At 43.5% G+C, this 288,358-nt stretch overlaps 5 protein-coding genes and 1 long non-coding RNA gene across 23 annotated transcripts; 1 reads left to right on the top strand and 5 right to left on the bottom strand.

Moving 5' to 3' along the window:
- Window positions 1-9,742: 9,742 nt before the first annotated feature.
- LOC140908130 (zinc finger and SCAN domain-containing protein 32-like) lies at window positions 9,743-11,028 on the bottom strand. The gene is made up of 2 exons (XM_073335100.2): window positions 10,446-11,028; window positions 9,743-9,869 (listed from the first exon to the last, which is right to left on the bottom strand). The coding sequence occupies exons 1-2, from the start codon at window positions 11,026-11,028 to the stop codon at window positions 9,766-9,768; spliced, it is 687 nt and encodes a 228-aa protein (XP_073191201.1). The 3' UTR covers window positions 9,743-9,765.
- A 95,056-nt stretch (window positions 11,029-106,084) lies between these two features.
- Window positions 106,085-110,113, bottom strand: TTC32 (tetratricopeptide repeat domain 32). Of its 2 annotated transcripts, none has more exons than XM_073335948.2 (3): window positions 109,759-110,113; window positions 108,197-108,363; window positions 106,085-107,108 (listed from the first exon to the last, which is right to left on the bottom strand). In XM_073335948.2, the coding sequence occupies exons 1-3, from the start codon at window positions 110,091-110,093 to the stop codon at window positions 106,981-106,983; spliced, it is 630 nt and encodes a 209-aa protein (XP_073192049.1). In that variant the 5' UTR covers window positions 110,094-110,113; the 3' UTR covers window positions 106,085-106,980. The 2 variants fall into 2 exon arrangements, with proteins under 2 accessions (XP_073192049.1, XP_073192050.1); XM_073335949.2 differs by having other exon boundaries at window positions 109,795-110,113.
- LOC140908562 (uncharacterized) lies at window positions 109,666-120,746 on the top strand. 6 transcript variants are annotated; one of them, XR_012157913.2, is made up of 6 exons: window positions 110,936-111,967; window positions 112,465-112,918; window positions 115,498-115,601; window positions 116,674-116,776; window positions 118,156-118,915; window positions 120,083-120,746. It is a non-coding gene; the product is annotated as an uncharacterized LOC140908562 (long non-coding RNA). The 6 variants fall into 6 exon arrangements; XR_012157912.2 differs by lacking the exons at window positions 110,936-111,967; window positions 120,083-120,746 and adding an exon at window positions 109,666-109,874 and having other exon boundaries at window positions 118,156-119,082; XR_012157914.2 differs by lacking the exon at window positions 120,083-120,746 and having other exon boundaries at window positions 110,934-111,967; window positions 118,014-119,082.
- A 2,292-nt stretch (window positions 120,747-123,038) lies between these two features.
- WDR35 (WD repeat domain 35) lies at window positions 123,039-202,631 on the bottom strand. Of its 6 annotated transcripts, none has more exons than XM_073335942.2 (28): window positions 202,482-202,631; window positions 201,397-201,514; window positions 188,985-189,056; window positions 186,416-186,508; window positions 184,466-184,594; window positions 182,956-183,089; window positions 180,778-180,943; window positions 179,707-179,852; window positions 176,975-177,100; window positions 167,437-167,622; window positions 165,931-165,963; window positions 163,784-163,844; window positions 155,545-155,689; window positions 153,893-153,962; window positions 150,913-150,966; window positions 146,131-146,240; window positions 144,651-144,861; window positions 141,746-141,826; window positions 141,483-141,619; window positions 134,449-134,652; window positions 130,985-131,131; window positions 128,806-128,938; window positions 128,028-128,138; window positions 126,834-126,998; window positions 125,225-125,365; window positions 124,599-124,755; window positions 123,684-123,924; window positions 123,039-123,359 (listed from the first exon to the last, which is right to left on the bottom strand). In XM_073335942.2, the coding sequence occupies exons 1-28, from the start codon at window positions 202,503-202,505 to the stop codon at window positions 123,209-123,211; spliced, it is 3,546 nt and encodes a 1,181-aa protein (XP_073192043.1). In that variant the 5' UTR covers window positions 202,506-202,631; the 3' UTR covers window positions 123,039-123,208. The 6 variants fall into 6 exon arrangements, with proteins under 6 accessions (XP_073192043.1, XP_073192047.1, XP_073192048.1 ...); XM_073335946.2 differs by lacking the exon at window positions 202,482-202,631 and adding an exon at window positions 201,923-202,373; XM_073335947.2 differs by lacking the exon at window positions 124,599-124,755.
- A 9,375-nt stretch (window positions 202,632-212,006) lies between these two features.
- Window positions 212,007-230,978, bottom strand: LAPTM4A (lysosomal protein transmembrane 4 alpha). 4 transcript variants are annotated; one of them, XM_073335940.2, is made up of 8 exons: window positions 230,741-230,978; window positions 221,261-221,381; window positions 219,166-219,242; window positions 218,954-219,076; window positions 218,058-218,153; window positions 214,683-214,781; window positions 212,722-212,812; window positions 212,007-212,175 (listed from the first exon to the last, which is right to left on the bottom strand). In XM_073335940.2, exons 1-7 carry the CDS (start codon window positions 230,843-230,845, stop codon window positions 212,738-212,740), a joined length of 696 nt encoding a protein of 231 aa, XP_073192041.1. In that variant the 5' UTR covers window positions 230,846-230,978; the 3' UTR covers window positions 212,007-212,175; window positions 212,722-212,737. The 4 variants fall into 4 exon arrangements, with proteins under 4 accessions (XP_073192041.1, XP_073192042.1, XP_078708185.1 ...); XM_073335941.2 differs by having other exon boundaries at window positions 212,007-212,812; window positions 221,291-221,381; XM_078852059.1 differs by having other exon boundaries at window positions 212,007-212,812; window positions 230,741-230,977.
- Window positions 230,979-233,757: 2,779 nt separating this feature from the next.
- On the bottom strand, window positions 233,758-275,000 carry LOC140908557 (uncharacterized). Of its 4 annotated transcripts, none has more exons than XM_073335935.2 (10): window positions 274,275-274,999; window positions 261,365-261,424; window positions 258,198-258,291; window positions 256,117-256,185; window positions 253,891-254,130; window positions 251,826-251,900; window positions 249,760-249,858; window positions 239,774-239,880; window positions 236,776-236,905; window positions 233,758-236,259 (listed from the first exon to the last, which is right to left on the bottom strand). In XM_073335935.2, exons 1-10 carry the CDS (start codon window positions 274,602-274,604, stop codon window positions 236,204-236,206), a joined length of 1,260 nt encoding a protein of 419 aa, XP_073192036.1. In that variant the 5' UTR covers window positions 274,605-274,999; the 3' UTR covers window positions 233,758-236,203. The 4 variants fall into 4 exon arrangements, with proteins under 4 accessions (XP_073192036.1, XP_073192039.1, XP_073192038.1 ...); XM_073335938.2 differs by lacking the exon at window positions 274,275-274,999 and adding an exon at window positions 258,995-259,219; XM_073335937.2 differs by lacking the exon at window positions 249,760-249,858 and having other exon boundaries at window positions 274,275-275,000.
- Between the last annotated feature and the right edge of the window lie 13,358 nt (window positions 275,001-288,358).

Genomic DNA, 288,358 nt, shown 5'->3' with positions numbered 1-288,358 from the left:
CTTACACATTTGAAGTTCAGATAAGTAGTTCTAGGCATGATCTGATGATTTATGATCATACCTGGCTTAAGCCTTACACAGCATTCCTGCTGCCCTCTATTCCCCTCTTTCCCAGAGAGCAACAGACAAAGGGAAAGTTTCTTTCCCCATTTTAAAAAGTTCTAGCCTTCCCATTGGCTTTTTTGGTCAGGTGCCCACTTTTTTTCCTTTACCTGGGGGACTTTTTAACCCTTTACAGGTAAAGCAAGTAGAGAACAGCTACCAAGAGGGGCTTTATAGCTAGCTAACTGGCTGGCTGGGTGTCCATAACAGGAAGCTACCCCACACTACATTTATCACAGGAAGAAATGTATCTCTGAGTGACCAGACAGAATTTGGACGAAGCTAAAAGTAAGGGTTCTACTGTTGCAGTAACAGTCACTTGGATAATGGCTGCTAGTCGAAGAGAGAGATTTAAACCAGTTCCTCGTCAATTTTACACCAAAGTCCCATTGAACATAATGGAAGTCCCCCTGGGAATATTGTGCTGACTAGTGTGCACATGTACTGTTGTCCTCTGCTGGACAGAATGTCAGATTGCCACAAATGTGTTATGTATCCCCTTAATGGCTGGCCCACAAGGGATAAGCCTTATTATGAATTAAAACTAATGGAGACATTGCACAGTACATCAATCAAAAGTAAATTCACTGAATTAAGTGTGCATCTCCCACTGAAATCCATGGGAATTGCACACAAACATTTGAGGAAAGAATTTGGGCCATTCTGTTTAGTTAATTTTGGATCCGGAATATACATACTACTGTAATGTAACATAATTATGACTCTGCCAATGCTCCAAATATCTGCTAGCAAAATTTAGCATCTTGTTATCAGCAAGTGCCATTTGTTTACTTGGCAACATTGTGGTAAAACCTGACTACCACGTGGCTAGAAGCTTCATGTTCTATAAGGACTACCCTTTGTGCAATGGGTTTATGATGTGTGTATGTAAGCAATTGGTGCAAGCGACAAGCAGGCAGCCGGCGGGAGCAGCAAGCAGGTGGCTGGCGGGAAGCAGGTGGCTTCCCTCCCCTCCACCCCCATGGTGGGAGAAGAATTCACACAGATGCACCTCTGAACTCTGGGTCTTCACTGATCAAGGACAACTGTGAGTGGGGTGTGAAGAGGCGGGGGCACATTACAGGAACTTTGGTGCTGGATTCAAGAACCTGAGGCAAAAGACACTGCCCAGCGTACTCTGGGGTGGATGTCTTGCTCATCCTTTTCTGTTTATGAATCCTGCTTGCACTGTTTTTCTAAATTAAGCCTAGGTTACTTCTATTAAAAAAAATCTCTTTCTACATTCAGACTCTGTGCTTGAGGGAAGGAAAATATTGCCTCTTAGAGGTGCCCAGGGGGTGGCATGTAATTTTCCCAAATTACTGGGTGGGAGCTCAAGATGGTTCTCTGTTATATTGTTGAAAAGGAACCCCTAGATATTGAAACTGGCCCTTCTTGCTGCCCACTCCAACTGGTATATGGGTTACATGTAAATGGGGACTACGATACTTTCAACATTAACCAGATCAGAGTTTATTTCTCCAGAAGTGTAATGCTTATGCATGAATGCAAGAAGTCACACAGTTTGTCATACTCCTGCTTCTACTTCTACATTCTCAATCTTCTTTCTTATTCTTAACTCCCCCGTCTCTTTGCCAGTGACCCCTGTCATTCATCAGTTTGCCCAGGCACTCAGTCTAGACTAGTTGAAGGCAGGTGAAATTTCTCCCACTGCATGCGGTGCTTTCAGAGTTCTTGCCCATGCAAAAGTTACTCATAGGTCATGCAGCTCCCTTATGCTAATTCCCTATGCACATGAATCTCTCAGTTCTGCTAACACAGGGCCTGACCCAACATCTGTTGAAGTCACCTGAATTCTTTTTGTAGAATTTAATGGGAATTGGTTTGGGCCCTTAGTGCTAAACTTTCATAAGGCAAGACTTCACACTTGCTTGACTTCAGATAATACTCAGGTGTCTATTTATTTTGTTAATTAAATCTTTCATTAATTTCATTAATTTAAATCTTTCAAATTAATCTTTGAAGAAGTCTATTAATACTGCAATGAGAACATTAATCTCAGTTTCACCCAGATTTTCCCCTTCATCAGAGGAAATGGGCCAGATCCTCAGTGGGTGTAAATCAGTCAATGTAGCTCCATTGATTTACATCAACTAAGGATCTGGCTCTATAATTTTTATCCAGCCACTGACAGGACAGTTCCTTTTCAACCTTTTGATTTGCCATTTGCTTGTAGACAACTTAATCTTTCAATATTGGTGCAAAACACTTTAGCATCATAAAACACAAAATCCAAAACCCTGGCCCAATTCTGAACACTGAAAACCAAATAAATGTAACAAACCTTCCCTAAAGAAAACAAAACAAAAAACTGTTTTCTTCCCGTCTTTCTTCTGAGACTGTCCATGCTGGGTTTGGGGTTTTCTGGGGGGAGAGGGGTTGAGAAACACCAATAATCCCATAATCATCATTAAATTATTGCGTTTGGAGTAATAATAGAGAATTCAGAAGTCTCTTAGAACAGTAATGTTTTTTCAGAAGCTTATCTCAGCAGCAGGAAAGCTAGAATCACCATTTTGGATCCACACTCATGGACCACCATGTTCTAAGGCCTGAGCAAAAGCCCAACAACATCACTACAAAGACTTCAGTGGGTTTTGGATCAAGACCAAGAGCTCCTACAGCAAAGTATTAAGAGGTGACACACGCAACCAGTTAGACCAGACAGAAGCATTAAAAGTCTCTCTCACTGACTGAAGACAAGGACACTGGTGCCTAGCAATTTCCTTTCACACCCACCAGCAAGCTAGCAGTGACGACGGAAAGCGGTGGAATAGAAAACATTCTTATCCGCAACAAACCAGGATTACCTAATCCCGAAAAACCCTACATTTTTGGTTACATTTGCCAGATCAGATATTTTCTTGTGTATCTAGTTGGCCACATCTCAGAATTAAGTTCTGATTGTTATTCTTTGCCACAGCACAGCCCTATGTTACATGCAATTTCATGGTTCTTTTCCAGTAATTAACACAATACCAAGGGCAGCAAGAGTTGAGATGAAAATTAATGCTATAGCAAAGGCCCATTAATCACTGCTTTCTACAAGCCAAACTAACTACAGAAGGTAGGGCTGATAACATGACCGATATTAAATAGACAAAGCTGCTTAAAGTATGTAAATACAGTCTGCGCCTTTGGAACTTTTGCCTTAAAAAGAACAAAATAGTGTCCGTTATAGAAAACAACTTGTCAGCTTTTGTTGCATGCAGCGTTAGAAACAGAAGATCAAGACAACAAATAATTAATGTAATTAAGAACTGACTGGATTTTGTTTTCTATTTATCAATTTCTAATCAGGATATCTGAAGAAAAATGCTTTAATTTCTTATGTAATCCTGATGACTGTGGATGTGAATTTATTAAACCATTGTTTCCTGTTAGTTATACAAGATTTTGGGGACAGGAGAACAATCATTCTCAGTATAATTAATTGCATGAATTTTTATCTAAAAATCATACCACATGCAACACTGGATGATAGCTAACATCTTCCAAATAATAGAGATATTCGTTCAGAGGAGGGTACATTAAAAATAGCCAAATCATTCTTTGACCCAACAAACCCTTAATGCCAACTTGCAAGGAATATCTTCATTCTAGCGTGTACATTTTGGTTCAAAGAACATTATGTGAGGTCGTAAATGAAAGCTGGGGTCACACTGGTCTTCAATATAACTGTGGAATGTATTTACAGATACTATGCAGTATTTTAACACACACACAGAGAAAATATGTGTTTAAAGTCTGTATAAATGCATTAGTCACCAGCAGAGGTGAAAAACAGGTTTTCTTCTAGACAGGAGGTAAGAAATGTTTCTCTCTTCGTCGAGATCTAAATTAAGCATCGTAAACTAACGCAATGGATGCCCATTTATATACAAAGTCAAATGATAACTAAGAGATATGAAGTCAGCAGGGAAAAACAAGTCATGGGAGCTTATCCTGTCTCAGAGTACCGACAATGAACTTTGGGGGTATATGTAGAAGGCAAAGAAGACACCCCCTCATCCTGCATCTAGGAACTAAATGGACAGAGTATTTGCATTCATGAAAACAGGATGACAACCAGCCTTGGTTGAAAACGTGGCAGAAGTCTTTGGGTGAGATAAAGCTTCATTGGACAGGAAGCTAACTTTCTAGTTAAGTTTAGTCTCTAGAAAAGTATGCTATGATTTTGTTTCCAAAATCCTTTACTCATTATCACTTCAATCTTGAATCTTTGATAATATACTTATTCTTGTTTTTACTATAAATATATCTAAGTGCTGTGATGCTAAGAAAAATGCTGGTCCTAAACTGAATCTTGCAATTTGGAGTATACACTGTTCCTCTGGGCACAGTAGACCTTGCATTTCTGAGAGTGTTGAGTGGATAAGGAGCTGGCCCATACCAGAAAATGCTTCAAAAGGGACTTGGGTACTGGGGTGCACCTATTTTTAACCTGCAGGGCAAAGTAAGGGCTAGCACAGCCGAAAGGAGAGTGCTTGAGTGGCTAACAGACTTGTGGTGTTAGGGAGCTGACACCCAGCTAACGACAAGATAACAAGATGACTCACAGTCCTGGTTACCCTGAGAATAGTCACACATTCTGAGCCTGATCCAAAGCCCATTGAAGCCAATGAAAGGACTTCTGTAGACCTAAGCAGACGTTGGATCAGGTCCTTTAATAGCATTCATAGGCCAAATACAAAAGACTTTATTTCAAGCCTAAGGAACATTTACTTTCTAGGCGTATGCACTATAATGCACCTTTCAACACCGAACAGCGTGGAAGAGGTTATGGCTTAGCATTCATCTGGTCATGCAAACATTTAGCATCACCATAAAAATGTGCTATGCATACATTACCTTCAAGATCAAAACATTTCACAACCAGCCTACATATAACAGGCCCTGAAATACAGCCATTTCTGGAGTGGGACCACAGTAGCCAAATCATTGTGGAGTACACTACTCTAGAGGGAAAGGGGAAGGTTTAGTGTGCTTACGAAAGGTGCCAATGGAATCTTTACTGTCCATGGTTTGTAATGTGATGTTGAAAAGACCTTCCACATATTAAACAGAATGGAACAAAATTACTTCATAAGATGAAGGTCTGCATTGATCATGCCAGAATTGCAACCAGAGGTTCCAGAGATTTGAGGTGTTTCAAATCTCACTATGCCAGCATTCTAAAACTATATTACAAGACATCAGATTGCAAGAATAAGGTTCTAGGCTGTTCATCAATGTGTGAAATGGGCAAGCAAAATATGGATTAGCTCAATAAAGAGGACAATCATGATACCCACAACATCCATGGAGCATTACAGGTAGAGCTGATTAGAAATGGTGGGGAGGTTTCCAGAGAAAGATTTGATGAAAATGGGGGGAAGGAGAAAATTTAAATTTTTCTGTGGAAAATTTTGACTTTGACTGAAAAGATCTCAACAAAAATACACCACTTTGCATGGAAAGCAAACGCTTTTCTTAACAACAACAACAAAAAGTTTAAATAGAAACCCAATATTCCATCAAAAACAGTTTCAATGGAAAAATTTCAAGCAGGCTTAAGTATGGGGCATATATTGGCTTTGTTAAAACAACTCTGTCCATTCCTAGTCCTGAGTCCTATTCCTATTTGTTCATGACCTCAGAGCTTATCTACATGGTGCCTTAGTCCGAAATAGAGGGATGTAAACCATAGTGCGCACGACCTGGTCCATGTGACCCACAAGCCCATGCCAGCTGACTTGGGCTCACAGGGCTCAGGTTAAAGGACTGTTTAACTGCAGTGTAGACATTTAGGCTTGGGCTGAAGCCTGGCCTCTAGGACACTGTGAGGTGAGCTCAGGCTGCAATCTCAGCCCAAATATCTACACCACAGTTAAACATGCCAGCCCAAGTCAGCTGACACAGGTCAGCCATGGGTCTCTAATTACAGAGCAGATATACCCTAAAAGTTCCTTAGTGCGCATTAATGTAATACTATTTGAAAGGGGACTACATTAACACACAATAGGGAGCCAGTTAGTGCACAACACGTTAACAACCCTCTAATGTGGACTAATGCACCATGTGGACAAGCCCTCAGAGAAGTCACTTTATTTCTGAATGCCTCCATTCCCCATCTAAAATATGATGGCTACGCACCCCATAGGGGTGTTGTGAGACTTAAATTCTCCATACTTGTAACGCACTTTGAGATGCTTGGATGGAAGGTGCATAATCATAAATGACATCACCCTGCACCAGTGGGTTCTAATGCCCATATGCATGCAGAGTAGCACCTTCCTCTATGAACAGCCCCATGAAACATGGCAGAATCTGACCCTTTTAAAATACTAATTAATCTGAAAGGGAATGACAAATGGTGAGTGCCCCATCTGGTCTCCCCTGTGCCAAGAAAAGGTAACAACATCTACGAACAAGGAGGAATGCATCAGAACCCCGGAAGGCAAACCAATGGCCTGATTTATAGGTGCCGAGCACCCACATCTTGCACTGAAGACAGCATGAGGGGGCTGAGCAGAGCCATGGTGAGGCAGGGAGAGGTTGAGAAAGGATGTGTGAGGGTGCTGGGGAAGGGAAAATTGTGGCTGTGTGGGGAGCCTGGGGCAGGATGGAGCCCAGCGTTGCCTCTGTGCTGAAGCGTCAGTGTTTAAAGGATTCTCCCGGAACTGCTGTCTTGGCTCCCTGGTGCACCCTGGCAACAGCAGCATGAGGAGAACTGTATGCGTCAGTACCTCAGGGCAGACACAGTGGGTTGTAGAACACCATGCTCGACTCCTCCTCTTGCCCCCCTGCACTTTTCTAAACCACACTGAAATGCACAACCTTAACTGATCGCATACTGTTTCTCATGTGTAAATAAAGCATGTTACATACTTTGACAGTGCACATCTATCTACAGAAAGCACATCTTAGGCTATGTCTACACTACGAAATTAGGTCGAATTTATAGAAGTCGTTTTTTTTGAAATCGGTTTTATATATTCGAGTGTGTGTGTCCCCACAGAAAATGCTCTAAGTGCATTAAGTGCATTAACTCGGCGGAGCGCTTCCACAGTACCGAGGCAAGCGTCGACTTCTGGAGCGTTGCACTGTGGGTAGCTATCCCACAGTTCCTGCAGTCTCCGCTGCCCATTGGAATTCTGGGTTGATATCCCAATGCCTGATGGGGCTAAAACATTGTCGCGGGTGGTTCTGGGTACATATCGTCAGGACCCCGTTCCCACCCTCCCTCCCCCCGTGAAAGCAAGGGCAGACAATCATTTCGCGCCTTTTTTGTCTGCTGCCAGCCAAAGATGTAAAGGATCGATGGAGTGGGTCAGAACAAGACATAGACCAGATTTGTTTTGGACTCATTTTCCTCCTCCCCTGTCTAGATCACACTGCAGTCAGTCACAGAGAAGGCGCAGCGAGGTTAATCTAGCCATGTATCAATCAGAGGCCAGGCTAACCTCCTTGTTCCAATAAGAACGATAACTTTGGTGCACCATTTCTTATTGGAACCCTCCATGCAGTCCTGCCTGAAATACTCCTTGATGTACAGGCACACCCTTTGTTGATTTTAGCTCCCTGAAGCCAACCCTGTAAGCCGTGTCGTCAGTCGCCCCTCCCTCCGTCAGAGCAACGGCAGACAATCGTTCCGCGCCTTCTTTCTGTGCGGACGCCATACCAAGGCAAGCATGGAGGCCGCTGAGCTCATTTTGGCAATTAGGAGCACATCAACCACCACACGCATTATCCAGCAGTATATGCAGCACCAGAACATGGCAACGCGATACCGGGCGAGGAGGCGACGTCAGCGCGGTCCCGTGAGTGATCAGGACATGGACACAGATTTCTCTGAAAGCATGGGCCCTGCCAATGCATGCATCATGGTGCTAATGGGGCAGGTTCATGCTGTGGAACGCCGATTCTGGGCTCGGGAAACAAGCACAGACTGGTGGGACCGCATAGTGTTGCAGGTCTGGGACGATTCCCAGTGGCTGCGAAACTTTCGCATGCGTAAGGGCACTTTCATGGAACTTTGTGACTTGCTTTCCCCTGCCCTGAAGCGCATGAATACCAGGATGAGAGCAGCCCTCACAGTTGAGAAGCGAGTGGCGATAGCCTGTGGAAGCTTGCAACGCCAGACAGCTACCGGTCAGTTGGGAATCAATTTGGAGTGGGCAAATCTACTGTGGGGGCTGCTGTGATGCAAGTAGCTCATGCAATCAAAGATCTGCTGATATCAAGGGTAGTGACCCTGGGAAATGTGCAGGTCATAGTGGATGGCTTTGCTGCAATGGGATTCCCTAACTGTGGTGGGGCTATAGGCGGAACCCATATCCCTATCTTGGCACCAGAGCACCAAGCCGGCGAGTACATAAACCGCAAGGGGTACTTTTCGATAGTGCTGCAAGCTCTGGTGGATCACAAGGGAAGTTTCACCAACATCAACGTGGGATGGCCGGGAAAGGTGCATGACGCTCGCATCTTCAGGAACTCTGGTCTGTTTCAAAAGCTGCAGGAAGGGACTTTCTTCCCAGACCAGAAAATAACTGTTGGGGATGTTGAAATGCCTATATGTATCCTTGGGGACCCAGCCTACCCCTTAATGCCCTGGCTCATGAAGCCGTACACAGGCAGCCTGGACAGTAGTCAGGAGCTGTTCAACTACAGGCTGAGCAAGTGCAGAATGGTGGTAGAATGTGCATTTGGACGTTTAAAGGTGCGCTGGCGCAGTTACTGACTCGCTTAGACCTCAGCGAAACCAATATTCCCACTGTTATTACTGCTTGCTGTGTGCTCCACAATATCTGTGAGAGTAAGGGGGAGACGTTTATGGCGGGGTGGGAGATTGAGGCAAATCGCCTGGCTGCTGGTTACGCGCAGCCAGACACCAGGGCGGTTAGAAGAGCTCAGGAGGGCGCGGCACGCATCAGAGAAGCTTTGAAAACCAGTTTCATGACTGGCCAGACTACAGTGTGAAAGTTCTGTTTGTTTCTCCCTGATGAAACCCCCCGCCCCTTGGTTCACTCTACTTCCCTGTAAGCTAACCACCCTCCCCTCCTCCCTTTAATCACCGCTTGCAGAGGCAATAAAGTCATTGCTGCTTCACAGTCATGCATTCGTTATTCATTCATCACACAAATAGGGGGATGACTACCAAGGTATCCCAGGAGGGGTGGTGGAGGAGGGAAGGAAAATGCCACACAGCACATTAAGCACAGCACTTTAAAAGTTTACAACTTTAAAATTTATTGAATGACAGCCTTCTTTTTTTTGGGCAATCCTCTGTTGTGGAGTCGCTGGTTGGCCGGAGGCCCCCCCACCGCGTTCTTGGGCGTCTGGGTGTGGAGGCTATGGAACTTGGGGAGGAGGGCGGTTGGTTACAGAGGGGCAGCAGTGGCAGTCTGTGCTCCAGCTGCCTTTGCTGCAGCTCAACCATACACTGGAGCATTCTGGTTTGGTCCTGCAGCAGCCTCAGCATTGAATCCTGCCTTCTCTCATCACGCTGCCGCCACATTTGAGCTTCAGCCCTGTCTTCTGCCCGCCACTTACTCTCTTCAGCCCTCCACCTCTCCTCCCGATCATTTTGTGCTTTCCTGCACTCTGACATTATTTGCCTCCACACATTCGCCTGTGCTCTGTCAGTGTGGGAGGACAGCATTAGCTCGGAGAACATTTCATCTCGAGTGCGTTTTTTTTTTTCTTTCTAAGCTTCACTAGCCTCTGGGAAGGAGAAGATCCTGTGATCATTGAAACACATCCAGCTGGTGGAGAAAAAAAAAGGGACAGCGGTATTTAAAAAGACACATTTTATAAAACAGTCGCTACACTCTTTCAGGGTAAACCTTGCTGTTAACATTACATACATAGCACATGTGCTTTCGTTACAAGGTCGCATTTTGCCTCCTCCCACCGCATGACTACCCCCTCAACCCTCCCCCCTCCCCGTGGCTAACAGCGGGGAACATTTCTGTTCAGCCACAGGCAAACAGCACAGCAGGAATGTGTCCCTGAAGAAAAGCACCCTATTTCAACCAGGTGACCATGAATTATATCTCACTCTCCTGAGGATAACACAGAGAGAGAAAGAACGGATTTTGGTTGAATGCCAGCAAACATACACTGCAATGCTTTGTTCTACAGTGATTCCCGAGTATGTGTTACTGGCCTGGAGTGATAAAAGTGTCCTACCATGAAGGACGAAATAAGGCTGCCCTCCCCAGAAACCTTTTGCAAAGGCTTTAGGACTACATCTAGGAGAACCGCAAATGCCAGGGCAAAGTAATCCTTTCACATGCTTGCTTTTAAACCATGTATAGCATTTTAAAAGGTACACTCACCAGAGGTCCCTTCTCCGCCTGCTGGGTCCAGGAGGCAGCCTTGGGTGGGTTCGGGGGGTACTGGCTCCAGGTCTAGGGTGAGAAACAGTTCCTGGCTGTCGGGAAAACCGGTTTCTCCGCTTGCTTGCTGTGAGCCATCTACAACCTCCTCCTCATCATCATCTTCTTCGTCCCCAAAACCTGCTTCCGTATTGCCTCCATCTCCATTGAAGGAGTCAAACAACACGGCTGGGGTAGTGGTGGCTGAACCCCCTAAAATGGCATGCAGCTCATCATAGAAGCGGCATGTTTGGGGCTCTGACCCAGAGCGGCTGTTCGCCTCTCTGGTTTTCTGGTAGGCTTGCCTCAGCTCCTTCAGTTTCACGCGGCACTGCTTCGGGTCCCTGTTATGGCCTCTGTCCTTCATGCCCTGGGAGATTTTCACAAAGGTTTTGGCATTTCGAAAACTGGAACGGAGTTCTGATAGCACGGATTCCTCTCCCCAAACAGCGATCAGATCCCGTACCTCCCGTTCGGTCCATGCTGGAGCTCTTTTGCGATTCTGGGACTCCATCATGGTCACCTGTGCTGATGAGCTCTGCATGGTCACCTGCAGCTTGCCACGCTGGCCAAACAGGAAATGAGATTCAAAAGTTCGCGGTTCTTTTCCTGTCTACCTGGCCAGTGCATCTGAGTTGAGAGTGCTGTCCAGAGCGGTCAGAATGGAGCACTCTGGGATAGCTCCCGGAGGCCAATAACATCGAATTGTGTCCACAGTACCCCAAATTCGAGCTGGGAACGTCGATTTAAGCGCTAATCCACTTGTCAGGGGTGGAGTAAGGAAATCGATTTTAAGAGCCCTTTAAGTCGAATTAAAGGGCTTCACTGTGTGGACGGGTGCAGGTTTAAATCGATTTAACGCTGCTAAATTCGACCTAAAGTCCTAGTGTAGACCAGGGCCTAGTCTAGCTCTGACCAAAGAGAGGATTGTGCTTTTCAGCATGATTTGGAGAAACTGGGTGTGTGTGTATTGCAATCAGTTGCATGCTGGAAATGCAAGGCAGTCTGTTGTAGAGGTGGCAAGTCTGAGTGTGTTTTGGTGTTAAGACATGCGAACGAAGCTTGTCTTCCTTCACTGGTGAGTTCTTTGATTTTTACTGATTGCATCAGTGAGGTGTACACTTCAGCGCCTTTAATTAACCTAATCACTGGAGATTGTCAGTGATGTCAGAACATTTTTGATGAAATGTATTTTTGTTGAAGTTGAAACATTTAGCTGAGATGTATCAATTTCTACCAAGTTTTCAACAGGAAGGTTTCTGAGATCCAGGGCAGGCTCTCTGGTCACTTCTAATGAGACAGAGAGAGAAACTAATTGAAAACCTGACTCTTTCCATTCGAAACCAGACGTTTTGAAACAATTCAATTTCATGAAAACATTCCAAGATTTTTATTTTGTTCCAACGTGGAACCAAAACAAAATTTCAAAACCTCAATATCAGCCACAAAGTGAAATTGTCATCTTGTGGTCAGTTCTACTTATTATACTTCTTGTTTGGGGGTATGAGAAGGCATTGGGTTTGGGGGGGGGGGGGGTTGCAAATTCTGCTCTTGTTAACACTGGGGTAGATTCAGAGTAACTGCTGCCTTCGGTGAAGTCACTCTGAATTTACACTGGTGCAACTGGGAGCAGAATTTGGCTCAACATGTTTTAGAAAAACAATTTAAAACTGCAACGGTGGAGGTTAAAAGTATAAAGGGAATATCTAGGCACCTTTTCTACATTACTAATGTTTTGAAACTTTAATCAGAATCAATCTCAGCATTTTTTTAAAAAATATAGGTCAGAATCAGAACCAGGTTTCAGTTATAACCTGCCCAACCCTCTTTTGTGCTTTTCTGCCGCAAAGAGCAAGTATAAGTTTATTAAAATCAAGGTCCATAGGACTGGAATATATAAATCAAAATTTACATTTCCAGATCATTGTTCAGTGTTGATTTGTTCTTGTAATGATTCAAAATTAACCACACAATGCAAAACAGTATTATAATAGGAACATGAATAAGAGAGGTTGCCAACAGATCTGAATACTTTGTGAAAAGAAATGTATAGAAACTTTGCTAATTCAGAGCAGACTTATTTTTCAAAGAAGGAAAAGCATGAATGCAATATCCCTGTAAATGCTGGTGTGGACCGAATATCCTTATGTTGCAGTAAACTGAACAGCCTCACTCTGGGCCCAATCCAAAGCCCACTGAAGTCACTGGGAGCCTTTCTATTGACTACAGTAGGATTTGGATCAGGCTTATTTTCCTTTTGAGGCAAGGCAACACAATCTAAGGTGAAATCCTAGCCCCACTGAAATCCATGGGAATTTTTCAATTGACTTCAGTTGGATCATGCTACCACTCCTACTCTTTTATCAGGGCAGAAAGTCTGTTATGGGGAGGAGGGGGTCTGTTCTACCAGTCTCAGTGGGGAAAGGGGAAAAAAAGACTGACAACACCTTAAACAGAGCATATATCATGGAATGTCTTCATGTCAAATGAGATTTCCTCAATAAATTGACAATAGACCATGAAGCAATGTGAATGTACTACAAACTGTCTCTCAAATTGTCATTAAGTATAGTATATAGTGTAAATTGTGCACACAATAGATTTATGGCATCTGAATACCAAGAATTAACATTTCCAAAAGAATTGGCTTGACTAGGTCATCTTGCTTACATTATTGTAGTATGTCACATAGCTAGATATGCAGACAGACAGGACACACATGCACATCACAAAAACTATAGTTAAGGAGGAGGTCCACCATTCATTACAACCCTTTTCAGTTACTCATAGCCTTCGGAAACAAACTGCTTTGACTATAATTCTCCACGCTTGATCCTAGTCCAGAAAGTTCAAGTAAAAATCCCCCTAATTGAATACTTTCTCCATAAGCTGCAGTCAAATATTCTGTAGACACCTAACTAGAAAAACTGAATTCATTTTCTTTAAACTGTCTCTTGTTTGTTAGCTGTCACTGAGATCTAAGGAACAAGCCAAGCTTGAAGAAACTATTTTAAAGGTATAAACATATTTAAATTGCTCATTATAGTATACAAATGTAAAACTGAAATTTGCTACTTTGGAATAGACAAAAATAATATACTATATTGTTACTGTGCAGTCTGGCAATTGTACGGGTGAAACAGGCTTTGCAGCAATAGTGAGTATACCCGGGGCCTCATCCTGAGCTCTTGAATATAAGCACACAGAATGATGTATTCAGAAATACTAATATAAACATGGCACAAAATGCTGCAACTGTCCTCATTTTATATAAGTAATGTCCATTCTGTCAGATGGGGCAACACAAGTAAGAGAGTTAACAAAAGTCATGAGAAGAGCCAGGAGAAGAGCCAAAATGAAATATAAAACATGCAGGAATGGGAGGATATGAAGTCAGAGATGTGGATTGGAATAATTCCATGGAGTGCTCTGAAACATTTTGAATTGGTTTCAGAGGTGAAAAGCCAGCCACTTAAGGATACTGGAGGATGCCAATGGTGTAGTCCTATTTTCCAGAGTGAGAGTGATTTTGCTGTAGAATTCTGGACCTCGGGAGGGTTAGAGAGAATGTAAACCAAATCAGAAACATGCAAAGGGGAACACATTCTACTTTCTCAAACTGGGATTGTAACAGTTGATGGATATGCCAGTGGTGGGCAACCTGCAGCCCGTCAGGGTAATCTGCTGGTGGGCCACGAGACCGTTTGTTTTCACTGACCATCTGCAGGCACGGTTGCCCGCAGCTCCCAGTGGCCGCGGCTTGCCGTTCCTGGCCAATGGGAACTGGGGGAACAGGAGATGGATATATATTGTTTTTAGGGGATAACTATTGCATCTATATGGAAAAGCAGCTAGCTTCTAATAGATTATCCCTCTGAAGGGATAGACCTTCAGAGACTGACCTCCAGTTTTGTGAGTGCAAATAATTATGGACACAGATTTGCAACCACTTTTATTTGTACCTGGAATTTAAGTTATTTGAGATGCCTATGTGCAGGTGCAATCAGAGACTTAGGCATCTAAGTGACCTAAATTGTTGCACAAAAATATGGGGACATCTGTGCATACACTACTGTATCTGTAATTTTGGATTGACAAATATGGAGGCCAGGTTGCAAATCTGATTCTATTTCTCATCTAGATAGGCCTTTACCCATTAGCTCACTGGTAATCAGAGCTCTTTGCCATGGTCTGTTACCATTAAGCCAATGTTATTCCATGCTATAATTGCTCTCCACATGTGAAGTTGTTCCTAATAACTGTATATTGTGATTACTTTTTCCTCAGCATATCAGGCAATCATTAAAGACCCAGGCACAAGTGAAACAATGGAATGTTACCATTTCTTTCTGATACATTCACATGGATGCAGTCCAGTTGGCTATTCCCATTATTTTCAAGACAGTGTATATTTACATGCTCAGTTCTGCTCCAATGTAAGCACCTCTACTCATTGGTAGAGTAGCGAGAAGCTTTATTTACTTTTGCTGGATGAAGTGAATTCTGCCATGAAGTGACCTTCATTAACTGCAGTGATTTGTACAGCCAGAAGATTGACACAGCAACAATAGGCTGGAGATCACAGGAAACTGCTATATCAATCACTTCCCAGGACTGGTACAGAGGCAAAAAAGCAGGAGTAGCCATTTAAAAATAACTCCATGTTATAAACAGTGATGATACGAGTTAATTACAATGTTATAATGCACCCATAATTTCATATTAAAGAGTTTTCCAAGAAAGATCCATGATCTTATGGAAAGGAAACTCAGTTTGGGAAAGTACTCCCCTTCGTTTATTTTGTTCCTAATATTTAACAATCATCTCTCTGTATGGAATGTCTTTCTTTGTTTTTTTCAGGTGATCCTGATCATAATCTTGGGACTGTTCTGATACCCTTCAAATATTTCCAAGTTCTACCAATAATTACTGTTCATTGTAAGCAATGTTCATAGTTCTCCATTGGGTTTATTTTTTTAGTTATTTCATGAGGTGAAGGAGTTCGCTCACCGCAAGTGCTCTTGGGGCTGGATGGGGACATAGCAGGCTATCTTCTTTCCTGGTAACAGCCACTCTAGCCCTGAGATGGTCCGCACCCTCTCATGACTCAGCCCTCCAGTCAGATCACATATTCATTTTCACCCCTTTCAAGGACATATAAAGAGTCTGGCAAAGAATAGCACTATAGTCAGGCAGGAGGCTCCAGCCCTGTGCAAGGACGAGGTCTCAGGATCTTGAGCCTCACAGCTTCAGGGCCATCTCTTGTCTACATTCCCCCATTTCTGGGATAGGCTTTCCACCTTCTGCCCCGCATAGGGGTTGGTAGGGGAACCCAGGCCCACCCTCTCCAATGGGTTCCAGTCCAGAACCCCATGGTAAGCAGCGAAAGTCCACACCTCAAAAGATGCTGTACTGCTGCTTCCCTGTATTGCTTCCTACCAGTCCCCTCCTATCAGAGAGCAAAGTGACAACATTAAACAAAATACATCAAAGCTAAGTCTCAGACCTTCTAATTGTCCACAGTCCTTTTCTCTTCAGCGGGTCTGGTAGAGTCCCAATAGCAGAGACCCCAGGCAGCTGGACTTGCTCCGTCTGAGGGAGTATAGGTCTACTCACCTCCACTGGCTGCCTGGTACTGGACTGTTCTGTTCTCTTTTTAAGCTCCTTCTCCAGCCCATACATGCTTGCAGGTGTGGTGGGGTGGGGCTGTCTGAGTCTGTCAAGGTTCCTCCCCCACTCTGAACTCTAGGGTACAGATGTGGAGACCTGCATGAAAAACCTCCTAAGCTTATCTTTACCAGCTTAGGTCAAAACTTCCCCAAGGTACAAAATATTCCACCCGTTGTCCTTGGATCGGCCGCTACCACCACCATACTAATACTGGTTACTGGGGAAGAGCTGTTTGGACGCGTCTTTCCCCCCAAAATACTTCCCAAAACCTTGCACCCCACTTCCTAGACAAGGTTTGATAAAAAGCCTCACCAATTTGCCTAGGTGACTACAGACCCAGACCCTTGGATCTTAAGAACAATGAACAATCCTCCCAACACTTGCACCCCCCCTTTCCTGGGAAATGTTGGATAAAAAGCCTCACCAATTTGCATAGGTGACCACAGACCCAAACCCTTGGACCTGAGAACAATGAAAAAGCATTCAGTTTTCTTACAAGACGACTTTTAATAAAAATAGAAGTAAATAGAAATAAAGAAATCCCCCCTGTAAAATCAGGATGGTAGATACCTTACAGGGTAATTAGATCCAAAAACATAGAGAACCCCTCTAGGCAAAACCTTAAGTTACAAAAAAGATACACAGACAGAAATAGTTATTCTATTCAGCACAGTTCTTTTCTCAGCCATTTAAAGAAATCATAATCTAACACGTACCTAGCTAGATTACTTACTAAAAGTTCTAAGACTCCATTCCTGGTCTATCCCCGGCCAAGACAGAATATAGACAGACACACAGACCCTTTGTTTCTCTCCCTCCTCCCAGCTTTTGAAAGTATCTTGTCTCCTCATTGGTCATTTTGGTCAGGTGCCAGCGAGGTTACCTTTAGCTTCTTAACCCTTTACAGGTGAGAGGAGCTTTCCCCTGGCCAGGAGGGATTTCAAAGGGGTTTACCCTTCCCTTTATATTTATGACAGAGTCCAAAGTAGCTCTTTAACACTCTACCTTTCTGGCGCAGGGTTTGTGCGCCCTGCCATATATGACCATTGGCTTTCCTTCACATTTGTCCAATATGACTAATATGCGGAAAGGAAATAACAGTTCAACAATGTACTAACTGAACCAGGGTCATTTAGGTCACTTATTTCTGAAAGGCTGTTTAAATGTGATATCTCTTTATAGGACTTCTGTAAGACCACTACTGCAGTAACATGTCCATCACTAATGTCCAAATTTTAAAATGGATGTTGAAAAATTGGAAAGGGACTGAAAAAAAACCCCATACCTTGCGATGAGAAACTTAAGAAGTTCAGTGTATTTAGTCAGAGGCAATAATCATAGTGTGTAAAGTATCTACAAAATGGCTAATACTAGTGGACTATCTTGGCTGAAAGTTGAAGGTAGAAAAACTTAGGCTGGAAATAAAAATACCAGTTCCTAACAGAGAGAGAGCGAAATTAATATTGAACAAATTACCAAGGAAAGTGGTAAATTCATCATCACGTGACGTTTTTAAACAGAGATTGGATATCTTTCTAAGAGAGACATGCTTTAGTAATTCAACTACAAGTCATTGGGCTTGGGAGTGTCTACGTATAGGATAGAAAAGAAGAATTCCCTCAACTACAGAATAATAGGTGGAATTGTATTATGCAGGAGGTCAGCGAAACTATTACAGTACCCCTTTTTGGCCCTAAAATCTATTAATCTATTTTCCATAATCCTCTGAGCATTCAGGTGGTTTCTTATTTAAGCATTAGCTTGGCTATGTTACATATCCTGTATTTTGACTATAAACTAATAGCGCTAACATTTCACAGAGAAAACAAAAACAGAAAATACTATGTATGTACAAGCAGCAGAATTACTGTGGCAGCAGCAACCTTAGCTTTGGGAATTTTCTAACTTCCAAGGCAATGAAATTTCAACCTTGGTATTGCACTAATTAATGATAGGATTTCTTGCATTTAAATTGTGGCAGTTCTTAATCAAAATAGAATTATAAAGTTATTTTTCTTGGGGCACTTATAAGTTCCAGCGTTCTAGCTGGTAGACGTTATAATTTTCCTGTACGTGCTTCTTTGAAAAAGGCCCATTAGCCCTAACAGAGCTATTTGTAATTTAGCTATCCCTAGCTGACTTTGCACATTTTTTGATATGGAGATATTCAGCCTGTGGAGCTTGCAGTCTCCGTTGGCCTTACCAGAAAAAATGTCTATGTTCTTTGAAATGGAGGGGATACTTGTTGACCTTATTAGTTCAGATGAAATTGGACATCCTTAACTAAGTCATCCCAATACATCTGTATTCCCCCGCCTCACATAGGAATATTCTAATGTGCATGTCTGAAGCTGCTACATTTAAACCTTCATAACTTCAAAACCACATTACTAATTTCTCTAAAATTTGCCAGTGTGTACTGTAAGCCCTTTGGAACAGGAATTATTTCTTGCCTGCCTACAAAATACTTCGCACAAGAACTAATGAGAATTTTCTTTTCCCCCCATGGAAAATGTAAACTGTTTGCCAAAAAACCTGACAAATGAAAATTTTCAGTTTTCAGCTAAAAAGTTTTGTTTTTCAATGAAAATTTGCAATTTTTAATGGAAAACAAACACTTTTCACAATTCTTTGTCAAAAACCCAATTGTTCTTCAAAAAAGTTGATAGAAAAATTTCAACCAGCCCTACCTACCACATTAGGGGTACTATAAAAGTAATATATAAATAAGTAGACAGAAGAAAAAAAAACAGCCCTACTGATCAGTCAAATGCCAGATAAAAATGAGTAAACCTTTCATCTTTCTCCGAAGCACGGCACACTCAGGTTGTGGCTGGTCTGCCAAGAGAAGGGGCGTCTTTGGTATATGTACTGTAGTTTTGAAAAACTGATGTCTTTTTTTCTTCCCTCTGTGTACTGCATCTTTAAAACTTCTAAGAACTCTGCTGGGATGTAGGTACATCAGCTCTTGTGTTCAGAGTTGCTGCTGTCCATACACAAAAGCCACACACACATTTGCTCTTCACCTTAATCTAAAATCAGAGAGACAAGGTGGGTTGAAGAACTCTCTTTTGTTAGACCAACTTCTGTTAGTGAGAAACACAAGCTTTTGAGCTTACACAGAAGAGCTTGAAAGCTTGTCTCTCTCACCAAAAGAAGTTGGTCCAACAGAAGATAGTACTTCACTCACCTTGTCTCTCTAATATCCAGGGATCAGCACAGCTACAACACCACTGCATATCTAAAATTAAAATCAGAAGTGTGCCATTGCTCCTTGTTTCAGAGTAGCAGCCGTGTTAATCTGTATTCGCAAAAAGAAAAGGAGTACTTGTGGCTCTTTAGAGACCTTAGAGACAAATAAATTTGTTAGTCTCTAAGGTGCCACAAGTACTCCTTTTCTTATTGCTCCTTGTGTGTGGAAAAACACAAGAATTCCAAATGGGTAGGTAGTTTCAGTTGTGAAAGTTTTGCCACAGTTGTTCCAGGAGCTGTAACATCTACCTGGTCCAATTTTTATTAAATGTGCTGCAGGACCAAAATACAACCTACAACCTAAGAGTAACCCACAGTATGGACACAGTTAAAGTAAGTCCTTCCATGCCAATTTCCAACCTCTATTTCTAATTATCTTGCTTTGGTTAATTTGTGTCAGAATTAGTGTTGTTTATTTTGTGGTCGGTTTTCCATTTCAATCAACATTGCATGAATACCTTCTTTATTCAGCAAATTATCTGGTGATGGTGCATTATATTTTCAGACCAAAGTATTTATAATCATAATTTTACTCCTATTAAACCCGATACAGGTTGCTACATGATCTTTTCCTCCATATAACAAAAGCCCTAGTAACTGAACAGGGTTAGGAAGTTTCTATGACAGCAGTTCATTGTGATACTTCACACATTTTACCTACCTATGTAAGTAATACCATACACACACAGATTAAGTGTACCCTAAGTAAAAGCATGTAAATGTCACCTGCTAGAAATGTCTCTACATTCACATTTGTGGGCCCGCGTGGTTACTACTTCTGAAACAAGGCAAAAGTAGGTGCCAATATCGACTGACAAATTATTCCAGTCTCCAGCTGTCCTATCTGAAAAAGAATGAGAAACATATGTAGTGATCCCTGAAACTACATACAGTAAAGGGAAGCACTGTTAGATCACATTTGATAAGACAAGCTGTGTTGCAGTTGGCTAAAAGAAAGGGGGGGAAATTAGGCTGTGCCACTCATTTAATTAAAAGTAAATAACAATGCCAATGAAAACCCAGCTCTCTTTCTAAGGTTAATCACAGAGCACAATTTATCCTGCAGTGATGTGTGAAATCTGGCATCTACTGTGCCAAGAGAGAGCAAGCCTTGCCCCATGTTTTTCATGTGACATAAAACATGCAGAGCTCACCATCCCTACCTGAACCTAAGGCCCACCTGTAGCTGTCAGTCAGTCCTGCAGAGTTGAAGCTGTTGCTGCTGGGATGGGTAGGAATATGCAGGGCTCTTAGTAGAGATGATTCCTCTGCCTCAGTGGCATATAGGACCTAAATCTTGGCCTCTTTCATGACTCTGTCTTCAGGCTCCTGTCCTACTTCTATGATCACTCGCTAACTGTCTCCTTCAGATTTCGTTCCCACTTTCCATGAGTGTCCACTACAGGACTTGCTCCTTACCCCACACTTTGATCCCTCTACACAGCCCTATTGGCCTCTTTCAGCCAACATCTCTCTCTCTCTGCCAATTGTCTCACAAATCTCTTTCCACTACTGATTGTCCTTCAGACAATAAAGTCCCAGTCCCTACTAACAAATTAATAACTGCAACAGACTTGATTTTCAAAAGGTTGTCTGTCTCCTCCATACCTTTCAGGATGGCAAAGCCATCAGCACCACCCTGATCTTTCTTTGTTGCTGAGCCAGCAGGATTCTTACTTTGCTGCCTCCCCTGCCTCAGGAAGGGCACTGAGAGGTAGAACATTCTGTTAAGTAAATCAGCTGATCAGCAATGGAAAATTCCAGCCACCCCGTGTGATTGATGTGGAGAAGATGTCCGATTGGATGGAGCTCTTTAGTCTAGCAGACAAAGGCATAGCAAGATCCAATGCTGGAAATTCAAGCTAGCCAAATTTAGACAGAAAATGCAAGCACCAATTTGTAATGGTGAGCATAATTAATTATTGGGACAACTTAGCTAGGGAGATGGTGGATGCCTCATCACTGGAAGTCTTTACCTGAGTTAGATGGCTTTTTAAAAAATATGCTTGAGCTCAAGCAGATGCCATGGGCTTGACAGGAAACACTTGATGTTTTCGGACCTGTGTTATGCAGTAGGTCAGACTGAAAGATCAGAATGGTTCCTTCTGGCCTTCGAATCTGGGAATTGAAGAGTGGGAGCCTGTTATGCAATGTGAAAATGAGAGATAGGGGACAGGGCCTGAGGGGAGGATGGAAAGAGACAGAGGGGACCAGAGGATGAGGAAAAACTAAGAAAAGGAGGGGAAATGGTGGGCTGGAATAGAGCAATAGAAGCCCCAAGGACAGATGAGATTTAATCATGAAGGGAAAAGAGGGATTCCCTCCCTCTCCTGTGGCCCCAGTATGCCAATACCTTGTTGTGCAGGAGACATAAAAGCCACTTATAACTGGCTGGGAGAGGATTCCCGCAGCATAAGCGCTGCATAGGATAGCTGTAGACTGCCCTAACCCATCCCTTCACAAGCCTTAGGCTAGCAGGAGTGCTGGGAGGGAGGGGAAAGCAGGACAGGGCAGGGCCTGCAGGCAGGCCACACAGGGCTGCAGTAACTTCAGGCAGCCCAAGGAGCTGCTCTAAGTTACACCAGAGGAGCTATTTCAGCCCCACACCAGAATCCTCTGAGCAAAGGTGGTTTAAAGGCGCCATCTGCCTGAGCTGCACCTGTGCATGCCACACTTCCTGGCGGCATAATGCACAACCTCACCTGTCGGCATGGGGAGGTCCAAAATGGAAGGAAGAGAGGCACACAGAACCACAAAAGGAGAAGATACAATTTGGGACAGTTTTTCCCTCAACCTTTTTTGAATCACGCCCCATTTTTAGATTCCTGGTTTCTTTGTGTTTTGTTTTAGGTTTATTTATTTGGTTTACTTGGAGCCCTCCCAAGTCCTGATGGAGAGCAAAGATGCCATTTCTGATTCGAATTGGGTGAGGTAACTTTCAGTGGAGGCTCAGGGGCTGCTTAGGCCTGGAAGCTCTTGGATTTTTTGAAGTTTAAAATGTAAAAAAATAAGTCTATTTAGGGAGCATTTGTTGTGATCATTTCCTATACCACCCAGCAGTGTCCCCCAAGTCCATTCACCTGGAAGTACCTTCCACCCAGCAATGCCCCAACCACCATGCTCACCCCCATATCACTTGTCAGTGCCCTCCCCCATGCTTGTCCAAGCCACTTGACAGCACCCCCCACACACATTGTATTGCCCACAAATCAAATAATAGTGTCCTAGGTTTCAATGAACACACAGTGCCTCCTCCAATCAATCATACATCCATGGCCCCTGCCTGTAGGGAGAGTGGAAGGTTCAGAGAGAGCAGAGAGCGGGGTGCTGAGGGGAGGGATGGGATGGTCATGTGTATGGAATTCCCCTGGGGGGAGTTCCCCATTCCGTGCCCCTTTCCTTCCAGCGGGCCCTCTCTCTGCTCACCTAGGTTGGCGCTCTCTGCCACAACCACACAGGATTCAGCAGGGGGAGCCCCCTGCTCCCTAGAGCAGCAGTGACTGACAGCACCACAGGCCAGTCACAGCTCTCCGGGGGGGTGCTCTGTGAAACAACCGGGGGTGCACCAGGTGCAACCCATCCTTCATGCTAAGGTCAGCTGTCTAATTTGGCCTGGCTTGCCATACTCCCCTAGAAAGTTTGATGTTCCCACCCCATCGAGAACCCATGATCTGGTCCTTTAAGTGAGAATAAGGCCAATTCACCTATGCCTGGTCAGCAGACCTCAGTTAGGCTTAAAAGAGAGGCCTGGGGAAAACAGGGAGCCAGTGAGAGTCAGTCAGGAAAAATCAGGAGACTGGAGGAGGGCTCTGGGAACAGCTGCAGAGAGCTCTCTGCCGGCACTCTTGGGAAAGAAGGAGGTATTATCAGGAAGCCAGTGGAGGTGTGTCCTGGGGCAAGGAGAGCAGCAAGAGGAGGTTGCTGGCTGACTTCCCCAAGCCAGAGAGCTAGGGATGGACAGGACTGAAGGCAGGAGCAGCAACATAGGGAGGTACCTGCTGTCAGAGAGCTGAAGCCAATGGCTGGGGAGGGCTGAAGGCAGGATAGCAGTGGAGGAGCTTACCCGCGGATGTCTCCATACCAGACAGCTGCCCCCAGGGGAACAGCAAGAGGGCCAGGTGAAGTGAGAGATGCTCACTTGGTCAAGATGCTCCCAGCAGAGAGGCTGTGGGGGATTCCTGTTGGGAAGAGTGGGGTTACCCTCCAGCTGGAAAGGCTGGGGTGGCTGGCCTGGAAGAGGGACAGAAGAGGACCAACAAGGAACCCAGATGTGGCAGAAGACACCTAAGTGTGATAGGGAAGGACTCCCACCAGCCTCTCTGCTGGGAGTCCCCGCTGGGAAGAGTAGGGTTCTAAGGACTATAGACCCCACGTGTGGGAAATGTTTGGGACTTTTGCTGGGGACTATTTGAACGATGTTTTGGCAATAAACCATGCTGATGTACGAGAGGATAACTTGCATGGAGTTACTGGGGTTACCTGAGAGGGGAACCTGGGTCATGTGCCATGCTGTGGCTGTCTGAGGAGGCCATTGTCAGGAAGGGCCGCCTTCTTGCACACCCTCTGTCTTTTTCTATGTAAGCTATTCTAAAGGCAAGACAGCGCGAGTATGAACATCAGTATCCAAGACTTCAAATGAAAGAGCAAGCCAGCAACAAGTTATGAAGGAGAAAGAACATTCTGTAGTAGTAAATAACTGAAGTGTTTATAACACAGAATGATAAGGCAAAAGGCACAGCTCATCGCAATGCACCCAGGCAGTATAGCTCTTTCGCTATTACTTGGCCAACACTATTTGATTCCAGGCCAGCATCCTCCCCCGAAATTCAAACTGTCAGTGTAAATTAAATAAGAAAGAAATCTCAGTCGCCAGCTACAGAGTTCAAGAGTTAGAATATAAGCCCTAGCCTTACCACAGCTGTCAATGCAAAGGTGTTTTCAAGCTAATCCACATCTGTCCTTCATAGAGAAGTTTCACTTCGAAGGCCCAACTCCATGCTCCTCACTCAAGCAAAACTCCCATTTGCTTCTTTTGGGATTTGTCTGCCTAGAGAAGTCAGGACAAAGCCCACGAACCTTTCTCTGTACTCAGTGAATCAACTGCCTCAATTTGCTCAACAAAGAGAAGGTTAAGGTGTGACATGATCACAGTCTATAAGTACCTACATGGGAAACAAATATTTAATAATAGGCTCTTTAATCTAGCAGAGAAAAGTATAACATGAGCCAATGGCTGGAAGTTAAAGCTAGACAAATTCATATTGGAAATAAGGTGTAAATTTTTAAAACGATAAGAAGAATTAAGCATTGGAACAACTTACCCACAGTCATGGCAGATTCTGCATCACAGACAATGTTTAAATCAAGATTGAATGTCTTTCTAAAAAGATATATGTTTTAGGATTATTCTGGGGAAGTTCTGCGGCCCGTGTTATATAAGAGGTCAGACTAGGGGATCACAATCTATGAATGTTCAGTACAAATTGCAGCCCTTAAAATTCTGGATGGATCCAAAAGATACAAAGTCAAAATAAGAAAAAAAAATAATGTTCCAAAGATTTTTCTGGAGAATAGCCAGTCACCAATGGAACTGGAGGAAACCCTATCATATGAATCATTTAATAAACAGGACCAGTCTGGACAAAGCACTGGAAAATATACCATAAGGAACAATTTTGTATTGGCAGGGGAACAAACAAGTCTTATTTTGTTCGTCTTTTTCATCTCCATTTTCTATGGGCCTGATCTGCAAGGGATCTCACAGATCAGGCCTATGGCCTGTAAGATTGCTTTAAAGCAAAATTAATAAAAGTTTTATCTAGAGCTGCAGTAGGTTAGATACACTATTTGATTTCATTCAATAAGCCTCAGAACGTCTCAAAGTTAATAAGATCTTGTCTGAAAGGCCTAAGAGAATGCATTATATGCACTTAATACAGGGCAAATGAGCAACCATCTCTGCTTTGGACTCCATATGGGCTCAAGCCTCAATATCCATATCTAATATTCAACAAAGATTAAAGCTGTTTGGATCCAGGGGTTGGGTTCAAGTTATCAGAGACAAGGTCCAGCTGCAAAACTCTGATCTGGATTCAGACTACCACAGACTCTGTTTGCCACCAGGAATTTGGTTTGTAAGATTATCTAGTCAGAAAATACTGGCAATGTGTGTGTTCAATAGTAAAGTCATTCCATAACTATGGGACACTCTCAGCAACCCAGTACAGAAGCAAAACAAATACATCAAAGGATGCTTGCTACAAACAGCGATAAGAGCATTTGGCAAAGGAGAAAGTTGAGAGCAAGAGATACTGAGTTTTCTTCCTAATCACCATCTTATAAAGAGAACTAAGCACAGTTCTAAACTCTTCCCTCTCTTCATGACTCATACTCAACTCTGTAACATGTAACCTTGACTGGAAAGGCAAGTTTGGGCCTTTTAACATAAGCATACTTAAGTTAGCCTTATGCCAAATGGCTAGAAAAGGGGGACAAGGAGACAGGAGATCTGGGATCTATTCCTTGTTCTCATCATCACTCACTGTGTATATTTCAGCAGAGCTCCTTAACCTCAGTGTGCCAGGTTCCTCTTGCATAGAATGAGTGTAACAGCATTCACCTTTGCAAAGCTCTTTTAGATTCTCAGCTAGAATCACAAAGTACTATTACAAACAAAAGGAAAGGAAAGGAGTTGCTGAGATGGTGCAAGTGGGTATAAACTAGAAGCAATGGGATGAAAGTAACCAAAGGGACATTTTAGGCTAAATAGCAGGAAACATGAAACAATGAAGCCCATTAGACTGTGGAATAGACTCCCAGAGGGAAGTGCTGGCAGCCCCCTCACTTGCGTAATTTCAAATAAGACTAGACAAAGCACAAGAAAATATACTGTAGGGAATAGTCGCGGGCTATGCTTTGGGGAGCCAGGGGGGAATGGGCTGGATGACTTAACAGGTCTTTTCCATCCCCAAATTCTGTTAATTTATTATTGGCTGTTGCAGATTATGATGTAACGGCAGCCTGCAGTGATTGGCAAACCAAAGGGAGGTCAGAAGTAATTTTTTGGATGCCTTCAGCCTGGTGCACGTCCCAAGCGCTGACCGCACTCATTCGGCATGTTTAGCCACCTGGCAGCCCCACTGTAGCCAACCTAAATATTTCATATAAAGTTGAAATGAAATAGCAAACAACCATCACTCTCAGAAATGTTAATTTTTTCTAGGATTTCTTTTTGCAGACAAATCTAAAAACAAGAGATTGAGCCGAGGCACTTACTAAGCGAGCTCCAGACCCAGCAGATTCCATTGGAACTGGTGGAACTGCTGTTGGAAACAGTTAAGCATTAACAAGAGGGGGGGGAAATACACCTGTTGTAGTCGGCTACCAGCTCAGGCTTCACCTAGGGTGACAGATTGCACCTGATCCAATGGAGCGAGATACATTATAAACATACGCTAGAAATAAAGTCAGGCAATTTCCCTCTTTATGGCCATATGTCGGCCCAAGCTGCCCAGGTCTCTCTCACACTCCCACCTCTGTTCTTTTCTTTTTTCATGGAACCCTCTGAAATAAAAACCAACAGACAAGAGCAGATGAATCTCACACACACACACCCCTCCTTGGAAACCTCAGGCTAGAATTTACACCCGCATCAGCTCCCACATAGGTTTCAATGGCTAATTACAGTACTAGGGCCCTTTTTCACCCACTGTGGGCCAACCAATAGGCGGCAATGTAATTTACTCACATACTTTTTACTGGCTTTATATATTTCACCCCTATGCCGGGAACACTTTTCTAGACTTCCTGCGGGGAAGAGGTAAGATGAGCTATTGCTGAAGAGGAGTCTAACAGGAAAAATAGACTCCGAAGGTACTGGAGGAAGGGAGAGTGAACGGCTGAGGAGAGAGGTTGAATCAACTGATTGGGGAAAAGTGGCAAAATTGATCAACCAAGGGAAGCGATAGGACGAATGGATGGACTGGGATGGAGGGTGAAGAGGTGTATTAACAGAAAATTGATGAAGCAAGGAGGAAACTGCAGAGATAAAATTGATGTCACATAGTCAGAAACGTGTGGGATACAATTGATGAAGTCTGCTGGATTACATAGGAAGGCATCTACTTTGGAGTCTTAAGCAAATGCTATGCAAGTTTTATTACAAATTTTAGTCCATGTGGCCAAAATTGAGCCCATGTGGCCAAAAGCTGATGAACTGGAAAACATTCTGTCCCCAACTGTCTGAACTACACTTTGCACCTCCCCATATTCTGGGGCAGCCCAGGGGCCTGCTAGGCCCCTGACATATTTTAGAGCAGCCATGAAGCTGCTCTAACTTACAGCTAGCTGCAATAGCCCCCAGAGGCCTTTGCATCAGCTGAGAATAATCAGGAGTGCAACAGTTCTCCAGCTATGCTGCCTCCCTCAGCCATGCCCACACCAGAGGGCATAGAGCTAGCAAAGCTGGCTCTACATCATCTAAAAAAGTTGAGATCCATTGTGTTTATGTCCCCTTTACACTCTGCAAGCAACAAGGAGCTGTAGGGCAATGGAGAACCACCCATTCTATGAACCTTGCCTAGCCCCTACTAAATTCCAGATTTCTATCTTTCTTCTTCAAGTCAAGAAAGATGGAGGCAGTGAAGAGGATAGCTGTTTCCCCCCTTTCCAATGTTAGCTCCGTACCTGGCAAAGTGTCCGTATCTTTATTTTCTTTACCTGTGGTTTTATTTGTCAGCCCAAGCATGCAACATCAAACATAGGCTTTGGAAAAGCCTGTTTTCAAGGAGCAAACGATACTTTAGCTCAATATTTTTATCGCTGAAGAAATTAAACAATGGATGTGATTTCAGTGCCACATGCAGCAAGTGATGTGGGTTGAGGGATCAAATGGTGACTGGTACAGACAAAATTAATTATGTGCTCTGAGACCACTGAATCAGTAGGAAGAGCAGCTACAGGCTGGAAAGAGCTGATCTGCACTTAAACATACATGAAGCAGGAAACACAGTGCAACACTGGCAATGAATAAAAAGAAAAGTTTCATTTTTTAGATGTGGGATCTTCAAATAAACACATGGCAGAACCACATGTATCAGGATTAGCCTGCACGTGCTGATTAAAAAAAAAAATTACTACTTGCTTATTAGAGAAGTGCCCCTTCTCTAGAAGTAAAATTCACATGAAGTTATGACCCTGACTAAAGTACAGAGAGAGGTTGGATCCAGGCTTTTAGTTCTGTTCATTATACAGAAAGGCCCACTCCAATGTTGGATCCAGATCCAAACACCCCAAAATCCTGGATCCAGATGCTCCAAGATTATGATTTGGGCCCATCTCTAATATGTCTTGCCAGTGTGGAATCAGGTAACTATGAGCAGGATACATTACAAAAGACAGAAAAACTGAGCTTGAATGTGAGCTGTACAAGCCCTCCCAGAACTCTGGGTAATTACTTGCAGGGCTAGCCCGTGCTGAAAGCAACTTCATTGAGCCAGTACCTGAGCTAGCTAGGATTTGCCGGGTCATGCAGCAGCCACACCCAGTGATTACAGTCTAGACATAGCCATTGCCATTAACCACCATGGAACATCTTGCAAGATATTTGCTCGATCCTGCTCCCACTGAAGTTCCATGGAAGTCTCTGATTTTTGTTCTATTGGAAGTCCCCTCCCTTTAACAGAAAGCTTCTGTATAGCCAACAATGGTTTTCATTGCATTACAAAAGCAAACCTGAAGCATTCAACATTCTATAATAGATCACTGCTCTGTAAGATGGCATGCCAGTTAGAATCCTCTGTTCTATACATTACATAGTCTTAATGTGTGAGATCTAGTGGCTAGAGCACTGGACTAAGACTGGAGACACTGATCTATTCCCTGCTCTGCCACTGGTTTGCTGGGTAACCTTGGGCATGTTGCTTTGCCTCTCTGTGCCTCAGTTTCTCCATCTGTAAATGGGGAGAAGGACAATTGCCTCTTTTGTAAAGCACTTTGAGATCTACTGGTAAAAAGAGTAAGGTATTATTGGATGTCTCCTGCTAATGGCTATCCCCCAGCAACTGTAATAGTCTGCTACTTACAGTTAGCAGAATTCTTCCTTAGCTCAGGCTGTAGCAGTCTAGGTTTTTAGAGCTGAAGATCCTGCGTTCCTATCCCCACAGACAGGCATGCTGTTTGGATGCACATACATGCAGTTTGTTATGCTTAAACAGAGCTTCCAAAGAGGAATGAGAAGCTTTTTATTGCAGGACAGTCCTGGGATAGGAGACTGAATGTGAATCCCTGTCTGTTCAAGAGTTCACAGCTAATTCGGTTTTAAATTTTATTGACCATATAAGGGACAGAGGAAGAAGTGCTAAGAAGTTTGTATTCTCATTCTTTCCATATCTGAGCACACGTCCCATAGACATTCGGACTCCCATTCCTCTTTTTCAATGTAATTCTCTCATTCATCAGCGCACTGTGCTGAAGTCTGTTTTACATTTGATAATTACTTACATACCATCTTTGGATATAAATCTCTCTGGTTCTTGTTTTCGGTGCATCAGGGGAGATAGACTCTCCCCCCGCTGTTATGCCCCATACGAACAGCATACCCACTGTGAGCCAGTTACTAGTGTCATGTGATCAGAGCCTGCCACCTAGTGCACCCAGATGTGTACTGGATCTAGAGTGTTAACCAAACCGATCAGGATTTACTAACCATGGAAAATCTGATTTTTCTACCAAGTGTTTTCTTGGTGTGGCTGGGAAAGGAACACTCGGCCACCACCAGTATTTAGCCTAGAAGAAAACACTGTATGAGCAAAAGAATGGAAGGAAATGGGAGAAGTAATAAAACATCAGATACATTAATTAACCTCATAGACCCTATTTTGCTTTACAGAAGAGTTAAACTGCATGCATACCATTCTCTGGCCATGATAAATCAGTCAGGGAGATTCTGCAACTGAGTCAGGAAACTGAGCCTACTGTGTTTCTTGGGTCATCTGCCATAGCCCCAACAGTCAGGTGCAGTATCTGGCAATCAATAACAGAATGTCTAAGGGCTCTTGTAAACTTCTGAGCTTCCCTTTCCATTATTCAGTAGGGGCTTGATTTTGGTCTGGGTCAGGAAGGAAACACTATTTCACACAGCGTGCAGGGAACCCTGGTGTATTAATTTACTTGGAGTAAGTGGGCCAAAAGGTGTTAACAGAACCCAATTATTGTCCAGCATTAAACAGTGTTAAACAAGGTTTGGTATACAGAGAGCTCAGCCTGTTTGGCACCATGGCAATCACACCATTAAAATGATTCTATTTATTAAAAATACAGAAAAGGGAAAAAAACAATTAAAACATTTGAAATGTAAAGTATTAAGTAAGGCTTTCATTTTAACAACGTTACTTCCTCCCTTTCCCTTTAGCTGGAGAGAGTTTTTAGAAGGAAAACCCCACCCCCTTGTTTGACAGTCTCTTAAATGGTATCAAAGATGGTAATAACTGTCCTTTTGGGGCAAAGAAAAGAAGCTAGTTGAGATAGGCTGGAGTTGTGGTTGTTGCTGCTACTGTTAAAGTCAGATCTCATTTTATCTCACACGGTGTTTGGGATTCAGCTGGAGCTAGTCAAGGTGGCGATGTTATCCGAGTCCCTCCCTTTGGCCCATCTGGTCAGGACATCCCTCCAGATTAGGACAAAGAAGGTCATGGGTTTCCAGGAGGCATGAGGGTGGCAGCCTTGATGGGGAAGCTCACTTCAGTAGCCTCTGTCTGTTCTTCCATCTTTTCCTCCCAAAGGGAGTGATGGATGGAATAGTCCTTCCCTTTATTATTTGTCCACCAATTAGGCTTAATAATGAACACCAATTTGGGTTCATTAATTTCTAGTTCCACCTCTGTTTTTATCAAGCATGATTTCAACACAGTCTATGAGTAGGGCCCTACCAAATTCATGGCCACAGAAAACACATCATGGACTGTGAAATCTGGTCTCCCCGGTGAAATCTGATCTTTTGTTTGCTTTTACCCTATACAATACAGATTTCACGGGGAAGACCAGCGTTTCTCAAATTGGGGGTCCTGACCCAAAAGGGAGTTGCAGGGAGGTTACAAGATTATTTTATGAGGGTCGTGGTATTGCCACCCTTCCTTCTGCGCTGCCTTCAGAGCTGGCTGACTGGAGAGCGGCGGCTGATGGCCAGGTGTCCAGCTCTGAAGGCAGCGCCCCGCCGGCAGCAGCAGAGAACTAAGGGTGGCAATACCCTGCCATTCTTACTTCTGCACTGCTGCTGGCAACGGCTCTGCCTTCAAAGCTGGGCTCCCGGCCACCAGTCACTGCTCTCCAGCTGCCCGGCTCTGAAGGCAGCGCCACCGCCAGCAACACTGAAAAAAGGATAGTAGTACTGCAACCCCCCTACAATAACCTAGCGACCCCACCCCCCAACCACAACTCCTTTTTGGGTCAAGCCTCCTAAAATTACAACACTGTGAAATTTCAGATTTAAAATCGCTGAAATCAAGACATTTAGAATGTTTTTAATCCTAGGACTGTGAAATTGACCAAAATGGACTGTGAATTTGGTAGGGCCCCCTATCCATGAGTTATATCAGCAGGCCTTTTTGTTTACAGTAATCCAGTTTGTCTCCCTTTCAAACCTTTTGCCCCCCACCAGCATTTGTTATTATAGGTTATTGTGTCATTTTATGACCTTTCACATACTTTTTACAATTGAGCTCACAATTAGAGTAAATTTGTAGGTCCATTTATCACAACAGTCCATTGAGTTTTCTGCTCAAAGGCAGTCAATAAGTCAAATATAGTTGCTTGATTGTAAAAAGGGCACGATAATTACATGACCTATATCTGTTCTTGAAGTACTGGCAGCTCCCATAAATAAAATGACACTTCATGCTCCAGGGTATGAACCAGCAGTCCAGGGTAGACTCTGGTTAAATGAGTTTACTCACTTCTAAACTAAACTCCATATTTCCCAAATTTGGTCAGTTTGCCCACTTTTTTTTTTTAAACCATTTCACCACTGGTTAGCACTGGTTCCTGATATACAGCACTGTGCAGTTGGCTAGGTGCAATATATCAGGGATGCTCTTTGCCTTCCTCTGAAGCCTGAGGTAAATGGATCATTACAGGTGCAGCATCTGCTATTTCACTTCTCTGCATTCCTCAAACACCAGAATGCTTTGTAGCCTCAGTCCCTGCCCCTCAGCACCGGGCTGTAGAGACTTCTTTCACTCCATATCAATGATTGCAACCTCTTAGCACCGGTCCCTAATTAGCTCCCTGATTCTTTTCAAGTCCCATCTCAGCACCCATCTCTTCTTCCCTGCCATATAGCTCCTAAACCCTTCATCTAGAGAAGAACATATTTTATACCCTTTGCTTCCCAGTTTTTGTATGGTCAACCATTTTTTCCCAGAACTTGTGCCTTGTACCCCACCCTTACACTATGCTCTTACACATCTGAAACATAGAATCACAGAAGATTAGAATCATAGAATCATAGAATATCAGGGTTGGAAGGGACCGCAGAAGGTCATCTAGTCCAACCCCTGCTCGAAGCAGGACCAATTCCCAGTTAAATCATCCCAGCCAGGGCTTTGTCAAGCCTGACCTTAAAAACCTCTAAGGAAGGAGATTCTACCACCTCCTAGGTAACGCATTCCAGTGTTTCACCACCCTCTTAGTGAAAAAGTTTTTCCTAATATCCAATCTAAACCTCCCCCACTGCAACTTGAGACCATTACTCCTCGTTCTGTCATCTGCTACCATTGAGAACAGTCTAGAGCCATCCTCTTTGGAACCCCCTTTCAGGTAGTTGAAAGCAGCTATCAAATCCCCCCTCATTCTTCTCTTCTGCAGGCTAAACAATCCCAGCTCCCTCAGCCTCTCCTCATAGGTCATGTGTTCTAGACCCCTAATCATTTTTGTTGCCCTTCGCTGGACTCTCTCCAATTTATCCACATCCTTCTTGTAGTGTGGGGCCCAAAACTGGACACAGTACTCCAGATGAGGCCTCACCAATGTCGAATAGAGGGGAACGATCACGTCCCTCGATCTGCTCGCTATGCCCCTACTTATACATCCCAAAATGCCATTGGCTTTCTTGGCAACAAGGGCACACTGCTGACTCATATCCAGCTTCTCGTCCACTGTCACCCCTAGGTCCTTTTCCGCAGAACTGCTGCCTAGCCATTCGGTCCCTAGTCTGTAGCGGTGCATTGGATTCTTCCATCTTAAGTGCAGGACCCTGCACTTATCCTTATTGAACCTCATCAGATTTCTTTTGGCCCAATCCTCCAATTTGTCTAGGTCCTTCTGTATCCTATCCCTCCCCTCCAGCGTATCTACCACTCCTCCCAGTTTAGTATCATCCGTAAATTTGCTGAGAGTGCAATCCACACCATCCTCCAGATCATTCATGAAGATATTGAACAAAACCGGCCCCAGGACCGACCCTTGGGGCACTCCACTTGATACCGGCTGCCAACTAGACATGGAGCCATTGATCACTACCCGTTGAGCCCGACAATCTAGCCAGCTTTCTACCCACCTTATAGTGCATTCATCCAGCCCATACTTCCTTAACTTGCTGACAAGAATACTGTGGGAGACCGTGTAAAAACCTTTGCTAAAGTCAAGAAACAATACATCCACTGCTTTCCCTTCATCCACAGAACCAGTAATCTCATCATAAAAGGCGATTAGATTAGTCAGGCATGATCTTCCCTTGGTGAATCTATGCTGGCTGTTCCTGATCACTTTCCTCTCATGCAAGTGCTTCAGGATTGATTCTTTGAGGACCTGCTCCATGATTTTTCCAGGGACTGAGGTGAGGCTGACTGGCCTGTAGTTCCCAGGATCCTCCTTCTTCCCTTTTTTAAAGATTGGCACTACATTAGCCTTTTTCCAGTCATCCGGGACTTCCCCGGTTCGCCACGAGTTTTCAAAGATAATGGCCAATGGCTCTGCAATCACAACCGCCAATTCCTTCAGCACTCTCGGATGCAACTCGTCCGGCCCCATGGACTTGTGCACGTCCATCTTTTCTAAATAGTCCCTAACCACCTCTATCTCCACAGAGGGCTGGCCATCTATTCCCCATGTTGTGATGCCCAGCGCAGCAGTCTGGGAGCTGACCTTGTTAGTGAAAACAGAGGCAAAAAAAGCATTGAGTACATTAGCTTTTTCCACATCCTCTGTCACTAGGTTGCCTCCCTCATTCATCAAGGGGCCCATACTTTCCTTGGCTTTCTTCTTGTTGCCAACATACCTGAAGAAACCCTTCTTGTTACTCTTGACATCTCTTGCTAGCTGCAGCTCCAGGTGCGATTTGGCCCTCCTGATATCATTCCTACATGCCTGAGCAATATTTTTATACTCTTCCCTGGTCATATGTCCAACCTTCCACTTCTTGTAAGCTTCTTTTTTATGTTTAAGATCCGCTAGGATTTCACCATTAAGCCAAGCTGGTCGCCTGCCATATTTACTATTCTTTCAACTCATCGGGATGGTTTGTCCCTGTAACCTCAACAGGGATTCCTTGAAATACAGCCAGCTCTCCTGGACTCCTTTCCCCTTCAAGTTAGTCCCCCAGGGGATCCTGGCCATCCGTTCTCTGAGGGAGTCGAAGTCTGCTTTCCTGAAGTCCAGGGTCCGTATCCTGCTGCTTACCTTTCTTCCCTGCGTCAGGATCCTGAACTCAACCAACTCATGGTCACTGCCTCCCAGATTCCCGTCCACTTTTGCTTCCCCCACTAATTCTACCCGGTTTGTGAGCAGCAGGTCAAGAAAAGCGCCCCCCCCCCCCCAGTTGGCTCCTCTAGCACTTGCGCCAGGAAATTGTCCCCTACGCTTTCCAAAAACTTCCTGGATTGTCTATGCACCGCTGTATTGCTCTCCCAGCAGATATCAGGAAAATTAAAGACACCCATGAGAATCAGGGCATGTGATATAGTAGCTTCCGTGAGCTGCCGGAAGAAAGCCTCATCTACCTCATCCCCCTGGTCCGGTGGTCTATAGCAGACTCCCACCACTACATCACTCTTGTTGCACACACTTCTAAACTTAATCCAGAGACACTCAGGTTTTTCTACATTAGAGCTGGAAGAGACCTCAGGACGTCATCTAGTCCATCTGAAGGTCCATCGAGGTCATCTGAAGTTAGATACATTCCAATTAGAAATCAGGGGCACATTTTTTTTAAACATTGAGTTAATTAACCATTGGATCAATTTACTTTACCAAGAGATGTGGTGGATTCACCAACACTTGAAGTATTTACATCAAGACTGAAGGTCTAAAAATGTACTCTAACTGAACCAGAAGGGTGGATGCAGGAAATCCCTGGGTGAAAATTTATGTCCTGTGTTATGCAGGAGGTCAGACTAAATCTCCTGCATGATTAAAATAAGGCCTGGCCTTATAATCTGTGATTCTACAGATGCTAATAGTACAGTATATTGCAAGCTATTCGTGTATGTATCAATCTGTCCTTTCCCAGGGGACTGCACATTGACTTGGTGAGAAGGTTTGTGTGTTTCGATGACCCTGAGAGATATGCCAGCAGGATTTTAACTCCTGGTAGGACAACCCATGGTGGACATATCAAAGTGCAGGGACCAATCAAAGAGCAGCCCGCTGGTCTTCCAGGTTGGGGGTTGGCCAATAGGCCAACAACACCCTATCATCGTCAAAAAGTTATAGAAACACAACAAGGTAGATATTCCAGCAAACAGCACAATGGACTGTGGATGGAGGAGCCTTGTTAGTGCCCTAAGTGATGTCCAACTGCAATGGAAGGATTCAGACATATGTCTTGATTAGTCATCTGTGATACTCTTAAGACACCAGCACTAGACCAAAATAATTGGGTTTGTACCAGACAAGTTTCATACCCATGAACTCTCTTCCCAGTATGAACTAGCAAAAGGCCAGTGCACAAGGAAAAATCCCTGTGAAAGCTTATTTTTGTAAGAATTACGCAGTGACATTTTCAGCAATATACACTGTGTTGTCAAGTTACGGTTAGACAAGCCAAATATTTGTGTAATTTCTGAAATAAAAATATGAAAGCAGCAAAATTTAGACAGACTGGCTTTTGTTAAAGCTGCACTCCAAGAATAATAGAAGTTTATGTGAATTACCAACAAAATTGTTTTGGGGAAGAAAGTTGCTTGATATTCTAGGCAAATTCATTAAGCCAAAGTTTACATGAAAAATATTCCTGTAGAGGCGGCCCTATAGATTTATGCATCTGGTATGTACCATATGATGCTGATCACTGGACCTGTCTCAAGCACTCTGACAGAGTAGCCTACAATTTCTGGGGCACTTGTGCATTTTCCAACAGTTGTTATGATGATTTATGACTTACATTTATTCTATACACTGTGGCACACTTACAACTAATTTGAGGTATATACTTGCAAGAGTCATTTCACCCACCCAGATCATGGCTGAAATGCAACTACTTCTAGGGCAAAATATGGCAACTGTTTTCGTGTGCTGTTCAAACAGAATACAGGTGTTTAGAACAAGAAATAAATACCATCATCTCTCCAGGTATTCCTACGGCCCCAGCAGGGTAGAATCCAGGCACCTCACAACACCCCTGCGAGGTACAGCTCTGCAGCAAGCCTGGAAGTCCAGGTACAAGCTCTCAGGGTCAGGTTCTGAAGCAGCCTTGCCATGTGGAATGCCCTGGGCAGGGGACTCCAGGGTTTCCACACTCCTGAGCCAGCTGGCTCCCCACATTGGTGAGCCGGCTGCCCCTAGAGTCGGACAGCTTGACGAACCAGCTGGCCAGGGAGCCCTGGGGACCATTGCCCCAGAGCTGCAGACTCTGGAAGACCTGGCAGCTGTTGAGTGAACCTGACATGATTCTTGTCATTTTCACTGCTGCCCACCACTGAAGAGCAGTAGTGAAATGTTTCACAGCTTCTCTTAAGTGGTGGGCAGCAGTGAAACTGATAAGAATCATGTGTAACCCCCAGATTTTGTCCCTGGGTTACTTGGGAGCAGGCAACACTCACCTGTGTGCCTGGGCGCCTGATGTTGTTGATATTAAAGGAAATCCTGAGTATCCCAGTGGTGAGGTTGGGTAGGTGGGAATCCTCTATCCACCCCTCTGCTGCAATCCCTTTACTCCTAAAGGAATTTAAAATTGACAGTGCCTCCCCCTGGCTGGCCCCTGTATACACTCAGTGGTATGCCTTGGGAACCTCGAGGAATAAACCTATTCTAATAATAACCAATCATCTGTGGCATGGATCTAATTCAAAAATACCAATTATAAATAATATACATCCAATATACTTAATTAGAATTCACATATTTTACTTAAAAAAACTTAAAGAAACAGGATATAACAGACTACGATTAAATGTCACTACTAATTTAAATCCACAGGGGTCAGCTGAATGAAAATCAATTAACAAATACAGTATACAGTGATAAATGAAACTTATCTCACTGGCATTTACACTGCCACCATTTACCCCACCCCGGAGCGTACACTCCCCTGGATTTTAGAGTCCCAGACACTTGATTGCGTGGGTGCGCTTGAAGATCTGAAGCTGGAGACAGCGCTCTGTTGGTTCTGTGTATCAGTCCAGCCAAGGCAACAAGCTGCACAACCCCTCTGACGATTGGACCTGACAGCAGCTCTGGGTCCTGGTTCAGTGGGAAGACCACTCTGCCTCTCTTCAGACTCAGACTTTCTGCTGTGCCCCTTCCCTTGCAAGTACTTTCCCCAACCAGAGTGGGGGGTTACTCACGGTTCCTTCACTGCAGCCCACCTCAGTCAGTCTAGGCACAGCAATAGTTTCTCCTCAGCTCCAGTGAAGTCATCAACCTCCTCCCTAGGTTACCAATTCCAGCACTTCACCACCCTACTAGTGAAATAGTGTTTCCTAATATCCAACCTAGACCTCCCCCACTGCAACTTGAGACCATTGCTCCTTCTTCTGTCATCTGCCACCACTGAGAACAGCCGAGCTCCATCCTCTTTAAACCCCCCCTTCAGGTAGTTGAAGGCTGCTATCAAATCCCCCCTCACTCTTCTCTTCTGCAGCCTCTCCTCATAAAATCATGTGCCTGAGCCCCCTAATCATTTTTGTTGCCCTCCGCTGGACTCTCTCCAATTTGTCCACATCCTTTCTGTAGTGGGGGGCCCAAAACTGGACACAGTACTCCAGATGTGGCCTCACCAGTGCCGAATAGAGGGGAATAATCACTTCCCTCAATCTGCTGGCAATGCTCCTACTAATGCAGCCCGTACGCCATTAGACACACTGTTGAGTGTCTCATCACCTGGGGATTACAGCTTCTCATCCACTGTAATCCCCAGGTCCTTTTCTGCAGAACTGCCGCTTAGCCAGACGGTCTCCAGCCTGTAGCGGTGCATGGGATTCTTCCATCCTAAATGCAGTACTTTGCACTTGTCCTTGTTGAACCTCATCAAATTGCTTTTGGCCCAATCCTCCAATTAATCTAGGTCACTCTGGACTCTATCCCTACCGTCCAGCATATCTACCTCTCCCCCCAGCTTAGTGTCATCCATAAACTTGCTGAGGGTGCAATCCATCCCAACATCCAGAACATTAATGCAGCATTCAGTCAGGTCCATAGGCATTAAAATTGGTGATGATCTCTCATTCTCAGACTTTGACTATGCACATGAGATTCTTCTAGTATAGAGCGCTGACAGGTTTCGCGAGGCACTGCAGCAAATAGGAGAAGGAGTTTGTGATGTTACACTCCATATTCTTTATGGAAATATGCTTAGGATATGGATAGGACATAACTAAGGTATGTTTTATGCAAGATGGGTCATGTGAGATATCGTTGAAAAGGTTATGATTTACTGAATGAGATTATCCAATTTGTACGCCTGCGTCATTTCTGTATCTAAAGTTAGGAATATGGAGTATATAACTATTACAACTGAGTGTGCATTTGGAAGACACCCACCAGACAACAGGCCATCGGATTTGATGGGCCATTAGGAAGAAACAACAAGACTATGAAGATGCTAATCTCTCTCCTTCCTGGGCGGTAGCAAACACTACTAGGTCAGGTGGTCTTGTCACCTGATACTAAACATTATCTTGGACTTCTGTAACTTTCCACTAAAAGGAGGGGAGGGGGGTCAAGTTTGAGAAACAAAAGATTCCCACCTTATGTAAATCTTATTTAAGGGTGGGGAGGAGGGAAAATGGGACTCTCCTCCATTCTTCTTAGGTAGGCAAAGACTGCTGAAAGTACCTGAAGGGACAAAGAAACCAACCTGAAGGGAAAGGTAGAGGTCCAGTCTGTAAGAAAATAACGAACTCTGAGCTACAGAAACCCTGCATCCTGCCTAAATTCAACATTTAGGGGGAGAAATTACATTTTGTAACCTGTTTCTTTAGTGAATCAAGCTTAGTTGGCGTGTTTCGTTTTATTTGCTTAGTAATCTGCTTTGTTCTGTTTGCTCTCTAACTACTTAAAATCTGCCTTTTATAGTTAATAAAATTTTGTTTTGTTTATTATTAAACCCAGTTTATGTAATTTCTAACTGGGGGGGGCAAGAAGTTGTGCATATCTTTCTTCACATTGAGGAAAAGGGCAAAATATTATAAGCTTGCACTGTGCAGATTTTTCTATACAGCACAAGACAACATACCTTTGGGTCTGCACTTCAAGGGAGGTGAACACTGGAGTGCTGGGGCAAGACCCTTAAGCTGAGTCTTCCCAGAGCTGATCTCAGTGTCTGTATCTTTTTGAAGAGTGGTGTGGTCCTGTCTGTGTGTGTGCTAGAGGAGGCTTAAGAGCCTGGCTCAGCAAGACAGGGTAAAAGGGGGCCCAGGCTGGCAGAACAGGCAGGCTCAGCGCTATCCCAGTACATCAGATGGCACAATAAAGGGGCCAACCCGTCACAGAGTTGTGTTTTGTGATCAAAGACAAAGCTGCAAAACCTAGGAGCACGTCCATCTGCAACTCCAATCTCTGAATAATGCAACCGTCGAAGCGGTCTCCTTTTGCTATTTGGGTTCTGTACACACCAGTTCCTCCAGTTTTCATACAGAGGTTCTTCACCGGATTGGCATTGCAGCATCTGACATGGATCATTTACAACTAATATGAAATCAACAGCATCTTGCCACAACAACCAAATTCAGGATCTAGTTGACCAGTATCTTCTCCCTACGGCTGTACAATTGAGAAATACTGACACTATGCCGCTCAGACTGGGCAATGCTGGAGGCTTTCCACACAAAATGCCAACATCACATATTGGGCATAAAGTGGAACGAATTTGTAACACAGACGTTTACAGTTGCTCCAGTCTACAAACTAATGGTGGGAGGGATAGCTCAGTGGTTTGAGCATTGGCCTGCTAAACCCAGGGTTCTGAGTTCAATCCTTGAGAGGGCCATTTAGGGATCTGGGGCAAAAATTGGGGATTGGTCCTGCTTTGAGCAGGGGGTTGGACTAGATGATTTCCTGAGGTCCCTTCCAACCATGATATTCTATCAATCTATGATTGTCCACAGCTGGTGTGTTACGCTTTTCAGACATGTAGCCAGAATGCCACAAGACATTCCAGTGAACGCCATTCTCTGGGTGGCCTGTAAAATCCAAGATAAAATTGCATCAACTGAGAGGTGGAGGCAGCCCAGAGCCAACCCCCAATTACATGGGTGCATCAAGTCTGTTCCAATGTTGGACTTTCAGCCCATCAAGCCCTTGTGGCCACACAGGAACGGACCAAATGATCACTGATCGCTACAGCCAACCATTCAGCTAGCATGGAAGAAGACCTTACCACCAGTCCATATACAATTTATATTTAGGGACTCCACAGATAAGTGTGAATAACTACAGTAATCCAGTATCCTAACAATGATACATTTAAGGAGTATCATCATATCAAAATGAATATTTCATCTCTGCTGTAGTTTATGGTGGGGGAGGGAATCAAGCTTGGAGTAACAGATATGCTTAAACAAACAAAACAAAACAAAACCCCTCAAGGTTTACTATAACCCCCAGGTTCTTGGCGGAATCAGCTGCCAAAAATCTGTCCTATCTGCAGAGAAAGCCAAGGAAGCTTACTCCTACCTGTCACTGTCTTTGCCTTAATCCAGCCAAAATATAACTACTCTTGATTGGTAAAGCTGCATACAAACCACTGGAGACAGACTATCAAACAAACCTTTAGACAGCATGGAGACTGCCATGGCAGGATCGGATACAAAAGACAGATCCATATATTGTATTTGTAACAATTCGTGCAACCTAATTTTATTTAGCATGTGCCTAGCCGTCTAGCCAAGCGATGGCATCTTCAGTGCGTGATGCAGTTCTTCTAGGCCACCGCTGACCCTCGTCAGCAGGCATTCCTCGACAACGTGCGTCATTGTCTGTGTTGCGCCACAGCTACACAAAGGGCTGTCACGAAGGCCCCAGTGATACTAGTTGGCTGCACAGAGACCTTGCCCGGTCTGGAACCTGTTCAAAAGGGACCATTGGCAATGGGGCAGGTCAAAACCAGGTGGGCAAATTGTGGGGTCAGCGACAAGGGACTGGTTGGGGATTATAACAGATATCCATTCCTCTCACCAGAGCGTTTCCGCTCTAACATCCTGGCGTGGCAGATGAAACCATAATGGGCGACATGACAGCAAACGTGCAGCCGGTGGTTTAAAAAGGTCACTGTGCAGCAGCAGGCTTGGGTTGGCGTGTACTTTCTCCAGTAACTTGCCAGTGGCAACCTCTCGTCTGATATGAGGAGGAGCAATACTACTCAGAACTGGAAGCCACGGGAGTGGAGTCGGAAGCAGGGTGCCAGAAATGATGCACATGGCAGCATGTAACTACGTATCCACCAGTTTGGTGCGCGATGATAGATTCCAAACTGGTGCGCAGTACTCCACCACTGAATACGCCACTTAGTAATAGTTTGAATCAGCAGCAAATCATAATGATAATTTTTTCCCTTCTGGGAACAGGTGTCCGGATATATCCAAACCGACCTCTCCTCCGGAGCTTTCATCCACTGAGTGATCAACTGGTTTCTCATATTGCACTGGTTATTGCCAGTGCTTCCTAACCCACCTGTTTCTCCTTATCTATGATAACATTGTGGTGGGTTGGACCCCCCTTCTGGGATGCCACCTGATGTACTGGGATTTCACTGAGCCTCTCCTGCTCCATTGGCCTGGGTTCCCACTCCCTGTTTTGCTGAATTAGGCTCTCAGGTCTCTTGCAGCACACACACACACACACACACACACACACACACAGACAGGGCCACACCCAGCTGCAGCCACAGACTGAAGTCAGCTCTGTGGGAGAGGACTCCCACAGCATTCACATGCACACCCCTTTTGGGAGATAAACCCAAAATAATACAGTCTTCCACTGTATAGAAAAATCTGCACAGCACAAGCTCATAAAAATCTGCCCCCTTCCTCAATGTGAAGAGAGATGTGCATGACTTCTTGCCCCCCTCCCCAGTTAGAAATTACATAAACTGGGTTTAATAATAAAAAAATAAGTTTATTAACTACAAAAGGCAGATTTTAAGTGATTAAAGGCATAGCAAACAGAACAAAGCAGATTACCTTAGTAAATAAACAAAAGCCACACACTGAGCTTAACACACTAGATAGGTAGGATACAAATCACCAAATTCTCACCCTGAGTGATAAACAGGCTGGCAGATTCTTAAGGCGCAAGTTGCCTTGGCTTTCCCAGGTTTTCTTACACAGGCTGAAAATCCTTCCAGTTCCCACAGTTCAGTCTTTGTTCCTTAGGTGTTTTCAGGTGTGTTGCTGTAGGGAGAGTGAAGACCCTTCATGTTGTCATTGTCCCTCTTTTATATCTTCCCCCCACTTGCTGGAAAGCTTTTTTGGTGTGGCCTGGGTCAAACAGTTCCCATTGTGTAGAGCTATCTCTGAAAGGTTTCTATTGTACAGAGTTCCTGAGGTAATCAATATATGCTTGTATGCATTTCTTCAATAAGCCACTAATATTATTTGGCCTCATCCAACGTAGAACATTTGAAATACGGAGACATGGTCAATATTCCCAGCTTCAGATACGATACATGCATACAAACTGGATAAACACATTCAGTAAATCATGACTCATGTAAGGTATCATTGGAAAGATTATCTTGCATAAAGTACATCTCAGTGAAGTCATATCCATATCATAAGCATATTTCCATAAAGAATACTGAGAGTAATATCACAGATATCTACTCTCCCAATGTCTCATTGTGATATTTCCACATTTATAACTGCTGTTTGTTGCAGGGAGAATTGGGTGGCTCAGGGGATTAGTAGTGGGATATGGAGCTCTTCACCTTCATGTTGCCGTGTCAAACCTGGCCAAGGTCATTGCTGTTTGACGAAGTGCCAATGACCTCTGTCCAACTGCTAGGGGAAAGGCCTAGACATCACAAGCCAGAGCCACAATTCGCACCCTTGCTGTCATCCCCAAGAGAGATATCATGGATTGAATGGGTCCAGAGACGAAACTACAACGGTCATCATTAAAAGCCATAATTTACCAACAGTCACCACAACATGGTATCTGAGAAAAAGAAACAGACTGTGGCCACTATTGGTAAATTATGACATTTTAATGGTGACCATTGTACCAGGTCAGCCACACTGGTACGGCAGCATGAGGAAGTATGCACTACCACTACGCTTGCTGCACTTGTTCTGTGGATAACAAAGGAATTCAACCCCCAGGGCTTTCAATCGGTCGTATTTCATTAGCACTAAATGCACTAAAAAATAACCATATGAATTACTGTCATAGTTCAAAGTTAAGTTATACTGTTCGTAGAGTCAGTATATCTTATAGTGAATGGATCAGTGCTCATGCTCTGGAATTTGTTGAAGGGCTATAACCTGTCATTTGTCTCTAGAATAATCTAGGAAACTTCTGCTACAAGGAAACGAAGGAATAATCTTGGGTTGCAGAAATCCCTCTCTATTGAATCCCTCCATTTACCTACTCTCTCTGCCTCTGCTTCCATGTGAGAGAGTTGAGTTCTGGCACCTTCATTCCATCTTCAGATCACATCATGGGAATGCCAACCCCTTGGTTCTGGCATCAGCAATTATAACATTTCCAGACAGTCATAAATACACAAATTAGCCTTTTCTGCATTTTAACGCATAAAAACAACAGCAGCTTCGAAGCCCACTGGCATTAGCACTAAGATTAACTACTGCAACCTGCCATTGCTGGCAGAGCCAGACTGGCCTCTCTGTTTTCCCCCGCCTTCTTGTAATTCTCTGTCTTCCTGGAGCAGAGCTAACTGCTGCATCCATTCGTGTCACCACAGAGCAGTCTTGGCAGATGCATGCCCTTAGTCTGGGATGATTTTTACAAGCATCATTTTCATATTTTCATTGTTTGCCTGGCTGGATATTTATCTGTTCTAGCAGTTAAACATACTGAACACTCTGTCAAATAGTTACATATTCCATGCTGAATTGCAGGCCATCAATATACTTCCAAACACCTCCCTGGTCTAACTCTGCCAACTTCTAACTTCAGCGCAAGACCAGGAACGAAGCCGGTGCATAACCTTCTAAACACCAGTTTTTGAAACAAGCATAACAGCAAAATCACAGGTAATCTCTCTTGCACTTCATACACCTATGCTCTTTTACACAAATAGGGTATGCTGTTGTGACCACCACTCAGTGGTTTGCATCTCAAAGCTACAGAGTCACCGGTGCTCACATGACAGGCCCATCTTTGTATGTGGTTCATATTTTAAAGGCTGAGAGTATTTAGATTTAGCTGGAACAGCTCTCAGGCTCTTGATGGCATGGGAACCAGTGCTGTTTACAGTGCTTTCAATCCCTTTCCCTCATTTCAGCCACAGATCTAGGCTAAGGTTAAAGTTCAGTTGAACAAAGATAGGGGTCCTAGAACCAGAGTTCATTTATTTTCTTCTCGACTCGGAAGCAGCCCTTCCTTGGTGCTCACCCTCCTCCTTGCCTGACTCAGCGAGTCCCCCTTCCTGTTTAGAACTGGTTGAAAAACAAATAAACAGTCATTTGACTTTTGTGGGAAATTTTGAAAAAAAAAAAAAATAAATTTTCCTCAAATTTTCCCTGAAGATCTAGGAGAAACACAAATTTACTCAGAAATATTCATTAAAAAAGGCCATTTCCTTTAGAAAAACATGGCAAAATTTTGCCCAGTTCTACTCCAGTTTCAGCCATCTATAACCACTGGAGCTAGGCATGCCACTGACAGTCTTAAGAAGCCAGTTTTTGCAGGGTCATGGCTGAAGTTAAGGAGGGAATAGATGCAACTAGATTTCAGGAAAGGATTCCCTTTTCAAATGAATACGAAAATTCAGAATAATAGGTTAAAGGAAGTAATAGAAGGAGGCACCACTGATGTTTTTAAGGAAACACTAAAAACATGTTTTGCACTTATTTAGCTTGGGTTTCAAAGTACTTAACAAACATTAACGTAAGCCTCACAACCTTCCTACCAATGAACACAAATTCATAAAACAGGCCAAACCAGTGGAAGATGGTAGCAGAACTTGTGGAATGAAAAGTTTTCAGCAGAAAAAAAAAAAGGGGTTAAATCTACACAAAAGAGAAATCTTCTGCTCTGTCTAATCCTTCAGTCATCCCTACCTCTCCTGACCCTGATAATAGTTTGCTGAGACTCACTTGTGAAAAGTATTGAACCAGGTCCTAATGGTGGTGGATGCCTAGCTGGGTTAAAGTGCAGTTGTCATTAGAAAGTTGACAAAGATTGACAAGGCCTTTGTTGTTTCTCATCAGTGATTCCATTTCAAATCGCTTCAGTTAACAAAACAAAAATATGATTTTTCTAACTTCTAGCTTTTCAAACTCCACCAGGGAGTTGATCATCAAACTGTCTTCTTTCTGCCACTTACCTCATTCTCAGTAACAAGATATTATATTCAGAACCAAGCTGGCAATGTTGTTGGTGATGCATTTGGAGGAATAAGGTCCAGGTCACACTTCTGGAAACATACTAGTACTGATATTCCTGCACGAGGGAAAAAATAGAGCTGGTTGGCAAATATTCCTCACCCCCTTGGAAAATGTCAACTTTTTGATGAAAAACTGGAAACCAAAATATTGTGGCTGAAAACTGAAACCTTTTGAATCTGACATGCCACTATAATCCTTCATAGCAGTTGTTGTTCATTATAGACTGGGCTTCCTGGTTGAACTACATCTCCCATGATGCACCATGGTCTCCCTTCTTGGTGAGAGGGAAGCAGTGCATCATGGGAGGTGAAGTTCAGCTAGAAGAGAACGGGGACATGCAGCAAGTGAACTAAAACGGACATAAAAGCACTGCAGCAGCAACCTTTCTTAATCAAAATATTTGGGTTTTAGTCAAAACATTTCAGTTTTCGGGCATGCAGGTTTTTTGGATGGCACCATCTGAAGTGGGAATTGCCTAGCCAGAACTGCCCCATCTCCACTCCCAGAACCTAGACACCAGTAGGTAGGAAAACCTTTCCACACAGAAGCACAAGGCACCCAACATCTGCATGTGGACTGAGGGAAAAGGGAACTACTTCCTAGAGTGGGGACATCATCTGGTAGCCAGACACCGCACCATTAGCCCCGGCCATTAGAAATCATCTCTTTATCTGTATTTTGTTTGGAAGGCCATGAAGATACGACGAACATAAGCTCCATGAGTTCAGTTCCACCACTGCTTTTCAGGATAAATCTTCATTTTCAAGCCACACTATGACTAGTTTTAATGTAAGCAGCTCTTACTTTTCTGCTGGTTCTCTTTTCACAAAAGCATAAACAGCAGCAAGTTGCTCATTTCATCATGTGACAGCTGGTTATACCTAGACAGGTCCTGCCCTCTGTACAGAGTACCTGTCACTGCTTGGATGGAAAGGCTGAAGTTACAGAAACCCTCCCCTTGTCCATCTCCTCTTCTGTATCCCCATCCACACTGGGTTAAGTTTTGCACAGTCCAGCTCCTAGAGGCACTGTTCCCATGCACCTCCCCATCCCCCACACAGGCCACCCCTGCCTGCCTTTCGGGCAGAGCTCCTTGAGAGTTAAAGGGTTTGTAAAATTAGTTCTCTCTGTCTGCCCCACTTCTGATTCATGGTCCACTTAGGTAATGTCTCTTTCAGTTACATGGAACAACTGGGCCCCCATTGACCCCAGAGACATTACATCTTCATAAATAAGGGGAGTTATATTCAGAAATAAATCAAGACAACATTTAAAACATGTTACAGGGAAACAGTAAAATGCAAGGAGACAAAAAAGCATAATCAAAATTCAAGGATTCAGGCCAAATTCTTCATAAAAATAGCTCTTCCAAAGACAGAGTCTCAAACACACACTGGATTTCTCTACAGCATCTTGGCTGACTCATTTTACGCAGACTGGGGAGTAACAGTTTCCTTTCCTAGCCACTGACTGACAAACATGGCTAAGACTAAGCAGATATAGCTCAACCCACTTTGATCGATTGGGCTACTCTTCAGGGAAACAATGCATTTCCGAAAACGCTACTGTACATCAAAGTTTCATGGTCAAGAAAACAGTCAGGTTTTTGTTTTTTTTAAAGCACTTTGTTCCATAGTCAGTTCAGCACCTGCTGGTGTAACATATACACTCAAGCAATTACAAAACAGACATCTGCTCAGGATGTTGCTCATTGGATTGATATCTTCCCTTTGAGATGTATCTGCAAGTCTTTTTAAAGCTTCCACATGCTAGTCCTGTTCCGTCTGCAAATCTGGGACTAGCCAATGGTTTGTCTGTACAGATCCCTCATGCTGACATGGATTTGGGGGGATTAGACTAGATTCCACACTTGGGGCAGGTGGGCTCATCAGCCTTGGCAGCCAGCTCAGCAAGGAGAAGGAAAAGTCCAATTTCAAACCAAAGGTGTTGGGTTTGTACAGCTGACCTGTAAAGCTTGTTCTACAGCTAAGTTCATGTGAACTGAGGTCCATGTCAAGTGTACCCCAGAAGGCTAGGATGTTCCCTACAAGTGACATACAACAGCGCTTCCTGACTGTTATAACTGGGCAAGGGTAGCTAAAGTTAAAGAGTGTAATGCAGGTTTCTCCAACTGAAGACAAAAAGTTGAGGGAGGCTAGGCTACATTGATGGTGGATATATATGGAAGACGACCAGGATGGAGACCAAGGACTCGGTACATGGACCTGATATCAGTGGATCTCCGAGAGACCAATCTGCAGAACAGCCTGGAGTATAATCATGAGTTTTGGAAGAAGGCTATAAATGTCGCCAACTCTGAATAAGGAAGTGGCAAGCAAGATAACGACGACTGTAGATTCTGCACTGAATCAACTGTTCTAGCGGGAAAATTCATCTCCTAGGCAGAAGGCTCAAAATAGATTTGATGTTTTAAGATTAAGGCTAAGTGGGACATAAGTCCTGCAATGGTCCTTTGCACAGGAGTGAGTTTTACCCATAGAGATTGGAAATCCAAAAATTGGTCAACAAACAATAGATGAGCTGTATAGACCATGGCCAGAGTTTCAGGGATAGCAAACTAATGTTTCTGCATAAGCCAAGCCCTCGTAAGGAACAGGGTCTCATCTAAATTACACCAGTCAGAGAAACATGCCACAGAACTGATGCCAAACCACAGCATTTAGTATTCATTATGAATCTCAAATATAGGCTGACCTAACTCCCATTAAAGTCAATGGTAGCTTCTAGAGATTGGCCCAAGATGCAATGAAAAAAATTGAAACATACAACAGTTGCCAACAACTGGTAGAGATCCAAGTCAAACCCCACCTCTATTGTCCCTGTTATGTTCACGGCATGCACACAGAGAAATATTTTATGCTTTTAATCTTTCCAGAATGTTGGAATATAATGCTACTTCTCAGAAGTCCGAACCTGAACCATCCAAGAACCCAAAATGAGAGAGACACAAAACAGCTGCTCCCTAAAACAGAGAGGCACCACTCACCCTAGGCTGGCTTTCTGCAGACTGACTACTGAGGACAGTTCACATGCTTCCCTACAGAGCCTCCTGCCCTGCAAGCAGGACCAGGAAACCTCTTAGAATTTCAAAGTTACAGCTTGTAACTGTCCAACACAACACGATCCTCACCCACTTATATGTGTCCATTCCCCCTGTGAAGAAAAAGCCATTTTGAACAAGTGTGAGCTGTACATTACCCTTTAAAAAACAAAAAGCCAACAAGCTTGACCTGTGGTGACCATGAAGAGATGGACATCATAGAGCCAACGACTCTCTGCACCGAGTACCCTTCCACTCAGCCCAGTAGCTCGGCCTCGTGCATGTATTTTATTTTAAAACTGAGGCAGCTGCACACAAAAGGAGTATGGCCTTCAAGCTCTTGGCAAGTTGCTGGTATGGCCCCTGCTGTAGAAAGACATGAGCACCCCGGCTGCTTTTCCATGTTGGTTGCCCAGGCTATATGTTTAGCCTGTGTGGATGTGCAATGACCCGTGAGACAGCCTGGTCTCTAAGCCATTGCCATTAAGCTGTGGTGGCTGTGGGTTGCGGCTTCGCTGCACTGACGCTAACAGGATGGCTGACACTCTTGCTCGATGGATGTAGGCTTCTTCCAAACCTCAGACTTTGAAACAAGACATTGGCAAGCCCGTTTAGAAAAATGATTTCATGCGTGTACACATTAAGCCAAAGAACACAATACTTGTCCCTTTGGTGTTTATTTTAAAATAAATTATTCCATGTTCTCTTTTCTATCAGAACATTAAACACGACGCTGTGCAGGATTGTGCTCAGAAGGCTACAGACAGCTGTACTGACGAAAAGTCAGAGGCATAATACTGACACATTATGCACCATGGCACATACTCAAGAATGGATTCCCCTGTCTCTTCAATACTAAATACTATGAAGCTCAGTGCTGCTCCCTGGGAAACAAAGATCCTCAATTGCTAGCTGATTTACAGCATTGCTGAGTTTCTCTTAATGTACACAGTTTTCCTACAATTCTGTTGTATTTCTGCTCTATTCACTGTATGGTTATTTACAATAACATGCCAGCTCTGGGTAGAAAGGGGTATGTCACTCAAGGAGCTTCTTCTAGGAAGCATGACGTGATTTGAAAAATGTGCTTATTCAACACGGATGATGTGCACAGTATTTATTAATGTTCACAAGAAACTGTGAAACTTCAGCTCCGTTGCGGTCACACTGTGATTGGTTCTGCATGCTGAACCAATGTTTTCACCCTCAGATTAAAATTTAGATATTAGCAACACTCCTGCTGAGGTACAGGTAGTTCTCAGAATATCCTTTCCAGTTATAAGAAGAACATACATGGGCATTGGAAAAAGAATTTCTTTTATCTGAGTTGAACTTGGACACAGACTGTGGAAGGAATTTTAAACAAGGCTTTATTTTTTGGTCAGATATTTCATATGGACCACGTCTCAGTCAAAAGGGGATCAAAAAAAGACAAACTGTCCAGAAAAACAAAGCAGCCCAGCCAGTTTCACAGACATTTGACCACAAGACAGTCCCACTTTTGGAAAAACTTATTCCGGAGCTTGTCAGCCACGCCCCAAAGCTGCAAAGTATGCCCATATGGGACCAGGGCTGTTGGTTCTACCAAGAGAGAAAATGAATGGAAAAAAAGATAAAGAATACCAGGAAATGGAGCAGCAAGGAGTATCATTAGGCCAATGCTGAAGTTATTGCAAGTGCCAAATTTCTGATTAAATGACTGTGATCTTTATAAAGTCCAAGCTGTGCAAGGAATGCTTAGTATACATGCCTGGGTGGAAATTTACCAGGCCAATGGGTAACATGCAAGGTCAATTTTAATAAAACATTGCTGTTTAAATATGAACACCAAAGTTGCCAGACAGCCACAGACATACAGCATTGGAAACAGAATGTGTGACCTTCAGCTTCAAATAAAAGAATCTCTACTTGGCAAGTTACCATGAAGGAGCAATTCTAAGAGTTCAGACAATAGAGGGATTTGCTAAGCACCTGAACAAGTCTGATATACATTCCATCTCTAATAGAGGTCAGCGACACACATAGGCAGGCAAGCAAGCAAATCACGTGATCTCCCTAGTTAAAGCAGAGTTGCACTTGGTTCAAGGACAAAGTATCAGGAGTTCACAGAAATTCAGTCCAACAGTTAGTCCATGACCAATGGCTGTAGATGTGACTAGGGCCAGATTAATTTACCGCGGGCCGGATGCGCCTGCTGCTTCTTTTCATCTGGCCCACAGCAAGTCTCCATGCTGCAGGCCAGACACTGGTCCCTGAGCCTCGGTGCCCCCCCCTCAGGGCTGGAGCCATGAGCTCCAGCTCGCCGATGTGCCCCTGCAACCCCTAGGCGAGGGGCGTTCAGGAATCTCTGCGCACTGCCCCCACCCCTGGCTCCACAGCTCCCATTGGCTAGGTACTGTGGCCAACGGGAGCTGCAGAGGTGGCACCTGCAGGCACGGGCAGCGTGTACTGCACAGAGTGGCCTGGCCCCTCTGCCAAGGGGCTGGACATGCCAGCCACCTTGTTGAGCAGAGCAGCATGGAGCCAGGGCAGGCAGGGATCCTGCCTTAGCCTGGTGCGCCACCAACCAGGAGCTGCCCAAGATAAGTGCCTCTCAGCCAGAGCCTGCACCCCGAACCTCCTGCTGCACCCCAACCCCCTATCCTATCCCTGGCCCCACCCCAGAGCCCAGCCCACCCTCAGCGGGAGCTGCACCCCCTTCTGCACCCCAATCCTATGCCCCAGCCTTGAGCCCACTCCAATCCCCCAGGGCCCCACAAAATCTAATAGCCCTGAGCCCACAGGAGAGTTAATCCGGCCCTGGATGGGACAACCCCATAACAGCATACGTACAGGCACGACAGTTGTCAGCAGGAATCAAAGATGAGAGCTTCAGCACCAAAAGCATAATCCCCTACTACTTGAACAAAAGGAGTGTCTCCACTTTCCAGCATGCCCAACCAAAAGAGTTCAAAAGCTATGAGTCAGACCCCCAAATCATGAGATTTACAAAAAATAATCTCATTATTTTTATGTCAGTTGGGTTCCTTTCTATTTATCTTCTGGATTTTTACCCTCCAGGGGACATTTCCAAAGGCTTTCTACATGGAAAAAAAGAGAGCGAGAAGTTTATTATTTTTTAATTAAAAGCTGAGATGTTCATATATTCACCTGACTCCAGGAGCTGGGGGTTTAAGAAACATACCAAAAATCAAGAGACTCACAATAAAATCACAAGCATTTCCAACACTGTGTCCATTGGCTATGAGTAGTTACCAGGTTGTTAGAGTCGCTGGGGCTAAACATTAGAGACACGTGATCACACATACACGCACGCACACACTAAGCCAGAGAATCATGCACATAGATACCATGAACATACAGCACCAAGAACAGAATGCCCAGTATTCCAAGGCCACTGAAGGAGTACCCCCACTAGCCTAACAAAGGAACCATCAACGTAAGGAAGTCAGCACTAGGTTTGGCCATTTTACAAACAGAGTATTTTTGTTAGACTGTAAAAATACATAACAGGCAAAAGAAAACCACACAATCTATGAGTTACACTGACAAAAAGGAGATAAAGTACAATGTGCTGGAAAATAAGTGTGTGTGCGCACACCCACACCCACACCCGATTATTTGAAAATTCTTAGGCAATCTCTCAACATCACTCAGAGCCTGCATTTTATTTGGCGTTCAACTCACTATGAACCATTTTTTACATCAGTTTTTAAAGCAGAATACCGCATTAAAAACATCAATGATACAATACGGCCCTATCTATTTTTCATCTGGTAAAAATATTGAAAAAAAATGAATCTGGGGACAGGAACTTAATTACTTCTTCCAGCAAAGGAAATATGTTTACATATACACATATCTCAGTTTGGGCCTAAGCCAACTCCACTGAATTCAATGGGAGTCTTTCCATTGACTTCAGTGCGCTTTAGATCAGGATCTCATTTCTCTTGTAAATATAACAAAGGTGCTAGACACCAAACACGATGGGCACAAAATACCAGAAAAGACCGGAGAGCGATCTGGTCTCTTTGTGCATTTTCACCATTAATATCAAAGGCAGTTTAGGTGCATGTATCAAGTGAAAAAGTGACATCAGAACTACTTATGCAGCAGAATGGGAAGTACAGTAAAGTGTCTAATGCAGGGGTGGCCAACCTGAGCCTGAGAAGGAGCCAGAATTTACCAATGTACACTGCCAAAGAGCCACAGTAATACACCAGCATCCCTCTATCAGCTCCCAGCACGTCCCAGCCACAGGCAGCCCTGCCAGTCAGCACCTCCCACTTCCTTCTCTGCACCTCCTGATCAGCTGTTTTGTGGAGTGCAGGAGGCTGGGGGAGGAACGAGGGCATGGCAGGCTCAGGGGAGGGGACGGGAAGGGGTGGAGTGGGGGCAGGGCCTATGGCAGAGCCAGGGGTTGAGCAGTGAGCACCCCCCGGCACATTAGAAAGTTGGCGCTGGGGCTGGAGTTACAGGAGTCGGTGCCTAGACAAGGAGCCGCATATTAACTTCTGAAGAGCCGCGCATGGCTCTGGAGCCACAGGTTGGCCACCCCTGTTCTAATGGTTAGGACTTCTGGGTACTTATTGTACATTTGCCAGTCTCCTGCTGTATGGCTTTGGACAAATCATGTCACTCAGTTTTTCCCCTCTATATAATGGCCATAGTGTCGTAATGGAACAGCTCACTGGGATTTTGTAAGGATTAGTTTACATTTGTCACAAGCTTGGTCATCCCCAAACAAAAGCCACAATATAAACAATGGTGTTACACTGGTCTTTAGCAATGGGGCGATACATTTATTCTCACACAACGGCATGATCGCCTTTACTCCAAGACCTGGCCTTCCAGAGAGAAACAAATGTACAGCACTTTGTTTCTCTACTGCACTATCCATGTCACCTTTAATTACAAAAACATATATTGCAAATAAACTGATGTGACCAAGTAAATCTGTATCTGATTTATGGGCAATTTTAAGGGAAATAGACCCTATAAAAATGTATACAAAATGTGTAGTCTTGCACACAGGGTCAGATAGACAGTTTAACAAGGAAATAATTAACGTGAAGTGTGTCTCACGAACTGCCAGGTAGATATTTTGATTGCCCAGATTTTCACTAAATTCAAAGCTGAAAAAGGTTATAGTTTTCCAAACATTCTTTAACTCTATCAAGTGGGTCAGTGCACTGCTGCCGATGACAATATATTTCATCAGGGTTGCCAAAAAACTGTTTAATTTTAAATGATCCCTGTATTGCATTACTTTACGTGAGTGGAGCCAACTTGCGGGCATGATCAATTTTGTCGGGAAGGGAGTCTATTGCCAATGCTTTTAACCCATCCAAGGAACAAATTTCACACTGTGTTTCTTTAAAATAAATTTTAAGAACCCACAAATAATAAAACAACCTCTATTCTAACCCTCTGGTTGGAGGCCCTTAAATCAGTGTTGCTTTTCCCAGCCTCACCATTCAGCTCAAGCAGATTGAAGCCTTACAGGGAATGTCTGTGTTGCCAAGAGCTATTTCCAGTGGACTTTGATCAAGTGATGCTGTAATCCCTGATGGGAAGCATACTTCATTTATAAGGTATTCTTTGGTGTCATTCCCAAGGAGTATGCAGGCATACGTGTTTTGTGAGCAGAAGAGATCTCTCTCTCTCTACTAAGCAACAGGACAGCACTACCATGCTCAACCAAAGTGCACAAGGTTGGCTAGATGTGTGCACTTTCAACATTACTCATTTATATGGTCTGAACATGCTTGTATGGTCTAATCAGATAGACAGAAGGCCAAGTCTCAGTCCTAGGATTTCTTCAGACATTCCCCTCAATCCAAGAGTGATGATTAACACATCATAAAAGTCTTATTCTCTGCCTTTTCCAGGGATGAGCGCAACAATAAGTCATTCTGGAAAACATTGGGATTCACATTAGAGTGCGATTTCACTGATCATTGAGATGCTGGTTATCACAGGAAAAAATTATTTCTGAGTTTTATGACATGATTAAGGTCAATTACCTCCTTTTCAACGGAGAAGCATTTGAAGAGTGTAAGGGGCTGTAGAATGATTTAATGCTATTGGGAGAGGATGTAAGTCAAAGTTCACATTTCCAAAGAGAGATTTAAAAAAAAAAAACCAACAATTACGTTCAAGTTCAGTTTGCATCCCGATACTTCTTCCTCTTAAAAACTCGTTCACTTTTCCCTACAATGCTGCTGTGCAACTTACAGTGATATAGCTAAAAGGAGTACTTGTGGCACCTTAGAGACTAACCAATTTATTTGAACATAAGCTTTTGTGAGCTACAGCTCACTTCATCGGATCTCACAAAAGCTTATGCTCAAATAAATTGGTTAGTCTCTAAGGTGCCACAAGTACTCCTTTTCTTTTTGCGAATACAGACTAACACAGCTGCTACTCTGAAACCGGTGATATAGCTGGCTCTTTTGAAACCTCATCAACTTCACCCTAATTTACTGGTCACTGAGGTCTAACATACTTTCCTGATCAGCTTAATAAATTCCACTAAGATCAGGCTAAGCCTTCACAGTAATGGGAGTGCATATGAAGAACCAGGTGCGCAGATGGGAAACAATGACAGAATGCTCTTTTTGAAAGCAAGATGCCCTGGCCTCACACCCTGAACCTCTCCTGTTCTGCATTTGTACAATTTTCTAAGTGTAATCAGTATCTAAAAATACTGTTTATAGCACTTAATCTTTATCACTCCCCTCTTTTTTAAAGAATGAATCTATATGTATCGATATACAGGCACACACATGCAGCACATTCTCAGTTTAGGTAACAACATGCATTATAACATCAATGCAGAAAAACTTAATAGGATCCTATGTACATCTGTTTTCTAGAAAGTAGGGTTTTTTTTTTTGTTTTTAAAGGAAAGTTTGTTTCAATTTCCTATTTCCTTAGTAAACGATTCTTACTGATTTGAAGGAAAATATTAAATGCACTGCTTCAAGGGTATTTTCAATTAATAGATATTTTCAGTTAATTTCCTTGATTGAGCTGCCTGTCAAAATTATATGGATTGTTCCTTCAATCTACATTTACAAACTGATTCAAGAAGGTTTAAAAGACACCAGATGAAAGTTAAAGGATTCTGATGTAAATCAACAATAAGATTAGTGTTCCGATCCCCTTTTGACAGGCAGGCTATGCCACAGCTGAACGGATTAATGTTTCAATTTCTCTTCTGTTTTGCTTTAATATCCCCATCGCAGTATGAGTGGCAGGTCTTGTGGTTCTGTAGAAGGGCACTCTTAAGGAGATAATGAGATATTTCCAGATCTTAAGGTACCATAACTCCGCAACTTGCATTTAGAAAACGAGAAGCTAAGTTTTATACATTGGGAAAGCGTTAAATGTATTTAAATATCTGAAACAGAGGATAAAGCTTGAGGGAGTTTCTCAAAAGTTGTTTATATATGATAGAATAGAAATCTAAACAGAAATCAGCTTGGAGTACAGAAATGTTATTGATTTTGTTATGAATCCTCGTTTGAGACCCAGCAAATTATTCTTTTTAGAGTTGTTCTATCATCCTGTTTAAAATGTTCCTGGCTTCCTTTTAGTAGTTGTGCTGAGTTTTTTCTAATTTTTGTATCAGAGTGTTATAGAGGGCTCTGTTGGATTTTGTTTTCAGCAGACACGTTTCAGTTTTTTAATATCTCCCTATACTTTAAAATCAATTCTCAAGGAAAAAAAAGACAACAGTAATAGTTCTGAAATAAATTATGTTAATCTGTAGTATTCTTGTTCGGAGGGGGAATATTAATCTTAAAACATGTTGATCTACTGCACTATGTTTCTTTCATAGCTTTGTTTTAGATATCAGTATATTCTTTAAAGCTGATTGGAATATTCAATAAAATGCAGTTTTTGTTGTTTTTCTGTCAGATTTCCTATCTTTTCCAATTTATTATAAATCATATTTCTATATGTTACAAAAATCTGCATTAATGAGATAGCATTTCTTCCAAGTTAGTCAATAGCTATTTTAAGAAAAATGTAACAAATTATGTTGCAACGAGTTTTTCATGTACTGTACCTGGAAAAACAATTTATTCCACCTAAAAACATTTTATCCTTTTTTTAAAATTGTGCTAGATATTTCAGAAAGTATGCTGAAACTCCTGAAGTTTATATTTTGTAAATGTCTTACGTTAATTTGTATTGAACCGCGCAGCTCAAGATATTGTACGTGGAGATATGCAGTATCTGATTTTTCAGTAGGTAGAAATGATAAGTTAAAAATAATTTTGTGGCCCCTCAGCAAATAACATATCTAATGATTACATGACTCTTTACTGGGGGGAAAAAAAATCTCATATTGAAGGCACATTCTTCTACATGGAGAATTTGAATATTAAGGCTCTGACTCTACAGCTGACAGCAGACTGGCTGACTGCTATGGGCACACAGAGCCTGACTCAAGCCTAAGATCCTGATCCTTCACTGAGCTCAGTGCAGGATGGGACTTAGGGGCCTGAACCTGTCCTGCTGGTACCCTGCGGAGCTTTGGGTGCAAAGGAATGTAGGAACAAGCGCTTTGGGAATTTGTATTATTTAATTAACAAACCTCTACAAGTTACTCCCCCAGCTGCTTTTTTTTTTTTAAACAATTGTTGAGACTTTGTTTGTGAAAAGATATCACAGAAGACATTCTATTTTCTTTTAACCTCCTAGAAGATTTTAGGACCCTATTTTCCATCATTGCTTATGTATAACAGCCGCCACAAACTGTGTTATCCAGTTCAGCATGGCACTTAAGCATGTGCATAGGCTTATTGAAATCCATTCAACTACTCAGGTGCTTCAAATTAGGCACATGCTTAAGTGCTATGCCAGATCAGGGCCTGAGAACACAATTAAGTGTAACGCTGACAGACCCCGGTAGTCGGCATCAAACGTAGGAACTCTGGAGTTTAGTGTGTGAGCCTCTACTGCATGAGCTAAAGGCCAACTGGCTCTTAGCTAAGGCTGTAGAGCAGACTCATTAATCTCCAAGTGGTCTCAGTGCTACTAGAGGGGACAGAACACCACATTCAGGAGGTGTGGGGGTTACAGAAGTAAAAACCAAAATCAAGCAAGTTACAATAACCATTTGTGCAAGAGCAAAGGGTAGCCATTTCAAGAAACTTAGGGCCAAATTTGGAGGTGCATGTAGGGAAACCTAAGACTAGAGAGAGTTTAGAAGAGAACCAAAGCCTTGCCTACAGGGGGAATAGCCTCAGTGCAGCTGCACCAAATGCTGCATCGAGCCTGATGCTAAAGTGTAGAGACGGGCATGATGGTCGGCGCCGACTGAGCTGATCTTAATTCTTGCTTCAAGTGAGGGCAAACCCTGTTTCATTCATTTAGTGTAAACCCCATCTTCCCTCAACTACCAGGCCTTGCTAGCTCAAGGCTACTTCTGAGCACCAAGGCTTCAACTGAGGAAGGTTACGCCTTCTTCTATGGTTGGTCGGTTCAAGCATCTTGGACTCACCCCCCTTGGATCTACACAAACCCACTTACAAAGAAGCCTGATTGGTCTTGTCCACACTAGCATTTTTCTTCAAGTCTCTCCCTGTTGAACTACCAGCAGTGCAGCTCAATGAGTCAGAGGAATAGAGGGAGCGCTGATGCAAATAGATGGCTAGTGGCCATTTGTTTTAGCTCCAGTGCTATCACTGTCTCTAAACCATGTTAGTGGTTAAAATGCCAGTAGCCAACAGCAGTGAAATTATTCGTATGACAGCATCATTAGAGGCACCAAGCGAGAACGGATTGCCATTGTACTGTGCGTACACATCATAAGAGACAGTCCCTGCTGCAAGGAGCTTACAGTGTAAACAGGCAAGAAAACAGGTCGGAAAGAAAATTTACCCACAGTCACTGGCAGAGCTAGGAATGGAACCCAGGATTCCTGACGCCTAGGAAAATGCCCAAACCACTGGACCACATTGCCTTTCACTGGTGGAACACAGAACGGGAAGATTTCACTAGGAGGGTGGTGAAACACTGGAATGGGTTACCTAGGGAGGAGGTGGAATCTCCTTCCTTAGAGGTTTTTAAGGCTGGGCTTGAAAAAGCCCTGGCTGGGATGATTTAATTGGGGATTGGTCCTGCTTTGAGCAGGGGATTGGACTAGATGACCTCCTGAGGTCTCTTCCAACCCTAATACTCTATGATTCTATTCTAGGATTCTAAGCGCTATTGTAAACACAGGCACTGGATATAAGGAAGTCAAAGCTACTGTTGGTGTCTAACACCCCCTTGTAAAACACCTCTGAATGTGACAGGCAGGCTTTTTAACAAGACACAGCATGGAATGTTAAACGGATACCAGAGAAATTGTGTCTGTGTTTGTACAGCACCAAGGACAATGGGGTCCTGGTCTACGACTAAGGTCCGGTCCCTGTGCCAATCCAGTATCCCTGGGGCCAGTCCCCCTACTGCAATCACGCTTTGATTATTTATTCACAGTGGAACAACTTCAACAGGAGAGACTGAGGGAGCCCACATCCAAATCTCTTATAGCTCAGCTGTTAGAGCGCTCTCCTGAGAGGTGGAAGACCCCTATTCAAATCCCTTCTCCCCCTCAGGCAGAGAGGGGAACTGAACATGGGGCTCCCACATCCCACTGGGCTAAAAGTTATAAAGTGGGTGCCTCCTCCTCTGGCTGGATTTTGAATGGGACCCAATCCGGTAGGTGTACTCAGAGGCCACCTACTGGGTTGGGCCCTGCACATGACTTAGCAGGCCCAATGCCTATCTTCTCCTGGTTAGTGAATTGCTCTGGGATTAAGGTAGGAGAGAGGCATCTAGACACCTAAAGTGGAGCAGCCATGTGCATGCCCCAGGGCCTAAAACATAGGCCTGTAGGGAATTTTTACAGCAGAAAATTAGGTGCCGAGTGAGTTTAGGCAGCAGTTAAGGGGAGTTTTGTGGATCACAGTGGTACCGTATACAGGGATTTAGGTGTCTAACTCTGGAGTTTTAGGCACCTACGTTTCTTCATGGTTCACACCCATAGTCCAATCATAGCTGTGCCGTTCAGTGGTCTGGTGAAAATTAGTACCAAGATGTGAAGATTGTAAAAGGGTTTTTTTAACGTGCACGTGCACTGGGTTTTGTAACACAATCCGCTAATGGTCTGCAAATATTCTCCTGATTCCGCATAAGGGCATATAGCTTAGGAAAGTTTGTAGGCTCTGCTGTGTCTTTCCTAAAGTTAGTGAAAGCGCTCGGGAAGAAGGCAGGACCTGCAACAAAAGAGAGAGGAGTGTTCTGCAGCCTAGACGAATCCACTACACAACCCCTTCTCCATCCAGCATCAGCAGAGTATGCTTGTTCAAGACAGTACTCCAGTGTGTGCATAAGTGCTCTGAAAAGGGATAGATTTAGGGAGGTGCTTAGGTGCTTTCTTGATTTGGGCCTGGAAGAAAAACAGCCCATGCATTATAATTCATAGCCATGCGGAAGCAGAGTTAAGGTTGCACAGATCCTTACTTTGTCAAGACCTGACTTTTGATTTCTTCATTTTGCAACCTTAACATTCTTGTAACACAGAAGCTTTTTAAATGTGGAATATAGAATTAAACTGGATGAAACACTAGAGTTTACTGTAGGAGACCATGCTACTTTGTCGAGATAATGTAACAGTCTTCTTTCTCTCTAATTCCTATGGGTCAGATTCTCCACTTACACAGTTTTCACACCAGGGTAAAGCCAGTGACAACAATGACTTTACATGCATCTGAGAGTAGAATTAGGTCCAATGATTTCAAAAGAAATCTGATGAGATTCAACAAGGACAAGTGCAGAATCCTGCACTTAGGAGAGAAGAATCCCATGCTCTGCTACAGACTAGGGACCGAATGGCTAGGCAGCAGTTCTGCAGGAAAGGACCTACAAATTACAGTGGACGAGAAGCTCGATATGAGTGAACAGTGTGCCCTTGTTGCCAAGAAGGCTAACGGCATTTTGGGTTGTATAAGTCGGGGCATTGCCAGCAGATCGAGAGACGTGATCGGTCCCCTCTTTTCAACATTGGTGAGGCCTCATCTGGAGTAACTGTGTTCAGTTTTGAGCCCCACACTACAAGAAGGATGTGGAAAAATTGGAAAGTGTCCAGCGGAGGGCAACAAAAATGATTAGGGGACTGGAACACATGACTTGTGAGGAGAGGCTGAGGGAACTGGGATTGTTTAGTCTGCGGAAGAGAAGAATGAGGTGGGGTTTGATAGCTGCTTTCAACTACCTGAAAGGGGGTTCCAAAGAGGATGGACCTAGACTGTTCTCAGTGGTAGCAGATGACAGAACGAGGAGTAATGGTCTCAAGTTGCAGTGGGGGTAGTTTAGGTTGGATATTAGGAAAAACTTGTTCACTAGGAGGGTGGTGAAGCACTGGAATGTGTTACCTAGGGAGGTGGTAGAATCTCCTTCCTTACAAGTTTTTAAGGTCAGGCTTGACAAAGCCCTGGCTGGGATGATTTAATTGGGGATTGGTCCTGCTTTGAGCAGGGGGTTGGACTAGATGACCTCCTGAGGTCCCTTCCAACCCTGATATTCTATAATTCTAGAACATAAAACTGAAGGGCTCCACATTCTATTATCAGTGCTTAAATACCAGCCACCTAGCACAGAGAGATAGCGCACACCCTAAGCTAGCTTGTCTCTATAGGGTACGTTATACACAATACAGATCGCTCCGTTCTTTGACTTTGCTGATGCCAGGAACAGAATACATTTGTCAGTCATTTGCAACGTACTGATATTTACAAATTTTCAGTGGGATGTTAGAGAGAAATATCTGAAGAGACACATTTAATTCCAGGGATACCACCACCTTTTCAACCATTAAGCTTCTCCAACACCACCCGTCATGCTAAAAGGAAAAAGACCACCTTGGCAAGTGTGATCCCTGAGCAATCACAGGGATGCTTTTTAAGCAACAAAATATACATCTTTGTTTGGGGGCTTGCGTAGAAAAATAATTTTCCCCTTTACAAGCCAGTCCAAGACCCTTACATTAGGTCTGTATTTTATGTGTCATCATGGCAGAGGATGGAGGGTACAGTAGTTTAAATGAGTCAGGGCTTGCAACATAGTCCAAGACTCTACATCTTGAGACTCTACTGTCATGCTGAAACACAGACGAATCACAGGAGATTGTGCTAACAGAATGCCGCAGACTGTTTGCCCTCACACTTAACCACTTTGTGCTTCCTTTCATGCAGCAACCAGCAAGCTTATAACAATGGAGTTTTTGCCTCTGCTCTTACGTATTATTTTACTTCAGTTTTTCCTTGCAGGGTTTGGGGTTTTTTTCCACCCTTTTGTAATGAACGTGGTAGTTATGAAAGGTGAGCACTTGAAAACAATACAGACTGGAGCCTTCAGTTCAGCCTCCCAATGGCTACTTCAGGGAAACGCAGTGATCTACACCTATGCTATGTGAGGCTCACTCTATTACGGCCTTCCAGCTCGAGAGGAAACACAGGCTGCTTGTGCAAGCACAGGAGTGAGAGTTAGGAGATCTGGGTTCTGTTTCCCAGCTGTGCCACGAACTTGCTGTGTGGCCTTGGTTCAGTGACTAGAGATTGCTAAATCAGGCACCTATCCCACAGAGCCTCACCTGAAGGTTCCAGGGCAGTGGTGTCCATGGCAAGTCTCTGCTAGCTTGACTCCCCTGGAACCGTGGTACCACCAAGACACAGGAGGTGCCACCCAGGACCTGAGCCAGCGCCCAGACAAAAGACAGTAATGTAGCTGGCCCTGGCGTCCTGCAGAAGCACCCAAGTCTGAAAACGCTGGCCTTTGTTCTCTCTGGGCCTCCTGCCATGTAAAATGGTGACCGCGTGCTGTGTAATCCTTCTGCCAGGGTCTCAGCAGCAATAAGGGACGGGTTCAATATCTAGGGGCTCCTCTTAACAGTACAAGACAGAACCACCCCCACCTAGAAACCTGGGAAAACTAATCATCTCTGGGTTCCTATAAGCGTATGTCTACGCTGCAAAAAGAACCCACAGCAGTAAACGTTCTCGTTCAGCTGGACCAAAGGCTCTGAAACCCAGCAAGGAGGGGATAGGTCTCAGAGCCTGCACTCCACCCCAGGTGGGAACATCTACACTGCTATTTTTAGCTCCTTAGTGCAAGCCCTGCAAGTCTGAATCAGTTGACCCAGGCTCCGAGGGTATGTCTACACTGCAACATAAACCTGTGCTTGAGCCCAGACTCAAGCCTAACCCCTCCCCTTGTGTCTACACTGCAATTGTGCTAACCAGAGTTCAGAACCAGGATCTCAGGGCCCTGCAGGTTTGGAGGGTCTGCATTTCAGTTATGCCCTATTGCTTTGCAGTATAAATGCAGCCCCACTTGACTGAGGTCCCGTGAGTCAGATGGAAGTATCCCACAATTCCATGGGACAACTTTCTTAGTCCTCTTTATCCCAACAATCTGCAATCCACTCTACTGAAAACAGAATCCCCCACCCCATCCCTTTATGAATGGCAGCAGCTCAGATCAGTGTTAACCCCTTCTTTTCTGATCACCAATCTGCAAACACACTATCAGAGAACCTCCTAGGGTGTGCTATAGACCACCGGGATCTAATTTGGATATGGATAGAGCCCTTTTTAATGTTTTTAATAAAGTAAATACTAATGGAAACTGTGTGATCATGGGAGACTTTAACTTCCCAGATATAGACTGGAGGATGAGTGCTAGTAATAATAATAGGGCTCAGATTTTCCTAGATGCGATAGCTGATGGATTCCTTCAACAAGTAGTTGCTGAACCGACTAGAGGGGATGCCATTTTAGATTTGGTCTTGGCGAGTAATGAGGATCTCATAGAGGAAATGGTTGTAGGGGATAATCTTGGCTCAAGTGATCATGAGCTAATTCAGTTCAAACTGAATGGAAGGATTAACAAAAATAAATCTGCAACTAGGGTTTTTGATTTCAAAAGGGCTGACTTTCAAAAATTAAGGAAATTAGTTAGGGAAGTGGATTGGACTGAAGAATTTATGGGTTTAAAGGTAGAGGAGGCCTGGGATTATTTTAAATTAAAGCTGCAGAAGCTATCGGAAGCCTGCATCCCAAGAAAGGGGAAAAAATTCATAGACAGGAGTTGTAGACCAAGCTGGATGAGCAAGCATCTTAGAGAGGTAATTAAGAAAAAGCAGAAAGCATATAGGGAGTGGAAGAAGGGAGGGATCAGTAAGGAAAGCTACCTTATTGAGGTCAGAATATGTAGGGATAAAGTGAGACAGGCTAAAAGTCAAGTAGAGTTGGACCTTGCAAAGGGAATTAAAACCAATAGTAAAAGGTTCTATAGTCATATAAATAGGAAGAAAACAAAGAAAGAAGAAGTGGGACCGCTAAAAACTGAGGATGGAGTGGAGGTCAAGGATAATCTAGGCATGGCCCAATATCTAAACAAATACTTTGCCTCAGTCTTTAATAAGACTAAAGAGGATCTTAGGGATAATGGTAGCATGATAAATGGGAATGAGGATATGGAGGTAGACATCACCATATCTGAGGTAGAAGCGAAACTCAAACAGCTTAATGGGGCTAAATCGGGGGGCCCAGATAATCTTCATCCAAGAATATTAAAAGAATTGGCACAAGAAATTGCAAGCCCATTAGCAAGAATTTTTAATGAATCTGTAAATTCAGGGGTTGTACCATATGATTGGAGAATTGCTAACATAGTTCCTATTTTTAAGAAAGGGAAAAAAAGTGATCCAAGTAATTATAGGCCTGTTAGTTTGACATCTGTAGTATGCAAGGTCTTGGAAAAAATTTTGAAGGAGAAGGTAGTTAAGGACATTGAAGTCAATGGTAAATGGGACAAAATACAACATGGTTTTACAAAAGGTAGATCGTGCCAAACCAACCTGATTTCCTTCTTTGAGAGAGTAACAGATTTTTTAGATAAAGGAAACGCAGTGGATCTAATTTATTTAGATTTTAGTAAGGCGTTTGATACTGTGCCACATGGGGAATTATTAGTTAAATTGGATAAGATGGGCATCAATAGGAAAATTGAAAGGTGGATAGGGAATTGGTTAAAGGGGAGACTACAACGGGTCCTACTGAAAGGTGAACTGTCAAGTTGGAGGGAGGTTACCAGTGGAGTTCCTCAAGGATCAGTTTTGGGACCAATCTTATTTAATCTTTTTATTACTGACCTGGGCACAAAAAGTGGGAGTGTGCTAATAAAGTTTGCAGATGATACAAAGCTGGGAGGTATTGCTAATTTAGAGAAGGACAGGGATACCCTACAGGAGGATCTGGATGACCTTGTAAACTGGAGTAATAGGAATAGGATGAAATTTAATAGTGAGAAGTGTAAGGTCATGCATTTAGGGATTAATAACAAGAATTTTAGTTATAAGCTAGGGACGCATCAACTAGAAGTAACGGAGGAGGAAAAGGACCTTGGAGTATTGGTTGATCATAGGTTGACTATGAGCTGCCAATGTGATATGGCTGTGAAAAAAGCTAATGTCGTCTTGGGATGCATCAGGAGAGGTATTTCCAGTAGGGATAAGGAGGTTTTAGTACCGTTATATAAGGCACTGGTGAGACCTCACCTGGAATACTGTGTGCAGTTCTGGTCTCCCATGTTTAAGAAGGATGAATTCAAACTGGAACAGGTACAGAGAAGGGCTACTAGGATGATCCGAGGAATGGAAAACTTGTCTTATGAAAGGAGACTCAGGGAGCTTGGCTTGTTTAGCCTAACTAAAAGAAGGTTGAGGGGAGATATGATTGCTCTCTATAAATATATCAGAGGGATAAATACCAGAGAGGGAGAGGAATTATTTAAACTCAATACCAATGTGGACACAAGAACAAATGGATATAAACTGGCCACTAGGAAATTTAGATTAGAAATTAGACGAAGGTTTCTAACCATCAGAGGAGTGAAGTTTTGGAATAGCCTTCCGAGGGAAGTAGTGGGGGCAAAAGATCTATCTTGCTTTAAGATTAAACTCGATAAGTTTATGGAGGAGATGGTATGATGGGATAACATGGTTTTGGTAATTAAATATTCATGGTAAATAGGCCCAATGGCCTGTGATGGGTTTTTAGATGGGGTAAGATCCAAGTTACCCGGGAAAGAATTTTCTGTAGTATCTGGCTGATGAATCTTGCCCATATGCTCAGGGTTTAGCTGATCGCCATATTTGGGGTCGGGAAGGAATTTTCCTCCAGGGCAGATTGGAAGGCCCTGGAGGTTTTTCGCCTTCCTCTGTAGCATGGGGCACGGGTCACTTGCTGGAGGATTCTCTGCTCCTTGAGGTCTTCAAACTACAATTTGAGGACTTCAATAGCACAGATATAGGTGTGAGGTCTTTTTTAGGAGTGGTGGGTGAAATTCTGTGGCCTGCATTGTGCAGGAGGTCAGACTAGATGATCATAATGGTCCCTTCTGACCTAAATATCTATGAATCTATGAATCTATGAGGTTTGCAATGGAGAGCGAACCAATCGAGCCTTTTGCAACGTGAGCTGCTTCCTAGTAATGTGCTGGCTAGGCAGTAAAGTTTTCCCACAGTACCCTATGGTCTTAGGGCTAGAACGGCCACATTTCAAAAAGAGTGGGTGCTGGGGACTCTGGGATATGGCTACTTTGACTCAGGTCTGCACACTGCAATTTGGAAACCACAGCTCTAGGTTCAAGCATGGGTTAGAAAAATCTTAATGTAGGGTTAAGATACAATGTAGACACTCAAGCCTTCCATGACTTTTCAAAGATAATTGCTAATGGCTCATATCTCCTCAGTCTGCTCCTGGGGTATTCTAGGATGCATTTCATCCAGCCCTGGGGACTTGAAGACATCTAAGTAATTTTAACTTGTTCTTTCCCTCTTTTAGCCTCTGATCCTACCTCATTTTCACTGGCATTCACTATGTTAGACGTCCAATCACCATCAACCAAAGGAGGTGCTGTTGTCATCATGAATATATCGGAATATGAACAAGAGGCTGCTCGGCAGCTCTCCAACACCACTTTCTACAAGCCATTACCCTATGATCCCACTGAGAGTTACCAAAAGCAACTACAGCATTTGCTCAAGAAACTTCCTGAAAAAGCACAAGATCAAATCCGCACAGACACACCCCTGGAACCCCGACCTGGGATATTCTATCTACTACCCAAGATCCATAAACCTGGAAATCCTGGGCGCCCCATCATCTCAGGCATTGGCACCCTGACAGCAAGATTGTCTGGCTATGTAGACTCCCTCCTCAGGCCCTACGCTACCAGCACTCCCAGCTACCTTCGAGACACCACTGACTTCCTGAGGAAACTTCAATCCATCGGCGATCTTCCTGATAACACCATCCTGGCCACTATGGATGTAGAAGCCCTCTACACCAACATTCCACACAAAGATGGACTACAAGCCGTCAAGAACACTATCCCCGATAATGTCACGGCTAACCTGGTGGCTGAACTTTGTGACTTTGTCCTTACCCATAACTATTTTACATTTGGGGACAATGTATACCTTCAGATCAGCGGCACTGCTATGGGTACCCGCATGGCTCCACAGTATGCCAACATTTTTATGGCTGATTTAGAACGCTTCCTCACCTCTCGTCCCCTAAAGCCCCTACTCTACTTGCGCTATATTGATGACATCTTCATCATCTGGACCCATGGAAAAGAAGCCCTTGAGGAATTCCACCATGATTTCAACAATTTCCATCCCACCATCAACCTCAGCCTGGTCCAGTCCACACAAGAGATCCACTTCCTGGACACTACAGTGCTAATAAACAATGGTCACATAAACGCCACCCTATACCGGAAACCTACTGACCGCTATTCCTACATACATGCCTCCAGCTTTCACCCTGACCACACCACACAATCCATCGTCTACAGCCAAGCTCTGCGATACAACCGCATTTGCTCCAACCCCTCAGACAGAGACAAACACCTACAAGATCTCTATCAAGCTTTCTTACAACTACAATACCCACCTGCGGAAGTGAAGAAACAGATTGATAGAGCCAGAAGAGTTCCCAGAAGTCACCTACTACAGGACAGGCCTAACAAAGAAAATAACAGAACGCCACTAGCCGTCACCTTCAGCCCCCAACTAAAACCCCTCCAACGCATTATTAAGGATCTACAACCTATCCTGAAGGATGACCCAACACTCTCACAAATCTTGGGAGACAGGCCAGTCCTTGCCTACAGACAGCCCCACAACCTGAAGCAAATACTCACCAACAACCACATACCACACAACAGAACACATACCACTAGCCCAGGAACCTATCCTTGCAACAAAGCCCGTTGCCAACTGTGCCCACATATCTATTCAGGGGACACCATCACAGGGCCTAATAACATCAGCCACACTATCAGAGGCTCGTTCACCTGCACATCCACCAATGTGATATATGCCATCATGTGCCAGCAATGCCCCTCTGCCATTTACATTGGTCAAACTGGACAATCTCTACGTAAAAGAATAAATGGACACAAATCAGATGTCAAGAATTATAACATTCATAAACCAGTTGGAGAACACTTCAATCTCTCTGGTCATGCAATTACAGACATGAAGGTCGCTATCTTAAAACAAAAAAACTTCAAATCCAGACTCCAGCGAGAAACTGCTGAATTGGAATTCATTTGCAAATTGTATACTATTAATTTAGGCTTAAATAGAGACTGGGAGTGGCTAAGTCATTATGCAAGCCTATTTCCCCTTGCTTTTTCCTACCCCCCCCCCCGACGTTCTGGTTAAACTTGGATTTAAACTTGGAGAGTGGTCAGTTTGGATGAGCTATTGCCAGCAGGAGAGTGAGTTTATGTGTGTGTGTGTGTGTGTGTGTGTTCCCGGGGGGCGGGGGGGGTGAGAAAGCCTGGATCTGTGCTGGAAATGACCCACCTTGATTACCATGCACATTGTAGGGAGAGTGGTCACTTTGGATAAGCTATTACCAGCAGGAGATTGAGTTTGTGTGTATGGTTTTTGGAGGGGGGTGAGGGGGTGAGAGAACCTGGATTTGTGCAGGAAATGGCCCACCTTGATTATCATACACATTGTGAAGAGAGTGGTTACTTTGGATGGGCTATTACCAGCAGGAGAGTGAGTTTGTGTGTGTATGGGGGTGGGGGGGTGAGAAAACCTGGATTTGTGCCGGAAATGGCCCACCTTGATTATCAGGCACATTGTAGGGAGAGTGGTCACTTTTGATAAGCTATTATCAGCAGGAGAGTGAGTTTGTGTGTGTGGTTTTTTGGAGGGGGGTGAGGGAGTGAGGGAACCTGGATTTGTGCTGGAAATGACCCACCTTGATTATCATACACATTGTGAAGAGAGTGGTCACTTTGGATGGGCTATTACTAGCAGGAGAGTGAGTTTGTGTGGGGGGGGAGCGGAGGGTGAGAAAACCTGGATTTGTACTGGGAATGGCCCAACTTGATGATCACTTTAGATAAGCTATTACCAGCAGGACAGTGGGGTGGGAGGGGGTATTGTTTCATGGTCTCTGTGTGTATATAATGTCTACTGCAGTTTCCACGGTATGCATCCGATGAAGTGAGCTGTAGCTCACGAAAGCTCATGCTCAAATAAATTGGTTAGTCTCTAAGGTGCCACAAGTACTCCTTTTCTTTTTGCAAAACAAAGAAGTTATTAAGCACCTCTGCTATTTGCGCATTTTCTGTTATTGTTTTCCCCCTAAGATGTACCCTACATGGATGCCAAGAGGCAATACTTTCCCACTCGCAAGCACTGAGTCTGTGCATAACAAAGGAAAACTTGTTAAAAGGGAGAGGGAATGCAGCATTAATTTGGGAAAACACCCCAACAATGATTCAAAAGCATGCAAATAGAAAGTAAACACCCTCTCCACAGCACCCGAGGCAACAGAGCTTCCACGGTGAAAGTCTGACAGACTAATGTCCCTTTAACCCACCACTGCCTTTTTCCATCTGCTGCATCCCATTCACCACCAGTTATCCGAGGTCAGCCAAGTCCCAGAAACCAGGGGTGCATTCAGGTGGGTTCACATCCTGCTCCTGGGAGGTGGGGAGTGTCGAGAGATGTCCCTGCTTCTGCTGGTGTCACCTCTGCTTGCTGCCTCTGCCACTGCCTCCTAGTATCACGGCCATCTCTGCACCTACTTACCCCTGCCTTTAGCTGCAACACCATGTACAGAGACTCCACCGCTTAGCCCACTTTTTAGTGATTGCAGTAAGCAGCGGGGGACCTCACTGCAGCTACATTCTCTAGATTGCTTTTCACCAGAACATGGTCCAGGTCTAAGTCTTAGCCCCCTAGACTAGTTTATCAGTGGTTTCAGCTATATTTTACACACTGGAAAGGAACAAGGACTCTCAATTGAGAGTGATCAGCTCTCCTTTTAACACTGGAGGAGAAGGATCAAAAAGGACCCTTTAAACAGAGTCCACACATTCCCTTCACTCATCCTGCACCACACCCTATCACTACCCCCTGCTTAACAAATGAGGTGAGTTTGGGTGACCCCCCCCTCCATTAAGTACAGTTCTGCTGCCTTTTAGTCATACAAAAAGGATAACAATGTTGCATTACTCCTGCATCCGAGGCTTAAGTGAATTTCAACCCAAAACTGATCGCTTTGGCAAAGCAGGTATGTCTGCAAATCACCTAGGGCAAAGTAGGTGTTATTATGCAAATAGAGTCTGCTCCTGAGGACTTTTCCCCCAGTTTATCTCTAGGTGGCAGAGGAGAGCTCATTCCAACCCTGTCTTATGTAGTGTAAGCACTAAGAGTAAAATAACGCTGTTTGTTACAGATGGTATAGTGTCATTTCAATTCCCATGCAGCCTACCTTGCAAACCATGGTAGGGATTCCACCACTGTAAATGACTCACAATGACATGCACAGTCCAAGTTGAAATATGCTACTATTAGCCTTCAGAAACTGCCATTTTATGTGCCAAATTTGCCAGTTCTAGTAAGATCCTGAATGCAACACAATCAATCAGTATGGTTCTACTGCCGGGTGCAGAGCAGGTGTGGAGACACCATGAAAGATGGTTCCAATCAGTTACAGTGGAGAGGGTTTCTGAAGGTGCAGAAATCAGCAATGGAGTGGAGAGGCAAGGGCTACCAGGGAAAGGAGAGGAGAGGTCTCTGCGGTTGGCATGAGTAGCAGTGGATCATATGGTGTCTATGCAGCCCCATCACCACTTAGGGCCTGGAGAATCAGGGTTGGTCATTCTCCCTTCATATTAGAGTTTGGAAGCATGATTTCATGTTCCGATTGTCTGGTGGACCCAGCAGCTTCCACGCTTGGCCTGTCACACGGACTGCCCTCATATGGTTTGCTGCTTCACAAGTTGGAATTTAACATGCCACCCTACAATACATTGTGGGGTGCCTCACAGCATACCTTAAAAATACACAACACGGTGCTGACTTTTGAATGTGCTACAAAGGGCGGCAGAGGGCAGCCAGGGCAAGGTACCACCTCCATACAAACACCCATCTCTTAATCCTCCCGTTTGGCCTTCCTCAGTTTCATGGAGGCCTGGGATCCCTTCCAGGCAGGGCTCAGATGAACCAACTAGTGGAATCTGTGTTTAATCTTTCACTACCTGGATGGATCTTGTGACGCCTCCAAAATAACCCCAGTGGCCTCTCAGAAGATCTCCCTGGCAAGGGTTGTCAATCACCATCATACCCTTCTGTGGGTGACAGAGCTTCCTCAGGTAGGCCTGATTTAAATTTTCTGAGGCTATAGAGAACCCAAGAGGAACACTTTGAAAGAGGCATCACTGGGAGCAGGATAGGCATTAGTACTCCATATGGGGATGGGGAATGCTGCAGCAAAGCCTTTAAAATGCATGGAGTGGATCTCTGTAAAATTAAAAGGCCACCGGCCCTCAAAGCTGAGGCTTCAAGGGCAAAGTTTCCATGCAGTTTACTGATTTCAGCATGAACGTCTCCTGAATGAAAACCAGTTTCACTCTCCCATTTACTAACCAGCACCTGAGAGGATTCAGAAATTCAGCCCCAGCATGAAAGAGGGGGTCGAGCCACAAAGTTCTCATCTGAATCCCTAAAGTGCAGGGTGGTTTGGGCCAGAGTAGCAATTGGAGTAAGCTGCATATTTCAAGGGATCATTGGACGATGGCTTTTCTCAAAAGAGAAGAGAGACACCCGATGGAAAAAAACAAAAGTGCACCCAGAGAATAAGTGAACCACAGGAACAGAAAACAAAGTTCATGGACAAAGAAGCCATGCACCCAACCTCACCTCCAGTGGCCCAGAGAAATGAAAGCCGCTTGAGAAGAGGTAACTCTGCGTGACCTTCTCTGCTGCTGGAAGCCTTGCAGCCGTGTGAGACTTCTGCAGCCTGCCTTGAGCTGCACCAGAGCCTGGCTGGACACAGTCAATCCCACAAGGAGCCACTGCAGTTGGGACAGTACAAGTTTGCTGAATTATCAAGGCAGACCTACATTGTGGCTGCCTTCCCAGGAAGGAGACAGGGGCAAGAGGCCCCAGAACAGGTATAGAAATCCAGGGCCTCCATGTGGATTTCACTGACCTTCACATTCTTGCATGGCCCTGTGAACATTTCTCAACCTCTCTCCCCACATTCCCTTCACTGATCAGAGCACTGTGCACAGGGCTGGCCTGGGGAGGATGGAAGGGTCAGCAGAGGATTCTTTGGGTTCACTCAAACATAACTAACTCATTTTCTACAAAAGAGGGCATTATAAAGAAGCAGGGCCCAACTCTATTGTGCTGGGGCCCATGCTGTCAACAATTTAAAAAAAATCCACAGGCCAGCTTTCCACATAAACTGGCCCATGGGGTCTGTGAGGTTGCTAAGCCTCCAGTCACTGGAAAATCATGCTTATGTGCTAGTGAATCTTAGCACTTTTATAGTAGCATTTTGCAAACTTCAGCTAATAATTCACCACAACCCTCCTCAGAGGCAAGTACTACTGTCCCCATTTTACAGATGGAGGAACAACCAACATCTCTCCACTCTGCTTCTTGAGACATTCCAGAAGGCTAGGATAGCGCTCAGGCATTGACAGAGCTAGCACGTGCCCACCCAGGTGTACGGGGACTGTTGCCCCCTTACTAACACTCACTGGGGCTGTTTTAGTGGCTATCTCCCAGTACTAAAAGGGGGAAGGGTCGATGGGCAATCCGGACCCTGAGACTGACAGTCCCCAGGAACAATGGGGAGAGGCCAATGCTCCAGGTCAGCCTGAATGACAGGGCGGGTAGGCTAATCAGGGAGTCAGGAGGCTCCCGTGCTCTGTGTGAGCTGGAATTGCCTGGGTCAGACAGAGTGGGGCCGGGCTAAGGAGAAAACAGGGGCCCAAGCTGAGCTGGGGAGCAGAGCCGTGCCAGGGCCAGAGGGACCAGAAAAGCAGCCCAGAGAGAGCAGACCCTGTCCTGGGAGCAGAGCTTCAGCAACCAGAGCCAGAGGGACCAGAGAAGCAGCCCACGAAGCAGGTCAGTGCTGGGAGCAGAGTCACAGAAGCAGCCTGCAGAGCAGACCCTGTCCTGAGAGCAGAGCTGCAGCAACCAGAGCCCGAGGGACCAGAGAAGCAGCCCAGGGAGCTGGAGGGAGAGCAGCAGCCGTGCTGAGGCAGAGTGGAGCTGGGGCTGGAGCAGTCCAGGGCTGGGTGTCATGAGCAGCTGGGGAGAGCGAGGGGGGACCCTGGGCAGCAGGCCCAGCACAGGGAGACGCCTCAGCCAAGAGGCTCTACAGGACAGACTCGGAGGGAGATTGGTAACCCTGACAGGGCGGGGCAATGCTGGGAAGAAGGGCCCTGCCACCTAGAGCCTGAGAGCGTGTGGCCACCACCAGAGCGAGTGTCCAGCCCACAGCATCCCTGCAGCACAGCCAGGGCTGGAGAAGGAGGCCTGGGACTTACAAGGAACAGACTGTGAACTGCCCTGACATTCCAGAGACACTGTTTGTGATGTTCCCTACCACAGAGCGGGGTGATGTGTTTCCTTTAACCTTTCCCACTTTTCCTTATTCTTTTTAAAATTAATTGTTGATTAAATAACTTGCATTTGCTTTAAATGGTATGTTATGATCCGTGGGGCACAGAAGTGCCTAGTGCAGAGAGAGTACCCCAGAGTGGGGACACCCTAGCCCCTGTCCTAGGTGACCACAGCAGGGTTGGGGCTGGAGCCCCCCAGGAATCCTGGGCCCAGCCTTGTTGGGGTTACGAGGACTCTGCCGGACAGGAGAGTGGAAGGGGAGTCCTCGAGGGCAGGGAGGCCTCTGGGTAAAGGAAGTGGGAGCGAGGTCTCAGATCCTTTCTGAGCCCACTTCACTGGGGTATTGCAGAAGCCAGGAAAGTTCCCCACAATAGCGGGACTGTTCCCCCGCTTATACAGGCACTTACTCTGTAGAATAGAAGAGCAGCAAACACAGGCTCCAAGTGGCTGATTCACCTCAGCAGCCAAACAAGCCTCTGCAGAAGGAACTATTTTGAGAACAAGCAGCAGCCACGTGATCAGAAAGTCATTGAGGGTCAGAGTTCAGAACCAGTGACAAATGCCACATAAAAACCAGAATAATCCTCATTGGTCTCTGGGGGTCCAGGTTGTCTACCTTGACCTCCATCTTAGCGCTCTCTCTCTCTCTATACTTTGTTAACTGAAAATATTAGTTTGTCCGGAGTTTAAACATTCTGTAATCCAGACTCATGTCAGGGACCTGGGGACAGGAAATATAGAGTAGTCTTCTACCAGCACTTCTGAATGCTCTTCAGAGTAAAGACTACATATTTCTCTATGTCCATACAGGGCCCAAAATGTTTTGGGCACCACTATAATACAAATAAATAATAGAGAGAATTGTGCTCTCACTCAGGCACTGGACTGGGAATTGGATCAGGGTTAGATTTTACACAAGACGTTTCATGGCCCAGTTCAGGAAAGCTCTTACTCACATGCTTAAATCCCGTTGAAATCAATAGGATTTAATTACATGCTTAATTTTTGCACTGAATAGGGATGCTTTCTTGACTAGGGGCCCATATCACTTTGTGCCTGTAATAAGGGGTTAATAGTATCTCCCTACCTCACAGGGGTAATGTTCATTAATGTTTGTGAGGTGCTCGGATACTAGGGGTCATATAAATACCGAGATACGTTCCGATTATTATTGACCTTTGGGACCAGATGCTGCCACTCTTGCTCCCAAGTAGTAAGTTACTCCAAAATAGCCTAAACAAAAAAATTGGGGTCTATTTGCAAGTCAGGTAGTACTCAGTATGAGGAAGGAGGACAGAACCTGATCCATAGATTGCAACCTCCTTTTCACAAGGACTTCACAGACAAGCATGAAGACAAACTATCTAGCATCCTGTTGGCACTATGAGACACCTCCCCACCACCACCTGCCTGAAAAAACTCCACCCAACTAAATACCAGAGCAGAAGGGTTGGGGGGCGGAAAGACTACAGATTAAATAGATGCATCATATTCCAACATACCCTGCAGGTCATGAATTCAGGCTCCGATGGACAGAGGGAGGAACAGAGCTGCTGTTCCTGCAGTAAGAATGCCAGGATACTAGCATCTTGGAGAGTAATAGCAAAACACTTGAGCCAATCACAAATCCTCTGATGGGGCATAGAGGGCATATATAAGGGCTATTAGTCATCCAGAAGAATTTTGTTTTTCTAACCTCTGTTTCTGCCTGTCACTGTTAGGAATAAATTTGTGCTCCTGCCAGTTATTTGACATTACACTTGCTTTGGATGATTGCCTTTCCCAAATATTAATAGTAACTCATTATGGACACAGCATTGGTATTTAGTTAGATCAGACCAGCTTATTTTTAAAAAACAACTATTTCATATAAGAGAACAGATGTTTTTAATTTACACCAAGAACAAAAACAAAGTCCTATTGTTCAGTTACAAGGAATACAAACATTGATGGCTCTTTAGAAATTAACACCAACAGAAACTTTTTTTTTTAAGCCCCTTGTTACATAGGTCCCTTTGTGCCTAATCCCCTATATTAATGGCACATAATTGTTATGTTTTGTAATACAGATCAACATGAGTGCATCATTTACAAAGACAATAGAAAATTGCATAAGCATAATGATTTAAGTACATGGTAGACAGACAAGGATTTTTTTACAAATAATTAAGTAGGGATATAAACACTAGCAATTAGGAGCATAAACCACTCACTGGCTCATGGGGATCCATAACAGGATGTCTTATACCTTTCTCTGAAGCATCTGAAAGTGACCCTTGTCCATTGACCATTGTCACAGAGAGCAGACTGGAGTAGATGGACCACTGCTCTGATGCAGAATAGCCATTAGAATCATAGAATATTAGGGTTGGAGGAGACCTTATGAGGTCATCTTGCCCAATCCCCTGCTCAAAGCAGGACCGACACCAATTAAATCATCCCAGCCAGGGCTTTGTCAAGCCGGGCATTAAAAACCTCCAAGAATGGAGATTCTACCACCTCTGTAGGTGACCTATTCCAATGCTACACCACCCTCCTAGTGAAATAGTGTTTCCTAATATCCAACCTAGACCGCCCCACTTCAACTTGAGACCATTAGTGCTTGTTCTGTCATCTGCCACTACTGGGAACAGCCGAGCTCCATCCTCTTTGGAACCCCCCTTCAGGTAGTTGAAGGCTGCTATCAAATCTCCCCTCATTCTTCTCTTCTGTAGACTAAATAACCCCAGTTCCATCAGCCTCCCCTCTTACTGTTCTACTATCGTTCCAGTTCCACTGTATTTTCTTGTGTCTACACCCACTCTTGAAATGGCACACAGCTATGGCAATTACCTGCCCACGACTGGATTTCATGCCACCTGCCCTCCTTTGTTGTCTGTACAGCGCAAGTGTCATGTAATGGTGGGTGCATTTAGGCCTCTGAGAAAGGAAACCCTTTTGTGCATGTACGAGAGAGAATTTTATCCAGCACAATGGAGTTACCTTGTAGTAGCATAGGAAGTTAAATAATTATTATACTTTTATAGCACCTTTCCTCTGGGGATCTAAAAACTCTTTGAAAAAACTCCCCTGAGAGGTAGGTGTTATCATTCTCCCCACTTCACAGATGGGGAAACTGAAAATTGAAGTGATTTGCCCAATATCACACAACCAGAGCTGGGAACAGAACCCAGGTCTCCCAATTTCCTGCTTTGTGAGTTAGCCACTACACCCTACCCCCCACCCCAACTCCCATCACTTATTATGCCACCACTTTATAGTAAGACACTATTCTATACAAGAACAAGTACATTTAATATAGCCAAAATCTTTACCTTGTAAACAGAAAAAGAAACTAAGGTTAGTCACTCTGTTATATCAGCATACGGAATCTTCCTGATGGTGACGAGGATACTTCTAAATTCACTCCATATTGAGAATGCGCAAGGAATATAGAAGCACGTTTTATACCTCAGGGTGGATTACACTATCTCCCAGTAGCACCACAATTGCCAGATATCGTGCTCTCTGCTGCCACCTTAGGGCTACATTTATTTTAACATGGCCTAACAAAAGCTGAGAGAGAGAAAGCATACAAACAAACATGCAGTATTAGTAATAAAGGGCCCAAAAGCTTACCCCTTTGTTACTCCTCTTCTTGCTTCTTCACTGGCTGCAGATTAATGCTATGAATGTGTGGTGTATGTTTTGGCCAGCTCGCAAATGCGTGCTGCACAGACACCCAATGGGAAGGGCTATGTGCTAGAACTCATGGGTCATGCCTCGTAACTCAGCAGTATCACTATACTCATGCCCCACAATTCCCTTCCTGCCCCTGGCTTTTCCAGCATACATAGCAAAGAGTGTGAATTTGGCTTATTAAATCAAATTTCAGAGACCCCTATCTTGTTACTGCCAACTAGCCCATCCCAGGATGAGCACTGTTCTACTCCATACTTGTCTCTCCCAGCCTCTATGGTGTTGTAGTATACCAGAGCACCAGGCTGACTTAAAATGATGCTGAGGGACGTAGTGAAAACTACTCAGTGCCTTCATTTTAACCTCTCCTATAGCAGGAGCACAAGGAGGGACAATTCTCTAGGGCCAAAAAATATTTACTTAGGCAATCTGTGCGATTCATTGTTACAGAAGGAAAGAAAGTTAAACACTGGTTGAAAGGATTGGACTTTTTTTTAATATTTTTAAATCACTAAGAGCAAGTCTGGTTGAGAGAGTTACCGAGTATTTCCAGCTCCCATTAAAGTCAGCGGTCAGTGTTAATTTTCCAGCTGTATTATACAATGTGAAACTCAGTTCCAGCCCCACATGGAAACAGAGTTCTAGTTACACCGTCCCTTTCAACTCAAAGGACTCCAAAGCACTGTACACATGAATCAGCTCATTGACCACTGAAATGCAGCCTTTTCCGTCATTGTTCCCCCATGGATCAATGGTAAGTTCGCTTTCTCCACCCTGGTTTCCTCAGACTTAGATTTACAACATGACAGGAAGCCTCTCCGAAGCTGCTTATTGCAACGTGAACAATTTGCTCTCCCATCACACCGACATTTTCACTCAAAGTTAAAAAGCTGCAGGCTCTTATGTCATACTCACTGCTGTGAGTATCTGAGCACATTCATCTCCAGCACAATTCCACGTACAATTGCTTCGGTGAAGAGGCACTGAGGTGAATCACAGTGCAGGCAGAATTAGAATAGACCCTGCTTAGGCCCAGAGCCTGCAGTGAGCTCGATGTGGGCAGACCCCTCTGCTTGGGTGGAGCTCATTAAATTATTAAGGCCTCAGGCACTATGGAAGGGAAAAGGGTCCTGTGGCCAAAGCACAATACCGGGAGACAGGTAGGTCCCCACTGTGCCCAAGGATTCTTGTATCTCTTTATAGAAATCATTGAATGACAGTGTGTGTCAGTTTCTCACCTACATAAAGGGAGTACACCTACCTCACAGGACAGTTGTGTGAATTAATCCATTATTTTGGAAGTGCTTGGAGACGGAAGGGGAGGCAGACATGCAAAATGCCATGTCCTGGATGCAAATGGCCTTCCTTTTCTCCAGCATAAAAAGAAACAATTATAAAACTGACCTCCTTGTTTAAAAAAAAAAAATCTAGTCAAATGAGTGAATTTAATGCTCAAGGATGAGGCCCCAGCTGCATTAAGGGGGGTTCTATCCCCCAAAATGAGGGGGAGACCACCACTATTATTCAGATTTTACACTCTAGTTCAAAAGAAAAAGAACATTAACCTTATTGTATTACCTCAACCCCCCTTACCTGCCTATATATATTTTGTCCCCCACACACATACACCTGGGGAAACCACAGGTGAAACTCATTCAGGCCACTGCAAAAGTCCTGGTTTTGACTTATCAGATTGACCCCACATACACACTTCCTGAATTCCCCTCCCCAGGTAGCAATCCCATTTCCACAGGGGGATGCTGTTGTACCCAATAATCCAACTTCTAATAAACCATCCTCTATCTTCTCTATAACATATTTAGTTTGGCTGATCACTGACCAGATCCACACCTGTCTGACTGCCTTGATTACAGCAGAGCATTTCAGAAGGGAGTGAAAAGTTTTCATCAAAACACTCGGCTGTGATCAAACAAATCAAAGGGCAAGCATGACTGGACTCAAAAGCCAAGGGCAGCCGTCACAGAGCTGCTGTTATCTCTGGCATTGCTGGGTCACCAGGGTATTTAGCAGTAACATGAAAAACCCCTGGGGAAATGCTACATAACTACTCCAGACCGAATGGCAAAACAATAGGATTTGCAAGAATTGCTTCTAATGGCCTGCTCCGGATATCAGTGCCTCCTAGCACACTAACCTTGCAAACACCTAGTTGTGGGGAGTTTCTCTTCTGCTGCCCCAGATAAGGTTAAAGGCTCATCAACAACTCATACAAGAGGATTCAACACCCCTCCAGCCCCCAGTACAAATGCCTGTTCCTGGAGTCACAGTGTGGGTCCAGGAGAGAGAGCGCCCCACACTCTAGAACAGGGCCCAGCAGCAGTTCCCCCCTTGCCATTCCTAGGGTGGCTCTGCCTCCAGGTGGAGCATGCCAGAGAGAGGAGGAGCTTTTGCAATCCAGCCCCACTGCCACATTTATCAGGGCCGTGGGAAAGCATGGAGGCTGCAGGCAGATTGCTCTGCAGGTAAAGGGACTCTGATCCCATACCCCTACCTGCCTGCTCTTTCTGGTCTGTTTGCTCTATTCACCCCTGCACCGGTCTGTATTGCAGAGTCTCGCTGCTCCTTCTGTGGCTCCAGCCCGGGCTAGGGAGGACTCGAGTGGTGCAGGCTGCTCCCCCAGGTTGGTGAAATGAGACAACAAGAGATTGTCAGAAACATTTCCCTTTTCTCTGCGGGGGAGGCCTGGGCCTTGGTGTGCCTGCTCTGCAATCTAGCCCCCGTTGCTTCTCTGTTCCTCTGCCCGCACCCCAGGTTTTATAGAGAGCAGCTGCCCTTCCAGGATCTTTTGGGTGAAACTGGACAAACGCTTCCTGCAGGGAAAGTTCTTCAGTCTGGAGCTCGTGGGTGAGTAGCAAAGTGACAGATCTCAAACCAGGGGTGGACTGGGGAAGTTCTCAAATTGCCTCTAGATTCAGAACCTGTGTGTTAGCTGCTGAGGGACTTTCCCTTTAAATGTTCGCTGGTGACTTATTTTAAAAAACTGGCAGGATGGTGGGACGAGAGTGATGTGACTTACCAAGGGTCTAATAGCTGTGGCCTTGGCCAATATCTGTACAGATGGGTGTAACTAACAGCTCCAGGAACCTTCTCCTTTGTGCCTTACATCTAATGTAACTAAGAAACAGGTGGAAGGATGGTCCAGTGGTATAGGTACTTGTGCAAGGCTTTGGAGACCTGGGTTCAATCCCCTACTCTGGTGCAGAACTTGGGTAAGTCACTTAGTTTCTCATCTACAGCTAGGGACAATACTACTTCCCTACATGACAGGGGTGTGTGAGTTTGACGTGCTCAAACTCTCCAGTAGTGGGGGCTGTAGAAGAACCAGGCATGGCAGCTAGTTAAACAGTGTCTGCTAGAACCAGCATTTCTCAAATGTGGTGCATGTGGCCACCAGGGGCTTTTCTTGCAGCCACACCATCCTGGGCTGTGATGGGGGGGAGTAATGGCCACTCCCCCTCCCAGGTGCTCCTGGATACACCACCTTGGTGTTGGTTTCTAGGGCCACCAGCAGGGGTTGGGCCCAGCCCCCATTTGGAGACACCTGGGGCACAACGCTAGAGGAGTACTGGTGAGTTCCCTACCTTCCCAGGGGCAGTGGGACTCAGATTTGGCCTTCAGTCCCGGGGTGGTGGGGCGGCAGACTCCAGCTCTATCCTCCAGCCACGGAACTTTGGGCTCCACCCCCACTCCCACCCTGCTGCCTCCCTGACCCCCCATCCAGGGCTTAATTTGTCCCCAAACTTGCCAGAGATTAGTAAGTCTGCTGTGAAAAGTGATACTTGTATGTTTGTTAATCACTTTTCACAGCAGACTTACTAGCTCCCAATAAACAAATTACAATGCTTTGGATGTGTATATGTGCATATTTATTTTTTTCCTAACGTTGATTAAGTATTTTAGGAAATATTGTCAGAGCGGCCACCAGCAAAAACTGTCCTGAATGGCTCCTCAAGGCATCTGAGCTACAGGCTGCTATGTACAGAGAACTAGGTTCTAAGATAATGTAATAGGTGAGTCTTGTGAAAGTACAGGGCTGTCACATTCACCCTAATGGTGTGGTCTTACTGGCTTCTTTAAGGAACATGCTGGCTTGACCAATTTAGACCTACCTTCTGAATGGGGGTGAGGATTGTAACTCCATCTAAATATCACGTGGAAAGTGTGACCTTGATGTACCTGAGTCAGATGAGTTACTTAAGCTTTTTCCACCTATATTATGTTTCTTGTCAATAACTAGATGTGTCCTTTCCTTGTCATTAGACCCCTCTGGTGGCACAGTCCTGCTTGATGAGAAATTGGCTGCTCGCTGTGGCTATGTTCTGTCAGTAGATGTGTGGGGCAATCCTATCTTCCGGGCTTCTGTGCTTGGCTGTCATGTGGCAAACAAGGTGAGGCCCAAAGCCTACCTGGGAGGCTTGGTCTCCAAACAGTCGCTGTAGGAAATGCGGACTGATCACATAAGACTGTGATGCTATATGACTTCTCAATGGGGTATGATGGGAACATGAGAAGTCGTGCTGACTGCATGGAGGAGGGAAGATTGATGCCTCTGCACACCACCGGGAGGACGGGTCAGTTTGCCTGGCATGGGACTTCCTCTGCTCCAATAAAATGACACTCCAGATTGTTGTTGCTAACTGGCTGCCCGTTCAAACTTGTCTTTGCTGCTGCTGGGGAGTCTTGAAAGTCTCACTGGAAAGCAGTAGACTTGTAGGCATCTGCTGAAAAGGCCACCAGGTGTAGGTCAGTCACAGGCTTGTGTGATTTAGAACCATAGTAATAATGAGGGGATGAGGTACTTGCCATACTTGGGCTACAGTACATCACCTGCTTAAGTGCTTGGCCTAGAGCTGGGAAGTCACAGAAGCCCTGGGCTCAAGTAAAGTAAAATGTTCTGGTTCAATCCCACTCTGCTATAAAACAGGGTGAAATGGTGTGAAGAATAATGGGCCAGCTTTGCATTCTACTAAGGTCTTTGCTTAATTGTACTGTAAGTACTGATTTCTGACAAAAAGACCTTTCCCTAGATGGGAAAGGATTTCTTCCATTGGGATAGCTCTCTCTGTGTACTATCCAAGCGGAGATGAGGCACCAGTAGTAGTCATCTTGGTGAAGCCAGTTGAGGTAAATGCCAGGTGGGGGTTACAGGGTTTACCATGACTGGCTACATCCAGATAAATACTACTAGTGACTCATCTCCACTTGGACAGTGCAGTGGGATAGTGATCCTGATGTAAACACCCCACTCTTGTAAGTGAAGACAGCCTATGACTGACCCCAATTTTTTAACTGTAACTTGCTGTAATACTCTGAGTCTTGTGGCAAGAATACTAGTTACTGCTGAAGTCGTTTCTTAAATTACTAGAAGTCGTTTCTTAAATTTCTAGAAAACTTACCTTGTACACTCTGTTTCTTCTAGGCAGATGAATTGTTTTCTCTTACTATAAACGTAAAGGTGTCCTCCTCTCCAGACATGAGGCAAGCTGCAACCTACACCTATCCTATGTATTGTACATACTCTCCATGGGCTCCAAGAGAAATTGTATGTGAAGAAAATTATATGGAGGTAACTTATCCATCAAAAGCTAAAACATCGAGGCTCTCTGCAAATCAATGCAGTCTCTAAGTTAAGACACGTGTGAGCAGTTTACTCTACCCTAACAATATCCTGGGATAAGGGAAAGCTCTCAACTTGAGCAATAGGGACATCTGCCAATTTCACATATGTACTAAAGTCGAAGAGCGTCCGCCAGAATGCTTACTAATAGATTAAAATATGTAAGGTTCTGTATCTTGGGTATTCCTGATCTGTGACCGGTAACACTCAATTCCTGCTGGGAATGCCATATTTTGTGCCACTGCAGTGGGAATCGAAAGCCTCATAAGCATCTCTGTTAAATCTCCAGTTATACAGGGCAGGGAGCCTTAATGCAAAAGTGCTGCAACATCTAGTAAAAACCTGTTACCCTTCTTGGTTCAGGAAGGGTAACGTTTGGGGGTAGACCCCTTTATTTTACAAGACTGAAATTCTGGTGCATGTCAGGGATTTTATCAGCAATGAGGCCAGCCTCCTGCTGGATATGTCAGATGCTATGTTACAAGCATCCAACTGCCACAGTAGAACCTTGCACCAGTCCCAAACATGAGCCAACTTCGTATACCTCTTTTTATATACTGGTTACATAATTATCTCAGGGGCAAGGCTGCAGTGATATAGTAAGTCTTCTAGGACTTGAGATTGTCCAGCCTCATGCTAAAATGTCTGGTGCCAATGGTGAGCACTGCACCACACTTACGGAGTGGCAGCAGTTTACTACTAGTGAATCCAAACCTTGACTTCCTGTCTGGTAAGTGATGGCTAGCATTGCACCCTGAATGTTTAACAGCAAAAGCATCACATGCACTTTGGTTTAACTGGCTGGATCCTGAGTTCCAAACTCATGCAGTCTTCTACAAACCCTTGCTGTACTCTTTAAAACACTATAGAGTTAGCCAATTGTTAATTACTATGAACTGTGTGTTCTTAAGGGGAAGGCTATGAAGATTGTCACTAACGTCCTGTAAATGTAGCCTGATCAAATGTTCCATATGTAACTGAGATGCTAATAACATTCCTCCAAAGCTCCCTGCCTTCTCAGTACATATAAAAGCATGCTGCAGCTCATGTTTGCCCATCTCTGCTCCACTTCCAGGTGTCGGTGAAGAGTGATGTTCCTGCAATTTCAGACGATGACACTGCAATATGGATGTCAGCTCTGCCAGAGGTATGGAGGAGCATGTTTTCTAGTGGCTTCTCTTTGCTCTGCATCATCGTAAATCAGTGGTTTGGGTGACGATGCTGTCATTCTTGGAATCTGGCTCAATCTGTGTCCGCCTACAAGCTCGACTAGAAATGCATATAAGGCAGAGGTTCTATCAAACATAGATGCAAGTCAGCCTTCCAGGAGAGGAAAACTTTCCTAGATGATAAGGGATACTGATCAAATCACAGCAAGCTCACTAGACTGCGGAGGAGAAAAGTGGATGCAGTAACAAAACCTGGCCATTTATATTCTAAATGTTACTCCTTAAAGTAGTCTGGCATTTGATCTCTAGGCTGCTTCAGCAATAAAAGCACACTAAAGTAGTCCAGTTACCCAAAGCAGTGTTTCCCAGTGACCCGTCTATGGACTGGGGCTGGTCCCTGAGATCTCCCTGACACAGTTTAGGAAGGCAGCAAGCTGGTCCCTGGTATCAAAAAGGTTGAATCACAGTGTCCTAAAGCACTAAGGGCTTCGTAATTGTGGGGACTCTTTCAGGGCCACAAACATAAGCTTCCTCCAAAGGTAAAGACCATATGACTTCTCTAGGAGATGCCTGCAATAGCTGCATGCTGCCTTGCCTTCATGTAAGGCATGTACATTTCTGTCCTAGGATAGGCTAGCAGTGTCCTCCAGTCTAAATCAGGGGTCGGCAACCTTTCAGAAGTGGTGAGCCGAGTCTTCATTTATTCACTCTAATTTAAGGTTTCGCATGCCAGTAATACATTTTAACGTTTTTTAGAAGGTCTCTCTCTATAAGTCTATACATTATATAACTAAACTATTGTTGTATGTAAAGTAAACAGGGTTTTCAAAATGTTTAAGCAGCTTCATTTAAAATTAAATTGGCCCGTTCAGCCCACTGCCTGCCTGGGGTTCTGTTCACCTAGGTCAGCAGTGGGCTGAGCGGGGCTGGCGGCCGAGACCCCAGACCTGCAGTGGGCTGAGCAGCTCAGCCCGCTGCCGCTCTGAGGCTCCGTCCGCCGGCTCCCGCCCACCAGGGTCCCGGCTGTTGGCCCCGCTCAGCCCGCTGCCAGTCTGGGATCCTGGCCCTGCCCACGTAGAGTGGGTACCTACCTTCTCCCTGGTTCTAGCCCATTCTCTTCCTCTCTCTCTCTCTCTCTGCACTGAGCTGAGGGTGGGAGTGCACTGAGCACAGCGCTGGGGGTGAAGGAGCAGGTTGGGGTGCAGGGTCTGGCCAGGAGCTAGAATGAGGGAGGGGGCTCAGTTGGGGCAGGAAGTTTGGGTGTGGAGTGCTTAGCAGGGCAGCTCCCATTTGGTGCGAGGGGTGCAGGTGGGAATGTGGGGGGGGGAGGTGCAGGAGCTCCCATTTGGTGCGAGGGGTGGGGGTGGGAATGTGCGGGGGTGTGAGGAGGGTGCAGGAGTCAGGGAAGAGGGCTGGGGGCAGGTGAGGGGGGTGCAGGAGTCAGGGCATGGGGAGGGGGGCTGGGTATGTGTGTGGGGTGCTGGAGTCAGGGCTGGGGTCGTGAGGGGGTGCAGGGGTCAGGGTAGAGGGCTGGGTGTGCATGAGGGGGGTGCAGGGGTCAGGGTAGAAGGCTGGGTGTGCGTGAGGATGGTGCAGGGGTCAGGGCAGAGGGAGGGGAGTGTTTTGGGGGGTGCAGGGGTCAGGGCAGGGGGCTGAGGTGTGTGTGTAGGGGTCAGGGAAGAGGGCTGGAGGTGTGGGCTAGGGTTGTGGGGGTGCTCCCAGCCCCCTGCCCAGAGTGGCTAATGGCACCCCCTTCCCCATGGCCCCATCGCCACCTCTTCTCTGCCTCCTCTGCGGCTCCGCTTCTCCCCCTCCCTCGCAAGGGTCATCAGCTGATGGCGGCAGGGAGGGAGAGGAGGTGGGGCAGGAACCCAGCACCCTGGGGGAAGAGGCAAGCGGAGGGGTGGGGGGGCCTTGCCTGCCCTGCAGCAGTTGCCGGCAGGATCAAGCTTCTTCACTCTGCCCCCGCTCGGCCCGCTGCCAGGGCCGGTGGGTGGGACCTGGCAGGCAGGCAGCAGCGTGCCATTAAAAATCGGATCGCGTGTTGCCTTTGGCACACGTGCCATAGGTTGCCGACCCCTGGTCTAAATCTTAATGGCAGAATAATTGGGTCACATGTCCACCTATATCTCATCTCATCCAACCATGTTTCTCTTTCAGGTTCAAAAAGTGGAATACCAGGTATGGCAACTGATCTTTCTTTCTCCTTCAGGGAGAAAGAAAATAATGGTAAGCGACGCAGCCAACCTGGGTTACAGCTTCAATAATACACTGGCTCGAGTGTTCCTGCGTGCTCCATATTCCAGTAATGAATCTAAACTTGCAGTGGTGAGTGGTATGTCTTGTGGTGGGACTGAAAGGCACTGTTTCCAGTTTCTGTCCAGCAACAGTATTTCTTAACTTTCCATAGGTTAATGGTGTGAATATGAACTCAGTCAGTTCCACTTCCATGTACAAGCAGAGGTGGCTGCTTCTCTTGATTGACACAACTGTCTCATGTCCTATCGGTAGGTATCACTTCACAATTTACCAAGCCTACCAAAAAATAGTCACTTGCGCAAGCTAGTAGAAAACTCTTCCTTCAGGCCAAGCTGCAGCTGGCTCTTCAAGAGAAGCAATGTAAAAACAAACCTCTCCTAGATGCGTTCCAAAGTACGATTTGCTTAATTCATTTTTTCATTTCTCCCTCATTCCTATATACACCTTTACACAAAGGCAATAAGCCATCAAAAAAGCTACATCAGACTGTCCTTCAGCTGAGTATCAAGATCAGAAAAACCCTATTTCTACCACCGGGCCAGGAGTCCTATTTAGATAATGCATATGCAGAGTTATAACACCCGCAGAAGCTGGGATTTCTTGCATAACATAAGGGGTTATATTTTGTGCCACTGTAGTGGGAATCGAAAGCCTCAAAAGCATCACTGTTAACTCTCCAGTTATACAGGGCAGGGAGCCTTAATGCAAAAGTGCTGCAACATCTAGTAAAAACCTGTTACCCTTCTTGGTTCAGCAAGAGTAACATTTGGGGGTAGACCCCTTTATTTTACAAGACTGAAATTCTGGTGCATCTCAGGGATTGGGGGGTGCGGGATATAGAGTGGGTTTAAGAGGGAGAGTGGGTTTAAGAGATAGGTAAGTAACACAGCTAAGGGGTATCTTTGTAAGAGTGGTAGTAACTCATCTGAAATGATCAGACTACTTTGAATGCCATGCTTCTAGGGAAGGCTATAGAAGTTCTTGGTGGAATGGGCTGGGGGATAAAGAGGAGGAGGAGGCGGTGGTGGCAGCAGCCATTGTAGAATGAAGCTCAGTCCTGTTTCTTTGGAAACACAAACTCTTGCACTGAAGAATGGTTTGATCATCTGATTATCTGAATCAACAGATGGCACCAGATTCACTGATACTGCTATAACTTGGACTGTGCCAAGCATTATCCCTACACTAGTGCCTCAAGAACCCACCTTCGTGTCCAAAAACATTTCAGTGGGAGTCGATGGCCAAAGAATAATGCACCCTGAACAGAATTATATTCTGGAACACAACAAGACACACATTCGAATGACTGTCCCCATTGGAGCAGCTGGGGGCAGATTAAAGGTTAGTGAGAACCTATCATAATTTAACACCCTCTGGAGACTAATAAAGGAGATCAGAGACTTCCAAACAGGGGTCCATCGAGCAGTTGCTGGTGGAGATGTGTTGCGTGATGCAAGCTTCTTCAAGATATTAAACTGGATTAAAAGACTATTAAAAATCTACTAAGGGCTCAATAGCTCTCTCAGCTTGAGCAAATCTGGGGTGCACTGGAGAAAGGTATCAGGAAGCCAGTCCCTCAATCTTGATTGCCTGCCCAAATATAAGTTTATGCCGAAGCTGCCCTCTGCTCCAAGTGCAATGCATATGATGCAGCAAAGAATTTGCCATAGCCGGTCCTCACTTTTCCATTCCCCCAACTGCCTTCCCCATTATGCTGGGCGGTGCAGCTCTTGCACAGGGATGGAGCTGATGTAGAAGGCAACAGAGCCAGCTTTTAACTAGCAGAGGTTCCCCTACACAGGATTAGAAAACAATCCTAAATATTTTTAATACTGCTGTGGATCCACAGAGGTGATATAAAGAGTTGACTCAAAAAGAAGAAACATGGACTAATTGCTTAGGAGGAGTACCAAAGAATAGCACAAATATGTAGAGACCAAATTACAAAGACTAAGGTACAAACTGAGTTACGCTAATCAAGGGACATAAAAGGCAAGAAGGAGAGGTTCTTTAAATATGTTAGAGAAAGTGAAAGATGAAGGAAAGTGTAGGTCCTGTAGTTAGCAAGGAAGGATAGCTACTAACTGATGACATCAAGAAGGTTGAGGTGTTTAATGCCTATTTTGGTTCAGACTTCACTTAAAAGGTTAACAGTGACCAGATACTCAGCACTATTCATAATAACAAAAAGGGGGAAAGGGATGCAAGCCAAATAGGGAAAGAACACGTTAAAGAATATTTAGATAAATTGGATTACTCAAGTCATCAGGGACTGATGAAATTCATAGTAGGGCATTTAAGGAACTAACTGAAGTAGTCTTGGAACTGTTAGCAATTATCTTCAAGAACTTATCTAGATGGGTGAGGTCCCAGAGGACTGGAGAAAGGAAAACATAGTACTTATCTTCAAAAATGAGACAAAGTTTAGAAAACTTGACCTGTAAGGAAAGTTAAAAACACTGGGCATGTTTAGTCTTGAGAAAAGAAGACACGGTGGGAGGGGAACCTGATAATAATCTTCAAATATGCTAAGGGCTGTTGCATAGAGAATGGTGTTCAATTGTTCTCCATGTCCATTGAAGGTAAAACCAGAAGTAATGAGCTTAATCTGCAGTAAGGGAGATTTAGGTTAGATATTAGGAAAAACTTACTAACTGTAAGGGTAGTTAAACTCTGGAATAGGCTCCAAGAGAGGTTGTAGAATCCCCAGAATAGCAGGTTTTTAAGAACAGGTTGGACAAACACCAATCGGGGATGGTCTAGGTTACATGGACCTGCGTCAATGCAGGGGGCTGGACTTGATGATTTCTCCAGGTTCCTTCCAGGCCTACATTTCTATGATTGTTTGAGGAATGGGAGAGGAGGTGGGCCCACGAGCCCATTCATTTAAAATATGGTCCATGCTGAAGTATGGACCCTTGGAGTAATAGTTCCTTCCTTCAGAACACTTTCCTCTCAAGCTTTCTGTTAGCAAAAGATCTGGATCTAAAAATTAATTAAAAAGAATTATCTTGTTAACAGTCTCTTAATGATGTATTCTTGCCCTGAAAGGGCCTAACCAGGAAGCAAGGGTGAGTGCAGCATTACAAAGCAAGAGGGAAGCAAGAATGTCTCCTTTGGATAATCTGCCAATTTACTGTTCTGTCTCCGTAGTTTAAAAGACCTTGCTAACCCTCCCTCGATGGCCTAAGCAGCTGTTAGAAGTACAGCCTGACACAGCTTCACACCTTAGATGCAAGCCTGACTCTACACATGCCATGCGTACAATCTATGTGTTTTAGGCATCTGTCTTGACTTGCACTGGATTCTGAAACGCATCACTAGAATGACAAATTGACTGGTGAGGGGGTTATTATCAAACAAAAATGCACATGCAAAGAATGGTTCTAGATGGCTACAGAAGGGACCTAACAGCCTTTCTACAAGACACTGTCTAAAACTCTTAATGGCTGTTATAAATTTGATATTGATGAAACTGCTAATCACCTGCAGCAACCTAACTTTGCAGTGTGTCTGCAGGATACAAACTGTCTCGGTGCACGGTGTAGCAAGCCAGCTCTACTCTGAAAATGATGGCCCACCCTAGCAAATTACCAGGGTTAAAGGACAAAATGGGAGACATCCCTCCAATCATAATGGAGGGTTGGGTCAGACACTGTGACCTAGAGCACCCAGAATGGGGAGCGGGACCCAGCCCTGTGGGGCAGGAGCCACCACTGTGGGGGTGTCAAACACAGAAAAGTCATGGACAAATGGGAAAATCAGGCTGTCTGTGACATTTTTCCCCCACTGTGACAAACCTGCAGCCGTATCCATGCTCAGTACTACTTGGTATGTCTAAAATCTTGTCTCCTAGAGCACTGTAGCCAATGGAGTCCATGGAGTAATCTACAGTATCAACTTATTCTTGGAGCACACTTGGACAGATGTAGATTGGCATATGACTAAGTATACTGTGATCAAGCCCATCACTACACCTTTCATGCCTCGAATACCAACAGTCATCAACAGTAAGTCACTCCTCTGGCTAGATCAATAATAAGATGGTGCTCTTTTTTTTTTTTCTCTTTGTCTCTGAGTTATTAGTGTGGCCTCTGCTGTGAAGTTGTATCAACCAAAATACTTCACTTAACTGGGAAGTTTAATTTAGTTAGCTAGCTAGCTCTCAGGTGAAATGAATGTCTAGATCTAAATCTTGATAAAACTAAACAATTCTGTTACACACAGATATTCCCTTATGGTTAAGATCTGCAAATAAGGGGCAAAATGGAGAATAATCACTAGGGATTTGATGTGAGTTGCTGATTTGAACACCAGATTCTGCCACTCTAAGGCCTTGTCTACACTAACGTGATAAGTTGATCTAAATTACTCTATTTAAGCTACGTAAGTTACGTAACTTAAGTCGATGTAGCTTAGATCTGCTTACAGCTGTAACTACACCGCGCTATGTCGACAGGAGAGTGGCTCCCATCAACATACCTTCTGCCTTTTGTTGAGGTGGAGTACTGAAGTCGACCAGAGAGCATTCTCCCATCGACTTATCGTGTCTTCACCAGACCCATTAAATTGACGCTGCTGCATCAATCACAGCCGCACCGATTTAGCCTGTAGTGAGGACAAGCCCTAATTCCATCAGTGTCTTCCATTGAGCAAAGTGTGACTAACCTGCTGCAGGGAAAGAATGTCTGCGGGGTGCATCAAATGAGGAGGGATATCTCATCGTCCCACTCCCAACCTCAAGCCTACACTCATTAGTTTGGGAGTAGAGTGCTTGCCACTCAGTTTTCAAAAGCTCCTCTCTTGTTACATGTGTAGACAAGCTATGACTCAACATCTTCATAGTTACCTGGATAATTTATTTTTAAATCAAAATGGTGCTTTAATATAGTATCACTACCTTATTATCTGTTTAGTCTAGATTCCCTGCCTGTCACTGGACTCTTATAATAGATCTCTAGAAAGTAATTACACTCGCATTCCTTCAAGCGTGTTGTATATATTTAATCTTCTATAGCTTGGGGTGAAAATTCCTGTGTAATCAGACTATCTCAGATCTGACTAAACGTTAATAATAGAGCCATTAAGAGCTAACCTCTAGATAATCTTGCTTGAGCACAGCAAAATGGGAGGCTTCTAACTGTCCTACAGTACTAGATAAGCATTTGCAGTAACTATATGCTATCAACCTAACAGATACTCTTCCAGAGAAGAGAATATTTGATGTTGCATTTGGATCTTTTCTTCCTGACGTCTCTCTGGTGACAATCACAATAGGAAATGTGCCACTTTCCCCAGGAGAGGCAGAGCATCATGGGTACAAAGTTTATGAAATTACTTTCCCCAATGGAACAAAGGGATTTAACTTAGAAGTGCCTTTTGATGATCCTACTGTTCTGAAGGAGGTAAGATAAGGTGGCTATGATGTTGTGCTCAGTAGGAAACTCTTCTTCCCATCCCACAAATTTAAGATCTTGAAACTTTCAGGGCAAAAATTAAAAATCTCAAATACTCATGAACCCCAAATGCCTCACTTTCATTTCAGCCATTTTAGATGTACCGTAATTTAACGTAATGCTACATCTACACTATGAGCTAGGCGTGTGATTACCAGCTCATATACGTATGCTTACGCTAGCTCAATGAGAGCTAGCACAAGTATAAACAGTAGTGTAGCTGCACTAGTGCATGGCTTGGCTGTACCGCTTATGTACCCATGAGATTCAGGTGGGTTTGCACTCGGCATGGTGAAGCCGTGCTGCTGCCCATCCTTCTGTGGCTTCACTACTATTTATACCCTCGCTAGCGCAAGTATGTGTATGCTAATTGGGAATCACACCCCTAGGTCATAGGGTAGACATAACCGACATTTAAAAACAAAACTTTTTGACACTTCAAAACACTTTAGAGTCAAAATTCATTGAAACCAACCCTTTCCTGCGAACAGCTCTGGGATTGGTGAATCATCATTTTAACTTCCAGCAAAAACCACCTTGTTGGATAATTCCCAACCAGCTCTGCTATGATGTGGAAGATCATGACACATTATGACTGTCATGTGAACATGTTAGGGCAGCCATTGTTCAAAACCTAGATCTGGCACCACTAACCACCAACCATGCAATGTCAATGAAGGTATCACTCTCCTGACCTGAGTTAATATTCTGTTTAGAAAGTCTTGAGCAGCTGCCCTGCCCCGTATAGGACTATGGGCAAAATGCAACTTCAGGTGTGATTAAATGACCTACAAACTATGGCGGCTTCTGATGCTTCTGTTAACAGGGATAGGACTCATGCATACATTGTTCAGCAGCAGGATCTTATTCAATCAATTAAATAACTGCCTGTTGGGATAGGACTGCTTAACTTAGAAAAACAGAGTGATCAGTTTTTGCAATACTGCAGTAAACCTTGTCCAACAAACATCCAGCCATTCATGAACCAGCTTTTTACGTAATGCAGTTCAAACTGTGACTTGAGCAGATGCTAGACAGATTACAAGAAGATGTGGAAGCCTGGAGCTGGGCACGTTTGCAGCACAAGTTTGTAAAATAGCATGAGTTTAGATGGGTGATCTAACCTCCTTGTGTTTGAAAAGGGTGGTAAAGTGCAAACACTTCAACACAATCTTGGACCAGCTCATACAGAGCTGTTATATGAAGCAGTAAGATCAATGACATTTTCTGTTGTGGGGAACAAATACACAGCAAATACATTCTTGTTTATGCTGGAAGCAAATGCTGCTGAAACCTCACTCTCTCTTCTGACTTTCTTTTCAGTATGTGAATCGAAATGAAACAAAATATACCCTCCGTGTTAACTATACGTTACATGTGGGTCCTGAAATGAAACCATATAATCATCCAGCAGAAGTAGAATGTGTGGTTGCTGATATTGGTAAGCTTCCTCCCGTACTGACTGATTGAGACTGGTATAGTATGGGTAGGATTTTCATTGATGCCAATGGAAACTAAATTAGGCCAATGATGAGAGCTTTTTGGAAAAATCCCACTCAATAATTGCTCATTATTGGCAATATGGCTAGCTCACTGCTTTTCAGATGGCAGCTCTTCTTCATTCTGTCAAGGCTAATTATCTGCCCTGGAGACCCCATAAGCAGTAAAAGCTAGTCATGGGTCAGGCAACATGTTTAAAAGAAATGGCTAGCCAAATCCAGCGAAGACCTGAAACTAGCCAAACCCAGACAACTTTAGTATCACTGCATCTACCGGTAACACTTTTCAGATAAAAGAAAAGGAGTACTTGTGGCACCTTAGAGACTAACCAATTTATTAGAGCATAAGCTTTCGTGAGCTACAGCTCACTTCATATTTACATTAGGACAAGCTGAAATCGCTCAGCTTTTACGTTCAGGGTAAAGTTCAATTGGCCCAAACACAGCTCTGTAAACTCTAGAAATGGCAAAATTGCACAAAGTAGATCAGATAGTCAACTACTAAGACCTACTACTTGACATTCTCTCCAACTTCTGGGTTTTACAATGTGCTCGGCTACAGATCCTTCTGATTGTAGTGCCTTTATCTTAGAAAACATGTCTTGAGTTGAAGTGAAAGGAGGCTGAGATAAAATAAAGCCCAATTAGTCTTACCAAAGTTGGAGTTTAGCCGGAAGTCAGTCGGGCAGTTGCTAATCAACTGGGACTTTTGACCATATCTTGGATGCAATACCTTGAAGGCTAAAATGATACTAGGTATCTAATACAATCTATAGTTTCAATACAAACAATTTCTCCATGGTAAGAATTAATGCCGTAACTAAAACTGTGTGTCCAGTCTACATCCTGGCTTCTTTCACAGAACTACCAGAAGCAGTTGGTTACTGTGATAAAGAGAACCTGTATCTAGCAGTTCCCGTTTCAGCTCTGTATCAGTACTGGAACCTGTACATTGGTAATGAACTTCTGAATCAGCAAACTGTGCTCTCAAATAGGTATCTCCTGACTACCAATTCTACCCATCTGGTGTTGCAAGTACCTCTGTTTACTATGGGGATTATCTATGAGGTATGTAGACTATATTGTAAGGCTTTGGTATCTAAAAGGTTTCTTATCAGGAAGGAAAGGCATTTCACTCCCAAGCTTGTCTTGTAATGTTACAGTAACCATTTCTAATGAGGAAAATATCAAGGGGAAATGACTTTCCAATAAGTAAAGTAAACACAACCACAACAAGAGATCTGACTCCTGACCTATGATTCCACTGCATTCATTTACCCAGTGCAATGGCTCAAGTGGTCCCCATACATGTGAAGCAAACACAAAATTGTCAGGTGTTAAGGCAGATGACCTGTCCATATTGGGTCAGGCACCATGTTTAAACATGATTCTTGCTAAAGAATTCCTTCTAACAGAGTGACTAGGCTAAAGTTGCATTTAGCCCATGTAAAACTCTAGATTATAATACACATCTAGGCTACTCTACAATAGCCAGTCAAAACGTATGCAGCTGGTACCATGCCTAACTAGTCTGCACTCGTAAACTTGACTTATGACCCAGGTTGGACCAGGCTTAAGTCTTCACACTTGTCTCAAATGTTATATCTTTGCTAGTGTTTAAAGTAGCATCAAACTAAAGAGAGCAGTCTCTCTCTGATCAGTAAACTATTTTCACTGGAGAAATATTGTCACTTTCTTTACAGGAAGTGTCCTTTCAAAGACTCAAAACTAGATTTGATCTTGCACTCAGGAAAGCAAATACTCTGGAGACCATAAAAACATTCTCTGTGAGCTGCAATTTTAATTCTTCAGAATTTATAGGTAAGCTATTTAGGTCTTGATCTACGAAATGGAACTCGATGGCGTTCCTGAATCTAACGGCCTCTCTGACTTTCTTAGTGTGCTACCCTAATGGAACTGTAACAGTATCTGCCCCAATGAAGACAATTCCTTCCATTGATATGGGCAAAACAAAACTGAAAGACAGTACCTGCAAGCCCAAAGACTTTAATGAGGAACAAGCCTTCTTCCAGTTCCATGTCTCCACTTGTGGCACTTTACTAAAGGTAAGCAACTGTGAAGAGTGTTTTTTCACTCTCTGAGTAAACTCAAATTCTAATCAATTTTTGGTTTGCACAGTTTGAAGGTGATCACATTATTTATGAAAATGAAATATCTTATGAGAAAAAGATTCTTCCACCATGGGGACCACCTAGAATCACAAGAGATCCAGATTATAGGTAGGACTCCTACTCACTGACTCCACTCAGCATAGTGATGGTGCCTGGAAAGTGTCAATAATAATAATTCTGTTATTGTAGATTGACAGTCTTGTGCTACTACCCAACAAAAGAGAGACTGATGCATACTGCTATGGTTAGCAATCTACCTACAAATGGATCCCCTCCTTTTGGCTATGGTACAATGATGGTGAGATCAAATGTTGCAGGTAATGACTCTTTTTTTTTTTCCTCCAGTTTATAACATTTGTGTGACTCTAGTGGTGGTAAGCACTCTTATCTCAGTGCTTTAATTCCTTCTTGTAAAAGACCATCCTTAACTTTATCTTCTGTAGGACACAGAAGGACCAGACAAGTTCTGAATATAATTGCAAGGGTATCCAAAGGTAAGTTTCCTTCTTTGAAAACTAGGATAGTATCAAATGAGTCTTAAATTGATTAACAAAATCCCCAAACCCATTCTTTTCAAGATGAATCTTTCATGGAACTTTATGAACCAAATTTGACAATAGTTAAACCTTCCTTGGAGCCCATATTTTTTGAGGTAGAGCTAAAAGATGAGGAACCCAATGTTGAATTACACTTGAATAACTGCTGGATGACTGGGTCTTCAGACTTCAAAAGCACGTCACAATGGAACATTACTGTGGATGGGCAAGTAGAACTAGCTTAAATGACAAAATTGTTCATCAGAAGCATCTTGATCACTTCTAACTGTGGTGTTGCTCTGATCTCTCAAATAGCTGTGGGAACGAAAACAACAAATCTGTTACAGAGTTCTATCCAGTATCTGCTAGTAGAAGAGTGAAACATCCCGCTCACTTTAAAAGATTGGCAGTAAGGATGCTGATACCTCTGCTGGGACAGGTAAGATTAAGAGAAGTTAGAGAATCTAGGCTGTGAAATGATACCCTAACACTTGTGTGCTCTAAACTGAGGAAATTTATACTGAGGAATAAACTTAAAAGTGCTATCCTAACTTCCTCTCTTGAAAGAGGCCCAATTTATGCACCTCAAGGGTAACGCTGAGCTTATGACTTAGCCAGCTGAGGAACTGCTGACAGACCAATAAGCCTGACTAGTGTGCACTTCAGTTTTGCTGGTTCCTCTGAAGCCAAAATTTGCTTTGCACAGCTTTAGTGACTTAAAGGAGTTGGTGGATGTGATTGCAGAACCATTGGCCATTATCTTTGAAAACTCATGGCAATCGGGGGAGGTCCCGGACGACTGGAAAAAGGCTAATGTAGCACTTATCTTTAAAAAAGAGGAGGAGGATGATCTGGGGAAGTATAGGCCAGTCAGCCTCACCTCAGTCCCTGGAAAAATCATGGAGCAGGTCCTCAAGGAATCAATTCTGAAGCACTTAAAGGAGAAGAAAGTGATCAGGAACAGTCAGCATGGATTCACCAAGGGCAAGTCATGCCTGACTAATCTAATTGCCATCTATGACGAGATAACTGGCTCTGTGGATGAGGGGAAAGCAGTGGACGTGTTGTTCCTTGACTTTAGCAAAGCTTTTGACACGGTCTCCCACAGTATTCTTGCCAGTAAGCTAAAGAAGTATGGGCTGGATGAATGGACGATAAGGTGGATAGAAAGCTGGCTAGATTGTTGGGCTCAACGGGTAGTGATCAATGGCTCCATGTCTAGTTGGCAGCCAGTATCAAGTGGAGTGCCCAGGGGTTGGTTTTGTTCAATATCTTCATAAATGATCTGGAGGATGGCATGGACTGCACCCTCAGCAAGCTTGCAGATGACACTAAACTGGGAGGAGAGGTAGATACGCTGGAGGGTAGGGATAGTTTCAACAAGGACAAGTGTAGAGTCCTGCACTTAGGACGGAAGAATCCCATGCACCGCTACAGACTAGGGACTGAATGGCTAGGCAGCAGTTCCGCAGAAAAGGACCTAAGGGTTACAGTGGACGAGAAGCTGGATATGAGTCAACAGTGTGCCCTTGTTGCCAAGAAGGCTAACAGCATTTTGGGCTGTATAAGTAGGGGCATTGCCAGCAGATCAAGGGACGTGATCGGTCCCCTCTATTCGACATTGGTGTGGCTTGGAGTACTGTGTCCAGTTATGGGTCCCACACTACAAGAAAGATGAGGAAAAAAATTGGAAAATGTCCAGCGGAGGGCAACAAAAATTATTAGAGGTCTGGAACACATGACTTATGAGGAGAGGCTGAGGAAACTGGGATTGTTTAGTCTGCGGAAGAGAAGAATGAGGGGGGATTTGATAGCTGCTTTCAACTACCTGAAAGGGGGTTCCAAAGAGGATGAATCTAGACTGTTCTCAGTGGTAGCAGATGACAGAACAAGGAGTAATGGTCTCAAGTTGTAGTGGGGGAGGTTTAGGTTGGATATTAGGAAAAACTTTTTCAGTTTGAGGATGGTGAAGCTCTGGAATGCGTTACCTAGGAAGGTGGTGGAACCTTTGAGGTTTTTAAGGTCAGGCTTGACAAAGCCTTGGCTGGGATGATTTAGTTGGGGATTGGTCCTGCCTTGAGCAGGGGGTTGGACTAGATGACCTCCTGAGGTCCCTTCCAACCCTAATATTCTATGATAGTGGCACTTGCTGGAGTAAACTAAAGGGCTGGTATGGAAATATAACTCATACAGTTTCTGACTTTTCTTTTTTTTAATAGGATCAGACTCTTGGTGCTTCAACTCAAATATCTGGCACTAAGTCAACCAGGCAAACCAGCATGTGCCATAACTGCCATATGAAATATCACTCAGCTCACTTGCATCTGTTCCATCCCCTCCAACTGTCCACTTAAATGCCTGGCTAGTGGGGAAGGCAGAGGAAAAGGTAGATTGGCAGGATGCCTAGAATGCTAACCTGTGCCTCTGGCAAGCCTGGTGAGAGAAGGAAACGGGTGACAGTCAAGGGTTGTTCACCTTAGGATGCCTTGCCAGTAGCTCTTCCCATTCTAATCTGAGTGGATTCTAGCACTGCTAGTAGCTGCTTCAAGTAACCAGGCCAAAGAACAGCCTGGCCATTTCAACCTCTGGTAACATCTCCTGCGCTCAGTGGAAACCAATATGAGACAGTTTTGGCATGAGCTTCTTAATAAGCAGGCAGCCACACCTGGCACTGTAGATTCAGTTTCTGTACAGCCTCTGCATGGCTAGTGGGTTAAAACCTCCTGTCTCAACCTCTCTCATACAAAAAGATCCTTAACACAGAACTACAAATCCAATGCCAGCTCCAATAGACGTTTCCCTTTACAAGCATAAGTTTGGTAAGTGGTAGGTGAAAAGCAAACAGATCCCTTACTAACAAGAATTTCTCTCTTCTCAGGTGCACTTGCACTGCACGGTCGCAGTCTGCTCTCCTCCTAAGGTGTCGTCTGGCAACATTTGGACCTGTGGAGGCCGGTGTGACCCTACCAGGAAGAGGATAGGTATGTTTACACTGGGGGCATTTGGCCATGCTTAAAATACTCTGGCCTAGATTTTTAAAGGTAGCAAGGTGCCTAAATACCTTTAAAACTCTGATCCTCTATGCTAACTGGCTCCTGTGACCTTGAGCTGATGATTTAAAACACTGGTACTTGACAACTTCAGAATCTCAGTAGATTTAAAGCCAGTCAGAGTACAGTATCTATGGTCCTTTATTCTGTCAATAACAATCTTGTAAAACTTTCCAGATCAACACTCTGAACCATATTCTGGTCTCCATGGTTATGTATTGGCTGGGCCAGTCTGGATTGTTGATCCTGAACCAACTGAGGAGAAAAACATATAGACCAAACTAGGTGAGAACATTAGGCCTTATTGCCTGTATTCATCTATACAATTTACAACTGGCTTGTAGCCAAACAAACATGGGGCCTCAACACTTTTAACTAAGCTTCAGGCCAAATTTACACAATATCTCCATTTAACTGGAGCAGAAAATGCCACTAAAGAAAATCAAGACATGTACATTTAGACAGACCTCTCATTTTAATGGAAGAGATATCTTAATCCCCCAGACTGAATTGAAAATTTCAACCTACAGTTTCTTCTGTCTCGGTGAAGGACTGGCTTCATACAATCATTCTCTGGAGCAGCCAGACTTCATTGACCAGTTGATCTACATGTGTTTACAATAGGGTTTAGAGACCCTGAATTTAGTCGGAGCTCTGCTGGGCTAGGTTATGTACAAACACTTAGGCCCTGCATCAGATAGTGAGACAGGGCTAGCTTACTATCTGTTCTTGAAGGTGATCAGAACTATAGCTTTCTAGAAGTGAGACCAGACTCTCGGACCCATGACAGCACTGCAAGCCTGATGAACTGCAAATTACTAGTATATCAAGTGCCATGTTTCCTCTACTGGAGAACTCTACAAAAATCAAGCAACAAAATAACATTTTTTCCTCTCTTCCAGATGCTGACATGTAACTTGCTGGCCCCTGGACTCCTCCTGTGTGTGATCATGGCCGCTTTATTATTATTTCATAAACTGATTTTCATGAAGGGTAAAGAGCAAACGTGAAACATCAGCTAAAAGTATTTCTTCAATACACACAAGCTATTGTAAATGAGTAATTACACAGAACATGTGCCTAACAGGATCCCCACGTTTATGGTTTGTTCCCTGTAAAATTTAACTGGCTGTGCTCTCCTCTCTCAATACAAACTCTAAGCCTGGATACTGATGCATCTAGTGCTGGCACAGGCTTAATATAAACTAGATACTCAAAGGAAGGGATCTCCCTTTCCTGTACCTGTCAGTGTACAATAACAGCAACTGTGCAAAAGGGAGAATGGATTCCTATCCTCACTAAAACACCAACTCATCCACTATCGAGTTCTCTAGAGACTGTGTGTGTGAGAATAGACTTGGATATACCTTTAAACTGGCTGTCCAGAAAATAAATCAGATTCAGTACAGGCTACAACTACACCAAGGGCTGGGGCTGGTATTTCCAGCTCATTTTCACATACTCGCACTAACTCCCATCAAGCTAGTGAGAGTGTAAATGGCAATGTAGTCAAAAAGCTGGACCCAGTACATACCCATCAGTTTTAGGCTGTTTTGTACTTGACAGGACTAAGTCATGCCACTCCTGTTTATGCTATTTATACTCACGCTAGCTCACTGTGTATACAAGCTGGGAATCATAGCTCATAGTGTAGATGTAGCATCTGACTAGTTATCCTATAGCCTTTATAGCTGACCACTCTGACTCCCCCTTGAGGGGCTGGGGGGAGGCTATGCATTAGATGTACAGTAATGGGCACATAAGCAATTCCATGAAAGTCTGCTCCTCATGAAGCAATTAACTGGACTTTGAATCATCCTAGTATCTGATCAGACTCCTTCACTCCAGTGAGAATGGGAAGTAGCCCACCTCCATAACTTGCATAGGGGGAGCAAACTCTGCCTAAAGTCAGGCAAGGACAAGGGTCCTGTAGGGAAAACCCTAATAGTTAAACTTGGGGAGGGAGTTCAGACCAGCTACACAATGCCCGTGCTGTAAGGAGCAATGTGAGAACTCCCTCTGACCTGCCATATTGGAGGGTTTTCCCCATATACTATAGGCACTCTTCAATCTCCAGTAGGAGTGGGAGTCTTGGCCTAATTCTGAGTCAAGTCTCCTTTCCCATAGTCTCACTGTAGTAAAAAGATCTGGGTGGTATTGAGTGAAGTGTTGCTTTCCTCTGAAGCTCCTGCTGCTGCAAGTAGTAGGCATCCTTCAGCCTCAAGAGACCATGGGTCTGTGCCCCTGAGAGGTAAGGGATTTATTTAGTTGGTTTTATGACAGCCGTGAACGTGGCTGAAGAGACGTGCTTGAGAGAGACAATCTCTTCCGCATCTGTCACATTTAAAGGTGATGTTTCAACCCTTTGGGCTCTGCCTTCTGCGAGCTCTTTTCTCCTCTGATAAGCTGGATGGCTTCCTCACAACGCCGGAGACCTTTGTTAAGCTCTTGTTTCCAAAGGCTGCGGTCTTGAGTGTGATCTTCCCTTTGTTCAAATCCATATCCATTTCTTTGAGGTCTTGCTTGCACATATTCTTGAAATGCAATTTTAGGCATCCTTTGGGTCTTTTTCCAGATGCCAATTCGCCATAGAGGATGTCCTTGGGGATGTGCCCATCATTCATTCAGGACAGTGGAGGCATCTCTGTTTGAGGAATGTTGGTATGCTGGCCCGTTTGAGCACCTGAGTGTTCGTGACTCTGTCCCTCCAGGAGATTCCAAAGATTCGACGAAGGCAACACATATAAAGGCTGTTGAGCCTTGTTTTCTGATGAGAGTATAAGGTCTATGCCTCGCTCCCATACAACAGTATACTGATAACACATGTATGATACAGATCTTTGTGTGTTCTGTCAGCTTGTTGTTTTGCCATACCCTCTTCTTCAGTCTAGACATTGTTGTAGTGGCTTTTCCCATGCGGATGTTGAGTTCTGAAAGGTTGACTGCGATAGTGGACCCCAGCACAAGAGTGCTATCCTAATGAAAGAACAGTGTGTGATAAAAGCACTCATGTTTAGAAAGAGAATTGCCAAACTATGTCAAACCAGGGTCCACCTAGTATGATCACCAACAATGGCCAGCACTAACTGCTTCTGGAGAAGGTACAGGAAATCTCCTAGCAGACAGATGTGGAATAAGCTGCCTTCTGAAAAGGTCTCATCCTAATAGGTTAGGCCTTTTCTGACCCTCCCCATTTTTGAGACTCAGGACCAGTATTGCACACATTATTCCAGAGCAGACTCAACTAGTAAGTAATGGTATTATTCGCCATTCTATTTCATATGCATCCTAACATCTGGTTTTGTATTCTTTAATGATAGCTGCACACTAAACAAGAGGTCTCTGAGGTATCCATAGTCCTGTTAATTTATCACTCTGCAAGGCTTTGGTTAAAAATCTTTCCCTCCAAGATCCACCAACTCTGAAGTTCTTTGTCACTTTCTGAGTTTAAAAAAGCAGTTGGGAGAGGAAAACATGCACCACTCCCTTCTGGGAAAAGTTAACTGCACATCAAAAATGAGTGTAGTAGGGTACTACAGAGGTCCATGATATTACTCTTTTCCATGTCTCTGACCAAACAAGAGAATAGAAAGAGATGATTATTCCAGATACTGGAAGAAACAAAACATTTTGTAATGCACTGAAGGGACCAAACACTAAGTTTATAGGTAGAGAATCATTGGGTGAGAAGATTGTTATTCATTGCTGAGATAATCCCAGCCCTGGGGAACAGACTTAAATAGAGGTCGGCTAGTAAAGAAACCTGGCCAATGTGACACCTGCCTGAGGAAAACAGGCTTGTAGAAAACCTTGGAGAAGAGGTTGTGGATTATTAATGTCTGAAATGTTCCTACCCAAGAGAGACTGTGCCAATCCAGGCATGTTAGCAGCAACTGCCTGTTGGATTTACTGGTGCAGCACCATGACCATGAAAGGGGAACGCCTAGCCAGGGCTCTAAAGGGAGCAGCCAGGATCGCTTCAGACATTCTACAATAACTTACAATTTTCAGGCAGACACATCTAAATCTGGTGAAGGTGTAAACCCCACAGTACCATATACCTCTCTATAGTGTATTGTCTAAAGATTACATTGTGTTCATTTTACAAGTTGGGAGAGATTTTGAGTTATATCTGGAAACACTAAAAATAAAATTTTATTGTCCTCTGCTATTTTTATGATTCATAAAAGATGAAGAGTAGCAAATATTTCAAACCCAAGGAGGGTTACAGTGTGTATCCCTCTACTTCAGTTTACGGACAGGGAGAACGGTGGCTTCCTAACACCATTTCTACAGGCCCGAATGGCTGAAAATGCCACACAGCAAGGTTTAATAACTTCAGATTGAAAAAGCAGACTGGGTTAGATTGACTGGCAGCCAAAGACATCTGGATATCTTATAGGCTAGAGATGCCTGAAGAATTAAAAAAACAAAAACACACAAATATAAAAATACATTGACCAGGACATCTCTATGTCTTGTTGAGAAAAGGAAATACTGTGGAAAAACTGCTGCGTAAGGTTGTTCCCAATTCAGTGAAACATTCCTACGACGATGACGCAGACAGTATAAAAACCAAATAGCAGCATCTATAAAACGAAATGGTTGTGGGAGAATGAGCAGGTCTATCAGAAAGGTCCTTGTGTTTTTGTTTCCCAAAACATACATGATAGGACTCTTCAGTTTTTTTTTTTCAGTGCTTGTATGTTGTGTTTAGAAAGGACAGTGTCATGGTTCGGGGTGAGATGCACCTGTGATCTCTTTGCCTGCTCTCTCTATAGACACTGTTTCCCACTGATAAGAGTGTCTTTCCAACTCTACCTACACTTCTCCCAGAGAGCAACTCTACAGTTCACTCTATTTTAGACTGGAGCACCAGCCTATGACACCCTGTTCCCACCCTACTCATGATTGCAAAGCAAGTGGTGCCTTGTACTCCTTTGCAGGCCCTCACAAGTGCACCCTTCACCTGACACATTTTGCTACCTTTACCTCTGAGTGGAATTCTGCAGTTCTACCAATTTTGGACTGGATCCCAAGGTGGCAGCCACCCTGCTTCCAACCGCCTTAACACAAGGCACTTGCAAGACCCTTCCCTGGGGAAGCCTGTGATCACCAGCTGGTTAATGTGACTCAAAACAGCTCCTTCCAAACAGCCACTGCCTATTCACCCACAGGCTCACAACAAGCATTGAAAAAGGTTACAACACAAAAGGTCTGCATTCCTATCTTGCCTAAACTTACCCCTTTTCCCTAAGACCAACTACCTCTCTTGCATTCTCTTTCCTCCACCCCCTCCAGTAGCTGCTGACCATTCACCCCTTCCTTTCTCCAGAGCCTGCTTGATACTTTGGATTTGCAGGCTCTGGTCTTAGCAAAACAGCTGTGCAACTTTTGGCTCATGCCTGGGAAGAGCATCTTCCTTATTTACTGGCCTAGTCGCTGGTTACTTGAAGTTGTTTGCCCAGAGCTGTCTTGTCTGACCACTGTTTTGTTTTCTGCTTGCTCTTCCTAATAACCCTCTTTCATTCAATCCACATAGACAGGCACAATAGCAAGCACCTAAACGGAGGTACATATATTATTTTTATGAATAGTCTATCACCCTCATTTGCCACAGCCTTTTTGTCCCAGTTATGAAATGTGAGTCTGCCGTAGGTAGAAAGCATTCCTCCCCAACACATGCTTTTCATGGGGAAATGAACACAACTAATGGCTACAGGGATCTTCATTTGAAAACCAAAACTGAGACTCTTGAGAATTTGGACCCTACTGCCACAGTATGTCTGTTTCTCCACCTGTAAAAAAGGTTTGGTGGCATTGTTAGCCTAACAGGTGTGTCATAAGGCTAAAACGATTGTCTGGGAAGCACTATGGGATTGTATGAAATTGTGTGTAAGGGGTGTTTCACCCCACATCTGGAAGCAAATTCCGTAATGAAAGTGGTAACTGTAGATAGAACACAAAGCAATTTAAGGGCTAAACCCCAGTCCCTTTTACTTACCCAAGTAGTGCTGTAGAACTTCCCACTGACTCTCACAAGTCATTCCAGTGATGTGGCCTTGCATTTGTAAGGAGCTGTGAGATCTTCCATGAAGCAATATACAGTATAAAAAGAACCTTAAAGTGGTCTTATTTATTCAGAATACATTTGAAGTTGATGCCATGCTTGCAATTAAAAACTTTTTTTTTAAACCAGAATTTTATTCCTGTGCACAACACAATGGCATAATAGGCCCAGAGTTCTTGACTTGAGCTGCTGCTTCTATAGTCTAATCTGACAGAAAAGATGCACCAGTTTGCACTTACCCTTATAGCTAGTTAGATCATGCTTGGTTTTTTTTATGTAATAAATTAATTGTTTTTTTTCAATAAACAGGAAAAAAAGCCAAAAAGATAATTGCTATGAACAACTCAAACAATTACAATCCTTGTGGTTTCCTGCAGATGATACAGAAATCAATACAATATATTCATTTAGTATCCACTCAGCCATTACAATAAAATATAAACTTTATCCTATACTCTCCCTCCAGAGCCCACTGCCTTTGTGATGGACATATTGGAAATCTATAGGCAGATGTTATACTCCAACCTACTAACATACTGTAAAACAGTTTTAACAATGTTAAAGAAATTATTTCGACTAAACAGCTAATTTCAAGTACTGAAACTTGCTATAATTTGTCTATTTCCTCCACAAAAGACTTATTAAATAAATCTGTGCAAGAGTATATATAAACATTTCTTTAACAATCAGACTTTAGTAGTAGTTACTGAACTTCCACCAGCTTTGTATATATTATAAAATATTTCAACACAGAATGACCAACATCATAGACAGGTTTAACATTGTGCTTTTGTTCAACACTGCAATTACAGAGCTGTTCAAAAACTATAGTTTACTTGGCAATTATAGTACATACCTACTTTGATTATTTATCTAAAACTAAGAAAATTTCGTTTCCCCAGAGCAAGATAAAATGTAAACAATCTTGTGTTTTATTCATCAAAGACTAAAATCTCAAGTCGACTAAGTGTTCAAGAAAACATTTTTTATGGAGCTAGTGGGATTTTTAATATGTCCTTCTTTGTTTTTCCTCTTTGTCAAGAATAGTCTGTTTTAGACTCAAGGAAGCATCTTCAAACTCAGGGTTTAATGCTAAAACTTTCTTGAAATCTTTCAAAGCCTCATCATAGTATCCTGTGACAAAAAGAGAAAAAAATGTGTATTACTTGTTTCTGCATCTAAGCTATTTGACAAACAAAAACTGAAGAATGATTCCTGATGGTTTTACCAAACAAAACTCTCAACTTGAAAACAACAGGAGCTGAAGGTGTTTATTACTTCACAGGAGGCTCTCTGTCTTCTCAAGATCAGGCTCTGTATTCTAATTATTCATATTAAAGCATAATGGTTCTGATAATGCCATTTCATTATAAAACATGCAATAGTAATACCACTATGCACATCCGCAGAATCACTGTTAGTAGTTTTGTCTCCTTTCAGCAACATACATGAGTATTTTAGATTGTTTTCAAAGCCAAAAAACTTACAGAAGCTATAGAACTCATGAAACTATAGAATGATGGTGAGACTTACTGGGAGATGACTGAATTTTGCAAATTGCTGAGCAAATTGAACAAAACAACAAGGATAATACATAAATGTGTACTTTGATCTTTCACATTAATGGTAGTTTAATTTAAATATAATACCTTTAATGTCTTTATTGGTTTTTCACACTTAATATTACTCAAGTGTGGTTTTATATCTGATAGACAACCATGGTATACTATCAGGAATATATCCATTGAAAGCAATGGATTTCCCCAGTGCAAAAAATGTTGTTTGAGCAGAATCAGGGCCAACAACTCTATCCCCAAAACTTTATCCAGCAGAAATAAACTAAATGACAGAAACAAATTAGTCTGGAGGTCTTTTTACACAGATTAAGTTACATTATGAAAGGCTAACACTTATTTGGTGGGTCACTTGGTTTGTTCAGCATCCCAATATCATATAAACAAACCTGCTAAAAAAACAAGTTTCTTGTTTATTTTTAAAGCAATTACTTTGGACAGTGATTTAAGGGGGCTGATTTCCCACTATTTTACAATGGTATAATTCCACTGGCATGAAATTGGAGTAATGCACGTTAAAGTTCGCAGCACATTAATAGTATTATGTTTATCATGTTAGTGCTTAAGGGCCAACCAAGAATGGGGCACCATAAGCAGTCTGCAAATGCAATATACTAAATTAGAAAATGAACAATGTTTTTTCCATACCTAGCCTGTACAATATTAATCCTCGGTTATAATATGGGACTTCAAAATCAGGGTGGGTTTGTATGGCTGATGTGTAGTCATCCATTGCTTCATAAAAGTCAACCCGCATGTACTTGATTTGTCCCCTGTTGTTGAATGCAGTGGCGAGATCATGGGTGAGGCATTTCCTTGATTTAAAAGAGAGAGCAGGCACTGAATACCTAAAGAATCAAAAGTCTGGTCTACATCACATACCTTTATCAGTATAACTATGTCGGTGAGCGGTGTGATAAATCCACACTCCTGAACAATGTAGTTAACCAACTTAACCCCTCATGCAGACAATGCTATGTTGGTGGGAGAGCTTCCCATGCCAAATAACTACTGCCTCTCGGGGAGGTGGATTAACTACACTGACAGGAGAACTCTCTCCCATCAGCATAGAGCAGGGGGTCTCAAACTGGGGGTGGGACCCCTCAGGGGGTCAGGAGGTTATTACATAGAAGGTCACAAGCTGTCAACCTCCCCCCCAAACCCTGCTTCACCTCCAGCATTTATGATGGGGTTAAATATAAAAAAAGTGTTTTTAATTTATAAGGGGGGGTCACACTCAGAGGCTTGCTGTATGAAAGGGGTCACCAGTACGAAAGTTTGAGGACCACTGGCACAGAACATCTTCTTTCAAGCACTACAGCTAGGACAGTGCAACGTTTTAAGTGTAGACATGCCCACAGATACCCAGGCCAGAGGGCCGACTATGACACAGGCGCCGAATCCATGGGTGCTTCAGGGCTGGAACACCCATGGGGAAAAAATGAATGGGTGCTGAGCACCCACCAGAAGCCAGCTTCCCCTCAGCACCTGTCTGCCGGCAGCCCTGCTAAGCAACTCCTCCCCCTCCCTCCTAGTGCCTCCCTCCCTGTGACCAGCTGTTTCCTGGCAAGCGGGAGGTGCTGGGGGAGGAGCAGGAACAGGGCAGGGGCAGGGGGAGGAAAGCGGGGGGGGGGGGGGTCTGGGGGGTTGAGCAGCCCCAGGCCGGGGGAAGGCGGTGCCTGTAGGCTGTGATCATCTAGTCCGGCCTCCTGTGTAACACAGGCCACAGACCTTCCCCCAAACAAACCCTTTCAGGGAAACACCCGCTCTGGATTCCCGCCCCGCCCCGCCCCGCCCCGCCCCTTGGCCTGCCCGCCTCAGGTCCCTCCCGGTTTGCGCCTTGTTCCGCGCAGAACACGCCTCCCCTGGCCCGCGGGCTCCTGGCAGCCCCCCACTGGCTCTGCCCTGCTGGGGGGGGGGGGGAGGGGCGGACCCGCACAGCTGGGAACGGGCAGGACTCGGGGGCGGGGGAGCCGCGGCGAGGGGGCGCTCCCGGCCCCGCCCAAGGCAGGCGGCTCCCACGCCCCGCCCGCTGCAGCCTCGCGGCCCATCCCATTGGCTGCTGGGCGCGTGGCGAGCCAGAGCTTCCCCCCCGCTCCGCCGTCGAGGGGCGGAGCTGCACCCCCTGGTGCGTGCCCCGGTTAAGAACCTGCCCGCCCGCCTCCCTCCGCAGAAACGCCAGCCCCGCCCCCGGGCTACTCCAGACACACCTGGTGGGGGCGGGGCCGGCCGCCGAGCGCACGCACCGCGCGATGAAGCGGCTGTATAGCTCCTCCGCCGGGCCGAATCGCTGCTCCCGGAAGTGCGCGTGCGCGGCCGACAGCAGGTCCGGGGGCGCGCGAGCTGGCTCCTGCTCCATGACGGCGTTACATCCCCATAGCAACCGCCCAGCTCGCCGCAGGGGTCGGGGGCGGCCGCGCCGCGGGTGTCGCTCGCGCGACAGGGGCCGCACTCCACGTCCGGCTCTTGGGGGCCGGAGACGTGACGTCACGGCACCACCCGTCGTTGCGCTGTCGGGCGCCTGCGCAGCAAAGGAGCTACCCATAATCCACTGGGCTCCCGAGCCGCCCCTTACCTGTGGCCTCGAGCGGGCGGGCGCCTCACGCTTGTCCCCGACCTTCCCACAGTCTGCGCGCCCCCGCCTGCCCGCTCCTTCGCCCCGGGCCCGCTGGGCGCTTCCCGGCCTGGGCCTGGCCCCCAGCGCCGCTCTCTGCCCCCCTCCCCGCTGGGTGCACGCAGGCTCGGGCCTTTCAGCTCCGAAATACCTGTCCCGCCCCTGCTCCCACCGGCAGCCTGGCCGATCAGCACTGCCCCTCCCTCCCTGCAGCTCCCGGTCAGCTGTTTCTTGGCGTGCAGGAGGCTCTGGGGGAGAGGGAGGAGCGAGGGCTCGGCTGGCTCAAGGGAGGGGGCAGGAAGGGGTGGAGTGGGGGCAGGGCCTGTGGCAGAGCCAGGGGTTGAGCAGCGAGCTCCTCCTGGCCCATTGGAAAGTTGGCGCCTGTTGCTTCAGCCCCGGAGTCGGTGCCTATTACAGGGAACTGCATATTGACTTCTGAAGAGCCGCATGTGGCTCCAGAGCTAGAGGCTGGCCACCCCTGTTCTACTCGCACAAAACCGAACACCCTTGCCCCACCCCTCCTTTGAGGCCCTGCCTTTGTCCTGCTCCTGCTCCCTCCATCCTCTCTCCCTCGGTTACTCACTCTCCCCACCCACAGGCACTTCCTCATTTTCCCCCAGCTGACTCAGGGTGTTGGGGTTCAGGAGAGGGTGAGGGCTCCAGCTAGGGGTGTGGGCGCTGGAGTGGGGCCAGAAATGAGGCATTCAGGGTGTGGGAGGGGGCTCCGGGCTGAGGCAGTGGGTTGGGATGTGGGAGGGGGTGAGGGCTCCAGCTGGAGATGCAGGTTCTGGGGTGGAGCTGGGGATGAGAGGTTTGGTGTGCAGGAGCAGGTTTTGGGGGGAACTTAGGGCTGGTGTGCGGGCTTAGCTTGGGCGGCTCCCAGTCAGCAGGGCTAAGGCAGGCTCCCTGCATGTCCTGGGTCCGCGTTGTGCCGTAGTTCTCGGCTAATGGGAGTGGGGAGCCAGTGGTAGGGGTGGGGCAGTGTGTGGAGTCCCGTGGCCCCCCTACCTAGGAGCCGGACCTGCTGGCCACTTCTGGGGCATAGCATGGTGTCAGGACAGGTAGGGACTAGCCTGCCTTAGCCCTGCAGCACCACCAACTGGACTTTTAATAGGCCCAGTCAGCAGTGCTGACCAGACCCGCCAGGGTCCCTTTTCGACCAGGCATTCGGGTCGAAAACCAGACACCTGGCAACCCTATAGGGCAAACTCATGCACTGTGCTACATCAGATGTGTTTTCCCATAGATTACAAAAAGGAAAGAGAAATAAGTGCAGTAGGACCCCGTTTATCCAACCCTCCCTTATGTGGCTCACTGTATTAACCAAACAACCAGCCTTCTCTTTGGCTATCCCTTGATGCGAGTAGTCTTCCAGAGTATGCACTGGCACAGCGGATTCTGTATTCAATTTCTTTGTCAATGCTAGCTGTTTGAGAGAGGTGGCTACCCAGGTGTGGGAAATAGTCCACATTTTCCAGGGGGTCTCTGCCAGTGGTGATTTGTGGAGTACGAAGAGTAGTTTGTGCAGGTGAGGGCTGGTAGAGTACCTTGGTTTTCCCAGTGTTGAGAGAGAGACCCAGGCTCTGATAGGCATCTGCAAAAAGATTTAGGGTACTTTGCAGGTCAGCCTCTGGGTGTTCGAGAATGACAAAGTCATCTGCATGCTGAAGGTCAGTGATGCTAATTCTAGTGATCTTAGATTTTGTTTGGAGACGTCGGAGATTGAGGAGTTGACCATCCATATGCTACTCAATCCTGATTCCATCAGGAAGGTGGTCACGGATGAGAATCAGAATCACGGCAAGGTAAATGGAGAAGAGTGTTGAAGCAATGACACAGCTGTGCTTGACACCAGTGCGAATGATGAATGGTTCAATCCCTGAGCTGTTGCACAGAATGGTGGTAGTCATCCCGTCATGGAGTAGTCTGATGATGGAAATGAATTTCTGTGGAAAGCCAAACCTACACAGCACCTTCCATCATGATTTATAGAGTCAGAGGCCTTGGTTAGATCGATGAATGCCATGAACAGTTCCTGGTGTTGCTCTCTGCACTTTTCCTGAATCTGTTGTGCCACAAAGACCATGTCAGTTGTGCGTTGGGATGGCCTGAAGCCACACTGTTATTCGGGGAGGAGTTCCTTGGCAAGGGGGAGAAGGCAGTTTAGTAGGATCCGGGCAAGGATCTTCCTTGTGTTGGAGAGGAGGGCAATACCTCTGTAGTTCCCACACAAAAATTTGTCCCTTTCTTGAATATTGTAACAATGTTGGTGTTCTTAAAGTCATGTGGAATTTCTTTGCAGGTCCAGATTTTGTCTAGGAGTTGGCAAAGTCTGTGCTGGAGTGTTCCACCAGCTTTAAAAGCCTCAGCTGGGATGCCATCTGGGCCTGCTGCCCTGTGATTTTTTTGTCTGGATGATATCCTCAGAAGATGCGGGATCAGCAGGGTGTTCCATTGCTGAGTGTTGTGGAATAGGTTCAATGGTGTCTTCAGAGACCGTGGATTTGGGGTTTAGTAGGCTCTCAAAGTGCTCCTTCCAGCGTTGTTTAATGGCCACATGGTCCTTGAGGAGAGTGGAACCATCCTGGGAATGTGGAGGTTGGGCCTTTGGAGCTTGGCCCATATATAGCTTTTGTTGCTTGAAAGATGCTTCTCATGTCATCCTGGTCTATGAAATCCTGGATCTCAGAGGCCTTCTCTTGCCACAGCTTATTTTTGATGTCTCACAGCCTCCTTTGGACTTCGGCTTTGAGCAGGTGATAAGCCTTATGTTTTCATTGGTTAGAGGAATCATTTTCCAGCTACAGAATGCAGTTTTTTTCTGTTGAATTAATGCTAGGATTTAATGTGGGGAAACCGGTGCACAGGAGACTTGACAGGAGGAAAACGCCAGTGGCAAGGAGATCCAAGACAACCAGGGGCAGCCCTCATCCGCCTTCACGGCCACAGAGTACTAAAAGGTCCTCTATATGTGCCTGATCCACCATTGGGGTCTTGTGAAGTTTGGACAGTGGTTAGTCAGGAGCTTCGCCTCAGACCTGCTCACCAAGGACCCTAACAGAAGTATGAAAGCTCCAGACAATGTAGCTCTGAGGTCTTTAGGCCACACAAGCCTCTCCACCATGACAAGGGTGTGGTCCACCAGAGAGGAAACAAAAAACAACTAGCACACGCATGTCCAGAAGAAGGCAAGCTCTCCTGTGGCTGCTAGATGGCGCTGCAGCTTCGCACTTTCCTACCCCCCAGATTATCTGAATGTTTGATTATCCAGTTTGGTCTTGGTCCTAGTTAGATTGGATAAATTGGGATCTGCTGTACTAAGTTTTATTCTATACTTATTGACTAAAATGAATTTAACTAGCCTTCAGCTTCTGCCTGAGGAAGAGCATCCTTTACACATACCATTCAATCATTTATGAAATTGATCTGCATTATCCTCCACCATTCCCTTTGAAAAATAACTAAGGAATCATGATTTAAAATCCAAGTATAATTTATGCAATAAAACATAATGAACAGTAGATGGCAATGGTATGCAGATGTTCAACTGGCTATTTAAATAATCCTGTGTTGTGATATGAGCAAAATGCAGCTACGTAATAGGAAATTGAACCCTCTGAAGGGATTAGGCCACCATATGCAATGGTCAGAGTGTGGGATAAGAGGTGGGAAGAGGAGTGCTTGAGTGTTAAATGCCAAATCCTTGTGAATTAAAACCAGTGAGCTGTGGTGGCAGTGTAACAGTGGGAGATTATTTAGATTATTAGTATTACAGTACTGCCTAGAGCAGTGGTTCTCAAACTTTTTTTTTTTTGTGGACCACTTGAAAATTGCTGAGGGTCTCGGCAGACCACTTAATGATCTTTCCAAATGTTGTTTGTACCGTTAGCTAACTATTGTAAAGCGCTTTGGATAAAAGCGCTGTATAAAAAAAAACTTAATAATAATTTTTTTGCAAAAAGAAAAGGAGTACTTGTGGCATTTAGAGACTAACCAATTTATTTGAGCATAAGCTTTTGTGAGCTACAGCTCACTTCATCGGATGCATACTGTGGAAAGTGCATCCAATGAAGTGAGCTGTAGCTCACGAAAGCTTATGCTCAAATAAATTGGTTAGTCTCTAAGGTGCCACAAGTACTCCTTTTCTTTTTGCGAATACAGACTAACACGGCTGTTACTCTGAAACCAGTAATTTTTTTGTTATACAAATAAAAGCACACAACTCATATTTTAATAACAGTAGTCTTACCTTTCTAATGTGATGGATATGCCCTCTCTCCCCTGCCGCGCAGCCCCCGAGCTGCGGCTGGGAAGGAGGGGGGTTTTTCCCTCTCTCCCCCACCGCAGCAGTCCCCGAGCTGGGTCTGGGACGGAGGGGGGAGGTGTCTCTTCTCTTCCCTGCCACGGCAGCCTCCAAGCCCTGGAGCTGGGGAAAGTTGCTTCTTTCTCTGGCCACCGCAGCTCTGCATATCCCAAATTTCCCCCACCCCCTCTTCTCACCCCAGTTCCCCCTCCCAGCTACCCCATACTCCCCCCAAGGCCACCACCTCACCTTACATGTGCGTCTTTTCCAGGGTCCAGGCACCTAATCAAGTGGGTGGCCCTTCATTCTCTCGTGTGCGGCTGCCCAGATGCGCACCTTAGAGGGAACTACCCACGGACCACCTGAATGGCGCTCGTGGACCACTGGCAGTCCACGGACCACAGTTTAAGAACCTCTAGTCTAGAGCAGTGATGCTCAGCCTGAGGCTCATGAACCACAATTGCCTCTTTTAAAGTGTCTCCTCTGGCTCTTTGCAGCCAGTGGCGGATTAGCCACTGGGCCAACGGCTCATGCCCATACCCTGCCTGCTCGGCGCTCCCATTGGGGAGTGGGGTTGGGGTGTGGGGGCTTGCCCCTCTCTGCTTGATTGGCACTTCTGCCAGGAAGTAGGGGAAACCTCCCCACCCCAACCCCGCTGCCTGGCAGGAATGCCAGGCAGGTGGGGGAAGACCCCGCACCCCGACACCGTTTCCCTATCAGGAGTGCCGGGTGGGGGACGGGGCGACTGCAAACAGAAAGGGTGGGGAGGGGGCCCTACTAACCCCTAATCCACCTCTGTTTGCAGCACATAATATTAAAACACTATGAGATTTAATTATTGATGAATCTAAGTTACTAACCAATCAGGATGCTTTTACAATTTAATTGTAGTTGATAAAATAATAATACCTGGGCAGTCATTTTGCTGTGAGAATTATATAAAATAAATATTTCCCGTCATACTGTTTAAATCTGAATATATAGTACTATAGGAAATGAAACAATGAATTCACACCACTGTGGCTTTTTTAGGTACTGCTGATCACTAATTTGGCTCCTGAACCACTGAGGTCTGAGTATCACTGGCCTACAGATTACCCCAGAAGACTCACAGTCTAATTTGAGACAAGGCACAAGTAAGTATGACAAAAGGAGGGAAAGGGGAATAGAGTACTAAGCATAGGCACTGCCCCTGTGGGTGCTCCAGGGCAAAAATGGTGGATGCTGAGCACCCACCGGCAGCTCCCCTATCAGTGCCTTCCTCTTCCCCCCGGGCCTCCTGCCCGGCAGTGGCCCTGCTGATCAGTGCCTCCCTCTGCCCCCCCACCCCAGCACCTAAACTCCTGTCACAATCAGTTGTTCCGCGCGGTGTGCAGGAGGTGCTGGGGGAAGGGAGGAGCAAGGCCAGGGCATGCTCGGGGGAGGGAAGAGGTGGAGTAGGGGCAGAGCAGAGGCAGGAAGAAGCAGGGCAGGGTGGGGCCGTGGAGGAAGGGGTGGAGTGGGGGCGGAGCCACGGGGAGCACCCCCTGGCACATTAGAAAGTTGCACCTATGGTACTAAGGAAATGAAAATGAGATAATGCAGTTGGTACACACATGGTAACTATTGCACAACATGATGATTCCTGAAGGAACCAAATCTTTTATTTAAAATATATATATTTTTTAGAGTCATTGAGTTTAAGGTCAGAAAGAATCACCAGATTATCTGATCTGACCTCCTGTATATCACAGGCCACCAGCACCACCTAGCACCCACATACTAAACCCAACCACCAAAATTAGATCAAAGCGTTACAGCCCAAAGGAGACTAGACCAGGGGTGGCTAAATTGCAGCGCTTTTAAAGTTAAAGTGCGGCCTGCAGAGCTCCCCACGCTTCCCTCCCCATTCTCCACCTACCAGACTTGGGAGCAGGGAAGCTCAGGGCTTCTGTCCTGCTGTGGGGTTTGGGGGTTAGGGGCTTCTGCCTAGCAGGAAGGAGGGATCTTGGGGCTTTCAGTCCCATGAGGCATGCCTTCTGAGGTTTGGGGCATCGGTCCTGCTCCTGCTGAAGCTCCAAGCCCTGGTAAGCACCTCCTGTGGGGCTGAAGCCCTGAGACCGCCCTCCCCACAGGGCAGAAGCCCTTATCCCCACTACCACACTGTGGGGCTGACACCCTGGCAGGCGCCTCCCATGGAGCTGAAGCCCCATCACCCTCTTCCCACAGCACTGAAGCCTCAAGCCCCAGCAGGGCAGCTGGCCGACCCCACAAGCTCTGGGGTCTGAGGCAGCCACACAGCGGAAGTCCGGGATGGATGCCAGCAGAGGTGGTAGGTTTGTATAATTTTTGGTGATGCCCAGAACAGGTCCAAGTCCTGCCCCTCCCCCCATCTACCTGAGGCTCTGGGAAGGAGTTTGGGTGCGGGAGGGGTGCAGGCTCTGGGCTGGAGTTTGGGTGCTGGGTCCAGGCTCTGGGCTGGGGTAGGGGTGCAGGAGGGGATGTGGACTCCAGGAAGGAGTTTGGGTGCAGCAGGGGGTTTGGGGTTCAGGCTCTGGGAGAGAGTTTGGGTGCAAGAGGGGTGTGGGCTCTGGGAGGGAGTTTGGGTGCTGGCTCTGGGCTGGGGCAGGGGAGTTGGGTGCTGGATGTGGGCTCTGGGCTGGGGCAGGGGTGCAGGAGGGGATGTTTACCTCAGGGGGGCTCCCCAGAAGCGGCTGGAATGTCCCCGCAGCTCCTAGGCAGATGGGCCAGGGTTCCCGGCCAATGGGAGCTGCGGAGCTAGCACTAGTGGCAGGGGCAGTGTACAAAGCCCCCCGACCTTCCCTCCCCCAGGAGCTGCAGGGATATGCCAGCTGCTTCCTGGGAGCCACACAGAGCCGGGTAGAGAGCCTGCCAGCCATGCCAACCCTCCCTCCCTGCCAGCACCAGCAGGGGGCCTGGTCTGTGTGCTGCCTCCTGTCCCCGACCCACACCCCCAGCACCAGGGCGGGTCCCAAGCCACCCCCTAGCACCCTCATGGGTCACCCCTCCAGAGCACCTGCAGCCCCCCAGCCCAAGTTTTAGCTGAGAGTATATAGTACAAGTCATGAACAGGTCATGGGCCATGAATTTTTGTTTACTGCCCACGACCTGCCCATGACTTCTACTGAAATTACCTGGGACTAAAACATAGCCTTAATCATTACGGTCATGTGCTCCAAGTTTAAGAAAACGAGGCCCAAACCAGTTTCTTAGAAAGAAAGGACAGACCAGCACCCAGGCAGGTGTTAAGAGAGTATCGCCTGCTTAAGCAGCCATTTTCTGTCAGAGTGAAGGTGTAAATAAGAAATTTACATACCATCACAGGGATGGTTCAGACCTCATGTCCCTAAGAGACTACTTGTCACCTGCAGCCCAGCTGGGGGTAATCTTCAAAGAGGGGAGAGTGTCACACCCCAAGGCCCCCCCCCCTCCTCAGGGGGTCCCCTGAGGGAGGCAGATCAGCATTGTATATTGCTAACGCTGTTGCAAGCATCGCAGGGCAATTTGGGAAGGGTCAAAGGTGTGAGTGGAAGATTTTTTTTTTGCAGGCTCTGAGGGGGGAAGGAGAAAGAGTAGAGAATGGGTTACCTCAACACTGCAGCTAGCTCAGTCCGACGATAAGACACTGGCCCCAGTCCAAGGTCACGGCGCTAGAGGAAAAGTCTGAAGCTGCCTTTCTCTCTCACCCAGCCACAGCCAGCCATGAAAAAAGAAAAAGTACACTGAACCAGGGCTGCAGAAATGGAAAACACCAGCGAGATGACGAGGCGGGGGAGCAGAGATGTGTGTCCCTCGAGCCGTTGTGTTTTGGGAATGCGGAGAAGACCACAGAAACCCAGTTTGTACTGGCACAAAGAGCACCAGGAACAGAGGTCGCAGAATGGAACACCCCCAAAGGAGCCCAGGACTTAAAATCCTCCTGAGAGCTGGAGCAATTCGGAGATTGGCAGCGGATCCTGGACGATCTGTGCACACAGGACAGAACTCCCGACCACCCTTCCCACCCTCTTCTTCTTATGTTACACCCAGGCTTGGCCAGCCTTGGGTAGTGCATGAGTGAGTATGAAAGTGGGTTATGGCTTGGAACACTAATGCTTTCTTCCTTCCTCTGAGTGACGTGGGGAACCCCTCCTCCCCCAGCACTCTCCGCTATTATTTTATTATTTTATCAATAAAGGTTTAAAACTCAGTTACGTAGTGTGCTCACTCATCTCCTTCCTAAAGATCCTGCGGCCTCAGCCTGATCACCTGACACCCCAGGCAGATTAGTAACAGAAATCTGTCACAAGAGTAGTGTGAGAATGAGAGGCAGTGGCCTCCAAATCACTCTCTCCCCCTCCATCTCTACTCTGGCATCTACAATGCTCGAAAGACAAAGAAAGCATCATTGAACGGGGGTGGTTTCTGGCTGGAAGACTTTTCAGCCAGTACAGATTGCTGTAAACAAATGGTGAGACAAAACCTTTTTGCTTTTAAGTTCACTTAGCTTGTTAAGTTAGGCATTAGCTTGCATTTTACGCCTTTTGTAACCAGTCCTGACTTTTATGCATCATTACTTGTAATCACTTAAAATCTATCTTTCTGTAGTTAATAAACGTATCGTATTGTTTTATCTTACCAGTGTGTTTGGATTAAAGTGTGTGGGAAACTCCATTTGAGATAACAAGGCTGGTGCATATAATTTTTCATTGATGAAATGATGGTCTTTATGAGCGCCTCCTGCATTGTTCAGTACTGTGCTTGACAGTACAAGATGACCATTTCTGGAGGAAAGTCTGGGAATAGAGAATCTGCTCGTGTTCTTCTGCAGTGTAATTCATGAGTGGCTAACTAGCAGCACTCAGTGCAGTGTAGTGGGAGCAAGTTACATGCTGGAGGCAGTGTGTTAACTGGCCAGGAGTGGCTGTTCACCAGTAAAGCAGTGTAAAAGGCATCTCAGGTTGGAGAACGGAGGAGACACAGCTATTCAGCAGTCCAGATTGTACCCTGGGTAATATCAGACCCTCCCTGTCCTATGTCCCATCTCCAGCTGTGGCCATCCCTGATACTTCAGAGGAAGATTTAAAAACAAAAAACAAAACCAAAAAACCACCAAATACATGGGAATAGGGGAAATTCCCTTCCTGAGCTCTGCAGATCTCTGGCTGAAACCCTGAAATGCTAGTGTAGAAAACACCTTTGAACAAACATCCAGGGGCACAAATAGTACAACTTCCCCACCATCACTGGCCAAAATTTCCTTTTCCTTCCCACCGTTGATCTGAGTGCTGGCTGGCTGCTGCTCTCCTCAGAGGGGACAGCATTTCAGTGGTGCTACGTGTGTATTTGGGAAGATCTGTAGGATAGCTCATTTTGACAGGCCCTCTAGAGAAACAAACAAACAAAAAAGGCATTTATAAGTTTGTCCACTTTGATGCTACTTCTTGTGTCATTTTTGTTGTATCTTCATAGAATGACATGGCCTTATATAACTCTGAATTACACTGTTAAAGAAACAAATTAAATCAGTATCTATAGCTCGAAAACCAAAGAAAAGAGAGCTCATCCAAGTATCAGTGTAGAAAATCAGATTTTTATTTCATGGTATATTTTTCACATATAAAGTTTTTCCATACAGGAGGAATAAACTACTCAAAAGAACCAAAGATTTAACTTATGGATATTACAAAGGTAATTTTTCACCCAGAAAGACAAACCAAGAGAAAACAAGACTCCTGACAAGCTTTCCTCAAAAATATAATCCTCCTTAAAGTGAATTTCGTGCTTGTGAAAGATACCAGACTGACAAGACTGAACACTGAAGTGCTCTATCTATTTGAAGAACATGTACAGCTGCAGTGCAAGCTTCCCCACACTCTGCCTGCAGTGTGGCTCAATTCTACAAAGTAGGAAGGATGACAGACTAATTCAATCTCCATATCCCTTCAATCGCCATTCATACTGCCAAACAAGGATGACAGTTATGACAGTGTGATATGAACACATTATCTGCCTACCAGTTGATTGAGACTGCTAATTTGTATCATATAGTTCACTAAGAGCTGTCAGCTGGTAGCTGGTTTCTGTTATTACTAACCATGGGTGATTCAGCCTGGTTATATAAGCGTGAAACAAACAGTTAACAGATCCAAAAGAGAGAGAGCCCAAGAATTCAGATTATAAACCCTAGTTTCTTGACAGATCACCTCTTAGAGGTCCTTTGTTGATACTGTACTTGTAAATATGTGTTTAGAAAAAAGACTGCAGCATAAATATTTGGTTCTAACTATAACTAGACTAGAATATTTTCATTGTAGTAAAAAAAAAAAAGTTATAGGAAAATGTACAAAAGAATGATATCAAGGTTATAAAGGCTGCTCCTTCAATATTGGTCCCATCTGGAAATTCTTTACTCCAAGAGTCCATTTGTGTATTTTGGGAAAACCAGTGTTTTTTCTACTGAATGTATATTATAAAAATGAAGAACGAAGCTCCCATAACTAAGAGCTTGTCTACATGGAGCAGTTAATTAACAGCAAGCTAGGGCGTTACAATGCATTCGTTGTTCTGCACTGACTCCACATGTAGGCAAGCTTACTGTACACTAAAAGTGCCTTTGTGCACTTTAGCTTAATACATTTTAAAGCGCATTAAGCTTAAACACCCCATCGTGGCGAGATTTTTGCCTCCGTTGCCCAAAATGCTTTATCAAGCTGTAAATGGGAAAATCTGCAGAAAAACCTCAGAAGGGGGTTAAATTCAGAAAAATTATAAAATTGTTTAATTGGACATAAAATGAGTGGGGGTAGTGTCCGGAACCTTTGACATGCTTAGAACAGTGATTAGATTTAAAAATAAAGCTTTCATTAAATGAAAATTAATAATAGCTTAAATTAGAAAATAAAGTAATGGTGGCCATAGGGTTATGTAATGTAGTGGGAAATCCCATAGGAAGACATGGGAGCCCACAGAAATGAATAGGGATGATGCAATCAGGGCAAGGTATTACATCACTTCCGATGGGGAATGACTCAGCAAAACCCCATAGGAATACACTGTTGCCCACAGAAACCAATGGGACTTCCAGACAGGAAGTAGCTAGGGTTCCACCAAAGGTCAGCTGAAAAACCCCATAGGGATGCATTGAGCCCATAGAAGTCTATGTAACAGGGAAAGAGCTTTCGGTACATGTGACTAATTAGCATATGCTAATCTCTGGAAACTGGCTGAGCTTGAGGGTCATATGTCGATTCACATGCCATGCATTAGCATATGCAAATCCCTGAAAGCTGATTGGCTGAATTACGATAATAAATTAATAGCTAACAAGCTGAAATCATATATAAAGGCAGCAGCCAGCAGGCTACAGCTCTGTAGGGGACCAGGACCAGCAAGAGAGCAGAGGTCTACCAAACACCTCCAAGGAAGAAAAGCGCTTACAGGACAGCGGCTGCAGCATCAGCAAAACCCAGCAAAGAAGAGGCTGCTTGAAAGGCAGGTATAGCAGCAACAGCAGCAGCCCACCCAGGAGTCCAGGGTCGCCCCCTGGCAACGGCCATTTCTGCCACCCAGCCAGCAGGAAGCCTCCGCAGCAGCCCAGCAGCAGTGACCAACAGGCTTCTGTCTCTCCTGCCTGAGGGGAGACACTACCTCAGGAGAAGGCAGCAGCTCAGAGCCCGCTACCAGACCACACTCCCGAGGCACCGCACCCTAGCCTCAGTCAGAGCAGGAGGACCTTTGTAAGACGATTCAGAAGGATTTTTAAGAAGGCTTCTGTACATTTAATTGTCTTTTATTTTAGCATCCTAGAGCGTGTGGGTTTAAAGTGTAAACAAAGCTTGATGCCTCTGTCAGAGTGAGATCTCCCTACCCATCTAATGATTGTCTAATCAGCACTTGGTGCATGTTTAGTTTTTAAGTATTTAATGTTAATTCATATACTGTTATATGTTTGTTATACGATATAGAGTATTAAGCGTGTGATTATATTGTTATACTATATGTGATTGTAGTGCTGTCTTTATTTGCCATGCCGCTTCATGTTTATATTGTAACTTTATTACCTCTCTCTCTACTTTTACTGTAACTAATCACTTCTAAACAAATATTATTCTTGTTTTCAAAGAATTTATTGCTTGTTGCCTATTCTTGATCGGAGGGCTGTATCCGTGTCCTTCAAGGGAAAGTTGGCTAACTGTGGCTTTCCCTGAAAAATCCCTTAGGGAGGGCCACAACCTTTAATACCCAAACAGATAAATTGGAAATAAAGGGTTTCAAATTAAAAGCAGTGTTTCTAAGCAACATCCCGGGCTTATTATAATTGAATCAAAATCTTCCGGCAACACCATGGGCACTCTCAGTGCTCAATAAGAATATCCACATGGGGAGTTAATGCAGAGTAGCTACTGAATTTTAAATTTATACCCTAGCTTGCTGCCTACTAACTTACCTGGTAGACAAGCCCCTAGAGTGTCTCAAAGGAAACACAGATAGAGATAAGCATGCATTCATTTTGTTTGTTTTTAGTCTTAGGAAAGATCCTGTTAACTCATTTTTATAAAAGAGGGTTCACAATTACATCTTTTTCGAGACTCTTGTCATTCTAGTTTCTTTCTAAGAAAGATTTTTCTCTATAATCTTAGTAGCATCTTGTAACAGTATAGTGCCTGTATTACATTTCATAACACACTTTGAAATCTTGAAGTCTTTTTTATGTTTGTAATGGTACGTATACAAGGACACACTCACAATTCTTTTTCTTTTACTATGTCACTGAACTATGGCACAAAGGACAGAAGTTGTAATTGCTTATTTCTTGGGCCTGCACACAGTGCTTGCACACATTGCACATCCAGAATTGATACTCTGTGATAGATCTTCCTGTTGCAACACACGTTGGAAGTTTCCCTTCTCCACTAAAAAAACAAAAGAGAAAAAAAACACAGAGCTTTAGATGAAACCTGCTTGAGTAGTTTAATAATTTGCAAAACTTTCTTTGGCCATCTGTAACAAATTTAAGCTTTTCTCTACTTAGGTCTGCATCATTTTATTAGTACGGCATAATTAAATCACGTGTTAGTGTATATTATTAATAGGGCCAGGTATGGTAATCTTCCTGGTATGACACAGTATATACATTAGTCTAGCATCAGCACTTAGAGCCAGCCGCTCCCAATATCAAATGAAAGGAAGAAAACTTCTATCATCATACTAACAAAACCAAAATGTAGTCAGCCTACCCCTCCAGAAGACCATCCAGATCAGATTTTTTGGTATGTTTAGGACAGTGTTTAGTGAATATCTCCAGTGCAAGATCTTCATATTGCTGTCTCTGTTCAGGGCTAAGGGTTTCCAAGGATTCCAGTTTAACAAAGGCTTTTGAACAAGTACCAAATGCTCTATTGGCACATGCACAGAGAGCCAAAAGGGAATAGGTCTCAACTGCAGGGATAATGTCTTCATAATCTCGCAGGTGAAGAGCTAGCAAATGAAAAGAATGAGAAAGTTACAACATGTCCCCTTGAACACAAAAACAACTTAATTGTACTAGTAAATTGTCGTCTTAATATCAATTACCTGATTAAATAAAACAAACAAAATAAATCCAATGAAAATAGTAGAGAGCATAGATAGTCCTCCCTATTTTTAAAGAAGAAACTTTGTATTTAATTGTGAATTGAAAATGAAGTGTTTGAATTAGGCCCTTCAATACGGAGAGAAGGTAGAAGGCACAACTTACCCAACTAACATCTATCGATTCCTCTGCAGCCCCGGGGCTCTGATGTGAGCTTCATGGAAGCATCATTCAATGCACATAAGTGTGGTCAATAACAACCCTATGGGATTTGTTATCTAAACTTGTCAGATAGTGACAAGTTAAACTTCAGACATCTCCTGGTAACCAGCCCCTAGATGTTTCGCTAAAATTGGTAGTTATTCTGTAGAACTACCTGATGCTCAAACTGGCAACTAACTTGGCACCTGCTGATGATTGTTCCAACACTGTTAATTATATTTCTCATGTTCTACATTACATGGATCAGGTAATGGGTGGAACAAACATGACAAATGTAAACGGAATTAATTTGTTTACAGATTTGTGTGGCTTAGACTGATTTCAGTTTTCATGCCATCTGTACTGTAATAAATCCTACCTGTTTTCATTGCCGTGTCTACATAACCTTCATAGAGCTGTCTTTGTGCAAGTATAAAAAAATGATAAGCCTCAGCTCCTCGCCAGGCATTATCTGTGAGGCGATTAGCTGAAGAAAGAACATCTTCCTCTAGCAAACCAGCTAAAGCTGAAGTAGCCTAAAATCAAAGGAATATTACAGGTAAAAATTTCTGTTTAAAACACACAGCAAGATGCGGGAAAAGAGATTTTTCTAGTCACTATACCTATTTTCTATGTTAACTTAGGAAAATGTATATATATATTGTCCTAAAATGAATTTCACTATTTATACTATATAGTACAAATTTTCAGCCATGCAAAATCATTCGTATCTGTGTAAATTACAGAGTTTCAGTACATGTCTGAAAAGCTGGCCCACAATTTGTGTTTGAAATAATGTTTTAGTGACAGAGTTACAAAACTCAAATTAAATTGCTCCAGTTGCTTCAGGTCACCTGAAGAAGAGCTCAGTGTAAGCTCAAAAGCTTCATTCTTTCACCAACAGAAGTTGGTCCAATAAAAGATATTATCTCCCTGACCTTGTCTCTCTAATATCCTAGGACTGACATGGCTACAACACCATAGAAAGCATTTAAGACACTTTACCTCTGAACTCTTTCCTTTAACTTTTCCCCTCTGTGCATTTTTCACTTGTTCATGGTACTGTTCTACAAGTAAAGCTGACAATACATACAGCTTTTTGACTCGTAAAGGTTTAGTCCTTTTCTTTGCCTCTTCATCTGCAATCTTAAAGAAATAAAGAACATGAAAAATTATGTCTCTAAAAATGAAAATGCTATTTCTTTTTTTACAACGATATGCTAAAATTATATTAAAGATCTTTTATGTACCATAGGAAGCTATGTCAAAAGTCCATTTTTACTTGAATATTAGAATTTAATTTACAAACAAACCAATATAGCTGAACTTCATTCTCAAGATTTTAAGTGCAGAATTTATATATTCTATGTCTGTGGCTAGCAGGTGTATAAAGCCAGTCCTCAGCTGGTGTAAATCAGTATAATTTTATTGAAGTCCATGAAACTACACCTATATACACCAGCTGAGAATCTTCCCCAAGATGGCAACCTGAACTCTCTATAATAGTAGACTCCTTTCAGCAACAATTCAGGTATAAAGACCTGACCGTGCAACTATCAGAAGGACCCCTGAAGTCAGTGGTACTCTATGCAGGGGCAGAAACATGTTGTACAATTGGGGCCTAAACAAAAAATGGAACTGTATGAACAGGTTAAGACAAAAATATTGAGTTTAGGAGTCCAATAATGTTTCTAAACATGACAAGAATGTGTATTATTCTTCTATTCCTTTGAAGGGGAACAAACTTGAAAGAAAACATTTATTTGGTCAGTTATTCCCGAATTCTCTTTGCTATTACTTCTGAGTGAATAAAAGCTCATTCCCTTTAGTCTAGCTAGTCCTTTAGCTTGATCCTGTATTGAAGTCATCACTGCAGTAGATATGCTTGGCTACAGTTGAAGAGGTACTTCTATTAAACATTCTTATACGAACGTACTTAGAACTTTCTAAAAACATTACATTTTGAATTGAAATTTCTCATATTTGTTCTAAGTCAAGAGGTAAATTTAGAAAGTTTGATAAAAAATAATATAGCCATTTTTCTATTACCTTGCTGGAAGGAAAAAACAAAACTAAAAATATATCTGCCTTTTATAAAAAATATGTTTTGTAGACTTTTTTTTGCATTCATGCAACTAAAAGTGGCTGGATTTTTAAAAGTCAAATTTGACAAATGGATAGCTATCAGTGAGGACTAGGGTTTTTGCCATGAGAGGAGAAACAGTTTTAGAAATAATATATTTGTAAACATTTGTTGTAACAATTATATTTATATAGTGCCTGTCACCAAAAAAATGTCAAAAGCACTTTATAAACTTCAACTTGGTTACAAACTGATTCAGACTATACACAGGGATCATTGCACCCACCTTGGAAGCTTACCAGCACAGAGCAAGAGTTTTTGACAGGAAGTGAAGAAAAGATATCTAACTGGCATTACTTGTTAATATGATAGTTCTGTAGTTACGGTGGTTTCCGTATAATGATAACTATTTCCAGGGAACAAATAGCTAACACTGGAAAATTTGAACACTACACAAAAGCAACTGATGCTCGCTAATTATAATGTTATTTCTGACTGGTCCATATCACATAAAATAAAAAACCATAATACCTTGAACATGAGTTTAGCAGCATCAAAAAAATAGTTGGCTTTACGATAGAGTTCTATGGCATCAAGGATTTTATTCTTTTCCAGTAAATGAGATGCATATCTAGCTAGCAAGGATCCAATCTCTTTCATATTGTGATTTTTAGCCAACTCAACGGCTTTATTCCACTGGAAATAAGAATAGTCAGAATTATTCAATTTCATGTGTTTTCAAATATACACTAAGAGCCCACTTTTCATGTGTAACAGCTAAAACATCATTTTAGAACATTACTACAATAATGTCAAAGGAACGGGTAAATACAATATAACTACAAATATTTATGCCATCGACAACCTTGTGTTCATTTCTGTAGCCATTTGGAATGACTATTTCCTTATAGTCAAAATATCCTATCGTGTTTTACGCAGGGAAACAGAAGTTATGATTTTAATAAGCAAAGTACATAGCAACATTTTTTTTTATTGTCAGAATTGGCACTGACTGTTGGAAGCCTCTGAAAAAGCCTCAACGTGTAGCCGTCAGAAGCACACTGGTTTTTGTGGATCGTATTTGTAGGCATCTCTCTCTCCCCATGTTTTGTATAGGGAGCCTAGGCATTAACTCAGGCTTTGTGGTTCGCAATGTTGTTCTTGAGATTTTCTGGGCACCTAAAAGTTAGTCATTGTGTCACAGTACTGAAGTCCCTTTGTGGATCTGGTTCTCCATGTCTATTCAGTCCCTGGCTTCTCTCCTGAGATAGCTAATGATGATCCTAATTGGTAAACTGATAATGCAGCCGTGCTGCTGTAGCATAGATACTTACAACAGCGACAGAAGGGGTTCTTCATTGCTAGAGTAAATCCCCCTCTCCATGAGGCAATAGCTAGGCTGATGGAGGAATTCTTCCATCAACCTAGTGCTGTCTACACTGAGGCTTAGGTCAGCTTAACTTACATCCCTGAGCAATGTAGCTAGGTTAACCTAACTTTCTAGTGTAGACCAGCATGTAGTATGATCTGCCTCTCACAAAGGTCTCATACCCTAACAGTTGGTATTGGTTTAAGCACTAAGGCATGAAGTTTTGAAGGGTACTGAAGAGCCATCAGATGACCAATATGAAATGAAATCTTACTGGGGACAAAGAGGTAAAAATCCCATTGTTAATCCTTTTTTTCATTCCAAGACCACATTCTGCCAGCTGCCAAATTTCTCACCTGGTTGAGATGTACACAGGTATCTACTGCATCCTTTGGTCGATTACATTTCAGAAAGGCAGTCACAGCTTGTTCACACATGCCCACTCTGACAAACATATGAGCTATGTCCTGCAAAAGACATCACAATCTTGTTACCATTTATTTCCAAATCTTTGGGACAGTCCTTTAGTAACTGTAATCCTATTACAAGCTTCTGAATTTTTATTACTGATGCTGTTTACAGATTATAAATAGAGAAAACACACTGCAGTAATCTAAAGAAATATATTCTGCTCTTACACCCTGTTTCTCAGATCTACATTGGTTTTCAATGAAAAGTGATTCAAGGCAGAACATCATCTTTTAATTATGGGGAGTAGGGATTCTTCCTCCTAGGATTTAGTGCATATATTGGAAAATTTAGCAGAACAGAATAGGGTTGGGAAAGAAGGGGGTTATGGCTGTGTTTGTCCAAAACAGCGTAATAAGCCTAAAGGACATTCAAGTAACATGATTTGCCTTTACCATCTACTCTGGAATAACAAACAAATCAAACTAATTTTTAATTAGCTGTTACTCAGTGGATCACTTCAGTTCATACTGATAGGGTCTTTCCCTCTTTCAGAATCAGGAATAACCCCAATCTTCACCTTTCACTAACATTACCGCTGTTGCTATTGCCAGGGGAGCTGAACCAGTGGTAGCAACCATGAGAAATTTGGGGCAAAAAAAGTCTAGTGCAGACAAGGTCACATGTTGAAAACCAAAATAACCATAATAATTTTCTTATACTTACAGGAAGTAACTTGTTATTTTCTGGAAGTGAGTTAGCCAGATTCTCTAGTCCTTGGTAGTCTTCTAGCATGTAGTAACATTCAGCTAAACGTTCCTGGTTTCTTCCTTGTACATAATATTGTACAGCATTTATCCTAAGGAGGAAAAAAAAAAGCCTACTAAGACAAACAAACTTAAATGTTAATATAGTGCCATCTGACTAAACACTAAGAAATAACTTGTTCACTAAGTATATATTTGTAAATAAAAAAATAATATTTTTACCAGTTGGCTACGTTTTCTGGCATTTTACAGCTATTATAGAATGCTCAAGAAATTTAGCTTCATTATGTTGCAGCAGTAACAGGATCCAATGGCTAGAGCAGAGGTGGTAAGTCAGAAAACCTGATGTATATTACTCCATCTACAATGAGTGGACAAATCATTTATGCCATTTTCAGAAGTTGACTGTTTGGGTGCCTCAATTTAGTTGCCCATAGTCTGATCTTCATTCCAGCTGAAGTCAATGGAAGATGCAAGTGCCTAATATTTCTGAAAAATGAGGCCCCATGATCTGTGATAAATGAAGGGGGGGATAAGCTCCTTTTTATGGACCCCCAGCCAGCCAGTTAGCTATAAAACGCCTGTTAGTAGCTTTTCTCTACTTGATTTACCTGTAAAGGGTTAAAAAGTCCATAGGTAAAAGGAAGGGAGTGGGCACCTGACCAAAAGAGCCAATGGGAAGGGTAGAACTTTTTAAAATTGGGAAAAAACTTCCCTTTGTCTGTCTGTGTTGTTTTCCCGGAGAAGAGACAGGGCTGGAACTATGCTGTAAAAAGCTTTGGGCCAGGTATGAAAATCATCAGATCATACTTAGAAACTACTCATTTGAAACCCCAGATATGTAAGTAAATCAGGAAATGTCTAGGAAGATGCGATTAGGTTTATCTCTTATTTCTTTATGGTTTGTGGACTCCTCTGTGCTAACCACAGGTTCTTTTGTTTTGCTTGTAAACTTTAAGAGAGCTACCTTGATGCTTAATCCTTGTAATTGTTTTTTTTAAATCTAGCAAAAAGCCTAAATTCCAAATGTATTTTCTTTCTTTTTGTTTTTAATAAAATGAACCTTTTATTTTTTAAGAACAGGATTGGATTTTTGTGTCCTAAGAGATTTGTTTAATTAGCTGGTGGCAACAGCTGATTTCCTTTGTTTTCTTTCTCAGCTGTTCCCCGGAGGGGGGGCTGAAAGGGCTTGAGGGTACCCCACAGGAACCAACTCCCAAGTGTGCCCTCCTCGGTTCTCAAAGGGGTTTTTTACACTTGAGTGGTGGCAGCATCTACCCATCCAAGGTCAGAAAAAAGCTGTAACCTGGGGAGCTTGACAAAGCCCTGGCTGGGATGATTTAGTTGGGGATTGGTCCTGCTTTGAGCAGGGGGTTGGACTAGATGACCTCCTGAGGTCCCTTCCAACCCTGACATTCTATGATTCAATGAGTTTAATACAAGCGTGGAGTGGCCAGTATTAATTTTTACAATCCTTGCAGGCCCCCACCTTCTGCACTCAAAGTGCCAGAGTGGGGCAACAGCCTTCACATCTAAAGTTGGACACCCAAAAGCGTGGCCTTTAAATTCTCTGGGAGCTGACTCCTTTACAGGGGCAGAGTTAATGTAGTTTTGGTGGCCTTAAGCGTGCAGTTATATACTGTGAGAAGTTTGGGTTTAAGATTAACCTTAGCTCTGAAATTCCTCAGTCTTCTCTCTCTATTTTGTTTTGTTTGTTTGTTTCACTACAACAGACTTGTAAGGTTTTTGGCCATTCTGTAACTAATACTTACTCGTAACTTTTAACTGTAGTGTAACAAAATTGTTTGCCTCGGTTGTTTTTTTCCCCAAAGTTGAAGAAATTGTTTAGTGATTGGATTCCTGGCAGAGCCGGGATTATTGCTTTTCTGTTCTCCCCACTCTAAACAACAGTTCTCTGTGGAATTTCAAAGCTGCAAGTAGTGGTGGGACACATGCCCTCTGAAACTTACTAGCTCTTCAAGGTGATAGGGCTGGATCATGCCAGTTCATTCCACATTCACACACTCTGCACTCCAGCTCCCAAATGTGCCCCCCATACTCTATGCTGCACTTTACGAGGAGAGTCTGAATTCTGAGACAGCTACCACCACTTCATTATTTCCTGCTATAACACATACCATTTTTGTCTGTCTGCAAAATAGTCTCCAATAGCGTTATGTGCTTGTTCAAGAAGAGTATCATCTGCATCGCCTGAGCCTGTTTTCAATAGCTGCAATACTCGAAACCAGTCTCCCAGTTTTATCCGTAGACCAATAGCAAGATCTCTATAAATATCAGAACATATTTGATGACGATTAAAAAAAGGAAAATAAAATAGCTGCAGAAATTCTTGACAAAAGTGTTCAGAAATACTACCCCTGCAGGTGAACATAAAGGAAAAATGAAAGACTTATGGCCTGGAGACTGCATAAAACTTAAAGGAAAACTACCCTGATTAGTTATTATGCCTTAGACAGCTCAATAAATAAGAATATATGTTTAAAAAGACTTTTAAATATATTTGAAAGAGAAAATTACTTACTTTGAGCTAGATTGTGATGGTCTTTATGCAGCTTTCATAGTGGTGGGGAAGGGAATAATGGACTCCCCAGAATTCCAGCCCCCTGTGTAGTGGCTGCTACTGAAATGCTCTTCCCCAGAAGCAGTCAGGAAATAAGCAGAATCATGGTCGTCCACCACTGGTTAGTTCCACTGTACAGCCATAAGGAAGGGTATACATTGTATCCCTTAAAGGGGTGTCACATACTGTGCAAACAAACAGCTCTGGGAGGCATTCTGCCTCACTGACACAGAATGCCCTCTACAGGTTAATCATGTATTGTGTAAAATGTTATTTTCTTTATCAGCTTTAAATTTGTTCCCCTTCAGTTTTATTGGATGTCTCCTTGTTCTTCTAGTATGAGAAAAGCTAATGGAAGCTTCCCACTGACATACCTTATACTATTTGTTATTTTAGATACCTCTTTCATGTCCCTTTTTATCTAAGCTTGAAGTCCCAGTCTATATATAGAAGACTTTCATGCCTCCACTCATGAGAGGCTCATGCCTCACATGAGAGGAAAGTGATCAGGAACAGTTAGCATAGATTCACCAAGGGAAGGTCATGCCTGACTAATCTAATTGCCTTCTATGATGAGATTACTGGTTCTGTGGATGAAGGGAAAGCAGTGGATGTATTGTTTCTTGACTTCAGCAAAACTTTTGACACGGTCTCCCACAGTATTCTTGTCAGCAAGTTAAAGAAGTATGGGCTGGATGAATGCACTATAAGGTGGGTAGAAAGTTGGCTAGATTGTCATGCTCAACAGGTGGTGATCAATGGTTCCATGTCTAGTTGGCAGCCAGTATCAAGTGGAGTGCCCCAGGGGTCGGTCCTGGGGCTGGTTTTGTTCAATATCTTCATAAATGATCTGGAGGATGGTGTGGATTGCACTCTCAGCAAATTTGCGGATGATACTAAACTAGGAGGAGTGGTAGATACGCTGGAGGGCAGGGATAGGATACAGAGGGACCTAGACATATTGGAGAATTGGGCCAAAAGAAATCTGATGAGGTTCAATAAGGATAAATGCAGGGTCCTGCACTTAGGACGGAAGAACCCAGTGCACCGCTACAGACTAGGGACCGAATGGCTAGGCAGCGTTCTGCGGAAAAGGACCTAGGGGTGACAGTGGACGAGAAGCTGGATATGAGTCAGCAGTGTGCCCTTGTTGCCAAGAAGGCCAATGGCATTTTGGGATGTATAAGTAGGGGCATAGCGAGCAGATCGAGGGACGTGATCATTCCCCTCTATTCGACATTGGTGAGGCCTCGTCTGGAGTACTGTGTCCAGTTTTGGACCCCACACTACAAGAAGGATGTGGATAAATTGGAGAGAGTCCAGCGAAGGGCAACAAAAATGATTAGGGGTCTGGAACACATGACTTATGAGGAGAGGCTGAGGGAACTGGGATTGTTTAGTCTGCAGAAGAGAAGAATGAGGGGGGATTTGATAGCTGCTTTCAACTACCTGAGAGGTGGTTCCAGAGAGGATGGTTCTAGACTATACTCAGTGGTAGAAGAGGAGTAATGGTCTCAAGTTGCAGTGGGGCAGGTTTAGGTTGGATATTAGGAAAAACTTTTTCACTAGGAGGGTGGTGAAACACTGGAATGCGTTACCTAGGGAGGTGGTAGAATCTCCTTCCTTAGAAGTTTTTAAGGTCAGGCTTGACAAAGCCCTGGCTGGGATGATTTAGTTGGGGATTGGTCCAGGGGGTTGGACTAGATGACCTCCTGATGTCCCTTCCAACCCTGATATTCTATGATTCTATGATTCATTTGTCCTCCATCTCTGAACCCCTATTTCAGCTACATCTTCTTGAGATGGGATGACCAGACCTAAACAATATTCCAGCTCAGGGTGTGCCCCTGGTTTATAATATTTTCAATATTATTTTCTACCTCATTCCTTTAAATTCTAAAAATTTGTTAGTCCAAAACAAAAGCAAACAATAACCCTTAAGCAGAAGTTTTCATTGAGCTGTCCAAATGTCATCCATGGTGTGCTCCCATGTGATTACTGCTAATTTAAAAACCCAGCAACATGTATGTGTAATTCAAAGAATGTAGGATTTAACTAACTAACAGCAACTAGTTAACTGGTGTGAAAGTAGAATGAATTATATTTAAATTATAATTCGTTAAAGAAATGCTGCTTGAAGGGCTTGTTGAAATATAGTTGTCAGGAAGAGAAACATTAACAAGTGTGAGACAATGGGTCCTCAAACTAATTAACTTCGAGCTCCTACTGAGCTAGGAGATTGGTAAACGTTAGTATGCAAATAAGATAAGATATGTATGTATATTTGTCAGTTTCTCTTCCTTTTGTCTCTTATGTTAAATTGGCTTTGGCTTATCTGTATAAATAAGTTAGCTTGAGCTTTTGCAGGGGGCTCACATATCTGGGTGCATTGGCAAAGCGCTTTGCTAATAAACAGAGTGGTCTGACAAATTCTGTGAGCCTTGAATCTGACTTTGATACTGGCTAACTAAGTTTAAACTGTTCTTTATATTTTGGAATCTTAACTAAACATCTACAGACTAACATTCAAAAGTCTATGAAGATTTAAATTGGATACGGATTACTATATAGATCAATTAGAGAAAAGTGGAAGTAACACTGTTTGGAATGTGTTAACATAAATAATAAAGGTTTCAGAGTAACAGCCATGTTAGTCTGTCTACGCAAAAAGAAAAGGAGTACTTGTGGCACCTTAGAGACTAACCAATTTATTTGAGCATGAGCTTTCGTGAGCTACAGCTCACTTCATCGGATGCAGTTTCCGGTATGCAGCTCACGAAAGCTCATGCTCAAATAAATTGGTTAGTCTCTAAGGTACCACAAGTACTCCTTTTCTTTTTGCATAAATAATAAAGGGATTTGTAATCTACCAGTACAGCAGTTTTCTCTATCTAACCTTGTTCTCTTTTTCAGAACTTGAAAAAGCCCTCACTGCTTAAACATTCCCATTTTTTTTAGTGCAAGCATTTATTTTATCTAATATTTTCTTTAGTTGTTGCTGGGGTTACTGCATGCAATTACCTTCTGTCCATATCCAAATACATTCTTTCAGCTTCTTCAAACCGGCTAAAGTAAGCTGCCACTTCAGCTTGCTTCATTGATTCGCTCTGCAGATTGCCTAGGCACTTCACAAATTTAATGCCTTGATAGTCTTTGCAGCGCACAAATGCTTGTTCAGCAGTTTGTAGGTCTAGCTTCTGAAGAGCGGCTTCGGCCAGGAGACGCCTATATGATAAGCACAGATAGAGTCACAGAGTTTAAGGAAGGAAGGGACCACCAGATCGAATCTGACGGCCTGTATATCACATGCCACCAGCACCTGCACATGAAATCCAACAACCAAAATGAGTTCAAAGCATACAACCCACAGGAGACTAGACTTATGTGTCATAAGCAAAGAACAGGAGTTATAGCTAGAAAAGCAGCCGTAGTAGGAAGTCATATTAGGAATCATTTACTTAGTCAAGTTAAAAAAAAGACACCTAAATTAGGGCTAATTCAGCACCCACTTCTAGAACCACTAATCTCAATATGGGTGTATGCCACCTGCATTTAGGATGGAAGAATCCCATGCACTGCGACAGCCTTGGGGGCTGACTGGCTAAGTGGCAGTTCTGCAGAAAAGGACCTGAGGATTACAGTGGACAAGAAGAGGGATATGAATCAACAGTGTGCCCTTGTTGCCAAGAAGGCTAACGGCATATTGGGCTGTATTACTAGGAGGATTGCCAGCAGATTGAGGGAAGTGATTATTCCCCTCTATTCGGCACTGGTGAGGCCACATCTGGAGTACTGCATCCAGTTTTGGGCCCCCCGCTACAGAAAGGATGTGGCCTATGTGAAATGCACTGATGGTCTTTGTTCAGATTCATGTTGACATCTCTCCCACACACAAACCACAGCTGACAGCCTTGATGGCAGTCTCAGCCAGGGGTAACGGAAGCTCCCTTAAATGTGGGTGGGCCACCAGTGCCTGAACCCTGGCCCTGCCCCATGCACCATCCCTTCCCCCTGAAATCCTACACTCATACCACCTCTTCCCCCTGAGGCCCTCGCCCTTCCGCCGTCTCTTCCCCATAAGACCCTGCCCCCTGCTCACTCCGCTCTGCCTCCTCCCCACATCGTTTGCCCTTACAGCCGGAAAAAGTGATGGGGCCATGGCTCCTGGCCGCGCCTGTTCCGGTGCCTGGTCTCATCTTGTAGGCCCAGAAGTAAATGCACCATGGAGAGTAAATTATCCCTCTCCATCCTTATGGGTAGTAGCTGCAGGTTAGCACTAAGGTACAGTGACAGGGCAGTGTGGGGATGCTGTCACTGCCACTGCCCATGCTGTTCTGTTCTGAAGATAAAGAAAGGATTTCTACCTCCTTGTCAATCTGGTATTTGAATGAGCTCTAAAATGTACTACAAAAACAAAACTAAGTAGGTCTGGCTTAGACCCTCAACATATTGAATGAGTCAGTACAACTAGAGCACTAACTGCATAGTGCTCCAAGATTACTTGGCAAAAACAGGACTACTACTGTTCCTGTCACTGGACTCCCATAACAGATGCATCAAGCATGATCAAAATGAGGGGTTCTCAACCTTTTTCTTTCTGAGCCCTCCCCCCCCCGCAAACGTGCTATAAAAACTCCATGGCCCACTTGTGCCACAACAACTGTTTTCCTTCATATAAAAACCAGGACCAGCGTTAGTAGAAAGCAGGGCAAGTGCCTGGGGCCCCAAGCCATAGGGGGCCCTTTGAAGCTAACATGCTCAGGCTTCAGCCCCAGGTAGTGGGGCTTGGGGCCCCAGGCTTCAGTCCCATGCAAAGGGGCTTTGACTTTCTGCTTTGTGCCGCATAAAGTCTAATGCCAGCCCTGCTTGGTGGAGCCCCAGGGGCCCCAGACCCCTGGTTGAGAACCAGTGGTCTACATCAACCCAATATTTGCTGCATCAAATTAAGAAGGATAGCATCAATTCAATTCTTGTGCTAGTCCCCAGATCTTGGGACAACCAACACAGAAGGGTTATCTGGCAAGTGAAGTGGATCTGCTACACACTCGTCTCATTTCTCAAGTTGCAGCAATAAGTGCATTATCCTACCTTTATCTAGAATGTATTTGCTCTATATCCAGTATTTCTATTTTCAAATTGTCAATCTGTTCTATATAAACTTGTATCCAGATCCTGCATTTATTTGCATATTCAAAATTCCCATTGAAGTCAATGGCAGTTTTTGCCCCAGTAAAATCAGGAGGATTTGCTCATTCTTTATGAGCCTACTATATGAAACTTACTGGGGCATGGAGAGTTATAAAATAATTGGTCCCTTTTCTACTGAAATAAATACTGGGTACTAGCCAAAAATAGCTTAGCTACTTCAGTAAGATAAAAATTTAGCAAAAATTTGGATAATTGTATTTAAGTTTTGGGTATCAATCCTATTTATGAATATACAGACTTTGAAAAAAAACACGCACACACATAAGCCCATGGTAAAGAGTGTTTCGTAAAACTTCATCTTTTACAGCAAGTCTGCTTCAGCCAGTAGTTTAATGGACCCAAATTCTACTTTGAACTGTTAGAAGTAGCAGAGAATGATCAAATTTACTTTGGGCTAGCTAGGTCTGCTATGCGGACACAAATCATTTTAATAGTTTCAAAACAAAACCATAAATAACTCCAGAAACAGATAAATGTAGTAAATCTCTGGATCCTTAAAATGGGCTGGCATAATTCCATAGTATCTTATTAAGGAAATTCTAGTCTTAGCTACTGACATTTCATTTTTCCTTTAAATTGTTTACTATGGCAATTACACATTCAACCTCTGAGACATGGGCTTTCACAGGTTTCTTTCTTTGTTCACTATTATTGCTTTTATACAGCATACTGCGTAGGATTTTGAAATTCAGTTTTAACCTTTGGGTCTGTGTTTAATTATAGTGTATAGAAATCTCCTTTCCATCCTTTCCTCACACCATACACTGTGCAAAATCCTGTTCCATGTCAGAGTCATCTCAAAACTTAACCCCGCTACCCTGCTTTCTCTTCTTGCCTCCTTCCAGGCTATTCAAAATCCACACAAGGCCCTTGTCTTCTCATTTGTTTCCCAAAGTGCTATGTACGCTTACAGTACTTGATAAAAATGCAATGTTGTTTAAAAACAACTTTAAATATTCAGACCTGTCATAAGGTTTGATTTCCATTGTTCCTACTAGCTATTTTATTTATATTACATTGTAAGCTCCTTGAGGCAATGACTGTGTCTTTATATATGTTTATACAGCACTGAGCACAAAGGGTGTTCTAGTCACTAATGCAATAAAAATATTAGTATAACGTTGCTCTTTTTATCTATGTCTTTATAGTTATTCATTTTATAGATTAAATGGTCACTGCTTGGTTAGGAGACTTCAAAGGAACTCTTAGATGCTGCACAGGAAGTGGTGGTAATTCAGCAGATGGCATTCCTTTTCTACACAGAACTGAAAAAATGCCTCAAATCCGGTCTACACTACAGACCTATATTGGTATAACTACATTGCTCAGGGGTGTGAAAAATCCAACCCCCTGAGTGATGTAGTTAACCGACCTAACCCCTCGTGTAGACAGCACGATGTCTGCGGGAAAGCTTCACCTGCCAACCCAGCTACTGCCTCTGGGGGAAGTGGATTAACTATGCCAATGGGAGAGCTCTCTCACATTGGCTTAGAGCGTCTTCATTAAAGTGCTGCAGTGTGCTGATGCAGTGTTTTAAGTGTAGATTTGCCCCGAGTGTGACATTATAGGACACCTTGCTGTAGGCAGAACAGTCTTTCAAATGAGAATGTAAAGAGGAGGTTCTGATCATGTCAAATCAACAAACAGCCTCTTGTTGTGGATTGGGCAAAATGTCATTGAAGCTAGTGAGCGTAACCACCACCTTAATTTGAGATAGCTGTAAGAAATAGTTAAAACTCGTTCATAGCAGCAGCACCTAAAACAAAGGCATACCTGAGGCTTTGTCTACGTTAATTAGCACTTTTGTCAGCAAAACTTTTGTCCGTGTGAAAAAACACCCCTCTGACTGACATAAGTTTCACTGACAAAAGTGCCAGTGTGGACAGTGCTATGCCGGCGGGAGAGCATCTCCCCCCAACACTGTCAATCAGTCAGAAGAGACAAGACTAGTTTAGCCTCTACCTGTAAGTTTGTCTTCTTATAAGAGGGAATCCATCAGTCCAGAAACTATTGTAAAGCTGCACCAAATGAAAGTTAAGGCACTCCCTTTTCCCTTTATGCCAAGAATGAATCTTGGCGGGAAAGCAAGCAATAAGTGAGCAGCTAAAGTACATTCCCAAAAAGGAGGTACTTTAGAAAGTTTTGTACTCTGCAGGATTGCAAACAAACAAACAAAAAAATACAGGGTCTCTGAATATCACCTGTATGCTCAACCTGGCGGGGGGGGGGCGGGAATGAAGCAGCGGGTGTGTACAGAGAGGACGCAAACAAGCCTCTTGCCTGACTGGGTCTGATTGTGCTTCAAAGCTATCAAAAGAAGAGAAATCCCATTGTTTGGAATGGCAAGATAGTATGTATAAAACAGTGGTCCCCAAACTGTGGGACGTGCCCCCCTAAAGGGGTGTGGAGGAACTTTGGGGAATGTGGGGAGGCCCAGGCCAGCTCTCCCCTCATGGGGGCTGGGGGGGGGTGCAGAAAGGGAGCGCCACCCAGCCCTTCTCTGCCCCCAGCTCTGCTCCTGGCCCCGGCCCTGACCACAGCCCCACTCCCAGTCCCAGCTGCAGCTCTGGCCCCAGCCCCAACCGTGGCCCCACTCCCAGCACTTAGCTCTGACTGCAGCCCCCAGCTCCTGGCCCCCATCGCGGCCACGCTCCCGGCCCTGGCTTCTAACTGCAACCCTGGCCACGGCTCCCCACTGCGTCTCTGGCCCCAGCCCTGGCTCCCAGTTGTGGCTCTGGCCCCAGCTGCCGATCACAGCTCTGGCCCTGCTCCCGGCCCCAGCTCCTGGGGGTCGTGAACCAGATAAGGGGGAAGGGGTACAAATGAAAAAGTTTAGGGACCACTGGGTATAGATCTGCTAGGATGCTTGTCCACCTACCCACTCTCTGCTCTTATGACCTGTGACATAGAAACATGCAGGCCTGTTACCTGTGTGTATTTTGATGGTAGATGGACTGGCAAGACTGTAAGCTTTTCAAACCATTTTGTTTATTCTGGAGTGTGCTAATGCAACTAAAACAGTAGGTAGCTGGAGCAGTTCTCTAATCTGTATCATGATATTGTTTCACAGCAAGTGCTGTGTAAGCAACTTGACCGGCAATCTCCCTGTCAAAGGCCAGTTCTGCACTACAAACTTTGGTTGATGCAAGTTATGCTGGCACAAAGCCACTCCAGTTCGTATATCATTCGTGCGCATGCATATTTGGTTCCTTGTGTCAGCACTGAACATACCCACCAGTAGTGCTTGTGTTGATGAACAGTGCAGTGCACCATGGGTAGGTATTCCAGTGTGCAACTCACCATCATCCGGTGCATTGGCTTTTGGGAAAATTTGACAATACATGGCAGGACAGAAAAGTCATGCTGGGGCGACTAGGAGCAAAGGGTAACATTCCCACCATGCAACTTTCTCCATCCCATAATGCCATCTATATCCATACCCATAATTTTCATGCTTTTTAAAAAAAAAGCCACAAAACTGCACAGCACTTCTCACTGTCTGCCATCTCTGACAGAAGCATGGAGCTCACACAGTCTACCCTATAGTTGTTGCAAACACAAGATGCATGATCCTCCAAATTTTGGAGTGCCACAAGAAGAACCACAGCATCAGGGAACATGACGATTTTGTGGATGACAAACTGCTGTGGGACATGGCAAAAACCAGTTCAAAGTTGTTGGTGACATTCATGGAGCAGCTGCACATGGTGGAGTGCTGCTTCTGGGACTGAGAAACAACTACTGACTGGTGGAATTGCACTGCAATGCAGATTTGGGATGTTGAGCAGTGGCTGCAGATCTTTTGGATATGAAAGGCCATATTCATGGATCTGTGTGCTGAGCTCGCCCCAGCCCTCCAATACAGAAACAACTGAATGAGCTGCACTGACAGTTGAGAAGCGAGTGGTGATTGCGCTATCGAAGCCTGAAACGTCAAATTGCTACTGGCCAATGGGAAATCATTTTGGAGTTGAAAAACACACTGGAGGGGCCTTTGTCATGCAAGTGTGCAGGGTCGTTAATCGTCTTCTACTATTATGGACTGTGACTCTCGGTAATGTGTAGGACATAGTGGATGGATTTTCAGCAATAGAGTTTCCAAACTGTGGTAGGGTGATAGACAGCATGCATATCCCTATTTTGGCACCAGTCCGCTCTGCCACGGAGTACAGCAACAAAAAGGGCTACTTTTTTATGGTTATGCAAGCACTGGTGGATCCCTGGGACATTTTATTGATACCAGTACGGGCTGGTCACGGAAGGTGCACGACATTCGTATCTTAAAGAATACAGGACTGTTCAGGCTGCAAGAAGGGGCATTCTCTCCCAACTGGTGGTACCATTGGTGATGTTGAAATGCCAATAGTGATCCTGGGGGATCCAGCCTACTCCTTGCTCCCCTGGCTCATGAAGCTCTACACCACCCACTTTGACACCACCAAAGAAAGATTCAACTACCAGCTCAGCAGGTGCAGAACAACAGTTCAGTGTGCTTTTGGTAGATTGAAAGGGAACTGGCATTGTTTACTCACAAGATTGGATCTCTGTGAGAAAAATATCCCAGTGGTTATAGCTGTCTGTAGTGTCCTGCATAATATCCATGAGGCAAATGTGGAAAAGTTGCCACAGGGGTGGAGAGCACAGGTGGAGCAGCTGTCTGCCAAGTTTGATCAAACAGACACAAGGGCTATTAGATGAGCTTAATATGGAGCTATGTGGCTAAGGGAGGCCCACGATGTCTTTTTACAGTAAACTAGGAGACTTGATTAAGAAGGAAAAGCAGATGAAAAGACAGGTTTGTAATCAATGGAAGCAGAAGAAGAAAGGATTTTGAAAAGGGATTTTACCAAAGTCTTGGATGTGGATTATCTTCTATGAATTGGGAAGACTCTTCAATCCCGACCTCCTCAATCAATGCTCGACTGTCTCGCAGTGATCGGATCTCAAAGTTAATTATATATTCTTTGTTAGGATGTTCAGGATTCTAAAAGAATGAAGTAAAAGACCAAATTTTAATCAATGCCATTACCACCCCTTAGAAACTGCTATTGTGCAAATCATGTTACATAGGCACTAAGTTTTCGTAAAACAGAAATTAAATTACACTTACTTTCAATATTTCATCCAAAAGAACAGATTTAATTTCTAAATCTTCAAAGTTGCAAATATATCCAGAAGTCTGAATGGGTTCCTTAAAATAAATATGGTTAAAAGATAATGAACAACTTTACATAAATCTGATAAAAGTTTCATATTGTTTGCAGTGTTGTTGTAGCCGCATTGGTCCAAGGATATTAGAGAGACAAAGTGAGTGAGATAATATCTTTTACAGGACCAACTTCTGTTTGTGAAAGAGACAAGCGTTCCAACTTCTGCAGAGCTCTTCTTCGGGTCTGGGAATGATACTCAGGCTATGTCTACTCTAGTATTACAGCAGAACAGCTGCAGCACTGCAGTTGTTCTGCTGTAGCACTTCAGTGTAGACTCTTATTACAGCAACAAAACGTGTTCTTCCAACACTGTATTAAATCCACCTCCCTGAGAGGCAGTAACTAGGTTGATGGAAGAATTCCTCCATTGACCTACTGCTGTCTACACTGTGACTTAGGTTGGCTTAACTACGTTTCTCAGGGGTACGGATGTTTTGCGTCTGTCAGCGACATAGTGTAGACCCACCCTAAGAGTCACAGCTAAATACAAGATGGAACCAATTGTTTAGCATAACAAGTTAACATGTTGTAAGGTACTGCTCCAGGTGAAGTTAGCAGTTAACGCCTCTACAGTCATAGGACAAGAAGGGTTAGTGGCCAAAAATCCAGTGTCTTTATTGAGTCCCTGATTTTTTGTGTCTAAGGGCTGATCTACACAGAAAACTTACAACGGCAGAGCTTCATCTCTCAGGAGTGTGAAAAATCCACACCTCTAAGAGACGTAGCTATGCTGACGTAACCCCCTGGTGTGGACAGTGCTAGGTCAACAGAAGAATCCTCTCTCGGGGAGGTGGAGTTACTACAGTGACGTAAGAACCCTTTCTGTCACTGTAGTGTCTACACTAGAAATGCTAAAGCAGCACAGCTGTAGCGCTCAAGCTGTTCTGCTATAGCATTTCTAGCGTAAAACATAGCCTAACAAGGTTTCCTTTGGAAGGTTTCCTTTGAGGATAAGGACTGAGACGTGGGCGAACACTTTTCAGAAAATCATCACTTCATAACTGACCTCTCAGTCCTCACCCTTAAAGGAAACCTACACAACACCTTCAAAAAATGAGCCTGGCAGCTTAAATTCATAACTTTGCTACACACTAGAAATCATGGACTTGGTAAAGACACTGGATGAATGGCTCTTTACAACATTCTATAACCCATCAACCCTCCTTTGTCCTAGTGACACTCTGAGTATCTTGCCAGACCCGAAGAAGAGCTCTGTGTAAGCTCAAAAGCTTGTCTCTTTCACCAATTGAAGTTGGTCCAATAAAAGATATTACCTCATCCACATTGGCTCTCTCATAGTTTAATATATGTAAACAGACTTCCTTCTTCCCCAAATTAAATTTTAATGACATTTCTTATGAGAAACAGATGCACAATAGAATAACCAGTCTTACATATAGATGTACAGCAATGGTCACCAACCGGTCGATTGTAATCTCCGGTTGCGCAGCGGGGCTGCTGCTAAGTCAGGCTCCCTGCCTGCCCCAGCCCGGAGAGCGGGTAGGCAGGGGTCTCTGTGCGCTGCTCCTGCCTGCAAGCACTGCCCACGCAGCTCCCATTGGCTGGGAATGGGAGCTGCGGGGGCAGTGCCTGAAGAGAGGGGCAGCACGCAGACTCGGACTCACATGCTTCCCCACCTCCCTCAGGGGCTGCAGGGGTGTGTTGGCCCCTTCCGGGAGCAGCGTGGGGCCTGGGCAAGCAGGGAGCCTGACTTAGTCTTGCTGCACTGCACGAGGTAAGTGCTGCCTGGCGGGAGACCGCACCCCAACCCCTAGCCCTGAACTGCCTCCCAAAGCCAGCATCCCAAATCCCCTCCTGCACCCCAAGTCCCTGCCCCAACCCTAAGCTCCCTCCCAGAGACAGCACCCCATACCCCCTCCTGCACCCCATACCTCCTCCTTCACCCCAAACCCTTGGCCCATCCTGACCCCCTCCCAGAGCCGGCACAACGAACCGCCTCCTGCACCCCAAACCCCCTCCTGCCCCCACCTTGACCCCCCTCCCAGAGCCAGCACCCCATACCCCCTCCTGCACCCCAACACTCTGCCCCAGCCTAGAGCCCCCTCCTGAACCCAAACTCCCTCCCAGAGCTTGCACCCCTCACCGCCTCCTGTACCCCAACCACCTACCCCAGGCTCAGCCTGAGCCCCCCCCAAACTGCGAACCCCTTGGCGCCAGCCGAGAGCCCGCACCCCCCCCAAACCCCTGCCCAGCCTAGTAAAAGTGAGTAAGGATGGGGGAGAGCGAGCAATGGAGAGAGGGGGGATGGAGTGAGCAGCGTGGGGCTTTGGGGAAGGGGTGGGGTTGTCCTTAAATTCAAAAAGTGATCTTGGGCATAAAGAGGTTGGAGACCACTGATGTACAGACAATTAAAATCTATATATTATTTAGGACAAACATGTTTTTCTATATCTAGATTATAACAAAAAAAGTCAGATGTGGATTTAACTCTCCATGTTTTATCATTAATTTCCACTAAAATCCTAGCCATGATGATATCTAAAATAAATATCGATAAGCACTATTTTTTGTAATCTCATAAAAGCAGAATATAAGTAAAATCAGATGTTCCTTTTTATTTTTCTAATATATCTGGAGTTTGGTCATTTATTTTTTGTAAGCAGCACTTACACAATAGAGCTAGCTGGTTTTTGAGACTTCCAGATATAGGCCCTGAGATTCAGCAAGGTATTTAAATACCTGCTTAACTTTAAGTTTGTAAGAAGTCCTACTAGTCACAGAATTCCAAATGTACAATATGGAATACACTGTAAGTGACTCATTTTCTTATGCGGATTGTTTTACCTCAGGATCCAAGTTTCTGAAAACATACATTCTTGTTTTCTCCATCATAGCAAATAAATCTGGATTATCTTTGGCCCATTTCATATCCCAGACATCTTTGCGCTCCAACTTCAGCTGCTCGCCTACGACTTGCTGTCCTGTACTATCTGTTACCCGTGTATCCAAGTCAAAGAAAGTCAGAACTCCAGAAAGGTCTATGATAGCAAGACGACTAACAGAAAATGGTGGGGGGGAGGTGAAATGAAACAGCTGATTAGTACTATTCAAATCTGTAAATTTACAATAATTCTGCAACAGACAGATTAAACTAGATGCTGGAGGCCTGATTCTGCTCTCTCAGTAATTTTACACCAGTGTAATTCCACTGATTTCAATGCAGCTACACCTGACTTATACCAGTGTGAGAAAAGAGTAAGGCCACAGGGTGGAAAGAATGAAATAAAGACATACACAGTTCCAAATGGCAGACATTCATCTACACATCTAGGGCCTACTCCTGCAAGGCACCGAATGCATTCAAATCCCATTCAATGTGTATGGGGGCACTCAGTACTTTACAGGAGCTCAGCAAATTGTTAAATCTGACCCAGTTGACTTCGTAATTGCCATACCAGTAAGATGCATCATGTATTACACCCAAAACCAAATGTCATACATCTTACAATAAACATTAACTAGCAAATATAATGAAATATTCCATTGCAGTAAAAAAGGTTCACACATCTCTGCATAACTGGAAATCATCAACATTTCTTAAAGTTTTTGACAAAAACTTTAAAAAATTATATTTTAACTGTATTTTAAACAATTGCGGAGATTAACTGGATTATCCTTCAAGATATTAGCTTGACAATCCTAAAGAATTTCCTGTATAAGAAAAAAGAGGAGGTCCCATGTGTGGTGAAGTTTCACACTAGAAGATTAAAACAACCAGTTTTGAAAAGCATAGCTTCCGACTATAACTTCTGCATCTTTAACATAAAAAGAGTAAAATGAGAAAATCACCACATATCATCTGTCAATCATGTGCTAATAATTCCTATTAATCGGAATGGGAAGTATGTATGTGTATCAGTGGGAGAGGAGAGCCAATCAGGATACAAGAACACCAATGTTAATGAACAATAACATTGTTAGTGAAATAAAAACATTTGGCACATAAATAGCACTTTTCATCCATGTATCTTCAAGTGCTTTACAAAGGGGAGTTAGAATTATTATTCCCATTTTAGAGATGGGGAGAAAGAAGTACAGAGAAATTAAGTAGTAGCACAAGGTCACATTGGAAGCCAATGAGAAGCAAGTAATAGAAGCCAGGTTTCAAATCCCAATCCAGTGTCCTACCCATTGGACTATACTGCCTCCTAGATTAAATAATATATTTTAAACCCATGAAATAAGTCCCAAATAAACCATTCCAATCAATTAGAATATTATTTTAAAATCAAGTGGCTATGTTAGAACCAGATCTATGACTTACCTGGAGTTGCAATTCAAAGACATTTGATAGGCCCGACAGTTCAGGACATACTTCTGAACTAATCCAACGTTAGGAAGACTGTATCTCTGAATGGTGCCAGATTCACGCCCCTAGAAAAAAGGAGATTTTGCATATTGAGGCAGCCTATATAATTTGCCTAATATTAAACTGTTTAACAAACATTGCCTAATATTAAACTATTTAACTTTCTTTATAAGCTGTCCTAAGACTAAGATTTGTTGGATGAAGAACAAACCAGAAGGAACACAGAGAGGGAACAGCAACACAACATTAAACAAAAAGACAGTTACCCTTTTTCATAACTGGTATTCTTTGAAATGCGTTGCTCAGGTCCATTCCATTCTAGGTGTGTGTGTTCGCCACATGCACCAGTGCCAGAAGTTTTCCCCTCAGTGGTATCTGTAGGGAACTGGCTCTGGCGCCCTCTAGAGTGGCGCACATATGCCACGGTATAAGGGGCACTGCCAGCTTCCCTCACCCTCAGTTCGTTCTTGCCAGGAATCTGACAGTGGGGAAGGAGGGCAGGTCATGGAATGGACATGAGCAACATATCTCGAAGAACACCAGTTACGGAAAAGGTAACTGTCTTTTCTTCTTCGAGTGCTTGCTCATGTCCATTCCATTCTAGGTGACTCCCAAGCAGTACCTCGAGAAGCAGGTAGTTCATGGACAGGTAGACTGTTTCACAGCCCTGCCGAACCCAGCGTCATCTCTGGCCTGCTGGATGATGGCATAATGTGTGGTAAACGTGTACACTGAAGACCACGTTGTAGCCCTGCAGATGTCCTGGAGAGAGACATGGGTTAGGAAGGCTGCCAAGGACGCTTGGGCTCTGGTTGAGAGGGTTTTCACAATCGATGGCAGCTGGGCCTGAGTCAGCTCATAGTAGGTACAGATGCAAGAGGTAATCCAGTCTGAGATCCTCTGAGAGCACACAGGAAGGCCTTTCATTCTTTCTGCTGTTGCTATAAAAAGCTGAGTCGATCTGCCGAACAGTTTGGTGTGCTCCAGATAGAAAGCCAGCGCATATCAAATATCCAACACGTGTAGCTGCCTCTCCTCGCTAGAGAAGTGTGGCTTGGGATAGAACACTGGGAGGAAAATGTCCTGGTTGACATGGAAGAAGGACACCACCTGGGGCAGAAAGGCCGGATGGGGCAACATTGGTACCTTGTTTTTGTAAAGGACAATATATGGTGGCTCCGACGTGAAGGCCCTCAGTTCGGAGACTCTCCTCGCTGAGGTAATGGCCACCAGAAAAGCCACCTTCCACGAGAGATGAGAAAGGAAGCAGAAGGCCAAATGCTCAAAGGGAGGGCCAGTGAGCCTCGAGAGGACCAGGCTGAGATCCCATTGAGGAATTGGGTCTCTGATTGGTGGGACGAGCCTTTCCAGGTCCTTCAGAAACCTGATCGTCATGTCATGTGAAAACATCGACCGACCTTGAACATGCTGATATGGCCTACAAGTGGACCTTGATGGAGAAGAAAGTGAGGCCCTGATTCTTCAACTGGCAGGTAATCCAGGATGGATTGGAGAAACAACTGGGTTGGACAGATACCCCGCTCCGCCGCCCAGCAGAAGAATTGCTTCCATTTAGCCAGTTACGTAGCTCTAGTGAGGGCTTCCCACTTTCCGAGAGAATTTGCTGCACCTGACTGGAGCAGGCCCGCTCCTCTGGGTTTAGCCATGCAGCAGACAAGCTGTAAGGTGAAGCGGAGCGAGGTTCTGGTGCAGGAGCTGACCGTGATCCTGGAACAGGAGATCCGGGCAGTGGCCACGGCTAGATCCATGAGCGTGCCGTACCAGTGTTGGTGAGGCCATGCCAGGGCGACCATGATGACATGAGCCTTGTCCCTCTTGATCTTTGACAGAACTCAACCATCCCAGAGTCGGTTACCCCAGGGATCGGTGGGAAAGCATACAGCAGATCCCTCGCCCATGACAGGAGAAACACGTCTGAAAGGGTGCTCTCACCTAGACCCTGCAGTGAGCAGAAATGAAGACATTTCTTGTTCTGTTTGGTGGCAAACAGGTCCACTCGGGGAGCTCACCACCTGTGGAAAATCATCCGGGCAACCTTGGGATGGAGCTCCCACTTGTGATGAGAGCAAAAGGACCTGCTGAGGTGGTCCACCAGTGTGTTAACATTAGGGAGATACGCTGTCTCCATGTGGATTCTGTGCTGGATACGGAAATCCCACAGACGGATGACTTCCTAACAAAGAGCCAATGATCACCCTCCCCCCTGTCTGTTCACACAGAACATGGAGGCCATGTTGTATGTCAGGACTCGCACCACTTGACCCGACAACTGGGGAAGGAAGTCCCTAGCTTGCAGGATGGCCTCAAGCTCTTTGACGTTTATGTGCACCGCACGCTCCTGCAGGGACCAAGTTCCCTGGGTCCACATTGTCTTGAGATGTACCCACCATCCAAGGTCTGAGGCATCCGATATCAGTGAGACCTCGGGCCGAGGATTCGCAAATAGCACTCTGGCCATTACCCCCTTTCGGTTGGACCACCACTTTAGGGAGCGGAGTACACTGCACGGGATCATGACAACCTTGTGCAGGTGATCTCTGGATGGGGAGTAGGCCGTTGCCAGCCACACCTGGAGGGGACACATTTTGAGCCTTGGGTGGCGGACCACATAGGTGCATGCTGCCTTGTGGCCTAGAAGCCTGAGACAGACTCTGGCTGTTGTGATTGGGTGCACGAAGAGGTTGGCAGTTAGCTTTGACATTGAGTCGAACCTGTCCTGTGGTAGAAACGCCCTGGAGTCAGTAGTCTAGCACCACACTGATTAATTCTATCCTATGGACTGGGACTAATGTTGACTTTTGCTCATTTATCAACAGGCCCAGAACTCAGCACGAGTCCTGCAGCACTTTGACATGGTGTAGGACTTGAGATCTGGAGCAGCCCTTGACGAGCAAGTCGTCAAGGTACAGGTAGATCTGGATACCCCGACGTCTGAGGTAAGCGGCCACCACCGACATGAATTTGGTGAACACCCTTGCACTGTTGTAAGGCCAACGGGAAGCACCGTAAACTGGTAGCTAGCAGTCCCCACCAGGAAACAGAGAAAACATGTGTGCACTTGGAATACTGATATATGAAAATAGACGTCCTTCAAATTGAGGGCGGCATACCAGTCTCCCGGATCCAGGAAAAGGATGATGGAGGCCAGGGAGACCATGCGCAACTTCAATTTGTTGAGATATCTTTTGAGGTCCCGCAGGTCCAGATTGGGTGGAGACCACCTTTGACCTTTGGAATGAGAAAATACCAGGAATAGAACCCTTTTTCCCTTCGATGGGCAGGGACTTCCTCCACAACCCCGACTTGCAGAAGGGCCTGTACCTCCTGTCTGAGCAGCTGCTCGTGAGAAGGGTCCCTAAAGAGGGATGGGGAAGAGGGGTGCGAGGGAGGGGTAGAAATAAACTGCAGGGTGTACCCTATTGCACAGTGCTGAGGACCCACCAGTCCGTAGTTATTGCGGCCCAAGCGGGGAGGAAAAAAGAACCACTTAAGCAACTATTTATACACTACGCAGAAGAAAACCACTAGGTGACACAACGCTTGCCGAGGCAAGGAGCAGTGATTATTATGAGACAGACCTCTTGGAAAGCAATATAATACTTCATTTTCCTTTGCCAATGCTCATGTACTACTTTTGTAAATAGATGATAAAAGATCTAGGGCATCATATGAATAGCGACTTATGACAAAGGCTGATTGTCAAAAGTGAAAACTATCCTAGCAAGAATGAGCCCATACTCAGAGGTCTTGGATCCAATACAGAGGACACTAAAAAGGTCAAAACGAGACAGATTAATCCACCATGAGATTTTTTCCAGTGTCCAGTGACACTTCAGTTTTGAAAAGTTTAAAGACAAAAATATAGGACCACATTTTCAGCCAGACTCAACCCAGCCTTCAGTCTTGCACATGCAGTGAAGTATTTGCACGTACAAATGCAAAATTACAAGTACAACATGAGATGCTACTTTCTGAAAATGTGTCCATTTATTTTAAAAAAATTTCTAGGTGAAAACTGTCCAAAAACAAAGTTTTCAAAAGATGACGTGAGCCTCTGCATTCCAGCATAGTTTATATAGAATATTGTTTTATTTACGTTATATCTTGTGAGGCTGAACAAAATGATAAATTTGAGCTCAGAGCCTTTAAAAAAAAAAAAAAAAAAGCCACAACATCACCATTTTGCCAGTCTGGCAATGTATAAATACATCATAATATTTCATACACAATTCTATTGGAGCGCATAGGCTCATTTGCCTTTGGCAATGAATCAGCATGTTTTTTCAACCCTGTGCATACATGCTTGAAGCATAGCTGGTGGGCAAAGTGAGAAGACATGTGTTCTTTACATGGTATAAAACACATGCATGTGAGAAACTGTGTGTTCAGTGTCCCATCAATTTTACTTACATTGTGTCAGTGATGTCAAATTCACTCTACAGTGAGGCCAAAAGACACTTTTCATTTCTGGTTCACAAGCCAGGTTTACGAAGTTGGAGCTAAACTTGCTGTCTTTCCTCATATGCGTGGCCTCAATATAAATCAATGGCACTACAGTATTCATGTGAGTAATGCAAGAAGGATTTGATCATGGGATAGTAACTCAGTTCAGAAAAAGTTTCAGATGTTTGAATACTTATTCAAATCCTTGTGAAGGTTTCTTCCAACTTTACTTGTGACTGCCCAAGGTCAGCTTATTTAAACTATGCCACTTACCACAATTAGTGTCTTATCAGATGCGGTTATTGCACAGATTGGATCCCTTGTTCCCTGAAAGCATATAAATGCCACCAGAATACTAGTTTTAATCACCTCGGTAAGAATTCATTGTCAAAGAACAGTAGCAGAGCAACAATACAATTAACTGCAAACTAGAAGACCAAAAGCTGGGAATGGATTTGTGTTTTTGCCACTGAGGAAAGGCAAAATGCATCAGAGATACTCCCTAAAAAGAGATTGGTTCAGATCAATAATTTAAACTTATTTGAAACTACCAGGAAGATTTTCAGTTTACCTGGAATTAATTTACTGACTTTATGAAACACTGTTCTTACTCCAAACATCCCTTAAATAGTATAATAAAAAATTATGAGGGAGGTTCTCCCATGTGTAGTCCTATTTGAAGGATTCATACAAAAATCTTGGTAGGAGGCAATACGGCTGGAAGTAGTATTATCTCCCTGTGATACTATTTCCTGCAACATCCTGAATGAACTTTATTGAATTAAGCTTAACATCTTTGAAGTTCACTGTATTAAAAATGCAAACATTTATGTGCTATTGTGAGACTGTATGGAACTTCTTTACAGGAAGACAAGATTAATGCAATCTCTGGAAGGAAACTCTTGACCAAAGATCCTTGAAATGTATAAAGGGTGAACTAAACATTTTAGGAGCGTGCTTGTTCTAAGCTGAAGCTGCGATGAACTTTTGACCACTAAGGAATCACACTGGGCGGGGGATGGAAGGACTGCATCCTGACAGAACCGTGTTAGGGTTGAGGTTAATTCTAATAAGCTTATTAGTATGCATGTTGGTTCTTTATTGTTTTTAATATGTTTTCGCTGTAATGTTTTTTACCTTAAGAGTAAAGTAGGCTTGCAGAGGAAGTGCTGTGTGATAGCTTATATCTGTAGTAATTACACTTGTTAACCACCTCTGAAGAGAAAGCAAGCAGGCATCCCTGGGCAACCCGCCTGTGCTGGGAATCACAGTGAAAGCAGGGAACTGTGCAGCCTGGAAATATCCCAGTCGGAAGGGAGAGAGATGTGTGTTTCCACCCAGAAAAGCAATGGCTGGGGAGATGGAAGCCGAGAGTGGGTGCCCTTGCTGGGCCAGAGGGGACATACAGGTGCAGTTGCACTGAACTGTGACACTCTCCCTGGGTTCCCTCCACTGCTACTGAGCAATTGAAGGAAGACCAAGCCAATGGCAGTGAGACTCCCTTCCCCTGTGTTTTGGTATGTCTAAACTGGACACACTTCTTACGTTCATCAACGCTGCATAGATTATAGCCTATGTTTAAATATATGTGGGGTAAGAGGGGAGGCAGGGGATAAGCAGGGCAGCATCCATTTCCACAGAGGAGATCTGAGATTCATAGAGGTGGAAAAGGGCATGTCCTCTAAACTCCATGGCCTCAAGTCCCTCCCACCAAAATCATAATTCCAGGAAGTTCTACAAGGTTTGTTTCTCTGAAATTTTCTTTACACCTTCCCCTTCTCGAGTTTTTCCCCATAGGAGGCAATGACTTGGTCCTTTTATCCTTTGTTTTGGTCACAGAATGCCTAGTTATGAAACTAGTATGAGCTGTTGCTCTAGCTTAACAGTTAGACTGCTCTATTTTCATGCCACACTGAGGTACAGAAAACACACTTAGTTTTAATAACAAAATGTAATGCATTACTTCAGTAGTCAGTATTTGGTTGTGTCACATTACACTGTTTTGTAATATTATTTATGGTGCCCTGAAGGTGCCTTTATTTGTATTTCAGAGTGTCTCATTTACTGTTCATTCAGGATAGTAGTATTGAGCTTCACTACTTACTCCTCTGCCCTGGAAGTAGAGCTTTCCATTCAATGTGCCATGGCAGAAAGGCTCTCAGTGCACCATATTCATTTAATAAATAAAACTATTTCCACAAATCAGATTCTCCAGTCTACTTTAAATTCTCATTAGTGGCTGAACTGTACGTGATATCTCTATGAAGAGAACACTCTCACCGTTTTACAAAATCCAGTGATTTTGCCCTATGAGAAAATAGCAGCATTTCTGTGTTTTATTTGCAAGTCAATAAATAATATTTCTCTTTTATTTAAAACACAGCTACTTTCAATTTAAAATGTTTTAAAATGTGTGTTGCTTTGCTTTAGTAAGAGACAAATCTCAGCTATTTTATTTGTTCATGTCAATTCAAAATTTCATCTGTATTCTATATTTGGTCTACTAAGTAACTTCACCTGTCTTCCTTTATAACTTCTTTTCCCTGCAGTCTAACAAGCCACAGGTGAACTGCTCTGGCAGCTTGCCTATTGTAAATCTACAAGAAAGCAGCTCAGAGGGGATTACCAAGCAGCCACAGGGTTCAGCTGATCTGGGAAGAAACTATCAAGCATCACTCGTAAACAGTGATGCTTATTATGACCCTGAACTATGGGAAATATAGTAGTAATAGTACTAATAATAGCTCCCAAATTTACTGAAGAAATAAGATGACACAATCCCTGATCTGAACAGCCTACAACTGTAGTTTTAGACATGATGAAACAAGTAAGGGTAATAAAAGGTGAAGGAGGGAGAACAGGGATGAGGAAGAACACAAGCACTATACAAAGATCTCAAGGTTATTCGGCATAAGCATGTGTACATCTAGATAGAGCAGTTAAAAGAGCAGCTGGCAAATTTTTGAATTCTTGAGGTCTCATGGGCATCGTGTTTGTTTTCTTTCTTTCTAACTCTCTAGGGCAGGGACCATGCCTTTTCTATGTTCTGTAAAATTCATGGTACTGTATTAACATATGATGATAATAAGCAGTAGAAAGAGAGGAAAAACACACGTGCAGGAGATGGGAATACAAGAAAGTTCAAACAAAATGGCTACACACGTTTTAAAATGTATTAATCTGAACAGAGTAATGCTCACAATTATTAAGTAAGCAATGACAGTATAATATACTGGTTAAAAGGGTCACTTACTTGAATGGCCTTGCTGTAATCAAGCACTCCATCTGCAGCTCCAGAAGGGATATCATCAATGTGATAAATCCTATACAAAAGAGTAGGGTTTCAAAGGAGAAGAGATCAGTTTGGGTGAAAAACAAGTATCTGCAATCTTGAAAAAAAGTGCATCAATTTGGGGAAAGATTAAAAGTAAGCTAGTTTTTAAGCTCTGGCAGTGTCCCTTTAAAAAAGACAAGGTGGGTGAGGTAATATCTTTTAGTCCCTTTAAGTCAATTCAAAGCAGAGTTATTATTATTGTTCTACATACAGTACCAAAGATTAACATGGAAATGTGGGAAAAGAGGATGCTGTGGAGACAATGATAGTATCTATGTGGAAGGAGGATGGAGTGCAGTGAAGAAAAAAAAAATCACACCAAGGTTGGGAGGAAGAATAGTGAAGCTATTGCCAATGATGGAGACAGAAGCAGGAAGGAAACATTTTGGAAGAAAGATGAGGAGTGTAGCTTTTGACATGTTGAGTTTGGCAGGCCAGACAGGAGTAAAGGTGAAAGATACAGTCTGAGATGTGAGTTTGTTTACAGTGAGACAGGTCAGGGAAGAGGCGAAACGTAACTGTTGATAGTGGGGGGGGGGGGCACAATTTAAAGGTTCGGAGGGTGGCATGTAACCGCCTCATGCGTCACCTCTGGATCTAGAGCAGAGATTTTCAAAGTGTGGGGCTTGCACCCCTGGAGGAGACACAGAGGAACATTCGGGGGGTGGGGCAAACAGCAATGCCAAGCAGCGTGGGCCGGGGGCACCAGGCTGTTGTTAATGAAAGGTGGGGCAAGCCCCACTGCTGTGAGAGGGGAGCAGTTTCCCACGGGGCAGAACCCCTGCTATAGGAGTGGGAGAGCAACCTCTGCCTTGGAAACATGCCCAAGGCATGGTGGTCTGCAAAGCAGGCAGCAGGAAATGCTGGGACTCCAGCAGCAGGGAAGGAGAAGCAGCCCCATGTAGCAGGGCTGGGGGACGGGAGAAAGACTCAGCCCACATCCAGTCACCCCACTGCTTCCTCCCTCCCCATGCTGCACAGATCCATGGTGAGTGCCGCTGCCAGGGGGAGCCGCTGCTTCCTCACTGCTGGGCATCCCGAGGCCTTGCCCACTCTCACTGCTCTGTGGAGCAGAGTCTGCAGTGGCCCCTCTGGATGGGTCCCCTCAGAACATTTAGCTGTTGGCAGAAAACTGGGGGGGGAGGGGTGTCACATGACCCTCCCCCATGCGTTGCCTCTGGGTCAGGGGTAGAGAGGTAGCTGTGGATGTCATCAACAGGGAAACAGTCATGGGAGTGGATAAGCTTGCCTAGGCATAGTGTGTATAAAGAAGAAAAGAAGCCAAAGACAGAGCTCAGAGTGGGAGAGGACAAAGGAGCCACCAAAGGAGACATTGAACAGGAGGTCACAGAGGCAGGAGGAGACTGTGAAAATGCTCTAACCAAAAGTAGTTCTGGATAATGACTATGCATTTGTTTAAAAACTATTCTTGTTCATTTACTTAGATAGGTTTATGAGTCAGCAAACTGAAGTCATAAAAATGATGAGAGGAGAGGAGTTGATATTTCCAGGAAGGCTCTCTTAACAATCATGTTGTGCTAAAGCAAAAAAATACAAAAACTGAGACAAACCTCTCTCTGCCTTCTTTTCTAGTCCGTGCTACCTGATTAATTTCCATTGCTGTGAGCTTCTTGGCAACACGGTATTGCCAGATATAAAATGCTTCTTTTGAAGCTGCTATCACATGGGTTTTGGTCATTGTAACAAATAATGGTCCTGTAATACAACCCAAACAGTAATACAATTAGAATGGCAAATTAAAACATGGACCAAATTCATCAAATGGAAACAAGTGAAATTTTGCTCAAGTGGACAGAATTGCATCTCTAGTCCAATGGAAAAAATAGCTAAAGAATATATTTCATTCATTACTGAGTTACTTCACTGTAGCTGTACATACACAGGCAAAAGAAGTGTGTTTTTCAATCACGTGAGCTCAATCAAGTTAGCTTAAATCAACTGAATCTCCCCTACCACTTCTTAATACCTGTGCACACACAGTTTAACACATAAAATCTTGCACTCAGGGACACTCAGGAAAGCTAATCCAAATGAATTTTTAAAGTGGATTAGGTAAACCTCATTAAACCTCTGTGAGGACACACTTATTGTGTGTCTTTAATTCAGTTTAGTTTAGTTTAATTCACTTTGGAAATGTATTAAATTGTATTACAGTCACTTTAATTCTGAAAAAGAGTGTCCACGGAGGAGTTTAATGTGGTTCGACTAACTGAATGGATGAACTATCAAGCTACAGATCAGTAAGGAGATTCTAGGGACATCAAGCAAAGCTCTAATGATGTGTATGCAATAAAATCAATATTCTCATCTTGATTTAGGATTAACTATTTGTATTATATATTCAACCCTACCTATTTTTATATATATAAGTCAAGAAAACATTTGAAGTCGCAAATAGCATTGCCCAAAGAAGATAAAGCACTATGCAGGATTCCTTGACTGCAACTAGGTGAAAACAATTAGAATTTTGAGCAAAACACAAACTTGAAAGTGCTGTACGTATGACAGTCTTGTCTTAATTAATTATGAAAGGGCCAAATCCTGAAATCCTCCTTCATTAATGTGGACTTTATGATTTGACCTGAGGAAAATATACATTTTGTCTTACTTTAAAATTTACAGCCAACAGGACTTTAAATGGAAATTAAAAGGAACAGCCACAAGGGTGAAATGCTTGCAAACTGCATGGAGACTATTTAAAAATATCATAACAGAGGCTCAAACTAAATGTATACCCCAAATTAAAAACAAATAAACAGTAAGAGGACCAAAAAAGCCACCCTGGATAAGCAGCAGAGTAAGAGAGGTGGTTAGAGGCAAAAAGGCATCCTTTAAAAACTGGAAGTCAAGTCCTAGTGAGGAAAATAGAAAGGAGCATAAACACTGGCAAATCAAGTGTAAAAATATAATAAGGCAGGCCAAGAAAGAATTTGAACAGCATCTAGCTAAATACACAACAATTAACAGCAAAATTGTTTTTAAGTAAATCATAAACAGGAAGCCAGCCAAACAGTCAGAGGGGCCACAGGATAATTGACTGCTAAAAGGAAAACTCATGGAAGATAAGACCACTGCGAAGAAGGCAAATTAATTCTTTGTATCGGTCTTCACTGCAGAGGATATAGGAGAGATCCCCATAGCCAAGCCAAATGAGAAATCAAATTCAAGAAATTCCACATCTCAGGCTAGAAACGAAAGGTTCATTCACACAGGTAACATAGTGAGAACTCAAAATCTGATTCTTTGGCATTACATTATTCCAAATTCTTCTACTGCATAACACTCATGCATAACTCTGGAGGGAGCTACAAGCCTTTCACAAGCAGAAACAATATTAAAGCAGACAGATGGGTAAAGAATGGCTGAATGAGTTTTCACCTTTCTGAGTCTGAGGGGGATTAGACAAGGTAGCTCCTGGCTGTACAGTATTGTAGAAGCGTAAATGTAGGCTGAGGAAGCCAGCTGCTAATACTTAGGGGTATCTGAACAATATTTTTAAAATATACTGTTTAAATATATTTTATGTAACTGTTTATATTTTATGTATTCATTTACATGTCTATTTCTTTACCTACATCTGAAGATACAGCTTCACCAGATTCACTCATACTATTCACTGAACTCTAATCACAGGGGATTGAGTTCATTCTATTCTTCTAATTAGTGCACAGCTATAAATCTCACAACAATCTGAATGCTTTCATCCTTTACAAATAAAATAGTGACCAAATTTTTCTGACTTCTGAGGAAGTAAAAGTATCTTTCATTGCAAATCAGAAGTTTTAAATTTAGAACACACTAAATAGTGTCAAACACATCATCCCACAAATTCAGATAACTGCATTTGTTGCCCCATTAATTTCAGGACCCAGCTCAAAATTGCCCTCCATGAACTTCCTCCAGTCTCTCTCTCTTCTCTCCCTCAGCATCTTAATCACTGCACCTTCACCTACTCATCTCATCACTATTCACATGAGGACCTTCTCTTCCAAACATTGTGCAATCTTAAAGCAGCCTTCTGTTATTCCTCCACCTCATCAACTCTTCCTCTCATTTCAAAACACAAGTAAAAACACAGTCTTCTCTTACCTACCCTTCTTCAACAACAAATAATTTCTTCTTCTGCCACTAACTCCCTAATTGTATTACTTAGCTCTGTGAAAAAATCTGGGATACAGTTTATGTGAAACATGTTATATAAAAAACAAACAAACGAAAAGGCAGTTGTTCAGTGCAGTATTGAATATCAGTAAGATTGAGATGGGCAGGGATTGAACTGGGCCAGGATATTGCCACATGGCACACGGGCACGCCTCCTATGCCATCATGTTCTTCGGAGTCAAACCCTTGAAAATGTGAACTGTTGCAGCAATGCTTGCCTGAGTTTGCACAAAGCCTGAAATAATATCTTTGAGAGACTGGAGCTACCCCACTCATCTCAATGGGTGTTAACACTGATGCCAGTGATGATGAGGGGTCTACTTAAATAGAGAAATCACACAATTTTTGAAGGTTGATCACGGTATAAATAGCAAATTTCACAGATCTGTTACATAGGGAATGCAAAGAAGCCTTTTCCAAATTACTTGAACTTTCTTTTATAATTCAGGCCTGACTGGACCCATGGCAGTATACTCAGTTCAGTGGAGTTCCTTCTTTTTTTAATGACTGAGAATTTAAGAATGGGATTTTGTCTTTTCTTTCTTATGTGCAATTGTAAAGAGGTCTGTAAAAGACAGACTGAGGACAGAAACACTGAAACCCAATCTTCAGCTTTTGTCTATCTGGATTTTAAACTGTGACTTAAATTGAAACAGAGAGTCCATACAAAACAACTTCTATATTAAACAGAAGGTTACAGTTGCATGGATAGGCACTCAAAAGTCAGAAAATGCAAACTGAAAGGTTGCAGGAAGAGATGAAGATATACATGCAAATTTAACTTTGGTTCCTTGCAACTCAAGTGCTTAACTGCGTAACCTCCATGTCCATCAGTGTAGGTATGTGATATGGAATTTCTTAGCCCTTTTAAAAAAAGGACGGAAAAGATAAAAAACACAAAAGTGGGATTCACTCTCCTGGATTCTGAAGCACTGCTGCTTGCAATAACTGTGAATAGTGCATCAAAATTACATAATCAGGAACTAATTGGCTGGACGGATGTTGGAGTTGGCAGATGTGATTGCAGAGCCATTGGCCATTATCTTTGAAAACTCATGGCAATCGGGAGAAGTCCCGGACGACTGGAAAAAGGCTAATGTAGTGCCCATCTTTAAAAAAGGGAAGAAGGATCCTGGGAACCACAGGCCAGTCAGCCTCACCTCAGTCCCTGGAAAAATCATGAAGCAGGTCCTCTAGGAATCAATTCTGAAGCACTTAGAGGAGAGGAAAGTGATCAGGAATAATCAGCATGGATTCACCAAGGGCAAGTCATGCCTGACTAATCTAATTGCCATCTATGACGAAATAACTGGCTCTACGGATGAGGGGAAAGCAGTGGACATGTTGTTCCTTGACTTTAGCAAAGCTTTTGACACGGTCTCCCACAGTATTCTTGCCAGCAAGTTAAAGAAGTATGGGCTGGATGAATGGAATATAAGGTGGATAGAAAGATGGCTAGATTGTCGGGCTCAACAGGTAGTGATCAATGGCTCCATGTCTAGTTGGTCTCCGGTATCACGTGGAGTGCCCCAAAGGTTGGTCCTCGGGCCGGTTTTGTTCAATATCTTCATAAATGATCTGGAGGATGGTGTGGATTGCACCTTCAGCAAGTTTGCAGATGACACTAAACTGGGAGGAGAGGTAGATACGCTGGAGGGTAGGGATAGGATAGAGAGGGACCTAGACAAATTAGAGGATTGGACCAAAAGAAATCTGATGAGGTTCAACAAGGACAAGTGCAGAGTTCTGCACTTAGGACGGAAGAATCCCATGCACCGCTACAGACTAGGGACCGAATGGTTAGGCAGCAGTTCTGCAGAAAAGGATGTAGGGGTTACAGTGGACGAGAAGATCGATATGAATCAACAGTGTGCCCTTGTTGCCAAGAAAGCCCATGGCATTTTGGGATGTATAAGTAGGGGCATTGCCAGCAGATCGAGGAACATGGTCATTCCCCTCTATTTGACATTGGTGAGGCCTCATCTGGAGTACTGTATCCAGTTTTGGGCCCCACACTACAAGAAGGATGTGGAAAAATTGGAAAGAGTCCAGCGGAGGGCAACAAAAATGATTAGGAGACAGGAACACATGACTTATGAGGAGAGGCTGAGGGAACTGGGATTGTTTAGTCTGCGGAAGAGAAGAATGAGGGGGAATTTGATAGCTGCTTTCAACTACCTGAAAGGGGGTTCCAAAGAGGACAGATCTAGACTGTTCTCAGTGGTAGCAGATGACAGAACAAGGAGTAATGGTCTCAAGTTGCAGTGGGGGAGGTTTAGGTTGGATATTAGGAAAAATTTGTTCACTAGGAGGGTGGTGAAACACTGGAATGCATTACCCAGGGAGGTGGTGGAATCTCCTTCCTTAGAAGTTTTTAAGGTCAGGCTTGACAAAGCTCTGGCTGGGATGATTTAGTTGGGGATTGGCCCTGCTTTGAGCAGGGGGTTGGACAAGATGACCTCCTGAGGTCCCTTCCAACCCTGATATTCTATGATTCTATGACAATATCAGAATATTCTACTTCATTTATTTGGGAGTCAAACACCCTTTAAAGAGGGATGAATTTCATTTTAATTATGATCTATGGACTTGGGCATAAATTTAGGAATACCTTATCAATCCACAGCTAATCTCTTAGTGCCATCAATGTGAAGTTCACAAAATAGTAGAATAGGACCTTTATGTAGTAACTGAACTTTTAGGTATCAGTATTACATGTTAAGTTATGTTCAGCAGCATTAAGTGAGAAAATAAGCTTGCCTTTAGGATCACAACTATTTCTGGACCTTGCTTTTCTTCCTTTCCCATCTTCTTTTCTCTCTATTCTTCCTCCTTCCCTGTCTTTGTGTTCCTCCTATGGGCTTAACTACCATCCCTACCCCTATTTCACCTAATAAAATAGTCCACTATTAAATATTTAGTTTTGGAATTAATACCTCAAATAAGATTAATGGGAGCAACGTTCATGATTCTTAAAGTCATTGTTTCAGACTCTCTGAAGACAACAATGCACTGATTTACAATCACAAAGTTCTTTTCACAACCAGGAGGGCTAGAAGTTAAGTTTTTGTTTAAAAATTAAGCCTAGATTCTGCAGAATCTGAAGATGCGGTTTCCAAAAATACAACAAGCAGACTGGGAATCTGACACCAGAGTCTCAAGAGGTGCACAGAAAGACCCCTACTCTCCTGAGAATCTTCTGAGTAAGGCTGCAAGTCCGTCACGGAGGTCACAAATTCCGTGACTTTCCGTGACTGGCCCAGGCTGCCTGACCCAGGCAGCCCTTGGGCCAGCAGAAGCAGTTTGGGTGTGTGGGAGGGGGCTCAGGGCTAAGGGCAGGAGGCTGGGAGGTGTAGGGAGGCACTTACCTCGGGATGTGGGGGCTCCCCAGCTCCCAGGCTGCAGCTCCTAGGCGGAGGAGGAGCCAGGGGGCTCCGCATGCTGCCCGCGCCCACAGGCCCTGCCGTGGCAGCTCCCAATGTCTGCAGTTCCCGGGCAACGGGAGCTGCACAGCCGGTGCTTGTGGCAGAAGCAGTGCATGGAGCCCCCTCGCCCCTCCGCCACCTAGGAGCCAGGGACACATGGAGCCGGGTAGGGAGCCCCTGCCAGCCCCGCCAACCCTCAGCACCAGTGGGGGGTCCCAGGCCGTGTGTCATGGCCCGGCCCCACCCCCAGCACCAGCGGGAGTCCTGGACCACACACCGCTGCCCGGCCTGCCCCCAGCACCAGTGGGGGTCCCAGGCCATGTGCCGCTGCCTGCTCCCACAGCACCAGCGGGAGTCCCGGGCCAGAGCGCCCACAGCCCCCCCGCCCAAGTTTTAGTTAGGGGTATATAGTAAAAGTCATGGACAGGTTATGGGCCGTGAATTTGTATTGACTTTTACTAAAAATACCTGTGATTAAAACGTAGCCTTACTATGAGCAACTCAAACTCATTAACCCCTCCCAGTTTTAGGGCAATCTGTTTCAATATGCTTTCACTATCTAACTAAATTAGCTATGTACGCTTAAAGAGCAAATCCTTCTTTAACTCTGCACTTAATGAGCTCATAAAAAGTAAAGTGCCACACATGCTCAGTAAGCTATTTTAAAAACTTCATAACATGGTGAAATTACAACTAATGTTCTCGTGAATAAATAAGGCACTTTGCCTTTACTTTACTACTGCCAAATTTCAACTTCCAGCCATTGTGGCTGCAGAGCTGCTAAAGAGTTACTATATATATATATTTAATACAGAGATATATTTTGTACTCTCATATTCAAAAATTACTGAATATTTTTGCTCAAACTTTTTTTGAACAATCATTTTGGGGCAAAGAGCAAGCATGGGAAAACATCTCCTGAAAAATGAAAGTTCCTCAAGATACGAACAACTGAAAACAGGCATTTAGAATGTCACTGCCACATTTCAGTAACAACGATTGAATGCTGAATTGGACAACAGGGCCTTACTAACCGAAAAACTGTGAAGTTTGTCAGTTTATTTTTCTCTTTTATCTGTCCCAAAGCTTCCCTCTGATTGTTAGAGTGCAATTGACAGTCCTTACTGAGGCAAAACACCTCACTGGCTTCACTCAGAGTTTTGCCTAAGTAAAGACTGCAGGATTAATAGCATTTGCCAACCATTTGGAATATTTTTTTAATGCAACTCAACCAACTAACCAGCAGGGAAAGTTCACATCTGTCAGATGAACCTGACTTTCTAATGTTTAATTACGTTTAAATATTTAATGTTACAAAGAGGCACATATATTATCCTTAGATGACCCTGCAGATGTAGTTGACATTAAAGTAATGAGAGAAGTTGTTTTTAAAAGTAAAGGTTATTTGGGAAGCTGCAACATGTTTTAGTGAAAGTGGGAGTCAAACTATTTTAACAGATCTGAGCAAGGATTCACTCTTTAGAAATGTGCATTTGTTAATAATAGAAACATTACTGTAGCTGTAACGGAAAAAGTTTAAGTCATTAAAAATGTCTACTGAAAAACAGAGAAATGGTACCAGTTAAAAAAAGATCCCATTGTTAATAGGTTGCATTAATCAGCGAAGTCAGGGTAGGTTCAGCCTTTTTTATGAGCAACAGAAGTGTGTTTATAGAAATGAAGTATTTACAACTACTTTATTAATAACAAATAGTGGTTTAATACCCAGTTCTTAATACATATCTCAGTTAACTCCACAGTGACCTTGAATTTCTATTGATTACTCTCCCATTATATATAAAATCTAAGAGGAAGGCACAGTGGCTGATATAATAGAATCATAGTAGATATGACACAGAACAGAAGAACACAAAAATGGCCATACTGGATCAGACCAAAGGTCCATCCAGCCCAGTATCCTGTCTGCTGACAGTGGCCAATGCCAGGTGCCCCAGAGGGAGTGAACCTAAAGGTAATGATCAAGTGATCTCTCTCCTGCCATCCATCTCCACCCTCTGACAAACTGAGGCTAGGGACACCATTCCTTACCCATCCTGGCTAAATTGAAGGATTTGTAAAAACAAGATATTGTTGTCCTATTGAACAGTTTTACAGTTTAAACAGTAGTTTAAATGACCATTATAAGATATTTGGTATAAGAAGTGGGAAAAGCAACAGAACAACATTGTTAGTATTTGCTTACCAATGTCAATATATTTTGGATCGAGGGGTGTACCAATAGAATTGCAAAGAACCAGCACGTACTGTATGGAAATAAGAGCAAATATCAGTGCTACTATGTTTGTTTAGTTCGGAAAGTTAACATACTGTACAAGGTATTCCTTTTGTGAAATGCTGCTCATAACCTGTACATCTCACAGGATCACAATCCTGTTCAGCAGCATGGAGAGCTAAAGTACCAAAGCCATCAAACATAATGCAGTGCAAAAATGAGAATAATGCTACTCTTACCTCCTACCTCTATATGAGACTCAAACTATGAAACGGGGCTTGAAATAATGATTAACCACACACTATCAAAGGATTGCATCTACTAGTCAAAAGATGGCATGAAAGAACAAGAGTCTCCACCAGCAAGGGGTAATATGCTGGTGACAAGGCCAGTCTCCCATTCCAGTGTCTGAGAAGGTGTACTGTGCTGTGATTCCTTATAAGAGTCCTGTCCTGTCAGACATTTCTCAAGCAATGTTTACACTGCAACTAGACACCCCAGGCTCGTGGAGCTCAGGCTGTGGGGCTGTTTCATTGCAATGTAGACTTCTGGGTTTGGACTGGAGCCTGGGCTCTAGGATGCTGCGCTGTGGGAGGGTCCCAGAGCTTGGACTGCAGTTCGAGCCTGGAAGTCTACACTGAAATGAAACAGCCCCCCAACCTGTGCCCTGGCAGCCACAGTCAGCTAGCATGGGCCAGCCGCAGGTCTTCCTTTGCAGTGTAGAAATACAAAAGATGGAGTCACTGAGGGTATCAGCATCAGGTTAACAGGTATATGACAAATTTGCAATCTGACATCTCTGTAGCTGCAAGAAGGCAGAGTTCTTGCTTTGGCCTTACCCACCTGACTTCCCAATACCACAGGATTCTAAGCAGCTACAGAAAAACTGACTAGAATCTTGCCGCTTTTACTCTGCTGCTGCTGCTTGGAAAAGCTATGAACATTAATAGATTGTCTGGATCAGTCTGCCAAGAGACTGAGGAAGATGTGACTCAAACAAAATGGCAGCTTGGACCCCATTATCCAGAGAATGCTACCTATTTGCCATTGGGATGTTTATTTTTCAAACCCTGGAATGGAAACATTTACATCAAATAGTTTTACCATGATTGAATAGGAAAGTGATGGCCTATTAAATGAGACACATGAAAACTGACAGCAACATGTGCTGCAGGAGCTCCAGGTTCAAAAGCAGGATTTCTATGCCCGAGATCATCAAGGAGCTGGTATACTGGCTCTCCAAGATATGGAAAAGAATTAGCTCTCCACAGTTCTTTCATTTTGCTGACTGAGTCATGTGACTGCAGAGGCTATGGAAAAAACTGTATCACCTGCCCCTTTAAACTGCTGCACAGATAGCTTGCACATAAGAAGGCAAAAATATATAGCACTTAAAATGCATGTGGTGTACGAAAAGTCTGTTGCTCAGAAAAAGATAAAACATCTGAGCATCGAAAAAGAAAAGATCTTTTCAGCAGGTGATCCACCCTCCTCATTCTCTCAGTAAGTGGAGAGCAGGAGCTAATAACTTATGATTTATTTTTCTCTCGTTTTCTCATAATTGTTCTTTGTTCGTTTAAGCCAGAATTTTAGATTGCAGATTAAAATACAATGATATTCCTTGACTTCACTATCAAAAATTGAGACTCCACACCTGTTATTTATAATTGATTTTCATCCCCTTTTTTTTGGCAAATTATCACCAAATTTTATCTACTTTCAGTTTCTCCACCATGTCCTTGTTGCTGCACTTCTAAGATTCTATGCTATGACATCAGAAGAAGGCTGATGGGACAAGAGTAAAGGCAGCATCGGAGATACAGACCTACCAGTAATAAGAGAAGTGGAGAAGAAACAAAGATAAGAGACATTTGTAATCCTGAACAGTTAAAAATAAAAGGGTTTTGCTTATTTATTTCCAAGAAAGAAGATCAAATGTCTTTACCCACACCAGTAGAGCTGCAGATTTTAAACGATGCAGGAAAATCTCTCAGTTAATTGCACTTAAATTTAGTGGGATGTTTCTGGCCATTATCATAGCATCATATTTTCAGCACACACCACAGCACACTATTACTATACAATCAGTTGAATTAGCACTAAAATGATTCTTTTACCGTTGCACCAACTGACACCGTCTCATGCTCCTCCTTTGTAAGCAACATAAATATGATATAGAAAATAACTGAATTAATTCAGAAATGAATGCAGTAACCATTAAATAATGTAAATCTGGTAGTAAAATGTACATTTATCCTAGACACTTTTACAGCATCTATCGTCGTAGTATCTAGGTGCTAAAAAGAAAGTGGAATGTGAAATGTAAACGTATAGATAATAGGACCAGTTCATTGTACTAACCTTTAGCAACATCTACAGACCTTTTATATAGATATGAAAGATCATACCATGATAGAAAGAACAAACAATACAAGCATGATTTATTGTTATAATTCTGTTTTAAAAAGTTAAAAGAAGAAATGGCGCCTGCATCCCCACCTCACTCTCATTTTCTCTCTTTATATTCTTTAATTTTCCAGTGTAAACCAGTCTTTGGACTTGAAGTTAGACACTACATTTGGAAATGTACGTTTTATTCCATCTTTCCCCTCCTATTATTTGAATCATATTAGCTCAAATTCTTTTATTGTTTTTATAATTGAGAGGGACATATCTTGCACATTTTAGTATGCCCCCTATAAAGGTCTGATCCAAAGCCCATTGAACACAATAGAAAATCTCCCATTAAGTGCCCCAATTCAGCATGGTTTCAGAGTAGAAGCCGTATCTGTAAAAAGAAAAGGAGTACTTGTGGCACTTTAGAGATTAACAAATTTATTAGAGCATAAGCTTTCGTGAGCTACAGCTCACATTCCGCATGTACTTAAATCCATGCATAACTTTAGGCAACTGAGTAGCCCCATTGACTTCAATGGGACCGTACACGTGCTTTCATACCCTGCTGAATAGAGGCCTAAATTAATGGGTTTTCATTTATTTTAAAACAAAAGATGTCTAACATGTAGATTATCAGCTTAAGGTTGACTCAATAGATCAGTGACTTTTTTATTATTATTATGAAAGGATTGCTGTCAGATATGTCTAGAAAGACAAGTTGGTGAGGTAACATTTTATTGGACCAACTTTTTTTGGTGAGAGAGACAAGCTTTTGAACTTACACAGAACTCTTTTTTCAGGTCTGGGTTTATAATAGTTATTTCATTTTCTGCTTTCCATTGACCAAAACAATCTTTAAAGTCTTGATTTTTTTCCCTAAATACTGATTTTGTATCTCTTTGAAAATTGTTTTCAGTATTTCTAAAGCAGTAAAAGTTAACATTGCTCTTCTCCTTACACACCCATTAGCTGTTTGTAAGAACAGCGAGGATAGAGTTTGTTAGTTAGCTGCTGCTGCAATTTTTCTCTCGTTAAAGTGTGGTCCCATTCAAATGGTGGCGAGATTTAACTGAAGGTGATAGAATGGTGCAGATTCAGAAACTGAGGTACATTTTCCTACCACCTGACTGTAATTTTATGGTTGGCCACATTTGTGCCTGACAACATCCATTTAAAATTTGAGATTGTTTCAAGTGAGATTTAAAAAAAAAATAAAAAGATTTTACCTGAGGTTGGTTTTCATCAGCTTTAGTTGCCAAAATGCAGAAGTCTCCACAAGTGGTTATGGAAATCAGACTCTTGACATATTTCACATACTTTTCATTGTTTTTTGTATCCCAAAAAACCACACAGTATTCGGGACGATCCGGTCGGGTATATGCATAAACCACTGTGTTGGAGCAGTAACCCCACTGACAAGAAAAACAACATTGTTAATTTTGACCAGAAATTATGCAAATTGAGTGACAAGTAGTACATTGTTACTGTAGAAAAAGTGTGGTTCATATACACTACCAACATCTATCAATATTTCCCCCTTCCTTTCAAGTGAAATGCTGTATCAAAAATTGTAAATTTATTGCTGTTCTAAATTGCTGGATTGACAATCCAGGAGACCGAAGCCTTCTGTTAATTAACAAAATGGGTAGGAATTAGCTTTCCCACACTGCTACACCAACCCATCTCAACTGGAGTAATCCCCCAGGGATGACAGAAGAGTTCACTTTCCACAATCTATTCTCTTTTGAGTTTGTTATAAGTACCAATTGCTGTGTTTATTTTTGTGATGTGAACACTTCCCTTCTGGGAATTGGACTTGGAATCTTAGAAATCATAGAAATATTGGACTGGAAGGGACCTCAACAGATCATTTAGCCCAGTGCCTTGCACTGAGGCAGGACTAAGAATTATCTGTACCATCACTGACACATGTTCTTAAAAACCTTCAATGACAGAGATTCTACAACTTTCCTAGCACTTTGTTCCAGTGCTTAACTACCCTTATTAGGAAGCTTTTTCGTAATGTCTAACCTAAATCTCTCTTTCTGCAATTTAAGCCCATTACTTTTTGTCCTGTCCTCAGTGGATAAGGAGAACAATTTATCTTCCTCCTTTTTATAACAACATTTTACGTACTTGAAGATTTATGTCCCCCCTCAGTCTTCTCTTCTCCAGATTAAACAAACCCAGTTTTTTCAATCTTTCCTCGTAGGTCATGTTTTCTAGACCTTTAATCATTGTTGTTGCTCTCCTCTAGATTTTCTCTAACATATCCACATCTTTCCTGAAGTCTGGTACGCAAAACTGAACACAGTACTCCAGCTGAGGCCTTACCAGTAAGGCTACGTTTTAGTCATGGGTATTTTTAGTAAAAGTCATGGACAGTCATGGGCTGTAAACAAAAATTCACAGCCCATGACCTGTCCATGACTTTTACTAAAAATACTAGTGAATAAAACTTGGGGGAGTGGGGGCTGGGAGAGGGTGGCCTGGCTGCTTTCGGGGGGTGGCACACTGGCTGGGACCCCTGCTGGTGCTGGCTTCCTCCCTGGCTCTGCACCTGGGGGGCTCCCCGGAAGTGACGACATCTCCCTCGCTCAGCTGCTGGGTGGAGGCATGGCCAGGTAGCTCTGTGCTCTGCCTCCGCCTGCAGGGACTGCCCCTGCAGCTCCCATTGGCCACAGTTCTCAGCCAATGGGAGCTGTGAAGCCAGCGCTCTGGGCGGAAGCAGCATGCAGAGCTGCCTGGCCATGCCTCCACCTAGCAGCTGAGCAAGAAGGATGTCACCGCTTCCGGGGAGCCCCCTAGGTAAGCACCGCCACAGCCCACCTCATCCCATCAGGTGCACCAACCCCATGCCCCTCTCACACCCAAACTCTGCTACTGGCGGGGGTAAGTTGGGGTACTTTGGCCTGAGACTGCTTTAGCAGTAGTCAGCATGCCTGGCGCAGGGGCTGCCCGAGCTGCCCGAGCCAGGAGCACCGGCCACTGCAAAAGTTACGGAGGTCATGGAAAATCATGGAATCCATGACCTTCCTTGACCTCTGTGACAAACTCACAGCCTTACTTATCAGTGCTGAGTCGAGTGAAAGAATTACTTCTCATGTCTTACTTACAAAACTCCTGCTAATATATCCTGCTAATATATGTTCTTTTGTTTTTTTTGCAGCAGTATTACACTGTTGACTCATATTTAATTTGTGATCAACTATAACCCCCAGATCCTTTTTTGCAGTGTTCACTCCTAAGAAGTCATTTCATCCAGTGCAACTGATTATTCCTTCCTAGGTGTAGTACTTTGCATTTGTCCTTATTGAATTTCATCCCACTTATTTCAGACCATTTTTACGGTTTGTAAAGATCATTTTGAACTCTAATCATGTCCTCCAGAACACTTGCAATCCCTCCCAGCTTGGTATAGTCCAAAACTGTATAAATGTACTCTCTCTGCCATTATCCAAATCATTTATGAAAATATTGAATAGATCCATCCAGACCCAAGCCAGATCCCTTTCAGCTTGACTATGAGCCACTGATAATTACTCTCTGGGAATGGTTTGCCAACCAGCAGTGCACCCACCTTATAGTAGATAAGTCTAAGCTATATTTCCCTAGTTTGCTTATGAGAAGGTCATGAGACACAGTATCAAAAGCCTTACTAAAATCGAGATATACCACATCTATGCTTTCCCCCTATCCACAATGCTTGTTAACCTGTCAAAGAAGGCTATTAGGTCGGTTTGATATGATTTATTCTTGACAAATTCACGGTCAGTGTTACTTATGACCTTATCTTCTAGGTGCTTACAAACTGATTGCTTAATTATTTGCTCCATTATCTTCCTGGGTACCGAAATTAAGATGACTGGTCTATAAGATCATGTCTACAGTACAATCTTAAATCGACCTATATTAGGTCAACTTACAGCCACTGCAGAAATTACTGCAGTAGCTGATGTCCGCACTACCTTCCTTTTGTCGGTGGTGTGCGTCCTCAACAGGAGTGCTTCCACTGACTGAAGAGGGGTGCTCCACATTCCCAGCCAGGAGCAGGGAAGCAGTTGCCCGGGGCTTCTTGCCTCCAGCAGGTAGATCTGCACCCTGAGTCCAGTTGGCTGCTGTGCTCCGAGTGGGGAGCCAGGACCCTAAAGGGACCCTGGGTGGCAGTGTGGCTTGGAGCATAGACCTAGCAGCAGCCCAGCTGGGGAGCCAGGATCCAGCTTTCTTGTCAATTTCACAGCTCAGGCAGAGCCAGAAAAATGACAAGAATGATAGCCAACAGCCAATGTAAAGAACACAGTGTCTACAAAGTCACTGTGTCACCCTGACTTACACCGACATAAGCCCTATGCCTCATGTGGAGGTGGAATTATTATGTTGCTGTAGTTACATCAGCAGGAGCAAGGCAGTACTGTAGACACAGACATAGTAAGGTCGACAAACTGCCTTACATGGACTTAACTCTGTAGTGTAGACCAAGCCTTAATCACAAATTGTCCTTATTCTGCATTTTATAGCTAGGTGTTGTATTTGCCCTTGTCCGGTCCTCTGAGATCTCTCCCATCTCCCACAAGTTCTCATTTCTTCAGCCAGTTCCTGAACTTGAAAACATCTAACTTGTCTAAGAGCTTGTCTACACTTAAAACGCTACTATAGTGCAGCTGCATGGCTGCAGCTACGCCACTGCAGTGCTTCAGTGAAGATGCTACCTAAACCAACAGGAGAGATTCTCCCGTCGACATAGGCACTCCACCTCCCTGAGAGGTGGTAGCTAGGTAGACAGGAAAATTCTTCCGTGGACATAGCAATGTCTACACTGGGAGTTAGGTCAGTTTAACTATGTTGCTCAGGTGTGTGGATTTTTCACACCCCTGAGCAATGTAGTTATATCGACCTAATTTCCTAGTGCAGACCAAGCCTACGTAATTCTTAACTTGTTCTTTTTTTTAGCCTCCGATTATACCCCATTTACACTAATGTTCACTACGTTGTCCCATCACTGCTAACCTTTTTGGTGAAAACTGAAACAAAAAAAAGGCATTTAAAACATTTTCTGTTATTGTCTTTCCCTCCAAATTTGAGTAATGGGCCTGCCTGGTCCTTGGTCTTCCTCTTGTTTCTAATGTAGTTGTAAAATATTTTCTTGTTACTCTTTATGTCCCTAGCTAGTTTAATGTAATATTGTGCTTTAGCCTTTCTAATTTTGTCCCTATATAGTTGTGTTGCTTTTTTTATATTCATCCTTTGTAATCTGACTTAGTTTCCACTTTTTGTATGACTCTTGAGTTTCAGGTCATTGAAGATCTCCTGGTTAAAACAGGGTGGTTTCTTACCATACTTCCTATTTTTCCTACGCACTGGGATAGTTTGCTCTTGTGCCTTAATAATGCCTCTTTTAAAAACTGCCAACTCTCCTGAAATCTTTTTTCCTTTGGATTTGCTTCCCAAACACATAGCAAACATAATAAATCAAACAAATATCCCAAACCCTGCAATCTTACAAGACTGGGACAGGCCAAAATAACCAAGTGATTATTAAAGCATTAAAAATAACTCTCCCCACAATAATCACATAATTTCTTACAAAAATAAGACGACTAACTTCTTCATCCCTCCCAAAAATAAAGAATCAGTAGACGTCTGGGAATATGGAATCAGAGAGAAGACAAAAAGGCAAGGCCAGCAATGAAAAGGCCAACCATTGCAACTTAGAATCAACCAATGATTTTATATTAGCTAAATGGCCACATACTTTCAATTTGTTTTCATCATTTCTTAGGGATTATCTGAAGCGAAAAGATAGATATACCCCACCAGAGAAGGGAAAGAGTGCTCTTTAAGAGTGAGGCATGATGGGAAACCTCTCTCTGATATAAAGAAAAAAAGGAGTTCAGCCTGAGGAAGTTTTGATAGAGGCAGGACCTATAGGAATTGAAGATGCAGGGCCCATCTGAGAAAACAACTTCGCTGGTGGTTTTTCTTCCTTTGTTAAATATTTTTTTCATTATGTGCTAAGAAATAACAACTGTTTGGAAAGTGCACTTGGCTGGTTAGTGCATTCTATGCCAGGAATTCTGAGGATCCTCTTCACACTAGATTTCAAACAGCAACTGTCATATAATTAAATAATACCATCAAGGGAACTTGAATTGTTACATAAATAGTATTGTAAATTTTCAAGTCTATGCAATATTATTTTACTGTGTGTCACCATATATAGCAATGGTCTCAGTGAGTTAAGGGGTAAATTGTGAAAGTCCAGGAACCACCAAAATTGTAAATACTGCTACTTCTACTGATAACAATGGTGAGATTACCAATGACTGACAGTGCCCAACGCATCTGAGTAAAATATTCCAGAAATTTTTTAAAGGAAAATTATGCAAATATCAATCTGATATTTGGTAGATACAATCTCCAGATTAGGTAATCACTACTATCCAAATAACTGACAAATCATTCTAAACAGCATCAAAAACTCTGAAAATGAAGCAATAATTCAAGGTTTTAACACTAAAAGAAATAATTAAATCTAGCTATTCTTAGAGAAATTCCATTCAATTTATGCTAAATAATAGTAGATACAAGACCTCCCACATTCATTACTTTTACTAGTGGCAAGGAATATTAACTGCGTGTCATACAATTCTCAGCCTTGTGGCCACTTGTTATTGTTGTTAATAGTACTTAAAAAGGAAAGATATTGGGGACTGGATGCTTTAGTAGACTGATAATGGGATAGTAAGCCTTTCAACTCTAGGTCACGGGTTCAAATATGGCCCAAGTCAATAATGACTTTCAATCACTACCATCTGATGGTTGTTCAGCAGCCAGTGTGAATAGCTACTTCCCATTAGGAAGGTACTGATATAATCAGAAGGGCACACCAAAGTCATGAAAAGAAGTAATAAAATGTGCTACATATTAAAGGAAGAAATGTAGCTTTGAACTAGCAATCTTTAACATTGCCACTAAATATATTGTCAATAGATTCCATATGTTTGCTGGATTAATAAAGTAGAAAATAATTCTGAAAGAGTAATTAAATCCAAATGAGCAGCTAAGAATCTATATCTTTATGCAAGGACAGCTGTTCCCACAAAGACTCAGTTTTGCAAGGGAAAGAAATGCAGCTTACACACAGAGGTCTTAGAACTCAGATTTAAAAAAATCCCTTTTTCCTTCATCTGCCATCTCTAACCCAGGTCTGGAAATACGTACATCCTGGGATGCAACCCGAAAATGTTTTTTCAGTGTTTCATACATACCAATGGTAGTTCTAAGAAAAACAAATACATATAAAAAGCCATAGGCATGTGTTCCAGTTGTTACAAATTTCCCACAGAACACACCAGGCAGCACTTCCTCTGAGGCAGGTTAGAATTTCCAGAGCTTCTTCCAGCAAATTTACAATGAACTATCTGGAGTCTTTTCCGAGGAGACACAAATCATTCTCCAGTGGCTTTTTACAACAGAGTGAAACACTGTCTTTAATTATAGTTGCAATATGTTCGTCTGAAAGTTTTATGTTATGCTCTTTCATCCTTGCAGCTTTATTTTACAGTCTATTTAAATGCTAGTTAACAAAAACTTGAATGGTTAACATAAACAAGCAATCTTTTCAATTCATTACTTCAATCATCCCTCTCCACTATTATGTTATCTTTAAAATTGAACAGCAAGGAATATTCTTTGTTTGGATCACAGTTTTTTCAGCATGCTGACAGCATACATTTGCTACGAGATAACATCAGATAGAACAGGCAAGCAATGCCTTGCTAAATTCTTAACCAGGAGCCCACTTTGTACTGCTGTGTTTGTCATCTTAAAAAGTCATATACAACAACATAGTGTAAAGATTTTATAAGTACTGTTTAACCTAAACATAAATGTCAGTCTACTTGCCTTTTAATAAGTGTACTACCGGTTTTATAATAATATGATTTTTTAACTTTACACAGGAAAACAAATGTAATATAATTGTACCGAATAAAGTTATTCATAATGTCAGATTTTCCCCAGAAGGTGAAATGGTTGAAGCAAATCTTTACAAATGAACCAACAGTCACTTACAATAAAACTTATACTATTCTAATGTGCTAGAAGTCTACACAGACTTCAGTGAGAGTGGGTTCTTTCAAGTCTCCCAGACGTATAGGTTTAAGCTATATAGCACATAGAGGAATAAAGCTAAGGTCCTTTTCACACTACTACTTTTAAAATGTAATTTTGTGACCAGTTACAAATAGGACAGTTCAGTTTCTGTTTGTATAGCAGTATTTCTGCCATCAAAACGACATTTACACTCACTGCCCAATGGTATTTGTATAAGTGCATTCTGGGAAAATCTAGGCAGCTCTCTCATCATGTCTCCAGCACAGGACAGGAAGCCAAAGGAAACAGCCACTGTGATGCTGGCAGACTAGGTACCAGCTCATGCCAAGGCCCCTAGGCCTCACTGAACACTGACAAACGCGTAACTGGAAACCAGTCTGGCTCACCTGTCTGTTAGCCTGGTTAAAATACATGTTAAGTTGATAATAATGTATCATGTAATAATGTATGGAGGATACGAATAAAAATGCCCGACGAGAAGGAAACAGAAGTGGAATTTGTACAGGGCAAAATTTCTAAGCATGAGAAAGGGATCCCCAAGCTGCTTAGATTAGCCCTAAAGGACATATAGAGCTCGCATATTACAGCAGTTTCTGTTACCTTTTTGAAATCTAAAACTATAACTCATTTGTGTTGTAAGTTTACCTGCTTTAACCTTGTAAATAACTCATTTCTTTTTCTTAGTTAATAAATCTTTAGTTAGTTTATTATAGAATTGGCAACAAGCATGGTCTTTGGTGTGTGATCTGAGGTACAATTGACCTGGAGTAAGTGACTAGTCCTTTGGGACTGGGAGTAACCTGAATATTGTTGTAACTTGAATATTGTTTTGGTGTAAGGGACCATCTATATAATAAAGGCAAGCCTCCCAAGGTAACAAGATAGAGCAGAATACCCAAGGAGACTGTGATTCTACATGAAGGCTGTTGTAGTACTTGGTTGGTTAAATCTACACGCAACCAGTTTGGGGTTTGTGCCCTGTTTCTTAACAGTCTACCCTGAGGTTGGCACTCCCTGCTGTGAGACACTCTAGACAGCTTGACAGACATAAAACAGCATCATCAGCATGTGATCTAATTACTCTCTGGGATGCTCTACCACAGAGACTTGGTAAGAAGGAGAACCAACCAAACTGGTTACACAAACATGGTTGGAGAGCCCTGTCTGAGCTGTTTAAAAAAAAAGTACAGAACTGATTACTGGGTTCCGGCCATGGTTTTTGAGAAGGGTGAAATACTCTTAGCTGCAATGATTACTGATGGAGTTTTAACTATGTGATGGGACCCAGCCAGGGTCTCCCACAGTCAGCCGCCTGGCTAACAAAATTGCGGTGAAAGTCTAATATTGTGGGATCTGCAATTTCTGCACTATCGCAAATTAAGCAGGGACTTTGTGATGGGCAGATACAAACCATGTTTTCAATCAACTATCCTGGTGACTGGTTACAAACTTTAGGTTAGGTCTTCACTACAGACTTATATTGGTACAACTACATTACTCAAGGATGTAAAGAATCCACACCCCTGAGCGACATAGCCAGAGACATCCCTAGGGTATGGCAAATCAGGGTGGCGGCCCCGGGCCCTGCACTTTGGAGGGCCCCGCGGTGGCTGCCCTGAATCACTGTACCCTAAGGATGGCTCTGTGTGCATGTCATGCCAGGTGCACTAAGCCAGCCGCAGGGGGCGCTAGGCCAGCCCAGGGGGGTAGGGTTAGGGAGACGGAGGGGTTAACTTTGCAGTCATATGATACACAGGAAAAAATTCAGATCCATAATTTACCACCAGTGCTGCTTCACCAGTGGTAACAGTGGTGGAAATGGAAGGGCAGAAAGGTTAGGGTAACTATCAATGAAAGCTAGCCCCATCAGGTAAAGTTTAACTAAACCACAGTAGACACACCTGAGCCCTGTCTCAACTGTAACTTCCACCCTTGCTACAACTAGTGGTGCTTTACTGGTGATGAAATTGTTCAGTGTAAATAAAGTCAAATATGCTAAGGGTGGGTTACATTTTTAAAATAAAAACATGGATTGTTCAGAAACTGATGGATAAGTTCTTTCCCTCCCCCACCCCTGCCTCCAAAAAAGGAAGTTTCCTGCTCCCCTGCTAGCCCTGACAGAAGCGCTAATCACAAACATTAGCACATTCTCATCTAAGTAGTCATGAAAAATTTAACAAACTCGTTTAGAAACAGATTTGTCGAAGTGTCTTAAAGTGCAGTAATGATTAGAAAAAGAGTGCCTGTCGAAATGACACTGCCATGGTGTGTATTTATTTCCCATTAATACCTTCCTTATTATATTTGGTCAGTTTAGAAATCAAAACATTTTTAGACTGTCAGAACTCCAAGCTTAATCTGGCATGCAAAAATTAAGCTGCATTCTTTTCACTTAGCACAAAATCAGATAATCAAAACTTAGTTATTTTGCTGATGACATATAAGACAGAACAGAAAATAGCTTCCTCTACTAGCTGTGCATTAATGACTGTAATCAAAGGTATGTTTGGTGAGAAACCTGTGTGGTGAATACATACACAAAGGGAGTGGATATATGCAATAACAAGTTACCATTTTTTCAGGTATATTTTCTGATAATAACCATGTTTTAAGATTTTCCAGTAAATCAAGTACTACGTTACTACCTACCTTGTAATCTGGCCGAATGTTTGCAAAATATATAAAAGAATCAACAGCTAACCCAATCTTCAGTCCACCTCCCTCCCAGGACAATGCTGACATCTGCTTGCCAGGAACTTTCAATGTACGCAAATGCTAAAAAAGAGAATATTTAAAATATACCACCGAGTTACCAGCATTACCAGATCATTAGAGACAAATGGTTAGACAGCTGAGGCTAAATCCCACTCTCCGTTACGCCAGCAATACTCTAGAGTTACAGTGATCACAGAATTTGGCTTTTGTACTTTTAAACAGATCAAAACCAGAAATAAATTTAATTTGCATTACCATAAAGTATTATTTTGCCTTCACTGCACTGTTATTTTTGTCAGAGAGAGAAACCCACAAAATTGGCAATATATGACTAACTCATAACTCAAACTCACAAAACTAAATATTAAAACGAGAACGAAAGCACACGTGTCTTCTTTCAGTCCACAAGTATATGTTATTTGAGCCACTTTTTAAATAAATAACTTCCCATTAATAATTCAGTACTGACATTTGACATTTTTCAAGAATTTGGTTTATCCTGACATTGTAATCCTGTTTATCACAGCAGCAGATTGAGATGTTACTTCCAAGCACAATTGCTAGGACAAAGATGACAAATTTAGTCATTTGTCTTGATTTTTATAATATCCCCATCATGGGTATACGTACAATCAATTTTGTAAAAAAATTCTAACATACACACACAATTATACTAACATCAACAATAAATCCTTTCCAACCTTGTTAACTCTTTCCCTTCCCTTACCCCTAACCCATCATAAAAGCCAGAGGGCGAAAAAAAGAAAGTTAAATGTCCAGTTATGTCTTTTAATTGTTACATAGAAATAAATCATACAATTTATAACAGATGGTAAATTAATTCCCATTTTGAAACACTGTTTGAAGTTATAACCAGTAAACCTCTTGACATTCACAAGATGCCACGTTTGATATCCATATGTTTCTACAGATTGACTACGGCCCTAGTCCTGCAGATACGTATGCAGGTAAAAAAAATTACACCCAAGTAGCTATATTCTGTATATAAAGTTACTCATATCTGTACGTCTACTCCTGTTGGTAAGTTTTTGAATAATCAAGGCTTTAGTATGCTTTGATTTTATGTTATGGCTTCTGTTTATCTTGCCCATATGCTCAGGGTTTAGCTGATCGCCATATTTGGGGTCGGGAAGGAATTTTCCTCCAGGGCAGATTGGAAGAGGCCCTGGAGGTTTTTCATCTTCCTCTGTAGCATGGGGCACGGGTCACTTGCTGGAGGATTCTCTGCTCCTTGAAGTCTTTAAACTACGATTTGAGGATTTCAATAGCACAGATATAGGTGTGAGGTTTTTTGCAGGAGTGGTGGGTGAAATTCTGTGGCCTGCGTTGTGCAGGAGGTCAGACTAGATGATCATAATGGTCCCTTCTTACCTAAATATCTATGAATCTATGTTGAACAGATTGCCAATGCATCTGAGCCTGATTTTCATGCCTCAGACTGGCTTACTTTTCGAGGGCATAACTCTTTGCCCAAATTAACAGAAGGTGCAAATTTTACTATTTATATGACTAAGTGTCCGACAGAGGGTATAATACAAGTACTTAGCTATCTAAATCCAAAATATATTGTGGACATAAATTACACTCACAAAAAGAGAGGACATTTCCTGAAAACTTGAGCCATTATCTGTGAGTGTTTGAATTAGTCCAACAAAATTTTCCACAGACCTCAAACTTAAAATGTTACTTAAGAATATTTCTGTATTAATCTGGAATGCTTGATTCAGTCACCCACGTAATGAGACTAGCAGGCAGACTAGTTAAACTGTCCCAAAGATTTGGGCACTAAATATTCTAAGTTGTGGAACAATCCTCCTCCAGAAATCAGGATGACACTGGATCTTATGTCTTCATTTTGTTCTGAAAGTGATATCTCTCATTGTTATAAACTTATCACAGCTATCTTCAGAACTGGTCTGGCCTTCCTTCCCTATAAGAACTAGAAATTTCCTCATAGGCAAATTACCTCTACTTTACATAATTTTGCTGATGCCCAAATATCACAATGGCTAATATATCTATGTCTAACCTATTATGAGAGCAACATCACCAACAAAAAATGTAAAAAAACCCATCACTTAGAAGGAGGAGACTGGGTGGGTGGCCTGGCCTTAAGCTCTAGCTATATAAAAGACTTTTGGGCCAGATTTCTAAAAGTATCAGTTAAGCACCTACATACCTTTAAAAATCTGTCTCTTTGACAAAACTATGTCCCCAACAGACATATGAATGTTAAATACAATTTATTACTGCTTCCAGAAGTTTCTGGGCCCATGGGCTTCATTGATGTCAGGTACCATGTACTGAGTTTTACTGAATTTGGCCCATAAAAAATATAGTTACAGCATAGTATACTAATGCTGTGCAGTAATAAATTCACACTTCTTGAATCATGATGATCAATACTGTTTTATAAGTACACAACCCATGCAATTAGTAGACTAATTCCCTACAAAAATAATATTTAGTTTACTTCAATATAATTTTAATATATTCAAACTACAATGCACTTCTGACACACTGATCATAGTTTGGGCAATTACCATACAAACAAAATGTATACCAAGGTTTGTTGTTGCGGTTTTTTAAAAACAGTGTGCATTTTACATCTAATGTAGGATATTAAATATATTAAATATTTTTACCTCACCAAATGGAGTGTAGAATTGCACAAGATTTACATCTTTATCCTGAGTGGTTGCTTTTTGGAAGCCTGCCACAGCCAACACACTTCCACAGTGGTTCCATTGGATACTCACTACATTCATACCAGTGTCAATCAAAACAGGGTCTAGTTTTTAGAAATAAAAAAGAAGTGTAAGAAGTGTCAAAAAAATTTTGGACAAAAATGGCTCAGTGTTCAGTATCCCATACCTGAGCAAAAAGGCCATCAGTTCAAGTTTTAGGCACACCTAATTTTAAGTTATTCTAGATGTTATTTCTAAAGGGTCACACACTGTTACTTCTGTAGGCCAAGGGCATTGCATACACCAAGGTACTCCTTGCATTTGTCCATTCCCCCCCACAAGCTCCTTGTGTGGCACCTTCCCAGTCTCCTCTATTTCAGGGACTCCCTACCACCCCTATCCTTGTACCAGGAGCTCTGTGTGCAACTCCATTACCCCGTCCACCACATAAGAGGGGCACTGTGTGCCCCCTCATTGCAGACACCCTGGCATATGTTCCCCCATCCCACCACATGCCAGTTGTGCTGTGTCCCCGCATGTTCTCCTCACTGCATATCATGGTCTCCATTTCCCCCCATGGCAAGGGCACTGTTTGATCCTTTGTTCCCCCAATACTCCCTTCCTTACCATGGCCAGAGGTCTGTGTGCCCCCCATAGCAAGGTCTCCTATTTTCTCACTATGCCAGGAGTTCTGTGGGAGCCTCCCATTACCCCTACCATTTCTTTTCTTTCTGTCTGGGGCTGTCAACTGTTTTGTTTTTTTTTATCTCTAGACAATCACAGAGGTGGTTGAAGTTGCTGGGTCAGCCAAGCAGATGCCAGGGTCTCCATGTGTTCCCCATTTCCCCCTTACGATTTTCACCAAAAATCAGTATGGTTCTGGCTGTTGATGCCTTGAACATTCCCTGGAATTTTGGAATTGATGAGATGCAGCATTCAAAAGCTATGGCATTAGAGACAAACAGAGAAATTTCTTCAAGTTGAGAATAAGACCTTACTTTGCTCGGCTAAAAAGCAAATTGTACTTACTTTGGTCATTCTCATGTCTCATTATCTGGCATCTTCCATTGTCAAAACAGATAGCAAGGCAAGGGCAATCTGGCTCAGTATAGCCTTCTGTACCAGGGTACCAGTGTATTCCGGCAATACTGAATGCTCCAGTTATGTTCACCAAACAATTCAGTTTCATTTTCATCTAGAGACGGAATAGTTTAATCATTTAACAGCTCTATCACATATTTGACTAAGCTGGCCATAAATGCAATGTATATTTATACCAACATCTTACAAATTACTAGAGCTGGGTGGAAATGGTTCTCATATCCCAGGAAAATTTTCAAGATTTCAAGAAGATTTCCCCATTCTGATTCAGTACAAAAACTCAAAATCTTGAAAATCTGAAAAAAAGAATTGGTTCGGTCAACTGATACTTTGATAATTGCAAAATGTTTAATTTAGATTGCAATCTTTTAAAATTATTATTAATTTTTAACTATAACTTAAACTTCAAACAAAGTCATTTTGAACCAAATAAAGGAACTTTTCATTTTGAAAAGGTCAATGGGGACATTTTTACAATTTAAAAAACTTCTTCCCCCACAAATTTACTTCTACATTGGAAATTTGTCAAAACCCACCCTGACCCTTTCCTGATGAAAGCTTTGGTTTAGATGAATCAGCATTTTTCAACAGAAAGTTTTCCAACCAGCTCTACAAAAGGCCCTCCTTTGTTTAAAGTTTGCAGATGTTAAGTTTTATAAAATAGAAATGTACTTACAAAGTAATTCAAGAGAGAACTGGAAAAAGCTAAGATTTTTATATATTTGTAATCCACTATGACAGCATGTTTTCAAGTGTCACCCAGGCTCACCCTTCCCCCACACTCTCAACAACATGAACTTTCAGTAATAAAGTACTGTACAAAAAAAAGACTCAAAACATCTGGAATTGTTTAATGCCTTTTCTACACTATCAAAAAGCTACACTGATTTTGAAAATGGTTTAGTGCATACTCCACATTACTGCTCCATAAACAAGATAGGAGGCCTTGTTTGAGTAACATATGCTAAACAATGCTAAGCCAGAACCACGTTTGAGACTAGATCCTAGCTGGATTTGAACACAGTTCTCCAAAATAGTTATCAGAGAGTTTTAAAATTGCATAGTGAGGACACAAAGAATGTTACCAACTTTTAAACACTCAAAAATGATAATAGGGCTAGAGACTGATAAAGGGGTAGTAGATATTTACCAAACCCTTCTTTCAAAGCTACTGCTTTTTCATCTATTTGCATCTGACCTCTTGTAGTTATCAATTTTTTAAAAGAAAATTGAAATAAAAGCAATATATATTTTGTCTACAGAAGAATTATTTTAAGTCTTTTGGAACTTTTTTTAAAATGGCCTCTTTTCTTAATTGATACACCCACTTAATTACGGCAATAGGTTGTCCATCAGGATGGACAATTAGAGGATTTTTCTGTACTGTGTTGTTGCCTAAAATGTAATGGTACACAGTCCAATCGTATCAAAAAATGAAGTCTATGTTTTTGTAAAGTTGGCACTTTACTACTGTTAAGTATTTTCAAACAGTTATTCCTGTACTCCACATAACTGGAAGATCAAACTAAACAATGGCAAGTAAAATACACAGTGACAGAAACATAAACCAATAGTATACACACATATTTTCCCTCAAGGACTTGCTGATGAGATGTAATTCTTTTAAGAGCTCTAATTTAATATACTAAAATTCCGTCTCACTGTTAGACAGCCATGGTGGAAAAATGAAGGCCTGATTGATGCCTAAGATATGTTAGTATTAGTACTAATGATGCATTAGCTTCATTTCATTTACCTAGCATGTACATGAATGTTTTCAAATTTCTCTTTTAAATATGGATTGCAAGGCAAAGAATGTTTTAATTGATGTTATGTTCATTTAGCTGCTCGGAATGATGGTGTATTTAAATGTTATCAGAATATTTACATTAGAAAACTTGATAATGTAAAAACCTGCATAAAATCAGAATAAGAAGTCTTCACGTAGGACCTTGCGTAATTCTGAAGATTCAAAACCCTCAAATTAATAAAAGATTATAGCTACTACTTGTAAAGTATGTCTGTCTTAACTTGTGATCTACAGTTTTACATTAAAAAATTAGATAGTTGACACATATACTGTACAGTACATAACTCTGAACTTACAATAAAATTCCCTTGGTTGTCATAAATATGAATTTCTCCATTTGCCATTCCAAAGAGTAGAATTTTGCTATCTGAGGACCATGCTACATGGCACAGTTGTGAACCTTTCAAATCTTTCCCCCAAATACGATTACCTATAAAAGAAAATTATTAAACTTAAGAAACATACCAGAGAATTGGAAAGATTACTCAGACACAAGAAACTACATAAACAGATAAAGAAATTCAAAGTTACAGTTTCCACGGTAACTAATTCAGTGATGTATATATTGAGGCAGAAAGTTTTGTAGTCAGTTACTGTGGGAAACATAACCTTGTATTTCTCAAGTTTTGCAAAAGTAAAATCTCAGACATAATGACACACCAAACAGAGTTTGGCTGTGGGATTTTTTTTAAATAAAGAAAAATAAACAGTGAGCAATATGCATGTCATGCCTTTAATTTCAATTACATGGGATTGTGCATTCACATAACCTTCTTTTTGTTTATTTCAATATATGAATATCCATATATGATACATGCATATGGAAAACTACTCACAGTACAGGTTTGAATTAGTAAGGAAAATGAAGAGTTTGGCACATGCTATTTTCACACTTTATCAATTCTTTACTTCTCAACCAATTTTTCCAAAACTTAGCAAAACATTCATTTCTCAGTTACTATAACTGTGCAAAATTTGAACTTTTCAAATTAAACATTCAGGTTATCCTTGTGCAAAAAATGGTGTGTAAAAAGTATGAAAAAAATATAATTTTTCCATATTCGGGTAACTTAAGATGAATGGAATGTTATCAGACTTCAAAAAGAAAAGTCACCACTGGCTTGAGAACAAGGAACAGACATTTTTGCATGAAGGATAATCTTTTTCTTGGAAAAAGTTACAAGTGCCTGAAAATAAGTTCTTAGAATAAATATGCTTTAAGAACCACAGCTATATCATCACTCTTGCCATACATGGAAAACCAGACATTCACTCCAATTGGAGTATCTTAATTTGGCTTACACAAGTTTTCTAAACAGAATTACTGAGAGTGAAAGCTACCCAAATCTCCAGAACACCATATTAGTTAACAAAACAGATAATCCAGCCTGTGATAAACCCACGATGACAGCCTCCATAACCTACTTCTTAAATTTTCAAACAATCACCTTAGTGCTTTCTTCTATGCTGCCCCTTAGCTTGGGAAGAGCACCACATAGACATGTGCAAAACTAATGCATTATCCTTCTTCAAATCCCTCCTTTAAAGCCTCCTTTGCTCTGACGACCACAAAAAACCTGGAAACAGTTAGGCAGCTGGTGTGCTGAGACTACCAAGGTGACCAATATTGTCTCATCTGTCTGTAACTATCTGTTGTCTCTTGTCTTATACTTAGCTTATAAACTCATTGGGGCAGGGTCCATATTTTTTGTTCTGTGGTTGTACAGCATGTAGCACATTGGGGTAATTAAGAATCATAGGTGCTATGGTAATACAAATAACAAATAATAATAGTAACAACTTTACCATCCACTGAACCAACAATCACAGCCCCATCTTCGTACACAATACAAATCTTTTGTCCATCAGCATTCCAGCTCATACTTCGAACAACAGATTTATTTCTATTGTTGATCATCTCCTCATACCAAGCACCTGTGATCAGAGAATGGATTTCAGTTGTACCTTTCACTTTGCAATCCTTTAAGTGAAATGTGGTTATTAGAAGTAACCCAAGATATACTCAGATGCGGCTAATCATTAAATGTCACATTACAAAAAACTGCAAATAGCATGATAATGACATTCACAAACAATAGTAACTTTGAGAAGTGTTACAAACACAAGAAAGAAGAACAAAGGAATACAGAGAGGTTATAAATATAATCAGGAAATAAAATTAGATTCTGTTTATCTGAAATACAGATATTCAGCAAAAGGGAGAAACTTGTGAAACAGTAATGAAGAACAAGACCTGAGCTGAGACTTGACAGAAAATTAGGTACGACTTTGCTATGTGATATGGCAACAAAAAAAGACCAATGTAGCATTGGGCTGCATGCACAGAAGTGATGTAAAACAGAAAGGAGAGGCTATGGTTCCCTTTCTGTAAAACACTGGTGAGGCAGCTCTTGGAAACTATATAGGCACATATAAGCCACCAATCACTGCAGCGTCCACTGTGTTGAGGCATAAGCAGCTCAGTTCCAAAAAGATATTGACACATAGAATGAAATTCAGAGAACAGGTGTTGGAGGGCTTGACTTGTTAAGATGTACAGGTCAGCCAAATGACAACAACAGGAAACGTAAAGGCATCATTACAAAACAACAAATATTAGAAAGTGCAGACACCAAGGATGGAGAATTAGTAAGGGTGGTCCAAAGAAGTGAAGTGATCAAGTTAAGAAAAGAGAAAATGTAGGATGTCTTTTTAAAATAACTGTGAGATTTACCTAGAGTCAGAGCTATTAGATCATGGAATAGGTTTTCCAAGGGAAGTAGTGAAAACTCTACTGCTTAAGACATTTAATAGACAATACATAAACAACACACTCTAGGAAACAATTTTCTTTGATAGGGTAATGAACTAAATGACCTAATGAGTATTTTCTGGCACTGATATACATGATTCTGCTATGACAGTAAAATTAATCCTAGGCAAAGTAAACCACCTGATTTGATGCATCCAAGATGGAGAACTGAAATGTCTCTCTATTTCTCTAGTAATTTGACAAAGGACTCTGTTCTTTAACAAAGATTTTTTTCTCTCTTTCTCTCCCACTATATATGTGTTCATTGGTTTGTTTTGATATGGTTGCTTGTGATAATTGGTGGACTCCTACAATTGATGTATTTTTAAATTGTGCTGATGCATATGTTTTTAACAGCTCAAATATTAAAACACAGAAGATGAATACTATAAATTATACACTACTTAGTTATGACAATGCAATAAATTCATGGAATAATTCTAGATTCTGTAGAAAAATTTACTCTAGGCAAGGTCTCTAAGGCCTAACACCTCCACTAGAGTGTATCTTTTCTGCATTTACTGTTATAGCACAAAGGATTATTCAATATTAACATCTAAGACTAAACCTAAACCATTCTATTGTATATTCTTTGTATAGTTCAACAGGTTTTTTGCAAATATGAAAATGTTTGTTTGGCTATTGAGAAAAGTGAATAATAAGGTTTCAATTCTTTGCTGTTGAACAAAAACACTTGAAAACTGAGATTTTTTCTTAAGGCAGTTCTGGAAAGATGACTTCATTCTTTATACGGGATTACACGATGGAAAATGCGTACAATTAAGCCCGGTTATTAAACGCTTGTAAACTAAGAACTTCAAACATACCTTACACCTACTTTGAGCTTTGTAACCTGCAATTAAAGTCTACAGACACACATTATTCAATCTCAAAATCACTCACTATGGTATATTACCCAATCTCAGACTTGTCTCAGACAATACCTTTATACAACATCCACACAATGATGAGCCCATTTTGATCACTGGTAGTTAGCTTTTGATACTGTTCATTCCAGGTCACCACTTGCACAGAACCTGGAAAATTATATAAAATTCACTTTTTATATTAATCAGGAAATGGTCTAAGATAATAAAGATTATTACATCCTTTTTAAATTTTCAATCACACTTTTATGGAATCTCCTGGCTCTGCTGATTTTGATTCTGCTTTTTCAGCCACTCTTTTTTGTGACTGGCAATAAACGCTCTTCTTTCCACAGACCTCTACTGCATTGCCCCCACCTCTTCATCTATTTTATTCCCTTCAGTCACAGTCTCTCCAAATGCAACCTTAGATATTACTTCTATGAGAATAAAGCCCAAATCTGTATTCATTCCTGGCTTCTGTCCTCTTCTCTGTTTCTGCCTGCCTTACCCTCATTAACTCCTGGGTCATTATAGCTTTCTTCAGGTCAACAGATCTAATAATTGGCATTCTACTAGGGGGAGATTTTCAAAAGTATAAGTGGCAGTTAAGAGCCTAATTGCCATTTGTGCCTGTCATAAATATAAAGGGAAGGGCAAACCCCTTTGAAATCCCTCCTGGCCAGGGGAAAGCTCCTCTCACCTGTAAAGGGTTAAGAAGCTAAAGGTAACCTCGCTGGCACCTGACCAAAATGACCAATGAGGAGACAAGATACTTTCAAAAGCTGGGAGGAGGGAGAGAAACAAAGGGTCTGTGTCTGTCTGTATGCTGGGTCTTTGCCGGGGATAGACCAGGAATGGAGTCTTAGAACTTTTAGTAAGTAATCTAGCTAGGTATGTGTTAGATTATGATTTCTTTAAATGGCTGAGAAAAGAATTGTGCTGAATAGAATAACTATTTCTGTCTGTGTATCTTTTTTGTAACTTAAGGTTTTGCCTAGAGGGGTTCTCTATGTTTTTGAATCTAATTACCCTGTAAGATATCTACCATCCTGATTTTACAGGGGGGATTTCTTTATTTCTATTTACTTCTATTTTTTATTAAGTCTTCTTGTAAAAAACTGAATGCTTTTTCATTGTTCTCAGATCCAAGGGTTTGGGTCTGTGATCACCTATGCAAATTGGTGAGGCTTTTTATCCAACATTTCCCAGGAAAGGGGGGGTGCAAGTGTTGGGAGGATTGTTCATTGTTCTTAAGATCCAAGGGTCTGGGTCTGTAGTCACCTAGGCAAATTGGTGAGGCTTTTTACCAAACCTTGTCCAGGAAGTGGGGTGCAAGGTTTTGGGAAGTATTTTGGGGGGGAAGGACGCGTCCAAACAGCTCTTCCCCAGTAACCAGTATTAGTTTGGTGGTGGTAGCGGCCAGTCCAAGGACAACGGGTGGAATATTTTGTACCTTGGGGAAGTTTTGACCTAAGCTGGTAAAGATAAGCTTAAGAGGTTTTTCATGCAGGTCCCCACATCTGTACCCTAGAGTTCAGAGTGGGGGAGGAACCTTGACAGTGCCTTTGAAAATCTCCCTCCTTATTACAAAGGACATCCTGCACACCACTACTCCATCTGAGACACAAATCTCACAATTACTCCTACTCTCAGAAATACAGGTGCTTGATTGACCTCAAAATTTTATTTACTTCCCAAATTTCCTAGTCTATGAAGCAGACTATTATATTGAATCCATATTAGAAATTAACGAAGCCACTTTTCAGTCAAAAATTTGTCATGCCTTCATTTCCTCTTACCTTGACTAACAAAATTCCCTAACTTGCAAATTTTGAATTTAACAAACAGTGGCTGCTTATCTCCTCACCTGGACCCAGGTCACGCTCATCCTCAAAAATATCTGCTGATATCTAATATCTTGGGACCAAGACGGCTACAACACTGCATATCAACTTCGTGTCTGTTTCAGAATCAAAGATATCACCCTTCTAATCTTCCACAGCATACTGGGATTTCCACCTATCTTTCTCAGAACTGATCTTTTCCATCACATTCAAATATGGCCCTCAAATACCAAACATCTAACAGGCCTCACCTCCAAATATTCACAGTGAGCAGAAGTCTATTCTCCTATGTTATCTTAATAACCTAAAACAGCCTCTCTTTCTCTTAAGCGTACCTAGTAGACCCCATGACTCTTCAAATTCCACCTTCCATGGTCCATGACCCTTTCTAATGGAACAGTTCAAAGAGTACTCTCTTGTGCTTCCAATTTCCTTATGATCATTCTCTTGGCACTGAAATTTTGCCATTCCACCCTTCTTCACCCCTGCCCTACAGCAACTACAAACCCTATTTGTATGATGTACATATATGTAAACTGAAAACTGCCATGCCAGGTGATAGGAACCCATTTAAATACTTATTTCCTTGGATTAATTAATAATAGTAGATGGCCAAGCCATTACATGACTGATATTTATGTTGGTAATCTCTATTCCAGTCTTATAGTAGGAAAAGACACAACAATAAAATTATTTTATCAATTTTATAACAGAATATTAACAGCTTGTATTTTTACTCCAACCTTTAGCTTTTTTAGTATTAAACAGAAGATGACAGAGTAGCATAATGTAACTCTTACCACTGTGACCTTCAAGGGTCTGATTCATTGAAAGATTGCTAGGAGCTGCAAGTCCCTTTAATTTAGCTTCATCTAAACAAAAATAAAATATTATAAAAACTGTTTGTAATAAATGAAATACATCAACTTGTACATGTGGAATCAGATCTTGTAATCCTAACTCATGTGGTCAATCCCATTGACTTCAATAAAACTACTCTCAGAAGAAAATATTGCAAGATGTGGACCATTCTCTATCTACATCTCAGTTTGTTAGCTGCATCTGAACTCGCCCCAACTACTCCCCAAGCTCAGACTCTCATCAGGATCCAGAGACTTGAAGAGAAACCAAAGCCAACTCCCTTTGTTTATTTTCCATTTGAAAAAGCACAAGAACTTGAAAAAGCCTTATTATTTCCCTTTCCTAAAATTTACTTATCTTAACTTGTAAAATGCACTGAGCCTGCTCTCTAGGCTCCACTGTATAACAGAAGAATGATTAACAATAATCAGAGCAACATAAATTGCATACATGACTTACAAATATATATGCATAACCTTTACTCCTCACGCTACAGTTCATATTTAAATAGCAACATGCTGGCCAGCAGTCAATATTCATTCAGTTTAAAAAGAGTGAGCTACCTGGATTGAGTTCATATCTGAGAGAAATCAACCTAACAGTTTGAGAATTCATTTCAAAATAAATGTCGTATTATTAATTATTTGTTAAGCACCAACCATGTGCTCAGAACTGCACTGGTACAGAACATAAATAGACATAGGGTAGGACTTTTAAAAGTAAATCCTAAATGGATTAGGAGCAAAATCTCATTGACAAGGGTTGGGAATTGGCGCTTAACAAATAAATAAAAATTTGACTAACATATTTATTTTAAAATGAACTCTCAAACTGTTTAACAGATTTCTCTGACATTACTTAGGCCTGGACAGTAGTGCTGGAACAAATTTTTATAGTGGGGCTGCTGAGAGCCATTGAACCAAATTGTAAATACTGTATATAATGGAAACTACCTCAAATCAGGGGGTGTGGTAGCAGCCCCATCACCCTTAGTTCTAGCATAGATGGGCCTGGATCCACAAAGAGGCTTAGACATTGCAAGGCTGAGTGTCCCAATGCCTAACTTTTAGGGACCTAGAAAAATCACTGGAACAACAATGGGATCCACAAAGCCTGAGTTAGGTGCCTAGACTCCCTATATAATGAATGGATAGAGACAGGTACCTTAGAATACAATCCACAAAATCCAGCACACTGGGGAGGGAGGGGCACCTAAGTTAGTCAATCAATCAATCATCATCATCATCATGTTCCCATTATGCCTCTGGCGTTTAGGGAAGCAACGAAGCTCATCCACTCCTGTCTGTTTTTTGGCAAGTCTTTCAGGGGTTCCCCAGCTGTGCCCCAGGTTTTGCAGCTCGGCTTTCACAGCTCTTTATCATGTTGTTTTCGGATGGCCTCATTTTCGCTTGCCTTCAGGTGTCCATCTTATTGCTATTCTGGTGATGGAATCAGTTTCCATCCGAAGCACATGGCCGATCCATCTCCACCGCCTCCTGGCAATGATGGTGCTCATATCCTCTTGGCTGCACTGTGTCAATAGATCTTGGTTTGACATTGTTCTGGGCTAAAAGATATGGAGGATTTTTCTGAGGCAGGCTGTATGGAATGAAGACAGTTTGGACATGTCTTACTTTCTCATTCCCCAGCATTCTGCACTATAAAGTAATGCTGAAAGTATGCAGCCCTGATAAATCTTGAGTTTGTTTTTGGTGTTGCATTTTGATGATTTCCAGGCTGTATTTAAGCTCCTAAAGGTGTTCCTGGCTTTATTGATTTTCTTTCGGATGTCCTGGCTTGTTCCACCATCCTGGCTAATGGTGCTGCCCAAGTATGTGAATGTTTCTACATTGGTGGGAACATAATCCTCTATCCGTAATGGTGATGGTGAGAAAATATTAAAGGTCATGATATATGTCTTATTGCAGCTGATTTTCAGTCCAATTTGCTGGCTGAATGCATTGAGTCGAGTTGTTTTTTCTCGTATATGGTGTTGGATATGTGATAGGAGAGCAACATCATCTGCAAAGTCCAGGTCTTCAAGGGATGAGAAGGGTGTCCATTTAATGCCTGTTGGCATGTCTTCTGTTGTACGCTGCATTACCCAGTCAACGGCAATGCTGAAGAGGATTGCAGACATGACACACCCCTGACGTACTCCTGTTTTGACTTCAAAACTGAGCACCCTGTGATCAACACTGCGTATAAAGTTGAAATAAAAGCTTTTAATAATGTTGATTATATGGAGAGGGACTCCATATGCTCGCAGAATGTGCCATAGGCTGGTCCTGCGAATGCTATCAAAAGCCTTCTCAAAATCTATGAAGTTTATGTAGAGTTGCCGTTGCCATTCTAAGCACTGTTCTATTATGTTTCATAGCCTTTCCGAAAAATGGCTTGCTGTTTTCCGAGAACGTTATCAACTGCCTCTGATATATGCTGGACTATGATTTTACACAATACTTTGCTTGGCACAGATAAAAGTGTGATACCACGCTAGTTATTACAATCACTGAGAGTTCCTTTCTTTGGTATCTTCACTATAACCCCATTTGGTCCACACATCTGTCACTTTTTCCCTTTCCCAGACTGATGTAAACAGAGGGGCCAGGTTAGATGCTGCTAACTCAGGGATGACACATTGAACAATTCTGTATTAAAGTTATCCTTGCCAGGAGCTTTCCCATTTTTTAAGGATTTGATGGCTTGAATGATCTCTTCCTTAGCTGGAGTGTCTCTGTTCATATCAAGATCTTCTTCTGCCTCCGGGATGTTTGCTTCCTCTTTAGGTGGCTCCCTGTTCAGCAATTCTTTTAAATACGCTATCCAGTGCATTTCTTGTTCCGTTTCTGTTGTTAGTAGGTGGCCTTGTTTGTCCCTGCTGAAAGTGTTTGTTGGTGTCTGCTGTTTACCACTAATAAGCCACGTCATTTTGTAGCTGGTTCCTTGTTCACCACGAGCAGCTGCATCCTCTGCTTGTGTTGCCAGATTATCCATATAATGTCGTTTGTTCACTCTCACAAGGCATTTGACCTCCCGGTGTGCCTTGCTATACTGCTCGTGGTATTTGTCCTTTAACTTCTGGGATTTTGTATCTAAAACTTTTTTCTTCAGGGCTCGTCTGGTTTCTATTGTATTCCATGTGCTGGGTGTAATCCAATCCTTTCTTCTCAACTGCCTGTAGCCTAGACAGGCTTCACTGCTCTGTTTATAAATTGCTATTACTATGTCCCACTTCTTGTTGATATCCTCATCTACATTCCCCTCCTCTTCATCAAGGTCTGTAAGTGTCTGAAACCTGCTCTTTAACTACAGAACGAAGGCTTTCGGTATTTCAGGGGACTTTAACTTGTCAATGTCACATCTATGTCCCTTGTTTGGTAGACCCACACTTGTCAGTTTTGGCTTGATGGAGGCTATCACAAGGTGGTGGTCGCTGCCAACATCTGCACTTCTTCTCACTTTCACGTTGGTCAGGGAGCGTCTTCATTTGCCATTGATCATCATATGGTCAATCTGGTTCTTATCTCTGCCATTTGGAGAACACGATATCAGCTTGTGAATTTCACAATGTTGAAATAGGGTTCCACCAATGACTAGGTCATTCATATTGCAGAAATCAACAAGCTCTCTCCATTTTCATTCATGGTGCCACACCCACGTCTTCCCATTGCTCTGTCATTGTTTGTGTTGTCCTTACTGACCTTGGCATTCAGGTCTCCCATGATGATAGTTAGGTCATGGCATGGTACTCTCTCTAACTCCTGCAATGTAAGGTAGAATTTGTCCTTTACTTCTTCATCACTGTCATTTGTTGCAGCGTAGCACTGAATCGGGGGATATTATTGTGTTTCCCTTTCAGTCTGGCTCTCATTAGTCTGCTGCTAATGGACTTCCATTCAGGCAGGGAATGCTCCACTCTCTTCAAAAGGATGTTGTTCATCATCCCGTCCAGAATACAGCAAAATTTCTCCCGAGGCTGTTAATCTTCCTGATTCCATCCGTCTGCTCTCGCAGATACCCAGGATGTGTAAGCTGAAGCATCTCATCTCTCCTGTGACCTGAGCTAGCTTCCCTGTTTCGTACATTGTTCGTACATTCCAAAAACCAAGTTTGGTTTTTGTCTTGGTGTTGAGCACTTCAGCCTTCATGCGAGTGGCTTCTTTCAGCTTTCACCACTGGCAGTCATGTGGGTCATTGACTCCTGAAGACCATCACACACAGTAATGGTTGATTTATCCATTGCTATTTCCATAACATTTTGTTTTTTATGGGACAGGGTTGTTAGCCTAACCCCCAACCTGGAGAACCAGGGTGTCTGTTTTGTTTGGCCCCTTCCCCACAGACCAATCCGGCATGGTTGAACCTACTAGGAGCAAAAATCCCCCACAGACACAGACTCTGGGGATGGTTGGAGCATGCAAGCTGTCCCGCCACGAGAAGGCACAGACTCCAGAGGACAGAAGTTAGTCAATGGGAGATGCCAATGAGCTGGGTGAGTTCCAAGCCCCATCCCTCTTTTGGATGTTGGTGCCTCAATCAGAGCTGAAGGAGGCACCTGTCTTGTGATTCGTGACTGGGAAACCCTCTCCTAGAATCAGATAGTTTAGGTACCTAAGTCACTTCTTGCAAGACAGAGTTAGGCAGGTATTAAAATCCACACAAAACAGCTGGGGGCAGGGGCGAGAGGAGAGCCTTCTTTACAACTGTTAGCCCTAACCACTGGACTATATACAGTGGCTGTCACCCTCTCTGACCTAATTAATATTTAATTATTCAATTATTTGATTAAAGTGGAACAACTTCATCTGGAGAGATATTCAACAGAATATCCCATATTCCAGTGGCTAGGGCACTCATCTGAGAGGTGGGAGATCCTTGTTCAAATCTTTTCTAATCAGAGAGGTGAACTGAACTGGAGATCTCCTATATCTTAGGGAAATACAGTAACCACTGGGCTAAAGGTATAAGGGAAGGACTCCTTCTCCCTACTGGCTGCTTCGCAGAGCGAGGGAACCTATGAGTATACTTACTGGGTCAGGCCCGACAGGCACTCCTCCATCTATCTTCCTCCAGTTAGTAGATCATACTCAGGCCTAGGTGGGACATAGGGGGCAGACACCAAGAGTGAGGGTGCAGTGCCCATGCTCAGAGGCTGAAACTTGGGGCTTGTCTTCACTACTGGGGTAAGTCTACCTAAGTTACACTACTCCAGCTACATAAATAACGTAGCTGGAGTCGACGTAGCTTAGGTCGACTTACCCCGGTGTCTTCTCTGCACTGCATCAACGGGAGGCACTCTCTGGTCAACTTCCCTTCCCTTACTCCATCAGAGAGAGCTCTGCCGTTGATTTAGCAGGTCTTCACTAGACCCACTAAATTGACCTCTGCTGCATCAACTGCAGAAGTGTTGATCTCCCCGTAGTGAAGACCAGCACTTAGGTGCCTAGCGAACTTTTACAAGAGATATTTAGGTGCCAAGTGAGGTTATCCCTACAAGGTTAGGCGGTAGCCCAGTGGAGGTTTGGTGGATCACAGTGATGCCTAAAAATGGGCCTTAGGCACCTAATTACCTTTGTGGATCTGAGGTTTAAGCATTTTTGAAAATTCTACCCACAGTCTCTGTTCCAAGGAATTTAGACCTAGATGACAGATACTAATCAGACAAAAATGCACTGAGATAGGCATATGATTGAAATAAATTAGATTGCATTTTTAAAGTATGATTTTAAGCGACAATGACATTAACTAATATGACTGTAAAAACGGCATCCTTTTACTCTATACATCTGATGTGTGTGTGTGTGTGTGTTTTCAGAGTCTTTATGGAAACCCACAATTAGGGCTGTCAATTAAATGCAGTTAACTATTAACTCAAAAAAATTAATCACGATTATTTTTAGTTTTAATTGAACTGTTAAACAATAATAGAAAACCATTTGAAATGTATTAAATATTTATGGATTGTCTATATTTTCAAATATATTGATTTCCATTACAACACAAAATATAAAGTGTACAGTGCTCACTTTATATTTGTATTACAAATATTTGCACCATAAAAATGATACACAAAGGAAACAGTATCTCAATTCACCTCATACAAGTACTGCAGTGCAATCTGTTTATCATGAAACTGCAACTTACAAATATAGGGTTTTTTTGTTACATAACTGCACTCAAAAACAAAACAATGTAAAAATTTAGAGCCAACAAGTCCACTCAGTTCTACTTTTTTTTCAGCCAATTGCTAAGACAAACAAGTCTGTTTACATTTATGGGAGTTAATGTTGCCCACTTCTTATTTACAATCTCACCTGAAAGTGAGAACAGGCATTCGCATAGCACTTTTGTAGCTGTCGTTGCAAGATATTTATGTGCCAGATATGCTAAACATTCATATATCCCTTCATGCTTCGACCACCATTCCAGAAGACATGCTTCCTGCTGATGATGCTCGTTTAAAAAATAACGTGTTAATTAAATTTGTGACTGAACTCCTTGGGGGAGAATTGTATGTCTCCTGCTCTGTGTTTTACCCACATTCTACCATATTTGACACTGTCTCCCACAGTATTCTTGTCAGCAAGTTAAAGAAGTATGGCCTGGATGAATGGACTATAAGGTGGATAGAAAGTTGGCTAGATTGTCGGGCTCAACGGGTAGTGATCAATGGCTCCATGTCTAGTTGGCAGCCGGTATCAAGTGGAGTGCCCCAAGGGTCGGTCCTCGGGCCGGTTTTGTTCAATATCTTCATAAATGATCTGGAGGATGGTGTGGATTGCAATCTCAGCAAGTTTGCAGATGACACTAAACTGGGAGGAGAGGTAGATACGCTGGAGGGTAAGGATAGGATACAGAGGACCCTAGACAAATTAGAGGATTGGGCCAAAAGAAATCTGATGAGGTTCAACAAGGACAAGTGCAGAGTCCTGCACTTAGGACGGAAGAATCCCATGCACCGCTACAGACTAGGGACCGAATGGCTTAGCAGCAGTTCTGCAGAAAAGGACCTACGGGTTACAGTGAACGAGAAGCTGGATATGAGCCAGCAGTGTGCCCTTGTTGCCAAGAAGGCCAATGGCATTTTGGGCTGTTTAAGTAGGGGCATTGCCAGCAGATCGAGGGACGTGATCGGTCCCCTCTATTCGACATTGGTGAGGCCTCATCTGGAGTACTGTGTCCAGTTTTGGGCCCCACACTACAAGAAGGATGTGGAAAAATTGGAGAGAGTCCAGCAGAGGGCAATAAAAACGATTAGGGGACTGGAACACATGACTTATGAGGAGAGGCTGAGGGAACTGGGATTGTTTAGTCTGCGGAAGAGAAGAATGAGGGGGGATTTGATAGCTGCTTTCAACTACCTGAAAGGGGGTTCCAAAGAGGATGGATCTAGACTGTTCTCAGTGGTAGCTGATGACAGAACAAGGAATAATGGTCTCAATTTGCAGTGGGGGAGATTTAGGTTGGATATTAGGAAAAACTGTTTCACTAGGAGGGTGGTGAAACACTGGAATGCGTTACCTAGGGAGGTGGTGGAATCTCCTTCCTTAGATATTTTTAAGGTCAGGCTTGACAAAGCCCTGGCTGGGATGATTTAGTTGGGGATTGGTCCTGCTTTGAGCAGGGGGTTGGACTAGATGACCTCCTGAGGTCCCTTCCAACCCTGATATTCTATGATTCTATGAACACTTTCACTGCAGATTTGACAAAACGCAAAGAAGGTACCAATGTGAAATTTCTAAAGGTAGCTACAGCACTCAACCCAAGGTTAAAGAATCTGAAGTGCCTTCCAAAAATCTGAGAGGAATGAGGTGTGAGGCATGCTTTCAGAAGTCTTAAAAGAGCAACACTCTGATGTGGAAACTACAGAACATGAACCACCAAAAAAGAAAATCAACCTTCTGCTGATGGCATCTAACTCAGATGATGAAAATGAATATTACTACTGGGCAGGGCTGGCTCTAAGATTTTTGCCACCCCAAGCAAAAAAATTTTTGACTGCCCCTGCTTTTTTTTTGTGCCCCCTCCACTCCCACCTCAACTCTACCCCTTCCCAAACCCTTCCCCAAATCCCTGGCCCCGCCTCCTCCCCCGGGCGTGCCACATTCCCCCCACACTGCTTCCTGCAGCTCCCCCCCTCGCAACCCTCTGCCCTAGCTCACCTCCACTCCGCCTGCTCCCCTGAACAAGCTGCAGCTCCGCTTCTCCCCCCTCCCTCTCAGGCGAGGAAGAGGGAGCGCGTTCAGGGGAGCAGGCAGAGCGGAGGTGAGTGAGGGCGGGGGGAGCACAGGAAGCAACGGGGGGGATAGAGAAACCGCTCCCCGCCCCAGCTCATCTCCACTCCACCACCGCCGCCTCCCCCAAGCGCGCTGCTGCTCAGCTTCTCCTCCCTCCCTCCCAGGCTTGCAATGCAAAACAGCTGTTTCGCGCACAGCAAGCCTGGGAGGGAGAGGGGAGAAGCAGAGCCGCAGCAGCGTGCTCAGGGGAGGAGGCGAAGGCGGAGCGGAGGCGAGCTGGGGCACATTTCTAGGGGCGGCATAGCCAGTGCCAGAATGCCACCCTAGAAATGTGCCGCCCCAAGCACCTGCTTGCTTTGCTGGTGCTTAGAGCCAGCCCTGCTCCTGGGGGAATTCTGCGCTATTGCGCACGTGCATAATTGATGACCCACGCATATTTTAAAATTTTTGCGCAGAAAAAAGCTTTTGCCGAAATGTTGCTGCAGTTCCACCTTTTGCCCACCAGACTGTGCTGTGGTGCAAGAACAGCAGCAGCTCCCAGACAGCCAGGGGAGAGAAAGAGCCTGCCTTCTTTGCAGCACCTGTCAAGCCAGGTCAGGACACAGAGGCTATTGGGAGACAGACAGCGTGGGGTGCTGGGGGGGGTCAGACAGGGGATCATAAGGGCTAGTGGGGGAGGACAGACTGGAGCAGCAGCTAAATGGGAGTGGAGGCACAGGGAGAAGGAGGTGCAGGGCCACATAGTGATGGGGGAAGGGTACAGAGCTACATAGGGACAAGGAAGTGGCTGGATGGGGACATAGAGACACGTGGAGACAGGGGGAGAAGATACAGGGACACAGAGACAGGGATGTGCTGGGTGGGGGCACAGAGACACATGGGGATGGGGGAGGAGGTATAGAGCCACATGGGGACAGGAGGAAGGGTACAGGGCCACATGGGGATGAGGGGAGTGGGTGTCTGAGTGGGGGTGGGGGGACATATGGACGGGGGTGCAAGGACACAAGCGGGTGCAAGGAGACACAGGGACATGGGCAGATGTGCCTGACTGAATGGGAGAGGCTAGGGGTCAGCCAGGGTCTGCATAGCGGAAGCTCCCTAACAATCCCTCCCCGCCCCCCCCCAAAAATCAGTTCCACCCAACAACCCTCCAAGTTCACACCTAGGCTCCTTCCCAGCAATTTACTTCCATCTCCCTCAGCTCCTCCTGCTTCTGAGGGGTGCGGGAAATACAGTTCTTTATTGTAGTTTAACTGAATTATTACTCAGAGTTCTGTATTAATATGCCTAGTAAGGAATCTATTTGTCAAAAAGCATTTCCTGAATCTTTTTTGTTGTCTGTATTCTTACACACATACTTGCTGACAGATATTTTGAAATAAATGAATAAAAATAATTGAAACTGGTGTGATTATATTGTTATTTTGACAAATAAAATATGCAGAATTTTAAAATACTGTGCACAGAATTTTTAATTTTGCGGAGCAGAATTCCCCCAGGGGTAGAATATGCGTCGTTCCGCACTGCTTTGGATTGTTATCTATCCAAATCCAGAAGAATCCATCATCAGCATGGACGCATGTTCTCTGGAATGGTGGCTTAAGCATGAAGGGACATACGAATCTTTAGTGCATCTGGCATGTAAATATCTTGCAACGCTAGCTACAACAGTGCCACGTGAATGCCTGTTCTCGCTTTCAGGTGACATTGTAAACAAGAAGCAAGCAACATTATCTCCCGCAAATATAAACAAACTTGTTCGTCTGAGCAATCGGCTGAACAAGAAGTAGAACTAAGTGAACTTGTAGGCTCTAAAGTTTTATATTGTTTTATTTTTGAGTGCAGGTATTTTTATTTTTTTACATAATTCTACATTTGTAAGTTCAACTTTCATGATAAAGAGATTGCATTACAGTAATTGTATTAGGTATTTCTTTTGTTTCTTTTTTACAGTGCAAATATTTGTAATAAAAAATAAATACAAACTGAGCACTGTATACTTTAAGGACAGGTTTCAGAGTAACAGCCGTGTTACTGTATTCGCAAAAAGAAAAGGAGTACTTGTGGCACCTTAGAGACTAACCAATTTATTTGAGCATAAGCTTTCATGAGCTACAACTCACTTCATCGGATGCATACTGTGGAAACTGCAGAAGACATTATATACACAGAGACCATGAAACAATACCTCCTCCCACCCCACTCTCCTGCTGGTAATAGCTTATCTAAAGTGATCACTCTCCTTACAATGTGTATGATAATCAAGTTGGGCCATTTCCAGCACAAATCCAGGTTTTCTCACCCCCCCCACCCCAAAACACACACACACACACACAAACTCACTCTCCTGCTGGTAATAGCTTATCCAAAGTGACCACTCTCCCTACAATGTGCATGATAATCAAGATGGGCCATTTCCAGCACAAATCCAGGTTTTGTCACCCCCCCCCACACACACACACACACACCATCACAGGACCTAATAACATCAGCCACACTATCAGAGGCTCGTTCACCTGCACATTCACCAATGTGATATATGTCATCATGTGCCAGCAATGCCCTTCTGCCATGTACATTGGTCAAACTGGACAGTCTCTACGTAAAAGAATAAATGGACACAAATCAGATGTCAAGAATTATAACATTCATAAACCAGTTGGAGAACACTTCAATCTCTCTGGTCACGCAATCACAGACATGAAGGTCGCTATCTTAAAACAAAAAAACTTCAAATCCAGACTCCAGCGAGAAACTGCTGAATTGGAATTCATTTGCAAATTGGATACTATTAATTTAGGCTTAAATAGAGACTGGGAGTGGCTAAGTCATTATGCAAGGTAGCCTATTTCCCCTTGTTTTTTCCTACCCCCCTCCCCCCAAGACGTTCTGGTTAAGCTTGGATTTGTGCTGGAAATGGCCCACCTTGATTATCATGCACATTGTAGGAAGAGTGGTCACTTTGGATGAACTATTACCAGCAGGAGAGTGAGTTTGTGTGTGTTTTGGGGGGCGGGGGGTGAGAAAACCTGGATTTGTGCTGGAAATGGCCCAACTTGATTTTCATACACATTGTAAGGAGAGTGATCACTTTGGATGGGCTATTACCAGCAGGAGAGTGAGTTTGTGGGGGGGGGGGCGGAGGGTGAGAAAACTTGGATTTGTGCTGGAAATGGCCCAACTTGATTATCATACACATTGTAAGGAGAAAGAAAAGGAGTACTTGTGGCACCTTAGAGACTAACCAATTTATTTGAGCATGAGCTTTCGTGAGCTACAGCTCACTTCAGCTGTAGCTCACGAAAGCTCATGCTCAAATAAATTGGTTAGTCTCTAAGGTGCCACAAGTACTCCTTTTCTTTTTGCGAATACAGACTAACACGGCTGTTCCTCTGAAACCTGTCATTGTAAGGAGAGTGATCACTTTAAATAAGCTATTACCAGCAGGAGAGTGGGGTGGGAGGAGGTATTGTTTCATGGTCTCTGTGTATATAATGTCTTCTGCAGTTTCCACAGTATGCATCCGATGAAGTGAGCTGTAGCTCACGAAAGCTTATGCTCAAATAAATTGGTTAGTCTCTAAGGTGCCACAAGTACTCCTTTTCTTTTTGTGTATACTTTAGGAACATAAGAATGGCCCCAAGGGGTCAGACAAAAGGTCCATCTAGCCCAGTATCCTGTCTTCTGACAGTGGCCAATGCCAGGTGCCCCTGAGGGAATTAACAGAACAGGTAATCATCAAGTGATCCATGCCCTGTTGCCTATTCCCAGCTTCTAACAAACAGGTTATGGACACCATCCTTACCCATCCTGGCTAATAGCCATTGATGGACCTAACCTCCATGAATTTATCTAGTTCTTTTTTTAACCCTGTTATAGTCTTGGCTTTGTATTCTGTGTTGTAATTGAAATCAATATATTTGAAAATGTAGAAAACATCCAAAAATGTTTAAATAATTGGTATTCTATTATTAACAGTGGAATTAATCACAATTAATTTTTAATTGCTTGACAGCCCTACCCACGATATCATATTCAAAGTCACTTTCAAAGAAGAGTACCACTTTAAGTACTCAGAGACCTGGTGGATTTTGCTCCAAATTTCATTTACCTGTCTGTGTTTCTAATTTTAAAACTTTCAACAATCCATCTTCTCCACCACATGCTATGAAACCTTGGTCCTTGTTCCAAGATATACATCTTAGCCGAATGTTACCAGGAATTGCAATCTTTAAGAAAGAAATATTTTTCAATTTAATTGATCAATAACAACAATGTCTTATTTTGAAAATATCCCAACCACAAACACTAAGCAAATACACTTGGGTTACTGTGCATCATAATATAAATTCCTCCAGCAACTTATCAGAATTGTAAGCACATGACTACAATTAAAAGTTGATAGAATACAGTAATGGCCATTCACGTAAAATTATACAACGATAAACAAACCAAGGGAATCAAATATAGAGAAGGGGAAGTCTAACAGTAATAATCAATAAAAATAGGACATTTCTTAAAAACATCTAACGTAGGGGTCCACTTATTTATCTTTCGCACCAACTGCTCTGATTGTGAGGGAAACACTAGGGGAGAAATGGATAAGGACACTGGGGATTTGCTCATCTTGGACTTACAGGGATCTCTCTAGGGTGCCTAAGGAAGGCAATATAGGGGCTCCAGTCTCCACATCTCTTCAGTGCTCAGCGCCATGCACTAACTCTAACAGATTGCAGGCTTGATGCAGAAATTACGGGTCTCTGCCTCAGGTCAGCCTGGAAGCCAGACTAGGCCAGTCTCATGGCCCTTCTGGCCTTAAAATCGGTCCGAGTCTGCCCAGCATCCTGGCACCGCTGCTCGACAGGGCTCAGCTCCGAGGGGGGGACTGCCGGGAAGAGGCTCCGCACCCCGGGGAGGCGGGCAGGTCAGGAGCTTCAGCCGCACTCTGCAGCTGGGGGCCCGGAGGGAAGAGACCGGACCCAGGGCAGCGCTGGAGCGGATCAGATCCCAGCTCTCCCGGGCCCTTGCGGCTTTTGGGAGGAGGGGGCGGCGCCGCTGGGGAGAGGCCCCTGCCCGCGCGTAGCGGAGAGGGCCCGGCGTCTCCGCGGAGGCGGCTCCCACTAGGCCTGTGACCCCGGCCGCAGGGCGGGCTCGGTGCTCTGCCCCCCGGCTGAGACAGGCCGCCGGGACACTCACCTTTTTGCTCAGGTAGATGAACATCCTGCGGAGACCAGGGGCGGGGAAATGGGGGGGGGGGCAGCGGAGGCCTGGGGGTGCCTGAAAGGGGAGCGTGTTACCGCTGCCTCCCTAGCAACCCGGCTTCCCTGGCAACCACCGCCGGAGCCCGCCCCCGGAAGTAAACACGTTCACTTCCGGGGCGGTGGCGCGACTCACAAGTTCTGGCCCCCCCCCACCCCCCGGCTAGCCTGACGCCCCTCCCCGCCGGCGTGGTGAGCGGGGACGGGGCTCGTCCAGCCCCATCGCTCCCGGTTTGTGGCCGGGGCCGCCCAGAGCAGCCGGTGGGGGACGCTCCCTTGGGTGCTGCTAGCCCTGATCGCGGCTCCTTCCTGTCGGTCCCCGAGGGCGGTGGGATTTGGGGGGCGCCTCCCTCCCCAGGTCTGTGCTGAGCTGGCTCCGGCTCAGGCCCCTGCTGCTCACACACCCATCCGTGTGGCTGGGGTCCGCAGGACCCCGCTGAGGGGGCGGGTCCGCGTCTGGACTGGGTCCAAGCCCTGCCGTGTTGCAGTGTGGACGCAGGTCAAGCCGCAGATCTGAGTCAGAGGCCTGTGTAGTGCGGAGTGGGCGTGTGCGCCCGGCTGCGGGAGCGGGATCTGGCCACTCGGAACCTGGGTTCACCATCCAGCCTGGCGCCTCTAGCACAGCCTTGGATACACCCGTCCACAAGCCTGCGCCCCACAGACCCGTGCTTAATGTGCAGCGAAGACAAACCTTAGGGAGGCCCACGTGGCTCTAGGTGATCACCCCTCTGTTGTTCACATCAGGGCGATAGGAAAACAGCAGTGGCAGTATCGTAGCCAATGAGGTTAATCCGAGGCAAGATTATTGCAATTGAAACTTTTCCCCAACTCCCATATGCTGCTAAAACTGCACTTTCCATCTCATCCTCACCCAGGCTGTCCCTGGCCCTGATCTCAAGTGGTTGGTGCCCAGGGAGCCCTGTATGACAACCAGCTGCCTCAGAAACCAGGCATGTAAACCTGAGACAATATTGATTGGGAGGACCCGTTTTTGAGGCTCTAATGAAGCATAGCCCCCCTGAGTCATGCTGTGTCCTCTCACCAGTTGAAGATGGTGGGATTCTCTGGTTCAAGCCTCCTCACCAACCTCCCCTGACCACACCCTATATTTCCCATGGGTGCTGGTGTTGTATAGGCGTAGGTTAACATTTTTGCACCCACCTGAGAGTTAGGGCCAGGTTTCTAGATATCTTTACGAATCCAACCTACAGGACAAGATTTTTAAAGGTATTTAAGCATAGGTGCTGAAGCACCCACAGAAAAAAATTAATGGGTGCTTAGCACCAACCAGCAGCCAGCTCCTCGGCAGTCCTACTGATCAGTGCCTCCCACCCATCGTGATCAGCTGTTTTATGGCCTGCAGGAGTGCTGTGGGGAGAAGGGGGAGGAGCAGGGACGGCACACTCAGGGGAGGATGCAGAACTGGATGGGGAGGAAAGAGGCGGGGTGGGGTGCAGAAGTGGGGGGTTGAGCCCACCTGGGAACTGGAGGAATCTGGCACCTGTGTATTTAAGCATCTGAAGATGCAAATAGGTGCCTTGTGGGATTTTCAACAGTGTTTAATTCCGTGTGTAGGAATAAGATAAACTAGTATTTATAATTTGTTAGAAGTCCTGTATAAAAAAACTAAAAACAACTGGGAATTTAAAACTTGCACAACAACAGACCACAAATCTCAGTGATGATCGAGCCTGGAGGTATTCTAAACAAAAATAGGTCTCAGCGGTGCATGTAGTGTTTTCTTTCCCTTCGCACTGACTCAATGTGCATTGGAGGCTTCAGGGTGATGTTTGTGGTCATTGTGTGTGTGGGTCATGTGGTTGTGCTGATTTTTGTCTGTGTGTGCTGGCAGCAGTGTGTTGATTTGTGTGTGTGTGTCCCGGTGTGGTGAGCAGCTGTGTGTTCAGGATTATTGTGTATACTGGGTGGGTGGCTGGTTGTGTTGTGTGTCTAGAGTGGTTGTGGTGGGAGATTTGTGCAAGTGATAGTTGGTCCAAATTATCCACCATCTGAGCAGTCTCCCTTATAAAACCAATGAAATTGTAGCACAGAAATTAGTTGCAGAGCAAGAGTTATGGCTGAGTTATCTTTGATATCACAATGCTCTTGGATTCTTGACATGGCAAAAATACATGCCTTACACCCATATGACGTACCACTAGAGTAATTCATAAAGTCAGAATGGCTGAGAACTTAAAAATCAGATAGCAACAGACTGAAAAACTCAGTGATAATTGAGCCTGGTGATATTTTGAACAAAAAGAGCTCTCGGCTGTTCTTGTAGCTTGCTTCACAGCATGACAGTCCTGGAAACTTATTACATAGATAACTGCATTCACACTGGGGGGAGAGGAGGGGGTATGTGGTACTGCTTTAACTATACTAGTCTGTATTTTTAATAAAAGGTTCAACTTTTAACACAGACGGGACTTAAATCACTTTTGAAAATGGAATGTAGACTGTCAAGTCACTTAGATGTGTTTGCAAATTCCCCCCATTGCCAAACAGTCCTGTTTCAGCAATCATTGGCTAGCACTCACTGTACTGACCCTTAATTGTAGACAAAAATAACACACCAGTTGAGCTTGAGTTGGGTTTAACTCAGTTACAAGTAGTGGTAAATCCTGATTGACTTATCAGTGCAACCCCCCCAGATGTCAATCTACACTTTTTTTCTCAATTGTAATGTATATTACGCCCAGGGGAATTCTGTGCCGCTGTATGTGTGCAGAATTCATGTCCCCTGCAGAAAAATGACTTTCTGATGGGGAAGTAAAGGTAAGCCGCAAGAGCAGTCATGCGCTGCTCCCGAGCAGTGTGGGTGCATCATTTCAGGCCCCAGGAGCACAGAGAGAAATCACTGGGCAGAAGCAGTGGGGTAGGGCTGCCCCAGCCCGTGGCTTCCACCCTTTGACAGGCTCAGCTGCTAGTCCTGGCTAGCCTGGGGAGGATGGGACTTCCTCTTCCCCAGCAAGGAGCAGCCAGGGCTTTGTCAGATCTACCCCGAGAAACCTCTCCAGCTGCAGGAAGCTCCACACCTCTCCACTTCCTGCCTCCATCGCTCCTCAGCTCTGTGTGTCTGGGGGCAGGGGGCACTGTACCGGGAGCTGCTCCTGTCTGCCCAACCCCCTTGCATCTGGACCTGCACCATACCCAGATAGTCCTGTCAAAGCTCACTCCCTGCACCCAGAACCCTCCCCACCAAGCCCCCTACATCCAAACCCATACCTCAACAAGCCTCACCGTCTGCATCCAGAGCCCCCTACACCCAGATTCCACTCTAAGCCCCACCTCCCTGCATCTGGGCCCCACCCCTGTACCTGAATCCTCACCGCAACAAACCCCACCCTACCTGTACCTACACCATTCCAACAAGCCCCAAGCACCCAGCCCCTCCACCCCACTGAGCCACACCAAGCCAGCACCCAGAATGCCCCAACAAGCCCGTTCATCCAGATCCCACCACATCAAGCCGCCTGCACCCATATTGCTCCACACAGAACCCTATCATCCCACATGTAGATCTCCCCACACTAAGCCCCTCCACACTTGGATCCTGCTGGGCTGAGCCTGTCTGCCTACATTTAGAGTGCTTGGCACAGAGGGGCAGGGCCCCAGGCAATTTCTTGGGCAGACTTGGCCCTTGCACTATGTCAGGGTAGGGTGCAGCCTCACTGCCATGTCCATGTCCTGGGGGTTGTAGGCTGATCTCACACCTCTGTCTATGCTGCCCACTACCCTACTGCAGCCTCCACATTTATTTATTGACAACATTTCAGAATTTTAAAGTAGTGTGCAGAATTCCCTCAGGTGTAGTATATACACCACTTGCTAAATACCAACTCCTTAATCTGAGCTACTTCCAAGTGTAGGCTAGGTCAGGTTTCCCTCTAATGCTGCTGTCTCTATTACTGTATACCACCAACCAGAGAAAGGGAGAGAATATTCATTGGCAGGACAGCATGGTGGCTCCCAACAACAGTGGGGAGGTCTAGTCTCTGACTGCCCCTGAAGGAATCTGCCATGTTAGGCAATTCTATTCTCAGCTGCTCTCTATGGACCATTACATACAAATGAAAAGCAAATCAGAAGACTCTCTCTGTGATTCACATATCTAGCTTAGATACTTATTATGGTCCCTATATACCATAGTATCTGAGCACCTTTCACTTAAGATTAAATACACTAAAACCACCCATGTGAGGTAAGCAAGTATTACACCCATTGTACACAGGGAACAAAGTTAGACAGTAGGCGACATGCCTAATGACACACAGGAAGCTTGAGATAGAACAAGGAATTGAACCTGGGGTTCTTGAGTCCTAAGCTAACACCTTAACAACTGACAGGTTTCAGAGTAACAGCCATGTTAGTCTGTATTCGCAAAAAGAAAAGGAGTACTTGTGGCACCTTAGAGACTAACCAATTTATTTGAGCATAAGCTTTTGAGAGCGATGAAGTGAGCTGTAGCTCACGAAAGCTTATGCTCAAATAAATTGGTTAGTCTCTAAGGTGCCACAAGTACTCCTTTTCTTAACAACTGAAGCATCCTTTTTCATGGGTGCAGGTGTATGCTGATTATATCTGCCTGCAATCTGAAAATTTAAAGAGACAGCCATTTTACCAAACCATAGGCCAAATACAGTTTATACCGTGTAAACTTCAGTGAAATTGCATGGGTATATAAATAAGCAGAATTTGGCCCCAGTGTTTACACTAAGGCATTTTCAGATTTCAGGCACTTTCTTATGAAAAAACTAAAATGAAGCTGAATTGTTGAACCGGTCACAAAACTGAAAGAGGCCATATACTTATAAAGGTTGTTAGGCTTTTGGGATTTTTTTTTTTTAAGTCAAAAATACAAAAATTAAAAATCACAAAAAAATAGGTTTAACAAAGAGTGAATAATTATATATAATTAAATCATTCCATAGCAAGAGGCACCATCTTTATTCAGAATTCTAAGGTTAGGAAAGTTCAGTTAGTTACATTCTTTAGTTGAACATGCTGAAATGCTCAATTTTAAATAAAAATAAGAGTGTTATTTCTTATATTGTAACATTTGTTTTTCTACTACCAAATATATGATGCCCTGAGGGGTTTTCCTCAAATGCAAGCATCTATATGTTAAAAGGAAATACTAACTTCTTGTTAGTGTATAATAAATTTAAATTATGCACAGCAATGTATGTGAATACAAGGGCATACTTCTGATCCTATAAATCTAAAGTATGTGTAAATGGAGGCTACACAGGGATGTAAGCAAAGTTAATTAGATGTAAGATAGTCTCACTTCATTGTACACTTGGGCCCAGATCCACAAAAGGTACTTAGACATCTAAACCTCATATTTAGGTGTCCAAGTCCCCCATTTTGGCTCCATTGTGATCCACAAAACTCCTGCCAAACCTGGTAAGCACCTAAATTCACTTAGCACCTACATTTTCAGGGTAAAAGCTCCCTCAGCACTTAAGTTTCTGCCTCTGGGCATGTGCACTGCTGCCTCCCTATAGACATCTGGACACTTATCTCTTGCCTAAGCCCCAGAGTGATTCACAAACCAGAGGAAGATAGGCATGTGTCTGCTTGAGTCTCATGCAGGACCTGATCTGGTAGGCATGCTCAGAGGCCACCTACTGGCTCCCATTCAGAATCTGACCACAAGAAGAGGAAGTAGCCCTACCTACTTTGTAACTTTTAGCACAGTGGTTAATGCACTTGCACGGGATGTGGGAGACCCAGGTTCAATTGCTCAGTTTCTGCCAGACAAAGAGAAAGGATTTGAACAAGGGGAGTAGGGTAAATATGGAATTGGAATTAACCACATTTAAACTAAGAAAAGTGTGTTGTAAAGAAAGGCCCCAACAAGGAAATCGAAGGTAAAGGTTATATGGTGAGAAGGAATGAAGTAGGGAGGCTGTCTGGTTCAAAGAATAAGATAAGGGAAAGTTTCTAAAAAGAAAGCCTCCGACCAATAGGGGTGACTGCAGATGGCTTTAAAGACAAAGAATCCGTCTTAAAAATGAGCCAACATAGGGCTTCCCAACCCATGCATCAGTGTTAAAGTCTAGGTGCAATTAAAAAAAAAAGTTGAGCACCAAGGAGGTGAGGAAAGGCCTTGGGGAAAAGGAGGTTGTAAATCTTAATTGGATTAAGGCTGAAAATAAGGGTGAATAGTCTAAAAATTTTTTTTTTTTTTTAGTTCAAGTTAGTAATTGGCAGAGACATTGCTTGTTTGTTAAAGGGTATAAAAAAAGTAAACTCTTAAAGGGTTCATTGCTAATACCTGGCTGACCATGTTGGAGGTGACCAATATGGGTCTAAGCACCCCTGGGAATAGCCCTTTGTAAGTATCTTGATCAAATGTACATTTGGATGCAGTAAATTGCTTATTATTTAGGCATGTTTAGAGCAATTGTGAAAGTACCATTTGGCCTTTGGCTTCAGTAAAGGAAGTTATGGTTAAATTGTTTGGTAGTTTCTCATATTAGTTTAAAATATTAAAATTCCAGCAGGGGAACTCCCACCTCTCAGGAGGTTGCCCTAAGCATAGAGCTCTGGGGTATTCTGCTCTGGGTGCTCCCTCAATCTCCAGTTGAAGCTGTTCCAGTATGAACCAACTAAGAGTGATTGAAGTACAGGCACTGGACCCAAGATCTCCCACCTCCCAGGATGCCCTAACACTGGCTTACAGAGTTACATTCTCTCTCCATCTGTCTGGTCTAACAACTATTCCACAATGGATAAATACTTAAATAGTCATTAAGCCATATCAGACCCTGAACAGCAGTGTATTGTTGACACTATGGTTAATGTTTTAACAGCATTAAAATTGACTATGTTTTTAGATTTATATTTTGCTGCTATAAAAAGTGGGGGGGGGGGGAAATCTTTAATTTAAAAAAAATCCAGTGTTTCTTGAAGACAGGCATTTTAAAAATTTACAGATTTTGGATGATTTTGTGCTAAATACAATTCATATCTTCTTCCATGACTGTGAATCAAAGAGTGTGTCTCACTGACTTTAGATGTTTTTCCAGGCTCATTTTTATTAATGAGTCAGCAACATCAGTTCTTAATATAAATACTGTCTGAAACAGAAGAGAAAAGCTTTCAACATTAGTGTGCTGATCTTAAATTCACTTTTGGATATAGTAACTTTTAATAGTCCCATTTAATGGACAGATGCCCGAGGCATTAAATTCTCTACATCGAGTCATTTCATGGTTTTATATGATTTGGTACATTATATATCCAGTACAAGATGGATGTTTTTATTTTTTCCTGTATTTACTTTTAAATAGGGAATAAAAAAGTTACTGGAAAACTGACACACTGTACAGCTTATAGTACATACTGAAATACAGCTGATCTCTTTTTAAATTATCCTTATATAGCATGGTTGCTGTGACCATATCCTAGCACCTCTGCATGGGACACCAGTTTTATTACTAAGACCAAGGCATTCCTGGAGGTCTTTGACAAGTAAGCGGTCAATAATACCAAAGCAACTGTCATCAGATGTGCAAATTAAAATGACTAAGCACAATAAAAAGAACAATTGCTTTCAAGTGACACAAATAGTAGTTCTAGACAAGCTCCTGCTTGTACTGATACACTTGCAACTTCTTGGACACATCTAGTCTGGTTGATTAAGGGCAACATAAATTAGCAGCTAGAGTTCTATCAAGCTCAATTTACATACCTTCTCAACTGCATTTTTAAAAAATAATAATCCTCCTTTCTAGACCAGAGGGATAAAAAGGTTTGAACAACTTACTACTACATCATCGTATCTGGAGATCTCAAAGCACTTTACAAAGTCTACAACACCTGAGGTACCCAGTTTACCTCAGAACCTGGTTCTCTTTACAGAGGTAGAATCTGGTCCTGTGAAGTGCTGAGCTGAGCACTTTATTTCAATGGAAATGGTGATCATTGCTACACAGTCAAGTCAAAGGTGCAAGCTGTAAGTTTTACTAGTAACCCTGAAAGAAAACATTAGCTATTTGCAATAAAGCTTATTCATAAGCTTAGCCATGTTCTTTTGTACAATATTACCAGAGAGATATATTGCCAGGTTTCTGAAGGACATACTACAACAGCTTTACCCCAAATAGATTTAGTGATATTAGCCTTATAATTGAAATACCTAGATTCCCTGGAACCACTAGTTCAAATCCCAGTACTGCATCCTGCTAAAAATAGCTACATTGAGTCCCATGCACTTTCCTAGGTGGGGGAGGGATTTCAAATTAGACCTTACAAAAAAAGCAGCTGTGAATTTTGTTGGAGAACTGTGTATGTCCACCCTGATATCCTTGGTGGGTGTTTTCATTCTGTTCCAGAAACTTTGGTTAACAGAAAGCCTAGTTTATCCCTATAAATTAGTTACCATATAAGTCTTAGATTTGTTGCTTTTGCTCTCCTGCCCACTCTTCTGATTTATTTTTTGGAGGATCAAAGCCCCACAGGATTTTGAGGATGTTTATCCAAGTAACAGTTTACTATACCCCAGAACTGGAGCCTTCACTTCTCTCCTCACATTTGTGAAGTGTTTAATAAATCTTTGCATAACAAAAAGAAAAATACTTCCATCAGAAATCCTTTGATACCCCATCACCTTTCCCAAAGGAAAAAGGTGTAAGGTGAATTGAAACAAAGTTGTTCATTAGACAGACTGGGGGATATTTAGTCACAACATCCAGAGGGGCCCAGAAGAATAACGAAGAAAAGATAGGTGTCCTGTAACTGCTACTAACTTGGCAGAGTTGGGACAGATGCAAGATGTTGATATGAGGGCTCAAAACTGGACATCTGCTGTCATGCTTGCTCTATCAGTTCTAACATAAGCTTGGAACATGAGTGCCCTCAGTACCACCAGTTTCCCTTTTGGGAGTTTGTGTACATTAGTTAGGTCCCACCCAGGCCACTAAAACCAAGAGGACTAGCTGCAATTAAAACATCTAGCCATACTTGGGAAAGCAGGGGTATAAATTAGGAGGAATGGGAGGCAATGAGAGCCAAGATGGAGGCAAAGGCAAAGTTGTGCAATCTTGGATATGACAGGGAATCTCAAACTTTGTATCCTTCTCAGAGAAGGAGGAGGTAGGGGAGGAAGGGTGAAACCATAAATTCAAAGTGCTGTGAGGAATTTTTTTTAAGCAGGGGCAGCATATCCCCTTATTCTACATTTCAGCTTACTGGAAAGATCACACATTTTCCTAGATACAGAAGGTTGAGATTTTGGAGAACTTAAGTTCTATTACATGGTCATTTTGTTCTTTTGACTAATGTCTCCTCTTTCTCCTAAGCCATGTGACATGTTTTTTGTTTTAAAAAAAGTTCCCCCTCCTACAAGTGAGCACATAATACAAAGTTTCCTTAGATCATTACCAAATCAGTAAACAATGTGTTTGGGAATTCCTCTCCATGCCACCTCACACAGTCAAGACTACTAGTCAACGTTTCTTAAAAGATTTATTAAAGTATCATTTATCACAAATAGAGAAAATATACAGATTAGAAGCATGCAGCCATCATCTCCCACATTTAAGTAATTTCTGTGTGCATTTTTCTTGCATTCACAGCATGTTGTAAAACTTCAAATGTTAGTGCCAACTTCACTCTTCCTGAAAATGTTTCAAGGCAATAGATAACAAAAACAATAAGGTAAGATAGTGTGAGAAAAGTGCAAAGTAAAAAATATATATATACACACACACCACATTCAAACCTCCCTCCCAACCTCTTCCCCCACCCCCCCAATGATTAAAGAAAGGCAAAACACCCATTTTGCTGGTAGATCAGATTGTCTTTATGAACTACTGTACAAAAAAAGTACTCTACAAATTAAGGGCCTGACCTGCAGACATGTATGCCTGTGGCTAACTTTACTCATGTAAGTTGTTCAGTTGATGTCACATGAACTACTTCACTCACGTAGTTCTAATGTTTGCAGTACAAGACCCTAAGGCAACAAACATGTTTAAGACCATTAAAGAGAACAGAAACTAAAGCAAACAGGAAAAAAGTTACTGCCAGATGTGTTTTGCTTAGTAGAGTTATATCAGACATCTTTTAACAGAAAGATTTGCTCCTAAAGCCCTGAATATTTAAGCAATTTTGCAAGATTAAAAGGACAAAAACCCAAGAAGTTGGTACAGATGTTAACTAACGTTAAGTACAGTTGCTTCAGGCAGGTATGTAAGGAGGTGGGGGTTCCTTCTCGGGCATCTTCACTGCCATTTCATAGGTTGGCAGGACATACTAAAAAAACAAAACAGTGAGGTTAATTGAGATTGCAGAGGCTTTTAGGAGAGGCCATATCAACTTGATTCTCTATTGCAGACAGATTTTAGAGTGAAACTCCCAGCAAATGTAATGCCAGAAGCACCAAAAGCAGCTTATTCTTCAGCTGAATCTAAATCTCAGCCACTACCTCTATTCCATTTTTATCCTTTTCTAGTAAGCAGTAAAGGAGCTAGCAGGGAAACAATTTCACCTCCCATCCTCCCAAGAAAAAAGGTCAAGAAACTGGAATTTTAAATTAAAAGTTGTTGAAAAGACATTTGTCAATATAAATTGACATAAGATTTTCCAATTCTGTGAGTGTTTGATAATTATGTTCAATTGTTTCTCTGCTAAAAAAACCCATGTAGGCTAGATCCACTTTGGGGGAGGATTTCCTGGGGGTGTGTGCGCGCATGTACGTGCGTGCACCAGAAGCGCAAAATAAAGATAACTAACAAACAGCTTGGTGTTGTAGATCTGCATTCTTGGCTTTGAAATACCAACTGACTGTCTGAAACTACTGCATTCTAGACTCTGAAAGTATGTTCACTTTGGTGAACTGAATTCACATCACCCTCTATGCTCACATAAATTTCATGCCACTATCTTCTCCAGTGGTCACTAGCAGCATCCAGTCTTGCAAAGCTAATGAAATGCTGCTACTAGGTTTATGGGATAGTGGTTCCTGAACTATAGGAACAGTGTGCCCCAGAGCTCTCATAGGTGGCCCACAGAACAAAAACGTTCTGATAACCAAATCACAGGGACTGAGGTTTGGGTCCTGATATGGGTTCTCTCTTATGAACTAGTTCATGGAACTAGAAGTCTGGAGAACCACTGGTACTGCTGCTGAGTCATACAGTACGCACTGTAACTAGAGCTATAATATATGTTAACTAATTTTATTTGCTGCTCCCAATAATCCTAAATTATTTCTCTACTAGATCTAATGATCACACTTCCACAGGAGCGTCATTCAGATGTTCAGGTACTATGGTGGTGGGGTTCATGTACGTACAGAGACAGCACCTTGATATGGAAACTGATGTAACCAGATGAGCGTTTCTCCCCTCAGCTCCAGCATCCTCTCAGTTTTCCACAGTTAGTGCCTATATTACTCCATTTGTTTCTAATGGTGCATACTGGAACTGAGAGACAGAACTTCTGGCCAGCACTGAAGAGACAATGATCTGTTATCGGACAGCTAGTGCACCTGGATCGTAGTGCTCTGAAGTCCCATATCTACTAATCCAAAGAATTAAACCAAATGGAGTCTAGTTGATGGACAGGGGGTAGAAGCCCCACCATCTAGAAACTAATGCTATCCTTGTATGCCCAGGAAAAAGCAGAGGAAGCTCTGCTGTACTATTGACATTTTTCAAAAAGATCAGGTGCTGCAGGCCTTCTGGAAGTCCTGAAACAGCTGCCATTCAACAGTGGTCCTTTGTTTTCCCTGAGCAGTTGAGGCAGAGTCATAAAAATTCTACAGAAATTTAAATAAAATCTGATGCCTCCAGATTGACATCTTCTGACCTATGATCAGAAAATTAAATGCGTGATGCATTGTCCAACAGCCTCACAGAAATGTGAAATTAGAGTTCCAAACGCATCTTTCATCTGAGGAATATTCTCATTTGCAGAGGCCTGTATATTACTCCATTCCCCGATTTGACTCATTTCTTTCATGTACCATCCATGAGGGCTCAGACAGAAGCCAATGCAGCTATAACTCAAACTGGTTCTCTTGAGGGGATAACATTGTTTAATTTTAGAAGTACATACGGACATCAAATCAATTTTAAAAATAACTGGCAATTTGTTCCTTTGTCTAAGGAAGAGACTTTACCTGTGGAGGAGCTTCAAATGCAGGGTACACGGCTATCTCAGGCAAGTTTCTGTTGCTGATGTATTTATAGCAGTTCCATACACAGTTAATTAGATAAGCCTGAGAGATGAGAGTTATATTTTAATAAATAAAATCAATTTGCTTTAAAAAAAATCAGCTGACAGAAGCAGTTGCAAACTTCTTGAGGTCACTGGAGTTTTTTACCCTCAGCAGTAAATATGGCCCAAGGTATTTAACCAGCTGGCCTTGTACATTAAATGTCCCCACCCAAATCACTTTCTTAATGAACAAAAACCACCAAAATTTCAGTATATGCTCGACATGTAGCTCACACATCTCTAGAGAACAAACATCTCCAGCACATCAGAGAACCATTTTACTCCCCTTCACCTGGTTGTAACACACCAACTCAGGGATTGGAGAACATGGAAGAGCAACACTGTAGTAAAAAGGACCTCACAGATAATTCCTTCACTGGGTCCCTGACTAAGCTCCCTCTAAACTGCATGGCCGTGCAGCTGCCTATTAAATGCCATGCAGGCACTCAGGGCTGTATTGGGGAGAGATGACTCTCCCCAAGCCCCGGACCTGCTGTGGCCAATGGACAGGCACCCCTCCCCTAGCCCCAAACCTACTGTGGCCCAGGGGAGAGACACCTCTTCCACCCCCCAGTCCAGGTGCTGCTTCAGAGAGCTGGAAGGGAGTCCCTCTCCCCACTGTAGCCCTGGGGAGCCCCACTGCACCCCAGGCTCCTCATTCCCCAGAGCCCACAACCCCAGCTGGAACCCTCACCCTGTTCACCCCAACCCTCTGTCCCAACCCTGAGCCCTTCTCCCTCCCCCCACACCCACCACTCACTCACTCTCCAAACCCTTTGGCCCCACCCAACCACATGGATTTTGTGATATGCACTAATATTGAGGTGATCTCAGATCACCTCCATATTGGTGCACATAAAATTCATTCTGCAGATGGGTGGGAAAAATTAGAGGGAACACTGGTTCCTGACCTGTGGGAGAGTATACAAAGCCTGAATATTAACATTTAGTAGTTTTGGTGGGTTTATTATTTTTCTCACCTCCCCCTCACCCCCAAAACCATGTGATGGAAGGAGGCAGAGATGAGACTGTAGAGAATCCTGGCATCCTAGAGTGCTGGGAGATGAAAGAGCAGAGATTAAGGGTTTGGGGCTGAGAAAGGGATGACTTAAGTGCCCAGACAGGGGGCTAAAAGAAGCAATGCTGTGAAAGGCCAAGGAGAAGAGAAATTATTCTGTCAGGGATTGGAGTCTAGGAAGTAGGTCCCATGGGTGAAGGAGGCAGAGAGAAGGGGCACCAAAAATGTCTAAATAAAAAGGAAGCCACCACTCTCCCTATCCCAGAGCAGCAACACCACTGCAAAATGTAGAGGGATAGATTTGAACCTAGTTTTGTTAGGGACCTAAATTGGGAGTTGCTTTTAGGCTCTCAATACTGTTTAAGAACTTGAGGGGAAGAGGAAAAATCAAAATAAAAAACCCACACATCAGCAGCTTTAACAGCCTGTCTTCTCTTATCTCCAGGAAACCTGATGCCCTTTTAGTACAAGTGTGTGGCTCAATCACCACTTATACAAAACAAATAAAAAAGTTTAACTTTATTTTATTCAGACTTGGATTGTAAGCACCTTGGAGCAGGGACTGTCCTTTTGTTTGGCATTAGTACAGCGCCTGATAGTAATCTATGTTTCGGGCTCCAAAGGGCTACCATAGTAGAAATAGTAACATTTGAAATTAATGAGTTATATTCTAATAGAAAGAACCTACTCCAAGTTTGAATTATGTAGTTATTTGTGCACTGTTCAGGTGGCTGAAGGCAAAATGACAGACAGTTTAGTGAAGTTATGGCCCAATAGCCTACCAACGCATACCCTGTTGAAGCTTACTGAGATTTACATTCATGCACACATGGCAAGTGTTTAAGGCCCTGCTGTTGGTATGTACATCTGTTTTGTTCTGTTCAAAAAAGCTTCACTTGCAAGTTACTCTAATACAGCAGAATCTCAGAGTTACGAACCGACCGGTCAGCCACATACCTCATTTGGAAGTACACATCAGGCAGCAGAGACAAAGAAAAATAAAGCAAATATACAGTACTATGTTAAATTGTAAACTACTAAAAAATAAAGGGAAAGTTTAAAAAAGATTTGCTAAAGTAAGGAAAATGTGTTCTTGTTTCATTTAAATTAAGATGGTTAAAAGCAGCGTTTTTCCTGCTGCATAGTAAAATTTCAAAGCAGTATTAAGTCAATGTTCAGTTGTAAACTTCTGAAAGAACCAGAACATTGTTCAGAGTTATGAACGACCTCCATTCCAAGGTGTTAGTAACTGAGGTTCTACTGTATAGAGTTTCAAAGAAGACTCTAAAAAATATTAAGGAAAAATTTGCATTTGCTATTTCAATTTTTTTCCAGAAGACTTCCAGAGACTAATTTTGTTCATTCTGGTTCCACCCTTTCCACACCACTCAATGATTTTAAGACATGGTTGCACCCTTGTTCCAAAGTAAGGACTGCAACAGAAAGTCATAGCTGGTGACTGGGTTTGATCAGCTGGTGCGAACACATGCATGCCCTACTCTCCCCTCTACTCTGACTAGCTTGTTCTTGTAGCTAGGCAGGGTCATAAAGCGTACATGTCCATAAATATATAGAGATCCATTATCTTCTGCTCACAAAAAGCAGCCATGAAGAGCACATGACTATGAACTGGCAGCTCTAGTTTTAGATATACCAGCCACAGAAGTATTCCTTTATAGCATAAAGCCTTAATTCAGTTTCTTTCTTAAACACACTGGGGCATTTAAAAAAACTACATGCATCTCCCCCACTCACATCACCACCCCTTTATATATGGGTACAGGGGCTGGGAGGGAATAGAGAAGGTCCAATCAAATTCAGGAACACACTAGAAAAGAAATTCAGAATGTGATATACAATATTAACTAGCAATTTTTCCCCACTTGTGTAAAGTTTAAAAACAAAGATCACGCATAAAGTGCTTTGTCTAATACCACTTCCTTGTGAGCTTTACTGCATACGGATGCAAATTTAAAGACAGCACTTGAAGGTTTATTTCTACCCCCTACTACACAAAAACCTGCTCTTTCTACTGCCCTATTCCCAATAAGCACAGCAATTAAAGAAGTTTAGGTATCAACTTCACTGTGCCAAATATGAAACTGAAGTCATCCTCCAATTTAAAAACCCTCAAAATATAATGCAAGATGCTTAATCCAAATTATGAATAGTTTGGAACTACGTATGAGTGACACTGCAATACACAAACTTTTGAAAAGTAACATTTGTTATTTAAATAATATAAAGTATCTAGTTTACCTTTAAGATGATAAATAAGGCAAAAAACACCAGGACAACGAACAAAAGACAGCTGGAGTCAAGTGCAAGGAGGTCATCTTTGTAAGGCAGATCTGGCTAGTTAAAAAGGAGAAAAAAAACAAACATATCAGTGTCAAAATCTGAAGCTATATTCACACTGATGATTAGCTCAAACGGAGGGCCCAAATCTCCCCTTCATGGATTATTTATGTGAAAGAGCTAGGAAATGTCTCAAGTTCTCACTCTCTTCCTCTAGGGATAATTTGTCCCACCTCAACCCTGAAGTGAGTCTGCAGGGGAACCACCAGAGAAAGGGTCAGCTGCAGAGAGGTCTTGTGCTTTCAAATCACCACCAAGTCCTTCCCTCAATCCCATGGCAACAATTCACCATGGACCACCTTCAAAAGCAGCTACTGAACCCACAATCCCACTCAGGAAGAGTGCAGAAGGAAAACTTATGCAAGTTTATGCCAACTAGGTCAGAATGATCTTGTGCCAGGCTGGCCTGCAAGTTGAGGGTGGAAAGCAGGTGTCCCCCACCCCTAATCTCCTACAAATAACAGAGGCCAAATTCTTTGGATCCGGAATTCCAGTTCCCAGGCCAGACCTGTATTTGAGTGGAACCATTATATTAAGCATACACTTGTATACATCTAAAAACTGACCTGAGGGAGTTAATGATTTAAGTCATTTGAGTCTATGCCACCTACCAAATCTAGCTTGTCATTAGCTTTGTGCTCTATTTAATACCTGAAGGGGACTGAGCCTTTCTTGGACTGGAATGTCAAATGCTTTAGTGTATTAAAAAAAAAAAAAACACCAACCACAGACCACACTCCCCCTTATGAAAACCAAGATTGTCACCTGTAAATTAACCTAATTAACCAGACACTTACTAACTCATCCAGATAGTCTTTGATTCTTGGCATGTAAGTAAGAGAACTGATGGCAACCAGGCAACTGAGGACAAAGTTAAAGAGCTGGTAACAGAAGAATGGAATGAGCCAGCCCACTCGGTGCTGGGGGGGGGAAAAAGAAAAAAAAAGGAGTTTGTTAATCTGAAAGTCACATTAGCCAAGTTTAGAACTGAATGCCATAATATACTTACAGCAATCGCTCCATACACCATCATTGCACTTATTGTGAACAGGAGGAGTGAGATGGCGAAGAGAACACAAGCATTTTCTGAATTAAAAATGGGAAACAAAAGTTAACACACCACTTCATAGTTTTGGTATCTAACAGGCTTATAATTTCAGTATTTCCAATTTGAGCACACAAAATCTACCTGTTGACTAGCCACACCCCATAATCAGTTTATCCAACTGTTTTCACTTTGTTTTTGCACTCATAGCTACATTACAAATAAGCAACAGCAGTCTGTATTATAGTACCTTCCATACCATTCACCCAAACAGTTAATTTGGTTTTATTAAACCAATCCACAACAGTAATTGCTCATATGAAAATAGGACAACTTCCACCATACCTATAGCTTTAAGTTACTTGATCTCATAAATCAGTAGCCATTGAAACCAAATTGCTCTTTAACAGAGCATAATGCCATCCTCTGTAGAAGGTATTGCTATTTAAGTAGCAGAAGAGGCTTAAATTCAAACGAAAGCCACATGGTGGTAGTATTCAGGCTATTAATGGGGGTCTGAATAATGAAGAGTCTTCTTTTGTGTCATGTAAATTGAGGACATACAATTGCCATCTGCAAACTACATTATGTTCATCCTTTTATTGGTCACATAAATAATTCCTTATTTTGATCAGAGACAGAAACTGATTTGACCCAGTTTAAGGAAACTGCAACAGAAAGATTAATAGCCTTATTTTTCTGAAGTGTTGAGCTATACTTCCCATAGAAGACAAGGGGTCCTTACATGACTTCACATGGAAATTCCAGGTGCTCAGCACCTCAGAAAGTAAGCCCATAACAGGTCAGATCAAGAGTTTTGACTCCCAGGTTTATACTCATGATACTACCTCATCCACTACATCGGCCTCACCTCATTCCAATCCAAACACATTGCCACCTTTCCAGCAATTTTTTTTATTAGTGGGGAGGGGGGGAAGAAAGCTTACAAGTTATGGAACCATCAGACTATATAACTGACTAACCATGTGGTTTTATAGTCACCCTCATCTTTACTCTTCCATCCCACAATCCCTTCCATCTGTTCTTGAGCCTCACTTTTTGTATCATCTTGAATTCATATTATAAACTTTGGGACAAGGACTCTGACTTGCTTGTTTTTGTAAGGCATCTGGTACATTAAAAACCACCACACAACTCTATATACCCAATACTGGATTATATAATGTTACACAGTTAAGCAAATGATGAAGTCAAATACCTACAAAGGTGCAATCATTAAACCATAAGCTTTGCTACTGGCTCAAATGATTGCATCTTCAGATTAGACACACACCATTTATTTTTCTTTGTGATTCTAAAACAAATTTTTAGAGTATCAAACTATTTCTGCTATGAATTCTCTTTTAATAGTTTTCCCTGTGTACCATTTCATTCTTATTAGTTCTTTGATTGTGTCAAGATGACTTTAGTGAATCTGTCCTGCATCTTCTTTAAGTGTTCTTAGCATTCAAAGCTATTGAAGTTTTCTATTTTCAGTACATTTTGTTCTTACATAAGTTATTCAGACTCATGCACAATAGCTAAAGCTGGCTTCTGAAAAAAGAGCCATGAAGTCTTTGACGATCCAGATCTTTCTGGAATAAGGTAAATCAACGTTCAGGAAAAGAGACAGCCAATTTGGTTTCCAATGTAATTTAATCAAATTAAAGTTACTGGTAGGTAGAAAATAAAGACAAGGATAGCAAATGTCTAATTGGAGACTACAGGTATCTGCCAACCTACAAAGTGGTAGAGAAAACAGCAGAATCTACCCCACAGATTTGCTTTCAAGTGTCTAATATGTTGAGAGAGATATGAAGTCAAAACACAGTATGTAAGTTTTACTTAAGAGGCTTTCATAACACTGATTTTTTTTTATTTTTTTAAAGCCACAGCAGAGTAACCCCTGACTTATGATAAGCATAGGTACACATTTGGCAGATGAGACTTATTTGAATAATGAATTACACAGTAGCAATGCAAGATGTACTAGGAGAATGCACACTTGCCCTAGTTTCTGCTAAGTAGTAATCTGGGCACTTTGAAGTTAGACACATACCAGCCATTCTCTCTGAACCATAGTAATTACCAATGACTTCATACTGTATGTCAACAGTTGGCACTGAATTAGGGTGGGTCATTTCCACAGTCAGCAAGATGCCCATCAACAAGTTCACCACCTGAGAAAGATATTGCAGTTACTTAGAGTTACAATATGGCAGATAAAGATGTAATGTGTGCTTCAGAAATCATTTTTCTGATGAGAACACAACCAACTCTGGCCTAGTCTACACAAGAAAGCTGCACACAGTCAACTGAAGGTGTTATTTTAAGCCAGTTTGAACTGGTACAAAAAGCTGGGTTGGACACTCTTGTCTTGGTTTAAGAGTCACCCCTTAACTTCAGCCAGTGCAACTTTGTTTAGAAGAGGCCTTTGACTCCCCACACCCTCCCACTTCAGATGAAATAAGGAGGCAGGGTACAAACTTTGAAACAATGCAAGGAAGAAGAAATCCATCTCATGAGCTGATTAGAAAGAGTAGAGTGAAACCAAGGAAAGAAAAGAAGGTATAAAACATGACACCGTAAGTTACTTTTTAAAAAGGTGTTTCTATTTAATGCACCTAACTGACAATGTTACAATTAGATATGGCACAAGAGTAGTTTACAGCCATTCTACTATTCATTTAAATTGCAGGGGGTATAGCAGCACAAGTATTTTTCCACCCTAGCTAGTAGCCTTAGTGGAGGGAGGCAGGCTTTGGGGAGGGGAAATAAGATACTATTGGCCCAATCCACCTCCCGCGTAACTCAACAGAAAGACTAACTTCAATGGGAACTGGATCAGAACCTATATAAAGGAGGTCAAGAGAGGGGATAAATAGCAAAAATTTAAAAAAAGTGAAGTCTTACCCCCACAAGATTCAGTAAGATTTGATTAGATATACTTCATATACTCATGGTTGTACGCCCGAATGCTTGATAACATTTGCTTTCTTTATAGTATTGCTGCAGCCGGCTGACTCTCTCATTTAAAGTCACTATTCTGGTTTAGAGTTACTAGGTCCAAGTGTTTCAAATAAATACTGTTTAACTACAGTAACTCCTCACTTAGCATTGGAGTTATGTTCCTGAAAAATGCGACTTTAAGGGAAACTGGATTTGCTTAACAATTCCCCATAAGAATTAATATAAATATGGGGGTTAGGTTCCAGGGATTTTTTTTTTTTGCCAGACAAAAGGCATTATACACATTTTAAACAAGCAATTTAACACTACACTCATTGCCAAGTATGAAGTTTGGTTGAGGTGGTGCAGTCAGAGTGGAAGAGGGTGGATTGTCCAGCACTCCTCTTGCTGAACTTGAAAAAACACATCTAGAGATGGTTGTTTTGCTTTCCTTCGCGCCCCCCACCCCCTTTGGTAAATTTCTTTATAGCAAGTCATTAGATGACCAACTCCCCTAATCACTTTGAAGCTGCATTCTCTGTCAGGATCACCACCACTCAACCCTCGGCCCCCCCAATCCACCCCTTCCCCCAAGTGCCCACCCTTGACCTGCCTCTTCTCCCTCCCCCTTTACTTTGCACGCTGCATCCTCGCTCCTCCCCAACACAGCAAGCCAGCTGATTGCCACAGGCAGAAGGTGGGGTGCACGGTGGGAGGGGGAGCCTGCATGGCAAGTCCTTGCTCTGGGCAGGACAGAGGGGGGAGAATCAATCAGCTGGCTTGCCCATGTTTAAGAGGCAGGGGGGAAGGAGTGATGACTCAGCATGCAGGCACCCCCCCTCCTGTCCAGGGCAATCAGCTGGTTTGTGGTGTTCAGGAGGTAGGGGAGGGAGTGGGAGCCTACGTGCCACGTCCTTGCTTCTCCCCCCTCCTAAACACTGCAAGCCAGCTGATTGCCATGGGCATGAGCAGGAGGGGGAAGGTGTTGATCTGTGGGGTCTGCTGGTGGGTGGGCGGCACCGTGGGGGAGGGGGAGGGCACATGCAGGGAGGCTGCCAGCTGTGGAGAAAGCAGGTAGCCAAACATAATAGTGGAGCATTGCATAACTTTAAATGAGCATGTTCCCTAATTGATCAGCAACGTAACAATGAAACCATGTTAACTGGGCCGACTTTAAGTGAGGAGTTACTGTACAAGGAAAAAAAGCCAGTTTCACTGTGATTAGCCTAGAGTAAGATAGGTTTCAGAGTAGCAGCCATGTTAGTCTGTATTCACAAAAAGAAAAGGAGTACTTCTGGCACCTTAGAGACTAAAATTTGAGCATAAGCTTTCGTGAGCTACAGCTCACTTCATTGGACGCATTCAGTGGAATGCATCCGATGAAGTGAGCTGTAGCTCACGAGAGCTTATGCTCAAATTTGTTAGTCTCTAAGGTGCCAGAAGTACTCCTTTTCTTCTAGAGTAAGACAGTTTGCAAAAGCACCCAACAGTATTAGATATTAGTAATTAGTTGTTAGAGTATAGTTTCTGATATTCATCTCTAATGTAAACAGGAAAAGTCAGTTTGAAAGCGGTTTCTTGGATGACAAAAATTGACAATTTCCCATTACTCATTCAGAAAGACCTGCCTCCACTGGGATGTATTTTTATAAAGGCGGACCAGGAAAGCGTGGGTTTGCAGTTTCCAAGTACTTAAACCGGATTTTCCCTTGTTTGCTGGTCAAGCTCTCGGAGTCTGATGCAATGGTAGCAGATTAATGCACAATTACAGAAGTCTTCTGTAACCAGAACAGCTCATTAGGAAACTGAAGTTGCTTGTTAAAATGTTAGACACCACAGTTCATACCAGTTAGATGTGCATTTCCCACATTTTGAAAGTTAAAATGCATTTGCTTAAGTTTTGGGGGGGGGGGGGGAGGGGCAGTACACATGCTGGTTAGTTTATCCATTTGCATCATACGAGTCTGCTATTTTGCATCTTTCTGTTCCTTTGTTCATCTGTGTCCTCACTGCTCTCTCATATTTCCCACCTTTTCTACTTTCCCATGATAAGCATCATCTCCTCACTGCTGCCAACACTGTCAGTAGTCTCACTCAATCTAACCCCTTCATATGGAGAGGCATTTTTAATAAATAATATTTATAATCAGGGTATCTGCACTCTGAATATCTATATACTAGGAAACTAGCTTTTTGGCTTTGAGAACTTCTTAACCCCACCTTCACAAAACTAAAAGGCTCATGTAACCATTGCCACTATTTAAGATTCAGTGAAAACTTAGGTTAGCAGTATAAATAAGCTTCACAATAATGCATTAAAGCTCAGCTTCCATCATCTGCTATTGTAAGCCAAAGCTTTACAAACACTTCAGTTGTAACACCTAAAGTAAATCAGTGGATTTGCACTCAAAATGCTCATTTCTAGTGCATTAGAATTCAGAAGTCATTACAAAAGCAGGTCAAAATGTGTTTGTAGAGTCATGATTCCAGTATCCAAACACTACTCAACTGGGACAAGCGGTCAGATAAGTCCTAATATTTCAGTGAAAATTACCATTGGTTTCATTAACTGCATTCTAAGTACTGTAGCTATATTTTATTTTGTCCACCCAAACTGATGCAAGGAGGGTGACAAAGATGGGGAGTATGAAGTCTTACAGATTTTATTTCTGATCAAGACTGACATTTGGATTTTGGACTCTGTGTGACTAATAAGTCACAACCCACCCATCTCTCAAAAATAAAATATAAAAAAAAAGTCTGGTGTGGTGATTCTATTTGTACTGCCAATTGAGACACCCAGATTAGATTTCTAGCCCTATTTTCTTGTTACCTAAAAAGTCAGACTGGGGGTGAACTACATCTACTGGGATAAGGGAATGACACAATGCTCAACAGAAGCTTTTCAATTAAAGAACACGAATGTCTCCAAATGAAGAGTCCAGTCTTACCCTCCCCATCTGAAAGAAGGGTAGCTTCTGTTAAGATGGAGTTGTAATAGCTGTGAGTCACTGTATGTTCTGGACTACAAACATGTTCAGCCATGGAGTCCACACACTTTAGGCCTGGTTATTAAACTGAACATTTTTAGGTCAGGTGGGAAGGGAGCCAGAAGACTACTGCAGGCAGCATGCGTGTGGAATCTATAGAACTGAAGGATGACCTCATCCAATTTTATTATTGCCCCCCTTGCCCCAGTTTGTGGGTGTTGAGGAAACACTTTGGAATGCACAGCAGCCTCCCTACCCTATTCTCGCTAAGGAGTAAAAGAGGCTCAGTTTTGTGTTCAGAGCTATATTATATTAAGATGAAATCAAATTAATTTCATACCTAACACTTTAAGACATTTTGTTTTTAAAAAGTGGTATTTCACTCTGTACATGTATTCAGAACCACCACCAGTCTCAAAATAAAATAGTCTGCACATATACATAGCTCAAGAAAAAGATGACTTACCTATATTTTTACACTCAGAAGCCAGTGGATAACAGAAGCTATTAAAAATGCAGCAGTTCCCACAAACTGATATGAGGTATCAGTTTCTCCTTCTACTTAAAAGAGGAAGGACAGTGTGGTACCTTGACAAATGCCGACTTAATGGATACTATGGTCTCACTCTTGGGCCAGTGTTTCCAGTTCCTAAGCAGACAAGTACTTCACTTTCATGGATCAAAAGACCTAAATTTTAGGTTCCTCCAAGCATCAGATTTACCCCATGATAATATAAGTAACTAAGTTAAAAAGTGAGGGTTCTTATTTTCCTATGAGGCGGAAGTGAAAGAAACTTCTACTCCTCTTGCACTCCCCTCCACCTCTCCTTATTTAAAAACTAATTTTCCCCTCTTAAAAAAAGATTTTCCACTGCATGCATCCAATGAAGTGAGTTGTAGCTCATGAAAGCTTAGACTAACAAATCTGGGCATTAGGTGCCACAAGTCCTCCTTTTCTTTTTGTAGTTATTTCCCTGCATCTCAGACCAAAAAACCCATGTTTGAAATAAAAAAAAAATATTTTTGTAAATTGTTAAGATTTGCTCATTACTGAATGCAACTGAACCTTCAGAAGCGGAGAAGTTTAACTAAACAACTGGATGTTCACTAGAGGGCTCAGACGAATCCTAAAAACCAGGTAGTAACTGCATCACTGACTGAATCACCACAGCTTGTTGCCAAAAGGAGATAGCATTGTTTCAGTGGGAGTAGCCATTATTTTTAGTCTGTTTATTGATCCCACCAACACAATAAATATATGTTTCCTGTCTCTGGAAGCTGCATGCCCACTGAGAAAGCCTGTGGGAAGGAGCAGCTTTAAAAGCTACATCTTATGATCATTTGGGGGGAAGGGAAGGAAAGCAAAGCCTCCTAGCTGTCACAAATGGTTATTTATAGGGAACTATAATGATCCTGAAACTCAAATTACCACAAATCTCCCAGGAAAGTCCCTGGGCATTGTTAAATATCTAGGTGGTGGGTAGGAGAATTCAGGCCCAGATCTTCAAAATGTATTTAGGCTTCTAATTTAGACAGATTTCAATGAAAGTTAGGAACCTAAATAGCTTTGAGGATCTGGGCTCCATTTCCTAGTGAAGAAAACAGTAAATTTTAGAACTAGACTTCCGAGAGCAAATGTTTTGAGTATTTGTTTACCATTCACTTATTCTGCTTTTAGGCATCACCTTTGTTTGACATATATCCATACTGGTTAAGTCCCAAACTACCTAAAATAGTGGTCACCAACCCAGTTGATCATGATCGACTGGTCGATCCTGGAGACTCTCCCAGTCGATTGCTATCTCAGACTCCTAAAAGTCTGTTGGCGCAAGAGTGCTGCTGCTAAGGCAAGCTCCCTGCCTGCCCCGGCCCCGCTCCGCTCCCAGAAGCGGCCAGCACATCCCTGCGGTCCTGGGGGAGGAGGAGCAGTGCACCCCCGCAGAGACGTGTAGTGCGCAGAGCCATGTTGTCCCCCTCCCCCCGCCAGGGTCTGCAGGGGCACCCTGACCCCTTCTGGAAGCAGCATGGAGCCAGGGCAGGCAGGCAGCCTGTCTTAGCCCTGCTGCGCTGCCAACCAGAGGGAGCCTGCACCCCAACCCCTTGAGCCTCCTCCCAGAGCCTGCACCCTATACTCCCTCCTGCACTCAAACTCCCTGCCCCAGCCCAGAGCTCCCCGCCACTGCAAACCCCTCAGCCCCAGCCCAGAGCCCACACCCCCTCCTGAACCTCAACCACCTGCCCCAGCCCAGTGAAAGGGATTGAGGGTGGCAGAGAGCGAGCAAGGGAGGGGCAGGGGAGATGCAGTGAGTGGAGCGGGGCCTTGAAAAAGGGTAGATCCTGGGTTACCCTTAAATTTAAAAAGTGATCTTGTGCATAAAAAGGTTGGCGACCACTGACCTACAGTGACTTCTAGTCTCTAGACAGATTACCAGAATAGAGAGAGTTTTCCTCATTACAGCCATTGAGGAAGTATAAAATCTGAAACAAAGCTTAACACTGGAAGAACAAAGAATGTCAGAAGTTAAGAACAGCTTGTATTTCAACTCAACTATTATAATTTGATCTGACAGCACCACCTATAATGAAGATTGCCTGACACTTTTCATTACAAGACCCTCAATTGCCTTTAAAATTTGCCACATCAAACGCTTGGATTTAAGGTTTTCCATGCCAGGGATCTGCAGCTCCAGGCTTTGGAGCAAGGATGTTGCATTATTGGCATGGATGTGCTTTTTGTAAGCCTCAAGGAAATTTGAGGTGTGATGGGAGTAGAGGGGGAAGAAGCAAGAGCTTGTGGGGGGGGAGGAAAGGAGGTGAAGAGGGGGCAGGGGAAGACAGACAGAAGCAGAGAAGGACATCTTACAGGAATTGAGACAGAAGGAAGGGATTATAACCACTAGAGCAGAGGTTCTCACATAGGGGTGGGTGTGAGAAATTTAACAGACACAGAGAAGGGGGACCCTAATCAAACAAGTTTGAGGACCACTGCACTACAGTACACTTCTCTCCACAACCTGGAATGGAACCAAGCAGTCATGGTTCTCTACACTCCTTTGCTGTCAAACAGCTGTGAAGCCCACAAGCAAAATGTTGATTGCCCCCACACTAGTGGCTGGTACACACAGAGGATGACAATTAGCTAAGGTGCCAGAGGTGATGTGGATCGAAAAGGTCCAAACTCCACTGATGACCCAAGTTGTGGAACCAGACTGCCCCCCTTCCCCCCCCCATGACAAAAAACCATCCAGAAATTCTAGGAAATTAGGAAATCTAGAAACAGATACACCAAGAAGCAATTTTGACAGGAACTGCCATTTTAGCCCTTCTGTCTGTATATTTTCTCCCACCCATATTTTCAGTTCCTCATTCTCTCTGCACACTCAACATTTTGTATTAGTACCCCAAGCTTCTTTATAATTTTCCTCTCATACTCTCTCTGACCCCCCCACCCACTTCCACTATCTGCTCTTCCCACCCATCCTGCAATGCCAGCCTCAATGACATAGAGGCTGGAGCAACAGTTCTGGGCTACTGTTTTCCATTTCCTCCCCCAGCCCAGAAGCTGGGTGAAGGACTCAGATTACACCTCCCAGGAGACTAGTTACTTCATAACCCTACTTAACTCACTCCACACTAGTTTCTCAAGCCCCGGCCCTAACTTTTAGTAGCGTTTTCAGATCACTGTCTTATTCGTGACACTGCCTCACCTCCCCCAACCCACATCCAGAGCAGAGGTCCTACCTGTCTGACCAAAAGCACCAGAGACTGTTTTGGAAGGGCAAACAAATGGCAAATTGACAATATTGGCATCTATTCCTCCTCCCCTCCTAGATTTCATCAGTGTTCCTGAGAGATCTGTCGGTGGCCTTTTCATCCTCATTTTCTCTTGAAATCTGCACCTATTTTCAGAGCTTTATCAGTATTACCCTAATATTTAGGGGCACCAGTCATGGACCATCTGTTGAAACAGATGAAAAAAATCTACATAAAAACAGAAAATAGACAGAGGAATAGAAGAAAACAATGAGGCAATATTGATCAGCATGAGAGTCAACAATATCAACACACCAACTGCCAAACCATTGTCAAGTTTTTGTAAGCATCTCAGCAAAGGAAAATAATGCATTAGTTTTGCATTTTTTATTGGAAACCTCTCCCAAGCATGATGCGCAATATGGAGTAACCACAAAGGTGCTTTCTGGAAAATTTAACAAGTGGCTGACTGACAATAGCATCACTAGCTGGTTGGAGGAGGGGAAATTTACATTTTGATAGCAAAAGATGACAAAATGCATTTAACTTGTCCGGTATTATAATCTTTTAGCCACTCTTTAAAAAAAAAAAAAATACTGCTAGCTCCCTATCACCTCCTGATGAAATTTAACCTCTGGCATAACTTTCATAACCCTTCACAATTTAGCTGTCTCTTATGTGTCTGCTCTTTCCCTTGTGTCTCCTTCACTGGTTTCCAATGCTTGCTTCACTCATGGTAGTTTGCTCACAGAGTGACCCTACATGTCCTTTTCCTTTCACCCACTTACGCATATTTTCACGCTGGCTTTTTTGGAACTCCCGTTCTGATCCTGTCCACCAAAACATCCACTCCCTCCTCCAGGGCCCTACTCAATCCTTAATTCTTCAAGGTTTATATGCTTCTAGACATTCATTTTAAAAATCTCATCATGCTCTCAAATGTTACATCCTAGTCATTCAAGCAACCACACAATCTTACTGTCCTACCCTCCACCTACTCAGACCGCCCTCCCCCCCCCCGTGGGTCATGTCTCGCGGTTATCATTTAGTAAGACAACGTATCCAGAGTTGCTGGGGACACAGAGAACAGTCCCTGCCCCGGGACACCTCCACTAAGAAACAGGCCAGAGAGTAGGGTGACCAGATTTTACGGGGACAGTCCCGATTTTTGGGTCTCTCTTATATAGGGTCCTATTACCCCCGTCCCGATGTTTCGCACCTGCTGTCTGGTCACTCTCCGAGAGCAGCACGAGGGGCTCAGGTGAGTGAGCAAGTGCGGCGCCACTTTTTCCTCCTCCCGTGAGGTAAAGCGATGCGGGGGGGGGCGGAGGGTCCCCCGCACTCTGCGGGAGCGGCAACCCGGGGCCCTGCACAAGCAGCGAGTCCCCGGGGCCGGGGGGCCTGAACGTGAACAGGGCCCGGCTGGCCCGCCGCGACTCTGGCCCCGCCGGGCGCCGCCCAGCCCGGAGCCTGGCGAGACGCGCAGGAAGAGCTGGGCGGCGACTGGCCGGGGCAGGGGCGAGGACACAGGCCCCGTCCCGAGGCAGGAGGGGGGCGGAAGAAGGCCGGAGGAGGGGAGGATTTCACGCAGTTTCACAAAAGGACTAGCCACAGCATACAGGCCACCAGGCACCGTCCACGCAGCCCAACACGGGCCACCACGTCCCCGCCCCAGGCACGCATGCGCTGTACTGCCTACTCCTCGGGTAGCCTGCCGGCCCAGCAACGGACGAACTCCACACGCATGCGTAGTGCGAGACACCGGGAGAGCGCCCCCTCTCCACCGCACAAGCGCGCTAAGGCTGAGGGAGCCCCCTTCTTTCCCCGCGGGGTGCGGGGCCTCTTACCATGTACCACGTCCCCAGGATGATGGTACCGGTACGGACATGGCAGCAGCCGCAGCAGCGGGTGCTGTAGAAACGGCCCCGGGCCCGGCTCCCCTTGAACGTCATAGCGGCGGCAACAGCGCCTTTTCCTCGCACGGGACGCTCGCTCGCTGTCTCAATCAACGAGGCCCTTCCCCCTCTCCTGTGGAGAAGAGAAGCGCCGTCTCACCGCCGCTCTGGCCAATCAACGGCGAACAACGGGGGCGCGGCGGAAGAGGGGCGGGGCGTTACCACGGCCACGGGCGATTGGCAGCCGACTCCGCCAATCGTCGCACAGCATCTCTAATGTGGATCAGCTGCCTCCGGAAAAGTTCATCAGCGCTCCTGGAGAGCAGCCAGGAGCGGAGCTCGGAGGGAAGGGGCGGGGCTTGCCTGGGAGGGGGCGGGGCCCAACAGGGCAGGAAGGGGATACCTGCATAAGGTGAACTCACCTCGGCAGGGGGCGGGGCTCTGTGGCGGGGGGAGGGGCGAGGGCAGCTGGCATGCAGGTGACTGGTCCTGTTGGTATCCAGGAAGTGGGCGGGCGGAGCCGCCTGGGCGGGGCAGTGACTTTAACTCCAGCCCCTGGATCCAACAAAGGGGACGCGGGTACACAGCTGTGCCCCGTTCCGTGCACACAGGCATTCTCTACGTGGGAGCCATGCCACCCCGAGTCTGGCAGCACCAATCCCCGTCTCCCAAAAAGGCTGAAGGTGGTTCCTTCAAAAAACCCAGCTCCTTATTTTATTAAATAAACAAGTAACTGCTAATGTAAATGTTTATCAGAGTCAATCACATTATTTGATGAAATGTCTAAATATTTAATCTTACAGAAAGATAGTGGAAAGAGCGGGGCTTTGAGTGTGGACTGGACTTTCCTTAAAATGGACACAAGCTTTTAGAGTAAAAGCAAAATATGAATACTGTATATCATAGAAAGGAAACCCTTTAAATAAATTACCCCACAGGGAAAATGTTTCTGTAAGTGACTTGCAAGATAAAATTCTAGCTTCACTGAAGTCAGTAGCAAAACTCCCACTGAATTTAATGTGACCAGGATTTTACGTATAGTTTATTAGGAAACTAACCTTTCCACTGAGATAGACTCTTTTGGAAAGAGAGGGGGGAAATTATGTTGTTCTGAGTTCAGGTATCTCTTGCTTCAAATTCCCTCATAAAAATCAATCGCTCACATCAAAAAAAGAGACTAATTCTGGAAAACTTGCATTTTTTTTTAATGTTTGTCCAAATAAAATGAATCACATTGAATTTTGTGGCTTTTTTATTCTTCTTTTTTTACTAATCTAACACTGTCACCTTTTGAGTCCTTTAATGTGATACTCCAATCCCATATACTTTATGTAGTTAGATTATTATACCTTGCCTTTTACTGGTAAGAAGCCATTTAACTCATCTCCAAACTACTTACAACAGCTGGATCTGAAGGTGAGGGTTAGTAGGCAGGTGAAATATGAAGTGAGCTGTAGCTCACGAAAACTTATGTTCAAATAAATTTGTTAGCCTCTTAAGGTGCCACAAGTACTCCTTTTCTTTTTAGGTGAAATATAGGAGTTTTAGGTATAGGGAACGTACGACAGAGGGTCATGTAAACCTTTTATTAACATGAGGTTGGATGCCTACTTTATTCACCATATCTTCAGGATTTTTGGATGTGACACATCACAGAAAAATTCTCTTGCAATTGTTTTATAATTTCTAAAAATGTTATTCAGACTATTTTTCATAATGCCTTGCCTGTAAAGCTTTAGTTACCATGTGTCAAACTGTATAAGCCTGAGGAGGAACCATAAAATCCTCTAAAAATTATCTGATAATTTTTTTGTACATAAAATGTCAGAAATATAAACTCAGATATCTCATCTACTGCATGGCTAGCAGTGAGCACTGACTCCCCTTGGAAACTGGCAATTGCTCCTCAATGGTAAGATTACTTTTTCTAGGCCTGTGGGGCCACGAGATAACAGACTTTACAGTCATGACATTTTTATTTATAGAACACAGGCACTGGTATAAGGCTGAATCTGGTCTGTCCTGGGTGTCAGACCACAGTAATATAGCTGGCTGTGAGGGTCAGAATTCTGCATTTAGGAGTAGTAGGAAAAGTCATTTCTGTGACAATTTGATTTTTTAACATTTTGATTTTCTCTGGCTTGTGGTTTGGAATGTTGAAAGTAATCCTGGTAGAGATGGATTAGTAGGTTGTGCAGTTTCACACATGGTAGCAATAAGGGAAGATGTAATTAAGACAGGGCTCAGGCAGTTTTACCTGCTATGTAACCTGACCCTTAACCTACACTAGCCCTTCCACCGCTCATACCAGTAACACTGACACCTTTGGTGGTGAATTATAGCCAAAGTATACTAGTGTACAAGCAGCCTTGAAATTGTTCATGCATACAGCAGGGTATGCTCAATTAATATTGTAGTCTTGGGGACATATACTCCTCACTATGGCATTTTGTATAACTATTCATTTCCACATTAATAGTACGTAAGTTTAGATGACACAATAGTATGAACATCTGAGCCCTGTCTACATTACAGTGACCACTTACTACCACTGGGGAAGCCACACAAGTGGGGAAATATGGTTACAAGGTTTGCTAATGTGGCCACGGTCCAGCTGACTTCAGTGTGAGTTGTATTATAATCTGTTTCTTGTTACTGTCAGACTCTCAGCTGTACAACTGAATGTCATTTGCCCACTGCATGTGTTCTTTTATTCTAACAAAAGAAAAACTTCAATGCATTTTCCTTAAAAAAACACTGTTGAGAGATTTTTCCATTCTTGAAAAATGGCTTCACAATATCCCTGTGGAAGCCTGAAAACGAAACATTTTCTCACCGAAAAGCTTTTTTCCTCCAGCTCTCTTTCTCTCTAACACACACTTATTACTGGAGGGTTGCTCAGAAATTACTCGGCTGTTGCCAGTGATTTTAATATTTTTTATTAGAAAAAAAATAAAACATTTCACTTTGGAAATAAAACAACATTACACAACATTGCAAAGTTTGCAGACAGACACATAGAAAAAGGTTGGTGAAATTCTGAGTCTACCAACCTTATTAACTTCTCTTACATCTTTTATTAAGATATTTTTCTTTGTATTCAGCAATGGAAATTATCTTCTGCTGCTAAATAAAGATTTCAGGTAAAACCCTGGCCACAGTGGAATTAATGGGAGCTTTGCCATTGATTTCAATGGGGCTAGAATTTTACCTGTTATTTACATATTTAATTAATCCATCCTCTAAATCCTAATCCTTACCAGATTTGTTTTCCCAATAAGGTCAAGTATTTTCTTGTTAGTTTTATGCATATGTATTAACAAATTTCTTGTCAGGGAAGACATTGTTTGCTTTATTAGCCTCATTCATAAATTGCCTATATTTTCTCTTAACTGATATGTAAGCATTAAGATATGCAAATTCTAAAGTGTACTATTGAGTGAAAAATATCCTATGTGATGGGGAAAAAAGCCCAAAACTATGTGTCTGACTCTGAACTAATCTTATTTTGTTCACCTTCAGGGCATATTGCAAGGCTCATTTATTATCTCTGGTTCTGTGTGAGGAAGGGGCTAGATGGGGCGCTTGTCTGTGGAGGGAGGGATGTTTTATGGTAGTAGGTTAGCTGCTGGTATTACTTTGATTAACTGTATCTTTAATTTGTGTCAAAGGTGCTTAGACCATAGGATAATTGCTCTTTTACAAAATTGGTTAGTCTCCTAGGTGCCACTAGTACTCCTTTTCTTTTTGTGAATACAGACTAACACGATTATAAATACAGTATTTCTGTGCAGTAGTTTCTTTAAGGGATACTAATGCTTTAAATCCTACAGCATGGGTGAAAGCCAACATGTAACCATTCAGGGGTTTAGATAAGATTACATTTACACAAATACATTGGCAACAGGGACTGTGTGGTTCAAGGTATTGAGGTATGGAGCTTTTTACCTCTAGCTCAGTGGTTCCAGTGTGAGTGCAGCTGGTAATCATAGAATCATAGAATATCAGGGTTGGAAGGGACCTCAGGAGGTCATCTAGTCCAACCCCCTGCTCAAAGCAGGGCCAATCCCCAATTTTTCCCCGAGATCCCAAATGCCCCCCTCAAGGATTGAACCCACAACCCTGGGTCTAGCAGGCCAATGCTCAAACCACTGAACTATTCCTCCCCTCTAATGACTCCAAGCTGTTAACAGCTGAGGGTGGCCTATGTGAAATGACTTTTGTGATGTCAGACCAACTGGGAACAAATGTCCATTTTACACCCAACAGTAACTGGAACCCTTTTTAGCAGTTTCATCAGAGTTCAATAGGCACAGAGACTGAATAACTATCATCTCACCCATCGAGATGGCCTTGCCAAGATGGATCAGGGTTGAGGCACATTCTCTGGGCAGTACAGGGCAGCATTTATAGTTACTGCTGTGTTGTAGAAGTTCTGTGGATAAAGAGCCACCAGTGGTGTCAACCTTACACCTTTCACAGACTCCTGGCATTTAAGGTAGAACAATTTGCTTTTCTTTACTGGATATTTTCTGTTTTAAATTGCCCTTTGAAGATGAGAAGTATATGCCCTTCACTATAAAAAACATCAGATTTTTTTTAACTTTCATCTGGATACTTGGCTTATGATGTTAGAAATTAAGTAATAAAATGGTAAAAACTGCCAAACTGCAGGTTGGAAAAATATACTCAACAAGATCTCTCTGGCTAAAATACAGTTATAGCAAAAGGATCATGCTTAAAATGTCACTGTGTTAGGTAAAAATCCAACTTCAACAGCTGCAAGGGGTTAAAAAGATTCAAGAGAAGATTTGCGGGTGAGCGGTGCTGTTCTTCGTAGGTCTAACAACTGCTTTCTTATGACTTACATCTGCTTTAGCATGTACTACCCACCTTCTGTACATTATTAACCTGTCAATGAGCACACCTGCTCACGTCACATTTTAAATTGCAAATGGAGGCTGGAATAAAGGGTGGATCCTCTATAGAATTTAAATACAATCGTAGTCATTTATGGATTTTGACTAATTCTGTAATGTCATACAACATGATAAGTTGATAAGTAATAGGACACTGAAGGTTTTAATGCAAATGGGCTAAAACCTACTCAATAGTTTTCTTTAAGTGATCAAGGGCAGTGGGTTGTTTTTAAACAGCAATTCTGTTTCAACACCAACTCCTACACACATTATCATGGTTCATTCTCTCTCTTCTCATACACACACACACACTCACTCTCCCTCTCTCTCTTCTTCTCCCACTCACTGTTCCTGTTCTCCTCTTCTCCCATTTATTGGGATTCTTCTAGATCCTCTCTTTGCTTTGGGCTCAGTGCATCACCACAGAAAGCAGAACTCTTGCAGCTAATCAGCACACGTGCTATTTGGTTTTCACACTGTCAGCTACACAGCCCCATCAAGTCTCTCTCCTCATTTTCTTCCTCTTCCGCCTCTCCTTTTTACCAGGTACATCTGCCATACAAACAGCAGCACTGATTATAAAAAGCTTCCACACCAAAATCATGTTCCTGGACAAAACCCAAACAATTTCCAACGTATGATCCTTCTTGTTGTGCATATGTATTTCTCAATGGACACCTGCTTACCAGGCCTGAGCCAATGCCCACTAAAATAAATGAAAGGACTTTCAGTAACTTCAGTGTGCTTTGGATCGGGTACATATCTATCACTGTCACCCTGTTTCATTTAAAAAAAATCCTGCAGAGGTCCTGATCCTACTCCTATTGAAATCAATGGGAATTTTGTCATTAACTTCAATTGGAGCAGATGCAGGCCTTGTCAAAGAACAGCTGATTAAACAATGTTATTGTGCTTTTCTATAAAAGTGAACATATACATCTAAAGAAAAAGGCCATTAACATTTTAGTTAAAAAAATTAATGAATAAATAAATAAATGGATAAACACTCCTGGGATTACCAAAAATTCTGAAATCACAGTTCTTTAAAGTGCAAAAATAATCACTTACCATTATGGGGTAAATTGTTAGCAGGGTGCTCGGGTATTTTGAAAGAGGTACAGATAGCATGACTACTGTGTTTCATAGATATCAGCTCCCTTGGACCTTCCTCTGTTCTCATTTCCAAACCTTGCTGAGGCTTTAAGGATAAATATGAAATAATATGCTTAACTAAGCGTATAAGTTAAATGAGGTATATGCAAGTATAAAATATGAAAAAAATGCAAATATAATAAGCAATTCAAGTATTTAAAAGAAACATAGGACAAATCTAATTTTAAAAGGATTAGACTTAGCAGCATGTCATCTACCCAGCTACTATGTTTGTTTTAGACAGGAGTCAAGTGTTATAACCTTTTCTCATCACTACCTTTGCCCTTATTATCCTCAGTGCATGGAAGAGGAGCAAAATGCTTTCAGGGAGAGCTGTAGAGCAGTCCAATTTTTGTCCACAATCCTGCAAGTTGATAACTGGCAACAGTCCACAAAACTCACTGATGAGGCACAGAGATTCTCATGAGCAGCTATACCTGGATCTCGACTTGTACGTTTACATTATTTATATCTATTTCTGTATGAATAACTTGCACAGCAGCCAGCATCAACATTTGGGATTAGCCTGAAAACCAGTTTTTGCCACTTTCTCCCCCAAGTGTAACCAACTTCTGTTCCCCATGATCACACCAGTATACACAGGGCAGGCCTAAGGATTCTGGAGTGATTTATGAAGGTATTTCTTGGAGATACATGCCAAACTTCAGTGACTAAATTGACACCAATGTTTGTGTGTATGAGAGCTCTTTTAGTTCTCCAACCTCAAAGCTTCCTGCTGCAAAAGTGGAGTCTAGCTGCTTGTTCCTTCCAAGTCTAGGAATCATGTAACACTGGTTTATGTTTCCAAAGCTATCTTTGCAGCAACACAGTGGACAGCTGAGGATTCCCTTGCATAGGGGAAGCCTCAAGTGGTGTTGAGTTATCATAACTGGATCTAGGGGTGTGTAGGATCTCAAACAGGTTAATGCTCAGGGTAGCTAGCCCGCTGCAGTTACATTTGTATTTTTAGCAGGCTAGCTCTATCACAGCTAGCGCGGATATGTCCACTTGGGCTAGAAATTACACCTTTCAGCTCCAGAGTAGATATCCCTTAAGTCACCTCCTCACCTTGCAACTGCCAATGTAGGGGACATGTTGAGGGGAAAGGGCATGGCTGTACTCCAGAGATTCCTGGCTGTTACAATGACCCTTTGGGGAACCAATACCAGATGACATAAATTGGAGCACTCTAAAGGTTGCTCTAATGTAAGCTGGGGACAATATCAGACACTGCAGCCCAAGCAGTTGAGGGAGCAAAAAAGTCCCAAAGGTTAGGTCTTGCATACACAATCCCACAGATGGACTCTTATAAGGTGTGTGAAAGGCCAAGAATATTGTACTGCTGTAAATGTTCAGAGTTAATTTACTAAGTCCAGGTGTCTGTTGTTAAAGTCAATTAAAAACTCAATATATTTTGGTTGGTTTTCTCCACATCCCTTTCCTCAGAGTAGCAAGTACTTTTCAGACTGGTGGGCGAACCGGTATTCTCACTTCATAGTTGTGACTTTTAACACCAACCATACCAAGTGTGCTGAGATGACATTCTCCTCACCCTGCAGGGCTCTCTATGGGAACTCTTGCTGTGTAAACTTGTAAATGGCATAAAGCTGTTCCTGTTTAATCTTAATTGGTGCCCAAGGTCTCATCTATACTATGGAAAATTCTGTCAGGTGACCTGGTTACAACATTGCAGCCCCCCAATTCAGTTAAAACCCAGCTCAGGATTGCAGTGCAGACAGAGCTGAAGTGTGTTTTAAACATGTCTCAGAAACATGTTACAGCACTGGATTTTCCACGGTTAACACAGCCTGTTCCTATCTACACTGCAATACTGAACTATTTTATAGCCATGTTAGGGGAATACCATGTTGTGACAGGGTCCCCTTGACAGTATACTTGCAACTTTTTTGGGGGGGGCCCTCAGATCCTCACAGCAGAGAAGACTATCTGCATCCATTTTTAGCAATTAAACTCAAAGGTGTCACTTCAGCTCCACCCAAGTTTTCCTGGGGTTCTACTTTCTTTCTTGCCATTTCAGACAGACAGGAACAAATTTCCTCTCTGCCTTTTGGCAAGTCCTAAGCAGCACTGAAGACCCAGTATCCTTTGTTAGAGGAGGCTGGGGATAGCTTTCTCTAGAACCATGTGCTGATGTAATGGATCTGCGGGTCCTTTTTCTATGGAAACTCTCTTTAGAGCCTCTGACTTGTGTTCAAGCAGCCCAAGTGGGATCTAATAGACTGGTCTGAGAGAGCTGCCTGCAAAGAGCTCCGAAAGCTCTTCTCCATCCACTCTCAGAGTCCTGCCTGGACTAGTTGATAAACTTGACAGCCTTTGCCTGGGTTTCTAGTAGGAGAAGGAGTTTAGTCAGCAAGCATTGTGCCTTGGGTTGTCTGCCCAAGTTGTGAACATGTCAGTTTAACTCAATGCTCTCATTTGAATATGTACCTGTGAACAAAATGGGAAGGTGTGAAAATAGGTTTCTTGTGTTTGCTGTGGACTTTGATCAGTTAGGGCTCAGACATTCTGGAATGTCAGCCTCAGTAGGAGTGCTTTTCTGCAGCATGGCAAACAGACTGAACACTGATTGCACGTAACAGCACCACCACACTGCTGATAAACTCGCAGAAATCAGCTGACTTCAGATTTATGAGGCTGGATTGCAACTAGCCCCCAAAAGTAAACACATGGCAGTGAGAGGAGGAGGAATTGGCACAAGGAGCCTTTTCCTCCCACTGTGCCCTTGGGTCAGTCCTAGCATGACATGGGAATGCAGTGCCTGTGCCCACCTGCAGCACTAGATACCCCAAACAGGTCGCGGAGGGGTGATCTCACCGTCCAACCCAGGCTCTCCCTTGATTGCTTTTCACTGAACGTGGCAATGCTCACACATTCACGTACGTCATTCCCTCACCTTCTCTCTCTCTGGTCCTGTGCACGTCTCCTCCTCTCCCAGCCAGTTTCCCCACTCCTCTGTGGGAGCATTCCAATCGGAATTGAGGTCAATTGCTAAGGGATCATCTGTTAATATAACCACATGAATGAATTACATTCAAATCTATAATGTTACTTCCTCGGCCTGTACTAGCAAAACAAACATTACGTAAAACATCTAACATCTCACCGTCTGCACAAGGGAATGTTTGTATTTGTATCGTATTAAAAGTGTGTATCAATTGAAGGGATTAAAGGGATGTGTAACAATAAGGGATTAAATTCTTCAGGCCAGAAGCACAATTAAAGGAAGACACAAAAACATGCAGACAGTCTGTAAAAGTCTCTTTCACCATCCCCTTTGGGAAACAGGCTTTACAAAACCTGATATTAACAGAAATGTTTTCAAGGATTTTTTTTTTTAATTTCATTGAGAACATTTTATTTTTAGGGGATTCCCTGAAGTGTTTGCAGAGACTGCAGCATGATGTTAGTGCAGGGGCTGGCACTGCGATGTGGTCCACATCTTAACAGACAGATTGTTTCCTGGACTATCTTCTCTTCCATTCACAATGGTATAGATTCCCTGTAGCAACTAAAGCAATTGCTCTGAGGGAATTGTAATATTAGGAAAGGATTTAGGCATTTGTAAATGTCCTCAATGCAATGCATCTTTTCCTTTTCTGAAAGAAATTTAGTCACTCTCTTGATTTCATCTCCCTTTTCCATCTATTCCAGTGGGCCGCATGCGGCCCATGAGGGTAATCTGCTGGCGGGCCGCCAGACTGTTTACATTTGCACAGCCTCCCCCAGCTCCCAGTGGCCAAGGTTTGCCATTCCCGGCCAATGGGAGCTACGGGAAGCAGCTCCCCATATCTGATGGCCTGCCAGTGGATTATCCTGACGGGCTGCGTGCGGCCCGTGGGCCACAGGTTGCCCATCACTGTTCTATTCTGTTTCTCATAGTTGTAAATAAAGAGAAGTAGCTGCAGCATCATGAGCCAGATTTACAATGTTATTCAGGAGCCTAAAGATGCAGATAGGCACCTACTGGGATTTTCAAAGGCACCTACCTCCCAATGATTTCAATTCACTGTATAAGAGTTAGGTGCCTAATGTGCGAAAGCACCTTTGAAAATTCCCCCTGGCACCTATCTGGAACTTTAGGTGTCTAAAACCTTTGAAAGTCTAGCCAGCTCAGTCACATGCCAGCTCTTCACAGACTACCAGCAAGTGGTCCACCAACCAGTCTGAGAATCACTGTGCTAGTGACCGAAAACCAGAAAGCAAAACAGACCAGTCTAATTTCTTTGTCCAAGTGAAGGGCAAAAGGCAAACTTACTGAACTGCAAGTGAACACCAATGGGAGGAAGAAGTTTGGTGGAGTGAAAGAAAGAATGAATATACGATAAGATGCATGTATTATAAACCATCATTTTAATAGTAATATATTAAATAAGGCCCTGATCCTGCAACTACCCACCCACTTGCTTAACTTTAAGCATATGCGTAATCCCCATGGCTCACTTCCCTCCAGGAATGATGTATATACTTAAAGCTAAACATGTGGTAAGTGTCTGCAGGATCAGAGCCTTAGTGATACAGTTATTACTATTATTTACCTCAAAGTTACTGTCCCTAAATCTGTTAAATCATAAGCTGTTTAAATTCAGCTCACAATAAACTGAATTTCATTATAAAAATTTTCATAATTTGTTAGATTTTACAGGGGAAAAAAAAAGAATTAAATGTACTTATTCTAAAGCTTTGGCTTAAGACCCTTTCAGTTTTACTGCACATTTAGCCTCCAGCTGCATTAAACCCTCCTGCAATAGTATTATAAACATTACTTGTAACACAACCAGTGTTTTTAGATCTGCAACTGTACCATCTTGGGCCATCTCTCAAAAACTAAACAGGGTAAAGCCTGGCCTAGTCAACAATTCAATGGGAGACTTCCAAGAAAACCAAAGTATTTCTATGGGAAGTCTCTGGTGATTCAGTATGCAGTTGTGATAGGGTTTGGGAGTGCAATGCAGACCAGTGAAAGGTTGTGTCATCACTTGCCCTGCAACCTTGGGTGCCTCAAATGCTTTGCTACTGTAACTCGCTGCCTGGGATATTCATAACCAACCTACAAGCATGCAGGTCACACCTTGAGTGTCTATGTATAGCTGCAGCCCTGGTCCAGTAACTCTGACCACAGCAGCCTGCCAGTAACACATCACAGTCACACTCTGGCTTCCACCAGCCTTGGTTACAACCAGCAAGGTGATTCCAACACGCTCACAGTCTAAAATTTGCACAAAACCATGTGCTCTGCAATGTCCAGCCCTCTCGTGGACGGTTCAGAGAAGTGATAAGGCCCATTTGGTCCTCTAAACACACAAACCCCTCGGCTTGCCACTTTAACTGGAGTTAACATTCACTTTCATTCAAACACAGCTCTGTTGGTTTTGATTATTAGTAAAACAAGTTAATTAACAAAAGAAGACAGGGTATTAAGTGAGTTCACGTGTACGAGAGAAAGTTAAAAATGGTTACAAGCAAATAAAAGTGAAAACATGCATCTAAAAGTCTAAAAATTAATCTAGGAAAGTACAATCTTTGCCTCAGCAGGTTTCTCACCTATATTCAGTCTCCAGAGTCTTCAACCTCCCTTTGGTTGAAGGACCCATCTTTCTCAGCTTGCAAGAGCTCTGTTTCCTTATGTCTGTCTAGTGATGGATGCCAAAGATGGCTTCTGTCCTTGCTTACATTTCCCAAAGTTCAATGACTTTGTTTCAAGAGGCAGGATGACCTCATGCTGTTCTTCCCTTCCTGTGGGCCTCCCATCCCCCCTGTATGTAAATGGTCCTTCCATTGTTTTGATTCCACCATGCTTAATTTACATAGGAGACAGATAAACAGGCTGCCGTCTCTCCTGTCTGGGAAGGAATTTGTTTATCCCTGTTTGGCCACAGACTTTAAAACATAATATCATTAACTATCCACATTTCCTCATAATGTTAATACAGACATTTCACAATGGTATTAATCACCAGTGTGTCATTAGCTTTCAGAAAAGACCTCACTCTACACACTTTTATAATACAGTAACATTGTATACAATCAGTTGATTCAATTGCTTATCACTTGAGGTTCGGCCCCCTTTGTCTTTACAGACCAGCAAACTTTTGGAGTATATTCTTCTGTAGGTTGCTCCTGAAAGTAAAGCTTATTCAAGTTGTGAGGGAGGTGACAGAGTCTGGTGGTGAAGGAAGCTCCATGCTCTTTCCTCCCCCACTTGTGTTTGCTGAAATGCAAATTGTTCTGTTTCCTGCCATCTCCTCCCACTGCCGTCTTGATGGTCCTGTTTACTGCTTATATGTAAATATGGACCTTTGCAGTTTTTGCCTGAAGAAGATCGGGCTGGTGAAAGGATCAAATACACATTCCTTTGTCTAAGCAGACCTGTTTACCAGCTCCCACGACAAGCTTGGCTTATACACACTTTAGTCATAAATCTAGTACATATCTTAATACCCATTATGTGCATACATCATGCAAGAATATTTATGATCAGTGAGTTACTGGTTTTCAAAAGATACCTCACAAGGCATATTTCATTCAGAGATTGTTACAATTCTGCGCAGTGTGTGAATACCGGGGTGCTTAGCATAGGCACAGTTTGACTGCTATATCTGGGGAGGCAAAGCGTGCACACACGCATGTGCACCCTGAAGCCAGTTCCCTCGGCTCACTGATTCTCTCCCCCCGCCTAGAGTTACACCGGGGCTGCCAGAGCTGGCGGGGACGGGACAGCCCAATGGAGGAGCCCCAGCTGCTGCAGCGATGTCGCTGCTCTGATGCTGCTGCGGCCGCCTCCCTGCTGGGGCTGCTGCTTCCGCCAAAGGGACGCCACATGCCAGGCTCCTGCTGACCCCTGCCCATTCCCGTATCCCCCTACCTCTCCCCACTGTCCTCGACCTCACCCGAACCCCCAGCCCCTTCTCTTCCCCCTTCCCTATCCCAGAATCTTCCCCCCCTTGCACTGCATTTACCCCAGCCCCACCCCGGCCCCCTTGCCCTGCCCTCCCTGCACTCACCATTGTACAGGAGAAAGGCGGGCACTAGGATCCAGGAGGTGGCGTTGAGCTGCCAAGACAGTGACACAGAGCACAGGAGAACAGTTGCTCCATCGCACCCATCTGCTCCTTGCCAGCCAAAACGTGCAGGGGGCTGGGAGGGAGGAGGAGCAGCATGGGAGAAAGAGCTCCACTCCCAGGCAGACCGAGCAGAGCAAGCCTTGCAGGGCAGCTCGGCGCTTGCAGAAATGGGGAGAGAGTGTCATGTGACCCTGCTTGACACCCCCATACCCTTCGCCTCTGTTTGGGGGGGCAATGCCTCCCTGTATCTGCCCAAATTACACCCATGGTGCTTAGTGTCACATTAGTATGCTTCCCTCTGGATCAGTAATGAACCAATTCCCTGTGGCACTGGGGGTACTGTGCTGCTAAATGTGCTGTCTTCTGGATATTATGTAAAACCAAGATCTTGATGATCCCTTGTGGTCATTAAAAAATCCCTTGAGCACTTTCACAAGAGCAGGTCCATTAACTATGATTAGGACCCTACCAAATTCGTGGTCCATTGTGGTCAATTTCACGGTCATAGGATTTTAAAATATTAAATTTCATGATTTCAGCAATTTAAATCTGAAATGTCACAGTGTTATAATTGTAGGGGTCCTGACCAAAAAAGGTGTCGGGGGGAGGGGTGCAAGGTTATTGTGGGGGGCTTTGCGGTACTGCTACCCTTACTTATGTGCTGCTGCTGGCGGCGGTACTGCCTTCAAAACTGGGCAGCTGGAGAGCAGCGGCTGCTGGCCGGGAGCCCAGCTCTGAAGGCAGAGCGGCCGACAGCAGTAGCGCATAAGTACGGATGGCAGGGTACGGTATTGCCACCCTTACTTCTACGCTGCTGCCTGCAGAGCTGGGCCCCCAGTCAGCAGCCGCCACTCTCCAGCTGCCCTGCTCTGAAGACAGTGCAGAAGTAAGGGTGGCAATACTCCAACACCCCTAAAATAACTTGCAACCCCCTGAAACTCTCTTTTGGGTCTGGACCTCCAATTTGAGAAATTCTAGTCTCCCCCCATAAAATCTGTATAGTATAGGGTAAAAGCACACAGAAGACCAGAATTCATGGGGGTAGACCAGATTTCATGTTCTGTGATACGTTTTTCATGGCCGTGAATTTGGTAGGGACCTAACTATGATGTTCTGACTTGTTCCAGTTTGGTTAATTACTTGCTACCTATCCACATTCTCCTGCAGTTTCAGCTGGACATAGCAGGATTCTTTACTTTCTGCCCTAAACTGTTGTGCAGTGCAGTGTTGCTGTCAAAGAGCTAGAACATGCCACTTGGAGAGCTTTTCAGTGCTGGCTGAAGTGTTTTCTGTACACACTCTGTAATTTGTTACGTGCTTTAAGATCCTTCAGGATTACTATATAAATAAGGTATTACAGTAGACCCTCAGAGCTATGAATACCTCAGAAACGGAGGTTGTAGGTAACTCTGAACAAAAATTATAGTTGTTCCTTCAAAAGTTTACAACTGAACATTGATTTAATGCAACTTTGAAACTTTAATATGCAAATGAAAATTGCTGCTTTCAACCATCTTAATTTAAACGAAACAAGCACAGAAAGTTTCCTTAGCTTGTCAAATCTTTTCTTTAAAAAAAATGTTCTTTTTTTTTTAGTAGTTTATATTTAACACAGTACTGTAGTGTATTTGCATTTTTGTTTTGTTATTTCTGCTGCTGCCTGATTGCATACATTTGGTTCCAAACAAGGTGTGTGATTCACCAGTCAGTTCATAACTCTGGTGTTCGAAACTCTTAAGTTCTATTGTCTAAATATTATCAGAAGTTACTGACTCTTGTGAGCAGGAAGCTGTTCCAAACACAAGCAAGAAAAGCTCCTTACTTTCCTGTTATTTTACCACTGCAAGAGGGCAGTTAGCTACGCTTCAGGCTGGCAGGCAAAAGAAGTAATAAGAGATGGAGTGGGAGGGCAGATCTATATTACGGGGTTAAGTTGACCTAAGTTATACAACTCCAGCTACGTAAATAATGTAGCTGGAGTCAGCGTACCTTAGGTTGATTTACTGCAGTGTCTGCACCTCGCTGGGTAGATGGGAGAAACCCACCTGTCAACTTACATTATGCTTCTCATTTCGGTGAGTACCGGAGTAGACGGGAGAGCGATCGGCAGTCGATTTAGCGGGTCTTCATTAGACCCGCTAAATCGACCCCTGGTGGATCGATCATCCTGTGTTGATCCCCTGGTAAGTGGAGACAAGCGCAGAGAAGAAGTACTAAACGGGCAAGGGAACAGATGCAGTGGGATCTGGTGGATAGGTGGGGTGGGAGGAGCCAAAGAGGATGCAGCTTGTCTAGCCCAATGGCTGGGAAGAGCGGCTGTAGTGCTGAATGGGTGGGATGTAAGGATGTAGCTGGATGAAGCGGCAAAATAGAGTTACAGCACACTGGGTGCCACCCTTTGATGAGAGAAACTGATTCTGATGCATCACTATAGTGTTTCAGGAAACCATTTAAAAGTTTTACACTCTACAGGCTTCAGCCAACTGCTTTTGACCCTATGTAATCAGGGTCTCTTCTGCTCAAGGTGACCAACTTGTTCCTGTGAGATCTTGATTTGCTGAAACACAATCCTCAGTGTGGGGGGGCTCAGGGCTGGGATGCAAGGCTTACCTGGGGGGGGTCCCCCAGAAGGGCGACGACAATTCCCCTCCCTCAGCTCCTAGCTCCACGTGCTGCCTCTGCCCACAGGCATCGCCCCCGCAGCTCCCATTGGTCATGGTTCCCAGCCAATGGGAGCTTCAGAACCAGGGCTTGGGGTGGAGTGGAGGCAGCACGTGGAGCTAGAAGCTGGGGTCGCCGCTTCCCAGGAGCCATGTAGGGAGCCTGCCCCAGCCCTGCCACCGCCTCTCAAGTTTTAGTCAGGGATATTTAGTAAAAGTCATGGACAGGTCACAGGCCATGAATTTTTGTTTACTGTCCATGACCTGTCCATGACTTTTACTAAAAATACCCATGACTAAAACATAGCCTTACTTATAAGTGTTACAGATGAAACGGTTTCACTAAAAATGTTTGAACTAGTGTCAACCAGATAGAAGGTGTCCTCACTCTGCATGTTCCTTTGGAATAATTTGCTACATATGAAAGTCATAGGTGAATCCAAGACTGGAGACTTTTCTTTGTCTGAATGGATTCTGGTTATTCTCTTGACATGAAAGAATTGAAATGCATTTTGACTTCCGTGCAGAATGAAGAAAGCAAGTCATGAGACATAGGGGTAGCCTACAGGTCCCCAAGAAAATCTGCCTTTAGCAGACATGATGGTTTTAATGGGACAAGGCCAAGTCACCAGTTAAAAAGGCGAACTGCATGAAAATGAAAAATGCTGTATTTACTTAGTAGAATGTTTTACATTCTCCAGAGTCATCCTGCCAGATGAGCTGTTGCACTGATTGCAGCTTGGATGCAAGTCTCAACCCTACCCACCCTCTGTGCAATAGGTCATTATTTTTATCATGGATAAACTGGAGCAGAGAGGGTGACTTGTCCACGAACCAGTGGCAGAGCTAATAACAGAGCCCCAGGCTCATGACGCCTAGTCTCTTGTTCTAACCACTATGAAGTCCTACCAAAAAATTGCTAGGGAAATTAAAAGAAATTGATTGACTGTATTCCTCTGGATGTGTCGAAGTAACATCTTGTGGTCTTCAAGTTATAAGTAACATTTTTAGTCCTCATATCTGAAACAGTTAATAGGCCTTGTTTAAAGAGCTAAGTCACTTGCCAGCACAAACCCTAATGCCAGGCATTATCTCAGCTAAATCGAAGGAATACATGTTAGTGACTTCCCCTTCATTTTGCTATCTGATCAATGCTGCACAATGCAAATCAAAAATAGTAATAAATAATAATAATAATTACAAAAAAGCTGCTGTATGCAGAAAACCTTCCATTTCCTCTTTCAATTAAATGTACAGTGAATAGCAACAGCTGCAGAGTTCACAGCTATATATTCAAGCTGTCAGTTAAACGTGATGCTATTCCATGGAAGCAGAAAAGCTCTGTTTCCCTGTCCAACTGGGAATCAAACACAAAATGCTCAAACAGTAGCATATGTCAAATAAAATACAAAGAAGTACCAATGGAAAAGCCACCTATGCTGCCATCCTCCTTACTCATGTGTAGCCAGGACTATGCTCAGAAGTTATAATGCCAAGTGTCTGGCATATCTAAACAGCTCCATCAAGATAAATAGAGTGCAATGAGCTGGGAACACTTGTTTTTCTTTAATAAAATATGTTATTTATAAAATCCAGTGACAGGCAAGCTGTTGTGTCTGTTCCAGAATCTTAATTAGTGCTGGGCAGAAATGGAAAGATGGCAGCAGATTAATATCTGCTTCCTCTATTCAGGCAGTCATTCTGGATTCCTTTTTAGTTAGGATGACCATAGAAGTTAGAGATGAAAGAGGTCATGCAGGATAGAGTACCCCACCAGCAGAAGTATAATTAGATACTTCACTGGATCTTAGCCAAAAGGTGCAGAGAAGAAGCTACCAGATACCCATACCACTTGTGCCAGCCTCACCTTCCAAGATCTATATAGGTCTTTCCCACAGATTCTAAAATTCAAACACTATCCAGTAGAAAACCTTGGTTGAAATCCTGCCTTCAAGTAAATCAATGGGAGTTTTCCTACTGACTTCAATGGGTCCAGGATTTCTCCCCTTATGTTTTAAGGGATACTAACAGGATCCCAAATTTAGGTTCTGGTTTTTAAAATAAGTTTCTTGACAGAAGTTAATACATTTTTAATTATTTTTTATAAATATATCAATGAAGCCATTTTCCCCCAAACATTCCAGCATCGTGCTAGTGCGTGGGAACCAAGATGCCACATCAACTACAAGCTGTCCACTTTAGTTTCACCATCTAAGTTGAATGAAGCGAGAAAAGTAAACAAAATATATAAAGTACATTGATCACAATGATCCCTTCTGGCCTTAGAATCTATGAAATAATAAAAAGCAAATCTAACTTTAACTTGTTTTTAACATTAATAACCTATGTTGACTAGTAACACATTTTTAAAATACAGAGAAATCATATCCACAGTGTTTCTTTAACCCTGTGGTTTAAACAAACAAAGCTCAAAATTCATGCTGAAATTCTATTATTAAAACAAATCTTTAAAAGAGATACTGTCAAGTCAAATTTACTCCCAAATTTAGATTTCGCAAAACCCAAGCTTTTATGAAATAAAATGTTTCTGTGAATTTAAAAAAAAAATCCCAACCAAAACTTAAAAACAAAGAGATGAACAATTCCCTGAAATGTCTGCAACCCAAATACCGCAGCACTATGCTAAGAACCTGGAAAAGAAACTGATTAGAAATGTATTGTAACTAAAGTAAAAATGAACAGTCTTGTTCAAGATGATAGACGTGCACAAAGTAAACAACCAGGATAAATGCTAAAAAGAAAATCTGATTTGTAAACTTCATTCAGTTCTAATAAACTAAAGTGTTATTTATAAAAGAAGCAAGAAGGAACTTTTCAATTACAATTAACGATATTATTAACCATCAGCCAGATTTTTGGAGGTGTAAAGCACTTGCACTTCTGATTCATTTCAGCTAGAGTTGGGGGTCCTCAGCACTTTGGAAAATCAGGCCCCCATCTGAATTTTACCCTGAGTGCGCACTGAATTCCGCTCACCTTCCTCAAGCAAGCAGTCCCCCTGGCCAATAGATACTTGGTAGATAGTCTCTTATTTCTTTATGCTCAAACGACAAAGGCAAAAAGCAACCTGCATTCATCTCTCCACAGACAATAAACAAACAAACAAATCAATCAATCAATCAGAAAATTGAACATACGCTGCCCAAGCCATGCATCATCCACTGTGAGGAAGGGTAAGCTGGCATTCCAATTATATTTGGAGGGGCTGTCCTGAGATGATTTACTCTTCAGATTACCTGAATAGAAACAAGTATGCCTTTTAATAAAAAACAAAAACAATCACTTAGGTATATTCACATTGTTAAGGCCAATTAATACTTTCCTGATCAGCACAGCTGCAGCATTATGGAATTTAAGCTGCAAAATTAATTTATGTTGCTCATAACACTGAACTTATTTTAAAAGGCTGGACAAGAACAGTACATGATTAAATTACTATCAGAATATCCCTCTGAACAGTGATTGAACATGTATTGTTCAAAGTCGTAATCTGTTCTGCTGGCAAATGACTTTCAGAGACATCAAATTGAAGTTTTAGTTCCTACAAAACAAAGACCTCATCCATTATACACCTGGTAAAAAGCCAGATCCAACTCCCTATTCAAGTTAACAGTAAGACTCCTATTGACTTGAAAGAGAGCTGAATCAGGTCCACAGTTATCCCTTTTTACATGTAATGAAAAGTAGGACAGAGAGAAAAAGCTCATAGAAAGAAGGAAGCCAAAGCTTTGCTTGATGATTATTTGTAAATAATTGAAAGTGCAGAGTTCACTCATACAAGTGCTGAGTAACTCCTTACAGCACATCAATCTTTTAAAATACTTGTATTATGGATTAGCTCTTCTCATAATATTTTTTCTTGTTTATTCTTCTTCATGTCCAAGATTATGGTTTTTGTGGCCTTTTTTTCAATCTTCCCCTAAATATTTGTTCTGTTTGTGCAGTTCTGTCCTGTAGCAGCTTGCCTTTTTGATGCTGTCACTAATGCAGATGAGAGCAATGATTTTTGTCTGTCTCGTGTTGTCTGTTATGAGATGCCCCAGACCACTGTTTAATGCAAGACTGGAAAATATATGATTGAATACATTATACATTGTATCATCTGCAATGTCTTGCTATGGAGCAGAATTACATTATTTCGGCTTGCACAGCTCAACATACATGATGCATGTATGTATGCTTTCACTTAACATATCCTAAATGTTTAGGACCAGATTCTGCATTCCTTGTACATCCAAAACTCCTGTTGAAGTCAATGGGAGATTCTGGTGTGCAAGACCAAGTCTTTTCAAAATATTCTAATAAAAATTCAGGAACCTAAACCCCACATCTCATAGAATCATAGAATATCAGGGTTGGAAGGGACCTCAGGAGGTCATCTAGTCCAACCCCCTGCTCAAAGCAGGACCAATCCCCAATTAAATCATCTACCTTTTCGCTCATCAGTATTACACATTGATAAGTCAGTGTTATGCTGTCTACTGTGACACTGCTTCAACCCAGCACCACACAGGGCCTACATAGCCAAAAGAAGAAGCATAGACAATTGTAGGTGAGATTAGAGAACGCACAGATGAAGCTGAAGTGGAATGGGAGAGACCAAGAAAGACTGCCTCTCTCCCCACAGTTGCAATCAGCAGAGGCTCTCAAGCTGGAATTCCCTAAATTTAAAAAAGGAGCATGCTACTGGCAAGGTTTTCATAAGGGTCCCCCAAATTCAGCTCCTGGCCCTTCTCCCTTGGTCTGAAATAGCCTGAATTTTCTAGCCTTTAGAACACATTGCAAAGCCCAACTTTTTATGGGGGATTACGGGGAGAGAGTTTGCTGGCAGGACAATATTTGAGGAGGGTAGCGTGCTTTCTCATTATCTGATCTGAAGTGTAGTTACTTACTGCTCCAATGGTGGAATTTGCTAATTTCTATGTTTAGATGTGCTTTTTAAAATAACTGGTAAGGACGCATCTCAAGTTTTAAAGTCATACCAGGATGACACAAAAGTTAGGACTGTGTTCAAGGAAATACACTGAAGTCAGTCACTAAAAGTTTGGAGCATCGGATTTCAAATGTGAACAAGGTGTGAGAGAAAACACTACGATATGGCTAATGGTAGGGAGAATTTTTAAGGGTCTGAATATCTGGGGATATGGGTGATGGAAAACTCACGAGGAAGTGAATCAAAAGTGTCCACAGAAAGACCACTCACTTAACTCCATGGACAGCTCTGGTAAAGTCCCAAAGGTCACAGGATAAGCTTTTGCTTCTGCAACGTCCCATGTTCCTGGATTAAAAAACAAACCCAAACAGGGCATTCAAAATTGGTGCATGTGGCTTCAAACAGACACATTCAGAATGTTTCAGTCTCTCCTCCCCAACCCTGTGGCCAATGCTGCTGCTGCTGGGAGGACAATCAAATCTGAAAAAGTTAGCCTCTTAGGATATGTCTACACTGCAACCTGACCTGTGACTGCAGCACAGGTAGACATACCCATATTAGCTTTATCTGTGCTAGCCTAGCTAAAAATAGCAGTGTAGCATGGGCTTCAGCGTGGGCTGTGCAAGCACGCGGGGGATTCTAGGTATATATGGAATAGCCCACACTGAAGCCAGTGCCACCACGTCTACGCTGCTATTTTTAGCCACGCTAGCATGGGTAAAGCTAGTGTGGGTATGTCTACCTATGCTGCAGTCCCACCTCAGATTGCAGTATAAAAATACCATTAATCTGGAGGAAGTTTACATCTTCTTCTGATCCTCTCAAAGTGCACCAACTTAGGCTCATCATGGACTTGCTCCGATTTGCACTCTCACCCACTTCCACATACATTTGCACGCAACCCTCCTTATATATCAGCTGGGAATTTGGCCCACTGAATCTAAGGGAGTATGAAATGGTGTTAATACACACACACATCCCTCCTGATGGGGCCAAAGAAAAGAATGGAGCAAGGAAAGCAACTGACACTGTAAGAAAGTGAAAATTAAAGTAGGGTAACAACTTTGTGGCTCCTGAGTGTGTAGGTTACATCAACATTCCTTTCATATCAGTACATCTTTTAAGCTTAATGGAGTCTTAGTGTACAGGAGTCTTAAGTTACACCATCTTACATCTCTGGCCTGCTGGGTTACTGAAGACAAGTCACCTTACTGACTTGTGTATAATTCAATTCAATAGGATGGACCTTAATGAAAATCATATACTGATTTGAATTAAGTAGTAAAAATAACCATAAAAAGAGGCATTACCTAGAGCAAATCTATTTTGTTTTATTTTTCAACTTTCTTATCACACACTGTCAAAACTAGGAAGAGAAAGGTCTTCCTAAAGATCAAACTTTTAGCCTTGCCTTACTATTATTTGTATCACAGTAGTGCCTGCAAGCCACAACCAATATAACGTGGTGCGACACGGTCCCTGCCCTGAAGCCAGACCAACAGTTAGAGACAAAACAGATGTACAGAGAGCAGAAGTGACTTGTCTAACGTCACACAGCAGGTCAGTGGCAGAGCGGGGAATAGAAACCAGCTCTCCTGAGTTTCAGTCCAGTGCCCTACTTGCTAAATCATGCTGCCTCTTGACTGGGCTTTGACCTTTCTGGGTTCAGTTTAGCACCTTTGGTTTAGGACAGGTAGGAGTCTCAGGGTGTATCTTCACTACCCGCTGGATCGGTGGGCAGCAATTGATCCAGCGGGGATCGATTTATCGCATCTAGTCTAAACCCCTGAGCGCTCTCCTGTCAACTCCCGTACTCCAGCACTGCAAGAGGCGCAGGCAGAGTCGTCGGGGGAGCGTCAACAGTTGACTCACCGCGATGAAGACACCACGGTAAGTCGATCTAAGTACGTCTCCTTCAGCTACATTATTCTCGCAGCTGAAGTTGCGTAACTTAGATTGATTCCCCCCCCCAGTGTAGACCAGGGCTAACTCTCTGATTTGCAGGTGCAGCTATGGACTTTGTACTCTGAGTTATACTGTGAGCACAAAACTGCACCAACAATACATCTGAAATTTGCATCTACTAAAATGGAAGACAACATCTAGAAATCTGTCCTCAAGCTTTGACACAAACAGATTCCCGCCACAGAGTTTTTTTGCTCCCCAGCTGTTTTTGGTTCTTTGCCTTAATGCTAGAGAAAAAGTCTAGTGTGAACACTGTTCAATGAACAGGCTGGAGGAAAATGCCATAAAGGTAGGTTAATAGAACTGGCTGAATGTTCCCTTGCCCAAAGTCTGCACTCCTGCAGTGGGCTGGTTCACTGGGGACACTCACCTACATTGGAAAAAACATCCTCTTCAGATCGTGTGGGCTCAGATTCTTCTCCTGTGGCTTCTGAGTTCCTTACAGCAGAACCATCGTCTGTCTTTGTCCCTGACTCACAGAGAGCTCCCTGTCCACTACTGCTGTTGTCCTCCGTCCTAGTCACAGTGTGTGGCCAAACAGTTCCTTTCCCATTCCCATCACAGACTGCTTCAACCACCAAGGTACCGGGTGACACTCTGCTAGGGTTTTCTTGAAAACAAACATTTAAAATGGATTTTTTTTAAATAGGGTTGGGACCTTGTACAGAATAAACAAAAATGTAAGGCCTGATCCAGAGACAATGGAAAGACGCCCTTTGACTTCACTAAGGACCTGATTCAAAGCCCATTGAATATATTTACACACACAATAGCAAAAAGACAGAGCCCCATGGTCTGGGACTGGCAGAAGCTGAGAGCACTTGGAAGGTGCACATTCAGCCCATGTGGGAAAGAACGGCATCACACAGCTCATCAGTGACCCCTTCAGAGGTTTAAGGAACAACGTTGGAGGAGCCTTGTCCATTCTTCCTTGGCTGGAAAGATAACTCAAGGTCATAAAGGTACAGCTGGGGGCACAGAGTGTTAAAGGAAGAGAAAGAAAGGGAACTTCAGGTTTCCTTCCTGCATATGGAGCACCATTCATGGGAAAAGAAAAATAAACACAATTTGTTGAACGTTGGTATTTTCAAGATTGCCAGAGAAACAAGCACTCGGAAGGACATTTATTAAGATAATCATGATGGTGATGATTTCATAGCGCCTTTCAGCCAAAGGATTTCCAAAGCAATTCACAGACTTAAGTTAAGGGTAAACAAAGCACCTCCCTAGTTTTTTGTGTGGGGAGAAAGGGACACAAATGATCCTAACCCCACCTCCATACAGCTTATGCTGCTACTGCTGCCTCCCTGCTATGAAACAGCAAACAGCACTCAGCAGGATTAGGGCTTATTTCATAGCTTCATATATTTTAATGCCAAAAAGGGACTATTATGATCATCTAATCTAACCTCCTGCATAACTAAAGCTGCTGAATTTCTCCCAGTGATTTCCAGTACCCCAGTAACGTGGTTCAATTAGGATTGGTCCCTGCTTAGCACTCTAGCCCCAACGCAGCAAAGCACTTAAGCACATGCTTAACTTTAAGCATGCAAGTCGCAGTGATGTAAACAGAGCTACTCACGTGAGTACAGTTAAGCATGTGGCCTACATGCTTTGCTGGACTGCAGCCAGAGTGCTCAGCACCTCCCAAGATGGAGCCTCTGGAGCATACCTTCTGTAAGGACATCCAGTCTTGATTTAAAGACTCCAAGTGATGGAGATGGTGGTCCCAAAAATATCTAAATATTTGTACAGATCACAGTTTATCATTTTCCGCCTGATCTTCACTTTTAGAGAAATACCCAAGGACACTTTAAGGTGGTGCCCCTTTGTAAACAATTCTCTCCTTTGCCACGAATGCCCATGTTTGTGTCACTTTGGGTCACAATTCTAACTTCGCATCCCAGCCTCTAAGATGTTCTGCTGTATTTATCTTTGAGGATTTCTTTGCTGTGTTAATAGATTTACTGAAGAGAATTAAATTGCTTGGGGTTTTTTAAATGCATAAATTTCATGACCTGCTTTCACATACCAGAGTTATAAGAACATAATTAGCATAAGTACATAGGTCCTTCCTAAATAAGTCAATAGAAAGCACTGTGAGATCACCAGAGGAAAGGTGATGTGAATGCAAAGTATTATATAATTAGCATTGGTAATGTTGTGTCTCCCTTTTTATAGTTGCAAAAGAAATGACAGCTTACTATAAATAGCTCTTAATTTCAGAAACCTTTTTGAAGTAGGCAACTATGTAGGTTCTATAAATCAACTGTTACATACAATTTTTTGGTAAAGTTATACAAATGCAACAGGTCTGCATGATGACCTAACTGCTGCAGATCTCTTATTCACCTCATCAGTCAATCTCATTTGTTTTCAAAGTCCTGAGAATATCTTTGTGGGCTTTCATGAAAGCGTGGGGTAAAAACTGAAGCTCTTTTCCTTAGCAAATGGCCTTTTATGGAAAATGTTTACTGTGGAATAGTAAATTGTCAGGCAGTTGAGGGGGTAAATAGGCTCTAGGGGAGAAAAAGAATTGAGAGTTCCAGACAGAACATATATTGTATATGCACGTAAATACATATTGGAGAGTTACCTTTTTGTTTCAGCCGTTCTTTCCTTAAGTGTCTTTTTTCTCGGCTACTGATCTTGGTCTGCCAAACACCTGCAACACAGAACAAAGTTCACATTCTCCATGCCACTAGTTGCTGTGAGTGAATGAGAAATTTCCTGTATGACCCGTATTTGTTTACAAGGCAAAGAAAAGGAAATAATTTCACGTACATGATATCCAGTGATGATTATAAAATCGATGTTGCAACCATCTTGGTAATGGCCAAACATACAAAACACAATCACTGCGGTTAGTATCATGTACAATCCTAGGTATTGTAAGCCATTAGAGTCTGCCCATCCCTGTGGCACCTTGGACTTCCAGAAACTCAGGCTACAATATATAACTACTCTGCAAGGCAATATTGTCTGTTATATGGGCTGACTGATGTATCGCTACATAATTTACCGCCCTTTATGTAAGTCAAACCACATGACACTCCTTTCCTCAGGGAAGATGTCAGATCAGAAAGCCAAGTGCCCTGTATGCTTGATAATTGCTTTGGATGACAACGTCAATGAAAACATTAACTAACAAAAAGAGCACTATCCTATTGCTGTCTCAGTTGTCAATTAATCTGACTCATAGCATGGAGCCATCATCCAGAAGCTCCTGGGCTCAGCTCTGTGGAAGAAAACTATTTACCTAATATTTGTATATAACACTAATTCTTACTTAGTTTTCTAACCTAGTCCCTGACTAGATAATTAGATCTACTTGGGGACATGGCTCCCACACGGGGTTGACTGTTCACATCCAATCACCCTTGTACTTATTGGACCAAATTCTGTCCTGACTTATACCCTGTGCAATCCACGTTAAGTGAATGGGCCTGGCACAAGCTGTCAGTCAAGGCAGAATCTGAGCCTTTGATTTTGCTGAACCTCCCACTTCTTCCAGGATGTCTCTGCACAGGATGAAATAGCTCATTATCTGCTCAGTCTGACTAAAACAACAAAAGTCTGTTTGAATGAAGTCCTTGAAATTTCCTATTTTTCTTCTACGCTCCAAGGAACCACTGTTTGATATTAACACAATATCAATGTGGCAATGCGAAGGACTCCAACCCAGTGATGGCCACAGTAATCACATTATAATCTTTTAAACCCAGAAAAGCTCAGGATTTGTAATTTTCAAAATGATCTGGGGAAAAGAATACAAGGTATTTTCCAGTGAAATTGTAGCTAGCAGAACCTTGCTGGCCTCTGCTGAATCTTTGGGGAGCTCCCACAGCTCCTGTATGCCTTCTGTGCAGATCGGTTTGTACCCACAGGTTTCTACTATACTTTTATCACTCTGGCCATACTGTGATGCTGCTCTGAGGGCCTCAAGCACAAGCCCAGCAAGAAGCAATGTGGGAGAGAAAAGCCATACTGTGTCAATGCTGGAGAGGCCAGAAGGAAATGCAAACATGGCAAGATCCAAAGGCAGGACCCTGTTATTCCCCTGGAACTGTGCCTCTGGCAAGAATAAGCACACCCCCTCTCTGGCTGTTTTGCCATGCCACCAGCCCCACTTCCAAGAACAGGCCACTGAGGGTATGTCTACACTGCAATGAAAAACCCTGTGCCAGCTGATTTGGGCTCAGGGGGCTCAGACTGTGGGGCTATTCCACTGTAGTGTAGACTTCCAGGCTTGGGCTGGAGCCTGGGCTCTAGGACCCTGTGAGGTGGGAGGGTCCCAGAACTTGGGCTGCAGCCCAAGCCCAGACGTCTACACTGCAATGAAACAGCCACACAGCCTGAGCCCGCGAGCCTGAGACAATTGGCATACACAGGCCAACCATGGGTGTCTACTTGCAGTGTAGACATACCCTTAGGGAAGCTGTGGCCTGAAAGAGATGTGGTTAGCAGAACTGCAATCCCCTTCTCCTTGGTCACCGGTGGGAAGGGAGGGGTTAGTCCAAAGACATCTGTCAAACTTGCAATTCTTTCGTAATGTTGTTATTTTAAATGCCAACTACCAAACAGCGCCTGTTCTGTCCACTCCTATGAATATGTTTAATCACCACAATTCTCACTTCTTTCTGGCAATACGAATTGGCTAATCCACACATTTATTACCTTCCTCTTCTTCTGGCAATTTGTCTTCTTCAGCAGAGACGTGGTCTTTTGATGCCCCCTTTTCTGCGCACTGGGTCTTCTTCTTTTTCTTAGACTACAAAAAAAAATACACACACACACATATATATATATGTATACACATTTCTCAGCTCGAGGCTTATTAGAGAGAAGAGAGGATGAGACTGAGTGAGGACTAAGGGCCTCGTCCTGCAGTGAGCTCACACAGAGTTCTGTTGAAGTCAGTGGGACTCCACATGGGTGCAAGGGTTTGCCCAGGTACAACTTATTGTGGGATCGAGGGAATGACCCTATGACAAACTCCAGAGAGTTGAATATTATACCCTCTGTACTACAAAATGATATTTAGCTGCAAAGTTAGAAACTGCGCATTCAAATTCAGACACCTGCTGTATATTGATATTTAGCCCTTTTTGTCTTCAAAGCACTTTATAAACAGTAATTATTCCTCAGAACAATGAGATAGGAAATACACACTATCTACCCTATTTACAGGAAATACACACTATTTACACTGGGAAAACTAAGGCAGAGAAGACCAGGCCACATAGATGCTTAGAGTTTGGCACTACAATAAGTGGTTTGATTTTCAAAGGTACCAAGCACCCATAGTTTCCACGGACTATAATGGGTGTTGCAGGTGCTCAGAATCTCTGAAAAGCAGGCCACTTTCATGTAGGAACCTAAATATGAATTTGTGTGACTAACTTTAGGCCGCAAAGTTTAAACATTTTAGTTTCACTTAGCAACCCTCGACTTTTCCAAGCTAGAATACCCACCTCTTCAAACATGCTTCCTATCTTGCCAGGGCCCTGCTCTCATTGAGAAATATGGGAAGGGCAGATTGTCATGGCCCCCAACATCTGTTCACAACCCCAAGGATGAGAAAGCCAGGCTAAGTGATTTGTCCAGAAATCTCCAGTGTCAGAGCTAGGATTTGAATTCAGGAATTCCTAGCTCCCAGTTCTGTGGTCAGACCACTGAACTATGTCCTTCTTCTTACACTATAACAGAGTAAAAAAATGCATTCACTGTGGTAACATGAGTGAAACAAAGGCAGCAATCTGATTAGCTAAATAAGATTCCCATGCATGCAATAATGGGTTAACCACCAAGTAGGATGAAATCTCTAATTCATAACTCACACAAATCCATACAATCATGATAAAAAAAGAGGAGAGGAACAATATGCTTGAAATATTCATTTGAATCAACTGCAAATGAATAAAGAAACAGGAGCTTGTGTTTATTGAGCTGTGCCATCTGTTACAATGAGAAGCTTTTCAAGCAGTTTCAGCTCAGATTGAAGACACTTTCAACAACTGGGGAGACAAACTGGCAGTTTAAAATAAGAAAGAAAACAAAGAAATGTCTATTCTGCTTCCAGTTGGCTTTTAAACTTTATTAATCTGGAAGGAGAACAATTTTCTATTTTATGAACTATGGGTTTGTCTCCTTAGTTGTTCAGAGCAGCTTCAAGCCAAGCCTTCACTCACTACACAGTAACCTCAAATGTGCATCCTACCCTGTTGTGGGTTGTTGTTTATAAAGCATATTGGGAAGATGTCCAAGGTGACTTTCTTTAAGACCGTTTTGAAGTGAAGTCAGGACTACTACATAGGGAGGGTTAATTACACGTTTTTCCAAGTTAAACGTATTGCTGAAAAATTCATGTAAAAATACGCATTCCATAGTGATCCCTGAAGATTGGGAACATTCTTTGGCTTAACATACATGGGAAATGTGCTATTACATTCAAACAAACTACATTAAAAGAAGGTAAAATCAAACACTCTAAAGTTAGAAATTGCCAAAATTAAGGTTTAATTCAAGCCCCATTGTGTGTACACACTGATACAGACTTCATCTACATGATCACATACTACTTATTCCATGGGACTCCTGCCTCATTCAAGTCACCCAAATACTGAGCTGAATACAAAGTTATTAATTTCTTAATGGGCTTTTCTATGGTGCTCATGTGAGCTCTTCACAAACATTAATGAATTTATGAGATTTAAGTCATTATTATCCCCAGTTTAGCTTGGGAACTGAGGCACAGAGGCTAAAATTGTCAGCAGTTTCCACTAATTTTGGGTGAGCAACTTGAAACACATACACGGATTTTTCAGAATACTTTGTATTTTATAGCACTTTATAATTTCAAAGAACAGCTCCCATTGACCTTAATTGCAGCTGTTAGTGCTCAGCACGTCTGCAAATAAGACACCAGGGGGGGCGGGGGAGGCCTTGAATGGGTCGGGGGTTCTGAGGGGGATGGGAAGTGGGAAGGGGTGGATGGGGGCGGGCGCCAGGCTGTTTGGGGAGACACAGTCTTCCCTACCCAGCCCTCCATACAGTTGCGCAACCCTGATGTGGCCCTCGGGCCAAAAAGTTTGCCCATCCCTGCTTTAGAGCAAGGACTTGAAATTTGGAAGGGGATTCACTTCAGTAAAAAGGAGTTGCCTTTTGCTATTCCTATGAAAATCTGCCCAAATTTTGCCAAGTTATAAACCTCTGAAAATCTCAGTTTGTGCATGCTTACAGACTTGTTAGAGTTAGGCAACTAAGTTTACCAAATATTTGGTCCGAACTGAGCATGTTCCACTTCCCAGTCACCGTTTTATCTGTGACCAGGAAGGGTCAAGCAACCTTAACTATAGGCAGAGCCCACAGTCCTGTCAATAATAATAATATGACTGTACCACAGATTTGCTCAGTTCAGGCCTGATCCAAAGCCCAGTGAAATCAATGGAAAGTCTTGTATTTGGATTAGGCTTTTTAGTTATCATAATTATTGACAACAGTTTTGGAAGGGACATTAAAACTTGTGCTTCTGGGCTTAAACCACTCTCTAAGTATAACACACTTGTGTGGGGAGGCAGATTATCCCATCACTGCCTGAGGAGGTCACACACCTTCCTCTGAAGCATCTGGTGATGGCCACTCCTGGACATGGAATACTGGACTAGATGGACCTTGGATCTGATCCAGTCTGGCAACTTCTGTGTTCCTAACGGCAAGTCTTTAAGTCTTTCAGATAACAGGAACGTGTTATGCTTACAAAAACCATAATAGAAAATAAGAATATTCTTAAAACAAATATCATTTTAGAAATACTGTGTGAATTCTGGAACTAATAGTGGTACCTTCAGTAGCTTTTTTTCTCTCATGCTGACAGAGGTTAGAAGCTGACAATTCACTGGAACCTAGAACATGGATATTCAAAAATGTTAACTGATGGGGAAAATACATTCCTATAAGCACAATGTTGCAATTCTTGTAATACACCTCTATGGGATTCAGTCACATGTGATCAGGCTGAAAGAATACACAGAAATTAACAATAATCCCAAGCTAGGTCTAGACTTGAGTTTGTGGCCTTGCTACAACTTAATTAATTGATTGCCAATTGATTTGAATGAGTTAAAAACCTGTATTAAAGATCGTCTAGAAAGTATACAAACATTTGTCCCAAGACAGAAACATTTGTGGTTTGCCCGAGAGTATGTCTAGACCAGGATAAAAAGTGTCAGGCAACACATTTTAACACAGACAGGGTGATTTTATTGTGTATTTTAATATGTATTAGCTGGTTGAGGTGGATTCTACATTCTGTCTAGACATACTCCTAGGGTAAACCACAAGTGTTTGTGGAACATCTAGATCAGCATATGTTGGCTAACTCAAACTCACTGGCAATAAATTAATCTGAATTACAAGAAGACTAAAAACTCTAGCCAGACATAACCTGAGATAGCAAGCTCCACTGCTCTTTGGGAAGGACAATGCACACTCCCCTTCCTTAGGGTTCTGTCACAGAAGGGAACCTGCAATTTCTACTTGGGGCACTGCAGAACCCCCACCAATGGAGGCTGCAAAAGGAATGCACTGTATTGGCATCTCCCTTAGCTGCTCTGACCATGCCACCCTCCCCTCCCAGTACTACCCAGGTTTAGGGATGTGCTGGCTCCCTGCAATCCCTCTGGTAAGGGGGAAATTGCTACCATTTTCTACAATCTGCTCCCCCACACACACACACAAATACCCTTCCCAGGCTGATTTTCTCTCCTTAGGGGCCTTGAGCCACAATTTAATCATATATACACTGGAAAACTAAATGATGCTGTTCTAATTATAATTCAGATTCCGATTTAATTCTCCTTATTCAGAATCCCTTGCCCCACGACCTAAGAAAGGAAAGGGAGATATTGCTATATCATAATTCTGGGGTTACCAAAAGAGTCATCTGGAATCCAACAGGACTCTGATTGCACTGCACACACGGTTTCAGAATAAGAATGCATTATTCAATACACAAAATCAATCAGGGTTTGCATTACCTGGGCAGGACAAATGAAATGGGAACATGTTTACTTTTTGAATCGCTCAGTAACTCAATACAATTTATTTAGATGGGTCGTGGATACAGACTAACATGGCTGCTACTCTGAAACCTTTTTAAATAGAAAATACAATGAATGTAGGTGGGAACATTAAAAGAGCACCTCTAGAACTGGGTCTGTTTCATGAGTAGCTGGTATCTATTTGTGACTAGACACCTAAACTGGATTTTTCTGCTATCATCTAAGATATCAGACATCTGATGGCTTAGAGTTGGTCTCCACCAAACACAGGATTGCCAAACAGGAACCATCCAATATGCCACCTAGTCTGGCATCCTCATCAAGGTTAATTTAGTATGTTAGCTCCTCAGGGCATGAACCATAGGCCTGGATTCCCAGCTGTGCCCAGTATCCACTGCGCACAACTAAGGGGGGAAAGGGAAAGAGTAAGGAGATGGTTGCAGCTCCATCTTTCTGGACTAATTCTATGCCAAGCCTAGCCCCAGTATAGTTCAGGACTGCTGTAAACTATGCTGGCTGGCTATGACTTCAGTGGGATGTTACACCAGACAAGGACTGTGACCCCACAACAGTATTCTGGTCATGTCCTGTCCCATCCCTGATACACTATGTTGGAATCTGCATGGTGAGGTGACATAGAAACTGGCTATGCCAGCTCTTTCGCTAGTTGGGGACTGCACTATGGTGGGGAGAGCCACGAGTTTTCCACCCCCTTTGCCCACTAGGGGTCAGATCAAACTAAAAAAACTGGCCCCATATTTTCTTCTGGGTCTTGTACACTGAGCACACCATCAGCACTTAACAAATAATTATTAATACCTTCAATGATGGCCAATGCATGTGTTTTAAAGGAAAACACACTTCCCCTATATAATACACCTAAGTATGCTATGTTATCCACAGAGGAAATAATTGCCTAACCCCAGCACGTGACGAATCTGTGCTCTGAAACAAAAGGACGGAGTGCCCTTATCTTTATGATCTACTCCTGGAGGTAAAAAAATTGTAAGTATATCAGAAGCAGAAAGCATGCTAAACAACCAGTGGGGCCACTGGATGTTAGAGATGCTAAGGAGCACTCAAAGAGGATAAGGCCATTGCAGAGAACCTAAATGAATTCTTTGCATTGGTCTTTACAGCTGAGGATGTGATGGAGATTCCACAACCTGAGCCATTCTTTTTAGGTGACAAATCTGAGGAACTGTCCCAGATTGAGGTGTCATTAGAGGAGGTTTTAGAACAAACTGATAAATTAAACAGTAATAAGTCCGCTGGGCCAGATGGTATTCTCCCAAAAGTTCTGAAGGAACTCAAATGTGAAATTGTAGAACTACTAACCGTGGTATGTAACCTATCATTTAAATCAGCTTCTGTACCAGATGACTGGAGGATAGCTAATGTGATGCCAATTTTTTAAAAGTGACTCCAGAGGCAATCCTGGCAATTACAGGCCGGTAAGCCTAATTTCAGTAGTGGGCAAATTGGTTGAAATTATAGTAAAGAACAGAATTATCAGACACATAAACACAATTTGTTGGGGACGAATCAACATGTTTTTTGTAAAGGAAAATTTATGCTCATCAATCTACTAGAATTCCTTAAGGGCATCAACAAGCATGTGGACCAAGGGGGATCCAGTGGATATAATGTACTTAGATTTTCAGAAAGCCTTTGAGAAGGTCCCTCACCAAAGGCTCTAGCAAAGTAAGCTATCATGGGATAAGAGGGAAGGTCCTCTCATGGATCAGTAACTGGTTAAAAGATAGGAAACAAAGGGTAGGAATAAATGGTCAGTTTTCAGAATGGAGAGAAGTAAATAGTGATGTCCCCCAGGGTCTGTATTGGGACCAGTACTGTTCAACATATTCATAAATGATCTGGAAAAAGGGGTAAACAGAGAGGTGGCAAAATTTGCAGATGATACAAAACTACTCAAGATAGTTAAGTCCAAAGCAGATTGCAAAGAGTTACAAAGAGACCTCACAAAACTGGGTGACTGGGCAACAAAATGGCAAATTAAATGCAATGTTGATAAATGCAAAGTAATGCACATTGGAAAACATAATTCCAACTATACATATAAAATGATGGGGTCTAAATTAGCTGTTACCACTCAAGAAAGAGATCTTGGAGTCACTGTAGATAGATCTCTGAAAACATCCACTCAATGTGCAGCAGCTGTCAAAAAAGGTAACAGAATGTTGGGAATCATTAAGAAAGGGATAGATAATAAGACAGAACATATCATATTGCCTCTTCATAAATCCATGGTACATCCACCTCTTGAATGCTGTGTGCAGTTGTAGTCGCCCCATGTCAAAAAAGATCTATTGGAATTGGAAAAGGTTCAGAAAAGGGCAACAAACATGATAAGGAGTATGGAACAGCTTCCATGTGAGAGAGATTTCAAAAATTAGGGCTGTTCAGCTTGGAAAAGAGATGACTAAGGGGGGATATGACAGAGGTCTATAAAATCATGACTGGAGTGGAGAAAGTAAATAAGGACGTATTATTTACTCCTTCTCATAAGAACTAGGGGTCACCAAATGAAGTTAATAGACAGCAGGTTTAAAACAAATAAAAGGAAGTGTTTTTTTCACACAACACACAGTCAACCTGTGGGACTCTTTGCAAGAGGATATTGTAAAGGCCAAGACTATAACAGGGTTCAAAAAAGAACTAGATTAGTTCCTGGAGGATAGGTCCATCAATGGCTATTAGCCAGGGATGGTGTTCTGAGCCTCTGTTTGCCAGAAGCTGGGAATGGGTGATGGGGTGGATCACTTGATGGTTACCTGTTCTGTTCATTCCCTCTGAAGCACCTGGCACTGGCCACTGTCAGAAGACAGGATACTGGGCTAGATGGATCTTTGGTCTGACACAGTATGGCCGTTCTTATATTTATGTTCTTATGAATTCTGCGTCATTGCACACGTGCAGAATTCATGTGCCATGCAGAAATATTTTTTTTCAGCAGAAAATACATTCAGCCAAGAGATGCTGCAGTTACGCCTTTCACCCAACAGAGGCCGATGTGGCACCAGAACAGAGAGCAGCTCCTCTTGGGTGAGATGGGACCCCACACCCCTCCCACACCCAAACTTCCTCCCAGAGCTGCACCCCACACCCTCTCCCGCACCCAAACCCACTCCCAGAGCCTGCTCCCCACACCCCAACTCCCTCTCAGAGCCCGCACCCCCTCCCGCACCCAACCCCCTTCCCCAGCCTGGTGAAAGTGAGTGAGGGCAGGGGAGAGCAAGTGACAGAGGGAGGGGCCTCAGAGAAGGGGTGGGACAGGGGTGTGTTCTCAGGGAAGGGGCGGGGCAGGGGGTGGGGCAAGGGTCTTTGGGTTTGCACAATTAGACACTTGGCAACCCTACCAGGCGGGGCATGTGGAAGCCCTGGCCGTCCCAGAACAGTGCGCCCAGCAACACAGCCGGCAGCTGGCTGGGCACCAGCTAATGCAGGCGAAGCACCGCCCAAATGTCAGGCGGACCGTGTCTGCACAGGCGCGGCTTGTGTGTGGTGGGGGGGCCATTGGCTGTTCTGTCCTGGGGCCAGAAATTGCTGTCGCCGGGCCTGTTTCCATGCATCTGGAGTAGAAGTGGGTCATCCCTACTTCTGGTACCGCTAAACCACCAGCTTATAAAGATACTTCTGAAAAGCAAATATTTGCTTTACGGAATGCACCAGATTGCACATATTTTAAAAAATGCCCCAAGGGCGAGGATAACACTAGACTTCCCAACAAAAGCGCCTCTTTGAACTGACTGTTTTGAAGATTGATCCAGAGAATTTTAAATTAAAAAAAACAACCACAGCCTAGTTCAGCCCTGATGATTCTTGGCACTTCTTGTTGCTATTTCCTAAAAGACTCTTTATTAGGGAAAGGGAGAGGCTGTGGGGAAAGAGACTGATCTCTCCATCACCACTCATGGTAAGTTATAAATTGTGACAACAACAAAGTCACAGCGCAACTTGTGATGTGTATCCACAATGTGACCAGGCTTAATTTTTGGTTCATATAATTATGCTGATGGCTTTAAGAAACATGAATGAGCATTCTCTAATCTGTCTGGAATTACATTTGTACAAAATCTGTATAATGTACTGTAGTGAGGGGGTGTAGTCTCCCTCTGAAATTGACAGGGAGGAACCACCACCTGCCCCCTGGTGGGCAGAACCAGGAAAGCCATGCCCACCCTGCTGGAAGCAGAGGACAAGACAGGAACAGGAAGTATAAAAAGTGGGTCCTGCGGCTCAGTTGTTCTGGAGCTGCTGAGGGAGACAGACACTTCTCCCCTGGTGCCGTAGCAGGACGCTGAGAGGACCTCTGCTGCCCTGAGGACTTGCCTGAGCTTCCAGAGCGTCCCACCACTCCAGACTACAAGGAGCTGCTGGGACTACCATTGGTGGTATATCCCAGGGAGATGGAGGATGACCCATGGATGCACGTACACACTGAGGGATGGGGCGGAAGTAGCCCAGGGACAGCTGACTGTAGTCTCGCTGTGTTGCTGCCTGAAGACAACTCAGCATGTTGCACGTGGATTCCTTGCTGACACAGTCGTGGAATGCTCTGCCACTGGTAGGGCCCTGGGATGGGGACCTGGTCCCCCTTCCACCTCAGCTCTGAGGTAGCAGCCTCCCCACCCTAAGCCAGGTGGCCTGTGTTAGCCTATCGTCCACCAGAACTAGGACACTAGACTATTCACTGCTCTGCCCTGCCTGAGGGCTGGAACCTTAGACTGTTTGGTGCCCCGCCCTGATTGAAGGCTTGGCTCCCAGATTATTGACTGCTTGACCCTGTCTGAGGGCCAGAGCCCTAAACCATTTGGGGCTCCCCATTGTTGGAAGGCTTGAGCCCCAGAGCGTTATTGCTGCCCAGCCCTGCTCAGAGAGCCTGGGCACCAAAGACCGCTAATTTCCCCTTTTCAGAGTAGCAGCCGTGTTAGTCTGTATTCGCAAAAAGAAAAGGAGTACTTGTGGCACCTTAGAGACTAACCAATTTATCTGAGCATAAGCTTTCGTGAGCTACAGCTCACTTCATCGGATGCATTCAGTTGAAAATACAGTGGGGAGATTTATATACACAGAGAACATGAAACAATGGGTGTTACCATACACACTGTAAGGAGAGTGATCTCTTAAGATGCGCTAATAGCAGCAGGAGAGCGGGGGGGGAAGGGGGGAAATATTTTTGTAGTGATAATCAAGGTGGGCCATTTCCAGCAGTTGACAAGAACATCTGAGGAACAGTGGGGGGTGGCGGTAGGGGGAAAATAAACATGGGGAAATATTTTTACTTTGCGTAATGACCCATCCACTCCCAGTCTCTATTCAAGCCTAAGTTAATTGTATCCAGTTTGCAAATTAATTCCAATTCAGCAGTCTCTCGTTGGAGTCTGTTTTTGAAGTTTTTTTTATTGAAGAATTGTTACTTTTAGGTCTCTAATCGAGTGACCAGAGAGATTGAAGTGTTCTCCGACTGGTTTTTGAATGTTATAATTCTTGACGTCTGATTTGGGTCCATTTATTCTTTTACGTAGAGACTGTCCAGTTTGACCAATGTACACGGCAGAGGGGCATTGCTGGCACATGATGGCATATATCACATTGGTGGATGTGCAGGTGAACGAACCTCTGATAGTGTGGCTGATGTTATTAGGCACTGTGATGGTGTCCCCTGAATAGATATGTGGACAGTTGGCAATGGGCTTTGTTGCAAGGATAGGTTCCTGGGTTAGTGGTTCTGTTGTGTGGTGTGTGGTTGCTGGTGAGTATTTGCTTCAGGTTGAGGGGCTGTCTGTAAGCAAGGACTGGCCTGTGTCCCAAGATCTGTGAGAGTGATGGGTCGTCCTTCAGGATAGGTTGTAAATCCTTGATGATGCGTTGGAGAGGTTTTAGTTGGGGGATGAAGGTGATGGCTAGTGGCGTTCTGTTATTTTCTTTGTTGGGCCTGTCCTGTAGTAGGTGACTTCTGGGTACTCTTCTGGCTCTGTCAATATGTTTCTTCACTTCAGCAGGTGGGTATTGTAGTTGTAAGAACGCTTGATAGAGATCTTGTAGGTGTTTGTCTCTGTCTAAGGGGTTGGAGCAAATGCGGTTGTATCGTAGAGCTTGGCTGTAGACAATGGATCGTGTGGTGTGATCTGGGTGAAAGCTGGAGGCATGTAGGTAGGAATAGCAGTCAGTAGGTTTCCGGTATAGGGTGGTGTTTATGTGACCATTGCTTATTAGCACCGTAGTGTCCAGGAAGTGGATCTCTTGTGTGGACTGGTCCAGGCTGAGGTTGATGGTGGGATGGAAATTGTTGAAATCATGGTGGAATTCCTTCCAACACACCTCTGAACAACATAGTAATCCACAGAGACCTTCCTAGCAACACTACAAAAAGAAGGATTCTGGGTGGACTCCTCCTGAAGGTCGAAACAACAGACTGGACTTCTACATAGAGTGCTTTCGCCGATGTGCACGGGCTGAAATTGTGGAAAAGCAGCATCACTTGCCCCACAACCTCAGCTGTGCAGAACACAATGCCATCCACAGCCTCAGAAACAACTCTGACATCATAATCAAAAAGGCTGACAAAGGAGATGCTGTCGTCATCGTGAATAGGTCGGAATATGAACAAGAGGCTGCTAGGCAGCTCTCCAACACCACTTTCTACAAGCCATTACCCTCTGATCCCACTGAGTGTTACCAAAAGAAACTACAGCATTTGCTCATGAAACTCCCTGACAAAGCACAAGAACAAATCCACACAGACACACCCCTGGAACCCCGACCTGGGGTATTCTATCTGCTACCTAAGATCCATAAACATGGAAATCCTGGACGCCCCGTCATCTCAGGCATTGGCACCCTGACAGCAGGATTATCTGGCTATGTAGACTCCCTCCTCAGGCCCTACACTACCAGCATTCCCAGCTATCTTTGAGACACCACTGACTTCCTGAGGAAACTACAATCCATCGGTGATCTTCCTGATAACACCATCCTGGCCACTATGGATGCAGAAGCCCTCTACACCAACATTCCACACAAAGATGGACTACAAGCTGTCAGGAACAGTATCCCCAATAATGTCACGGCTAACCTGGTGGCTGAACTTTGTGACTTTGTCCTCACCCATAACTATTTTACATTTGGGGACAATGTATACCTTCAAATCAGCGGCACTGCTATGGGTACTCGCATGGCCCCACAGTATGCCAACAGTTTTATGGCTGACTTAGAACAATGCTTCCTCAGCTCTCGTCCCCTAACGCCCCTACTCTACTTGCGCTACATTGATGACATCTTCTTACAACTACACTACCCACCTGCTGAAGTGAAGAAACAGATTGACAGAGCCAGAACTCCTTTTCTAATTTCCCCTTGTTCCTGACTGCCTTTCGCAGAACGTAACAGTGAGGGGACATGGTCTCCCTTTGAGATTGACAGGAAGGGTCGCCACGCGCTCTTACATGTACACACTTCAGATGTGCTGAAGGAGAAATTCTGACTTGGTTCTTTTCTTGATGCACAATATTTCTCTTGAAGCTGGTGCTCATGTCACCATATTACTCTGCAGTATGAAAGACAAACAGATGGCCAGAGGGACTGACATTGTTAGAATCATAATGTGACTGCTCTTGAGCATGTTCACATAGGTTAGAGAGCACAACCACAGGAGCATCACAGCATTGCCACTGATGCTAGAATGGATGAGGCCATGTAGCTGCCTTCAGGGTATGTCTACCTAGCGATAAAAAGACCAGTAGCATGGCAGCGTCTGGCCCAGGTCAGCTGACTCAGGCTGTGGGGCTATAAAATTGAAGTGAAGATGTTCGGGCTTGGCGGGTCTCAGAGTCAAGGATTCCAGCCCAAGCCCAAATGTCTTCACTGCAATTTTATAGCCCCGCAATTCAGCTGACCCAGGCTCTGAGACTTGGTGCAGCAGGTTTTTTTTAATCACAGTGTAGACATACCCTTAGCAGCCAGGGCAGGATTTTAGGGGAGGAGTGGGAAGTGAACTGGTGGCACTCAGGGTTGCGGCTGGGAGCAGAATGCCAGCAGGGAACAACGGAGGTCAGCAGGGGGCATTGTTGCGCTCTCTCTCTCTCTCTCTCTCTCTCTCTCTCTGTGGAGTGCTGTGACAGTCTGAGGCACATGGCATGCACATTAAGCATGCACTAGCTGAGTTCCCAGTGTATTAATATGGAAGCAGTTAACTGAACCTCTAACTAGCAGGGCACCAGCTAACTGGGCAAATGTAACAACGCAGACTCCCTGGACAGGGGACCATGGCCTGGCATGCACACATTCCAAAACTGGAAAAGATAATTAACCACCTTGGGGTTTTTTTAAATTAAAAATCTCAACTTTATCAGCAGAATTACACACTCCAGGATATGCAGATGTTTGGCTGCTGTGATATATCAACACACCTGAGTGCTGGAGGCATTTTGTCTTTGGCCTCATATCTCAGCATGCACCAAAGATGGGGTACTATCATGTAATATCTGAACACTCTGGCTTATGCTATTTCTTACATCTTGATGTTTCATTATTGTGAAATTCTTTGCTTTTTACAGTCTCTGGCACTGTTTTAATATAGTTCTTGACATGCTAATTTCAGTATATTAAAGTATAATTTCAGTATATTAAATGTTCTGCAACTTCAGCATTAACTACTGAATTCTAAATGATTATCATCATTCAGTTTATATAGACTTGGAAGGATTAGATTTTTAACGGTAAACGTCAATTTCACTGTATACACACAAACAAACAAAAAAATACTTCCAACAATAATAATCTAAATTTACAGATAGACGAAGTGAAAAAGATGCTGCTTGAGAATTTATCAGAGTTTTATTTAAGGCTCTTTACTTTGCACATTTTGACAGATGCTGTTGACTACGTATGTTTTAATGGTTATAAAGATTTAACTTAACGTTTTGAATCTCAAAATCTACTGTACTTAAGTAATTAATGTCTAACCATGTCACCCGTTGTCTGACCCCCCACATAACTTCCTGCCCCTATGAAAATTTAAAATAAATAAAAATCAGAAAAAATACTTAAAACCCATAATTTTGCACAATTTTGAACATTTAAATTGATAAAAATTAAAAAACGATTGAAAATAAACATCAAAATTATAAAATCAAATACTGCCAAGCCTAGTTAATATGTGGTTCTCTAGGTGTACACTGCACTTTACATACATATTAGAAGATAAGGTCCCTGCTTCAAGAATGTTACATTCCAGATTATACAGGTAAAACAGTGAAAAATGACAAACGACAGTGTGGAGTGGGGAAAAGAAGAAAAGGAATGGAGGCAAGCAAACAAAAAGAAAGGGCAGATTACAGTTTTGGTATGAGCACTATTTTTCATTTAATCAAGCATGAAAGGTTTCTTTTCTTCTTAGGTTATTTTTCCTGTTCTCCCTTTCTTCCCCAGCCCCAGCCCCTTTAGGTCCATAATTTGCCACATGTACACTCAGATCAATTTCAGTGGGGCTCCCCACAGAATAAGGTGCTAGTCAACATGAGTACAGTTGGTAGAATCTGACATTTAAGGAGCCAGTGTGAAAGCAAGAACCAATTGCACCAAAAAAAGAGATTAATGATGGAAACCTTAGCTTAGTAACAGCATGTGAGCAAATGTATCATTTTAATTTACCTTTCCCCCCCCATTATTCAGACCTATGAAGTACCTGCTCAAAAACATACTTGCCCCTGGGAATAATGTATATCTCCAGTACCACCCCCCTCCAGCTCCAATAGTCAGTGTTTCAGCCCAAATTGTATTTTCAGATTATTTACAACCAGATCAAATTTTTCAGCACTGATGATAATAAAACAATGATACTACTTCGTATAAAAAAGGCCTACACTCACAGTAACATCACCAGCAGTGTGCACGCTGGGATGACTCATAGAAGCATAAAATCCGCCAGTTTTGAGCTACACTCTGCTGATCTGAAAAACAGTTACAAATGTTGAAGTAACATATTTGCTGAAATTTCTCCTCATTCTGTTTACACAGGTAATTACTTTAGGATTACTTCAGTGATATGATCATTACAAATGCCCACATATCTATTAGTTCATTATATCCAGCCAATGTTCTGTTTTCATTTGCAAAAGAAAAAAAAATGCTTGAAAAATGAACTAACGAGTTAAAATATAATACAGCCAAGATTCAGCCTGAAGGTAAATTTTATGGCCAAGTAATAAATCCCTGGAAACAAGAGTTATGATGAAAATATTGACACATTTATATCTATCGGCAAGAGCAAAAGATACCACAGAAGTACCATACTAAAAGACAAATTCAGAAAATATGCTTTTTTTCCCCTCCTATCTCCCTGAATGAAGCAGCTAACAAATAATACTAATAGACCAGACTGTTCAAATTATGTTGTATCTATTCATTTGTTTTATATACAATGTGTGCCATGACAGTTTACATTTTGTTAACATACTAGTGTCTTTACCCAGCTGTTTTCTGTAAGCCCTGAGGGTTTCTGCTTTACACAGTGCCTAATGGAGCAAGCTGCAGTGTCACAACAAACTGTGACAATGCTGCATCAAAACTCCATCCCATTGTATCAAAACCCGACCACGATGATCAGTATGGCTGCAAAACCTCATCACATTGCAACCAAGATCAGGTGGCCATGCTATAGAATGAAGTTTTGATGCAACATGAATAGAAACTTTTAGTGCTTAGGTCCGCCATCCTACTACCATTGAAGCCAACAGAACTTTTACTACATACTTCAATGCAAACAGGACTTACCCGTTATTTAGCAATAAATAATAGGTATATGAACAGTAGGAAAAGCAGGACGATACCAGAAACCATGGGAAAGGTGGTAACCCTGTCTTGTCCCATAAATTGTTTGGGGGATATAGTTAGTGTACAAGATAAAGGCTCAGGCCCTGATCCTCTAAAGTATGTAGGTGCTTAACTCCTATTGATTTCCATGGGAGATAGGCACCTAAATACCTTTGAGAACTGTGTCTCAGTCCTGCTCATAATACCTAATTAAGCAGTTCCACTAACTCTTATGTTTGTGAATAGAGGTTACCCTATGAATTAGGGTGCAGAGTCTAGCTCTGACATTGGACTATGTATCTTTATCGGGAAGAGAGTAGGACAGTTCTTTCTAGACACACACTTTGAGGGGTGGGATCTGACAACTGGCCTGCCAGTGAGGGTGATACCCTATGCTGGAAGGTGGGATTGGATGTGGTGAAAGGATAGGATGGGCCCCAGGCCTGTAAATGTAATGGGGGAAAGAGAAGAATCCCACACTCCTGTGCAGGGAATTATGCTAAGAGGGAACCATGTGCTTGAGATGGATAGGGCCCCCTGTGCAGGGCACTGGGTTGGGAGATCAAACGACTGTATGAGCCCCCAGTAGAGGGGATGGGAGATTCACTACTGGGATCCCCTTGTGGAGAGGAGTGGGATGGGGGGGATGCTGTGTTGGGGGTAGTGTGGGAGGGGGCTGGGTCCCCTGGAAAGGGGAGTGGGAGAGAGGAATCCTGTGCTGAGAGTAGGCTGGGCCACCTGCAGTAGGGCCTGGGATGGAGGAACCCTGTGTTAGGGGTTGGGTTGGTAGGAACGGGCAGACCCCCTGTGCAAGGGTTAGGGATGGGGGTAGGATAGGGGAAGGGCTGGTCCTTACCTTTGCCTCGTGGCTCTGCCTCGCCCTTTGCTCCTGCTGCCCAGCTATCCCGTTCTGGGTCCGCGGGGCCCGCGCTGGCAGCCGTCCGGCCTCGTAGCTGGCAGACCCAGCGCCACCCGCCGCGCTGCGCTGGGGGCCCGGCCGCGCCCGGCCCCAGCGCCGGAGCATCCCCAACAGGACAAGCAGCGCCACGGCCCCTCCCAGCAGCAGCATGGGCCAGAGGGAAGCGAGCACCTGCGCCTGCAGCAGGACCAGCCGCTCCGAGAGCTGCGGTCCCGGAGCCACCAGCTCGCCGGCTCCCAGGGCCAGCCGCACCGCCGGCTCCAGCATGGCTGCACCGGGCGAGCCCCTCTGGACCCTGCTGGCTGGGTTCTAGAGCTGCCCCCTTCCCCTGCAGAGATCGGGTCCCGGCGGGGTCTAAAGCGGCTCAGCGCCGATCGCTGCAACGCGGCTCGTCGGGCTCCAAAACTGCCCACCTGCCGCGGAGGCTCTAAAGCTCGGGGCTTTCCGGCTGGGTTCTAGAGCGGCTCCCTGCGCCCCCTAGAACGTAGCGGGTCCTAGAAGCGGGAGTGGCGTCTGCCTTCTGGATCGCACTGCGCCGGGTTCTAGCACTGCTTCCCCCAGCCCGGGGCTGAGGGGCGCCACTAGGATGCGAGTCGGCCGATTACCAGCACTGCACATGGAGCTGGAGCAGCGGAAACCCTCGCTCCCGCCCCCCCCTCCCCCCGCGCGCTTAGAACGCACTGGGCCGGGTTCCAGAACCCCTGCGAGCTCCCGCGGGGTTCTAGAGCGGCATGTGCCGCTGTAAATGCAGCCCAGATCGCAGGACCCAGCTGCCCGCTCTCCCCCTGCCCGAGAGCGCACTGCGTGGAAAGTTGGTGGCGGAGCCCCAGGAGCGACAATAAACAGATTCAGCCTAATCGCGATGGGGAAGAGCTCTGAGCCAGGCTGGCGGGGAACAGATCGGGGTGGGGGGGTTACGTCTCTGATTACAAGAGTCTGATGGCAGACGCTTTACGGTGGCCATGACAGACCAGAAATGTTTTTGCAGCGAGTTTAGGTTAGACATGCTGGTTTATGTGGCTGCAAATGGGTCCAACGCGGAGAGGGATGTTCTGCAGGGCAAACCCTGTCTACTGTGTTAGGGCTGTAGGTAGAAGCCCACATGGTGAGAGAGAAAGATATAATGGGGTAATTGTGACTAATGTGTTTCAAAATGTGGATTCATGTACAGGTAGAGAGCACTGATTAAATGACCCCACTAAAAGTCAAAATGGCAGGTTTATAGGCTCCTCACTGTGGGATAGGAATCAAAGAAAGAATCAAGTGATGAACTCAGTCTCTGATAGGTTTCAGAGTAGCAGCCGTGTTCGTCTGTATTCACAAAAAGAAGAGGAGGACTTGTGGCACCTTAGAGACTAACCAATTTATTTGAGCATAAGCTTTTGTGAGCTACAGCTCACTTCATCGGATGCACTGATGTAATTTAATTCAAATCAGTGGAGTTACATGCAGCAGGGATGAATTTGATCTGAAATGTGTATTCTAGAATTAAATGCACCATGATGTGTTTTTAAAAAATAATTATACAGTTTTGTCTAGAACAGTAGTTCTCAAATTTTTCTTTAGTGCAGACCACATCATAATATAGAATGTCTCGTGCACGTACCTCCCCTCCTAAACACAGCTGAATAGAGACCACTTTTGCTATAATTCACAACTGAATAACATCTCTGTGGCAGTTACAACAATTGCATATCCATGTAAAATGTGTGTTGCGTTCCTCTCCAGGGCAGATAATTTAACAACCTATTACAGCTAATAGGTAATGGCATTACTCCTTTAGCTCAAGCAGTGCAGGTCTCTGTGCTGGTGATGAAGGTCTTAGGTTTGAACCCAGGGTGGGTTGTTACATTTAGAAAGAGAAGTAATGTCCAGAAAGTATCTTATATATTTTTACCTGCTTTTAATGTGACTTTCCAGGTGGAGATAAATTGAATTAGCATCATGGGACCAGCTACCTCTTCATGATCCACTGCCCATAGCTTGAGACACTCTAGTCTGCGGGCTGGTCTACACTAGAAAATTAGATCAACTCAGCTACATCCACAAAATCCACACCCCTGAGCGTCACAGTTAAGTCGACCTAAGTCCCAGTGTAGACAATCCTCACTCGATGAAAGAATTCTTCCTTCGATGTAGCTGCCACTTCTCGAGAAGGTGGATTTACTACGACAGCCGATGGGAGAACCCCTTCGGTCCTGTAGTGTCTACAATGAAGTGCTGCAGGGGTGCAGCTTAGCCTTAGAAGCAAGGAAGAAGCTATGTGCTATTGGCACTGCAGCCTTCCTGATAATGTCAGAAGACAATAGCCAAGACAAGGAATTATTTGTGTGATTCTTACTAAATCACTTCCCGCCTCAAAACACTGAATCACACTGATCCTAGGTTTAAGTCCACTGGTGTCTATAGCAGGGGTTCTCAACCTTCTTCTTTCACAGTCCTGTCCTCCGCCTCCCCCCGCCCCCTCAACATGATATAGGAACACCACAGTCCACCTGTGCCACAACTGGTTTTCTGCATATAAAAGCCAGGGCTGGCGTTAGGGAGTAGCAAGCAGGGCAATTGCCTGGGTCCCCACACCACAGGGCCCCCACAAAGCTGAGTTGCTCAGGCTTTGCCTTCAGCCCCATGTGGCGGGGCTCTGAGCCTTGGGCTTCAGCCCCATGTAGTGGGGCTTCGGCTTTCAGCCCTGTGCCCCAGCAAGTCTAACACTGGCCCAGCTTGGCGGATCCCCTGAAACCTGCCCATGACCCCCCAGGGGGCCCCGGACCCCTGGTTGAGAACCACTGGTCTATGGAATGCAAACAAATTTTCCCACTTAATTCATATTGCTCTGTTTCATTCCACATTGTCCCCCTTATTTTGTGTTGCTTCTAACATAGGTGTTCTCTCAGTTAACAAAGCGCTTACACCCAAGCTTCTTGGAGCCTTTACAAAGCTTAGAGGTGGAATTAATATTCGCCTCAGAGATAAAGACCTATTTTCAAATATTCTTCTAACAGAAAAATACCAATATGGCCACTGAAGAGTACCTTCTCCAGGCCTCTCCCACACCATCCTTGCTGTGTTATGGCCTGGGGAGAAGGAAGCAACAAGTCCCACTGCCAAGCAGAAACATGCTGCACTCCCCATGACAGGAACAAGTGGGCAGTAAATGCAGAGAAACACTCACAAGGAATTCCTCCACCAGTCACAGGCAGCTTGAGAGATGTGTCTCCATCAGACTTCTGCAGCATGGATCAGAGGCTTTAGCCACACAAAACAGGCTGAAATAATGTATGTTACATCACCTCCCTATAACACAACTCAATATGTTAGCAGTGTGAGCCAGCCTCATCAGACAGCAATGAAAAGACTTGCACCAGTAGTGACCCCTCCTAAAGTCTTTATTCACAGGTGTTAGGGGGGCCTAAATTGTAGCTGATGCAAAGCTGAATAAAAGGTTTTTACATAAAGGGAAAAACAAAAAGCCAATCCAGCCTTTCAACTAGTCAGAAACAAAGCCCCATCCTCTGAAGCGTCCCATGCTGGGTTATTTTTAATATGAATCAACACAAAGGTTCCCAGAAAACCTAATATATCCAACTAGTTGAGAAATGCAAACCAAGGATCCTGTCCTGCCAAGAATTACGCATTGCATAACTTTGCACAGTGCTAATTCTTCCATCGGTTCCAGTGGTACTACTCACAGTAAGTGAAGTTAAGCATGTGCATCACTCTTTGCAAGATTAGGGCCCAAATGGCCCTGGCAAAACTCTTTTTGATTCCAGTGGAGTTGCTCTATGGATGAAGGGCAGCCTAAAAAGAAAAGAAATGTCTTTCCTTAGCTGGACTGTTCTGAATGGGACAGCATCTTCCTAGAAACAAGCAAGGGAAGAAATGAACAATATTGTAAGCTATTTGTGGCAGCAACCATGGCTCCGTATGTGTTTACAGGAACTGGCACAATGTGTTTGTGTGGATCCTCCCTGAGGCTTATGGCACTACTGCAAAATAAATATTAAATAAAGATAATTTATATAAAGAGTGGTATGAAAAGACAAGGTTGTAATAAAGGTCTGACAAACAGGAATGCTGTAGGAGAATGATCTTTATTTCCTGGCGCCCGTCTGTGCTTGGCTGGGATCAATATCCACTAACTCCTGCCATTGCCTGGTTCTATACCAACCTATGCCAAAGACTTCCTGAGGGAACATAGGTAGGTCGGTTAAAGACCTAAATCCATGAGAAGGCACCTAAATAAAAACAACCTGATTGTCAGAGGCGTTGTGCTCCCATTGAAGTCAATCGTTAAAGTTAGGTGCCTAACTTTTGGGCGCTTATGTTCATTTTAATTTCTCTAGTTGTAAAATGGAGATATATTTCTTCTTTTCTCCTTCCCCATGAATGACATACAATCCATGCCTTAAATTATAAATATAATTTGTTTCTGCCCTTCCAGGCATGGCTGCTTTTGCTAGTAATACACAGACTGAAAAGATCATTTTAGGGACCACTATTGCCGATTCTTTGTGGTCCGAGAAGTTGCTGTTCTGCTGCATTCTCTCTCGATTTTTTTTCAACAAAGGCAGCCTGTGAGCCTGCTCACCACAGAGAGCCCTCGTGCTCTGATTCTGAGGAATTAAGCTCGCATCAGTTTATAACTTTACTAAAGTAGGCCCCAGTCCACCAAAGCACTTAATCACGTTACATTTTAAGCATGTGAATAATCTGATTGACAAAGATAAGCACATGTTTATGTGCATTGCTGGATTGGGGCTGTACCTGCTAGTTATTTAACAGTGGAGGTTTCAGTTTCAGGAACTGGTCTATTAAATACATACAAATTATCATTGATGTCATATGTGAAATCTGAAATCTTTTGACAAATTTGGGGAAAATGTCCTTTTGAATTATGACATAACCTTCCAGCTCCTAAGAGTCTAGGAGGAGCTTATTGCTGGTCAAGTTTGTAGATGAAATTCAAGAATCCATAGGTAGTACCTCAGGCTTGTTGCAAATCTAATATCATTATCTTTCCAGTAAAATATGGAGCAAGCTTCCACACCTAATAATCAGAAAGTGTTTGAACATGACTGTGTATATATTCAGAATTAGTTACTAGAGCTTTTTGAATTTTTTTTGCTAAGTTGTTTTTAATGCAACTTCAGTGAAATTGAAATGTTTCCTAGAACAATTTGATTTTTGACAACATTTTTTTAATGAAAATATTCAAAATGCAACAAAAATTAAAATTGTGTTTTGTTTCAAATTGAAATGTTAATGTTTTGGTAAAATAAGGGAAAAATTGCAATTGTTTCAAACAGAAATTTTCATTTTGTGTTGGCTTTTGAAAATCAAAAATTTCAGCACAAAATGTGAAGCAAAATGGTTTTGTTCAACATTTTTGCAATAATAAAATTGAACTTTTTGACCAGCTGTACTAACTGTTGACTCAATGAGGCACCTATTGAAGCCAATGGAATTTTACAGTATTAAGATACTGAGTATTTGTACCCCTGATATAGCTTGCTAGACAGAGGGTAGTCAACAGTGACTAATTAAGGGACGGGAAAAAAACGTGGCAGAGATGTAATCAGGAAGCTTTCCCACTGACACAGCAGACAAACCTGTTTGTAATTACTTAGCACTTTTAAATCTCCTTCTCTGGGTTGATAAACTAGGATATATCTTAGAGATACCGGAGCTGAAGCAAGAAAGGCAGGTTTGATTAACAACATAGCTGCTCTGAAAGCCTTTGGTAAGGTGAGAAAAGGCACACAAACAAATATTTCTGAGAATGTTTAGAACAGACTGTACTATTAAAGTTGCAGGGCCTGATTCTCCACTCATACTGGTGTGAATCAGGAATACATGGAAACTGATTAACTTAACACCACACTGGTGTCAAACAGGTGTAAGTGAAAGGAGAATTAAAACTTTCTCTAAACCACTTAGCCAATTTTCTTCCATCGTTCCTAAAATATTCTCCTCTGGCCAGAGACAAAGCACAAGAATCTTCAGCTCCAGGGGAATGGCACTGGATGGCAAAACTACCATTGAGAGACTACCATTGGAAGCAGGACTGAGCTCCAAATGAGCCCTCATCCATGAGGGAAGATACAAAATAGGGTTTAAAATGGAATATGGGTGATTTAGGGCCTGACCCAAAGCTCACTGAAATCAATGGGAGTGAAAATAAGGGAGCAAACTGATGGGCTGATGAAAAGTCCACAGATTTGTTTAACTACACTGGTCAGAATGTGGGATCCTTAATACTCTCCCTACCCATGTACTCATGAAAGAGCCTAATGTAACCCACATGCCTAATAGCGAGATATCTCTTTAAGACACCTATTGGCAGGGCCAGATTAACCTTTTGTGGGCCCAGCACCAAACGTATTTGTGGGCCCCCATGGGGGCAATGGAGCATGGCATGGGGAGGTCGGTCCTCAGAGTGAGGGGCAATCCAGGGGCAGTGGGCCATGGCATGGCAGGGGCAGCCCTGCTCCACCCAGCCCAGCGCGAGGGCACTGTTTACAAACTGGCAGTTGCCAGACGTACACTGGCCCGACCGGCCCTGTGCTGCCAGCGTGCCCCTTCCCCTTGGGGGGCGGGTCTGTGCCATGCCACACAGTCCCCCCTGCTCAACACCCCCCCGATTCCCTATGCCCAGTGCCCCAGTCCTGCCATGCCCAGTGCCCGCCCCCACAGATCCCCCCCAAAAATGCACAGCGCTCTGCACGCCACCACACCTACCCAGCACCCCCCTGCCCATAGCCCCACCACAACTGCCCAGTACCCCCCAACTACACAGCGCCCCATACAGACCCCCCACTAGTGCCCCAACACACGCAGATCTCCCCCATCCCCACTGCTCTGCCCCACCACCCTACCTACACAGCACCCCACACAGACCCCCCCACTGCCTAGCACCCAAAAACACACAAATCTCCCCCACTGCCCTGTGACCCCTTCCACACACAGCCCAGCACCCCCGTCCCCACATACCACCAAAGACCCACTCCCCCACACCCTGCCCCTGGCCTCACTCACTGGCCCTGGTAAGCCAGCACAGAGCAGTGATGCCCCCTCCCAGCACAGTGCTAGGGGCAGGACAGCTGAAGCTCAGGAGCACAGAGTGGCTGCAGCCCCGTCCCCCAGAGCCCCACCCAACCCTGCCCGCCTGGCACAGGTGGTACCCGTGGTGGAGAGGAGGCTTTTTTTTTGCAGGGGTGGGGGGAGCCGCTGATTTCCCCAGCCCACCACTTCTGCAGAGTGGCAGAGAGAGGTGGGCCTCGCCCCCAGGAGCCTGAAGCGGACGGTCACAGGCCCGGAGGCTCGGAGCAGCAGTGGCTGAGGCCTCCTCTCCGGCCCCATCACGGGCAGGCAGCCACCGAGAGGAGTGAGCAGGTGGCGGGGGGGGAGGGACCAGGGGCAGGGAGGAGCCGGCAGGCAGGAGCCAGTGGGCGGGGCCAAGGGGTGGAGAGAAACCTTGGGTGGGCTGGCTGGCGGTGGAGGGGGAGGGCCCAGAGGGTGGAGAGGAGCCAGCAGCTTGGGGTGCAGCACTGGAGGAGCAGGCCGGGCCCCTTTTGAGTGTGGGTCTGGTGCCACTGGCACCATTGTAAACCCTGTACTGCCTATTGAACTATGTCTAGATCATTGCTGCTCGGCAGATGCACCATTAGCACTCCACATCAGGAGGTTTCTGGAATTGGCTGTGGTCATTTTAGGTTCTCTGTAGCTGGACTCAGACTCCATGAGAGCAAGCAGCCGGCTGCTTTACAAAAGGCCAGGTGCCCTGTGTGAGCTGGGAGAAGCTGAGCCAGGAGCAGAAAAGCAAGCTGTTTTCCAGAACTCTGAAGCATTTTGCAGCAGGTTAGTGATATTGTTAACCCTCCCACAGGGAAGCCCTTGGCCATGTTAATTATAAAAGGGAAAAATAATTTCTTTTATTTTAATTGTCTACTTTGAATGATGTTTGATTTTAGCCAAACCGTTTTAGTTAGATTGTCCCTGTCAGTACCCGGCCTGGGTCGGGGAAACTAATGATCCAACCAGTGGACTAAATTTGGTGATGAATCCTGGCCACGTGCCAGCTGAGGCATGTTGCCCATATGCTAAGAAGAAGTATGATTCACCAACTTTTCTTTAAATATGATAATGGGGAAAGAGTTATTTATGTTGCTATTCTCAGTTTTGTGTTTTAAAAAAAATCTATATACTTAACTGGGTGGTTAGTTAATCAATTAGCTGACTGGCTACCAGTGATTTCAGCAGAGGAAGAGGCAGAGTCTACATGGATTCCAACTGAAGATTCCTACAAGCAAGTGGAGAGAAGACATTGCTTTTGGCTCAGCAGACTGTATAGTTTTGGTGATCAAGGATTCTAAAGGCCTTGTCTCCACTATGCAGTTTTGTCGACAAAGTCATCTTTCGTCGACCCAAAAGTGGAGGTATACGCACTGCAATGTTCCTCCCACCAATTTAACTCTCCTGTGATGCCGACATAATAAAATCACCTCGATGAGAGGCAAAGAGCTTTTTGCGATGAAGTTAGAGCAACGCAGTGTCAGTGTAGAAACTGTGCTTGCTTATGTCACCCCAAGTGGCCTCCGGGTGGTATCCCATAATGCCCATCATGACTGCTCTGGGCAGAAGTTTCAACTCTGCTGCCCTGCAGCCAGGTACACAGATATGTGTCCCTCCCCCTTTAAAGATCTGGGACATTTTGAAATTCCACTTCCTGTTTGTTTGGCATTGAGAGTTCACATAGCATCTTCCCAGCTGACCATGCCAGCTTTCTGCAGCAAATGTGCTCCCGCCTGGAGTACACTGAAGTTGTTGGATCTGCTGGGTCTGTGGGGAGAGCAGGCTGTGCAGTTGCAGCTCCGATCCAGGAGCAATGTAGGAACTTTGATACCTACGAGCAGATTGTTTGTGGTATGGAGGAGAAGGGGGACAAAAGAAACACACAGCAGTGCTGTGCTAAGATCAAAGAGCTGAGGCAGGTGTACCAGAAGGCAAGGGAGGCCAACCATTGCCCCAGTTACAGCACCGAAGACATGCCACTTCTACAAGAAGCTGCATACCATTCTTGGCAACAACTCCACCTCCACTGCCATTAGCCTTGTGAATACTTCAGGGGACTGGAGGCAGCAACCCGTGGAGTCAACTGCGAGGACAAAGTGGTGGACAAGAAAGTGGAGTTGGAGGAGAATGTGGCACAGGTGACAGTGTCATCCAGTGGTGTAGAGAGCCAGGATCTCTTTTTGACTCTGGAGGGCTCTAGCCACTCCCTGTACTCTGGCTCTAGTGCATAAGAAGCAGGAGAGTGGAGCTTTGATACTGCGCAGTGACATGAAGTAGAGGTGTCTTTTATTTTGTTATACGTGGTATAAGTGGAAGCTACACAGTGGGGGCCCTGTGGAAAAGTTTGTGAATGCACACTTGGATCTCCTGGGAATCCTCTATAGAGATCTCTAGAAAACTTTCCTGGAGTTACTCTGCAATCCTCTGCTAAAAGTTCCTTGGCAGAGATGCTTTGTTTCTTCTCCTGCTGTAGGAAACTTTGCCATGCTAATTGGCAATTACTTCTGCAGGAACCAAAGCAACACACAGGTGAGCAGCATATGGACCCGGTGTGAAGCTGCACACATGCAGGAGATGCACACTTGCATCCTCGGTTACCCTTAGGAGTGAGATATCAGCTTCAATCACCCCACCTGTGGGAAATGGTGCCACTATTCAGAATTTCCCTAGGCTCTTGTAGTGATCCCCTTCTGAAACCACCCAGACCCTTTCTCCCATCTTTCCCCTTTGCCCCCGGGCTGAACTCACCATGTTAAGGGCTGTCGCCGTGCTGTGTGCTTGCCAAGGAAAAGAGAGAAAAAGGTGTATGTAACTTTTATGATTCAAGGCTGTGAGTGCACTCACAATACTGACTCTATGTATTGTTTCTTTTGTTTTTGCAGATGTGCCCTTGAAGTCCGGCTTCTACACACTGGCGGAAAGCCTCTGTCAGATAAGGAGGGGCATGAGAAGGAGTAAGGAGGACATGTTTAGAGAAATGCTGCAATCATCTGATGCTGCAGATAGCGAGCACAGAGTGTGTAAAGAGACAAAAAACAAAAAACTCAGACTAGATAGTCAGGAGAGGGACGTGTATCATAATGATAACTAGACTTAGACACTGCTGTGAGAGCCTCATTTGAGAGAGTGCTCCTCAGTGTCATGTCCCTTATAAGAAATGGAAATCTGTGTATTGCTGTTTAATAAAAATTTAGAAATACAATGAAACTTTATTTGTGTCCTACACATGGTGGTTGCTGCAGAAATTCATACATAGTGGCAATCAGAACTACAACTAGTACTCAGGCAGCAATCATGACAGGGGTCATTCAAGGCATCAGGTAAACAATGCCTGGCTGATTGCATTATAGAAAGACACATTACTGGGGCTCATTATCAAAATGCTGTTTCAAAGCCTCCCTGATGCAAATAGCCCCCCCGTTGAGCCCCTCTAATAATCCTGTTATCTGACTGCTCAAAATCAGTTGCCAGGTGATTCACCTCAATGCGCCATTCCTAGGGAAACGTTTCCCCCTTGGCTTCACAAATGTTATGCAGAGCACAATAGACTTCTATGACCATGAAAATTTTCTCCTCATATGCTCCTCATTCTCCAAAAAGGCAGCGCCAGTGACTCTTTAATCTGCCAAACGCAGATTCAGTGGTTATTCTGCGCCTGGTGAGCCTGTTGTTAAAGTGCTCCTTGCTGCTGTCAAGGTTTCTGGTGTAAGGCTTCATGAGCCACGGGAGTAAGGTATAGGCGGGGTCTCCCAGGCTACCTACGGGCATTTCCACATCTCCTAGTGGAATCTTCTGGTCTAAAAGAAAGCCTCTGCATACAGCTTCTTATACAGGCCATGTCATGCACATTCCCTGACCACCCCACTTTAATGTCAGTGAAACGCCCCCGATGATCCACCAGCGCCTGCAATGCCATAGAGAAGTAGCCCTTTCTATTGATGTACTCTGTCACAAAATGGTCCAGGCCAAAATTGGGAGACACATGCCATCTACTGGCCCGCCACAGTTAGGGAATCCAGCTGCTGCAAAGCCATCCACTATTTTCCACACATTGCCCAGGGTCATGGTCCTTCATAGCAGGAGGCAATTAATGGCCCTGCACACTTGCATCACCACGACCCCCACAGTGGACATCCCAATTCCAAACTGATTTCTGACTGACTGGTAGCTGTCTGGAGTTGCCAGCTCCACACAGCGATCACCACTCGCTTTTTCCATCATGAGGGCAGCTCTCATGTTGGTGTCTTTGCACTGCAGTGCAGGGGTGAGCTCCTCCCACACCTTCCAGGAAGGTGGCTTTGTGCATCTGAAAGTTCTGCAGCCACTGCTCGTCATCCCATACCTGCATCACAATGCGAGCCCACCACTCAGTACTTGTTTCCTGAGCCCAATAGTGACGGTCCACCATGTGCAGTTGCTCCATAAATGCCAACAGCAATCTTGAATTGTTTCTTTCCATAGCACCCAGGAGGGCAGGCACCATAGATTCATTTTCAGATTCGCAGCTCATGGAAGACTGCAGAATCAGCCACATTGTGTTCATAACGCTCATCACAAAACTGGAGAGCAGTGCAGGATCCATGCTTTCAGACAGAGATGGCAGGCGCATAGTTTACAGTGGCAGTTGAAAAACAGCATGAAACATAGTTGGAAGCCAATGGAATGATGGGATGGGAAAAAACTGCATCATGTATCTAGAGCCTAAGACTTAGGTGAACTCAACCTAAGCTTTTGGGGAACTCTGAGTCTCTTCTCACTGTGTTTTTGTGGGGACTGACTGGTTTAGATTTAACTTGTTTTCTTTATTTATGTTTATCTGTAACTGTGAAGATAATGTATGTGGCTTATAAAGTAGCTATTTTATGTTATAAAAATTAAGTTATTATTATTTCTTTATCATAGGATTTTTATAAAGTTGGTACTTAAATATTTTGCACCTGATTGTGGGGAGGTTGACCCTGTGCAATCCTTGCTGAAAATCCTCAGTGACTGAATTCTGAGTGTCCAGGTGCTTTTCTATGGCAGTTGGCGGGGGAGGGGGGTTAGGCATTGGAGAAGAGCAGCAAAGTAAACTCTACCTCACCAAAAGGTTACACTTGCTCCCCTTGAATCATTCAGTTTTGTGATGAATCGATGGCTGTTCATTTTTAGCTTGCACACTGCTGTGTTGCAAATCTGAATATTGCTGCTAAGGCAAAGGTATTATTCAAATTATTACACTGAGATATTATACACACATAGGAAGGAAACGTTTCACATGGATACAGAGCAGGATACTTTTGTGCTGATTCGCTTGTTGCATATCACTATAAAGGATGCCATCTCATCACGAGTTAATAGTTCTGTCCCCGATGGCAGTATTGGCGAATGGAAAAACATGTTCTCACCCTATACTTTTTGGATGATCTCCAAATGCCAAATAAGCATTTTTATCCTTTAGAGCTAAACAACAAATTCAGACTTGGTCTAAAAGAATGGAAATCCGTTTAAGGCAATGAATTTGCATCCACTTACATCGCGTCTATATGTCCCCCCTGGAGTTATTAGAAAATCAGTTCAGATTACTTGTAGATAAAATTCCCAAGTCTTAATGCAGTTTTTAGGCAAGATGAGGCGGGAAAGTCAATTCCTTTCTGTGTGACAATAAAGTGAGGCAAGATATACAGTCCAGGTAAAATCTTCGTTGCATAAGTAAAATTATCATTACTGGGAGCAGAACCGAGCTGAAGCCACTCCTGGTCGCTGCCTCTGTGCAGCATAGCAGCTGCCTGCGAGAGAGGCTTGCTGGGGAGGGGCAGTGGCCCGCTCCCTGCCCAGGCTCAGCTGCCAGAGACAGGGGCCAAGTCCGAGCATGCAGGGGCTGTGGGCTCCGGCTCACTCAGCTCCTGTCTCTGGCAGCCGGGACTTGCGGGGGGGTGGTCCGCCACCCCTCCCCAGCCAGGCTCTCTCACAGGCAGCTGCTGTGCTGAACAGAGCAGTGTCCCAGCAGCCGACCGGTGTGAAAAGAGGCTCTGGTCCTGCCCCTTCTGCTCCCTGCCCGGGCCAACTACTGAGGGGCACTTGACCCCGCATTCCCCCCCCCCATGAATCACCTCTGGCTGGCCTTGGCTATATGATGGGTAATCTTATCATCAGTTGTTGCATTCTGTGACGGCATACTCACCAGGCAGCAAACTTCTCCAGAGCCTTGCAAGGAGCGTTGTTGGTCTTAACAATTGGGTGGCCATGCACAGGCTGTTCAGTTTTCTTTAGCCCAATTGTGAAACAACAATGACTGATTGACTGCATGAGTGAAGTGATCAGTTATCGAGTGAATGTCAACAGCTGAGTGAGCAACAGTGCACTGTCATCAGCAAATAAAAGCTCCTTATGAGTAGAATTGTGTGAGCATGGAAGCACTGCAGATTGAACAACTTCTCATGAGTATGGCGGAGCTGGATAAATGTCAATGTCAATCCATGAGCATAGCCAAAAAACGGATGGAAAAGAGTGTGGGAGCCAGCAGCCAGCCATGTTTGGTGCCACTGGTGAGCAAAAAGGGGTCCAATATCTCACCATTTTCCACCACTCTGGCCATCATCCCACCATAAAAAGACCAAACAACAGAAACAAACTTTGCAGAGCATCCAAAGATGAACAAAAGTTCCCAGAGTCCCTCATGATTTACAGAATCAAAAGCTTTCGCTAAGCTGATGAACACATAAAGACCACAGTTTTGCTCCCAACACTTTTACTGAAGTTGACAGGCTGCTGAGATCATAGTGTCCCTTCCAGACCAAAATCTACACTGAGATTTAAGTAAGATGGTTTCCACAAGAAAGGGTTCTGGATGAATAGGTCCATGTGAAATTGGGTAGTTGCCAAGGGACTGATCCAAAGTCTGTTAAATGGAGAGGACCCCCCGCCCCCGCTCCCGACCCCCAAGTTCCATGGACTCTGGTTAAGACCTC

Source organism: Lepidochelys kempii, chromosome 3 (assembly GCF_965140285.1).
Source record: "Lepidochelys kempii isolate rLepKem1 chromosome 3, rLepKem1.hap1, whole genome shotgun sequence".
Classification (NCBI taxonomy): domain Eukaryota; kingdom Metazoa; phylum Chordata; order Testudines; family Cheloniidae; genus Lepidochelys; species Lepidochelys kempii.
This window is presented reverse-complemented; position numbering and strand designations above follow the sequence as displayed.

What these genes read in the sequence shown, in the direction of transcription:
- LOC140908130 (XM_073335100.2), bottom strand. Translation starts at nt 11,028, where the DNA reads ATGCAGAGCTCATCAGCACAGGTGACCATGATGGAGTCCCAGAATCGC. An exon ending in AGGCGGAGAAGGGACCTCTG is followed by an intron (nt 9,870 to 10,445) that starts GTGAGTGTACCT and finishes TTTCTCCACCAG; the next exon opens with CTGGATGTGTTTCAATGATC.
- TTC32 (XM_073335948.2), bottom strand. Translation starts at nt 110,093, where the DNA reads ATGGGTAGCTCCTTTGCTGCGCAGGCGCCCGACAGCGCAACGACGGGT. An exon ending in GCCGGCCCCGCCCCCACCAG is followed by an intron (nt 108,364 to 109,758) that starts GTGTGTCTGGAG and finishes TTTTAAATCAAG; the next exon opens with GAAATGCCTCACCCATGATC. An exon ending in ATTAATATTGTACAGGCTAG is followed by an intron (nt 107,109 to 108,196) that starts GTATGGAAAAAA and finishes TTTTTGTCACAG; the next exon opens with GATACTATGATGAGGCTTTG.
- WDR35 (XM_073335942.2), bottom strand. Translation starts at nt 202,505, where the DNA reads ATGTTCATCTACCTGAGCAAAAAG. An exon ending in TGTGTGGATGTTGTATAAAG is followed by an intron (nt 184,595 to 186,415) that starts GTATTGTCTGAG and finishes CTCTGATCACAG; the next exon opens with GTGCTTGGTATGAGGAGATG. An exon ending in ACATTCGGCCAGATTACAAG is followed by an intron (nt 167,623 to 176,974) that starts GTAGGTAGTAAC and finishes TTTTCTTGTCAG; the next exon opens with TGGGGTTACTGCTCCAACAC.
- LAPTM4A (XM_073335940.2), bottom strand. Translation starts at nt 230,845, where the DNA reads ATGACGTTCAAGGGGAGCCGGGCCCGGGGCCGTTTCTACAGCACCCGC. An exon ending in TGGTGTATGGAGCGATTGCT is followed by an intron (nt 219,077 to 219,165) that starts GTAAGTATATTA and finishes TCCCCCCCCCAG; the next exon opens with CACCGAGTGGGCTGGCTCAT. An exon ending in CCTTATTTATCATCTTAAAG is followed by an intron (nt 214,782 to 218,057) that starts GTAAACTAGATA and finishes CTCATCTCTCAG; the next exon opens with GCTTATCTAATTAACTGTGT.
- LOC140908557 (XM_073335935.2), bottom strand. Translation starts at nt 274,604, where the DNA reads ATGCTGGAGCCGGCGGTGCGGCTGGCCCTGGGAGCCGGCGAGCTGGTG. An exon ending in GGATGTTTTTTCCAATGTAG is followed by an intron (nt 251,901 to 253,890) that starts GTGAGTGTCCCC and finishes TTTTTAATCCAG; the next exon opens with GAACATGGGACGTTGCAGAA. An exon ending in AGAGCTGTCCATGGAGTTAA is followed by an intron (nt 249,859 to 251,825) that starts GTGAGTGGTCTT and finishes GTTTCTATTCAG; the next exon opens with GTAATCTGAAGAGTAAATCA.